We start from the raw sequence: 276,675 nt of genomic DNA, 5'->3' as shown, positions 1-276,675 counted from the left end.
AACTAACAGCTGTTCAAAGAGAAAAAGCAAGTTGGAAAAACAGGAAACAGGTGGCCGTTTTCGAAGAACAGTACACATGTTCATCTGACCAAGCAAGATTTAGCCTTGAATCCAGCAAACACTTTTTGAGCATCTACTATATGGCAGGGCCTGAGCTAGGCTCATCTGCATATATTATCTTATTTAATCCTCAGAACCACAAAGCAAAGTGTATGTGTGTTAAGATTATAAAGGCTTAATATTAAAACAGAGTGATGTAATCAGCAGTCAAGCTGGAACATTCCAGAATCCTCAACCCTTTTTACCTCCAAGGATGTAGTGGTTACCTCGAAGACAGGTCAGACACACCTGCCTATATCCTTTCTCTTTGTTCTTTCCTCTTGTCCACCTTGGTGGTTCTCAAAGAACTCCTGAACAGAGCTATATCCTCAAAACTATATTCACTATCCTTTATGGATAATTTAAAGGATTTCCAAAAATAATTCTAATTTTGTCTTAAATACTAACTGTGTCCGGAATTGGTGGGTTCTTGGTCTCACTGACTTCAAGAATGGACCCTCGCGGTGAGTGTTACAGCTCTTAAGGTGGCGCGTCTGGAGTTTGTTCCTTCTGATGTTCGGATGTGTTCGGAGTTTCTTCCTTCTGGTGGGTTCGTGGTCTCGCTGGCTCAGGAGTGAAGCTGCGGACCTTCGCTGTGAGTGTTACAGCTCTTAAGGCGGCGCGTCTGGAGTTGTTCGTTCCTCCCAGTTGGTTCGTGGTCTTGCTGGCTTCAGGAGTGAAGCTGCAGACCTTCGCGGTGTTACAGCTCATAAAGGCAGTGTGGACCCAAAGAGTGAGCAGTAGCAAGATTTATTGCAAAGAACAAAAGAACAAAGCTTCCAGAGTGTGGAAGGGGACCCGAGTGGGTTGCCACTGCTGGCTGGGGCAGCCTGCTTTTATTCTCTTATCTGGCCCCACCCACATCCTGTTGATTGGTTCATTTTACAGAGAGCCAAGTGGTCTGTTTTGACAGGGTGCTGATTGGTGCGTTTACAATCCCTGAGCTAGACACAAAGGTTCTCCAGGTCCCCACTAGATTAGCTAGATACAGAGTGTGGACACAAAGGTTCTCCAAGTTCCCACCAGAGTAGCTAGATACAGAGTGTCGATTGGTGCATTCACAAACCCTGAGCTAGACACAGGGTGCTGATTGGTGAGTTTACAATCCCTGAGCTAGACACAAAGATTCTCCACCTCCCCACTAGATTAGCTAGATACAGAGTGTCAACACAAAGGTTCTCCAAGTCCCCACCAGAGTAGCTAAATACAGAGTGTGGACTGGTGCATTCACAAACCCTGAGCTAGACACAGGGTGCTGATTGGTGTGTTTACAAACCTTGAGCTAGACACAGGGTGCCGATTGGTGTATTTACAATCCCTTAGCTAGACATAAAGATTCTCCAAGTCCCCACCAGTCAGGAGCCCAGCTGGCTTCACCCAGTGGATCTCGCACTGGGGCTGCAGGTGGGACTGCCTGACCATCCCACGCCGTGCGCCTACACTCCTCAGCCCTTGGGTGATCGATGGGACTGGGCGCCGTGAAGCAGGGGGCGGCGCTCGTCCGGCAGGCTCCGGCTGCACAGGAGCCCACCAAGCGGTGGGGCCGGGGAGGCTCAGGCATGGCGGGCTGCAGGTCCGAGCCCTGCCCCGCGGGAAGGCAGCTAAGGCCCGCGAGAAATCGAGCGCAGCGCCGGTGGGCCAGCACTGCTGGGAGACCCAGCACACCCTCCGCAGCTGCTTGCCCAGGTACTAAGCTCCTCATTGCCCAGGGTGGACAGGGCCAGCCGGCCGCTCCGAGTGCGGGTCCCGCCGAGTCCACACCCACCCGGAACTCGCGCTGGCCCGCAAGCACTGCGCGCAGCCCTGGTTCCCACCCGTGCCTCTCCCTCCACGCCTCCCCGCAAGCTGAGGGAGCCGGCTCCGGCCTTGGCCAGCCCAGAAAGGGGCTCCCACAGTGCAGCAGTGGGCTGAAGGGCTCCTCAAGCGCGGCCAGAGTGGGCGCCAAGGCCGAGGAGGCGCCGAGAGCGAGCAAGGGCACACGCTGTCACCTCTCATAACTATATAATCCATCGTCCAAGTAAGATGTGATTCCTCTGTTCAAGAATTTATTGTTGTAGGGGAGAGGGGTGGGTGGGGAAGGAGGAGATGTTGATCAAAGGGTGTGAAGTTTCAGTCAGACAGGAGGAATGAGCTTTTGTGATCTATTGCACAGAATGGTGCCTATCATAAATAATAATGTGTATTTCAAAATTGCTAAAAAGAGTAGACTTTAAATGTTTTCATCACAAAAAAAGTACTTAATGGATTTGTTGATTGTCTTGATTTAATTATTCCATAATATAAACATGTATCAAAACATCACATAAATACCGCATAAATATATACAATTATTATGTCAGTTAAAAATAATTTTTTTAAAAAAGTCAAGAAAGAAGAATTTATTGGTGCATGGAGAGGCTTGCATTTGGGGTGGTGACGCATATAACAAGAAAAGCAGACAATATGGAATGGTTCCTAGCCCTGTCTCCACTGATTTAAGAGCTAGTTGCCCTAAAATCTCATTAAACAATTGGGACACAAGGCAATGGTACTTTGGCAACTTTCTAAGTGTATTAAACCAAAATAGAGGATGTCTCCCCAGACTGGCTTAGAGAAGACAAATCTTGGAAGTGCAGCTGAAGGAGGTGGGAAAATAGGACAGGGGAGGGAGAGTGTAGGAGAGCAAGGGTAAGGCCACTCAGTAATTGATGAGACTTGTTTGTGTGTATATATATGTGAGGACTTTCAGACGTTCCAGGAATTTATGAGGCTAGAGTCCTCCATAAGTAGGTAGAACAAGAGCCAATGAACGAGGTTACAGGTAGAAATTCTCACAAACGAGAAATATTTAGGTGGTAGATTTGAGAAGGATTTGCAGGTTTTGTGGGAGTACTAATGTTTATATTTTGGCTATTTGTTTACTTTTGACTTTTTAGATTAAAGCATCTTTAGACATGTCAGTTTATTAGACTGGTTTTCAAATTTACTTTGAATTATATATCTATTGTTTTTACCATTCCACACAGGTCCAAAAATGTCTAAAGAATAGTTGTGTAAAACTTTGCAACTGTAGTGCCTGATAATACATTTTAGCTCCTAATAATTCCAGGATATCAAAATTACTGGCTGATTTTTTTACAATTCCAGGAAATACAGGCAAAAGCCAAACCCATTATTATAGGTCAAGGAGATAAAACACTCAGTTGACTGAATTAGTTTACTGTTCAATCATTACTTTTGACAAGGTAGAGACTAAAAATGGCAATGGAAACTTACTTGCTTATGGTTGTTAAATTTTCTGAATTGGTAAATAATTTTCTGAATTGGTAAAAAAAAAAAGGAAAGCACTTTTCTCCTTTTGATTTTGAAATTATATAGTTACAATGATTCTTATTTTGTACTTTGTTAATTAAGAACTTATACAACAGTCATGTTTCAAAAACATTACAGATTACAATAAAGCCAAGGAAATGTTAATTTTTCTAGAAGAATATCTTAGGAAAAGCTTTATTACAATGGGTCCATTTTTATATACATTACACCACTGAAAATAATAAGCAAGATTGCTTCAAGAGTAATTATCAGAGGATGTTGCATCTTGTCTTTTAGTCATGTATATATACTTTTATATTTCTTTGACATTACAAAATCTAAAATATATGTGGCTAGTAGACACATCCTTAATTTCTAACATATATTCTAGTCCTAAAATTCTATACCTAGGATATTCTATTATCAAAATCTGTCCAAAGGAAAAATAGAAATCATCATCACAATTGATTCTATCTTCTAAGTACCAAAACTGAGTGGCTCTCTCAAATCTCACTATGAGCTAGAACAGAATCTCAAGTTCTTTCTTAGGCTGTAACACAACAGCTAATTTTCTTTTCATCTTCATTCATTCTTTTCCATTTACTGAACAACAATTACTGTGTTCTCAGTCACTGAGAAATCAGAGATAAAGGTCCCTGCTCTCCAGGAGTTTGGGGAGCAAAATAATTTTAATATAAATGAAAAAGCCCTATGAGCTAAGCACAGGATTTACAGTGAGCTCACAAGACAGACAATGAAACCAAACTGGAACATTTCTCTGAGGAGTTGATGCCTGCCCTGAGTTTTGAAGGATATACAAATGTGAAAGGGACAGGAAGGATGTACCAAACAGCAATAATAGAGTGTGTAAAAATATAGAGGCAGGAGAGCACTTGGCCTTTTCCACAAACTGAGGGTGGTCTGCTAAAATTTGAGTGATGGCTGCAGGTAATAAATGGCAGAGTGTATTACAAGATGAGTTTGGAAAGTCAGTAGGGGTCAAATTAGAAAGGACTTGCTCTACCATGCTAATGAGTTAGAATTTTTCTCTAAAGGCAATGAAGAGTTATTAAAGGTGTTAAACTGGACAATGAATGACATGATCTGGTTTTGTGTTTTCAAAAACTTACTATTTTTTAAGCTGAAGAATGGATTTTAATGGGATCAAGGTTGGATTTAAAAAGAGTAGTAGGGTAACTGTTTCTAAATTCAGCCAGTGACAAAAGAAGGGGATGGATCAGAGATATTAAAAATATAACATTTACAGGACTCTGCCACTAATTAGACATAATGTGAAGACGGTACGTTGAAACCAAGACTGTGTCCCAGTTTATCTTGGTTAACTGGCTAGCTGCTCATCCACTGAACAAGAAAGCACCCAGAAGAGGACCAGACTCAGTGGAGACTTCAGTTTTGAACACGTTGGCTTTGAGGTGCCTGTAGCACAGTCGGGATCAAAGGCCCAGAAGAGAAATCTGGGATGGAAAGGTGGGTCTGAGATTCATCTGCATGCAGGTCATAGTTGAAGCCAGCAACCTAAATAAAGCCTTTCACAGAAAGTGTGTAGATTAGAAAGCAAAGAGGTCTGGCCGGGCATGTTGGCTCACTCCTGTAATCCCAGCACTTTGGGAGGTCGAGGTGGGTGGATCACTGGAGGTCAGGAGTTTGAGATCAGCCTGACCAATATGGTGAAACCCCATCTCTACTAAAAATACAAAAATTAGCCGGACGCTGTGGCACACGCCTGTAATCCCAGCACTTTGGGAAGCCGAGGTAGGAGGATCACATGAGGTCACGAATTGAAAACGAGCCATGGCCAACATGGTGAAACCCTGTCTCTACCAAAAAACAGAAAAAATTAGCCAGGCGTGCTGGCCTGGGCCTGTAATTCCAGCTACTCGGGAGGCTGAGGTGGGAGAATCGTTTGAATCCAGGAGGCGAAGGTTGCAGTGAGCCGAGCCCGCGCCACTGCACTCGGCCTCCAGCCTGAGAGTGAGACCTTGTCTCCAAAAAAAAAAAAAAAAAAAAGAAAACAAAACAAAAGAAGAGAGGTCTAAGCACAGACTACTAGGGAGTATGCATGTTTTAGGAAAGCTAAAAGAAGAAGGAGCCAAAAAGATATTCCACAAGCTATGAAAGATTGGTATAATGGGAAAACAAGTGATGAGAATGTTTCATAGACAACATGGCCACTAATGCCGAACACTGAGAGATACAGTGAGAAAATAGCTGAAAAGCATCAGATTTAACAATGAGGACTCTGATGATTTGGAAAGATAATTTTTAATTATATGATGGAAGTGGACTGCAGTGAGTTCAGGTGCAAAAAAGAGAGAAAGAGGTGGAGACAATTGTCATCTTCTTGGGATAATTTCAGTTACAAATGAATTAGAAAAATAAGATAGTGAATAGAGTAGAAGTCAGCGGATAGAATAGAGTCAATAAAGGGTTTTGTAGGGATGTGGGTTTGTGAATGTGTTTTTGCTTTGTCTTATTTGGTACTGAGACAGCAGCATGTTTACAGGCCAAGATGAGATCCTGGGAAAACAAAGGTATAAGAGAGGGAGTAGTCTGCTACAAAACATTCAAAATCATAGGAAGAGGATCAGCAAAACAAATGGAGATTAAATTTCAGACAGTGGGAAAAACAATTCCTCTAAAATGAAGAGAGTAAGCTATGTCCTGGCCTAGACAGAGCTATGTTAATAGAAAGAGGTGGAGGAGGAAATAGGAAGTCGAGAAAATTGTCTCCTGATAGACTTGATCCTCTCTGTGCCTTAGGAGATAAGAAAAGCCATCTGCTGAGAGCATGAGGAAGCAGGTAGGATCTGGCGAGTGAAGAATATTAAGGTCTAAAATTGTTCAATAGATGGAAGCCCTCGTTTGCTCATTAGTAAATAGCTTACTGGAAAAATAATTTCAAAAATAAAAACATTTGTCAAAATGAAAGAATTAAAACTATTTTTATGACTACTTTCACTCTCTAACTTTTGTTTCTTAATTTCATTTGAATCCTTGATCCCTGCCAGTAAGTGGCACCAGCACTATAAGCATATTCTACACAATCAGCAATGCTTTCTGTACAGCAAATTGCAACACTACTGCAACAAACATAAAAAATTATTGTCCCACTATATTTACCTTATGTATACATTTACCATAAATTCCATTATTTTCCAAGACAATGGAATTCCTTTACGATATTAGTATTGGGAGACAGGCCTAAGGCTACATTAATAGGAAAACTATAAATTTAATTTTTACATTGAAGAGAATACAATGTAACCACAGTGTATCTAAATCCTTTACAAAGAGCTATATTATAATAGACTTCTGCTTATAATTTTCTCTTAACCTTTCATTTTGTTCTAATTCTACTTTAATTGCATTTTGATTATCCAAAAGGGAATAGTAAAATAAAATAAATGACACAATGATTAAGACACGGCAGTAATTTTAGCTTGGATTGGGGATAAATGATATACAACTGAGGTAATTGAAATATGCTATACAAGTGAGATTAAAACTAAAATGAATTTCATACAAGGCTAATAGTTGAATCCCTATGGAGTTACATTCTTAAGCCAAAAGTAATTATCTAAATCTGAGCAAAAACTTTTGGTGTAAGTCTCCCAATAATTTTTTGAGAATATAATGCAATGAAGTATAAATTAATGTTGCCTACAAAAATTAAGCTGAACATTTCACAAAGTAATAAGTTAGCTCAATATATTTTTGTCAAAATCTGTTTCATTCCTATAAGGACATATCACTACTGAGAATGACAAAAGATCAGTCAGAGAATATGGTACAAAATAATGTAGCTATGCCAGTAAACCTTGTTGTTACTATATGATCTTAAATTTGGCACTACTCCTCCCAAGCACTTCTGTAACTGGACCGTATCAAAATTAAATCCAAAGCTTTTTTTTTTGAGACAGAGTCTTACTCTGTTGCCCAGGCTGGAGTGCAGTGGCGCACTCTCGGCTCACTGCAACCTCTGCCTCCCAGGTTCAAGCAATTCTCCCTGCCTCAGCCTCCCTGAGAAGCTGGGATTACAGGTGCCTGCCAACACACCGGGCTAATTTTTTAATTTTTAGTAGAGATGAAGTTTCACCGTGTTGGCCAGGCTGGTCTCGAACTCCTGACCTCAGGTGATCTGCCCGCCTCGGCCTCCCAAAGCATTTTTATTTTACAACAGTCAAAAATTAGTCACTGGCAAAAAATTGTAAACACTTAACCCAATACATCTTTTTAGTATTTACAAGAACTGTACAAGATTTGCACATAGAAAACGTACACATATAATCTCCTAATTATAGTGCAGTGCCTGATAAAATAATAGAAAATGAACTTGTAAAATGGGCAATCTGTTGATGAACTTTATCCATTAAATACTAATGCATAGTTTAAGCAAAATGTTTAATTAAAAATAAAATTCCCTTTTAATTCCCCAGCTTTAGAGTTTATAAATGTAATATACTGTTATAATGTAAAACAAAAATTAATTTGAAAGGAAAAATGGAAAGGCAGTGGGGAATTTCTTTGTTGCCTCTTCTCAACCTTTAAACTTAAGAAGATTAGAGAGTTGTACTTTTAGAATGCTATGTGACACGGTGGTGTATTTAGCAAATGTGCTATCCTTTCCATTCACGGAGCTGTTATAAAGGCATGCCACTGAAATTTTCAGCTCAGTAGCAATTCCATGAAACATTAGGCAAGCATTCAGAAAAGAGCTGGCCAACCTAACTAATGTAGAATCAGAACATACAACAGAGAGAGAGCTAACTGGCTCAAAGACAGACAATTCACACTGTTTTACATTAAAATTAAGTTTAAAGTTAGGGCTAAATTTTATTGCCTGCTCTAATTGAGCTAATCACTCATTATATAGTGTTTACCTTCTTGCTTTTCTTTTTGCTATTGTTTAATTGTAGTTAAAAAAAAACCCCCATGTAACATAAAATTTACTACCTTAACTATTTTGTGTACAGTTTTGTAGTATTAAGTATATTCCCATTGTTGTGCAACAGCTCTCTAGAACCTTTTCATCTTGCAAAACCGAGATCCTATACCTATTGAACGACTCTCCATTTCCCACTTCCCCCACCCCATGGAAGCTACCATTTTACTTTCTATTTCTAAGAGTTCAACTGCTTTAGATCTCTCATATAAGTGGAATCATTACAGTATTTATCTTTTTGTGACTGCCTTACTTCAATTAACATCATGTCCTTAAAATTCATCCGTGTTGTAGCATGTGACAGAATTTCCTTCCTTTTAAAGCTGAATAATATTCCATTGTATGCATATAGCACATTTTCTTTGTCCATTTATCCATCAATGGATGGTTAAGTGGCTTCCACCTTGGTTGTTCTACATAATGCTGCAATGAACATCACGTGAAAATATTTCTTCAACATCCTGCTAATGTTTACCTTTTTTAATCAAATAATTATAAACTACATAAAATCTGTTTACAGAGTATATTATTCTGTAATGATGAGACAGATCTTTTATAGAGAAAGGGCTCAAACGAAATTAGGAACAATTACACAAATTGTAACTACTTAACTGAACAATGACATCAAAAACAAACAATAATGACCTCTCAGATATTTGAAGTTTTGTCTGTTTGTATCTTTTAAGGTTCTTGCCTAGTTGTTTGACTTATTTTAGTAATCAAGTTCAGTTTGTTATATCCAGGCAGAATAGATGCCTAAATGTCATTCTGGGAGAGGTTCAGATGAGGCTTATGTTAAGGGCTGCTTATTAGCCACAGGACTGATCCACGCCCCAAGCTTGGAGGCAAAGGAATCAGAAAGGAAACACAGAAAAGATGAGAAGAGGCCATCAGGGAACTATTTATATTATTTACTTTTGGGTCTGACTTATGCATATTTTTCCATCCTCTCTAAAAATTGAATTTGTCAAAAGACTGTTGAAAATTCAGGTTAAAATGAGTGTTTTTTTAAATGTACTCCATCCTAAAAGATTTTAATTTTAAATCTAAACTACATTCTTATTCACACGTTTAGTAAAAGGATGACAACTATATATTATAAACAATTTTAAGTATTAAGTAAAATGGATTCAGTAAGATGAAATCTCAAAAGGCCTTAAAATATTTGTCCAAAATAATCTATTAGTCCGTTCTCACATTGCTAGAAAGAACTGCCCAAGACTGGGGAATTTATAAAGAGAAGACATTTAGTTGACTTACAGTTCTCATGGCTGGGGAGGCCTCAGGAATCTTACAATCAGGGTGGAAGGGGAAGAGGTATGTCTCATATGTTAACAGGCAAGAGTGTAGAGAAGGAACTGTCAGACATTTATGAAACCATCAGATCTCATGAGAACTCACTATCACAAGAACAGCATGGGAGACACTGCCCCCGTGATCCAATCACCTCTCACCAGGTCTCTCCCTTGACATGTGGGGATTATGAGGTTTATAATTCAAGATGAGATTTGGGTGGGAACACAAAGCCTAACCATACCAAATACATAGTTTTTTTCTGAATCTTTTGCCATGAAATCTTATTTTTATCAGAAATAAAAAATGTGATATAGATTATTTTTTAAGTACACCAAAAATCAGTTAAAAGAGTCTATTGATCGGCAAGTGTCTGAGAATATGAGTTAGAAAAATACTTGATGTTCACAGATCTGGTCAGGTGTGGTCAGAAAGAACAAAATTTGAAGCGTAAATATCAAACAGTGCTGCCATCTGATGAATCCAAGACTTTCTGGTGTCAGGTGAACTTGTTCATCCCTAGAGTGCTGGTGAAAATCTTGTTCTATGCACTGTAATGAAAAGCTGTGTCCTTCTAATGGCTCTATGGTGATTTAGCCTAGATTAAATATTTAATGCTACAATCTTAGAGCAACTAATACTAATTATCTTCCTGTTCATAGTCCCAAAAAAGATCCCCAGATGCCCTCAATCCGGGGCCTTGCCTTCTGGAGCCAGGTTAACATCTGTCATTGAAATAGTCTGGCAGGCTGACGCTGTTTCTTTCCTATCTTGGAGCTACTTTGGAATAAAAACTAAATACATATGCCTGCAGAAACATCAACTAGCACTTCTCAAAAACCTACAAGTAATTTATGAGGATTCCATCTTTTCTGATTTGTCAGGGTATTGAGGGGATTGGAGGAAATGTGAAACTATTTTCAGACAGTATTACTCTCTTTTAGCAGATCTAATTAGTTAACAAATAAGGGAAGCATTTCCCTGGCTTAATGGGAAATGAATAAAAATAAACATAAATAAATAATGCTGGAATGAACAAAGAGTGTGTGAGAATCCTCAGATCAACAATTTAGGCATACTCCCAAATATTTGTTTTGGCAATAAGACAAAACCACCTATTATATTTCAAATAAAGCGTTTTTAATTATGAATGTTTCTTTTTTCCCTCACTTGAAATAAAAGTCAAGAATTCTGCTTTAAATCTTTCATCAAGCAGAGCTGCCCAAGAACCTGATATTTTAACTCTCTATCCAGGTAGTTCTCAAGTTTTGCAAACTTTGCAAAAAATGCATTGGATGTTTATTAATATGCTGATTCAGGGGCCTTAGCCCTAGAGGATCTGATACAGTAAGAATCTGATTTATATTCCTACACCAAGTGATTCTGAGGCAAATGGTCTGAGGAGCAGGATTGGCTACATAATTTGTAGGAAATGAAAATGCAGGCCCCTTGCTAAAAAATAATTGGAAATTTCAAGATGGTGACAGCAAAGTAATAAACCAAGAGTGAGGACCTTCGAAATGTGGGCCCCTCTGTGACTGCACAGGTCACAAGCCCATGAAGCCAGCCCCACTGGGTAGATTAGAAACACTTCTCCAGGTAAGGTTTAAGTCAGACAACGCTAGATGCTTCCAGAGCCCTTAGTGACTGAAATAAAATCTATCCCCACATTAGCTCAGAAAGCATAGCCCACGATGGCTTCTCTTCCCAAGGAATCCTTGAGGAATGATGACAGGACCTTCTTCTAGATGAGAATGGAAAAATATCTTTTTAAGTTTAGTTGCTGGAAAAATTCAGTAAAGAAAAAAATGTAAATAGCCAAATTTGGGGCCAGATGTCTTTATTGTTATTTTTCTATTTGATAGCTATTCTATGGTTCTATTTCATCAATGAGAGACCATTATAAAGTATAAAGCAGGGATAGAGGATTTAAGAAACAATCTTGTGCTGTGAGGCTTTTCTTCAGCTATACACAGCCCCAGCTGCAAGCCACAGCATGATTTAAATTCTCTCAGCCACATATGGAAAAGGATAGAAAGCGGGAAGTGATCATGGACCAGGATGTCCATGTTTTCTCAAGGACTGTTCATCCAGTGGCATTTCAAGGATCATGGAAAAAAAGAATTGAAGAGTCCAAACTAAGATAGTAGTGTCTGACAATTGAACCACACAGCCAAAACAACCATGGCAATGTGGAAAACAAGAATATTATGCAATCAGAGAAATCACCAGTGCTTAAATGTCACCTGGACAAGGAGGCCTCAGGCTTGTTTTCTGAGAATGTACAGAGATTGCACATAGCTAGATTGCATAGTTTAGCACAAGAAATGCATGAGGGAAATCAAGCTCAGCACAAAGCCCAAAAGCTCTGAGAAAAAGTAGAGAATTTGTTTGAGATAAGATAGCAAGACATAATCCTCAACGATTCAAGAAGGAACAACCCCTGAGGGAAATTGAAATTCTGTGTCAATACTCAGGAGGAGGTGAGGATCTGAGGAAAACAAAGAGGGCCTGACCAGGACTCAACAGCCTCCCATCCTGGAATGACGAAAATAGATGATAGATAGATAGACAGACAGACGACAGATAGGTAATAGATAGATGATAGACAGATAGACAGATGATAGAAGATAGATGATAGAGATGACAGACAGATGATAGATAATGATAGATGATAGATAGATAGATAGATAGATAGATAGATAGATAATAAATCAATAGAGAAAATCTGCCTTATCTTGAGGAGGGAATAGTAATTAAATACAACCTTTTTTGTTATACATATTGCAGTGACTTCCCAAATAATTTGTTTTCTAATGTCCTGAGTTTAAAATATTTTCTAAAAACCTCAATAATTATAAGTAAACATTTTAAACCAAAATGGACCTACAGACCATATCATGCCCTTTGGTTCCTAATTGGGGAAATTAAGTTTTTCAAGTCGCAAGTTATACATATATTCCTGTACACTGTTAATTCAAATCAGGTGTAGCTCTGATTGAGCATGTACAGATTATTTCATTTTATAAATTGTGTCAAAATTAGAATATCCCAATTGTGCTTTATTAAAGACAGTCTTTAAAATATTGGCATCAAAGAGCACATGGTTGAAATAATCTAAACGTGTATCAGTTAATGAGACAAAAAGAGGAGTGGCAAGAAAGAAAATAGTAAGGCATTAAAGTTGCATCAGAATATAGACAGAAAAGGGAATTACAATAGGAAAAAATATCACATTAGACTACTTGAATTATAGGCTCCAAAAACACTGCTTTAATATTATTCATTACAAGCAAGTACTTGGGGTTTTCACAAGACAATGGTCAAATCGTGTAATTTCTCTGTAATTATGACTCCTCGTCAATAAAATGGGAATAATCTTTTGGAATTGTGAATATTACATAACATAATATACATGTTAGTTATTTCAGGCCGCCAGGGAAAGGAAGGTACATTCTGGTTGCTTCAGTCTAACAGCTCCAGTGCCAGGCCTCCTGGATGGAAAAGCAGCTGAACTCTCAAAAGTGAGTACTTCTGCTCCCTCCTCTAACAACTCTAGTGACTGCCAGCCTCTCTCTGTCTCTGCCTCTAAAGCCCTTTTTCCTCTGATCTGTTACGTTCTCATGCCTCCATTGCCTCACGACTTCTGCTGCTTCTTTTCTGAGTACACGTGTTCCCAACCACTTCTGCCTATTCTAGTGACCTGCATTCAAACTCTCAAGGTGATTAATTAGACACTATCCAGAAAGAGCATTCCTGCTAGACAGAGTTCTCCCATGAGGCTGCTCAAGGTCACTGACCTACCTAAGGATGGTGCCTTCAGATGAACCCTTTGTTCAATCAGCTGCAGGGCAAATCACAGGAATTTACTGCAATAATGTTCCTGAGAAGGAGGAAAGGTTGGTAGCCCCTTGGAACACCATATCCTGTCTCTTAGAAAGGAAAGCTCTTAGCTCTGTAAAAAACTAGTATAGGTCCATTGTAGTGCTGCAAGTATGAAATGAAGGAGTGGTGATGGGAACCAACCAAACCTTGATAAATATCAATATTGATGAATATTATGAAGCAAAAATAAAAATTATGTGGGTGTGCATTAGGGGGCAGGAGAATGTAAAAACAAAAGAGATATGAAGAAAGAGAGAAGGTATATAGGTATGTGTCTGCAGGAATGAAAACAGCAGTGAATATGGACAATTGACAGAAAATGCAAACAAAGAAATGGAAGGATAGACCCAAGTAAAAGTGAGGCCAAGAAGAAAAATCCTAGGGAAAGGAACAAGAAATAGGAGTGCTTGACTCTACAATCACAGAAGAACATAGCTCACTGCAAAAGGCCAACCTCCAAGACATCATGCTCTTTCTACTTTTATCTTTATTCCTAACCAACCTCAGAGTCAAATGGGAATAAAGATAGAAGACAAGTGTCTGAGTCAGCTTCTCATTCCAAGGCACTTAAGTTCTGCCCCTTGAACTGCTGCTGCTTTTCTCAGCTGAATCTATTTTTCTGACAGTAGCAATGTCTCATCAGTCATGTGTTAATTAGGAGAAAACATACTGGCCTCTTGCCTCTTTGCTATACTCAGAAATCAAGGGCTTGATAAAGACAAAGCTTCCAGTGCAAGGAAAGATAGAAAACAAAAGGTTTCTTCTCTCTCCTACCTGTTCTTCCTGCTCACCCCCATAGGCCTATCTCAATCCCCTTAAGTTCAGGGATTATCAGAGTAAACAAATGTATTTATTAACTCCCTTGAAGGTGGAAGTATCAAATACACTCAGGGAAGGTACAATGATTCCAACTAGAATAAAACTGGGACATTTGTCATCGCACCTTCTTTAAGGATTGTTTTTACACAATATCCCATTCAAAAGATTTACTTCTTTTGGAATTCATTTCTTTTCGATTTAGAATTCAGTCCAAATTCAATGACCAAAAATAAATGAAAGTAATTAAAATCTTTACTGTTGTCTCTCAAAAATGCCTGAGTCATTATATTTATAAGGTACAGCAAAAATTTAAATTATCCTTTACCACATCTTTCTCTCAATTTTTTACATAGTACGAAGTGCTCTCTCCTCACCTCTACTCCAAAAATTCCTAAAACATTTTCCCTGAAATGTGGTCCTTATTGAGTCTCTTCCTTTCTCTTTCTTCCTTCTTTTCCTGGGTCTAGTCTTTTTCCATCCTGAAGAAATGTTTTTACTCTATCCAATGTAAGTAAAAAAAAAAGTATATGTAACTTCTTTGCCTCTCCCTTACCTGTTAACTGAATTCCGCACAAAGGCCCAAGGATGATCTACCCAAGGCCGCATGACAAGAGAAGGAGGAGAATTGGAGGATATTCATACATCAATTATTTTCTCCACCAAGTCATTTTTTTTCATGTCCAATCCATGACCTTACAACTTTAGAAGGCCTAGAACACAGAAAAAGCTTTTCCCAGGGAATAAAGGTCATCACAGAAGTTTAGCTTAAAGGATCTTCAAAACCTTGCTTGGTGACCAGGAGGTTTTATTTCCATCCCAGCTTCAAACATACACATCTTAACAAAAATTACAGTTTAGGCTTTCTGTTTCTTTTATGTATTTGAGAAATCTTATTGTACAAGTAGTTTATTTGAGAAACTGTATTCTTTCTAGAATATTTGTCCTCTCTACAGAGGAAAAGTAGGAAGCCTTCTCTGGTAATTTATAGAAGAACAAATAAAAATAAGTCAGGAAACTTAAGCAATCAGTCAAATCTTTAGCAAGCAAGAAATCAACCAACTAGCTCAATCAAAAATTTCACCCTATTTTCAGGGAAGATAAACTAGACAAAGCAAAGTAAGCAGTCAGGTTTACTAAACACATTGTGAAATATCATGAAAATATTTCATGTTAACTTTTTATTTAAACAATATAATCTATGTCTAAAACTTACTAATTTAAACTCCAATTCACTAAAACAATCATTTCACAAATATAGGTCCTCATTTTTTTTTCTATGAAAGAGAAAACTCCCAAATCATCCCTGTATCCTATGGACCAAGGTTACTACTAATGAGAAACACATTCATTGTTATAAAAGTATAAGAATGTAGAGTAAAATTATCAAGGTATACTGCAAATAAATATACATAGCTTCCCACATCCATTCTTCTCTTTACACAAGACAAGAAGTAGGCTCTTTGGAGATATACGTGTAGGACCCTCTCTTCTTCCAGTTTATCATGTTATATTTCGTTTTCAAAAACTAACAAGATTTGCAGTTCCTTGTAACACAGAACACCAACTGGACCCTATTCCATTCTCCTCATTGTATCCTGCTTAATATTTCTGGGTACTGACAAAACAGCAGTCTTTGTAGACTGCCTGGACTCCCAGACTCTCTCTTCCTCTGTCACAGGAGCTCCACCTGGCAGGAGAGGAGATTATTAGGGAGTATTGACATGTGTGTTTGGAGTCATAGCCAAGCCAAGGCTTTCTTGGTAGACCAGCTGGGCACCAGTCTGAATGCTAAGCCGATGAATCCTAACTCTAAAGCTGGCCTCAGACCCAGGCATGCCACGGTCAGATCTCCTGGTATGCTGTGGGATTTGAAGTGTGGTGTTGCTGTCACACTTTCGAAAGAGAGAGTATGCTTTTCTGGCTTATAACAACATATGAAGACATTCTAAAAGTCTTCTCAATAGATTGTCCTACCTTTGAAAGAGGAAACAAAATGCATGATTTATTTTTAAGTTTATATAATTATAAACACAACATACTGTGTTTTTAAACTATATATGTATATCCAAAAAAGGAAGAAAAATTATCTGAATTATCTGCCTTGTTTACAAAACTTATAAAAGCATGAAGAAATATTTGTGATTAAAATTATGTTAATCAACTAAAGCAAGAAACAAAGTGATTGATTCTGCTTTTGCTACTTTCACTTTAACTCAAATCCACAGAGCAGAAATTGTGCTGAAAGTCACTCTCCAAATACAACTGTTAACGTTTTGGTATAATTCTTTCTAGTTTCCTCTGCATGTGTTTTTAAAATCAAAGCTGCAATATATTTTGCTGGCAATGTTCTCAAAGTCCCTAGATGACTCTCTGTAATCACATCCTCCTATCTTTCACTCCAACTTGTGTGTTCATCATTCCTTGCTATTCTTTATATATTTGCCCGATGTTAATGTACCTGTAACATAATATTACTAATATTGCTCAATTTTGCCTCAGTTTTGAATGTTATATAATTGAAATCACACTTTGAGTATTCTTTTGTGGTTTGTGCTTTTCTATCAACATTTTCTTATGAGAATCACCCATGTTGGTGCATGACTCTAGTTCATTCGTTGTCATTGCTGTGTAATATTCCATCATTCAAATAACCCATAGTAATCCACAATCTATATTTTCCATTCTACCATTAACAGGCATGTAGATAATCTTTGGTTCTTTGCTACTATGAACAATGCTGCTATAAATATTTTTGTACATGTCCTGTTTTGTACACAGGAAAAAAGCCTATCTTAGTGGTGGTATAATCCAGGGTGAAGTCTTTGGACCCTTCTATTTTATCTGTACTCACTCTCCTAATCCCATAACTTTAAACACCATCTGCATGTTGCTAACTTCCACATTTATACTTTGATCCCAGCACTCTCCTCTGAATTACATATCCATATATCCAACACCTCATCTCCACTGGAAATCTAACAAACCTCTTAAAGTGAATATAACTAAAACTCAACCCTCAACTTTCCCCCTCAAACACTTTCACATATATCCTTCTCAATTTAGTTCAGGCAAGACCATCTCTCCAATTTCTTTGGCCATAAAATCTGTAGTTATTTTTGATGCCCCTGTCTCTCACATACATCACTATCCAACCCTTCAGCAAATACAGTTGACTTGTTTCAAAAGACACCTGTAATCTGATCATTTAACACCACTGACACTGCTCTACCACTAGTTCAGGCAACCATTTTCGCTTATCTGCATTATTATAATACCTCCTTACCTGCTGACACTGTTTCCTTCTTGCTCCTCCACAGTCTACTTAGCAACTGGCTTTTCACTGTTAAAATGTAATTTAGATCATGTCACTCCTCTGCTACTCATTTCTTCCATAATAAAAGCCAACGTCCTTGCAATGACATTTAAAGCCCTAACAATCTGCCTTGATCATCTCTGTGATATCATCTCTTAATGTTTTCTTCTCATTTGCTCCACTCCAGTCACACAGGCAACTTGGTTTCCTCAATGGTACCAGAGATATTCCAGCCTCAGAACCTGCTGTGAACTGAATTGTGTCTTGCCCAAAATTCATATATTGAACCTCTAATCCCAGTGTGACTGTATTTGAAGATAGGTCCTATAAGGAGATAAAGTTAAATTAGATCATAAGGGTGGGGCCCTGATCCCAATAGGATTAATGTTTTTACAAGAATAGACGCAAGGGTTTCTCTCTCTCTCTCTCTCTGCCATGTGAGGAAACAGTAAGAAGCCAGCCATCTGCAAGCCAGGAAGAGAGCTCTCACCAGAAACCTAACCCTGCTAGAACTTTATCTTAGACTTTAGCCTTCAGAATCATAAGAAAACAAATTTCTGTTGTTTAAGCCATCCCATCTGTGGTATTTTGTTATGATAGCCCCAGAAGACTAAGACAGATGTTGGTAATATGAAGTAGGGTGTTGCTATAAGAAATACCAAAAATGTGGAAGTGGCTTTGGAACCAAGTAATAGTTATGGGCTGAAGGAGTTTTGAGGTGCAGGCTCAGAAAAGTTGATAATGTCATAAAGAGACTGTTGGTAGAAATACCATTGTTACTGGTTATAATGGTCAGAATTTAGAAAGAAAAGAAGAGGACTGGAGACAAAGGCTCCATATTCTTAGAAAACACATAAATAATCATGAAAAGAATGTTGGTAGAAATATAGATGTTAAAGGCCATCTCGGTGAGGTCTCAGATGGATGAGGAACATGTTAATTGAAACAGGAGGAAAGGTGACCCTCGTTAGAAAGTAGCAAATAATTTGGCTGAATTGTGTTTATGTTCTAGTGTTTTGTGGAAAGTAAAATTTACAAGCAATAAAATTTAGATATTTAGCAGACGAAATTCCTAAGCGTATTAATGAAAGTGCAGCTTGGGCCTTGCATGTTTATAGTAAAATGCTTTATAAAACTATTCAACTCTTCTAGTTAATGTCAACTTTTTTCCACAGTGTTTGGGTTTTTTTTAAACTTTTAGTTATGGGATACGTGTACAGAACATGCAGATTTGTTGCACAGGTATACATGTGCCATGGTGGTTTGCTGCACCCATCAACCCATCATCTACATTAGGTATTTCTCCTGATGCTATCCCTCCTCTTCCCCCAACCCACACAAAAGGCCCCAGTGTGGGATGTTCCCCACCCTGTGCCCATATGTTCTCATTGTTCAACTCCCGCTTATGAGTGAGAACATATAGTGACTGATTTTCTGTTCCTGTGATAGTTTGCTGAGAATGATGGTTTCTGGCTTCATCCACGTCCCTGCAAAGGACATGTACTCATTATTTTTTATGGCTGCATAGTATTCCATGGTGTATATGTGCCACATTTTCTTTATCCAGTCTAACATTGATGTGCATTTGGGTTGGTTCCAAGTCTTTGCTATTGTGAATAGTGCTGCAATAAACATACGTGGGCATGTGTCTTTATAGTAGAATGATTTATAATCCTTTGGGTATATGCCCAATAATAGGATTGCTGGGTCAAATGGTATTTCTAGTTCCAGATCCTTAAGGAATCGCCACACTGTCTTTCACAACAGTTGAACTAATTTACACGCCCACCAACAGTGTAAAAGTGTTCCTATTTCTCCACATCCTCTCCAGCATCTGTTGTTTCCTGACTTTTTAATGATGGCCATTCTAACTGGTGTGAGATGGTATCTCATTGTGGTTTTGATTTGCATTTCTCTAATGACCAGTGATAATGAGTTTTTTTTCATGTTTGCTGGCTTTGTCTTCTTTTGAAAAGTGTCTGTTCATATCCTTACCCACTTTTTGATGGGGTTTTTTTTTTTCTTGTAAATTTGTTTAAGTTCCTTGTAGATTCTAGATATTAGCCCTTTGTCAGATGGGTAGATAGCAAAAATTTTCCCCCATTCTGCAGGTTGTCTGTTCACTGTGATGATAGTTTCTTTTGCTGTGCAGAAGCTCTTCAGTTTGATTAGACTGTACTTGTCAATTTTGGCTTTTGTTGCAATTACTTTTGGTGTTTTAGTGATGAAGTTTTGCCCGTGCCTATGTTCTGAATGGTATTGCCTAGATTTTCTTCTAGAATTTTTATGGTTTTAGGTCTTATATTTAAGTCTTTAATCCATCTTGAGTTGATTTTTGTGTAAGGTGTAAGGAAGGGGTCCAGCTTCAGTTTTCTGCATATCGGTGGCCAGTTTTCCCAACACCATTTATAAAATAGGGAAATCTTTCCCCATTGCATGTTTTTGTCAGGCTTGTCAAAGATCAGATCATTGTAGGTCTGTGGTGTTATTTCTAAGACCTCTGTTCTGTTTTATTTGGTCTATGTATGTGTTTTGGTACCAGTACCATGCTGTTTTGTTACTGTAGCCTTGTAGTATAGTTTGAAGTCAGGTAGCGTGATGCCCCCAGCTTGTTCTTTTTGCTTAGGATTGTCTTGGCTATATGGGCTCTTTTTTGGTTCCATATGAAATTAAAAGTAGTTTTTTCTAATTCTATGAAGAAGGTTAATGGTAGCTTGATGGGAATAGCATTGAATCTATCAATTACTTTGGGCAGTATGGCCATTTTCATGATATTGACTCTTCATATCCATGAGCATGAAATGTTTTTCCAATCGTTTGTGTCCTCTCTTATTTTCTTGAGCAGTGGTTTGTAGTTCTCCTTGAAGAGGTACTTCACATCCCTTGTAAGTTGCATCCTAGGTATTTTATTCTCTTTGTAGCAATTCTGAATGGGAGTTTGCTCATGATTTGACTCTCTGTTTGTCTGCTATTGGTGTATAGGAATGCTTATGATTTGTGCACATTGATTTTTGTATCCTGAGACTTTGCTGAAGTTGCTTATCAGCTTTAAGTGATTTGGGGCTGAGACAATGGGGTTTGCTAAATAGACAGTCATGTCATCTGCAAACAGATAATTTGACTTCCTCTCTTCCTATTTGAATACGCTTTATTTCTTTCTCTTGCCTGATTGCCCTGGCAGAACTTCCAATACTATGTTGAACAGGAGTGGTGAGAGAGGTCATCCTTGTCTTGTGCTGGTTTTCAAAGGGAATGCTTCCAGTTTTTGCCCATTCAGTATGATATTGGCTGTGGGTTTGTCATTAATAGCTCTTATTATTTTGAGATATGTTCCATCAATACCTAGTTTATTGAGTGTTTTTAGCATGAAGGCTATTGAATTTTGTCAAAGGCCTTTTTTGCATCTATTGAGAAAATCATGTGGTTTTTGTCATTGGTTCTGTTTATATGATGGATTATGTTTATTGATTTGCTTATGTTGAACCAGCCTTGCATCCCAGGGATGAAGCTGACTTGATCATGGTGGGTAAGCTTTTTGATGTGCTGCTGGATTTAGTTTGCCAGTATTTTATTGAGGATTTTCACATCCATGTTCAACAGGGATATTGGCCTGAAATTTTCTTTTTTTGTTTTGTCTCTGTCAGGTTTTGGTGTCAGGATGATGCTGGCCTAATAAAATGAGTTAGTTAGGAGTCCCTCCTCTTTTTCTATTGTTTGGAATAGTTTCAGAAGGAATGGTACCAGCTCCTCTTTGTACCTATGGTAGAATTCGGTCATGAATCCATCTGGTCCTGGGCTTTTTTTGGTTTGTAGGCTATTAATTACTGTTTCAATTTCAGAACTTGTTATTGGTCTATTCAGGGATTTGAATTCTTCCTGGTTTAGTCTTGGGAGGATGTATGTGTCCAGGAATTTATCCATTTCTTCTAGATTTTCTAGTTTATTTGTGTAGAAATGTTTATAGTATCCTCTAATGATAGTTTGTATTTCTGTGGGATCAGTGGTGATCTCCCCTTTATCGTTTTTTATGTGTCTATTTGATTCTTCTCTCTTTTCTCCTTTATTAGTCTGGCCAGTGGTCTATCTATTTTGTTAATCTTTTCAAAAAACCAGCTCATGGATTCCTGGATTTTTTGAAGGGTTTTTCATGTCTCTATCTCCTTCAGTTCTGCTCTGATCTTAGTTATTTCTTGTCTTCTGCTAGCTTTTGAATTTGTTTGCTCTTGCTTCTCTAGTTCTTTTAATTGTAATGTTAGGGTGTCAATTTTAGATCTTTCCCACTTTCTCCTGTGGGCATTTAGTGCTATAAATTTCCCTCTAAACACTGCTTTAGCTGTTCCCAGAGACTCTGGTATGTTGTGTCTTTGTTCTCATTGGTTTCAAAGAACTTGTTTATTTCTGCCTTAATTTTGTTATTTACCCAGTAGTCATTCAGGAGCAGGTTGTTCAGTTTCCATGTAGTTCTGTGGCTTGGAGTGAGTTTTTTAATCCTGAGTTCTAATTTGATTGCACTGTGGTCTGAGAGATGGTTTCTTATAATTTCCTTTCTTTTGCATTTGCTGAGGAGTTTTTTTACTTCCAATTATGTGGTCGATTTTAGAATAAGTGCTGTGTGGTGCTGAGAAGAATATATATTCTGTTGATTTGGGATGGAGAGTTCTGTAGATGTCTATTAGGTCCAGAGCTGAGTTCAAGTCCTGAATATCCTTGTTAATTTTCTGTCTTGTTGATCTGTCTAATATTGACAGTGGGGTGTTAAAGTCTCCCACTATTATTGTGTGGGAGTCTAAGTCTCTTTGTAGGTCTCTAAGAACTTGCTTTATGAATCTGGGTGCTCCTGTATTGGGTGCATATATATTTAGGATAGTTAGCTCTTCTTGTTGCATTGATTCCTTTACCATTATGTAATGCCCTTCATTGTCTCTTTTGATCTTTGTTGGTTTAAAGTCTTTTTTATCAGAGACTAGGATTGCAACTCCTGCCTTTTTTTGTTTTCCATTTGCTTGGTAGATCTTCCTCCATTCCTTTATTTTGAGCCTATGTGTGTCTCTGCATGTGAGATGGGTCTCCTGAATACAGCACACTGATGGGTCTTGAGTCTTTATGCAATATGCCAGTCTGTGTCTTTTAATTGGAGCATTTAGCCCATTTACATTTAAGGTTAATATTGTTACGTGTGAATTTGATCCATCATTATGATGCTAGCTGGTTATTTTGCCCACTAGTTGATGCAGTTTCTTCATAGTGTCAATGGTCTTTACATTTTGGTTTGTTTCTGCAGTGGCTGGTACTCATTTTTCCTTTCCATGTTTAGTGCTTCCTTCAGGAGCTCTTGTAAGGCAGACCTGGTGGTAACAAAATCCCTCAGCATTTGCTTGTCTGTAAAGGATTTTATTTCTCCTTCACTTATGAAGCTTAGTTTGGCTGGATATGAAATTCTGGGTTGATTTTGTTAAGAATGTTGAATATTGGCCCCCACTCTCTTCTGGCTTGTAGGGTTTCTGCAGAGAGATCCACTGTTAGGCTGATGGGCTTCCCATTGTGGGTAATCTGACCTTTCTCTCTGGCTTCCCTTAACATTTTTTCCTTCATTTCAACCTTGGTAAATCTCACAATTATGTGTCTTGGGGTTGCTCTTCTCGAGGCATATCTTTGTGGTGTTTTCTGTATTTCCTGAATTGGAATGTTGGCCTGTCTTCTAGGTTAGGGAAGTTCTCCTGGATAATATCGTGAAGTGTGTTTTCCAACTTGGTTCCATTTTTCCCATTACTTTCAGATACACCAATCAAATGTAGGTTTGGTCTTTTCACATAGTCCCTTATGTCTTGGAGACTTTGTTCATTCCTTTTCATTCTTTATTCTCTAATCGTGCTTTATTTCATTAAGTTGATCTTCAATCTCTGATATCCTTTCTTCTGCTTGATCAATTCAGCTATTAATACTTTTGTATGCTTCATGAAGTTCTCATGCTGTGTTTTTCAGCTCCATCAAGTCATTTATGTTTTTCTCTAAACTAGTTATTCTAGTTACCAATTCCTCTAACCTTTTATCAAGGTTCGTAACTTCCTTGCATTGGGTTAAAACATGCTCCGTTAGCTCAGAGGAGTTTGTTATTACTCACCTTCTAAAACCTACTTCTGTCAATTCATCAAACTCATTCTAAGTCCAGTTTTGTTCCCTTGCTGGCGAGGAGTTGTGATTCTTTGGAGAAGATGAAGCATTCTGGTTTTTGGAATTTTCAGCCTTTTTGCACTGGTTTTTCCTCATCTTCATGGATTTATCTACCTTTGGTCTTTGCTGTTGGGACCTTCAGATGCAGTTTTTGCATGGTCTTCTTTTTGTTGATGTTGATGCTATTGCTTTCTGTTTGTTAGTTTTTCTTCTAACAGTCAAGCTCCTCTTCTATAGGTCTGCTGGAGTTTGCTGGGGGTCCACTCCAGACCCTGTTTGCTTGGGTATCACCAGCGGAGGCTGCATAACAGCAAAGATTGCTGCCTGCTACCTCTTCTGGAGCTTCGTCCTAGAGGGGCACCCACCAGATGCCAGCCAGAGCTCTCCTGTATGAGGTGTCTGTTGACCCCTGCTGGGAAGTATCTACCAGTCAGGAGGCACAGGGGTCAGGAACCCACTTGAGGAGGCAGTCTGTCCCTTAGCAGAGCTCAAATGCTGTGCTGGGAGATCCACTGCTGTCTTTAGAGCCAGCAAGGAGGAAAACTTAAGTCTGCTGAAGCTGCACCCACAACTGCCCCTTCCCCCAGGGGCTCTGTCCCAGGGAGATGGGAGTTTTATCTATAAGCCCCTGACTGGGATTGCTGCCTTTCTTCAGAGATGCCCTGCCTAGAAAAGAGGAATGGAGAGAGGCAGTCTGACTCTGACCAGAGAGGGGAAAACTAGAGAGGCAGTCTGCTGTGGTGGGCTCCACCCAGTCCGAACTTCCCAGTGGCTTTGTTTACACTGTGAGGGGAAAACTGCCTACCAAAGCCTCAGTAATGGCAGATGCCCCTCCCCCCACCAAGCTTGAGCATTCCAGGTAGACTTCAGACTGCTGTGCTGGCAGCAAGAATTTCAAGCCAGTGGATCTTAGTTTGCTGGGCTCTGTGGGGGTGAGATCTGCTGAGCTAGACCACTTGGCTCCCTGGCTTCAGCCCCCTTTCCGGGGCAGGGAACAGTTCTGTCTCACTGGCATTCCAGGCACCACTGGGGTATGAAAAAAAAAACTCCTGCAGCTAGCTCAGTGTCTGCCCAAATGGCCGCCCAGTTTTGTGCTTGAAACCAGGGAATCTCCTGGTCTGTGCGTTGTGAAGGATGGGAAAATCGTAGTATCTGGGATGGATAGCACCATCTCTCACGGCATGGTCCCTCACGGCTTCCCTTGGCTAGGGGAGGGAGTTCCCCAACCCCTTGCACTTCCTGGGTGAGGTGACACCCCTGCCCTGCTTCTGCTTGCCCTCCATGGGCTGCATCCACTGTCTAACCAGTCCCAATGATATGAACCGGGTACCTCAGTTGGAAATGCAGAAATCACCCACCTTCTGCACTGGTCTAGCTGGGAGCTGCAGACTGGAGCTCTTCCTATTCAGCCATCTTGCCTGGGAATCCACAGTGTTTTTACCAACATATGCCACCACACACACACCTGCAGACAGACACGGATGTGTGGCCACCCAGGCTGCAGGAGGCAGAGTAATAATAGTGTGTATTATTATTATTGTTCTACATCCTTGACAATACTTGCCATTGTGAAACTTGTTTAAGGTTCAAAATTTGATGGATCAAAAATTATAAACCATTATGATTTTATTGACATTTTGGTGATTACTAATGATGTGGGACAAATCTTCATATGGTAATTGATTGTTTGGATTTCCTCTTCTAGAAAGAGCCTAAGTGGAGGAAATGGCTAAAAATGGCAGATAGGAGACAGGACTAATGTGCAGCTGCCACTTAGATGAAGAAAACAGTGTCTGGAGACTCACATTGTGAACTTTTGCTCCAAGAACCACTGCAGGAGCATACCAGAAGAACTGAAGAAATTCACAGGCCATTTCAAAGAAGCAACTTGCCACTGCAAACACTGTGAGACAATTGAAAAACTGAATACCCAAAGTATGAGAGGAGGAAAAGTTGACCTCTGAACATACATCCCTACTGGAGATCATGAAAATCCAGATCACAGGAAAAGGATTTAACCTTATCTAGAGCTGAAGCAGATTTAGAGAGCTGAGAAAAATATAAAAGTAGAAGAAGCAATGGGAAGAGCCCTGTAGGTACTCCTGGTCCTCAGCTAGAGCCCCAGGAAAGCTATTCCTGACCTTATCTCACAGAGGTGCTTTGGGAAGGGAAGGCAGCCAGTGGAACTGGGGAAGGGTCAGCAAGCAAGCTTATAGTCTGGAGCAAAATCTCAGCCCTGCTCTCCCACTGGCTGCCTGAATACAAACTCAGTGCTGTTGGGGAGACACATGGGAGTGAGACTGGCCTAGCTGACTGTGTGGGAGCTGGGTGAGGCCTGTCACTGCAGCTTTCCTCCCCTTAGCTGATGACCTTTATGACACAGCAGAGGCAGCCATAATCCCCCTGGGAACATAACTCCATCACCTGAGAACCACCTCCCATCACCAATAGTGGCCACAGTAAGCCCCACCCAAGGAGAGTATGAGCTCAGGCCCACCTGGCCCTGACCCCACCTGATGTTTTTTCTCTACCTGCCCTGGTAACTGCAGACAAAGGACATAATCTCCTGGAAGCTATATGGCCCCAACCATCACCTGAGAAACCCAAGTACTCATCCTGGCCAATGTAGGGCAATATTATATCCCCCTTCTACCACTACAGCTGGCACTCTCTTGAAACACTACCTCTTGGCTGGAGGCCAACCAACTCAAGCCATTACAGCAACTCATAACAAAACACCCTGCTCCAAAAAAAAGGAGAAAACAACAGCTAATTCCACTGCCTGCAGCACCCTGGCCAACCAGAGGTCATGAGTCTATCCACATGACAACTTCTCTGCTAGCATAACCAGCATTTGAGAAAACCAGTGCACTAAAAAAAGGTGCACTGTAAATGAGGACTCCCACAGAGTCCACTTCAGTTTCCTGCCACCATCACTGGAGCAGGTGCTAGTATCCATGGCTGGTAGACCTGAAAACCAATCACATCACAGGACTCTTTTCATATATTTCCCAGCACCATCCTGAAGCCCTGTATCCCCACTGGGTGGCTAGACCCAGGAGGGCAATAACAATCACTGCAGTCTAGCTCTCAGGAAGCCCTACCCCTAGAGAAAAGGGAAGAGCACCACATCAAGGGATCACCCCGTGGGACAAAAAAATCTGAACAGCAGTCCTTGAGTTCCAGATCTTTTTACTGAAACAGTCTACCTAAATTAGAAGGAACCAGAAAAGTAATTCTGGTAATATGACAAAACAAGGTTCTATAACACCCCCTAAAAGATCACACTAGCTCACCAGTAATGGATCCAAACCAAGAAGAAATCTCTGAATTGCCAGAAAAAGAATATAGAAGGTCAATTATTATATGCCTCAAGGAGGCACCAGAGAAAGGTGAAAGGTGAAAATCAACCTGAAGAAATTTAAAAAGCAATATAGAATATGGATGAAAAAGTCTCCAGAGAAATTTATATCATAAAGAAAAGACAATCACAACTTCTTGAAATGAAAGACACACTCAGGGAAATACAAAATACACTGGAAAGTTTCAACAATAGAAGTGAATAACTAGAAGAAAGAATTTCAGAGCTCGAGACAAGGTTTTGGAATTAACCCAATCTGACAAAGACAAAGAAAAAAGATTTTTAAAAATGAACAAAGCCTCCAGAAATGTGGGATTATGTTAAATGACCAAACTTAAGAATAACTGTTGATCCTGAGGAAGAAGAGAAATCTAAAAGTTTGGAAAACTTATTTGAGGAAATAATTGAGGGATACTTCCCTGGTCTTGCTAGAGATCTAGACATCCACATACAAGAAGCTCAACAAACACCCAGGAAATACATCGCAAAAAGATCATAACCTAAGCACATAGTCATCAGGTTATCTAAAGTCAAGATGAAAGTAAAAATTTTAAGATCTGTGAGGAAAACGCATCAGGTAACCTATAAAGGAAAACCTATCGGATTAACAGCAGATTTCTCAGCAGAAACCTTGCAAGCCAGAAGGAATTGCGATTCTATCTTTAGCCTTCTGAAACAAAATAATTATCAGCCAAGAATTTCATATCCAGAAAATCTAAGCTTCATAAATGAAGGAGAAATAAAATATTTTTCAGACAAACAAATGCTGAGAGAATTCACCACTACCAAGCCGGCACCACACACACACACAAAAAAATGCTAAAATAAAGTTCTAAATCTTGAAACAAAACATCAAAATACACCAAAGTAGAAGCATATATCTCACAGGACCTATAAAACAATAACAGAATGAAAAAAAAAGCAAGGTATTCAAGCAACAACTAGCATGATGAATAAAACAGTACCTCACATCCCAATAATAATGTTGAATGTAAATGGCCTAAATGCTTCACTTAAAAGATACAAATAGAAGAATGAATAAATATCCAGCAACCAAATATTTGCTGTCTTCAAAAGACTCACATAACACATAAAGACTTACATAAACTTAAGGGAGAGGGACAGAATAAGATATTCCATGCAAATTGACAACAAAAGCGAGCAGAAGTACCTAGCTATTCTTATATGAGACAAAACAGACTTTAAAGCAACAGCAGTTAAAAAAGACAAAGAGAAACTTTATATAATGAGAAAAGGATTAGACCAACAGAAAAATATTACAATCCTAAATATATACACACTTAACATTGGAGCTCCCAAATTTATAAAAACAATTACTGCTAGACCTAAGAAATGAGACAGATGGCAACACAATAATATTGGGAGACTTCAATACTCCACTGACAGTACTGCATGGGTCATCAAGACAGAAAGTCAACAAAGAAACAGTGGACTTAAACTATGCCCTACAACAAATGGACTTAAAAGATATTTACAAAACATTCTACCCAACAATGGCAGAATATGCATTCTTTTCATCAGCACATGGAACATTCTTCAAGATAGACCATGTCATAGGCCATAAAAAACAAGTCTCAATAAATTTAAGAAAATCTAAATTATGCCAAGTATTCTCTCAGACCACAATGGATTAAATTGGAAATTAACTATAAAAGGAACCCTCAAAACTATACAAATACATACAAATTGAATAATCTGCTCCTGAATGACCCTTGGGTCAACAATTAAATCAAGATGGAAATTTAAAAATTCTTTGAGCTCAACAATAATAGTGACACAACCAATCAAAACCTCTGGGATACAGCAAAAGCAGTGCTAAGAGGAAAGTTCATAGTATTAAATGCCTACATCAAAAAGTCTGAAAGAACACAAATAGGCAATCTAAGGTCACACCTTAAGGAACTAGAGAAACAAGAAAAACCAAACCCAAACCCAGCAGAAGAAAAGAAATAACCAAGATCAGAGCAGAACTAAATGAAATTGAAACAAAAAAAAAAAAAATACAAAAGATAAGTAAAACAAAAAGCTGGTTCCTTGAAAAGATAAACAAAATTGATAGACTATTTGTGAGATTAACCAAAAAAGAAGAGACAAGATCCAAATGAGCTGAAATAGAAATCAAATGGGAGATATTACAACCAATACCACATAAATACAAAAAATTATTCAAGATTACTATGAACAACTTCATGCACACAAACTAGAAAACCTAGAGGTTATGGATAAATTCCTGGAAATATACAGCCTTCCTAGATTAAACCAGGAAGAAATAAAAACTCTGAACAGACCAATAACAAGTAGCAAGATTGAAATGGTAGTAAAAATATTGCCAAAAAAAAAAAAGTCCAGGATCAGATGGATTCACAGCTGAATTCTATCAGACATTCAAAGAAGAATTGGTACCAATCCTACTGAAACTATTCCAAAAAAACAGAGAAAGAGGGAATCCTCCCTAAATCATTCTATGAAGCCAGTATTAACCTAATACCAAAAGCAAGAAAAGACATAACAACAACAAAACTACAGACCAATATCCCTGATGAACATAGATGAAAACTCTTCAACAAAATACTAGCCAACCAAATTCAACGGCATATCAAAAAGATAATACTCCAAGATCAAGTGGATTTCATACCTAGGATGCAGGATTGGTTTAACATACACAAGTCAATAAATGTGATACACCACATAAACAGAATTAAAAACAAAAATCACATGATCATCTCAGTGGATGCAGAAAAAGCACTTGACAAAATCCAGCACTGCTTTATGATTAAAACCCTCAGCAAAGTCAGCATATAAGGGACATACCTGAAGGTAATAAAAGCCATCTATGATAAACCCACAGCCAACATTATACGGAATGGGGAAAAGTTGAAACCATTCCCCTGAGAACTGGAACAAGGCAAGGATGCCCACCCTCACCACTTTCTATTCAACATAGCACTGGAATTCCTAGCCAGAGTAATCAGACAAGAGAAAGAAATAAAGGACATCTAAACTGGTAATGAGGAAGTCAAACTGTCTTTGTTTGCCACTAACATGATCATATGCCTAGAAAACCCTAAGATTCACCCAGAAACCTCCAAGATCTGATAAACGAACTCAGTAAAGCTTCAGGATACAAAATCAATGTACACAAATCAGTTGCACTGCTATACACCAACAGCAACCAAGCTGAGAATCAAATCAAGAACTCAACCCCTTTTACAACAGCTGCAAAAATAAAATAAAATACTTAGGAAATATACCTCACCAAAAAGTTAAAAGAGCTCTACACGGAAATCTACAAAACACTGCTGACAGAAATCATAGACAACCCAAACAAATAAAAACACATCCCATGCTCATGGATGGGTAGAATCAATATTGTGAAAATGACCATACTGCCAAAAAGCAATCTATAATTTTAATGCAATTTCCATCAAAATACCATCATCGTTCTTCACAGAACTAGAAAAACAATCCTAGGAAGACCCTATTCAACAAATGGTGCTTAGATAATTTGCAAGCCACATGTAGAAGAATGAAACTGAATCCTCATCTCTCACCTTTTACAAAAATCAACTCGAGATGGATCAAAGACTTAAATCTAAGACCTGAAACCATACAAATTCTAGAAGATAATATCAGAAAAACTCTTCTAGACATTGGCTTAACCAAAGAGTTCATGACCAAGAACCCAAAAGCAAGTGCAACAACAACAACAAAGATAAATAGATCGGACTTAATTAAAATGAAAAGCAGAGTATAAGAAATAATCAGCAGAGTAAACAGACAATCCACGGAGTGGAAGAAAATCTTCACAAACTATGCATCTGACAAAGGACTAACATCCATAATCTACAAAGAACTCAGCAAGAAATGAACAATCCCATCAAAAAGTTGGCTAAGGACATGAATAGATAATTCTCAAAAGAAGATATACAAATTACCAACAAACATGAAAAAATGCTCAACATCACCAGTTATCAAGAAAATGCAAATCAAATCCACATTGCAATACAACCTTACTCCTGCAAGAAAGACCATAATTTAAAAATCAAAAATAATTGATGTTGGTGTGGATGTGGTGAAAAGGGAATATTTTTACACTGCTGGTGAGACTATAAACTAATATAACCACTATGGAAAACAGTATGGTGATTCCTTCAAGAACTAAAAGTAGAACAACCATTTGATCCAGGAATCCCACTACTGGGTGTCTACCCAGAGGAAAAGAAGTCATTATATGAAAAAAAGACACTTGCACACACGTTTATAGCAGCACAATTTGAAACTGCAAAAATATGAAACCCACCTAAATGCCCATCAACCAACAAGTGGATAAAGAAAATATGATATATAAATATATATGAAATATATATATATCACATATTATATACTGAAATACTACCGTGAATTACTACTCAGCCATAAAAAGGAACAAAACAATGGCATTTGCAGCAACCTGGATGTAGCTGGAGACCGTTATTCTAAGTGACGTAATTCAGGAGTGGAAAACCAAACATCGTATGTTCTCTCATATAAGTGGGAGCTAAGCTCTCAGGATGCACAGGCATAAGAACGACATAATGGACTCTGGGGACTTGGGTTAAAGGATCGGAGGGGGTGAGGGATAAAAGACTACACATTGGGTGCAGTGTGCACTGCTCAGGTGATGGGTGCACCAAAATCTCAGAAATCACTATGATTTCTTATCTATGTACAGAACCTATGTATGTAACTGAACACCACCTGTTCCCCAAAAACTATTGAAATAACAATAAAAATAATAAATAAAATACATACATAAAAAAGAAAGACACTACGTGATTTTTTTTCTGTCATATTCTTTCCCTTACTGACAGGTTAAAGTTCCTTGTGTATTCTAAATACTAATCTTTTTCAGTTATATATGTTGCAAACTTTTCTCCTAGCTATTTTTTTTTACCTATTTTTTGCTATTTTTTAAAAGGAAAAAAGTTCCTTAATTATAAGGAAGGGAAATTGATTGGTATTTTCCATTAGTTTTGTCCTTCTGTGTCTATTTATAAATTCTTCCTGACCTCAGCTCATAAAGATGTTCTCAAATTTATTCTTTCAAATCTTAAAATGTTGCCTTTCAGATTTATACCTTTATTCTACCTGGAATTGATTTTTGTGTTGTACAAAAATTAGAATCTCAGTTTAATTTGTTCCATATGAATAATCAATTTTTTCACATAATTTATTTTTAAAAAATTCTTTTCCCACCTATCTGCAATGAAACCTCTATCATATGTCAAGTCTCATTTGTGTGATCTGTTTTGGGGTGCCCTATTCTGTACCACTTAGATACTTATCACTGAACCAATGTCTCGGTGTATTTATAACTATAGTTTATAATAAAAAATCTGGATATTAAGTAGAGCTAATGCCCCTATGGTCTTCTTATTTAAGTGTACATAGGTTATTCTTGGCTCTTGGTATTTCTACATAAAAATTAGAATCACCTCGTTACGTTTGCAACAACCTCTCCTATCTCCAAACAGAAACCTGATTTGGAACTTTATTGAACCATCATTAGCCCATAGATTAATAGAGGAAGAATTGACATATTTAAAATATTGTCTTCCAGTCCATGACTATGTTACATCTCTTCCTTTATTTAGGTCTTTAATAACTTTAATTAAAGTTTTATAATTTTCTCTATAAAGGTGTTGCTCATGTATGATTATATTAATTCCTCTACATTTGATGTTTTGATAATATTTTAAATGGCATCATTTTAAATTTCAATATTCTAAATATTTTTTGTGTTGCATAGAAATTGATACTTGTATATTGATTCTTAAATCTAAAAATCTTGTGAAATGAGTTATTTAATAAATTTTTACCATATTCCTTTGGATTTTCTTCACAATTTAATTTTTTGACAATGATGACAATTTGTTTACTTCTTTGTAATATGTGTGCTTTTTTCCTTGACATTTTTTACTGTCTAGACTCTCTGAATAGAAGACAGGGGACATCTTTACTCTCATTCTCAAAGGGAAGGTTTTATGATGTATACTGTTTTCTATATTGTTTTTTAATAGATATCTTTTATTATTCCAAGTTTCTTTCTATTGCTAGATTGTTAAAAGATTTTAATTTTATTTAAATTTTCAATGGGTGTTATTTTATCACAACATTTTTCTACATATATTAAATTATATGGCTTTTCTTTTCTAATCTGTTAATGTGGTAAATGACATTAATAAATATTCTATTTTTGTACTTATTTTTTATTCTTGGAATAAACCCAAACTGATCATTCATTCATTTCACAAGTATGCCCTTTACCCCAACTTGCCAAGCACTATTCTAGGCATTACATAAATTACCTTGTAAGAGTATTACAGCAACAAAGCTGTAAAAAGATGAAATGGTGTTCAGAAAATGGGATACTTGAAACTGAGAATTTTGAAAGTGTTAACATTGGTACTGAAAAGGGCTAGTGTATGCTGCTGAGAATAAGTAGCTAAGGTAGGATAAATAACATACTCATTAAAAGATAGGAGGTCAATGAACTGAGAGAGTAAGATCTTAAAGGGATTACCTATGTGACTGTTGAAATCTCTAATAGTTAAGATAAGAATAGTGTTGGAGAGAGTAAGACATAGCTGGGAGGTAAAATTTTAAGGAATGGGGATGAATGAACCAGGCTCAGTAAATGACTGCAAAAAAGGAGAGTTGTGTTAACTGATAATCTGAAATGCAAAATTTGAGTGGAGGCTTCAGAGGAGAGAGAAAGAATGATCTGGAACATCACTGAATCTCAAGATTTAATTCTGGGAGTAGGGAGAAGTGTGGAGGGAGAATAATCCACCACTTGAGATTGAGAAGACAGTATTAGGAGCAATGTCCTCTGGTGAAAGTCAGGTTTCCACAAAAGCAAGAAAGTGAAGTAAGCATTTAAGCAAAAGTTTGAAAACCTAAGGAATTTAGCCAATGACTCAATGTTAGCTCCAGAAGTCGCAGTGGAAAGATTTCAGGTGTTGAAGAAAGGTGGGAGAGGAAGAGAATAGAATGTTCAGATGAATGGTAAGAGAAAACAAGAGATGGGGATGACAAAAGAATATGGTGTTTTTTGTAAAACTAACATAGAAAAATATAGCAAGCATAACCATATTGTTTCTGATAATCTGTAGGTGTAGTAATAGTAAGGCTGAGTTTAGGAGAGTACAGAGCAATAGGGATTTGGCTACCCTCTTCATTTCTGTTTATAAAAACCTTACAGACTTGGAAACAGACATTCTTATTCTTGTGCATATGATGTGCTCTTTTGACCCAGCCAATGGAAAGGGGTTGAGATATACTTTTTCTGTTATATTTATTACACGTTTTATATATTGATGATTAGATTTGCTAAAAATATTTTAAGGCTTTCCATCTGTGTACACAAGTACGAATGTCCTGTAACTATTCTATCTTTGTCAGGTTTGGTTATTAAGGTTATACTAATTTCTAAAATGAGTTGGGTAATGCTCTTTTTCTATAGTCTAGAAAAATTTGGGTAACACTGGAATTGTTTGTCCTTTGAATATTTGATAGAACTCACCCCTAACATCACATGGGCCTAGAGTTTCCCTGAAGAATTTTTAAATAGTGATTAAATTGTTTTAATGCAAGGATCAGCAAACTTTTTCTTCCTTCTATTATAGAGGTCCAGATATTAAATATTTTAGACTCTGTGGGCCACATGCAAACTCTGTAACATATTCTCTTTTGGTTTTGTTTTTCTATTTTATAAATTTTAAACATATAAAAACCTTTCTTAGCTTGCAGGCTATACAAAAACTGACCACAGTGCAGATTTAGCTCATACACCATCATTTGCCAATTTCAGCTGATAAGCAAAAACAAACGCAGTTTCTGTCTTCTCTCACAGCACATTTCTGACACTAGATGTATGGGTATTTCTCCCTACCAGCAAACAAGCTATCAGTTCTGCAGTGGGCATCAGCTAATATCCTTTAATTCAATTCAGTTCTCACACTATCTGCCCAGAGCTCAGGGAAATACTTAATATTTACCAGTTTACTACAAATAATATTTTAGACACAAATAAATAGCCAAATAAATACATAGTGGCAGGTCTGGAAAGGTCCCAAGCCCAGGAGCTTCTGTTACCATGCAGTTGGGGTGCTCCACCCTCCCAGCCTGTCGATGTGTAAGCCCCTTGTGTTTGGCTATTTGCAAGCTCTCTGAACCACATCCCACTGGGTTTTTATGCAGGCTTCATTATGTAGACATGATGGAAGCTGAAACGTTCCAATCCTCTAGTTATGCCTTGGTCTTTCCGGTGAGAAGCTCCCATCCTGAAGCTGCCTAGGAAAGGTCAGCCATCAATCAATCATTACCATACAAAAAGACGTCACTTGGACATTCCAAGGATTTTAGGAGATTAGACCAATGAAAACCAAATATTTATTTCACAATATTATACCAGCTTTAATGGACAAATGATATTCAGGTTTTCTATATCTTCTTGAGTCACTTGGTAGATAATATTTTTCTAGGAATTTGTTCCTTTCTTTTATGCTTTCAATGTATGGGAATAAATTGCTTTAAGTGTCTTCATCATTTTAATATCTACAGTATCTGAAGGTATGTCCACTTTTTCATTTCTAATATTGTTTGCCTTTTTTCATTTTTTTCTGAGTGTGCTTGACAGAAGTTTATTGATTTTGTTAATCTAACAAAGATTTGTTTTGTTTGTCCTATTTTATGTTTGTTTTCCATTTCATTAATATTTACTCTTATTTTCATTATTTATTTCCCTCTACTTTCTTGGAGATTACTTAGCTCTTTATTTTCTCACTTCTTAAGATGTGTAAACCAAAAAGTGACTGAGGCACAACTCAAGTGTTGAGAGGTTTATTTTGCCAAGGTTGAGGATGCACCTAGGAAAAGGAAACACAACTTATAGTAGAATCTGTGACTTGTGCTTTTTCCAGATAGAGTTTTTGAAACTTCAATATTTTAAGATGAAAGAGCAAGCATTAAAGGAAGAAAAAAAGGAGGGAGAATAGGCAATGAAGCAAGTGGTTACATATTGTGAGGCTTTGATTAGCACTCAGTAAATCCTTTCTTTCCTAATTGAAGACAAAGTCTCACTATGTTGCCCAGGTTGGTCTCAAACTCCTGGGCTCAAGCGATCTTCCCATCTTGGCCTCCCAAGGTGCTAGGATTACAGATGTGAGACATTGCAGCTGGCCAGCACTCAGTAAATCTACACTGTACATGTGGAAAGAAGGGAGTAGAGGAAAAAGTTAATTATGCATTTGTCTCATGCACAGGAAATCTACATTTTCCATAAGATAAAATAAGTATGTGAAATTACAGCTGTTTGGGAACAAAAGGAAGACAATGTTTTGAATATCTCAGTTTCCAACCTTAAATTTCCCTTTGGCATAGTGAGCTTGGGGTCCAGAGATTTTATTGTTTCACAGATGTACGCATAATTCATTTTCAGCTTTACTGATGAAGTTCTTAAAGTTTTTTTCCTCTAATAATGCTTTGGCTACTTCCCATAAATTCTGGCAGGTAATGTTTTTGTTATTCTGGTTTATATACAAATTTTCTTTATGATTTCCTCTTTTTTTCATTATACTTTAAGTTTCAGGGTACATGTGCACAACGTGCAGGTTTGTTACATATGTATACATGTGCCATGTTGGTGTGCTGCACCCAATAACTCGTCATTTTACATTAGGTATATCTCCTAATGCTATCACTCCCCCTTCCCCCCACCCCACAACAGACCCCGGTGTGTGATGTTCCCCTTCCTGTGTCCATGTGTTCTCATTGTCCAATTCCCACCTATGAGTGAGAAGATGCGGTGTTTGGTTTTTTGTCCTTGCGATAGTTTGCTGAGAATGATGGTATCCAGCTTCATCCATGTCCCTACAAAGGACATGAACTCATCATTTTTTATGGCTGCATAGTATTCCATGGTGTATATGTTTCACATTTTCTTAATCCAGTCTATCATTGTTGGACATTTGGGTTGGTTCCAAGTCTTTGCTATTGTGAATAGAACTGCAATAAACATACCTGTGCATGTGTCTTTATAGCAGCATGATTTATAATCCTTTGGGTATATACCCAGTAATGGAATGGCTGGGTAAAATGGTATTACTAGTTCTAGATCCCTGAGGAATTGCCACACTGACTTCCACCATGGTTGAACTCGTTTACAGTCCCACCACCAGTGTAAAAGTGTTCCTATTTCTCCACATCCTCTCCAGCACCTGTTGTTTCCTGAATTTTTAATGATTGCCATTCTAACTGGTGTGAGATGGTATCTCATTGTGGTTTTGATTTGCATTCTCTGATGGCCAGTGATGATGAGCATTTTTTCATGTGTGTTTTGGCTGCATAAATGTCTTCTTTTGAGAAGTGTCTGTTCATACCCTTCGCCCACTTGTTGATGGGGTTGTTTTTTTCTTGTAAATTTGTTGGAGTTCATTGTAGATTCTGTAGATGAGTAGATTGCAAAAATTTTCTCCCATTTTGTGGGTTGCCTGTTCACTCTGATGGTAGTTTCTTTTGCTGTGCAGAAGCTCCTTAGTTTAATTAGATCCCATTTGTCAATTTTGGCTTTTGTTGCCATTGCTTTTGGTGTTTGGGCAAAGACATGAAGTCCTTGCCCATGCCTGTTTCCTGAATGGTATTGCCTAGGTTTTCTTCTAGGGTTTTTATGGTTTTCAGTCTAACATGTAAGTCTTTAATCCATCTTGAATTAACTTTTGTGTAAGGTGTAAGGAAGGGATCCAGTTTCAGCATTCTACATATGGCTAGCCAGTTTTCCCAGCACCATTTATTAAATAGGGAATCCTTTCCCCATTTCTTGTTTTTGTCAGGTTTGTCAAAGATAAGATGGTTGTAGATATGCAGCATTATTACTGAGGGCTCTGTTCTGTTCCATTGATCTATATCTCTGTTTTGGTACCAGTACCATGCTGTTTTGGTTACTGTAGCCTTGTAGTATAGTTTGAAGTCAGGTAGCGTGATGCCTCCAGCTTTGTTCTTTTGGCTTAGGATTGACTTGGTGATGCAGGCTCTTTTTTGGTTCCATATGAACTTGAAAGTAGTTTTTTTCCAATTCTGTGAAGAAAGTCATTGGTAGCTTGATGGGGATGGCATTGAATCTATAAATTACCTTGGGCAGTATGGCCATTTTCACAATGTTGATTCTTCCTACCCATGAGCATGGAATGTTCTTCCATTTGTTTGTATCCTCTTTTATTTCATTGAGCAGTGGTTTGCAGTTCCCCTTGAAGAGGTCCTTCATGTCCCTTGTAAGTTGGATTCCTAGGTATTTTATTCTCTTTGAAGCAATTGTGAATGGGAGTTCACTCATGATTTGGCTCTCTGTTTGTCTGTTGTTGGTGTATAAGAATGCTTGTGATTTTTGCACATTGATTTTGTATCCTGAGACTTTGCTGAAGTTGCCTATCAGCTTAAGGAGATTTTGGGCTGAGACGATGGGGTTTTCTAAATATACAAACATGTCATCTGCAAACAGGGACAATTTGCCTTCCTCTTTTCCTAATTGAATACCCTTTATTTCCTTCTCCTGCCTGATTGCCCCAGCCAGAACTTCCAACACTGTGTTGAATAGGAGTGGTGAGAGAGGGCATCCCTGTCTTGTGCCAGTTTTCAAAGGGAATGCTTCCAGTTTTTGCTCATTCAATATGATATTGGCTGTGGGTTTGTCATAGATAGCTCTTATTATTTTGAGATATGTCCCATCAGTACCTAATTTATTGAGAGTTTTTAGCATGAAGGTTTGTTGAATTTTGTCAAAGGCCTTTTCTGCATCTAATGAGATAATCATATGGTTTTTGTAGTTGGTTCAGTTTATATGCTGGATCATGTTTATTGATTTGCATATGTTGAACCAGCCTTGCATCCCAGGGATGAAGCCCACTTGATCATGGTGGATAAGTTTTTGATGTGCTGCTGGATTCGGTTTGCCAGTATTTTATTGAGGATTTTTGCACTGATGTTCGTCAGGGGTATTGGTCTAAAATTCTCTTTTTTGGTTGTGTCTCTGCCAGGCTTTGGTATCAGGATGATGCTGGCCTCATAAAATGAGTTAGGGAGGATTCCCTCTTTTTCTGTTGATTGGAATAGTTTCAGAAGGAATCGTACCAGCTCCTCCTTGTACCTCTGGTAGAATTCGGCTGTGAATCCATCTGGTCCTGGACTTTTTTTGGTTGGTAAGCTATTAATTATTGCCTCAATTTCAGAGCCTGTTATTGGTCTATTCAGAGATTCAGCTTCTTCCTGGTTTAGTCTTGGGAGGGTGTATGTGTCGAGGAATTTATCCCTTTCTTCTAGATTTTCTAGTTTCTTTGCGTATAGGTGTTTATAGTATTCTCTGATGGTAGTTTGTACTTCTTGGAGATCGGTGGTGATATCTCCTTTATCATTTTTTATTGTGTCTATTTGATTCTTCTCCCTTAATTTTTCTTTATTAGGCTTGCTAGCAGTCTATCAATTTTGTTGATCTTTTCAAAAAACCAGCTCCTGGATTCATTGATTTTTTCGAAGGGTTTTTTGTGTCTCTATTTCCTTCAGTTCTGCTCTGATCTTAAGTTATTTCTTGCCTTCTGCTAGCTTTTGCATGTGTTTGCTCTTGCTTTTCTAGTTCTTTTAATTATGATGTTAGGGTGTCAATTTTAGAACTTTCCTGCTTTCTCTTGTGGGCATTTAGTGCTATAAATTTCCCTCTACACACTGCTTTGAATGTGTCCCAGAGATTCTGGTATGTTGTGTCTTTGTTCTTGTTGGTTTCAAAGAACATCTTTATTTCTGCCTTCATTTCATTATGTACCCAGTAGTCATTCAGGAGCAGGTTGTTCAGTTTCCAGGCAGTTGAGCGGTTTTGAGTGAGTTTCTTAATCCTGAGTTCTACTTTGGTCTGAGAGACAGTTTGTTATAGTTTCTGTTCTTTTATATTTGCTGAGGAGTGCTTTACTTCCAACTATGTGATCAATTTTGGAATAAGTGCAGTGTGGTGCTGAGAAGAATGTATATTCTGTTGATTTGGAGTGGAGAGTTCTGTATATGTCTATTAGGTCCACTTGTTGCAGAGCTGAGTCCAATTCCTGGATATCCTTGTTAACTTTCCGTCTCATTGATCTGTCTAATGTTGACAGTGGGGTGTTAAACTCTCCCATTATTATTGTGTGGGAGTCTAAGTCTCTTTGTAGTTCTCTAAGGACTTTCTTTATGAATCTGGGTGCTCCTGTATTGGGTGCATATATATTTAGGATAGTTAGCTCTTCTTGTTGAATTGATCCCTTTACCATTATGTAATGGCCTTCTTTGTCTCTTTTGATCTTTGTTGGTTCAAAGTCTGTTTTATCAGAGACTAGGATTGCAACCCCTGCCTTTTTTTGTTTTCCATTTGCTTGGCAGATCTTCCTCCATCCCTTTATTTTGAGCCTATGTGTGTCTCTGCACATGAGATGGGTCTCCTGAATACAGCACACTGATGGGTCTTGACTCTTTATCCAATTTGCCAGTCTGTGTCTTTTAATTGGAGCATTTAGCCCATTTACATTTAAGGTTAATATTGTTATGTGTGAATTTGATCCTGTCATTATGATGTTAGCTGGTTATTTTGCTCGTTAGTTGATGCAGTTTCTTCCTAGTCTCAATGGTCTTTACAATTAGGCATGTTTTTGCAGTGGCTAGTACCAGTTGTTCCTTTCCATGTTTAGTGCTTCCTTCAGGAGCTCTTTTAGGGCAGGCCTGGTGGTGACAAAATCTCCCAGCATTTGCTTGTCTGTAAAGGATTTTATTTCTCCTTCACTTATGAAGCTTAGTTTGGCTGGATATGAAATTCTGGGTTGAAAATTCTTTTCTTTAAGAATGTTAAATATTGGCCCCCACTCTCTTCTGGCTTGTAGAGTTTCTGCCGAGAGATCCGCTGTTGGTCTGATGGGCTTCCCTTTGTGGGTAACCTGACCTTTCTCTCTGATTGCCTGTAACATTTTTTCCTTCATTTCAACTTTGGTGTATCTGACAATTATGTGTCTTGGAGTTGCTCTTCTCGAGGAGTATCTTTGTGGCATTCTCTGTATTTCCCGAATTTGAATGTTGGCCTGCCTTGCTAGATTGGGGAAGTTCTCCTGGATAATATTCTGCAGAGTGTTTTCCAACTTGGTTCCATTCTCCCCATCACTTTCAGGTACACCAATCAGACGTAGATTTGGTCTTTTCACATAGTCCCATATTTCTTGGAGGCTTTGTTTGCTTCTTTTTATTCTTTTTTCTCTAAACTTCTCTTCTTGCTTCATTTCATTCATTTGATCTTCCATCACTGATACTCTTTCTTCCAATTGATCAAATCGGCTACTGAGGCTCGTGCATTTGTCACATAGTTCTCGTGCCTTGGTTTTCAGCTCCATCAGGTCCTTTAAGGACTTCTCTGCATTGGTTATTCTAGTTAGCCATTCATCTAAATTTTTTCCAAGGTTTTTAACTTCTTTGCCATGGGTTCAGACTTCCTCCTTTAGCTCGGAGTAGTTTGATCTTCTGAAGCCTTTTTCTCTCAACTCGTCAAAGTCATTCTCCATCCAACTTTGTTCTGTTGCTAGTGAGGAGCTGCGTTTCTTTGGAGGAAGAGAGGCACTCTGATTTTCAGTTTCCAGTTTTTCTCCTCTGTTTTTTCCCCATCTTTGTGGTTTTATCTACCTGTGGTCTTTGATGATGGTGACGTACAGATGGGGTTTTGGTGTGGATGTCCTTTCTGTTTGTTAGTTTTCCTTCTAACAGTCAGGACCCTCAGCTACAGGTCTGTTGGAGTTTGCTGGAGGTCTACTCCAGACCCTGTTGGCCTGGGTATCAGCAGCGGAGGCTGCAGAACAGCGGATATTAGTGAACAGCAAATGTTGCTGTCTGATCATTCCTCTGGAAGTTTTGCCTCAGAGGAGGACCCGGCAGTGTGATGTGTCAGTCTGCCCCTACTGGGGGGTGCCTCCCAGTTAGGCTATTCGGGGGTCAGGGACCCACTTGAGGAGGCTGTCTGTCCGTTCTCAGATCTCCAGCTGCCTGCTGGGAGAACCACTACTCTCTTCAAAGCTGTCAGACAGGGACATTTAAGTCTGCAGAGGATTCTGCTGCCTTTTGTTTGGCAATGCCCTGCCCCCAGAGGTGGAGTCTACAGAGGCAGGCAGGCCTCCTTGAGCTGCGGTGAGCTCCACCCAGTTCGAGCTCCCCGGCTGCTTTGTTTACCTACTCAAGCCTTGGCAATGGCGGGCGCCCCTCCCCCAGCCTCGCTGCCGCCTTGCAGTTTGATCTCAGACTGCTGTGCTAGCAATGAGCGAGGCTCCATGGGCGTAGGACCCTCCGAGCCATGCACGGGATATAATCTCCTGGTGTGCCGTTTGCTAAGACCATTGGAAAAGCGCAGTATTAGGGTGGGAGTGACCCAATTTTCCAGGTGCCATCTGTCACCCCTTTCTTTGACTAGGAAAGGGAATTCCCTGACCCCTTGTGCTTCCCAGGTGAGGCAATGCCTCGCCCTGCTTCGGCTCATGCTCGGTGTGCTGCACCCACTGTCCTGCACCCACTTTCTGACACTCCCCAGTGAGATGAACCCAGTACCTCAGCTGGAAATGCAGAAATCACCCATCTTCTGCATCACTCATGCTGGGAGCTGTAGACTGGAGCTGTTCCTATTTAGCCATCTTTTATTTCTTCTTTATATATAAATTATTTCTAAATATGTTTTTAAAAAAGCACTGTAATACTCATTCTGGGTCTTCAGAGGTCACAGTCACCTGCTGCCAGATGCTGCTGTGGGGCTGGCCTCATAGCCCTCTGCACAAAGGTTTGGACAAATTATAATCTGCAGGAAGGACTGGCTTGGCCTCAGGAAGGAACCACTCATTTCTATGCAGTAAGACCTTTTCTGTAGATGTGAGGGCAAATGGCCTGAGGCCCCATATGTGCAGGCTTTCTTTACCTTGCAGGGTAATCCAGACCTTTGCCAACAGTGTAGGATTGATCCAGTCCTCTTATTTGCTATCTCAGAAGAGGCTGCAAGGGCAATCCCAGGGAACTAAAGAAACAAACCCCAGAGGCATCTCCAGCAGGGAGGCCAGCTCCCTCCAGCCTGCTTTTCCAGGTCCACTCCATCCTTCCTATCCAGTTTCTCTCTCTTGCTTGCCCCCTGAAATCTTCACCCTAGACAAGCCCCAGTCTCACTCTTGCCCCTCCAACAGATGCCTGGTGAATTTGGCCACAGTAAGGGTCAGGTCTCCTTCTCTCTACAGGACTTAAGGCAAATTAGCAGGGATCTTGGTAAGCTTTCAGATGACCCTGAAATACATAGAGTCTTTCCAGAATAACCCAAGTATTTGAACTCTCCTGGAAAAACATTGTTACTTTTGATTCAAACCCTGACTAACACTGAGAAGCAGGCCGCTCTGCAAGCAGCAGAGAAATTTGGGAATGAGCTTTGTATCACATAGTGTGAGGGAAAGGGTCGAACGTTATCCAATTGGAAGAGAAGCAGTACCAGCGGATGCCCCTAAATGGGATCCCAATGATGAGATGGGAGAATGGAAGAGGAGACATTTTCAGGTGTACATAATGGAGGGCTTGCATAGGACTAGAACTAATCCTCTCAATTATACCAAACTATCCATGATAGACCAGGGATTTGATGAGAATCCCCACTGCCTTCCTGGAAAGGCTAAGAGAGGCCTTGGTAAAATACATCTCTCTGTCTCCTGATTTCAGTTGAGGGACAACTAATCCTAAAGGATAAATTTATTATTCAAGCAGTCCCTGATATCAGGAGGAATCTGCAGAAATAGGCCCTGGGGCCAGAGAGTACTTTAGAGAACCTCCTGAAAGTGGCCACCTCGGTGTTTTATAATATAGATAGGGAGGCCCAAGAGAGAGAGAGGGGAAACACAGGAAAGAGATGGAGGCTTTAATGGCCACCATGCAAGCACACAAACCCCAGAATTCCTGAGGTGCACCTGTTAACTGATACAGATGTGGTAAGCCAGGGCATTTTAGGAAGGATTGCCCAGGCAGCATGAGGAAGCCACCTCAATCCTGTCCAATCTGCAACAGGGACCACTGGAAGATGGACTGTCTCCAGGGACACTGCTCACTGGGCCCAGAGCCAATCTCCCAAATGGTCCAGCAGAACTGATGGGTCCTGGGGCCCCTCTCGCCAGCTGCAGTGGTCCAGACCACCATTACCATCCAGGAGCCCCAAGTAATTCTAAAAATTGAAGGAAGAAAAGTGGACCTCCTTCTAGACACCAGGGCTGGTCTCTCAGTTCTCCTCTTCTCTCTTAGCACGACCATAAGGGGTGTCTCAGGAAGGCCTTTAACCCAATATTTTCCCCAAATTGTGATTTGTAGCTGGGGAAGCCTCTTGTTTACCCATGCCTTTCTAAATATGCCTGAAAGCCCAACTCCTCTGTTGGGCCGGGATATTCTGACCTATACGGGACCACCACCCTGATGGCCCCAGGACAAACTATTTTTCTCCCCCTGGGGAGATTGCCCAGAAGTTTGGGCAATTCAAGGGGAAATTGGTCAGGCCACAACTGCTATACTGGTCAAGGTCCACTTTAAGGATCCCATCTTTCCTAGCCAGAAACAATATGCCTCCAAACCAGAAATTAGGAAAGGATTGGAAGCCATCATTGACAACTTAAGGTTGCAAGGCCTCCTCAAACCTTGCAATAGCCCCTGTAATATCCTGATATTGGGGATACAAAATCCAATGGGGAATGGAGACTAGTTCAGGACCTCTACCTCATTAATGAGGCTGTGGTTCCAATTCACTCGGTGAGTCCCAATTTGTATACCCTGCTAGCTCAAATACCTGAGGGAATGAAATGGTTCACAGTCCTGGACCTAAAGGATGCCTTCTGTATACTGTTACACCCCAACTCCCAGTATTTGTTTGCATTTGAGGATCCCTCTAACCAAACCACCCAGTTAACCTGGACAGTGTTGCCTCAGGAATTCTGAGACGCCTCCACTTGTTTGGGAAGGCATTGTCAAGGGACCTCTCCACATTCCTTTATCCTCAGGTTAAAGTTTTACAATATGCAGATGATAGTTTTCTTTGTGCTCCAACTGAAGAAATCTCTCAGGAGAGCAGTAAAGGTCTTCTTAATTTTCTGGTTAACAGAGGATATAAGGTTTCAAAATCTGAAGTTCAGCTCTGTCAGACTTCAGTGAAATACCTAGGTTTGGTCTTGTCAGAGGGGACCAGGGCACTGGGCAAAGAAAGGATTAAGCATATCTCCTCCTTTCCCCTCCCCAAAACCCTCAAGCAACTGAGGGGTTTCATAGGCATTACAGGATTCTGCAGACTGTAGATACCTGGGTATGGTGAAGTAGCTCGTCCCTTATATCACTTAATAAAGGAGACTCAGGCAGCTGAAACTCACTCTGTAAATTGGGAACTGAAGGCTAGAAAGGCCTTTGACCAACTCTCAACTCTAACAAGCCTTACTTAAAGCACCAGCCCTTAGTTTCCCCATAGGGAAGATGTTAAATCTTTATGTGTCAGAAAGAATGGGAATGGCCCTAGGAGTTCTAACCAAGGCCTGAGGTCCATCCCACCAGCCTGTAGGATACCAAATTAGGAGCTTGATTTGGTAACCAAAGGATGACTGGCCTGCCTCTGTGCAGTTGCAGTGATAACCTTGCTGGCACCAAAGGCTACTAAGTTACCATGGGCAATAACTTAACCATTTATACTCTGCATAATGTGGCAGGACTATCTTCTAAGGGGAGTATCTGGCTAAAGGACAGCCATCTCCTCAGGTATCAAGCTCTGTTATTAGAGGGATCTTCAGTACAATTAAGAACCTGCCCCTCCCTAAATCCAGCCACCTTCCTCCCAGAGGAAGCTGGGGAGCTTAAACATGACTATGAACAGATAGTAGTACAAACCTATGTGGCCAGAGAAGACCTCAAGGAAACCCCCTTAGAGAACCCAGACTGGATTCTCTTCATAGAAAGAAGTTCTTTTGTAGAATAAGGGATCCATAAAGCAGGGTATACAATAGTTACTCTGGATGATCCTGTTGAGAGCACCTCTCTCTCCTTGGGCACAAGTGCTCAACTAACCAAGCTAATTGTCCTCGCGAGGGCACTTGAATTAAGCAAAGGGAAAGCAGTTAACATTTATACTAACTCTAAGTATGCTTTCCTAGTCCTCCATGACCCTGCCACTAACTGGAAAGAAAGAACTTCCCCACAGCTAACAGGTCTTCCATTAAATACCTCCAGGAAATTAATAGACTACTATTCTCAGTTTTCCTCCCACAGGAAGTGGCAGTAATACATTGTAAAGGCCACCAAAAGGGATGGATGAAGTGGCCAAGGGAAATAGGTTGGCAGACCAAGCAGCTAAATCAGCAGTGAGAAGGTTCCAGATTTCTGGTCCACTTGAAGCCTGATTAATCTGGGAGGGCCCCATAAGAGAAATAGAACCTCAATATTCTCCTGTGGAAACAGAATGGGCCACTTCTTAGGGATACATCTTTCAGTCCTCAGGATGGCTACAATCAGAGGATGACAAGCTTCATCTACTGGCTGCCAACTAAAGGAAAGTTCTTAAAAGACTTCACCAGGCCTTCCACCTAGGTAAGGAGAAAACCTATCAATTGTCCCAGAGATTGTTCTCAGGTACAAACCTGATACAAATGGTTAAACAGGTTGTTAATGCTTGCGAGACTTGCCTTAAAAATAATACCCTCAACCAATGGCTTCTTCCCTCAGGAATCCAAAGGACAGGAGGCTACCTGGGGAAAGACTAGCAAATGGATTTCACCCCTATGCCAAAGGAAAGGGGCATCCAGTATCTCCTAGTATGGATAGGACAATTTCCATGTCAGACAGAGAAAGCCTCTGAGGTGACAAAAGTACTAATTAATGAGGTAATTCCTCACTTTGGACGCCCTAAGTAACTCCAGAGCAATAATGGCCCCTCATTCAAGGTCATTGTCATCCAGGAAGTCTCAAAAAGCACTAGGCATACAGTACCATCTTCATCATGCTTGGAGACCACAGTCCTCGGGAAAGGTAGAAAAGACAAGTGATATTATCAAAAGGCATCTCAGGAAACTGTCTCAGGAGACTCATCTCCCCTAGACTACCTGTCTCCCCATAACCCTACTACATAGTAGAAATATGCCTTCAAGGCTAGGTTTGAGTCCCTTTGAAGTGATGTATGGATAGCATTTTCACACCAATGATTTCTTACTAGACCAAGAAACCTCTGATTTGATTAAACATATAACTTCTTTGGCCTATTTCCAACAGGAACTGAAACAACTGTCAGATGCCCAACCCCATGAACTACGACCATCTCTATTCAACCCAGGAGACCTAGTACTGGTAAAAGTAGTCCCTTCCCTTTCTCCCTCTATAAGCCAGACTGGGAGGGAACTTACACTGTACTTCTTTATACTCCTACGGCAATGAAGGCCACTGGAATAGATTCTTGAATTCACTATGCCTGAGTAAAGGCCTGGGAAACCAACAGAATTACCTCTGTCAACCCAGAAGAGCAGCCAAAAGTACCAATGGGAAGATATTGGGGACCTCAAGCTAAAAAATCACAAAAGATAATAATTCACCTTCCATGAATATCCTCTTTATAGTCTTGCCTATGCTTGCTGTTCTTACCTTCATTCTGTTCTATACCATGTGGTACAATGTTGTTTTCAGAATAATTACTATATTTCATCTCTTAGTTCTGTAATCTTTGGCACTAGATTCTTTCCTTTTAACCCCTTTTTGTATAATACACGTTTGATCCATGCATACCTAACCTTGTAAAACTTGTTTCTTCTCACCTAGAGGCCATCAAATTCTAAATGGTCAGGCAACCAGAGCCTTGGACAATGGCTCCCTTTTGCCGGGGACCCTTAGGTAGACCTGTGGGAGGAATCTGACTGCTGTTCTCCCCAAAACAATGCCCCCTGTCAGCAGGATGTAGCTAAGACTGGTCATCATCTCTATTCTAATAGCAGTTAGATGTGCCTCTTCAGAGGTGGGGAAATGATAGGGACAGAGTGCAGGGAAATTCTGGGCAGAAGAGGGCGGATCCCTGGCAAGCGCCCCACCCTCAAGCCAAAAAGCCTGATACCACAAACCAAAGTGAGAATTTCACATCACTGTTTTCCAGCTCGAATGTGTCTTTTCCAAAACCACTCATGGCCCGCCCCACCCCCATCCTGCACCCATAAAAACTCCAGGCTCAGCTGGCAGAGCGAGGAGAAGCAGCTGGACGTTAGAGGCTACAGCTGGATGTTGGAGAGAAGCAGCTTGATTTCAGAGGGACAGCTTGACAATGTACCTTCAGAGAGGAGTCCAGCCAAGGACAGCCGGACTTTAGAGGAAGATTGCCTTCCCATTCTGTCCCCTTTCAGCTCCCTTTCCTGCTGAGAGCCACTTTCATCGGCAATAAAATCCCCCACATTTACCATCTTCAATTCATTCATGCAACCTAATTCCTCCTGGATGCCAGGCAACAACTCAGGTGCCAAGAGTGTAGGTACAAAAGGCTGTCACACTGACCCTCCACTGAGGTGTTAACACTTAAGCCATCCATGGACAGCAAAGCAAAAAGGGCACTGTAACACTCTTCCTGGTATTTCAGGGGTCACAGACACCCCCCCCAGGATGCTGCTGCAGGGCCGGTATGGAGTTCACTCTTTCCAGTGCCGAAAATAACTTGCCCTGGCTCCTGCACCCACTCACCTGCACTACCCGTCCCATGAGGTGTGGACCAGCGAGTGAGTGGAGTTTGCCCCTGCCAGCTCTGAAGCAGCCAGCTAGAGCTCATGCACTCCAACTCCCACCTGGGAAGGCGTCAGGGAAACATCCTGCTTCATTTCTTCATTTTCTATCTACAGAATTTGTTTATTTGTTAGATAATTATTTTATTAAAATTTTCTAGCTTAATTTTATTGTGGTCAATAATATGGTTTGCAAAATGCCAATCTTTAGAAAATGGACCCTTACTTTAGGGTTCAGTATGAAGTAACTTTTTAAAATGTTCTATTTATACACATTTATGTGTTTGGGGAAAAAATGTTTACACTTTAGTTGTGAGACACCCTGATTATTTTATCGTTAATCATGTTCAAATAGTCTATATCTTACTTTTTTCTACTGTATTTGTCAGTCAGTTACTGAGAGAAGTATATTAAAATCTCTGAAAATTGTTAATCCTCTTTATTTTTATGCTTCTTGCCTAAAACTATTTTGTATGATAAAAATAATAAACTTATGCCACATTGCTTTTGTCTGGGTTTTGTCTAAAACATGTTTCTGTTCTTTTACTCTTAAGTTTGTGTAGCATTATGCTTTTGGTGTGTCTACATTCTCAATTTTATTTTATTTTGCTGATTATCCAGCCAATAATCTTGGATTTTTTGACTGAAGCATTTGGATTTCTTTCTACCTGAATTTTTTAAACTCTGTCTTTTCTGTTTTTCACTTTCTTTCTTATGTCACTTTAGATTGTAGAATCCTATTATGGATTTGGTCGTTGAACATTCTATGTGTTCTCTTTTGGTGGTTACCTCAGAAATTTCAATATCCATAGTTAATTTCACAATGTTAAAAATTGATCAATATATTTTTCTTCTACCTGTATATTACAATGGTCTTAGAACACTTTAATTTCATGTAATTCCCTCCTAACTTGCATGCTGTATCAAGAATTTTATTTCTGTCATTTTTTAACTCCAAAGAATTGTTTGTATAGATAAATGTTAGCTAAAATTTATCCTCATATTTACACTTTCTTCACTTTCATTTCTTCTTGCATCTCAGATCTTTCATTACTTTTCTTCAGCTGAAGTAAAACTTTTCAAATTTCCTTTGGTTAGCCTCTGGTTGTGGCAAACTGTCTCAGTTTGTCTTGTCTGAAATGTTCTTATTTCACCCCCAAGCAGAAGGTACAGCCCTTTAGTGTTCCAGCTTAGTGAGAGATGTTTTCTATTTAATCCCACACCGTGGGCAAATTCTGGGCTTGCTTTCTCGTGCCTAAGCCACACTCCAAAATCACTACCCCCAAAATGCAGATTAAAGTTGAAGTTCACCAGGTTATAATAATACCCCAGCCTCAATCCTCTGTTTACTTACCTGGGTTCCTGATTTTATTTTCGTTTTGGACTGGATATTTCTTACTTTTAGGTCATGGATCCCTTTTCAAAAATTTAAAAATATATGTTTAATCCAGTATTTTTTAAATGGTCAGTCAAGTTACTTAGTGCTATGTTTTTATTTACTCATATGACAATATTTCAATAATATTTTTTCATTTTATTTCATAGCATTTGTAAATAATGTTTTTAAAGAATTTATGTTACACAGAATATATCTACTATAGTTTACATTGTCATTCTTCTAATGTTGGGTTTTCATTTCTAGTTTTTACTACTGTAAATAATACAAAAAGGGAAACCATAAAGCAGAAAAAAAAAACAAGTGAAAAGAATATAAACATTTCAGAGACCATACATTTGCTTTTCTTCAATTATTTGAAAAGGTGAACATTTTTCTGTGTCCTGTTTATTTTTTATTCCTTTTACAGATTTATCTATCAATGTCTTTGTATATATATATGTATTTTTGAGACAGAGTTTTGCTCTTGTTGCCCAGGCTGGAGTGCAATGGCGCAATCTTGGCTCACTGCAACCTCTGCCTCCCGGGTTCAAGCAATTCTCTCACGTCAGCCTCCTAAGTCAGCTTAGCTCCCATATGCCAGGCATCTTCAAATGCTAATCATATGTAACTACAACTTTGAGAGGTATATTGTAAAGTTAGAAATTCACAGATTTAGGAAGATGGTTTCTAATTGCTTTTAATTATTGTATTTATATACATACACAATTCATAATATTATCTACAATTTTTCCAATATTATATTTTCTTTATTGACACACATGTGAACACAGAAATTGACACAGATAATAATAGGATGTCTAAAAATGGAGATATTCACACATTTAGTTTATTTTTTTGCAGCTGTTATAGGTAGACATAACCTTTACTTTGAGCCAACCATGAAAAACAAGGTGATACAGCATAACTTGGCTTCTTCTCAAAAGTTAGGGGAAAAAGAGGCATTGCAGGAAAAGAGGACAGTACTGATAATAAAAATGACTTGCTTTGTCACCAACTAGAGTAGAAAGGACCTTAAAGAAGAGCTAATATCTGTCTATAGAGGAAGAAGATAAAAACTAAAAGGTGAAGTGACCAAACCTAGCCACACAACTGGAGCTGCAATCCAGTTTTTCAGAGTACTAGTCCAGAGTTTTGTTTTATGCACTTTCTACCTTCTTAAGCCTTAGATGTATATGTTCTCTTTGAGCTGCAAGATCTACGACATGAAGAACTTTATAAAAATGAAATAGATACCCTTGTGTAGGATGGGATAAGAATTATAAATTAACAAGTCAACTATATTAAAAGAGAAATTGAAGAATGACTTAAACCTTCTCAGTCTCAAATTACTCCTATTGAAACCCTCCTAGTAGTTGGTGACTTTCAGATTGTTAATTTTAAAGTAACATAATGCCTAATGGATATATGTTTTTGATTAAGAAGATAAAAATTTTACATATTTATGAACTAAGGAATGAGAATGTGTAAAAGGCAAGATAGGTCTGATCTGTTAAAAACATTATGCTAATTTCAAAGAATGCTACTCTATGCCAAGTTAAATAGTTGGTTTCCAAAGTTGGTAGATAAAATGTTACCCTTAAATAGCTCAACAAATTAATTTTTAAATAAATATTTTATAGGCTTTGCAGCCATATTGTAAGTACTTTAAAACAGCATGCTGTATTTAAAATGCTAAAATATATATAGTAAAATTATGATATTTGATAAGAAAATTGTACTACAATTTGTGCTGAATGGCTTAAAACAACTTATCATTATCTTTCACAGTTCTGAAGATTTCCTAGGCTCAAGTGGATAATCCCCACTTAGAGTGTCTTAGGCAGTTGCAGTCAGATGGTAGTTGGGCCTAGAGTCATTACAAGTTACAACTGAGTTAAACAGCCATGATGCCTTCATGTGGTTTGTGACTAATGATGGCTGTCAACTTGGAGCTCAGCTGGGTTTGTCAACTGGAGCATCTACATGTGGTCTTCCCTATGGCTTCAGATTCTCAGAGTATGGCAGCTGCATTCCAAGAGATATTGTCCCAAAAGCAAGCATTCCACAGCTCAGGAAATGAAAGCTAAGATAAGTTAAGAGTTCTAGTTAGAACTGGCACAGTCTTGCTTCCACTATATTCTGATAGTCAAAGCAGTTACTGTACACATCCAAACTCCACCTCTTGATGGAGTAGAAGTAAGATCAGATTGCAGAAGAACATGTGAGTGAAGAAATATTATTTAAACCACTTTTAGGAAACACAATCTGTTGCAACTTGTTACTAAGTCATATAAAAAAAGAATAAATTATCATTTAGTAATAATAAATAGAATTTACTGAATGTTAATTAAGCACCAGTCACTTTTCTCAGTACTTTAGTATAGATCAGTTTATTTAAATCTCAAAAATAAACTTAGGAGGAAACTGAAGACTGCCTAAGGTCTTGCCTCTAGCTTGTATGTGTGGGAAGAGCAAGTAGTATACATTACTCAGATAAATAGTATAACATTCATATTAAAATCCACTGAATTAAAATATAGTAGTTATATTTAAAGTGTTATATTTAAGTAATGATTTATGCAGATATACCTAAAGACCAAATCAGAATAATGGCTTTATAGTCCATGGGTATGTTACTAGAAAACTTATCAAATTACTTTATTTTTTAATTCATTGATTGTTTTTATAAAAGTAATAGTCATCCATTGTAACCAGAAAAATGATAGGGGGAAAAAATTATGCTTCTCCATTCCCATTATCAGCAAGGTACGTTGATAGCTGATGTAAATCTTTTGCCACCCCTCTCCATTATCACACAAATATATACATTAATTTATCATCTATAAATGGTTTATTGTTCCTTGCTTTTTTTTTTCTTAAGCAGAGTCTTACTCTGTCACCCAGGCTGGCGTGCAATGTGCAATCTCGGCTCACTGCAACCTCCGCCTCCTGGGTTCAAGTGATTCTCCTGCCTCAGCCTCCTGAGTCCTGGGACTACGGGAACTCTCAACCACGCCCAGCTAATTTTTGTATTTTTAGTAGAGATAGGTTTTCACCATATTGGCCAGGCTGGTCTCAAACTCCTGACCTTGTGATCCGCCCACTTTGGCCTCCCAAAGTGCTGGGATTACACATGTGAGACACCACGCCCAGCCTGTTCCTTCCTTTTACAAAAATGGGATCCTATTTTGTTATCCTGCAATTTTCTTTTACTTTAATATTACATTATGGATAGCTTTCCAGGTCTATAAATGTAAACTTAGTTGATTCTTCTGAAGAGTTGTGTTTTATTTTATGGAGTGAATATATTATAATTTATTGAACTGATCTATTAAGTTGTTTCAAGCCAGAATTGGAAAATAAGATGATCTCTTAAAATAGGAGAATAACATACAATAAAAGGGTCCATGGATACATGTAATAGGAAACAATAGATCATATTTCTGCTTTCATTGTAAAGTTTCTTAAATAAAACTCTGCCTACTATTTAACTTTTAGATAGGACAAGTTATTTTTGCTGGGAAAAAATAAAAGTACATTTATCACAGTTTTATTATAATGCAATTTTAGTCACCTTATTGAAAAACACAATTGACATACAATAAATTAAACTAATTAAAGTGAATAATTTTAACCTATGAATATCCTCAAAACAGCACCACAATAAAGATAATGAACACAATTATCATTCCCAAGTTTCCTCATACCCTTGTGTAATCCCTTCATCTTGTAAGCTTTATTGGTACATATTCAGTATTTTTGATGCTATTATAAATGGTATTGTTTAACATGAATTTTTGATTGCCATTTCAGTTATTTAGAAAGGCAGATATTTAGAAAGATTGATTTTCATATCAATCTTGTATCCTACAATCTTGCTAAACTCACTTCTTAGTTCTAGTGCCTTTTTTCCAGATTTCATAGAATTTTCTATATAATGATCATGTCATATACGACTAAAGGTATTTATTTTTCTTCCTTTCTAATGTAGATAACTTTTATTTGTTCTTCTTGCTTTATTGCTTGGCTAGAACCTCTAGTAGGATGTTGAATAGAAGTAAGTGGTAAGAGCAAAAATCCATGCCTTACAGGGGTAATATAGGCGGTCTTTCACCATGATATATGATATTAGCTCAGTTTTTCATGAATGCTCTTTACCAATGTGAGGATATCCTCTTCTATTACTCATTTGCAGAGAATTTTTATCATGAGTGGGCACTGAATTTTGTCAAATGTATTTTCTGCATCTTTTGAGATAATTGTGTTGTTTTTTCTTTTTAGTCTGTGTTATACACTGAATGTTTGGGTCCCCCTTCCCCTCAAAATTTATATATTGAAACCCTAACCCCATTGTCACTATATTTGGAGATAGGGCCTGTGAGGAGATTATAAAGGTTAGATGAGGTCATAAGATTGGAATACTAATCCAATAGGGCTGGTGCCCCAATAAGTAAATGAAGAGACACCAGAATTACTTCTTTCTCCACCATGTGAAGACAAAAAGGTGACTGTATGCAAGTGAAAAAAAGAGTCCTCACCAGAAATGAAACTATGCCAGAACCTTGAGCTTGGACTTCCCAGCCACCAGAACTGTGAGAAATAAATTTCTGTTGTTTAAGCCACCCAGTCTACAGTATTTTGTTAGACAGCCTGAGCTAATACAGTCTAGTAATACACTGACTTGTCTTCATTATTTTTTAAATGTTAAGGTTGGTTAAACCTTGCATTCTTGGAATAAACACCACTTGACTGTCATGTGTTCTCATTTCTATATATTATTTGATTGAATTGACTAAAATTTTGCTATGAATATCTTTATCTATGTTCGTGATGTATACTGGTCTGTAATTTTCTACTGTTGTATTATCTTTGCCTGCTTTCTGTATTAGAATAATACTATCCTCATAGAATGAGTAAGAAACTTTTCCTTTCCCTCTATTTCCTGGAAGAGTTTGTGTAAAATGTGTATTATTCCTTTCTTAAATATATGGTAGAATTCATCAATGAAAATATCTTACATGGAATTTTTATTGTGGAAAGATCTAAACTACAAATTCACTTGTTAAATAGATTTAGAAGTATTGAGGTTATCTATTTTTTCTTGAGTAAACTGTGGTAGATTGACTTTCAAGGAATTTGAACATTTCATTTAAATGGCTAACTACATTGGCACAAAGTAATACCTGTAGAATCTATCATAATTTTAATTCATATTCTTGGTGTTTATATTTTCTCTCTTTTAATCTTGATTGATTTGGCTACAGGATTATTAATTATTTTCAGACAGGGTCTCACTGTGTTGCCAAGGATGGAGTGCAGTGGCACAATCTCAACTGACTGCAACCTCCACCTCCCCCTCAAGTGATCCTCCCACCTCAACCTCCTGAATACTTGGGACCACAGGCACACAACACCATACCTGGCTAATTTTTAGTATTTTTGGTAGAGATGGGGTTTCACCATGTTGCTCAGGCTGGTCTCAAACTCCTGAGTTCAAGTGATTTGCACATCTCAGCCTCCCAAAGTGCTAGGATTGCAGGTGTTAGCCACCACGCCTGGCCAGGATTATTAGTTTTATTAATCCCAAAAACCATCTGGTGATTCCATTGATTTCCAGTATTCATTTTCTATTTTCTAATTCATTTATTTTTATCTGATCTTTATTTCCTTTCTTCTGCTTATTTTGTGTTTCATTTGCTCTTAGCTGAGGTCATTAATTTGAGACCTTTTTCTTGTCAAATGAATATAAATGTTTCGTGCTAGAAATGTTTCTGTAATTGCTATATTAACTGTATCAAATAATTTGTTTCACATTTTATTTGTATTCCATTGACTTTTTAAAAATTTATTATTTAATTCACAGATTCTTTAGAAAAGTGTTATTTAGTTTACAAATATTTAGAGATTTCTTAGCTATCCTCCTGTTATTTTTGTATTATTATACTTAAAGTTCTCAGATACATGTGCAGTACATGCAGGTTTGTTACATAGGTATACATGTGCCATGGTGGTTTGCTGCACCCATCAACCCATCATCTAGGTTTTAAGCCCCGCATGCATTAGGTATTTGTCCTAATGCTATCCCTCCCCTTGCTCCCCATCCCCCAGCAGGCCTCAGGGTGTGATGTTCCCCTCCCTGTGTCCATGTGTTTTCATTGGTCAACTCCCACTTATGAGTGAGAACATGTGTTTGGTTTTCTGTCCTCCTGTTACTTATTTATAATTTAATTCTATTGTGGTCAGAAAACCTACTTTGTGTAACTTGAATTTTGTAAACCATACATAATTGGGTCTTGCTTTTTCTTCTACTCAATCTCTGCCTTTTAATTGGAGTATTTAGACCATTTATATTTAATAATTGTTCATGCGTGATTGAGTTTAAATCTATCACATTTCTATTTGTGTTCTATTTCTCTGATCTATTGTTTATTCCCTTTTTCCATGTTCTCTTTTTTTGAATTAATTTTTTATAATTTTATATTCTCTCTTTTATTGGTTTATTAGCTATGACTTTTTGTTTTGGCATTTTGCTTGTTGTTTATGGTTTATAGTGAGATATATATATATTTTTAAAACTGAGTCTCTGTCACCCAGGTTAGACTGTAGTGGTATGATCTCAGCTCACTGCAACCTTCACATTCCAGGTTCAAGCAATCCTCCTACCCCAGTCTCTTGAACAGCTGGGACTATAGGTGCATGCCAGTATGCTCAGTAAATTTTTGTGTTTTTTTTTTGTATTTTTTTGGTAGAGATGAGGCTTTACCATGTTGCCCAGGCTGGTCTCAAACTCCTGGGTTCAAGCAATCCTCCTACCTCGGCCTCCCAAAGTGCTGGGATTACAGGTATGAGCCACCATCCTCAGCCTATAGTGTATACCTTTAAATTATCACAGTCTACCTTCAAATAATAATTTACCACTACAACTGTAGTGTAATAACATAAAAAACATACTTCATTTCTCCTCTCCCTCCTCTCCCAAAACTAACTTAGGTACTTACTAGAATGCAGTTTTCTTTTTGGGCTAGTTCTATAGGCTAGCCACTCTGGGTCCTGGAGACAATGAACAAATGGCTATTGTGCTATTGTTGACATATATTTTACTTCTACATATGTTATAAATCTTACAATTTATTGTTATTTTTACTTTAAACAGTCAATTTTCTTTTTAGTCTATTTAGATGTAAAGACAGTAAAGTATTTTATATTTAGCCATATAGTCACCATTTCCAGTGTCCTTCATACCTCTGTGTAGACCAAATTTCTATGCAGTATAATTTTCTTCTGCCAGAGAATTTCTTTTGCAAATATAAATACTATCATGTTTTTCTTCCACTAAAACTCTCCAAGAGAAGGGGCAGAGCAAGATGGCTGAATAGAAGCCTCCACCAACTGTCCCTCCTATTAAATTTGGAACAACAAATTTAATAACTATATCAAAAAATTACCTTCATAAGAACCAAAAATCAGGTGAGCAATTACAGTACCTGGTTAGAAATTTATATGGCTGAAAGAGGCACCAAAGAGGGTAGGAAAGACAGTCTTGAATTACTAAAAGCACCCCTTTCCCATCCCCCAGCAGCAGTTGTGTAGCACTGAGAAAAATCTGCGCACTTGGTGGAGGAAGAGTGCAGCGACTGCGGGACTTTGCATTGAACTCAGTGCTGCCTTGTCACAATGGAAAGCAAATCCATACAGAAGGAAGATTTAGACCAGCCCTAACAAGAGGGGAACTGCCCATTCCAGCAGACAGAACTTGGTTTTGGCAATCATTGCCACTAAGACTAAAGTGTTCTGGGATCCTAAATATACTTGAAAGGCAGTCTAAACTACAATGACTGCAATTCCTGGCCAAGTGCTTGTACTATATGGGCTCACAGCCAGTGGACCTGGGAGGCAAGCAACATAGTGAGACACCAGCTGGAGCACTTAAGGGAGTGCTTGCACCATCCCTCCCCCATCTCCATAAAATAGTGGAAGAAAAGAAACAATAAAAATCAAAGCAGAAATAAATGAAACTGAAATTAAGACAACAATACAAAAGATCAATGAAGTAAACAGGTAGTTGTGTGGAAAGATAAACAAAATTGACAAAACTTTAGCCAGACTAAGAAAAAAGGAGAGAAGACCCAAATTAATAAAATCAGAGATAATGAAAGAGACATTACACCCAACACTGCAGAAATTCAAAGGATCATCAGTGACTACTATGAGCAACTATATGCCAATAAATTGGAAAATCTAGAAGAAACAAATTCATAGACACATACAACCTACTAAGATTGAACCATGAAGAAATAAAAAACCTGAACAGACCAAAAACAAATGAGATAAAAGCAATAATAAAAAGCCTCCAAGCAAAGAAAAGCCCAGGACCTGATGGCTTCACTGCCGAATTCTACCAAACATTTAAAGAACTAACACCAATACTATTTAAACTGTTCCAAAAAATAGAGGAGAAGAAAATACATCCAAACTTATTCTTCAAGGCCGGTATTACCTTAATACCAAAATCAGACAAAGACACATCCAAAAAAAAAAAAGCTACAGGTTAATATCCCTGGTGAAAACTGATGCAAAAATTCTCAACACAATACTAGCAAACTGAATTCCACAACACATTAAAATGATCATTTATATTATGATCAAGTGGGATTTATCCCAGGGATGAAAGAATGGTTCAACATTTGTAAATCAATCAATGTGATACATCATGTCAACAGAATGAAGAACAAAACCCTATGGTCATTTCAATTGATGTGGAAAAAGCACTTGACAAAATTCAACATGCCTTTATGATAAAAACCCTCAAAAAACTGGAAATAGAAGGAACATACCTCAACATACTAAAAGCCGTATAGGAAAGACCCACAGCTAATATCATACTCAATGGGGAAAAACTGGAAGCCCTTCCTTTAAGATCTGGAACACAAAGATGCCCATTTTCACCACTGTTATTCAAGATCATACTGGATGTCCTAGCTAGAGCAATCAGACAAGAGAAAGAAATAAAAGGCATCCAAAATGGAAAAGAAGAAGTCAAATTATCCTTGTTTGCAGATGATATAATCATATCTGGAAAAATCTAAAGATTACACCAAAAAACTATTAGAACTGATAAATTCAGTAAAGTTCCAGGATAAAAAATCAACATATGAAAATCAGTAGCATTTCTATATATCAACAGTAAACAATCTGAAAAAGAAATCAAGAAAGTAATCCCATTTACAATAGCTACAAATAAAATACAATACCTAAAAATTAACTTATCCAGACAAGTGAAAGATCTCTACAATGAAAATTATAAAACACTGATGAATTGAAAAGGACACCAAAAAAAATGGAAACATATTTCATGTTTATGGATTGGAAGAATCAATATTGTTCAAATGTTGATACTACCCAAAGCAATTCACAGATTCAATGTAGTCCCTATCAAAATACCAATGACATTCTTAATGACAGAAATAGAAAAAACAATCCTAAAATTTGTATGGAACAACAAAAGACCCAGAGTAGCTAAAGCTATTTTGAGCAAAAAGAACAAAACTGTAGGAATCAAATTACTTGACTTCAATTTATACTACAGAGCTATAGTAACCAAAAACAGCATGGTACTAGTGTAAAAACAGACACATTACCAATGGAACAGAAGAGATAACCCAGAAACAAATCTATACACATACAGAGAACTCATTTTTGACAAAGGTGCCAAGAACATACATTGGGAAAACGACAGTCTCTTCAATAAATGGTGCTGGGAAAACTGGATATCTATATGCTAAAGAATAAAACTTGACCCTTATCTCTCACCACATATAAAAATAAAATCAAAATGGGTTAAAGACTTAAATCTAAGACCTCAAACTGTGAAACTATTAAAAGAAACCATTGGGAAAATGCTGAGTCTGTCTTGCAGACTCTGGCTGAGCAACGGATGAAAGGAGTACTCAGACACAGGTATCCAGTGAAAGAGCGGGATACAGGACTGCTGGCATTAGGGGCTGAAGAGAATTAGCAGTTCCCGTAAGCCAGCGATGCTCATATTTATTTAGTACAGATTTAATGACAAAGGCTTGGAGCATACAAAATTTTGGGGTAATAAGCATTGTTGACTGCAGGATCAGTCTTGCATGTGAATGATCAACGGTTGGTTTCTGGAGAAAAGAGTAAACAAATTTATCTAGATAAGTTCATTTACATTCCCTTGTTATCTACCTTTTGCTCTCAGGCTCCAGATAAGAGAATCTGGCTGCCTTCAGCTATATCCTCATTCGAAGCTTTTGCAAAACCTCCTGACCTTCTAAGGTTTTCATCTTTCCCTATAATTTTTCCCACCACCCTGGCCCATCTCCTACAGAGAAACTCTCCAGGATATTGGACTGGGCAAAGATTTCTTGAGTAATACCCCATGAGCACAAACAACCAAGGCAAAAATGGGCAAATGGGATCACATCAAGTTAAAGGCCTTCTTCACAACAAAGGAAACAATTAGCAAAGTGAAGAGAGAACCCAAAGAATGGGAGAAAATATTTGCAAACTACCTATCTGACAAGGGATTCATAACCAGAATATATAAGGAACTCAGACGATTCTATAGAAAAAAATCTAATAATCCAATTAAAAGATAGGCAAAAGATCTGAGTAGATATTTCTCAAAAGAAGACAAAAAATGGCAAACAAACATATGAAAAGGTGCTCAACATCATCGATCATCAGAGAAATACAAATCAAAACTACAGGCCAGGCACGGTGGCTCACGCTTGTTATCCCAGCGCTTTGGGAAGCCAAGGCAGGCAGATCACTTGAGGTCAGGAGCTCGAGACCAGCCTGGCCAACATGGTGAAACCTCGTCTCTACTAAAATACAAAAATTAGCCAGGCATGGTGGTGCATGCCTGTAGTCCCAGCTACCAGGGAGGCTGAAGTAAAAGAGTCACTTGAACCCAGTAGACAGAGCTTGCAGTGAGCTGAAATCATGCCACTGCACTCCAACCTGGGCAACAGAGTGAGATTCTGTCTCAAAAAAACAAAAACAAAAACAAAAAACCAAAAATTAGCCAGGCATGGTGGTGTGGGTATGTAATAGCTACCTGGGAGGCTGAGGCAGGAGAATTGCTTGGACCCAGGAGGCACAGGTTGCAGTGAGCCAAGATCATAATCTCACCCAAGTTAAAATAACTTTTATCCAAAAGACAGGCAATAAAAAATGCTGGTGAGGATGTGAAGAAATAGGAACCCTAGTACACTGTTTTTGGGAATGTAAATTAGTACAACCGCTATGGAGAACAGTTTGGATGTTCCTCAAAAAACTAAAAAGAGGCTACAACATGATCCAGAAACCCATTGCTGGGTATATACCCAAAAGAAAGGAAATCACTATATCAAAGAAATATCTGCACTCCCATACTTATTGCAGCACTGTTCACAATAGCCAAGATTGGGAAGCATCCTGAGTGTCTGTCAATAGCTGAATGGATAAAGAAAATGTGGTACATATACAATGGAGTACTACTCAGACCTAAAAAAGAATGAGATCCTGTCATTTGGAACAGCATGCATGGAACTGGAGGTCATTATGCTAAGTGAAATGAGCCATGCACAGAAAGACAAACTTCGCATGATTGCACTTATTTGTGGGAGTGAAACTAAAAGCAATTGAACTCGGAGATAGAGAGTGGGATGATTACTAGAGGCTGGGCAGGGTAGGGGTGGTGGGAGTGGCAAGTGGGGATAATTAATCATACGAAAAAATAGAAAGAATAAAGAAGACCTAGTATTTGATGGCACAACAGGGTGACTATAGTCAATAATAATTTTAAATAACTAATAGAGTATAATTGGATTGTTTGTAATACAAAGGATAAATGCTTGAGGAGAAGGATACTCCATTTACCCTGATGTGATTATTATGCATTGCATGCCTGTTGATATGGTTTGGCTCTGTGTCCCTGTCCAAATCCCATCTCAAACTGTAATCCCCACATGATGAGAGAGGGAGGTGATCAGATTATGGGGGCAGTTTCCCCCATGCTGTTCTCATGACAGTGAGTGAGTTCTCATGAGATCTAATGGTTTCTTAAGTGTTTTACAGTTTCTCCTTCATGCACTCACTCTCTCCTGCTGACTTGTGAAGAAGGTGCCTGCTTCCCCTTCCACTATAATTGTAAGTTTCCTGAGGCCTCCTAGCCATGCAGAACTGGGGTCAAATAAACCTCTTTCCTTTATAGATTACCCAGTTTCACATAGTATCTTTATAGTAGTGTGAAAATGGACTAATACACCTGTTATTAAAATATCTCACATAGCCCATGAATAGATATACCATATACCCACAAAAATTAAAAACAAAATACATATATTTTTAAAACTCTCAATAAATTCCAATCATACTTAATGTAAAATGTAATATCCTAACCTATGACCTCCTAGGTTCTCTATGATCTGTTCTCAGAATACCTAATTGTTCCCTTCACACATACTCTGACTCTGCTCCAATCACACTGGCTTTCTGCCAAGCACATGCTTCCCTCAAAGCTTTTGCACTTGCTCTGTTACCTGGACAGCTCTTCCCTCAAATTATTGCTTGCCCTGTTCTCTCATTTTGTGGAAATCACTTATCCATACATTACCTCAACAGAAAGGACACACATACCCATCATTTCCTACACTTTATCTTGCTTTGCTTCCTTTCAAAGTACTTAATGCTACTTGAAATCATATTATATTTTTGTTTATGATTATCTCTCGGCTCTATCATTGGACCTAAGCTCCAGGAAACAAGAACTTTGTTTGTTCATACATTGTCTCCAGGTCCTAAAACAGTGGCTGGCATACAAAACTAGCTCAAAAAGAAAATTGCCTTCCTTTAACTACCTGAGTTAATTCTGATAACCATTATTATCCTACACCAAACAAAATCCTAAAAAAGAGGATCCAGAACAGACTGGATTTTGGAAATAATTTGGGAGTAATCACAACTTTGCCTATTCTGAAATGACAGTTCCCTATTAATCTAAATAAGCTAGCTTTGAATTTCAGAACTATATTTAAGGTTCTGCCTTGGGGCAATAGAGGGCAAAGAACAAAGGGCAAGAAAGGCTCTGTTCTTCTTAATTATTCCTTCATCCTTTCCCAAACCCCTACATTTATAGAATACACAAAGGCATTAGGAAGGAGAGAAGGGAGAGGAAGATGAAATGCCAAATTTCTACTCTGGCCATCACAACCTAACAGGTCCAGCCAGATTTTAGAATCCAAATAATGTAAAAGTAGGTAAAATCGGGGAAGCTGTTCCATCTCTGAGTCCTCAGTTATTTTAAACACTAAACTTGCTGTAGTTGTGAGGAATTAAATGATGACCAGAAGTCTGGATTTTTGGACCCAGCCAAAGGAACCAATACCATGGTCCTCTGTCCCTTATATCTTCATTCATTTTCTTCTGTACTCTGGATACCCTGCTAGGACAAATGGATAGTCTTTCAAATTTTATTATTAGTCCCTAATCTATATGTAATAATTTTTTAACTTACATCATTCTCAGTCATTTTATGTGACCTACAGAAGTGAATTTATGCTACATAAATTCTGTCTAATGCTAATAACTTCCTCTTTTATATTTTTCACCCACAAAAATATCTATATTTGCAGCCAGAGGAGAAGCCATTATAAACTGTTATGGTAGTAAATTTGGAATGGGACTCCATAAGCAATAATTATTTTCCAAATTCTTTTTACCACTATGTTTTGACAATTTATGTATTTCAGATGTACAAAATACCTCCAGAAAATAAAGATACCACACCGACATAAGAAATCATTTTTTTCTATGCACCAGGTCTGTTTATGATTACAATAGGAGTAAGATATTCTGACTGTTCTAACATGTATTTGTATCTAAATTGTCTAGATCCATTCTTATATAATCCATAGTTTACTCATAAGATTATTTTGTAGATTTAAAAAGATAATTTATGCATAGCATATAACATATAATAAGCATTTAATATTAGGTACATTGATTAATAAGTGACAATATTTCACTTACATAGTCTTATGCAAAATATTATAAAATGATCTCCAGACATTTCTTCCAGTTTTCACAAACCTAAATTACAATAAATAGTCAAAAAAATATACACCAGCACTTTGGGAGGCACAGGCAGATTGATAGCTTGAGTCCAGGAGTTTGAGACTAGCCTGGGCAACATGGGGAAACCTTGTCTCTACAGTAAATACAAAAATTAGCCAAGTGTGGTGGTGTTCCTGTAGTCCTAGCTACTTCGGAGCCTGAGGCAGGAGCGTAGCTTGAGCTTGGGAGGCAGAGGTGAGCTGAGATGCAGCCACTGCACTCCAACATGGGTGACAGAGCCAGACACACACTCTCTCTCTCTCTCTATATATATATATATACACACACACACATATATATACACATATATACATATATACACACATATATACACATATATACATGTATACACACATATATACATATATATATACACACACACACAATAGAGGACATAGGGTGACGTAACTTTTTATTCTACAATGAGAGAATGATATAAACATCTTTCATTCATCCAAGAAATATGGACTGAGCATTATAGGACAGGTGCTGAAATATAATAGTGAACAACACAAGTAGGCTCCCTGTCCACATTGAGCTTGCCATCTATCACTAAAGAAAAATATTAAGTGCATGGCTTACAAATGTGACAAATATTAAGAAGGAGAATTCAAGCAACTAACAGGCTTCTAAATCAGAAGTGATCTGAATTGAGAAAGGGTTCTTTGAGGTAATAGCATGACTTTATATTTCATCTAGCTATATGGATCTCATTTCTTTAGAGATTTCAAAATACCAAGAACTGAAATTTCAAATTTATATTTGTGGATATAATAATTTTAATAGAGTCATCTTAAGCAGTAGATTCTTTTGTTGTTGTTGTTGTGCTTTTATTTTATTATACTTTAAGTTTTAGGGTACATGTGCACAACATGCAGGTTTGTTACATATGTATACATGTGCCATGCTGGTGTGCTGCACCCAGTAACTCGTCGTTTAACATTAGGTATATGTCCTAATGCTATCCCTCCCCCCTCCCCCCACCCCACAACAGGCCCCAGTGTGTGATGTTCCCCTTCCTGTGTCCATCTGTTCTCATTGTTCAATTCCCACCTAGGAGTGACAACATGCGGTGTTTGGTTTTTTGTCCTTGTGACAGTTTGCTGAGAATGATGGTATCCAGCTTCATCCATGTCCCTACAATGGACATGAACTCATCATTTTTTATGGCTGCATACTATTCCATGATGTATATGTGCCACATTTTCTTAATCCAGTCTATCATTGTTGGACATTTGGGTTGGTTCCAAGTCTTTGCTATTGTGAATAGTGCTGCAATAAACATACATGTGCATGTGTCTTTATAGCAGCATGTTGTTTTATAATCCTTTGGATATATACCCAGTAATGGGATGGCTGGGTCAAATGGTATTTCTAGTTCTAGATCCCTGAGGAATCGCCACACTGACTTCCACAATGGTTGAACTAGTTTACAGTCTCACCAACAGTGTAAAAGCATTCCTATTTCTCCACATCCTCTCCATCACCTGTTGTTTCCTGACATTTTAATGATCGCCATTCTAACTTGTGTGAGATGGTATCTCATTGTGGTTTTGATTTGCATTTCTCTGATGGCCAGTGATGATGAGCATTTTTTCATGTGTCTGTTGGCTGCAGAAATGTCTTCTTTTGAGACGTGTCTGTTCATATCCTTTGCCCACTTTTTGATGGGGTTGTTTGATTTTTTCTTGTAAATTTATGTAAGTTCTTTAAAGATTCTGGAAATCAGCCCTTTGTCAGACGGGTAGATTGTAAAAATTTTCTCCCATTCTGTAGGTTGCCTGTTCACTCTGATGGTAGTTTCTTTTCCTGTGCAGAAGCTCTTCAGTTTAATTAGATCCCATTTGTCAATTTTGGCTTCTGTTGCCATTACTTTTGGTGTTTTAGTCATGAAGTCCTCGCCCATGCCTAGGGCCTGAATGGTATTGCCTAGGTTTTCTTCTAGGGTTTTTATGGTTGTAGGTCTACCATTTAATCTTTTGGATAAAGAGTCAAGACCCATCAGTGTGCTGTATTCAGGAGACCCACCTCACGTGCAGAGACACACATAGGCTCAAAATAAAGGGATGGAGGAAGATCTACCAAGCAAATGGAAAACAAAAAAAAGCAGGGGTTGCAATCCTAGTCTCTGATAAAACAGACTTTAAACCAACAAAGATCAAAAGAGACAAAGAAAGCCATTACATAATGGTAAAGGCATCAATTCAACAAGAAGAGCTAACTATCCTAAATATATATTCACCCAATACAGGAGCACCCAGATTCATAAAGAAAGTCCTTAGAGACCTAAAAAGAGACTTAGACTTCCATACAATAATAATGGGAGAGTTTAACACCCCACTGTCAATATTAGACAGACCAACGAGACAGAAAGTTAATAAGGATATTCAGGAATTGAACTCAGCTCTGCACCAAGCGGACCTAATAGACATATACAGAACTCTCCACCCCAAATCAACAGAATATACATCCTTCTCAGCACCACACTGCACTTATTCCAAAATTAACCACATAGTTGGAAGTAAAGCACTCCTCAGCAAATGTAAAAGAACAGAAATTATAACAAACTGTCTCTCAGACCACAGTGCAATCAAAGTAGAACTCAGGATTAAGAAACTCACTCAAAACCGCTCAACTACATGGAAACTGAACAACCTGCTCCTGAATGACTACTGGGTACATAATGAAATGAAGGCAGAAATAAAGATGTTCTTTGAAACCAACAAGAACAAAGACACAACATACCAGAATCTCTGGGACACATTCAAAGCAGTGTGTAGAGGGAAATTTATAGCACTAAATGCCCACAAGAGAAAGCAGGAAAGATCTAAAATTGACACCCTAACATCACAATTAAAAGAATTAGAGAAGCAAGAGCAAACACACTCAAAAGCTAGCAGAAGGCAAGAAATAACTAGGATCACAGCAGAACTGAAGGAGATAGAGACACAAAAAATCCTTCAAAAAAAGCAATGAATCCAGGAGCTGGTTTTTTGAAAAGATCAACAAAATTGATAGACTGCTAGCAAGACTAATAAAGAAGAAAAGAGAGAAGAATGAAATAGACGCAATAAAAAATGATGAAGGGGATATCACTACCAATCCCACAGAAATACAAACTACCATCAGAGAATACTATGAACACCTCTATGCAAATAAACTAGAAAATCTAGAAGAAATGGATAAATTCCTGGACACATACACCCTCCCAAGACTAAACCAGGAAGAAGTTGAATCCCTGAGTAGACCAATAACAGGTTCTGAAATTGAGGCAATAATTAATAGCCTACCAACCAAAAAAATTCCAGGACCAGATGGATTCACAGCCGAATTCTACCAGAGGTACAAAGAGGAGCTGGTATGATTCCTTCTGAAACTATTCCAATCCATAGAAAAAGAGGGAATCCTCCCTAACTCATTTTATGAGGCCAACATCATCCTGATACCAAAGCCTGGCAGAGACACAACAAAAAAAGGGAATTTTAGACCAATATCCCTGATGAACATCCATGCAAAAATCCTCAATAAAATACTGGCAAACCGAATCCAGCAGCACATCAAAAACTTATCCACCATGATCAAGTTGGCCTCATCCCTGGGATGCAAGGCTGGTTCAACATATGCAAATCAATAAACGTAATCCATCATATAAACAGAACCAAACACAAAAACCATATGACTATCTCAATAGATGCAGAAAAGGCCTTTGATAAAATTCAACAGCGCTTCATGCTAAAAACTCTCAATAAACTAGGTATTGATGGGACCTATCTCAAAATAATAAGAGCTATTTATGACAAACCCACAGCCAATATCATACTGAATGGGCAAAAACTGGAAGCATTCCCTTTGAAAACTGGCACAAGACAGGGATGCCCTCTCTCACCACTCCTATTCAACACAATGTTAGAAGTTCTGGCCAGGGCAATCAGACAAGAGAAAGAAATAAAGGGTATTCGATTAGGAAAAGAGGAAGTCAAATTGTCCCTGTTTGCAGAAGACATGACTGTATGTTTAGAAAACCCCATCGTCTCAGCCCAAAATCTCCTTAAGCTGATAAGCAACTTCAGCAAAGTCTCAGGATACAAAATCAATGTACAAAAATCACAAGCATTCCTATACACCAAGAACAGGCAAACGGAGAGCCAAATCATGAGTGAACTCCCATTCACAATTGCTTCAAAGAGAATAAAATACCTAGGAATCCAACTTACAAGGGATGTGAAGGACCTCTTCAAGGAGAACTACAAACCATTGCTCAACAAAATAAAAGAAGACACAAACAAATGGAAGAACATTCCATGTTCATGGATAGGAAGAATCAATATTGTGAAAATGGCCATATTGCCCAAGGTAATTTATAGATTCAATGCCATCCCCATCAAGCTACCAATGACTTTCTTCACAGAATTGGTAGAAACTTCTTTAAAGTTCATATGGAACCAAAAAAGAGCCTGCATTGCCAAGACAATCCTAAACCAAAAGAAAAAGGCTGCAGGCATCACGCTACCTGACTTGAAACTATACTATAAGGCTACAGTAAGCAAAACAGCCTGGTACTGGTACCAAAACAGAGATATAGACCAATGGAACAGAATAGAGCCTCTGGAAATAATACCACACATCTACAACCATATGATCTTTGACAAACCTGACAAAAACAAGAAATGGGGAAAGGATTCCCTATTTAATAAATGGTGCTGCGAAAACTGGCTAGCCATACGTAGAAAGCTGAAACTGGATCCCTTCCTTACACCTTATACAAAAATTAATTCAAGATAGATTGAAATTCCCATTCTTAACCTCATAAATCGAAAGTTAAACCGCTCATCCCCACTGACGGATGGAAACAGGATGCTTATTAACCAAATTTTGGTTAAGTTTTTTTCCTTTCCCAAAATCCCTGAACTTTGGCTTACCCTCAAGTTGAGCCAGCACACAACTTTCCTTAAACAGCACCCCCAAGAGAGCAGACTGGTCTCAGAGTCAAACATTCTCTGTCAGATCATGCCACCATTTCATCCTTCTTCCCCCAACCCAGTTCATTCTAGCCTAGGTTACTCCTCTCTATAAAAGAAAAGCCAAACCTTTTTTTTTTTTTTTTTTTGCCTAACTCTTGAGATGCTTGCCCTTTCTCCACCTTGTAATAATCCCTGCAAATAAAATCTCTCTTTACTGTGTCCAAATTTGTTTTTTATTTGACACTACACACTGGAAACAAACACAATATTTCTCAATAAGGACAATACAATGAGGTTTACTCCAGCTTAAAGAGTTTAATGTTTTCTAACTTGTTCAACAGATAAAACATTTACTTGGCAATGTGGCACCAAAAAATACGTGGCTTCAAATGCTACAATCACAGAGCAAAATGTTCACATCATGTGAGCCCTGAGAGTAACTGAGATTGAAGTTACAGCAATGACCTATCCTCTATCCCAACCTCATGCCAAAATATATGCCCCTTGAGTAGAGTGGCTGGTTAAAAAAAAAAAAATTATTTTCTTCATTATTTCACTTCATTTTTTTTTTGTCCTGGATACATATAGTTGAATCCTGTTAAGTAAAATACAAGTGTAATATGTCGTCCCCATGCTCTAAAACACTACAATAAGAAAGGAGACAAAAGAAAGAAAATTATAATAAAATCTTATCTTCAGGAATCCTTAAGAGAATACATCATTCTGAACTGTCAAAGATTTGCTCACTTGAATCTTCTTATAAAAATCTTTCTAAATTGCATTGCTTATTTCACTACATTCTTAAACAACGTACTCTATAATTTAATCTGTTCTTAGATGATATAAGATTATTGTTATTTTAAAATAAAAGTCCACTCTAGTGTACAGCAATGGTGGCTGCATGATCTACTGTGGTGGATAAGACTGAGTATTGCTGAGCTTTGTGAGTTATTTTGTTTTGCTTTATGGATACTGTCTCCTTTCCATTGTAAAAGGTCCACTTTTTTTTTTACTTCTGTCATTATATCTGCCTGTCACAACAACTCTTCTCCTTCCAAATGCTGCTTTTTATATGCTTTAGATTGAAAAGGAAGGGCGAACAGAAATTTCCATCCTTCTAGGACTTGTTTGAGAGTATCCCAACTTTGAGAGAGGGCTCCAGGAACTTTTCTATGTAAGAGATTATTTATCTATGAATGAACTGCATAAGCTTTAGTATTTTCATCTTGTTCTTCCCATCTTGGCTGTGCAGAGCTCTCTTTATTTCCTGACTTGAGCTATATTCCAAGTGTCAAAAAAGTAAAATGAAAAGAACATCTTGGAAGAGCATAATGATAGTAGTAAGGATGAAAGCTATTTTTTAGAGAATTGGAAGAGGCAGGCTGACAAATCATGTTAAAAGGTTTGGTTGAAAAGATCAATTCTCTCTCAGGTAATGCAATTTCCAGATTAGTAATTTTTTAAATAGATAGCAGAATCTGGAAGTATGACTTAAGGAAAAGAGTACTGGACTTGAGGCAGAGTATTTGATTCAAACTAAAATCCTGTCATATATTAACTGTATGACCTTGAATAAATGATTGATTGATCTACACTAATTTTTAGTGTCTCAACTATCAAACAGAAATAGGAATATTTATGCTCTGCTTGTCTAACAGCGTTGCTGTCAAGATCAAAAAAATAATATATTTTAGAAGTGGCTTATAAAAGTATTAGAAGTGAATATTGTCTAAATACCACTGTTCATGGACAAAGTGTATTTTTTCAATAAAAATTGTATAGATTAAACGTATACAACATGATGTTTTTATATATATATACATATAACAGTGAAATAATTACTACAGTCAAGCAAATTAGTATACCTATCTCACAGTTACCTTTTTTGTGTGCCTCCTTGAAAGCACCTGAAGTCTAATCTCTTACCAAAATTTCAATATTCAACACAGTATTACTAACTACAGTCATCATGCTGTAAACTAGAACTCTAGACATATTCATACTACAGAACTATAACTATGTATCCATTGGCCTACATCTCCCCATTTACCCCACCTCTCCAGCCCTGGTAACCACTGTTCTACCTCTGTTTCTTTGTATTTCACTTTTTAGTATATCCCATGTAAGTGTGATCATGCAATGTTTTTCTGTCTAGCTTATTTCATGAAGCAGAATGTCCTCCAGGTTTATCCATGTGGTCTCAAATGGGCAGATCCCCATTTTTAAGGCTGAATAATATTCTATTATATATATATATATACATCACAATTTCTCCATCCATCCATCCTTCCATCGACAGACACTTAGGTTGTTTCTGTATCTTAGCTATGGTGAATAATGCAGCAATGAACATGAGAGTGCAGATATTTCAAGGTACTGATTTCATTTCTTTTGAGTACATACCCAGAAAAGGGATCACTGCATCATGTAGTAGTTCTAATTTTACTTTTTTGAGGAACCACCATATTGTTTTCCATAAAGGCTATATCAATATATATGCTTACCAACAGTGTACAAAATTTCCTTTTCTCTACTCCCTGGCTAACACATGTCTCTTGTCCTTTTAGTAATAGCCATCCTGACAGGAATGAGGTGATATCTCATTGTGGTTTTGATCTGCATTTCACTAATGATTAGTGACATTGAACATTTTTTTCATTTATCTGCTAGCCATTTTATGTCTTCTTTGGAGAAATGTTGATTCAAGTCCTTAGCCCATTGTTCAATCAGGATATTGGGGGGGGTTTGTTTTGCTTTGTTTTGTGTCATCGAGTTGTAGGAGTTTCTTATATATTTTGAATATTACCCACTTATCAGATGTATGGTTTTCAAATATTTTCTCCCAATCTGTTGGTTGCCTTTTTATTTTGTATTCACAAGTTTTCTGCAATGCAAGTGCATCATATTATTCATGGTAGTTTTTCTAAATTTTCTGATAATACAAAGCACTTAGAACCATGCTTCTCAAACATTAATTGGCACAGAATCATGTTAAAATGTGTTGTTAAATTCAGATTGAGATTTGGAAGCTAGTAATCTGACTATGCTTCCAGATGATGCAGATGCAGTTTGAGAAGCACTTTCATAGCCTAAAGCAGTGATTCTCAATGTTAGAAATGCAAATTCTCAAGCCCCGCCCCAGACTTACTGAATCAGAAGCTAGAGAGGAGAGGGGAGCAGCATTCTCAAGTCTGTTTTAACAAGCTCTGCAGGTGCTTCTGGTGTATTCGTAAAGCTTGAGAACAACTGGCCTACAGCGCTTATTGAATACCAGATTTCTAGGCCATGTCTCTGGATATTCTGGTATAACAGATTTGGCTCAGGGCTCTGGAATCTGTTTTTAATCACCCATTCCTGGTGTATCTTATCTTCAAGCAAATTTGGGAAACACTGCTATGGCCATAGAGTTTCACCTTCAGGACCCTTTCATGTTGCCTTCAATGAGCCCTAGTATTGGGAACACTGCTGTAAAACATCCCCCATTCCGTGTAATAGTTCAGTAAGTCTCTGCTGAGCATTTCTATGAGTTAGACGGTATGTTGAACACCATTTGAAGTCCCATTCCCAATTGTCATTTATCCTAAGAGAGACTTAGATATTAGCAACTCTGTACCCATGTGAAGTTTATTAATATTTCTTTCCAACTGAAACTACCATTGCAAAAATTATAACTGAGAAAATCATTACAGTGAAAGAGATCTGATCTAATCAACTCCATCTTGCTTCTAACCTCCAAGCTGGGCCTGTTCATTCCTGGGCATAGGCTGCACTAACTTTGGAAGGAACTTAGTTTATAGTTTAACTTTGAAACAAGGACAATAATAGCCCTTTCCTGAAACAAACCCCCTTCTTGCCTGAGGACTAGATTGCCTTTGTAGGACTAACAAATTAGCCACAAGATTAGAAATCATGGTTTAGGAGTCAGGCAGCTAGATTTTGACCCTCTTCAAATCGCTCCTGGGGATAACATCTTGAGATATTTTTGCAGACCCTGCACCTGATGGATCAGCTGGCACCACCCGAATCAATAAATTGGCTCCTCTGGTCTTGTGGCCCCCACCCAGGAACTGACTCAATGCAAGAGGACAGCTTGGACTCCCTATGATTTTATCTCTGACCCAACCAATCAGCACTCCCGCCGACTCACTGGCCGCTACAGCATTTTCAGGCAGACTGATTTGAGTAATAATAAAACTCCAGTCTCCCGTACAGCCAGCTCTGTGTGAATTAAACTCTTTCTCTATGGCAACTTCCCTGTCTTGATAAATCCGGTCTGTCTAGACAGCAACAAGGAGAACCTGTTGGGCGTTACACTGTTAGATATTAGCAATTCTGTAGCCATGTAGAGTTTGTTTTTTTCCATGAAAACTTCTTTATCTCAAGTGGGTCCTTTAGCAGCATTTGATCAGAACATTTGATACTACAAAGAGGCCAAAATATTGCCCTTAGGACATATGAGCCAATTTGTTATTCAAAATGAAAACAGTTTTATTTTCAACTGACTGCATCTGTAGCATATACTAACTCAATGATTAATATAACAAAAAGTAAAAGTAGCATTATAATCTTTTCCCAAACAATAAAAACCAGGCTAATGTTCATTCATTCATCATTCATTCATGGATTCATTTATATCACCCATCACATAGTTTTTACCTTAAAATTTCAACTTCTATTTTAGATTCAGCAGGTACATGTGCAGAGTTGTTACATGGATATATTGTGTCATGCTGAGGTTTGCGGTATGAATGATCCTATCACCCAGATAGTAAACATAGTGATGCAGAATTTTTGCTCCTTAGTTCAGCTAAATCTGGGTTCTTGTGTCACGACCAAGAAAGATAGGCATATGGACACACTGAAGGGTGAGCAGAGCAGAATTTAGTGGGTGAAAAGGAAAAAAAACAAAAACAAAAACGAAAAAAACAGCGCTCAGCAAAGCTAGAGGGATTCCTGCCAACGGGCTCCCACCTCACAGATTGAATACCAGGCCACCTTCAGCTTGAATAACCAAGTTGAAGAGCCCACGCTCATCCTTGCACAACGCACAAACTTCCAGTGGCTCCACCCCATTCCCCCAGTGTGCATGTGGGCATTATTCAGAAAGAATCAGTCAGAAATGTGTGGGCAAACAGGGGCAGTTCTCCCTCTAGGTCGTGGGTTTCATCTGGGACCAGCAGTCTGGTCTTTCAGCCTTCAGGCTGTTTTAGGCTTGAAGGTGGAGTTTCACCAGAAACCCTTGGCTGTCTCCTGTCTCTATCAATAGTACCTGACAGGTAACTTTTCAACTCTTGCCAGCCTCCATCCCTCCTGCTTCTAGTAGTCCTGTGTCTATTGTTCCTATCTTTATATCCATGTATACCTCATGGTTAGCTTCCACTTATAAGTGAAAACACACGGTATTTGGTTTTCTGTTTCTACATTGATAGGCTTAGGATAATGGCCTCCAGCTGCATCCATGTTGCTGCAAAGGACATGATTTTGCTCTTTTTCAGGGCTACGTAGTATTACATGGTGTATATGCACCATATTTTCTTTATTCAATTCACCATTGATGGACCTAAGTTGATTTCATGCCTTTGCTATTGTGAGTAGTGCTGCAATGAACAAATGAGTGTCTCTGTTTTTTGACAGAATGCTTTACATTCCTTTGCATATATATCCAGTAATGGGATTGCTGGTTCAAGTGGTAGTTCTATTTTTAGTTCTTTCAGAAATCTCCAAACTGCTTTCCACAGTGGCTGAACTAATTTACAATCCCACCAACAGTGTATAAGTGTTCCTTTTTCTCCACAGCCTCATCAATATCTGTTATTTTTTCTACATTTTATTTTCACTTAACTTTTGAGTTCCAGAGGTACATTCGATGATTTACTATATAGGTAAACTTTTGTCATGGAGGTTTTTTGTACAGATTATTTCATCACCCAGGTATTAAGCCTAGTACCCATTCATTGTTTTTACTGATTCTCTCCCTCCTCTCACCCTCCACCCTGATAGGCTCCAGTGTGTGTTGTTCCCCTCTATGTGTCCATGTGTTCTTATCCTTTAGCTCCCACTTATAAGTGAGAGCATGTGGTATTTGGTTTTCTGATCCTGTGTTAGTTTGCTAAGGATAATAGCCTCCAGCTCCATCCATGTTCCTGCAAAGGACATGATCTCATTCTTTTCTGTGGCGCATAGTATACCATGGTATATATGGTACCACATTTTCTTTATCCAGTCTACCATTCATAGGCATTTAGGTTGATTCCGTGTCTCTGCTATTGTGAATAGAGCTGCAAAGAACACGTGTGTATGTATCACATGGTTATTAAGCATTCACCAAATGGCTGAGTGCTGGGCACTTGTAAATGTTTATCTGTAATTTGCTTTAAAATACTTTAGCATAAACAATGTGATAATACATGTTGAAGTTGTACCCTAAATGTGTGTTTTTTTCTTTGTTGTCCTAAACAAAAACTGTCTGTCCCTGAATTTCAGGGTCATCAACTAACATATACAGTACTCAGAAAGGCCACATTTTAGAACAAGCTAGTACAAGGGTTTCAGTCATCCTTACACATAGCATTCTTATACACAGAGGTTTCCATGAATTAGTATGAAGAATATGAGAAAATCATTTTCTTTGGTAACATTAGTGGCTTGTTAGTTAGTATAGGGGATATTAGAAATGGATACCCATTAGTGAAATTAGTGGTATTCAAAATAGGTGGTTAAAGTAGGGTATTTTAGAGCCCCCTTCCCCACTCCCATGTTTCCATGAACAGGGGATAAGAGTCTAGTGAACAGTTCATCTTCATCCTTCATCTTTCACCATTTGAGATGACACTGAAGGCTTGATCTCTTGAATTTAATCATTGGTTCAGACAATTCTGGCATCTGGTGCTAACTATAAAGATAACTGAATCCTGACTCTAAATTGATGTTGCATCTGCTTTCAGTGAAACTTTCTTCTCCGATGTAATTTAGGTAAATAAAAGAACTGAATACTGGGATTTTACAGTTTACCAGAATAGATGATATACACTGGCTTTGCCTTTTTATTAATCTGTATTTGTTTAATAAATGATTATTTGAGTGGCAGGATTTAGTCTAAGACTTGCTTTCATCATAACCTGGAGAAGAGATTGTGGGGGAGCACCCAACCTTCACCCATATCCAACTATTAGCAGCTTCTGTTATCTATAAAACAGAAATACTCATTGTGCTTGTCCAGATTGGTTTACATCAGTTCTTACAAAGAAACACTGGTAAGAAAAGCCAAACAAGATCCTTGTCTTTGTGGAACTACCCTCCTAGAAGTAGACAAATATTAATCACACATCATCTAAATAAAATGTAAAATGCAACCAGGACAAGTACTCTAAGGAAGAGTTACATGGGACAATGAGAGCATACAATAGGGATTCTAACCTTGCCAGGGAGTTTGAGGAAGTCAGTTGCCATGGATTTAATCTTGTCTCCCCATCCTCAAATTCATACTTAAAGTCTTAACCTCTCATATGATTTGGCTGTGTCCCCACACAAATCTCATCTTGAATTGTAACTCCCACAATTCCCACATGTTGTGGGAGGGACCCAGTGGGAGGTAACTGAATCATGTGGGTGGGTCTTTCCCATGCTATTCTCATGATAGTAAGTCTCACGAGATCTGATGGTTTTATAAAGGGGAGTTTCCCTGCACAAGCCCTCTTCTCTTGTCTGCCATCATGTGAGACATACCTTTCACCTTCCACCATGATTTTGAGGCCTCCCCAGCCACGTGGAACTGAGTCCATTAAACCTCTTTCTTTTGTAAATTACCCAGTCTCAGGTATGTCTTTATTAGCAACGTGAAAATGGACTAATACAACCTCCATGTGACTGTATTTGGAGATAAGGAATTTAAGAGGTAATTAGGTTAAATGAGGTCATAAGGATGGGGCTCCAAGATGGCAGGATTGGTAGCTTTATAAGATTCTCTCTCTCTTTCTCTCTGTCTGTCTATCTCTCTCTCTACCTCTCTCCCCCTTTCTCCCTCTCTCCCTCTCTCCCTTCCCAAGCACACACCAAGGAAAGGTCATATGAGGACACAATAGGGAGTTGGCCATCTGCAAGACAGGAAGAGAATCCTCACCAAGAACCTAATCTTCCAGCACCTTGATCCTGGACTTCCCAGCCTCCAAAATGGAGAGAAACAAATTTCCATTGTTTACGCCACCCGATGTGTGGCATTTTGTTCTAGCAGTCCAACAGAATAAGACAGCAATCATAAGGGAAGACTGTGAGGTAGAAGGTGTGAAGAAGGATGAATAGGAGTTAACTATGTGGAGGGAGTAGGGGAAGAAGAGAATTCCAGAAAGAGGAAAGAGCCTGGAGGTAGGAAGCAAGGCGATTTCCCTGAGGGAGAAAGTGGAAGTGGCTGGCTGGCAGGGTAGTGTATAACATGAGCAGATTTTACATTTAAAGGATTTGGGGAAGAATGGGTTGGGGGAAGAAAAGAGCTTAGGTTGAACACATTGTTGTAGTTCAGGTGAGACATGAGGATGGCTTGGACTCAGGCGTTGGTGTTGATGGTGGTAGAGCTAGACAGCAGTGGATAGATTCAAGCAGAGAAATCAATAAAATTTAATGATGGATTAGACATGAGTTGGAGAAAAGGGGATTATCAAGAATACACCCTGGGTTTTTGGCCTGTTCAATTTGTTCACTGAGACAGGGAATATTAGAAGAGGACCAGGATTAGGGAGGAAAAAATATTCGGGTGGTTTTAAATTCTGTGTCCAGTAGGATGCAAGCAATATAAATGAACTCTGATTATCTAAAAACATGAAGTTGGAGGAGAAAATCAAGAACTCGCCAAATCAAAGGATGCTAGAGCAAAATGCCTGAAAACCAGAGAGTGTCTTTGGACAAGAATCATCTGGCCAGGAGACCCGACACTACAAGCATCATGCCACTGTACTACCAAAGATGAATCCTAATCCTGTCTTCATTTATGTCCTTCTTACTTAAATTTACAATCCCTGGCAGCAGTGTCTAATTGATGAGGTGACACACCCAAGCCTTGGCTTCTATGATTATAGGGAGAGAGAGCATCTGACACCTTCATGTCAGTAGCAGGAAATGAAGCATTTTTATTTCCTAGACTATATTCACTGGGGAATGCTTCCAAATAGAGAGCACAGCATACAACAACAACATGGTTAAATATTAGACAGTCAGAAATAAAATGGCAAGCGTATACCACAACATTCACTCATATCCTTCTTCTCAAAATTACACTGCCCAAAAGATTGTTCCTCCTAATGTAATATAGGTATTATTTGTACAGGTTGAGCATTCTTCATCCAAAAATCTAAAATCCGAAATGCTCCAAAATTCAAAACTTTTTGAGTACCAACATGATGGTACAAGCAGAAAATTTTACACCCAAAAGTGGAAAATTTGACCTCATGAGACTGGTCATAGTCAAAACACATATACAAAATTACTTAAAGTATTATATAAAATTACCTTAAGCCTATGTATATAAGGTGTATATGAAACATAAATGAATTTCATGTTTAGACTTGGTTGTCATACCCAAGATATCTCATTATGTACATGCAAATATCCAAAATCCAAAAAAATCCAAAATCTGAAGCACTTCTGGTCCCAAGCATTTTGGATAAGGGATATTACAAAATGCTTATTACAAATGGATATTACAAAGGATATTATATTCCTTTTCCAAATGAAGGTAATCACAAATCGCATCAGTTACTCTATTTAGTCACAAATCTACAGTCTCCAGGTTATATCCTTTCTCCCTCTAGTTTCATTGTGATATGTATTCTGTAGTCTAAACAATAAATTTTAGAATTAACCTCCACTAATAAAAGATATATATTTTATTCTACTATAGAGTATACAGAAAAGAACTCTGTTTACCAGACTTGGTTTTTGGATAGTAAAATCAAACGTGGCCTTAATGGAATGTTCTATTTCAGCCCCAAGAATTCTATGATCCATTACTCCCTGTTAGAGATTTCTGTAGTCATCCCATTCCATACCCTGCTGCCATTATGGTGACCAGGCCCACCGTTTATTCCTCCAGTGATAAGTGACTCACCTGGCTTCTCCCCTCTTAGGGACTCACTATTCCTACTGAAATCAAGAAATTGATTTCTATTTCAGCTTCTCGAACAACCTGCAAAGAACAACCAGTACAACCCTTTTGAAATATGTCAGAGCTTTGAATACAATGTATATCTCAAAAGCCCTAATGAATGGAATGTTTTCTGGGCCTGCTTTAGGGATACATTTTTGGATGGGTGGCAGGACACTTATGATAAATCAAATCCAAGATTTCAATCTCCCACTTATTTTAATAATCTTCTTCATGTTATTCTAAGGCATTTGTGACACCTGAAGTTCAGATTAAGTTCAAGTTAGTGTTAACCAGCCCAGCTTCTATTACATGGCATCAGGAATCCCTAGTAAGTGAACTCATTTTGATAAGTTCAGACTAATCTAAAACTTTTCTCCATCTCTGGTCATATACCCTAAAATTCTATTCTTACATGAGTATATGTGATTGCTACTGATATAAACTGGGGGAGTCCTACAATCTTTTGATGTCTAAGCCTTCTCCTCCTGGGTTTTACTTTATAATTGTTGTCCTGAGGCTGCCTGGGTTTCTAACTCTAGATATAAATTGCAAATCATTCTATTTCCTTCTAGCAGCATAACCACCTCATTTAAGGAAACAGTACTCACATGTTGATTCTGTGAGCCTATGTATCCTTCTAATATCCTTCTAATAAATTCCTTTCTTTTTTTTTTTTTTGCTGAAGGAAACCAGTATTGTTTTCTGTTATATTTGCAATCAAAAGCATCTTAACTGAAAGAATTTGGAATCAGGAAGTAGGGTGTTACATAAAGCCATGAAAGTGTCCTTAATATTTTGGGAAGATAATGTAGAAGTATATGGCGTAAAATGACTAAATGGTAATTAAATTATCTTCCTTGGTCACCTGAGCTCAACTGCCCAACAGGATATAAAGCTCTAGGAGACAATGTTGCCACCACCAGTGAAGAATTCAAACAATTCAGTGACTATCAGTAGAAGTCAGTGTTTCTGATGCATTAGTAATATTAAAGAAAGAGATTATCAAATTCAAATACATAAATTTTTGTCTCACGGTACGAACTAAAACCTAGGAACTTTTAGTTACTGGGCTAACAGCACCTCCGACCTTGCAAACCAAAACTAAAACCAGACATTCACCACTCCCAATATTAATCCACTTTTGGGCTGCCACATTTGAATATTAATCTATCTAGTTCTCACATGAAAATAACAGTTGATTGTGAAAGAGTGATTCCAAAAGAATTTGGATGAGGGCACAGGGAAAGACCCCTTCCAAATAAGCTCCCTTATAACAATCTCTACTTTTCTGAATGACCAGGCTTGAAAAATAGACAAAAACTGAGGTCACTTTGGAGGTCCTACAACCACAGAGGACCATAAACATGTTCTAAGAGAAACAGGGGTGTTGGAAGGAGGAGCATCTAAGAAAAGAGGCAGATGTCTATTAGAGATATGTTGAAATTGAGATATTTTGAGACATACAGAAAAAGAAGTAGGTACCTGGACATACAGACCTCAAACTCCAAGTCTGAAACAGGAATACTAATTTGAAAATATCTTGTATATACATACTCACTAAAGCAACGGGTTTGAACGGCATGAGTTAGGAAGCCAGTGAAAATTGAGAAGTTCCAGGACTGAACCTTAAGGAAATGCCTACATTTAAAGGCCAGGAAGAAGAATCCATCTGAAACAAAATAATTGACCAGAGATGTTGAAACCAAGAGACTGTGTCTTGCAGAAATCAAGGGAAGACTGTTTCAAAAAGCAGGGAGAGATAAGCGTTGTTGAATGCTACTGCAACGTGAAGTCAAAGGAAGATTTAAAAATACCTCAGGAATTCACAACATGAGGGGCATTGGTGACTTTCATTATTGCTATTTTAATGGAGTGGTAGGACCAGAAGCCAGACTGGAGTAGGTTGGGCAGTGAGTGAGTGGTGACGAATTGTAGACAGCTGGTATCATTAACAACCACTTGGAGAAATGTGGCTGTGAAGAGGGAGAAGGACAGGGCAGTACCTGAAAGAAAAGAAAGTCTTTTGGTTTTGTTTTGTCTAGTTGAAGAAATTGTATTGTTTTAAAGTCAAAAGGGCGAATATAAAAGGCAAAATTGAATATACATGAACAAAAAATGGATAAAAATAGTATGATGTTACAGAGAAAATGAGAGGTTTTGAAGTCCAACGCATGGGTGGTAGAGTTAGCCTCAGCCAGGAGAAGGGTATCATCGCTCTATCATAACAACATATGAGGCTCAGTGCCGAAAAACGTGTTTTGTGTTTGAAATAGAAAAGATGAGGGAGTTCCCAAAAGCTAGCTGCTATTTCTCTGTAAAGAAAAGAAGGCATCTGCCGAGATGAAGGTGCTAGAGTAGGGTTTCTCATCTCGGCATACTGACATCGTGGACCAGACAATTCTATACTGTGTGGGAATGTCCTGTGAGTTGCAGGATGTTGAGCAGCATCCTTGGCTTTTACCCACTACATTTCAGTGGCACTCCTGCCCACCCCAAACAGTGACAGTCAAAACTGTCTTCAGGTATTGCCAAATGTCACCGAGGGGTAGGAGGCATAACTGCTCCTCCCACCACAACCCCACTCTCTTGTGGCAACCACTGGGTTGGAGAGAGTAGAAGAGAATGGAGAAAGTCTGGAAGTGTCTTGTTAAGTGGGAAAGTAAGTCAACCAAATAGAAACAAGGGGCTTGCCAGACAGTGTTGAGGATCATTTGAAGTCAGATTTGAAACCTGATGGAATCAATCTGCCATACCGTACTTTTTCTGCTAAGACCTGGGCTGCTAGGGTGCAGGTACTGAAAAAGTTGATGTTTGCTAAAGTTAGAGGGTTGGACAAAAAAAAAAAAAAAAAAGAAGTAGAAAACGGCTTGAGATACTGGCAAAGCACTTCTTGGAATTATGAACCACAGAATCTAAGTAGGTTGGTGGGCAGAGAGGACAGTTAAGAAAAAGATCTTTTAAAGAGGAATACTGAGGTAACTTTAGGAGCTAGAAATGAAATTTTGGCCAAACATCTTAGAGATACACACACACACACACACACACACACCTTATTTCAAAAACAGCTTATGCTTCCCTTCCTCGTGTACTAAATGAAGAAAATTAGAATATAAACAATTATGTGTTCTGTTTACTTTGCATCCTAATTAAAACTCATTGTTATAGCATTCAGTTTATCAATAACTACTTCTGAAAACTGCTGCAAAGAATTTTATCTTTGCATTTCAGATTTCCGAACCTCTTATTTGCTATAAGCAATACATAAACAGCAAGGTATTTATGAAATGAAAAAGGACTCTGTTTTTACTTAAAGATTGGTCAACTAAAATGTCCTGTATGGCTTCTGTAGGGCAGTGCCCAGAATTAAATCTTTATCTCTTTGAAAGAATAGTAAAACTGAAAGGGGAAATTAACAATAAATCTATTTTGAGAAGTGGAAATAATTAATGTGCCAGGTTCTTCTCAGTAGATTTCATATGTGACAGGCAAGACAAAACAACAACAAAAAACAACCAAACATTTTAAATCTAACTAAAAACTTCTAGCTAAGGAGAAAGCAAACCACAACAAAAAGTGGAGAGTAATTACAGCTTTTAATCAACCAAACAAGGTTTGCATAATTTTAATCTACTAAGAAAAACAGCATAGGCACATAGAAGAGCTGATGCTAAGAGAAGTCTGCTTGGACTAGTTCAGATTATTCTCTCTACATTTCTATAGTTTGAAAAAGAAATTGCACCTGAATGGTTTAGCAGTTTTACATCTTCGTGTTTAAATATTTTTGGTTATATATAACTACATATATATATAACCATATATATAACACCACATATATATGGCAGATACAAAATATATATATGGCAGATATAAAATATATTAAATGTGATTATTTCTATGAGGTATGAATAACTGGTTTCTCTTTTTATAATGTCTTTTATTTCCCCAAATCACATTGTAATGATTTGGCATCCAGTAAGAGTAACGAAATAGGTGGTCAGAGTAAATAGAAAACCCCACTGATTAGAAAGAGGAATCAGTGATAATACTTCTTTCATTTACCATTGGTTACTGTTTTTCAAAAATGAGAACATTTAGAGATTTAGCAAAAGCATTACGCATCTCCATCTGCTTTCCATGTCAGGCAAGACAGATACTACTCACTACAAATAATTATTTAAAGGATGGAGGGAGGAGGAGGAAATCCAGAAACAATGTTTATTTGAACATCTTGAAAGACAGCACAATTATGCTGTTTTATAAGACATGTATAACTTATTATTGTAAGAACTTTAAGGTTTTTTTTTTCATTTTTTTTTTTGCTGGTCTGTATATTCTAAATTTTATTTATACCTATGTATTATATTTGTTATAAGAATATATAACAATAAAAAGGATAAAAATCCATTTAAAAGAAATATAAGTTAAATGGGGAATACTATATGAAAGCACAATAGAAAAGATCTCAGGATATACTGATACTAGCTATTGAAGGCATGAAAGATAATGGTTTCTATTTTGATGAGATTAACTGAACAGAAAAGAGTTAGTTATAGGTTTTGCTATAAATTTGATAATGTCTTATTAAATATTCATGATTTCTCTAGAAAATGGAATAATAGTAAGTTCTTCAAAATATTTTAACTTTTTGAGTTCAGGATCTCGGAGGGAGAGTGAGAACAAGAGTGAGGGCGAGAGACAGAGAAAGAAATTTTATCCCTTTGGTCTTCTCAATGATAATTTTACTGTTTTGTTTGTTTGTTTGTTTGTTTTTGAGACAGAGTTTTGCTCTTTTGCCAGGTGGGAGTGAAGTGGCGCGATCTTGGCTCACTGCAACCTCTGTCTCCCAAGTTCAAGCAATTCTCCTGCGTCAGCCTCCCGAGTAGCTGGGATTATAGGCACCAGCCACCAAGCCCGACAATTTTTGTATTTTTAGTAGAGACGGGGTTTCGCCATGTTGGCCAGGCTGGTCTCGAACTCCTGACCTCAGGCGATCCACCCACCTTGGCCTCCCAAAGTGCTAGGATTACAGGGTGAGCCACTGCGCCCAGCCTGGAATTTTAATGCTAGGTTCTCCAACAACAATAATACAAAATGTTAACAAACAATATTAGTGTTATTTACATCTTTTTTTTTAGACCATCTTGCTCTTCTCCAGGCAGTACAGTGGCATAATCATAGCTACCTGTAATCTCAAACTCCTGGGCTCAAGCAATCCTTCTACACCAGCTCCCTAAGCCGGGACTACAAGCACATGCCACCATGCCAGATAACATTTTTATTTTTTGTAGAGACAAGGTCTCACTATGTCGCCTAGGCTGACCTTGAACTTTTGGCCTCAAGTAATCGTCTTGCCTAGGCTCCCAAAATGCTGGGATTACAGGCATGAGCCACTGTTCCCAATGATTTATCTTAATTATTAATAATTGTTATTCCAGCACCTTACAGTTGTACAGCGTTCTGCAGTACACACATATCTATTTTGATCTTCACAACAAATTTTTCAGTCAGGAGTCCCCATTATTTTACAAAGGAATTGAGGCTGTTTAAATTCATAAAACTCATAGCCAGTTTTAAAAATAGATCTTCTGATTCCCAATCCAGCTTTCTTGCCTCTGCATCATTTTGTATAAGTTTCAAAGCTGCCAGCCAGGTGCAGTGGCTCACGCCTGTAATCCCAGCACTTTGGAAGGCCGAGGCAAGTGGATCACCTGAGGTCAGGAGTTTAAGACCAGCCTGACCAACATGGTGAAACCCCGTCTCTACGAAAAATACAAAAAATTAGCTGGGCGTGGTGGCAGACACCTGTAATCCTAGCTACTCAGGAGGCTGAGGCAGGAGAATCACTTGAACCCAACAGGCAGAGGTTGCAGTGGGCCGAGATCATGCCATTGCACTCCAGCCTGAACCACAAAAGCAAAACTCTGTCTCAACAACAACAACAACAAAAGTCACCAACTACAAACAAGTTAAGTTCTCCTGGAAACATCTTGGTCAGTACAGTGTTGTGAGGTACATTTAATAGTAATTTTCCACATATCAAAAATATGAATGATATTACTTGACTATGTTTTACTTAATAGGAATGAGTATACAGCATAGAAGTGATTCATAACTTTAAAAAATTCCCTTGGTTTGACTACTAAACAAAAATACATATTTCTCAAGCTGAAAAACAATAGCATTTTCTTCTGTGTTTCTGAAAATGGTTCTTGACCTTATCCTCTTAGTACTTTTTGGACTTTAAAATTTAATAATGCTATTTAGTATAATGTCAACTTCATCTAGTTATTTTTATATATTTTTAGTAAGATATTCCATGGTTCTTAAGATTCTTATAAAACAGTTCTGAAAGGAAAACATTATTTTGGTAATAGCTTTATTGAAATATAATTCACACCATAAAAATCAACTGTTTAAGTACAATTCAATACTTTTTTAGTATATCCACAAAGTCATGCAGCCATCCCCATAGTAAATTTTAGAACATTTTTATCACCTCCAAAAGAAATCTCATACCGTTATGGTGACCCTCCATCCTCCTATCCCTCCAGCCCAAGGCAACCACTAATCTACTTTCTGTCCCTATAGATTTACCTATTTCAGACATTTTATATAAATATAATTATACCATATGTGGTGTTTTGTAACTGACATCTTTAACTTAGTGTAATGCTTTCAAGGTTCATGCATGTTGTAGTATTGTGTCAACATTTCATTCCTTTTTATTGCTGAATAATAATTCTTGTATGGATATACAACATTTGTTCATCCACTTAGTTGATGGACATTTATGTTGTTTCCAGCATTTGGCTATTATAGATAATGCTGTTATGAACATTCATGTACAGATTTGTGTGTGCACATATATTTTCATTTCTCTTGAGTGTATCTAGGAGTGGAATTGTTGGATCATATGGTAACTCTATATTTATCCTTTTGAGGAACTGCCACACTGTTTTCCAAAGCAGCTGCACCATTTTACATTTCTACCAGAGAGAAAAACACTTTTTTTAAAGAGAGAGAAACGATGAAGCTACATACACTTAATAAAACGTACTTAATGGCACATTATATATAGCTCTCTAGTAACTGAAGTTACACAAATTTAAATTTCCTTTCTTCCTACAGTAGTTTTTTCTACCCCACGAATACCTACGAAATAAAAAAAAAGTAGTCCTAGAATTACTTAAGTAAACTATTTATAATGCTGACTTGCTTTTAACAATACTGAAGTCAATTTCTTGGTGAAGATATACATGAATTTTAATAATAAAAATATAAAATAGGTGGCACTCTGTTAACACTTGATATTTTCATTTCTTGTTGGTTACTGTTAAAGATATGACAGTATTTTCATGGTAGAATATATCACACAAATTTAGCATTTGGAGAAAACTGGAGAACCTAATGATCTCAATGAATGTTCAAAAACTGTTTATAATCTAGGAGTTAGGCTAAGTATCTCAAACTCATCACATTTTACGCCCAGTAATTTAGAAACCGTATATGAGATCCTGCCAGTTCCAGCCAATTAAGTCTAATAAATACATGGGTCACTGATTTGAAATTCTTCCCTTCTTTTTTCCGATGGTAATTTCAGTGTGTGTCTCTCTCTCCTTCCCCAAATCCAGACCAGTATTAATTACGCCAAATGAAATGACTACAAATCAAACATACAGAAATATAATTTGTCAAGGTACTATCTGCAACACAGATCTGCTTTCACCTTATCTCATAAATGAGTCTATACATTCCAGGAGAATGCTCCAAATGAACTTAAAAAATAAGTTTAGTGGACAAAGAACTGCAGGCAAGTTTCTATCCATTTACAGGGACCCAAGGCTAAGACAAGGTTCTGTCCTCAAGGACCATATGAAAGACAGAACATGTTGTGCAAACAGTACATTTATTTTGCAATGAAATTGGGAAGCCAAGTGCTGTCGTGTCATAGTTGTAGATAGTTTCTCCAAAATAGGAACAAGCACATGTGGTGGTTTCATTTCACTTTATTTCATGAAAAATAATTATAACTGGGCAGAATGACGTCTCACTATTTTTTTCCCTTTCTGAATTTTTTGTTGTTCTGGAAAAGCATGTGGTTTTTATGGGACAGAGAATGGAGAGAAAAAAAGATTTTCTAAAAGAAAAACTGATTTATTTTAAAAATATATTTAATGTACTAGAAACTGAAAAAGGAAATATTTTATATCTTTCTCTGGCCATGGAAATAAACTTTTCCTTTGTTTCACTTAGTTGAAATAGTATATTCTCCTCAAGTCATCCAATTCAAACATTTTATATACAAGGACCCCAGTGGTCATTGTTAGCATTCTTCAGTGCCACCTTTCTGCTCTAAGACCTTGGTTTCCTAATTCTTCACGCACTGAACCATAAGTCTCCTTACTTTGAGACTTTGCCATCACTCACATTTTCTCAAGGCTTTAAGAACTATGAAGAATACTATTCAGTCTTAAAAAAGAAGGAAATTCTGTCATTTGTGATGATGTGGATGGAACTGGAGAACAATGCTAAGTGAAATAAGTCAGGCATGGAAGATACCACATGTTCTCCCTTATATATAGAATCTAAAACAACTGAACTCAGAAGCAGAGAACAGAATCATCATTCTACCCTGCGGAGGCTGGGGATGGGGAGATAATGGTCAAAGGATACAAAATCTCAGATGAGAGGAATTTCTGTTTCTAGTTCTATCATCACACAGCATGGTGAATATAGTTTATGATAGAATACTGTACATTTACAACTGGATGAGAAAGTAATTTTCAAATGTTCTTACCACAAAAGATATTAAGTATTTGAGGTGATGGATATGTTAACTACCTGGATTTAAGTATTCTGCATTATATTCAGAAATCATAACACCACTTTTTACCCTACAAATTTATACAATTATAAATTGCCAATTAACAAGTAGTAGTAGTAGCAGTAGATTAGTTGGTCAACTTTTTGATCCTATAAAGGGTGAAGAAACATTTTAAGACTCTCCAGCTACCAAACCCAACGCTGTTCCTCCCAACCATACTTTCTTCTCCAGTGGTATTATTCAAATAAGGGCTGGGAGTTGAAAAGTGACAACCATATGAAGAGCCACATAATCTAAAATATCTCTTCCTGCCATCCTTTCTTGGGTCTTCTTTATAAGAATCCCACAGACACTGTTATTTCCTCATTCCCAACATTAATTACCCTTTTAAGAGAGGGGAAAAATGGACTTAAATTTCTTAAATGCCTACTGTGCCAGACACATTAGTTACATCATTTAACCTAAGAGGAACAACAAAGTTGCAGATGAAGAATGAGAGGCACAGAATAGGTGACTTCTTGGCCACGGTCACATAGTAAAGCACATGCGCATGCACGTGCTCTACAATAAATTCCTCTCTTATTCAAACCCTTGCCCAGTGACCTCAGGAAAACCTCCCCCTGTTATTTCTTTCAGTCCCTTTGTTAATGAAATCAAAACAAAACCAAAGTAAAAATACCTTAAGGGCAGTAGTCGTGATATTTTTCAAACCAAAAGAAAGCTACACACACTGAAGGAAAACTATACCTAAGAACTTCCATACACCTTTCTGACCTTGCAAGTTGATTTTAGAATATTTCTGAAACTATCATTATATCTCCTCTTTCAAATAAATCTGTTTGTCCTCAGGCTCTAACATTCATAATAAATAAAACACTTTTCTAATTTAATGTTACTTTGATTACCAGCATTGCAACAGTACTTTTTCCAACATGTTATTCTTCCCTAGGGTGAGGTCTTTGCAGTGCAGGCTAGCAGCCCAAAGCACCATTTACAACCCTGTTTCTATGAAGAAAAATGCTCTGAAAGTTCCAAAGAGCCAATGCACACAAATACTTGCAGGACACAATGTTTTTAAGTTGGGGACAGTTAATATTTATGAAATGTGTTCAAAACAAAACCATATCTTTCAACAGGAGCCTGCAGGAACAGAGGGCTCCTGCCCTCACTGCCCCTGGCACCCACGCCCCCTCAAAAAAATGTGATTGGAATTCTATAAAAATAATCTGCCACTCAGGCAGTTCCAAAGTAAATTGAGGAAGAGCAAAAACATGGAATCAGAAATATAACAGTAGACTCCAATTTGCATACAAATAACACCGATAGTTTCCTTTAAAACTCTGGTTAATTTCCACCTTAATATATCTCATGTAAAATTGAGAGTGCCCATTGAAGTATTGAAACTTCAAGATTAATATTCACAATGAATCATTTTTTACGTATTACATTTGGATTTTTTAAAAAATAAGAGCAAAGACCTATTGTGACCTAGAAAATCTCCCATTAAAAGATTTTATCAGAAATCTAACTTGTTGGAGAATTTCAGTCATTATTTACTGTACATGTAGATTAAATTCATTTCTTTCACTAGATTAAGTTTTATTTAAAGTAAGAGAACAAAAATCCTCAAAAGGATTCTTCCACAAACTTCTAACTAGTACTGCCTAGAAACTTCCTAAGAAATGTTTTTGCACTTCAATTTTTGAGAACTTATAATTTTATAAAAATATAAATTTATCAGTTTTATAAAAATATTGCCAATTTTTCCTCTGTAAGTCTGCTCATAATTATTACTATATTTCATTTTAGGCATGTTAATGTAAAAATTAAATCTACCTTTTGGTAATTTCTTTTGAAAGTAGAAAAATCTAAGCAACAACATTTATTTGGGGATTTCTTTGTAGTGTTTTGTGGTATCACTGATGATCAGGTTTTTAAAAAATTACTTGATTCAAAGATATAATCTTGAAACACAAAAATTTACAAATTATCAAAGAAATACACAAAAACATTAAGTATTGAAAAAGGAAAATGTAAGAATTAAGTTTGCAAGCAAACCTGCAAAAATTACAAGAGAGTTATACTTCAAAAGGACTGGCTGGCCAAATAAAAAAACATAGCAAGTATTTTTTTAAAAATCCCACAAAATTACTAAGGTTCTTAGGTTTACATTAGACCATCCATAATGAGAAACAGCAATTTCAGCACTATCATTGCATTCATAAAGATGGTGACATTACCTTCAGGTAGATGTGGCTAGGGAGTCTTGACTTAGGGGACAAAGTCAAGGTTTCATTACTTAAAAGACAAGAACCAATCACCTTTATTTTTATCTCAGGGTACAAAGTACTTTTTTCAATGGTAGAATGTCAAGTGCTTTGTAGTACTGAAATCAGAGGAAAGTGTCCGATTTTGCTTCTACAAAATGCACAATTTTACTTGTTGACTATTTTCTACTCCTCCCTTACCATGAGCACACAGGGCTTCATGTGATTATTTTAAAGAGGATGCATAATTCGATTGCTATGCCTCTTCAGATACCTTCTTTGTGAATTTTTCAAATTTGCTCTGGCCCAAATATTGGTGTTCCTATATAGTTCTTATCCCACCTAATGTACACAGACACCCTTTAATATGTACCTATAATCAACCACCCATGTTAACTTCTTGTTTAACATATTATCAAAGCCAGGCTGCAAGTATAACCCTGTCATTTAAGAAATACGGAAAATAAGAAAAAAATCTTAAAATAAGCTTCATGATGAACTTAAAAAGAATAGTTACTTTAAAAGATGTAGAAACAACATAGATAAATTTAAAGTTTTTAGGGGAAAAAATCCTTAAACCCACGTACTAAATTTTTAATATTTCCACTACAGAAGTTAAATGCCCAAACTGATTTGGTATCAAAATTAAAGTGTCAGAAATAGAATTAAGTTATAACTTTTATTTATCACCATTTTAACATATACTTAAAAGTGGAATTTATTGTTTTGCTGGAATACTTAATAACATTAATTTGAAATAAAGCTTCTAAATATTTCCGGGGCTATAATTCCATTCTTACAACATAATTTTTAAAATAATAAATCATTCCAAAAAAGGATGATCATAAAGAGATTAGCGTTTGGGGTAGTTAACCCAGTTCCTATTTATCTATCCATTCAAGAGGTAACTCAGTTTTAAGGATGTTGTTAGAAACATTATTTCACAGTGATTCAAACCTTTCAGCCTATGCACAACCTACAAATGCATAATCGTTTGAAATAAAAATTGCCTTTCCATCATTAAAGAAAAATCATCTTTGTTTTCTTTTTCAGTCCTTCTGAACTTATTACCCTGCTTGGATATGCTGCACTCTTCTGGACATAGAATTTCATAGCAGGTATCAAAATAACCAAGCCATAAAGCCAGCTTTATCAAACAATAATTTCCTATTAACAAGAACTTTGAGTGTATTACTCATTTTACACAAAACAAGTAGACGACAAATAATGATGGTTAAAATTAATAATTAAATGATTAAATGAAAACTAGTAAGGATTTCTGATTACTTTTCTACTTTCTCATACAGCTTAACACCTGGAAACAACTGTACTGGAGCCACCTTCCCGAAAGGTGCCAGCTGTTTCCTTTGTCTTAAGCACAAACAGAACTAATGTCACATTTCCAGAGAAGGGTAAGGATGAAATAAGGCGACTACAAACCAGCTTTCAGAAATGCGAAGTCAGTCAACGTTTTCCTCTCTGATAACCCCTTATTTGTGGAGCAACAGGAGAATTACAACACATTTTGGAAAATAATTTCTATTGGACCAACTCCTCACTTCGCTGGAAGTAGTCGGATCCAAGACTTAATTTCAACACAGTGTTCGACTTATTGCTTGAAGCTACCGCAGCATAAAACTCGTCTTCGAATGGAAAATTTGACCAACTTCTATGAGGTAAATGAATAGTGAAAGTACGGGTGGGCGGGAGAGACATACAAGTTTTTTCGGTTTTTTGTTTTTTGGGGGAAGAAAGGGCGCATACGAAAAAAGTCCTAAGCAAGCACAGAACTGTGTCTCTTAGGATGTAAAAGGATGTTATACCAGAGAGCTCAAAAGCTCCCAGGGTCACGGCTCCCCTAACCGAGGGACTTGGGGTTTCACTGCTACCAGGCACCCGGGGAACCCCGGCCTTGGATAAAAAGAGGGTAACTGGAGTAAAGCCGTGCTTCTGAACGACCCAGCGCCCAGGACCCCCTGCCAGACCCCGCCTTTCCCGGGACCCCCTCGGGAGCGCCCCCGACCGCCCCGCACGGGTCGGAGGAGGAGGCAGAGAGGTCCCGCGCGGACCCAGGCGCCTCCCGGGCCAGTCGAGGATCAACCACCCCGGGGACCCCTGCCGAGGCCAGCGCAGGATAAACTCCCCGACCCCGAACTCTGCCTGCCGCTTCTCGGCGCTGGGCCTCAGCCACGGGTTCGACCGTCCTCCTCACCGCGGCTCCCGCCTACCTCGCGCCTCCCGGCCCCGCGACCTCCCCGCCGCCGGCCGGGCCCCGCCGAGGCTGCGCTTCCCGTAAACTCCCCGCCCCGCGCATCCCCCTCCTCGCCTCGGCCCCGCCCCCGCGGGACCCTGGGCGGCGCGTGATTGGCCCGGCCGCGCCGTCACTCTCCGGCCGCGTCGCCTCCCTCGCTTTCCACCGCCCCAAGACCGGCAGTGAGATTAGTGCTCGCGGGGCCGCGGCGGAGTGTACCGTGCTGCTCTACTCGCTGCCATTCGCCCGCAGGTCGGCGCGCTCGCCCACCTGAGCCGCGCCGGGGCTGCGGGACCGTGGGACAGCGCGCTCAGCCCAGCCTAGGAAAGAGGCAGCAGTCTCAGCGCGGAGATGGGGAGCGGGCGAAGTTGACGAGTCTCCCGCCCACGCTGCGCCCCTCCTGCCCAGAGGTGCGCTGCCCCTCCCCGAGGTGCTCGCGCGCTGCCCTGACCCCTTCCTGCGCGGGACACCCCTCCCCTACCCACGGGACCTGATAACTTCACCCCAAGTCCAGAGAGTGGGCTGCGAGGGCGGTGCCCGGACTGGACAGGACTCTGCTTAAGGGGAGCGGTCCTGGAGGCTCGCCAGGAGTCGGAGGGCGGAGACCCGCTGGAAACTTTATCATCGCCGTAATTACTACGTTTTACTGTTTCTCTCCCCGCAGGGGCTGCAGCCAGCGGTCTGTCGCGCGTGCCTGTGTGCCCGAGGAGCCGCCCCGGGGAGAAGACCCGGCGCGGAGTTGTTCCCCCAGGGAGGATCCGCAGCCCAGCCGAGGGGGTCGGGCGGCCTGGCTACGCAGGACCCAGCCCCGCAGCCGCGGACTCCCAGCGGCGGCGAAGTTTGGCTGCTGAGCGGCGCGGCGCCGGACCACTGGACAGCGGGAGCGATGCCCGTGGGGGGCCTGTTGCCGCTCTTCAGCAGCCCCGCGGGCGGCGTCCTGGGCGGGGGGCTCGGCGGCGGCGGTGGCAGGAAGGGGTCGGGCCCCGCCGCCCTCCGCCTGACGGAGAAGTTCGTGCTGCTGCTGGTATTCAGCGCCTTCATCACGCTCTGCTTCGGGGCGATCTTCTTCCTGCCAGACTCCTCCAAGCTGCTCAGCGGGGTCCTGTTCCACTCCAGCCCCGCCTTGCAGCCGGCCGCCGACCACAAGCCCGGGCCCGGGGCGCGCGCCGAGGACGCGGCCGAGGGGCGAGCCCGGCGCCGCGAGGAGGGGGCACCCGGGGACCCGGAGGCCGCCCTGGAGGACAACTTGGCCAGGATCCGCGAAAACCACGAGCGGGCTCTCAGGGAAGCCAAGGAGACCCTGCAGAAGCTGCCCGAGGAGATCCAAAGAGACATCCTACTGGAGAAGAAGAAGGTGGCCCAGGACCAGCTGCGTGACAAGGCGCCGTTCAGAGGCCTGCCCCCGGTGGACTTCGTGCCCCCAATCGGGGTGGAGAGCCGGGAGCCCGCCGACGCCGCCATCCGCGAGAAAAGGGCAAAGATCAAAGAGGTGAGTGGGCCGCGCCAGAAATCCCTCCCGACCGGCCGTGTTTTTCAGGGAGAAACGGCAAGCCTTTGAAACTCTGAAGACTGCAACAATGCAATGTATGGGGAGATGGAGGTTTGCCCCTTCCACCAGGTGCTGTGTCAAAAGCTCTTTCTTTTCCTGTTTCCAATATAGTAGTAGATGTGTCCAGTAAGATCTAAGGTCAAATCTCGTTGCTTTTAATTTGCATGCTCTTGCTCTGGTGACCACAAGCCACACGAGGTGGGTATAAATACATGGGCAGGTAATACGCAAACCTCATTCTCTGGCCGCTACACGGTTAATCGCCCCACCAGTAACAGCGACGGCACTGATCAGCCCCCTGGTAAGGATTGGGGACGTGGCTTTAAAGTGAGTCTTCACGCGTGGTAAAGCTAGCCAGCATACCCCGGGTTCAGCTGTGTGGCCCTTGTCTGCCAGGTGGCATTCTGTGTGTACTTTCAGACTATAAAGGTGAAACCTGAGAACTTCCCATCATCGAGGGATACTATTGTTTACTTTTTTAAAAAATGAAAATATAAAAAGCCAGTCGGCTGCCTCTTGTATTTCTAATGCACAGCCAGAAATAGGGTATTCCATGTGATGCAACAGGTTTGCCTCCACAGCAGCACAATGGTGACAAAGTTAATCCAGGATAAACATGGACTTTGATACATCTTTCCTAATTTCCTTCTCGTAATTTTCAGTTAGAACTTGAAACATGTGATTAGGTCAGGACCAGCTTAAAGCTGAAGGGGGCCGTAAAAAGTCCTTTCAGGCTGTCATTTTCAAGATGAAGATCGAAGGGCCCAGAGCTCTAGAACCCGTTAGTGATGAGTCAGGACTTGAAGCCCGAGGTCCGAACTTCCCCCAGTCACCTGTCACCACGCGGTCTGTGGACATGCCTCCTCTCTGAGCTACTTCCCTGTGTGAAACGGTGCCAGCCTGCGTTTTACATAGAAAAGCTGTAGGAACCACATTAAAAGCATGTCATTCCAAATCTTGGTTCAATTTTCTAAAATATGAATGGAAGTAATATTTTTGCCATTTAAAAAATAATACGATCTGTGAAAATAAATATTGTATTTTCATATTGGGTAGGTAATCAGGAGAGGAAGTCCCTGATCCCATTTTCAGAGAGTAAACAGATTTTTGAGGTGGTTGAGAGGTGTTTAGCTTAAGTGGCTGCAGAATGAAGGCAGCAGGATTGTCATGGGATTTGTGACTTTGTATTATAAGATCAGCTGAATTTGGTTAAGCTGTAATTGAGCAAGTTAAAGTGGACTTGGATCCCTTTCGGTTTAGGAAGAATGTCTTCATCCTTCCTATGCAGATAGCTTCCTTCCACAGTCCATCAGCATATCTGCTTTTCTGAGACCCCTCCTCAGGGACAGAACCCTCCCATACTTGGGGGAATGGATTCTACTTTCCAGAACAACTGTCTAGCAGTTTCCTTTCTCCATGAAATCCTGCCTGTGCTACCAAATCAGGAAGGTGGAACAAAGCTCTACCTCTTACCAAATCCTCCCAGACTCCTTAATAATATCCAACCAAAACCATAGGAAATTAACCCAAATGATCTGTATCTGCCTGTGTTTCTGTTAAATTTGAACGGTGTAATTCATACATTTCATGCCTCCAAAGTCATACGAGCTGCCAGTTAGCTAGTACAAAAATCACAGTTGTCCGAGGAAAAGATTTTAATACGAAAGATACATAGATGTTAAGCTGTTGGTACTGACCAAGAGTGATTACAAGTGCATTCAGAGCAGAACCAGTGGGGCAGTAGCAGTCTCAGACTCAGGACAACATATTAACAGTGTGCATATCCATCCAGTAGATCCATGTTGTCTGTATGCCTAAATCACAAGGTCTTAATTAACCGTGTAAACGAGATTTACGTAGTCTCTGTCTAACATCTTAGCACCTAGATGTTTTGAAACCGCTCAGTCTTGCATAAAGCAGTGGAACTAAATGTGTTCTTTAAAATTCCTTGTTGCTGTGAGAACCCAAAAGAGCCAGCATAATTAGCTTTAGTGTTTAGTCAAAGGCTAATGGGAAGAAATGGATTATGATTTTCCATCAGATTAGTTCAGGCAGATATATTCCTTTGTAAACCAAAAGAAAAAAAAAAGAAATTATGATGCTGTTCTAAAAACTGTGCTGTAAATATTTGGCTTTAGAGAGGCAAGAGTGGTTGCCCATTGTAAATAGGGCACTGGACTTTAACTTTACGTATTTGGATTCAGTTTCAGGCACCACTGTGGACATTTTGTTATCAACCAGTAGATCTTTGCCTTAGTTTTTTTCTTTACCATTGTGTTTTCTTTTCTTTCTTTTTGGAGACAGAGTCTGGCTCTGTTGCCCAGGCTGGAGTGCAGTGGGGTGATCTCAGCTCACTCCAACCTCTGCCTCCTGGGTTCAAGCAATTCTCCTGCCTCAGCCTCCCAAGTAGCTGGGATTACAGGCACGTGCCACCACACCCAGCTAATTTTTGTATTTTTAGTAGAGACGGGGTTTCACCATGTTGGCCAGGCTGGTCACGAACTTGACCTCAAGTGATCGACCTGCCTGGCCTCTCAAAGTGCTGGGATTACAGGTATGAGCCACCATGCCTGACCTGTTCCTGTATTTTCTAATTCTCTTTATACTTAGGTTCTCTATCACACCTGAATGCACCAACACTTATAGTTAAAATTTAGAAAGTGCACTCAAGTCTAACATGTTGGAAGACTGGATTGTAATTTGAGTCAACCTGTTATTTTGTACTTGGTTCAAAGTCAGTCAATACTATTTTTTATATCTATGGCACATTTATGTTACTAGTACTGCAGTAGATTTTTAACAACTTCGTGTCTTAGGGGAGATACTCTGTTAATTTCAAATAGGTCATTGTACAGAATGCTTCACAAAAAATGTTAAATGCTTTCCACTACTGATTTGATGGATGATGAATCTTTGATGTAAAACTTCAAAATAGAATTAAGATCTTCCTCCCTTCACCTCTGTTAAAATTTTGTAAATTAACCCTGGGATTTCTCTGAGATTTATGATACATACATAGTGTATATTTATTTTCATGAGTTTGATCTTAAAATTGTACTCAGGTTGTCCTTAGCTTTAAAAAGCAGTGTTAGAATAATGAAGCACAAAAGTTAAAATAGCAGCATGGAAGTTTTAGAAAAATAGTCCATTTACTTTTTTTTTTAATCAGAAATCATTTTTAGCTTCCCTTCTCCCCCGCTCCGCCCCCCCCTCAACCTCTCCCATTTTCTCAATTAGCCTGTGCTGTCCTTTAGGATTAGAACCTTAATCCAATTTGGAGGATGACTTTTTTTTTCGTTTTTCTGAAATTAAGGGGAGACCTGAGTAATAGGGGCTGGGGCTAAAGACAGTCAGGTTGTCAGAGGGGACTCCTTTCTTCTCAGGCTGGAATCCTCACCAACCTAAGTGGGGGTTAGGGGTATGTGCAGACTGGCAGCCTTAGATTTGTCATGTAAGGCTTTAGGACCCTGCACCTGTGGGGTCACAGTTTTCTTCTCTCAGTTCTAAAACAAGACTTTAGTATTTTATTCCAGACCTATTTGTGTAATCATGAATTTAAAGAACATTTTCATATTGATGGCTAGTAGTTAAAATTCACATTTATTATACTTTATGCTAGCCTTAGGCATATAGCCTATAATTTATATTAACTATTGACAGTTTATACCCTTTTGGTAAAGATCAGATGTGAGAATAATCTGCCTTGGCAGGTTAAAACAAAACACTTTTATTTTGACACTTAACTTTCCAGTTTATTTTTATGGGTAGTTCTGGGGTGGAAAATAATATTTACAAAATAATAAAAGCCATGATTTGGAGACCTGACCCAAGAAGCTTCAACATCCTTAGGTTGCTTGCCTGTGCCACTGTGCCGTGACACATTCCCTACTGAACATAGGCTAGTGTGGGATTGCTCCACCCAGAGGCCCTTCCCCAGAGCAGGGAGGACATGGAGTGTTTGTGAAGGTTTTTCTCTCCTTAACAAGTAGGTTAGTTTTCAACAGTTTAAGTACTGGAGTAGGTGCTGACTGTTAATATACAAAAGCAAAAAAATACATATATACAGTAATGGGTAGTTAATTATGTTCAGCTTCATTTTCTGTAAGCTGTTGATAGTTTCTCCTAGAATATTCTGTCTTCCTCTTATCAAGGCAACTGGGATTCATATAAAGGAGCTTCTTATGTATATGGGACTTAGAAACTAGTTAAAAGTGTGAAAAGAGGTTTTAAAAAATATTTTCAAACAAATGCATCTATCTGTACTTCTTAGGTGAGCTAATGAACTAAACCATCTTGAAAAATTTATCTTAGTATTACACAAAATGCATTTGTATGAGATCTGAATTGGTTGGAATTCATTGAAGAACTTACATATTTGAATCAGATTATTTCATAAGCTGTGGTGGTACAAATTTTTCATTGAAGAGAATTTTAAGCATGTGTCCGAAGGTCAGAGGGGAGGAATGCCTGCAGATCCGTGTGAGGGATGAGGGCTGAATACACAGGGTAGATCAGAATTGCACTGGAACCTGGTTATACCTCCTAACCCAGTCAAGCACCTGTGGTCTTTTAAATTTCTTTCTTTATAATCTTGTGTATGTTGGTCAAAGAAGGGTTTGATTAGTCAAAATAGGAACAGCCACTGTGGGCTCCAGAGATACTGTGAAACGAGTGGCAAAACAACCTCCCCGCCAAGTAGACGAAAATAATAAACAAGATACCTGTTTGGTAGTTTAGGGAAGAGATTCCCTCTTTGAGGAAATAAGTCTTGACTTTTCCCTCAGTATTCTTAGCCTAGTTCCTTGCTTGGTGTTCAGTGATTGAACTATATCTTATCCCCACCCCCAACCTCTCAATCTGTTAAAAGGCCCTTTACACAAACTCTGCAAATTATGCCATGATAACTTTAAATCTCAGATTTTAAAACTAAGTGTATGCTCCGAGTCGTAAGGTATTGCATCTGAATGAGATCTGAGAGGTAGCTCATTCATTTTACAGTAGAGGCAACCAAGACACAAAGATCATTCTGGAAATCACATCACCAGCTAGTGGCAGAGTTGAGTTGCAGAGGGAAGCCCCAGTCTTCTGTGAGTGTTGCGCATTGTCTCCCACATGGTTTGTCTCCTAAATAAAACCCCAAAGAATTGTATAAATTATCCGTGCTTACTATTTGCAGACCCTAATAGAGAGTACAGAAAACATACAATTCTGCATTATTATAAATTTGACCTTATACTAAGTTGGTGGTTTTTCTTTTTTTTTTTTTCAGCCAACGATGGATCAAAGTAGTTTTTAAGTCAATTATAGTAATTTTTAAAAATCTTACCAGTGGCATGGTTTAGAAATCTTCTTCTTTGTAAAGACACCCGGGGAAAGCTTGATAGGACATCTTGTTTTCTTTATAAAGATCTCTCCAAGAAGCACAGGCATTTGTAATCATTCAGTTAAACATTCTTTATGAGGAAAAGTGGGGAAGAAGAAGGAAGGGAGAGAAGAAGAGAGTGAGTTACTGTATATACAAAGGGTGAAAGGGGATCACCCAGAGAAGGGACATGTGATGACTAGAAGGGCTGCTTTAAAATTATAAATGTGTGTGCTCTTCTGATATTGCACCATGGATAATAGAAGAATGACAGCTAACCTAAAGGATGATTGTTTTAAAAGTAGACATGTAAAAATCACACCAATCTATGGGCAATTCTCTCCACCCAAGTAGGTTCTGGCGATTCTCTTTTGGGATGCACTTACCTGTCTCTGATCCATCCATTTGAAGCAATGTAGTGGTTAGAAGGGTGGATCTGGACTCAGATAACGTGGGTCTGAATCTGGCCTCTACCATTCTCTTGCTTTGTGACCGTCTGCAAATTACTTAATCTCTCAGAACTTTAGTTTCCTCATTTGTAAAATGAGGTTAATAGTACCCACTTTGTTGGATCCTGAGGCTTAAATGTGATAGTAAAGCACTTAGAATGGTATCAGACATGAAGTGGGCACACAACAAATGCTGCTTGTGATTATTGCTGTTACTGGTCACCACCTAAAGCCATCAAGCCAAGATTGCATTGATCCATATGCTGTTTAATAACTCAGGAAAGTGGATAATGAAGTTTCAAAAGGGTATCAAAAATAGTTAAAATTGAGTTTTAGTGCTTAAAGGGATACATTTCCAGTTCATCAAAAAGATCTTCCATACCTATAATTTTATTTTGCTACGGTCAACTCTGATTTTCTTTGATTTTTACCAAATTCCAAAAAAACTTAAGTATCTTTAGAATGATATACTTACTGCATATACATCTTCAGCTTCTTCAGAATATATGTTAAAGAATTAATTTGTCTCTTTCTCATAGTCAAATATGCCTATTCCCGCAGATACCATCTTTCAGAGTAGTCACAGTCGAGTTATCTTAATTTCTCTTTTTTCTAATAAATAATTTTTTTATTTACACAATGCAGATCGGGTCTCACTATATTTCCCGGGCTGGTTTCAAAGTCCTGAGCTGAAGCAGTCCTCCCACCTCGGCACCCCAAAGTGTTGGGATTACAGGTGTGAGCCACCATGCCTTGGCTGAGTTATCTATCTTAAGTATTGAAGTTATTCTTCTAAATAGAGAGAGAGATCGAGTAAAGTGAATTTCAATCTGTTTCATCTTGGAGGAATGTTTTTAAGAAGTGAGAATTATTATTTTAGGCTTGGCAAAAATTATATAATTATGATAAATTCTATAATCAGAGCTCAGTCCATCACTTAGTAGTCAAAGTTAGCATAAATCAGTTTTATTTTGTAGCTCAGAGAGTTTGGTCTTTTTGAGACCTTCACATTGAATTTAGATTTATTAGGATTCCAGACCCACTACTCATTTTACACATGAGAAATAAGGCCTGTGAGCTGTGACTTCCTGAGATTCCCCCAGTGTACAAACAATAGCTGAGAATTGCTTCTTAGGTGTTGAGAAGTACTGAGAACCAGGCCCCACTCCACCTGGGATAATCTTGACTCTAATGAGAACGTGTGCTTTGGTGACTGGCTGACCAGGCCCTCCCTCCTCCTCAGCCCTAAATGGCAGGCCAACTGCCAGAAGCCCCACTGAGACCATCCTAGAGGGAGGTGGGACGTCTTTGCTGGGTAGGGGATTGCCTAAGAAAGCAATACTGGCTAATTCCTTTGCTCCGGAGAATGTGGCAGCAGTGCCCCGCCCCCACTGAGTTTTGATAAAGACTTCTGTGATCATTAGGTACTTGAAAAAAAACCAAATGAGATTAAGGCTTAAGAGCATTTAAAAGTCACAGCCCTCATTTCTGTCATGAATACTCTGGTAGTTGCTTTAGGTACTTTAGAGCTGAGCAGTCCTGCAGATAATCCAGAACAGAGATAATAAAATTGAAAAGTACACGTATCCTTCCTGTTTACTTGACTTTTGTGACTAGAATGACTCCTTCTCGCTCGTGTTTCTCAGTCTGCTCATCTCCCTGGCTCTTAAGTTTATCAAAAGCCCAGTTCCTGATTTGCTCTGCTGCTTTCTCATCACTCTTGCTCTACATCGTTCATTCAAGTGACACTCAGAACATATTATATTAACTTTTCATTTGCATTGTTCATGTTTTTATGTGGGTCACTAATTAGATCGTCCTGTCTTGTGTGGGAGTGTTTAGTATTAGCAACTTAGTATGAGAGAGGGCATGGAGATGAGGGGATAAAAACCTGATGAAGGACACCAAGTTCTGAAAGGGTGGTTTAATAACACAGCATTGCTACCCTCTGAAACAACCTTTGTTGCTGGTGCCTGTTTGTCTGTGCTAGGAGTTTATGAGAAAGGGGGTGGCAGTAATTGGTGTCCGAAGGCCTGTGAATGACTATGGCCAAGACGTGAACTCAAGCCATCCATAGACTACAAGCTATTGCTAGTGTCTCCATTTCTGCCAAATCCTTCCTCATTAAATGGTCTTCTCAAGGTCCCTTCAGAACACTCAATTCTTCTAAGTGACAGGATGATCTCAGAAATAGGACAGGAGGCCAGGGATCCTAGCCTACACTGGGGGTGGCATGTCCAGCTTCCTGAGCTGATGTTTAGGTCATGATTGTCTGTCCCTAGTTCCTCTTTCACGGGAATACATGCTGGAGCTATGTACTAAAAGGGGAGTGTGTTTCCTCACTGTATCTCTCTCTGTCGGGGCATAAGACAAGAGAACAGACCTGTGGAATGATTAGGGAAGCTCAGGGGTATCTACCCAGTCTCAAAATCTCATTCCCAGCTGCCAGAAATTCACCACCAGTGTTTCCTTTTTACTGTTTTTGTTTTGTTTTTGTTTTTGAGATGGAGTCTTGCTCTGTTGCCAAGGCTGGAGTGCAGTGGTGCAATCTTGTCTTGCTGCAACCTCCGCCTCCTAGGTTCAGGCGATTCTCCTGCCTCAGCCTCCTGAGTAGCTGGGATTACAGACACCTGCCACCATGCTTGGCTAATTTTTGTATTTTTGGTAGAGGCAAGGTTTCCCCACATTGGCCAGGCTAGTCTCAAATTCCTGATCTCAAGTGATCCACCCACCTTGGCCTCCCAAAGTGCTGGGATTATAGGCATGAGCCACCATGCGTGTCCATTTATTGATTCTTAAAGGCTTGCTTTAGAAATAGATGGATAAAGTTGCTCAGCAGAATTATTAATATTATACTTTGAGATTTGTCTTATCAAAGGATAGAATAGGTTTGTTGAAGCAAGTATCTTCCATTGTCTTATTTCGCTTTATAAACTCATGTCTGCTTGGGAAAGAAAAATTTGAAAGCACACTAGAGTAGAAAAAAAAAAACAAATCCTTCATAGTTTTATCAGTCACTAAGTAGTGTCAATGATGCTCCTCCCTAACCCCAATATGTAAGTTCGTTCCCACCCCCCGACGCCGGGTTATAACCACACTATATATACTTTTTGTTTTTCATTTTCTTTGCAAGTGTCATTTTATGTTGGCACAGTATATCCATGTCAAAACATGATACTTTATTTAACCAGTCCCTTGGACCTGAACATTTAGATTATTTCCACTTTTTTGTTTTTATTAAAAATGCTGAGACAGACAGCTTTGTCCAGTAAATTTGTGTCTCACTTTTTATTGCACACACCCTGGTAAGTGGGATTTTCTCTTAAATTCTTAAGAGGGGAAATAAATTGGCCAACAGATAGTACATTTTGAGGGATAACTTTCCAGAAACCATTTATACTCCCATGTGTCATATAATGAATGGAGTCTGTTGATTCTTTGTGAATTTCATAAGTGATGAAGCAGTATATGGCATTTTCAGTTTGCTTTTCTTTGATCAACACTTTCTCCTGTGTTGATCATTTGCATTTCTTCCTTGTGAGTTGTATAGATAGAACAAGGAAATTTTGAAAGGAGGAAGATAGAGAAGATGGCAGAGCTTGGAGGCCTAAGGAGTGAAATCCACCAGGGGAGATGGATCTGGCAAGCCGGCTCAATGAACGTGGACTCCTGTGGGAGGCAAAGTCCTGAAGGCGAGAGTTAGGATTTTATAAAGCAAAGTTGCAAGAAAAAAAATTTTTCCCCTAGATTGCACACTTAGAATAAAATATCCTTTATTGATAGGAGCTCTTACCAGGCACTTGGGACAGCCCACATCCTTCAGCTGAGACCTAGCCAGCTTTACCAGCGCATCTTCATTTTTAAGTGACAGTTGGGATTTTGCCTCAGATACTTGAGGAAGGTATTGACCTCTCTGGAGATCTGCGGAAGGATCTTTCTCCTTTTGGAATGAATCAGGATGCTTTTCTAATAGTTGAAGATCAAAAGTAGTCCAAATAGAATTTCAGAAGTGATTTTAATGATGCCAGAAAATGGCAAGTCTTACACAGCTGAATTCTTAAAGAAGAAAAATTAACCAAAAGGAAATCATGAGATTTCCTAGAAATATTTGTTCTTATGTGTGAAGAGGCAGGCTAATCTTTTGTATGTGAGAGGCCTTCAGTGTTGTAAATAGGATAAATATGCATTTTGTCAAAGATATTTTATTTTTAAAGAAAAGCATGATATTTTGTGTGTGAAGTTTGGGCTTTTTTTTTTCCACCCTAAATCCTTCAAATGTTTTTAGTCATGTTTTTTAAGATAGTGAAGAGCTGCATATTTCAAAATGTATTTATATTCTGACCTTGGTTCATAAAAGTCTGCCAAGCGCCAGAACTATTTAAATTTGGCTATAACACTGTGTTAACGTGATGAATAACGATTGACATAAATGTACTATATTATTTTTATAAATTGTGGTTAGACATGATAGTAATTTTAGAATATTTACAGTGCTATTTTTGGAGACTTTTTTTTTTTTTTTAGTCAACTAGCAGTGTTGAATGTTTTATCTAGCCAACTACAGGTTTTCAGCTCATAATTAGAAATGCCTGAGAAGTCCATATTGTGATTTAAGGAGTTATTAGCCCAAGTCAGCAATTTTATAAGGCATTCTTATTAGGAAGTATAAAATGAACTTTATGTAGTAAAAAACGTATTTTATAATTGGCATATATCTAATGCATTGTATACATTCACTCATATTAAGCATTTTGGTTAGTCTTCATTATTTAATCCTCCTGTGGTTACTTAACATAGAATGTGTAATGAAGAACTCAGTAGCTTTAAAGGTGGGGTGGTTGAGGAGAATAGAAAATGAAGGTGATTTATTAACTACTGTTGAAAGCTGCTTTAGCAGTTAGGGTGAATAAAAATGATGATTTATTAAGTATTCCATCAGTAATAAGATAAAGCCACAGTGTAGGGTTGGAAGTACTTCTGTTTTCCCTAACTCCCAAGAATACAGAATTTCTATGACATTGGCTCTTTGCAGTCGTCCGTCCCTTCCAGAACTATCATATTGAGGGCAGGAGAAAGAGCTTCCCCTATTCATCCATGTGTCCAACAGATCAGTTAGCTCTGGGCCCTGCCCATAATAGGGCCCAGTATGTATTTGTTGAATGAATATGCTCTTTGAAATAAACATGCCTACAGGAGTTACTCAGGTTAAGTGTGATTTCGCGCTAAGTAATCTGGTATTCCAGAAGTGGTGTCCGCTCATCTTTGAAGTCCTTTCTAATGTATATACTCATGGGCTACAAGTCTTTGTCTTTTTGATTTTTTTTTTTTACAACAGTCAGAAGTCATTTAGAATCAGACCTAGTGAATAAAGAGACTAATGAATATAGGAAATGCCTTTTCCAGTTTTCAAGTTGTTTTCCAGAATGATTTATAAAATGAAAACTGCATTCATTTTCTTATATGACTGTAAACTGGTGAAAGTGGTGCCAAAAACAAAAAAAAGTCTTTTGACCAAATACAACACTGCTGAAATAAATGTAGATGATTGTGAGATTCCTTTAAAGGTCAACACTCGAATATAAAGATTCTGTTATTTTATTGAAAAGTGTTTATATCTACAGCCAGTATTTTTTTTTTAGATATGTTATTTTTAAAGTAGGTAGAGTCTTCATTTATTTTCTTTATTACCTAGAATACTGGACAGTATTTAATAAGGGTTGCCATTTTTCTTGTATTTCAATTTTATACAGGATATACCTAGAGTTGGTTTTGTTTTGTTTCCATTTTGGCAAAATTTTTTGAGAGATAAAGGTGTCTTAATGAGTAATGCTTACAGTACCACACTAAAATGAAAAGTCATAGGTTAGCTATTATTTTCCACTAGAGAAATCAGAATTACATAAACATGTTCCTCCCTAAGAAGGTGTGATATTTTGAGAAAGAGAAAGAAGCTTGGTTTTCTATTTCCCAATTTCATATTGTTTCTCCTGAAAAGTGCTGTGTCATATAAATAATTGCATGGTAGAGGCTCAATGAATTTTATGCATTTGTCAGTGGTCCCTTTTGCAGTTTATTCTACAGATGACTATTAATATTCCTAAAACATCACTTCTCTCGTATTGCCCAACTCAGGTTTTAATGGTCCTCCATTTCCTATAAAGTAATGATTCAGACTTCAACATGCATCAGAATCACCTGGAGGGCATGTTAAAACAGATTGCTGGTGCCGGGCGCAGTGGCTCACACCTGTAATCCCAGCACTTTGGGAGGCCGAAGGGAGGATCACTTGAGGCCAGGAATTCAAGACCAGCCTGGCCAACGTGGTAAAACCCTGTCTCTACGAAAAATACAAAAACTAGCCAGGTGTGGTGGCGTGAGCCTGTAGTCCCAGCTACTCGGGAGGCTGAGGCAGAAGAATCACTTGAACCCAGGAGGCGGAGGTTGCAGTGAACCGAGATTGTGCCACTGCACTCCAGCCTGGGTGACAGAGTGAGACTCTGTCTCAAAAAAAATAATAATAAAAAAATTTTGAAAGCCTGGAGTTTCTGATTCAGTAGGCCTGGGTGGGCCCCAGAATTTGCATTTTTAGCATGTTGCTAGGTGATACTGATGCTTCTGGTCCAGTGACTTCAGCTAGAAAAACATTTTGCTCTAGAATGAAGTCACAGTGAAGTCACAAATGTTTAGCTTGGCATCCGTAGTCTTCTGTAAATCTGCATCAGTTTATTTGTTGAGTTGTATCTCTGTTACTTCCCAGGAAGGACTGTGCTTCCACAAAACTTACATAGTTACTATCTCCAGAACACATGTCGTTTAGGATTTCACCTTGTTTACTTTATGGTTCTCAAAAGGAGAGTCTTCTCACTTGCTCAAAATCCATGTCCTCATGAAGCCCTCTCTACACTCTCAACCTTCACTGATTTCTCCCTTCTCCAAATTCCCATGTTATTGATTATTTCTATCTTTGGCCTGTGTGTCACTGATTTTGTGTGCATATATGTTATCTTTCAAGTAGATTTCAGACACCCTAGAAGTGGGGACACCTTTTTTATCTCATAGGTCCGTGGCCCAGAATTTGACAATAAAAGGCAATTCATCCTAAATGTAACCCAGATTAAGTATATCAACAAAATGTTTTATAAATGTGAGGCAGTATGGCAGAGTAGAAACACTTCTGTCCTCCCTTTCCACGCCTTTGAAATGGAGTTAATAATTCCTCTTTTTCAGAGTTGTTGTAAGAATTAAAATAGAAAATGTATGTGAATCTCTCAGCGCAATGCCTGGCATGTATCATTCATTATTCAATACATAGTATGTACTTACTAGCAGCTAGGAATTGGTAGGAGTGATAAGGAAAGGGGTTGGTAGGTAAATTGGATTCAGAAAGTCATTTCCAGGAAAGAAAAGTATGTTTTGGCTGCAGTATTGCTGTATTGACCAATAGCTTCTATTTTCTATTGTTGCCTCCCCTTTTAGTTGTTGTTGCCAAATTTCTCACTTCCTATGGCAGGAAAGTAAGCATTATTTTGCCTTGTTAGAATTGTTATTACACAGAAGGGATGCTCATCCTCAGGAAAACCATAGAGAGGGTGTTGAATGGAGTGGTTCCTCATTCATTCATCAGTGTCCAGTTACTTCTGACTTCTGGGCCTGCTGTCACACAACACTCAGATATGTGGGGAGGAAAGAAAGCCAGGGATAAAGAAATCTGGAGAAATACCTTCAGGGCATAGAAAGAAATAATTTTTGTGAGCTGAAAAGCTGAAAATGTTTCATTCAGAGATAACTACATGTGTAAATTTAGCTCAATAATTAGGCATATGGTGCTTTCATTTTAGGATGTATCCACCCTTTGTGATAATATCCGTTGATTATTAGAGCTGCTGCAGCTTTAACTACATTGGCAGCAGAGATTCCTAGTGCATTTAAGACAAGAATTCAAGAGTGAAATGGAAAACTGAATTAATAATTTGTTCTTGGGTGGTTTTAATCTGCTCCTTAAATGTAGTTTATGCCTGGAGGATTAGATTTGGAAACAGAACACCAACTAATGTTCTAAAAGTTTACTTCCTTTTATTGGAACATTATACTCTTAAAGATTTTCAGAAGAACATTTTGGCTGTTTTAGTCTTAACATACGAGGTACACTTAAGTTCTTATGATTCAACCTAAAACAATAGAAAGCTTTTAATCTATGATATAATTTTTAACTTTTAAAGTATTTCATGTTAGACTTCAAGGCAGGAATTGTTTAATAAAAACCAACTAATAAAAGGAAAGATATTCTTTGTTGGGCACGAGGATATTTGGGTCTCTTTTCCCAAGCTTTTTAAAATCCCCCTAGGTCTATATTTTTCAATCTTAGAATTTAAAATCTGCTTGCTGTTGATGGTAAAGAAAATAGGAAAATTAAAATCAAAGGTTATTTCTGTTTACTTCCCATACCTTGTCAAATGTTTCTAAAATTGATCGAAAATAAACCATTGTAATTTTATAAATTGAAAAAAGAGTTATATTCCAAGATATAGCATAGTAGGATGAGCTGAAATAGGAAGTTTAAAACAGGTGTCTTTGGGAGAGTTGGGGATGGTGATGCTTTCCATCTGCTTCTTGCTTAAAGCTTTAACTACGGTCCTATTAGAATATACCTGAGAGTCTGGGAAGTCAGTGTATTTGCTTCTGTGGTTGTAGTTCTCCACCCACCTGTGATCTGAAGAATTACACCCTAGGTTTTTATAAGGTAAAGGCACTAGAATTTAGACATTTAGAAGGGACTTCTTTGAAAACTAGGAAGAAGATGGGCAAAGTATAATACCAGGTATTGGTCTGAGTTAACCAGGAGTAGATTATTTATTAGAAAACTAGTCTGAATTTATGTATTCTTGATAAATACAGGTTTTGACAGAAATTCTCCACTTTTGACTGATCTGGTAATAGAGGTTGAGGATTTTATAGCCAGATATGCTGCAGGTAATCAGGTGTTAGTTCTAGCTTAATAATTAGCTTAATTTAGTATTAGCTGTCTTTTTCTGTGGTACTTTACCCATGCTCTTAATCATCTTCCATCCTTCAGTGTGTTCTGCTGGAGAGAGGCGGTACTAATGGTGCAAAGGCAGACATCAGGAGAGTTGCAGAAGTGGTATTATATATGTTACACACGTCAGAAGACTAGTCACCTTAATACTCAGTAATTGACTATGATTGGCAGCAGGGAATGAGCAGCCCTCTCGCTTCCTGGAACCTTGAGAGGTGAATTCCATACATTACCACTGGTGTTCAGAAGGATCACCTTTTTCTGACCTGTGGGCACTCACTCCTACCTTTTAGAATTCCTGAGGGAGGAAGCTGTCTAGTTATATGATTAGTTAGCATATTTGTGGACCTTTAATTATCAATAGAATTGCTCGAAAGCTGTCTTAGGAAGTAATGCCTTTGATTGATTTGAAATCTCATGCATCACCCGTGTTGCTAGTGTTTTCCAAAACACTGAGGGATTTTTGCAGACAGCATTTTCAGGGGCTGATTTGAAGGTAATAAACCAAACTGGCAGGGAGGGAGGGTTCTTCCTCCACCTCAGGGTGAGATCTCTGCTCCTTTACTTTACTCTGGAGTGCCCTGTCTTCACAAACCCCGGGGGCACACAACACATTAGTAGCCATAAGTGTCTGTTGTGTGTTATGCAGCCCGGAGTCTTCCACTGGTATATACCAAGTCCCCAAGTTAGATATTTCTCTTTTAAAAAGAATTTTGCCTTCATATTTAAAATAAAAATTATATTCCTCAATTGGCTTTTTTTTTTTTTTCTTGAGATGGAGTTTTGCTCTTGTCGCCCAGGCTGGAGTGCAGTGGCATGATCTCAGCTCACTGCAGCCTCAGCCTCTGGAGTAGCTGGGATTACAGGTGCCCGCCACCACGCCCAGCTAATTTTTGTATTTTTGGTAGAGACCAGGTTTCACCATGTTGGCCAGGCTGGTCTCCAACTCCTGACCTCAGGTGATCCTCCCACCTTGGCCTCCCAAAGCGCTGGGATTACAGGCGTGAGCCACCGTGCCCGGCCAGTTGGCTCTTAAACCTCAGCTATTAATTTCCAAGTATTTTTGGTTTATGAATAACAACAGCAATAATAGCAATGTCTGATAATTTTCTCTTTTTCTCTAGGTTTAAAACAGAGGCAACAGTTAAAACTATACTTTTAATAAAAAGTGCAGCTTCTCAGTTATACTCCATCATGTATTCCCTTTTTCTCCTAATAGAATGTGTTTGTTATTCTTCCTGTTCTGAGAGTGGCTCCTTAATTGATTTTATACCATCAGTTAGTGTTATTATATATAATTAAGGAAATCAATAATGAGATTTTTAAAATATCATCTTGGCATAGATTTTGTCTCCTTTATCTGCAGTTTTAATTCTGGAATGGTGAAAAGTATGCCAGTAACTACAGGATACCATTTGTTGAGTGTTCACTTCCTATTAGATACTATGCTCACCACTTTATGTACATATTCTCATTAAATTCTCAGAACAACAAGTATTTGGTTTTTCTCAGAATATGGGTATTTGACATTATTCTCCTCATTTTATACATAGGAAATTGAAGCCAGGAAGGGGCAAGCAAATTGCCCAGGGTCGAGCAGCTCCTGCGAGGTTGAAATCCAGGTCTGTCTGGTCCCTGCCCCCACCCTCTTCTTGTGCACTCATCTCTGCTGGGTTCCCCATATCCCCTGGGGCCTTGGCAGGCTCAGATCTTACCCACCTTGAATAAAGAATCAGGACTCCTGTTGCAGTCACTCCTCTGCCTGAGAAGGAAGTAAAGGGAAGTGAGGTGAGGACTGGCACAATTTCCACCCCAGCTTGTGGCAGACAACATGCTTTAATTCTGAAAGCAACACCAATGCTCAGTTTGTTTGGAAAAGCCTCTCAAGAGTAATATTGTGCTCAACTTAACAACTATATTTACTAGTATGTGTTCATGTATGTTTATATCCCCTTGATTATATATATATATATATATATATATATATGCATAATATGTACATGGTTATGTGCGTGTATATAATTATCTAAAATAATACCTTAAGCATTAATGAAAGTTATTGGGGGTTCTGGAAAGTTGTTTAAATCAAGAGAAAAACAATTGTCACTGGAAGAAACAAATCTAAATTTGCTTCCTTTATTCTCCCTCATCTTGGGGCAACTATGACTCCTAAAGTTTAGGATACATAATGTTACAATTATTTAATTTTTAAGCAAGAGATTCTATAAAGTGTGACCACATTAACAAAAATGCAGTATGAATTTTAAATTCACAGTGAGGTATATCACCAAAAAGAATTCTATGAGTCAAAATAATATATTGTTACTGACTTGACAGTCAAGTTGTATATAGAAGTGACAACAAAGGCTCTGTTTAATTGATCTTAAGAGATCCGGACAGTATAACTCTTTCTGCAAATGGGGCGATACAGTTATCATTCAAACCCAAATAATTTTTTTTTAATTTTAATATTTTCCTTTAATAAATCAGATTAAGAATCACTTCCAACAACCCTCCTACAAATATTTAGAAGTACCACCCTGTGCAAGGCACTGGAGAGATGACAGTAAACAAGACCATTATCACCACTGCCCACATGGAGCCCAAAGGGGTAGAGAGTAAGGAGGCCCTGTGACAAGTACCCTGGGAGGGGCCTAGAGTTACTATGGGAACCTGGAGTAGAACATAACTCTGGCAGATTAGGGGGTTCAGGAACACTTTCTAAATGAAGTAAAGTATTAGACCTGAGGATGAGTGGGAATTAGCCGGTTGCAGGCAAGATGAAGAGGGCCGCAGGATAGGAATGGAATGTATGAAGGTCCCCAGGGCAGCCAGAGGACTGAGCCAGAGTAGTAGTGCTGAGAAGAGGAAGTGGGCCACAGAAATGAAGCAGAGAAGGCGTCTGACCAGGTGTTTAGACTTTATCCTGAGATCATCAGGAACCATGGGAGGGTTTCAAGTTGCAGAAATAATATCAAATCTGCATTTTTGGATAAGACTGGAGTCCAGGACATGTGTTAGAAGGCTCGGCAGTAATCCAGGTGAGAGATGAGGATGGCCTAAATGCATAAAGGGGTAGTGAAGATAGAGAAAGTGAACAGATCCTTGAGATACTTAAAACCGGAATTTATAGAACTTTGTGGGCACTTAAAAATGGAGAGTGAGAGAGGAAATGGAGATAAAGAGGTTCTTGGGTTCCTGATTGGGTCACGGGTTTTCTGATGGTTGGAATCGTCAGGAGAGAGAGAGGAGTGGAGAGGGGTAATGGATGTGGTTTAGGATATGTGGCATTAGAGGAGAAAGATGTCCAATTGGAGGTCTCTTGTGAGCAGTTGGATGTATACAACAAGCACTGCAAAGAGAAGTCTAGGCTAGAGATGCCAATCTTGAGGCCATCAAACTATGGAAATAAATAAGATCTATTAGGGATAATGTGTCCTGTACAAAGAGTCAAGGGCTTAGAAGCCCAAGGAACATCAACATTTACAGGATGTGCAGAGTAAGTGGTGACAGAGAAGGAGCAATCAGAGAGATGCAGGAAGAAAACTGGCAGAGTGTGGCACTCTGGAGCATTTTTAGATATTCAGTATTTGAAGGAGTGAGTCTCAGCAGTGTCAAATGCTGCTGAGAGTCAAGATAAGGACTAAGAAGTGTTCTGTGGATTTGGTAAGAAGCAGGTAGAAGATGACCCTTACTGGGGCTGATTCAGTGCAGTATTCAGGGTAGCAGCTGTATTGCAGTGGAGCTAAGGAAGGGCACAGACTATTCTTTCAAGAAGGTAACTGTGAACGAGGCCAGAGAGGTGGGGTGGTAGCTGCAGGATGACAAGGGGCAATGAGAAGGCTGAGTAAAGAAACAGAATACTTGCTGGGCACTGCTGAGCACACAGTTGGAGCCGGCAGCTGGCCCCCTCTGCTCACTCGTTTGATTTTTCCTTAGCGGGATTCAACCACTCTGCCATATTTGGACAAGGCAAACAAGTAGATTGACCTATCAAGGAAGACACATGTTCCCAAGTGCTTTTTTGAGAATCTGATACAAGAGATCATTTGTTAGTAAGAATGTAAATCCACTTAATTTGGAGTCAGTGGGTGGGGGGGGGATATTTATTATAAAAAGGAATCTCTCATGGATTTAGGTGAAGACCTCACAGAACCTGGAATTACAAATGTGAAGGTACAGGGAACCAAGACTGCTATTCCTCATTTCTTACTCTGGGCTACTTAGTCTTTTGTCTTCAGTCATACATGCTTTATTCTTTCCTCTGCAGACAGGCTGTCTTATGAATCAGTACTCAAGTTTACATAGCCAATAAGTTTAAACACTAATAGACTTTGTAATAAGCATCTCAGAGGCTCAATTCCAAATTCCCAGAATGGAGAATCTGACCCAGCTTTAGTTAAGTGTCTAATCATCTATGGCCAGGGGGGTGGAGTATTGATTTTTAGTGCAAATGTAGGCATGGCACAGAGCCTCCTAAGTGACAGAAAGAAGAGGATTGCCTGGCTGCACAGAGGTTTTCTGGCATCTCTGCTGCATCCAGACATCTGCTTTGCTGTATTTATCTTATTGAAAATTTCTCTGTTGTGGGCCTACTTGTCAGAGGCAAGTTGTCCAGAGTTCTGCTATATATTCATTATGGAAGGTTTTACCTTATTGAAATGACAGTTCCCCACCTTTAGCATTTTATATTGTTCCATTAACTGTCATACAAACATTCCTGCAAAATATCAGTTCAGGAACCAAACTTACTTTCCCTGAGATGGTAACCGTTTCACAGCCTCTCATATTGCTGCTTCATTATGTGATGAAGTCTAAACACGTAAATGGTGACCAGTTAAAACACACACCTGCACACATCAAATCAAGAATTTGATTCCAAATTTACAAAATAATCAGGTCTTATCTTTTGAAATCCTACCTGTCTATCAAGACCCAATTTAAATCTTATTCATTCCATAAATTCTTGCCTGTTCTTATCCCCTGAACAGCAGAAAATTATTTTTCTCTGTTTTTATGACTCACTTTGTTTTAACCTACTTACTACTTTCTTAGTGTTAAAGGCAGCACACACAAAGGCACTGAGATGAGAGAGCTTGTGGCTTTGCCACTTATTAACAGTCCAACCCTGTGAAGATATACAGTGCATTTGAGCTTTATCTCTTACCTGTGAGAGTGATGATAATGCCTACCTTTCCTGGATGTGAGGAGCCAGCAAGTGAGCGGATGCACAACTGTTTGCATGCTAGGAAACCTTTGCAGATATTGATTACTTAAGGAAATAGTTTTGGGGTTTGAAGACCGGGTTTCTAAATCCCTGTCTGCCACTTGGTAATTCATGGTGTGGCAGTGGGTGACTTACTGTTCTTCTTGGGCATGTTGTGTGGTGTGTTTTCTTTCATTGCTCTAACAAATTATCACAGAGTGACTTAAAACAATACAAATTAATATCTTACAGTTCTAGGTCAGAGTCAGAGTGGCCTTGTTTGGTTTCTCTGCACTGAGTCTCATAAGGCCAAAAATGAGCTGTCAGCTGGCCCAGGCTCTTCTCTGGCTCTGGGGGAGAATCTGTTTTACAAGCTCATTCAGGTTGTTGGCAAAATTCAGTTCCTTGCCAACTGTAGAACTAAGGTCCCCATTTCCTTGCTGTCAGTCGACTCTCAGTTTCTGAAGGCCACCTGCATTCTTCGTCAGTTTGCTCCCTTCATTTTCTTTTCATTCATTCATTCATTTAGACAAAAATTGTATATATTTATGGTGTACACATTTCAAAATATGTAACCATTGTGGAATGGCCAAATTCAGCTAATCACCATATCTGTTACCTCACATACTTACCATTTCTTTTGGTGGGAGCACTTAAAATTTACTTTCTTAGCAGTTTTCAAGTATACAGTACAGTGTTCTTAGCTATAGTCACCATGTTTTACTACCATCTTAAAAATATGGAATGTAGCCTGGCCAACATGGTGAAACCCCATCTCTATTAAAAATACAAAAATTAGCCAGACATGGTGGTGCATGCCTGTAATCCCAGCTCCTTGGGAGGATGAGGCAGGAGAATCGCCTGAACCCACGAGGTGGAGATTGCAGTGAGCCAAGATTGAGCCACTGCACTCCAGCCTGGGCGACAGAGCGAGACCCTGTCTCAAAAAAAAAAAAAAAACAAAAAAAAAAAACGGAATGCTTCATAAATTTGCACATGATCCTTGCGGAGGGGCCGTGCTAATCTTCTCTGTGTTGTTCCAGTGTTCATACATGTTGACAAAGCAAGAACTGAACACTCCTTTTTCAAACCAGCAACATCACATGGAGTCCTGTTCAGCTGAATCTCTGACTTTCCATTCTGCTGCATCTCTTCTGCCCCCAGCTGAAGAATGTTCTTTGCATTTAAGGGCCCACTTATTAGATTGGGCCCACCTGGATAATCCAGGTTGCTCTTTAAGGGCAACTTAATTGTTCTTAAGTAACTTTCATCATACCTGCCAACTCCCTTTGCCATGTGAAATAACATGTGCACAGGTCTGGGGATTACAGCATGGAAATATTTGGGGTAGGGTGGTCATTCACTCTGCTTACCACTTTTGGTACTATGTATGTGTACAGTGTGTGAAGTCAAGCACAGTCACTTGCATACGTAGAGCTACTCAACAGTCAGTGGTAAATCATGTGGTCTTGATATGGTTAGGCTTTGTGTCCTCACCCATATCTCATTTGAATTGTAATCCCCATAATCCCCACAATCCCCACGTGTCAAGGGAGAGGCCAGGTGGAGGTAATTGAATCACGGAGGCAGTTTCCCCCATGCTGTGCTCTTGATAGTGAGTTCTCACAAGATCTGATGGTTTTATAAGGGGCTCTTCCTTCCCTGCCTTGCTTCACCTTCCACCATGATTGTAAGTTTCCTGTGGCCTCCCCAGCCATGCTGAACTGTGAGTCCATGAGCCCTCTTTCCTTTGTAAATTACCTAGTCTCCAGAAGTTGTTTATAACAGTGTGAAAACAGACTAATAGAGGTATAATGTACATGGATGCACTTTGGTCAAGAGTAGGCCAAGGCAGGCATCCGAGCCTGCATGACTCAGTGAGTTTAGGGCACAGGTGCATACTCCATTTGTTATAACCGGTTTGTGTAAGTTTGTACTTGGTTCTGGACCACTATTGTCTGTAAAAGGTATAACTGTCCTGCTGACGCTATACAGGTGCTCGTGCCCAGAGAAAGAGAGAGCTAGAGCTGTCCGTCTTTTCCGTCTTTGCAGACGGACAGTGAGGAGCCAGGACACAGCTCGGCCTGCTTATGTCCAGAGAGAGAAAGAGTTAAGCTGCTGACCCTGAAGGCAGGGAGAGCCACCCACACAGGTATACGTGGGAGCAGCCGGCTCAAGCAGCCGAGACAGAGCAGAAAGTGTAAGAGAGATGCTGAATAAAGCTGTATTTCACCTATCTACGGCCCCTGAGTGTTCTTTCAGCTATCTGCCATTCATCCACCCACTCCCCTCGGACCTCAGCATGGGCTGGAACCTGACCCTGGACCTAACAACAGGTCTGTTGCTGTGATTTATGTTCAACAAACATAAACTGTTACCCAAGAGATATTTTGTGCCTCAGGTTGCTGGTAGGAGTAATGCAAATCAAAAGAAGCTAGGTTGATAGTCATACAGTAGTTCCTTTGTATAGTAACTTCTAGTATATGCAAATAGAGAAGGCAAGCAAACATGCTGTATCCACATGTAGGGAATATTGATCAATAGGAAGAATATTCCATTTTTTTCTTAGGACTTTTGTTGAAGCCTTTGACAAACTATCTTATTTCAATTCCATTATTGTTCGTATTCTGGGCTCAATAGGGGTATTTAAAGTACCCAGTGTTGTAAGACTACTGAAAATCCACATCCCCCTGCCCCCGGCGACGGAGTATTGTTCTGTCACGTTGGGGTGCAGTGGTGCAATCTCAACTCACTGTAACCTCTGCCTCCTGGGTTCAAGCGATTCTCCTGCCTCAGCCTCCTGAGTAGCTGGGATTACAGGTGCATGCCACCACACCTGGCTAATTTTTGTATTTTTATTAGAGACGGGGCTTCACATGTTAGCCAGGCTGGTCTCAAACTTCTGACCTCAAGTGATCCACCCACCTCGGCCTCCCAAAGTGCTGGGATTATAGGTGTGAGCCACCATGTCTTGCCAGACTACTGAAAATCTTGAATGAAAAATAATTCTAATTTTTGTTTATTCACCCTGCATCTTAGCAGGTATAGTGTAAAAGTTAGGAGCAAAAACTCTAGAGCCAGACTCCCTAATTCTGATTTCCCGCTCTTTGATGTGTCCAGTGAACTTGGGCAAGTTACTTAACCTCCCTATACCTCAGTTTTGTCATCTGTTAAGGTAAATATAGGCCCAACTTTGTGGAGTTATTATTGAGGATTAAATTAAATGTGTTGATATATGTAAAGTGTCTGGAATTGTAACTACTATATAGTGCTGTGTGAGTCTTAGGATTATTATTTTAATTGAATAATATGCTTTAACCATTGGCTCTAAACTAAGGCTGTTTTGCTTCCCAGGGTACATTTGCCAGTGTCTGGAGATAAGGGTTGTCACATCTGTTGGGGTGAGATACAGACATCTAGTGTATACAGGCCAGGGACACCACTCTGCGTCCAAAAATGCACAAGGCTGCCCTCCCCAACCCCCCAAACACAGGCTTATCCAGCCCGAATTTCAGTAGTGTCAAGATTAAAAGCCCCAGTTTAAACCAGTGGCCTTTTATTTTTTTAGTAACAACTTCATTGTCAAATAAAATATTCATGTATCATGAGTGACTTTTAACAATGAGGAAATTCATGACTGAGAGCCATAGGGCTCTGAGTTCTACAATAAAGTGAAAAGTAGAAAATAATTGTTCTGGTGATTATAAAAAGAGATATCACAGGAAAAGAGTGTGCTTAACTTCTAGAATATATAATTAAGGGTAAGAAATACTCTGATCCTGTGAATCATTGAATGGGAGTTCTCATTTTCTAATTTTCCAGTGAGGTTCTTCTGGAGATTATAAGGATGAAATTACAGGTGACCCTTGAACAATGCAGGGATTGGGGCACCAACCCCTCATGCAGTTGAAAACCTGCGTATAACTTTCGATTCCCCCCCAAACTTAACTACCAATAGCCTACTGCTGACCGGAAGCCTTACTGACTAAACATAAGCAGTCAGTTAACACGTATTTTGTATGTTATATGTATGATATACTGTATTATTATGGCAAAGTAAGCTATAGAAAAGAAAATGTTATTTAAAAAATTGTTAGAAAATATATTTATTCAGGTGGAAGTGAGTCATCATAAATGTCTTCATTCCTTGTCTTCGTGTTGAGTAGGCTGAGGAGGAGGAAGAGGAGAGGTGTTCATGCTGTCTCAGGCAGAGGTGGAAGAAAATCCAAGTATAAACAGACTCCCACAGTTCAAACCCATGTTGTTCAAGGGTCAGCTGTACTTGGATTTGGAAACTTGCTGTTACTGTGTATGTTGAAACACAGTGAGAGTTAAGATAACTATGCATTACAGTTGCTTATGTGGAATTTACCTATATTGTAGTAGTGGTAAATTTTGCAAGTCCCCAAATGTTTTTGCCACTGTTATTTTTATTTCTGAATATTATATAAGGCTTATGTGTTTGCTCTCTTCACTCCGTCTCATCCCGTAGGTATATTGAATAATTTAGAATTTAGGGTATTCTTCAACTACTTTTTTCTCCACCACCTCTCCTATCAATTTTAGCTATTTGATTTGTCCATACAAGATTCTGTAGGACTATCTGAGACTCTGTTCATTCTTGTGGTTACAGAATTTGTCCTTTTGATGATAGGTCACTTAATCATCAACACTTGCATGACCACAGGGTGCAGAAGCTGTTGAGACTGACATCCTGGATCATGTAGGAAAGAACCTGGGCACATTCCCATACCTTCCACTCTGTTAACCTACTTGGAGAAACTGAAAATCACAAGACACAAACAAAAATAACCTGCAGTTGTTCATCATTAAGATTAAGCAGAACACTGATATGTTGGGCATCAACTAAGTGCTAAAAATACTTGATAATTGATTACATGATACAATTGCTAAGTATTGGTTAAAAAAAATATGAGATTGTGATCATATTAGAAATACATTTGTCTCATGGTATTTAACAAATTTGTGGCTTACATCAATATGGCAAAAGGAAGGTGTTAATTGCAGCGAGGATGATAACCACTGCATCATTTTTGGGTCATTGTATTACAACTTTGAATCTATAGGCATAAAGGGAAACACACTGACTCCTTATTTAAAAGGAAGAAACAAAACCTTTTTGATTCAGATCATGTCTGCCATATTTTTAAATTAGGGCTAGAACCTGGGAAAAGCAGCTTACAGCAGAACTACATTTTATAATGCGATCTTTTGTTCAATTTGACTAGTTTGTTTTTCTGACACTCTCTAAAGTGGTGTAACAGTGATAAGTACTTCTTCACAGACTTTGTAATTAAGAGAGATCAGCCTTAAATATAATTGGCACCTTTCAAGGGTTTGGGCAAAGTCCAGCCAGTGTCCTGTGATGTCAGGGTATTAGAACAGAGAACGTCTTCTGTCAGCCACCACCTTGCTGTGGGCTCAGTTATGTGCTGAGCACCACATCAAAGACCCAGCTACGTAGCGGTTGAAAACTAGTTAAGGCCTTCCTTCTACTTTGAAATGATTGTTACCCACAGCTTGGTTTGCTACTTCCTAATTCAGAGCCTTATGCTGAAGACATTTTTGGAAAAAACTCAACAGTTTTATCAGTGAAATATGGGGAAATACTTAAGTGTCTTCATCAATAATTAGTTGATCTGGGGAAAAGAGACGGATTAAACACTGGGGAAGAGAGACTTGGATTATAGTGAATCAGTGTCTATGTATATTATATAATTTCTATAAATAGGACTGGCCGAGTAGTAGCAAATAGCACACACAGGACCATGTTTCTTGCCTCGTTTCGGTGTACATAGTGGCATTTTATTGTGGTACTCTGGACCAGTGACTAGAGGGTCCCAAAGACTAGAGCTCATACTAGGAAGACAATTCCTTTACAATAGGTGGTTACCATTAGTTCTGCGAATAGAACGGAGATCTGAGTCTGGATTCCAAAGAATACTGGCAAGGCATATCATAGTAGTAATTGGTCTAAGCTGAGCAGGGCCCAGTACTGAGAGGGTCAAGCCTAGGAGAAGAAAAAAAGCAGAAATGGAACCAGAATGACAACACTTAGTAATGTGGATAAGATCATCACAGACATACAGCTGTACACCAGTGAGCTCCTTGTGGACAGGAATTGAATGCAGTATAGGCCATGTAGCTGTGGGTGCTCAAGATGATTGTGGAAGGAATGAATGGTTCTGCCTGGCACAAAGGAACATGGGAATGGCATTTGGTCTGGAGAGTCCAGTACTAGGACAGGTTCCACCCTGCTGCCCAACTGAATCTCTTAGGGAATTTGCTTTCTGCCTGGCTCAGGAAGCTGTGATCTCCTTCCTTCTCTGTGAGTTCTATAGGAGTGGGCCACTGTTATGGAGGGCTGCGGCCCCTGGAACATTTTTACCATTGCTCAAAGTAAACATTTGCAGGGCCGGGGCGGTGGCTCATGCCTGTAATCCCAGCACTTTGGGAGGCTGAGGTGGGTGGATCCCTTGAGGTTAGGAGTTCAAGACCAGTCTGGCCAACATGTCAAAATCCTGTCCCTACTAAAAATACTAAAAATTAGCGAGGCATGGTGGTACATGCCTGTAGTCCCACCTACTTGGGAGGCTGAGGCAGGAGAATTGCTTGAGCCCAGGAGGTTGAGGCTGCGGTGAGCTGAGATTGTGCCACTGTACTCCAGCCTGGGAGACAGAGCAAGACCCTGTCTCAAAAAAAAAAAAAAAAAATTGCAGGCCATGTAGTCAATCCACTAGATTTCAGGACCTTGGTTCTTTGTCAGTAAAATTCAAAGGTGAGTAGTTAGTTGTTGGGAAGGTGACCTTCTGAGACAGGACCAAGGAAGCAGGCGAGAGGGACAGATCCTTCATAAATCCTGACAGAGGATCCTGTAGAAGGTAAAATATCCTTCTGGTTTGGAGGAGCATTTTACACAAGGATATTTTAAATCAAGTTAGAGAGTCCTAAGCCAAGGACAGCATTTTATATTCAGTACTGGGAAGGTATTTTCTGTCAATGGTAGAAGGTCATACTTCTCTGTTTGGAACAACAGTCTTGTTTCCAGAAATGAAGGATATGGAATTCTAATATTGTTCAAACATTGAAAAGAAAACAGTGTGAGAGAGTCAGTTTATATGGAAATCGATAGTAGAAGATCACAAGTATACTGACCTATTTTAAATAAGATTTCATGTAGTTACAGTAAAACTTTGGGGAGAAAGTTGTATTCTTTCACGTATACATATTTGAGAGTCCAAAATTTTACATTTGAGAAAGAGAAATTGTAATTCAGCTATGATACCCTGTAAAATTAGGTAAAAATTAAACATTTCAAATAGTATTATCAGTTTTGCTGACTAGAAACGTAGTATTTAATGCAAGTACTATTATAAAATATTTTTTAACAAGACCCCCTTTTCACAAAGCTGAAGCTGTTTAATGTTATTAACAGAGTGGTATGTAATTATTGGGGTAATTCAGTTTTTACTAGCACTACAGATAAATTGTATTATAGAAGATGCCTTAATATTTGAGGTTTATACCAAGAAATATAGCCTTCTTTGATAACAATATTTACTTGAATAATTTATTTGATTTTGGTCAAATATTTTACTTTTTTCAAAGAAAGTGGAGAAAAACTCCTCAAATTATTCCATGATGTTGCTGTTTTCTGAGTGAATCCTGGAACCCCGACCACATACCTCTTTTTTTTTTTGTTTTTAACCGTTTGTGCCTTCCCCCAAGCCCACATCAGTCTTTAAAACTTAATCAGAGGACTTGGCTACTGTAATTTTTTTGGTAAATCATACTATTTATTATTACACAGTTGTCACTGTCAAACCTTTAGAGTAGTTTCAGCTGCCAAATAATATGAAAAATACTGCAGAGAAAAACTTCTGTTTTCTCAAATTGGGGCAATAGTACATAGCCCAGTTTTGAGCTGATCACTCTAGTTTTAAAAAAACAACCAGAGTATAACTACTTAAATGCTAAATGCCTTAGTGATTGGTGGTGGTTCAAACTTTAGTTTGAACTTTAAACACAACTGGCTGACCCATCCTTAAGAGAAGATACTGGCCGGGCACAGTGGCTCATGCCTGTAATCCCAGCACTTTGGGAGGCGGAGGCAGGCAGATCACGAGGTAAAGAGTCTGAGACCAGCCTGGCCAACATAGTGAAACCTCGTCTGTACTAAAAATACAAAAATTAGCCAGGCGTGGTGGTGAGCGCCTGTAGTCCCAGCCACTTGGGAGGCTGAAGCAGAAGAATCACTTGAACCCAGGAGGCAGAGGTTGCACTGAGCCAAGATTGTGCCACTGCACTCCACCCTGGGGACACAGCAAGACTCCGTCTCTTAAAAAAAAAAAGAAGATACCACTGCAGTTCTCCTGGCTTTTAATTCATTTATGACAGCAGAACAACCACTGCGACAGCATATCTGCATGTGCCACACCTTTTTTCAAGGCAGAAGGAAGAGGGAAAGCAAAGATACCCATTGACCTTGACAAAAGTCCCATTGGCTGGAACTTTGACCAATAGCCACTTCTAGCTGTGAAGAGGCCAGGAAAGAACATTAGGCTTTTACAGTTGTCAGTTTCAGCAAGAAGCAAAGGAAAAAGAGGTTTGGTTGTGGGGTAAATATATCTATATTATCTGCAGTAGGTCTAATATATATTCATATTTTTATTATTGTTTTGCAGCTTTGTGTAGTCTTTTGGAATAATAAAACAATTTCACCTCTGCTGACAAACTTGACATTTCTTTTACTTCCTAAATTTATGGCGGTCTTTGCCCAATTTTTAAGCCATAAAATAGCTGAAGAAAATTGGAAGTCATTGCATTCAAAGCTCATATTAAGTAATGCAGTCTATTTTAACAGGTTGCTGAATCTGGCATATATTTATTGCTGGCCACTTGCCATCCATCAACAATAGAATGAATGATGATGATGATGATTATTATTATTATTATTATTATTATTATTATTTTTACCATTTTGAAGAAAAAAAATCAGGCTCTATCAGATTTTAAAACCCTACCAGAAGGGTTAGAGTAATGCATTTGCAGGCCCAGGAAATATTTGCCATCACTTACAAAATACCTCAGATGATCTTCAGTCCATAGAAAATATGATTTTAGGGTGGTAATGATACAGGCATATTAGATGTTAGTGCTTGCCTTAAAGATGGTACTGTATCACATATAGTCTAAAATAATCATTTGCCATTTTTAGTGATAATCTTAGTAATGTAGAAGTCTAGATGAAACCATAGAAGAGAGCTTTGAAAAATAATCCATATCTCAGTACTTTTTTTCTGCATGTGTTTAATGAGAAATCTGATATTGCCATTTAGTGGCAATGTTTAGAGTATTATTGACATTCAAGCTAGTAATATTGAGCAATATGTCTCTTTTCAGTAACACAAAATGAAATTATTAGGGTGTTCTTTTGGTGATGAAATACAATCCTCAATGAAACCAAGACTCATGGTGATGAAAGAACCCGTGTAGGATGCCCAAGTAGAGGTGAACAGATACCTTTCAAAGGAAAGAACTTTTAGCTATTAAAATGTATGTAAAGCAAAGTTCTGTTTCAGTATATGTCAGGTAACTTTTTCCCTACAGGGTACAGAAGTAAGAGATACTCATATTTTCACTTTTTTAATATAGCAGTACATTTAATGCTTTCCCTGTATCTGCAAGGTTTTCAAAAAAAGAAAGATTGGAAGTTGGTTTTGCATGTCATGTTTCTGAAAGCCTCACTCTTAAACATAATGTAAATTTTTCCAGAATAATGAGATAAGTAACAGAAACATACAAAGATATATATCAACAGCACATGAGTAACACTTTATTTGGAAGCCAAGTTTCCCCCAGATTGCATGGGTCACACATTTGGCTCAGGACAGTGTACAAGGTAATATATGTTAGGCTTCAGACTCAATCTGAGTTCATAGCCAACCTCCACCACCAAGATCTGATGTTGGGAAAATTACTTTACCTCTTGATTTCTTCATCTGTGCAATGGGACTCTCTCTGGGGAGACTACCTTCCTTGCAGAGTTGTTGTAAGGGATGAGCGGAGAAATGCTTTACATACTTCCTGATGTGTAAGTGTTCAGTAAATGCTATTTCTGTGACAAGGATGATGATAAGAAAATACATTTTTGGGACACACCAATTATGGATTTTAAGTCTTGTGGAATCACTAGTTGCTACTCCAAGATTATCCTTAGGAACCAGCATTTCTGGTAGTATTACATTTCATAAGTAAAGTCCTTTTATACATTTTTATTATTGTTATGCCCAGATAATAATTTGTAAAACTGTTATCAGCAGTATGAAAGGATTACTTTCAGAATCTTACAAGATCATGGATTCTAGATGACAACGGATATTCCACTTATTAATAATGGACAATTTTAAGGACAGTTACTTCAGAAGGTTTTTTTTGTTTTTTTTTTAGGAAAAACAAATTTTCCTATAATATGTGACATTTTATGGCCAATCTATTTTTATGAATTCTACCTTCAAATAATAATAACTTACAGAATTACAATTCATAATCCTTTAATTAAGAAAATAGTGATTTCTGGCCTTAATTCAAAAAGGAAATGCTTATACTGTGCAAGTCTCTTCTTTAACAGCTTTATTCATAATTGCCAAAACTTGGAAGCAACAAAGATGTTCCTCAATAGGTAAATGGATAATTAAACTGCAGTATATCCAGACAATGGAATATTATTCAGCACTAAAAAGAAATATTATTCAACACTAAAAAGAAATGAGCCATCAAGCAATAAAAGGGCATGGAGGTACCTTAAATGCATGTTGCTAAGTGAAAGAAGTAACATGGCTACAATATAAAAGGCTACGTATTTTGTGATTCCAATTATATTTTGGATGAAACAAAACTATGCAGACAGTAAATTACTGGGGATTGGAGAGAGGGATGAATAAGCACAACATAGAGGATTTTCATGGCAGTGAAAATACTCTATGATACTATGGTAGTAAATACATGCCATTATACATTGTCAAAACCATTGAAATATACAACACTAAGAGTGAGCCTTAATGTAAATCATGGACTTTGGGTGGTAATGATGTGTCAGTGTAGGTCCATCAGTTGTAATAAGCGTACGATTCTCGTGCGTAATGTTGATAGTGAGGAGGTTGTGCCTTTGGGGTACAGAGGATATATAGGAACTTTGTACTTTCCACTCAGTTTTGCTGTGCATCTAAAACTTCTGTTTAAAAAAAAGTCTGTTTTAGAAAACATACACACACAAAAGAAAGGATAAAAGGGAAATACTTGTGCCCTACAATTCTCCTCTTGCTAACTGAAGAATGGGGCTTGACTCTAGGGATAGCTTGTTTCAAAAAAAAAAAAAAAGAATAATAATAATAAAAAAATGTAATTTAAAAAGGTAACTATATCTGACTTTGCTCATTTTAATGAAATTCAAGCTAATTCATTTTCATCGATCACTAAATAATTAGTAACTTTATTAACTACTAGTAATACTAGTGATAACCTCATAGTATTTGTAAAGTTTAAAAAAGGAATCTAAAAGAAAAAGCTTAGTCTTTATAAGGTTGACAAATCTATAAACAAATCTTTTAAAGATAGCACATTTCAATTTTAAAAATCATTTTGTCACTGCTGCAAAAATTAAAATGTGAAAATTTGAAGTTGTGGAATGATATATGTATGAGTTAGAATGTTTGGGCTTACCTTTTTATTACAAGTATTAAAAAAAAACTTTTGAGATTAGACATTACATGAAAATAGTATTTGTTTTCTATGGCACACTTTTTTAGCTCTCCTTAGGATATTAAGGGAGCATCTGTGATATCCCAGCAAGGAATACCTTTTTTTGGCTGGGCATGGTGGCTCACTCCTGTAATCCCAGCATTTTGGGAGGCCAAGGTGGGCAGATCACCTGAGCTCAGGAGTTCGAGACCAGCCTGGCTAACATGGCGAAACCCCGTCTCTACTAAAAATACAAAAATTAGCCAGGCACCTGTAATTCCAGCTGCTCAGGAGGCTGAGGCAGGACAATCGCTTGAACGCGGGAGGTGGAGATTGCAGTGAGCCAAGATCGCGCCACTGCATTCCAGCCTGGGCAACAAGAGCAAAACTCCATCTCAAAAAAAAAAAAAAAAAAACCCACAAAAATGAATATCTTTTTCTCTTGATCACTAAAGATCTGTAGTTGCTGATGCTTCCCATGTTGGGAAAGCCCTGTAAGATCTTGGCCTGGGGACCAAGTGAGGGAGATCACCTGTCACCACAGGCCTGCAAGGGGTCACTTGCTGGCCTCACATTGACCACAGAGGTCTTAGCACAGCTAATCTAATGAATTCAAAGTTTCCGTGTTAATTAAAAATCTGCCGAATAAACAGACCAAAAACCCTGAGGTTAAACCTTTAAACACAAAGTGACAACTTCTGAACTCAGTGACAGCTTCTGCCTGGAGACCATAGTCATCAACCACAAGACAGATATTTTTGATAAGGAAATAACTACAAATGGTAGACCCTAAGCTGATGCCAAACTGTTCTATGTAAGGAAAGTGTTCTCAGCAATAGTGCTTCCTTCCAAAAAGGAATGGACTAGATATTCACCTATGAATAAGCCCTTTTCTGACCTCTAACTTTTGAGTTGCTAAATTATAATCCCTTAGAATGTTTTAGAGAAATGGACTTATATTTTGGTCAAGTATTTCTTTATTCTTTTTCTTTTCCCCTGTACCCTCTGCCATTTGGTAACAGCACAAGAGTTTTTATAAAATAATGTCAAAATTTGGCCATAAAAAAAGAGAACCATTAAATGCATATGATCCAATTTTTTTAGCTAGAACTGGAAACACTGGGTTTTCCTTAGGAGAACGAGATACTTCTTAGAAACAGAACAATCTGTCCATTACAAGTAGTGATTACTAGAATTCTCATTTTTTAAAACTGGCTTTATCAGTCATTCTGACTCTTTTTCTAAAGAAATTGCTATTGCTAACCACGCTTTCATTTCACTGGGGAATTAATGCTCAGTGGCACATTAGAATTCATGCAATAGCATTAAATAATTACTGTTTCTTTATATATCTCCTGCCAACTTAGAAGTACATTAAAATTGGCTGTAGGAGAATTCAGGACACCTCAATCTGAAGAAAATCCCCATCCATATATATATATTCTCCACTCAGTAGATAAGAGGCAACCTCGAGTACCTGGCAACAAACGAATTGCACACATAGCAACAAGAAGTCGAGTAATACAGAAAGAGGAAAGAGAAGCTGGTCCACATTAGCTCCCGTGGTGGTAGTAAACTTCAGAAAATATCAGAGCTGTAGACAGCAGCTTGGCATGAGGAGAGGAATTCATGGTTTTCCATAAATCTAGTGACAGGCCAGGTCGAATAGGACAACACCATCTTGTCTGCCCCAGTAGCATACAGGGCAGGAGGAGAAAAGTTAGGTACAGAGCTGGAGCTGAGAGCCGAAGTGGAGGAGGAGGAAGGCTGTGAGAATTGAAGGATGTAGGGCAGGCAAGGAAAGGTGGTGCTGTGAGGGTCTTCAGTTGAGCCAGCTCCCAGTCCTGATTCGGCATGTGTCATTTTGGTGCCAGGCCTGGCCACAGCTTCTCAGACCCCAGATAGAGCTGCCTTCTGTGCATGGAGGAGCAGGAGGGCTCAGAGGCCTCAGATGACTGTCTGAGGTTTGCAAGCAGCAAAAAAGTGAGGGCTCTGTTCAGTGTATAGTGGAGAAAATCAGCGTGAGAGAGTTTCCAGCCTTGCTCTTCTCTACACTACCTTGGGCCTCAGCTTCATATGTAAAACAGGGATAATAATACCCCAGAGAGGGTGTTGTAAGGATTGGATGTGTTAAATTATATCAAATTCCCCTCACAGTGCAGTGTGGTAGCTGTTTGACAAAGTTAATTCACTTCCTCCTTTACAGCCTCGGCCTCCATAACCCATGATGACGACAGCTCCTACAGTTTGATTTGTAGAACAAAATAATACTTCTAAAATGTGAAACTACTGCTCATCCAGTGAAAGAATTGTTGAGAAGCTTACACATAATGCTTTATGCACCTCAGATCTCAAAGACTTTTGCTAATTTGTGGCAAAGAGATAGCACATATGTTGCTACCAGAGCAGTCCGGGAAGCTGGCCCTGAAGGGCAGCCTATGCTAGAAGTGGAATAGAAGCTCCTCACAGAGCTATGGGAACCAGGGCTGGTGGGAAGCCACATGCCCACAGACCTAAAAACAGAGTGGTTAGTTCTAGACGCGTGCCTGTAAAGTAGAGGTTGCAGTGCAAACTGCTGGGCTGTGGGCTAACTGTGGCTCACGGATTTTTTTTTTTAACCCTTAGCCAGCGTAGTTTTGATTTTTTTTTTTTTTTTAAATAGCTTTAGTGAGGGGCTTGACTCTCGTTTTGTCACGTTTCCCATTCACTTCTAGTTGCCCTAGACCTGGTGGTTCTGTTCCTGTCTGGCCCTTCAAATGTTCTGACCCCTTTTTCGAGCCTACCACAGAACAGGGCACAAACCAGAGAGCAGACAGTGGACTCAGAACCAGGAACTGAATGTGTCCTATCCCATTGTCCTAGGGTTGCCAGATGAAATATAGCACTTTCAGTTAAATTTGAATTTCAGATAAACAACTTTTTTTTTTTTTAGTATAAGTAGGTTCTGTGTAATATTTCCATTTCCTAAATCTGGCAGTACTGCTTTATTCCCATTTATAATTCTCATCCTCGCAACCGTAGCTACTAAGTAGTGATTGTCATTGTAACATTGGGGTAAAGAATCTTGAAAATAGAACACCTTGACAGCCTTTGGGAAAGAGAGAAGGGGATACATTTATTTCAGCATTTGAAAGAGCAAAGCATGTGAATGAGTATTTGAATTTCATATGGGGTAAAATTGGAAACTATCATGGCTAGAGGGCTTTTTTTCACATACTGGGTGATGACAGCTAGAAGGTGACTGGAGGTGGCCCTCGCTCACTGAGGAATGATGTGAGGACAAGGATCATTCCTAAGACTGTCTTGGGTGGCATCTTGATACCTGTTGCATGAGAGGGTGCTAAATACTTTCAGATGTAATTGTGGTAGACTCCAGGCAGGCAGTCTTTGTGAAGGCGGAGTCACATCAGGCTCTGCACTGTCACCTCTTGGTGACATTAGCCTCTTTTCTTTCCTTTCCCGTAATTGCTCTGCCCACTCTGAGTTCAGCTAAAGGTCAAAGCATCAAAGGAAGGAGAACTTCCTTCCTAAGTTCTCCCTTATCTGTTTAACCTCCTGAAGCCTAGGAGGACTCTGAGGAGGTGGCGTGAGTGGATAAAGGTCAGCCAGGCTCATTGAGTGTCTTCTAGTCAGGTGCCCTGTCACACCTGATCTCCTCACTGTGCTGTAAGGGAGATAATACTTACTTTTTTAGTAAGCTGTATTTTCTGAGCAGTTTTAGGCTTGTAGCAAAATTGAACAGAAAGTATAGAGAGTTCCCATATACACCCTGTCCCCACACAGGCACAACCTCGCAGTCTCAGCACCTCAACCCACAGTGGTGCATTTGTTAAAATGGGTTATTCTTTTTGAAAGATGAGAGAACTAAGGGGTAGAAGGGCAGACCCTGAGGCAGCTGGCCTCAGGCTTATCCACTGTGACCTGCTCTGCCATGTGGCTGTGATAGACCGGCCTTAGTATCAGGTCTCTTGCTGCCCAGTTGTCCTTCTGGCCCTCCAGATCTTCATTCCCATAAGGAAATGTAGGTGGTGGGGATAGCATTAGATAAGCGGTGGAAGGGGTGGTTAGATTGCCGTCTTTTCTTGATCCATGGAGAAATTCTCTTCCAATGGATAAGTGAAGGTTTGGAGAAATTGTGAATTAATTTCCCCCAAGTTGCTTTTTATCTGTGTCTCTCCGTTCTGTTTTCCAGTTCCACCAAAGATTGAAAGAAATAAGGTTAATTCAATGACCCTAAAAATATTTTATCTGAAAGCTCTAGAAGTTACTTTTATATGACAGCCAAGTAATTTTAAGCAAAGTTTGATGGAAATTGCTGTCAGGCTTTTAAAATCACTGTTTTTCAAAGCATCAACCCTAAGTGTAGTTTTAAGAGAAATGGCACATCACTTTCAGGTTTAACAATCAGTGAGTTAGATTGCTCTTCCACCTCAGACCTTGCCTGAATCAGACACAGCCCCTTGTGTCCCCAAGAACAGCAGGGACATGAGTATCACTGGACCACAGAACTTCTTCCCTTTCATGACAAACAGCGGACTGTTATATAAGTGAGCCAAACATGGCCTCTGTCTGTTGGTCTCTAGGTTATTTCCTCACTGCAGGCTGAGACCCGTTAATTCAAGAGCCCGCCAACACCAAACTAATTTTTAATACATCTAATTATTTTAAAAATAGCCCGAACAAGCAGATTTTTAGCATTTAGAGCCTGCCTTACACGTTCTGTGAAACCTTACCTAGCATCTGTTGGCCATTGATAAGATAGAGCTTTGTGGTTTTAAGACACCGAGCTGCTACTGCCCTTCAAGGTCTTCTGATAATAGAGTTACTCCATCATGCTGCAAAGTGACATCACTTAGTCCTAAGCCCTCATTCCGATGCACCTCTCCCTTGGGAGTTCCTTTGTCCTCCTCCCCTTCTGCATGGTGACCTCCTCACCCTAAGCCTCTGGATGCCCTCCCATGCAACCCTGTACAAAGCACCACTCATTAAAGCTTGTTGTGTGTTAACTGCCTCTGTGGTCCTGTCTTTTTCCCAGATCAACCTCAAATCCCTCGAACAAACCCCCACTACACAGCAGTACCTTGGCACAACTAAGATTTTATGAAAGCTAGTGTATGAACCTGCATAGCTAAAGATTACCCCACATTGCCTTACACCTGGAGAGGACCTTTCTACTCTTCCTTTCTTCCTCCATCTTTTGGATACCAAATAGTTGTGTATATTTTTAAATGTATATATTGATAAAGAGCTTGTGTACAATGTAAGTTTGCCTGGTTTCACATATATTTGTCCCTCCTATTTATGTGTTATACTAGGAAAAATTATGAAGCTCTTTTAGATTGCAAAGATCACAGACATTCTTAGGTTTTTAATAAAAGTAATTATAATGCCTAAAATGCATTGAGCACTTAATGTGTGTCGGGCAACATGTTAAACTCTTTACATGCCTTGTTTTATTTAATCATCACCACAACCAGTGAGGTGTTTTTATTCACATTTTGTGTGTGCAGAAAGTGGGCTCAGAGAGATTAATTGCCTTGCTTAGAGTCACACTGACGATGGCAGAGCTCAGATATGGACCCAGTTTCTCATATGCGTTCGCCCGTGACCCGCTTTTACGCCTTACTCCTCAGTAAATGAGAAGCTTTTCTACAAGTACACATAGGGAAGTAAACAAACAGTCTCAGCAGGCAAAGAGGAAAAGGGAAGATGATTCACCAACATTCAGGACTCCACAGCATTGTTGATAGTTCTATAGCTGCTGTACAGGCCTAACACAGTTCCACTGGGGAACCATCCAAGTGGCAAAATCATCTGTACCTCAGCCTCCTCTTAACTTTTTTCTCCTTGCCTTTCTTGTCTTCTTTCTCATGGCTTTTACTGCTTCACAGCCCTTTCTCCTGTGTATTTGTACTTCTCTGTTTCTGTGTCACTCTCTGGCCTCTAGGTTCTCTCTGAATGTTTCCCAGTTACACTTCCCTAGGTAGAGTGGATGGTTGGGTTGACTCATCCCATCCATTAGTGAGAACTACACACCAGGGCGCCCCACGTTGGAGGCTCATGGCTAGCTCTCAGCAATCTGCCTTTGAGTTGGGCACCAGGCCCTGGTTCATTCAGCTGGGCCAGCATCACATCCTACAAACTACGGAAATTTTATGTAAGAACCCATAGAAGGAGGCCATAAGTGGGACTTGAACTTGTAGGCTTCAGTGAAATAGGGCAATGAAAGCCCAAAGTTTTCCTGAGATCTGTCTGGAAAAATCATGTAATTTTCAAAGACTTTTGATGTGTCTAATATAAAAATTTAAAGATTATGTGTTTAAAACTTCAGCAAATGGAAGTATTTGCTAAGAGTAGTTCTAGCAATAAATATGCAAGATATGAAGTCTATGCATACTAGGGAAATTCCAACGTATTTCTTTCTTCAGCGTGCTTGATTAGATCAGGACATTAAACTTAATTTGTTAGAAACAACAATAGAGTTGTATACAACATTTAATTAGTTTTCTTACTCTTCTATATTCACAAACATTTACTGAGTATGTAAACAGGCAGTATCTTATGTTTCCATACATTATCAATGAGATAGTAAATGAGACAGCATCCTGTATACTTCCCTTTTAGTCCTTTAGAATCTTTTCATAGTGTAGCAGATACTCAATAAATGACCTGGCCTAATTAATGAGCCCTGATGCCAATTAAGAAGAAAGTACAAATCAAAGAATCTTTTCTTATAAGCATGGAGTCAAGGGGAAGTAATACTATTTCTTTAATGCCTTATACCCAATTTAATATTTTCTGGGTTAAAATAATGGGTTGCAATTATGAAATTTTGGTCCTTTGTTTCCTTTCACACAGCGTGTCAGCTCTACCTTTCACCAGGAGCAAATATACGTATTCAGGAAGAAAACATCTTTGGCTTGCTTTCAGTTTATCTTTTTTTGTGAGGGTTTCACTACTGCATTTGAAATTTGGGCCCATTTTACTTCTACGTGGAATGTCAGGCTTTAGAACCCTAATTAAGTTAATGAAAGACTACAAAAGAAACCTAAGGAGCCTGTGAAGAGAGGTGATCAATTCTGTCCTTGTTAGTAGTTAACTTTTAGAAGTGACTTCCTTGTCCTGCCAGCTCATGAGAACTGGGTCTAGAGAAATTAAATGACTTTATCCTCATCGCCACTCAGCTGGGTAATGGCTTAATACTACAAAATTAAAAGCTGGTAGCCTTTTGATGTTTCAAATATTTGTGTAAGTCGTAAATCTGAGTTAACAAGTTGATTTTATATGTGACTTTTAAATTGAAGCTTATAGTTATTCTATGCATGTGTACACACACACTCACACAATGTCTTACAGTTAGCTTTAATGTGGTAAATCATTTCCAGAAGTGATCAGCTGGTGGAATTGGTTAACAATATGACTGTTCCTCTTTATAATTGCTGGATAAACCCCTCCCAGTGCTTTGTTCAGGGCATTTTGACCACATCATTTTCGTCTTTTCTAACTTTAACTCATAGAAATCCCATGGGATCAGGAACCCATTTTGAGAAATATGTCAGCAACTTTTGAAATGTAGGAAACTAACCAATTAGTGTCAGCTTTTCCCTTGAGGGAAGAAGATAGGAAAAGTTAATATATACTACAGAGGTTACTTTAGGAGATCCTTTACTAGTGGTACATTGTATAAGTGATCATTTTTGACAAAGCTGAAACAAATTATCGTAACTTTTTTTTCTGTTTTGATGTTCAGTATATTCCAAAAGCTTTTGAATTTATAAAGTATCTTTGGAAATTTACAGGAATGAAGAATTTACTAAATGTAGTACATTTAATGGAAAAACCAAATAAAATCAAATATAATCTCTAGGTGTTCTGTAGATTTTTTATATACCTAGTCTTTCAGAGGCTCATTGGTTTCTATTTTTCTGTGATGTGAATTTAATTAGTTTTAATATAGATTTAAAATTTAATAAACGTGATTACCTGCCATCTGTCAAGCAGTATGCAAGGTGCAAAAACATATACCACGATCATGTATTCCTTACATGCATCCTGTAAGGAATTATCCCAAATTTTCAGATAAGAGTCACAAAAACTGTGACTCATCCTTAAGTATGTGACTCATCAGTGGCGTTGTAGGGATTATAAATCAAGTCATGTGACCCTCAAATCTGTTTTACTTCTCAACAAAATTAATGTATAAGAAAAAAATCCTGAAAACACTACCATATACACATTCTTTTGATTGTTGAAAGATCAACAATCTGATTCAGTAAAGGAAGATTTTTTTTGCTGACTCATTAAAGGAAGGTGATGCAATGTGTTGGTTAATGCCATGGGCTTTGGAGTCAGGCTAGCTTGGAGATGAACCCTGGCACCTTGTCTGTGGAAAAATGTGGTGACTGAGTAAAGTTGTTTTTTAACTTCCAAACCTCAGTTTCTTCATCTCCCTAACAATGGTAATAAAACATATTTCATAGGGTTGTAGCAAGAATTGGTTACAATACTAAAGTTATAGCATTTAGCAGAGTACTTAGCAGATAGTACTGATTCTTGGTAACTGTTGGTAGTAATAGTGGTGAGTTAGGAAGGTAATTTACAAGTTGGTTAAAGATGCTGATTGTTGTGTTCAGGAACATATGAAAACTTTGTTATTAATAAAATGATACTGATCTCAATGAAGATTTTGAGTGGTAAATGGCCCGTAAATAATATCTATAACTTTGTGTGATGCTTTAAGATACTCTAAAATATGGAGCCTGATTGGAACCTTTTTCAATTATGTCCATATTTTGATTACTGAGTTCTAGACAGTTGAAGAGTCCCAATCCTTTTAAAAAATATGCATACAAAAATAATTATATGTGTTCTTTGAGTCATTGAAAAAAGTTTATACAACTAATTTATGGCAGAGGGATTTGGCTTTTAAAACCATTATTGGTGTGTAGACTCTGAATTAGGAATATACTGGATCAATCTTCAGTTACATACATATACACACATGTATCCAATTAAAGATTGATTACATTAAAATAAACAAGTTTTTCCAAAATCTAGGCATAATCACAGTGTTATTTTTTATTTCCTGTAAATATTTTAAAATACTTCTCCATATAGTCTTCGTCAGGAAACATCAAAGTGGTTTAAAGGGATAACCTGAATATTTGTCTGTATGCTGTGAGGCCAACAAAGTAAGAAGAACTTTGTGCAGAAATATAAATTTTAAAGATAGTCTTTGCAGATTTAATCTGTTATGAAAATGAACTAGATAAATGTAGACATGGTTCATGCTTTTAAGATAAGCTAAATTCCTGTTGTTGGGAACTGACTTTTGAAAATGGTATTTGCATTAAATAGGATTAAATGGACTCAAAAACGAAAACTTCCCATTTGTAAACATAAAAGGGTAGTGTGTATGTGTACCAGCATGTTTGTATGAGCATGTGTGTTCTGGTTTATATAATCATAATTCTTTTACTTAGTCATCCTTTTAACTAATGAATTTTAATGTTTTAGCCTTTGCTCTTCAATATATTACCTATTTTGTAGCAAAAACATCTCCATTCAAATTATAATCCTGTTTTTATTTTTTTTTTCAGATGATGAAACATGCTTGGAATAATTATAAAGGTTATGCCTGGGGATTAAATGAACTCAAACCTATATCAAAAGGAGGCCATTCAAGCAGTTTGTTTGGTGAGTAGATGTGCTTTGGTTTCTTAGTGACGATAACTTCTCCCCAATTGCTTGAGCTTATGGATGGTGGAGAAGTCTGTGTAACATGGCCCTCCAGGCCATTTGGTTAGGAAACTTGCACACCTGATGGAATTAGATAAGGATTGTGCATAGTGTGTCCTTCAGCTAGAGTAGTGGCTATGTGTTCGAATAACCTGCTGGAATAACCTGCGTAACTTTAAAGAGTACTGACGCCTGGGGCATACTTCTAAAGATTCTCACTTAATGGTTATAGGGTGCAGTATCATAAATTTTAGCCTCTGGGGTGATTCCTAGCATAGAAGCACTTGGTGGGCTGCACTAACTGCTTCCTGTTAGGTAAAAGCTGTGCCTTTATAGATAATCTGGGCAAGGCAGCCAGCCATGGTGATCTTCACTGTATCTCAATTTTGGCTATAGGTTTCTCCTGTTTGTACCATGGAAGAGAAAGTGAGGATGGATTAGGTTAATTGAACTTCCATTTATCCACTTTTGCAAGCTTTATTGCATTTGGTTCCCACAGCAGCCCTCTGTGACTGGTAGTGTGGGTATTAATAACATTCCATTGTGGAAGTAAGGAAGCTAAGTAACACAAGGGTGTCATGGATTCTTTGGGTCACAGAGCTGCCCAGTATCCTCCTACTGCACTTGATTTCTTTCTAATCCTCAAAATTTGTCTGTAAGTAACAGGATGAAGGGAATACAGTGTTACTCTGGAACTTCTGAATTCAACAATAGAACACTTTCTATACTTTAACTGAAAATGTTAAATAATAGCAATTCACATAATAACAGTTTCAGCACACATTTATTGAGCACTTACTGTGTGCCAAGTGCCATTCATGCATTATCTTATTTAGCCTCATTAAAATATACATTTTATAGGTGAGAAAAATGAGGCCCAGAGAATAGTTTTCCCAGAGATAGCCACCTACTAACTGGCAGAGCTGGGACTTGAACCCTGGTGTGGCTAACATTAGAGTCCATGCTCTTAATTCTGACATTTTGCTTTTCCATTTATTTAGAACCTTCCATGTGTTTGGCTTTACTTGTAGCACTGGTGATAATGAAAATAATACGAGTCTTTGCACAGGTCTTTACACAAGTCTTTGCCTAGTACACAGCATATAATATGTAAATAGTGATTTATCAATGCGCCAGGTGGTTCAATATATACTTCCATGAAATTCTGAGGAACCAGTAGGACCTCAGGTTGGGAGAAAGGCATTGCAGGGTTTGCAAGAACAGGTAGAAAGAGCTGGGAAAAGTAGAAGAAAAGAGACTGTTGGTCTATCAGAGTGACACAGTTTTGAGATGAAGAGCACCTATACCTGAAGTAGAGGCAGTAGAAGTAATTCCAGACACTTCTAAAGTAGTGTTTTTAGGACCCAGCTACCAGTTAACATGGGTAAGGGGAGGTATGAATTGAAGAGAGAAACTCTGAAACCTCATGCAGAGCCAGAGGCCTTTATTTTTTCATTGTTTATTACAACATTTTTTGAAAAAATTATAACTCCATTTTGCTTTTATCTCTATAAAAGTCTTTGGTACCATTAAGAAATCAGTTAATGTGTTAAATTGCCATAATCTTTATCAGAGGGACTATTTGGTTCTCTGTTAAAACATTTATGATTTTAAAATTTGTTATTGAACATTAAAAATATACTAGGTCTCTTAGGCCTGACGTTTGCTTTTTGGTTTTCATTGGCTTTTTCGGTAAAAAACACTTTTCATAATCAAGAACTTGCTCTTAGAAAAAGAGCTTCAGGTATTAGCATAAGGAAATGAAATATTAATAATTCAAATGGTATTTAATCTCATTCCATCTTCAAATTAAAATAAGATACATAATGATTTTCTTATTATAGAAATACCAATACAATGGAACTTGTTACAAAGACATACAAAGTTTTCATTTTTATGGATGAGAAATGATTTCTTTAGCCCACTTCTCAGCCAAATTTCTTATCTGTGTAATATGTAGTCCCGTATATTCGCTCAGCAAACCAGGGAGAGGATAGGAAAATGTAAGTTCTTTACCACCTGGCTTCTTAGGAAATAGTTTTTAGTTTGAGCTAAGTTATTTTGAGTCTTGACCCTAAAAACAACCTTTTTGGAGAAAGTATTAGGCATTATGAATCTTTTCCCAGTTATTAGCCGTTGGGGAGCTCTTCAGGTCTGCTTCCTTCTCATGGTTGTTTCTCACCAGCTATGTTGAAGCATCCATCTTTTTCCTAGACAGAGTAAGACTGGTTCCTTCCTAAACAACTTTAATGAATATAAAAAAAATCTTAAGTATTCATGATCTCCCAATTCCATCTTAAGCAGGAAACTAGAACTATTTATTTCAAGATTTCAGTGGTACAAAAGATTTCAAGTTAAACTGTACCTCAAAGAGAGGTATTTTGTGCTTGACCAATTATACTCATTTAAAGCTAAAATACAAGAAATACAAATATTAACTTAAGGCTCTTAATAACTTAGAAATGAAATGTCAATGAAAATATGAAGCTGATATATTTCAAAATGCCCACTTTAAAATATTCCCTCCAGTGTCTCTCTGAATCCATAGTTCTAGCTTCAAAAAATTTAAAGGAAATTGGATTACAGTAAAACATTTCACAAAATGCAAGGGTCTTCAGGTTTCTTTCTCATTATTATTAGATAAGATTTACAACTTTTATCTTTTTTGAAAATCAAGTGTTTTAATATTCTATTATTTATAGTTTCCTAATGATAACTTCTTAACTTGGCATTTGAAAGGCATGTGCCAGTGAAATAATTTTCACTTATATTTATAGATTTGGTCTTGGATCGTCCAGAGTGCTAATTACATATAGGAAGTGTAGTGCCCAGTCTTTCAGCAGCAATTCATTGTGCTCCTGAGTGCAGGATCGGCTGCCTGCCACTTGCACAGCCAATAACAAGGATGAAGTTCAGTGAAAGGAAAATGACTTTTATTTCCAAAGCTAGGAGTGGCAGGCTTACTCCTCTAGAAACTGCTTCAGACTTGAGGCTGGGAAGAGGGTCTTAAAAATGGGACTTGGACTGGGAGGCATATGGGAAGGGTGCCTGAGTATAAGATCTGCATGTCTTGTTCTGGTGGCTGTATCTAGCTGTAGTCTACCTGGAGTGCGGCTGACATATCAACAATAGCTGGGTTGCTGACTAACTGCCTTGAGGTAGTCTCTGAAGTTTTGCAGCTGGGTCTCCATGCTTGATCTGTCACAAGATTAGCCCCTGGAACTTCTTAGTAAGCACATATTAGATCCAAGTATACAGTTACGTAAATGTTCATGGGGTGAAGGAGTGCATAGTGGGAAAGGGGAGTGAAGTTTCAAAGCATGTTTCAAGGGGATATTTTAAGACTAAGGAAAAAGGTTTCTACAGTTTGTTTCAAGGTTACATCTTGAGACTGGAAGAAAGGACAAAGAAAAACATTTTAAACTGCGTTTTGAAGCTAAACTACTCAATTACAATTGGGCATCATTGTCACAATTCCACAGGACACCATAAGGAATCTGGAGATAAGACATGACTTGTTTGTTCTAAGTTTATAGGCTAAGTGCATGCCTCATGACTCTAATTCTAGTACTCTGGAAGGCCAAAGTGGGAGGATTGCTTGAGGCCAGGAGTTTGAGACCAGCCTGAGCCACATAGCAAGACTCATCTGTACAAAAAAAATTTTAAAATTAGCCAGGCATGGTGGCACACACGTATAATCCCAGCTACACAGGAAGCTGAGGCAGGAGAATCACTTGTGCCTAGGAGTTTGGGGCTGCAGTGAGCTATGATTGCACCACTGTACTCCACCCTGGGGGACAGAGCAAGACCCTGTCTCAAAAGAAAAAAAAAGTTTATAGACTAAAAGATGCACACGTGTAATTTTAATACAAGATAGAAGGTGTTGAATGCCAGGGCAACAGGAAGTCTCCATGTCATTGGAATTCAGAGGAAATAAACCACAGAGGTCAGGACTTGTAGGGGATGGAGGGTAGTTAGCATCAGTCAGAATTCATACGGGGGTGAAATTTCATTTTAGAGTAATGTCTTCTTAGAACTATCACTAAACAATTTTAGATCTAATTATATTTAAAGTTTTGCACAGGTGCACTTTGATGTAATTACATCAGTCTTAAAAAGTCTGTTGCTCCTTGGTTTTAGGCCTATTCTTTTCTTGCTAGAGAATGCAATCACAGGCCGGGTATGGTGGCTCACACCTGTAATCTCAGCACTTTGGGAGGCCTAGGTGGGTGGATTATGAGGTCGAGAGATTGAGACCATTCTGGCCAACATGGTGAAACCCCGTCTCTACTAAAAACACAAAAATTAGCCAGGCGTGGTGGCATGCGCCTATAGTCCCAGCTACTCAGGAGGCTAAGGTAGGAGAATCACTTGAACCCGGGAGGTGGAGGTTGCAATTTGCTGAGATCGCGCCACTGCACTCCAGCCTGGGCAACAGAATGAGACTCCATCTCAAAAAAAAAAAAAGAGAGAGAATGCAATCACTAATGAAATTTCTAAGAGAAGTTTCTGAGACATTTATTTTTATAACTCAGAAGAAACTTTAAAGATTAGTATATCAGTCGATAGCCCGTGATAATTTTTAGTTTGGTGCTGTTTTATACTTTCATTGAAAGAATTTTAGACTATGTTTAATATTATTGCTTATTAATAAATCCAGCATTACCCTCTCCCTTTCTTAGTTATGGTCAATTTACATATATTTTATCTAGGCAAAGTATTTTATCAAATATTTTTCTGATCTTTTCAGGTAACATCAAAGGAGCAACTATAGTAGATGCCCTGGATACACTTTTTATTATGGAAATGAAACATGAATTTGAAGAAGCAAAATCATGGGTTGAAGAAAATTTAGATTTTAATGTGGTAAGTTAAATAAGAATTTCTAATTCAGTCCTTAAATTTCAGTTAACATGGATAAATTCTGTAGTGGGCCCTATTATTGTATTATAATGTACCCTAACAAAAATATTGCAACTTTAGGTAGTACAAATACTATTATCTTATACTATATTCTTAAATTGTCCTCACTACACAAATGTGTGTCTTTGTTTTTTGGCAAATGAAGAGTAAGAGAAAAGAAGTTAGTATTTATTGAGACCTACATGTGCCTAGTATTCTTGTTCAGTCCCACTGCAACTCTATGAGATGGGCATTAATTTCACACCTTTGTATATTAAACATCTTAACCTCAGAGGCTTACTCCAGATTGCACAGCTGGTTGTGTGTCAAGAGCTGTGATTCTGATGTAGGTCCATGGGGCTCCAGTGCTTATGCTTTTACACTGTGTCATGGTGTATCCAGCAGTAGCAGCAGCATTCATTTTCCCGTAAAGAAAGATTCAAATTTTGTGGATCTTATTCATCTCTCAGTAAAAATAAATTGATTATATATGTGATATATTTTTTAAATTCTGTATGCTATCATTCTTAGCAAATATTTCATGGCCCATTGTATACTGAGGGAAAGAATCAGAATTAAGGATAGTGAATACTTCTAATACTTCTTGATAATTTTGACTGGGGAGGACTACGTCTTATCAGCTCTAATTTGATAGTCATTGTTTTACTTTATAATGATATTGACAAAGAACTTATACTAAGAGAAGAAAGCATGTAGGCCATGGAAGTTTTTAGTCGTTCACTTCAGTGTGTGTTATCAGTATTATTTCTAATCTGAGACTACTTTGCAGAAATTCTCGTAAAGTCTCTTGTCTTTCGGGTAAGCATTTGATAGTTTCTGTAAATCCCAGTCACCACGCACAAGTAACATGCTGTGTGTTGAAAGTGGACAAAGAGAATTTCCCTGCTGTTGCCTCTGCTTTGTGGCACTCTTGTTCTCTCAGAGACCAAATGAGGACACCAGTGTTAGGTAGAATATTAAGGATCAGTAAAGCTAAGTCTTTCCCCCATCTATTTCAATTAAAAACTTATATAAATTAAAAGTTTAATATTTTGTTTCTACTCCCCTAATTAATTGCTATATATACCGCATTTGGGAGACCTAAAAGACAGGCAGATGAGTCTGTGTTTAATTTGCCTAATAATTGAATCTAGAATATAAAGGAGAGAATATTCCGATCAATATTAAGGGACCTTGGGGATCAATGTGTTAAACCCTTCTATTTTAAACATGAGAGAGCAGGCATAAGGAGCTAGTGATTTGCTCAAGGTTATGGAGCTATTTGATTAGAATGACCTGTGGTAGTGCTGATATTGATAGAGCTAAATATGAAAAATTAAAGCACTGGAAAAAAACGGTTTCATTTTGGAGGCTTGCTTTCTTAATAATACTTCTGTGGACCGGGCGTGGTGGCTCACACCTGTAATCCCAGCACTTTGGGAGGTCGAGGCAGTTGGATCACGATGTCAGGAGTTTGAGACCAGCCTGGCCAACATGGTGAAACCCCGTCTCTACTAAAAATACAAAAAATAGCCAGGCATGGTGGTGTGTGCCTGTAATCCCAGCTACTCAGGAGGCTGAGGCAGGAGGATCGCTTGAACCCAGGAGGCGGATGTTGCAGTGAGCCGTGATTGCACCACTGCACTCCAGCCTGGGCAGTAGAGCAAGACGCCGTCTCAAAAAAAAAAAACAAAAACAAAACAAAACAAAAAAACTTCAGTTCTACCTTCTTATTAAAATCAGCTCCTACCTTCAAAAACCTGCAGGCTTTTCTTTAGCTATGTATGAAACCGACTGATATCTGTCTTTTCAAGAAAGGGTAGGGGAATAATAACTAAATTCCTCTGAAACACTAATGATGGAAAACTGGAAAGCATACTTTAGTAACACTTGACTTATGAATAGTGTCCAAGTTTCTTACTGAATCTTGGGTTGGTCCATCTGGTAATTGTAGCATTGTTGCCCCAAACCTCCTCAAATATAATAGCGGTTTTTTTCTTTTCACGACCTGTGCAACCTGTGGTAGTCTGAGGAGCTCTGGACTTGGGGCCAGAGGTTGGGGTTGGTGGAGGATGAGGAGCAGTTTTATTTAAAATGACTAAGTGCAAAGGTAACAGACAAGATGTTACTGTAACAGAAGGCAGTTGGCTGTCCTCAGACCACCACAGGATGCCTTGAATGTGTTCCATGGGTCCTGGAGACTTGGGAGAAGGAAAGATGAATTTAGTAGGGGATATCAGACTATGTAGAAGAGAAGAATTTACTGGGCTTCCTTACTTGTAAGGTGAAAGGATTAGACTAACATTGAGTTATTGCTAAGATACTGAACTTTGAAGTTTTCTTTATTTAAATTTTTATTTTAGTTTTTAATAAAATTTTACTCAATTAGTATGCAGACTTTTGCATATATATTTTAGGCCTGTTAATGATAGTTTTGGGTTATACCTTTCAAGATATAATTTTAAAATATATACAACTGTTATGTATTCATAAAAATTAAATATACATATTTCAAAAAATTACAGCCATATTTCTCAAATGTCTTTATTATACTATTTTCTTAATATAAGAGGTCTTGAAAAATATTTGTTGCAGGTCTCTTTGGGTATTACCATGTTTTCCTTTTAAAAAATATGTTGTCAACAATATCCAAACAATAATGTTTCCCATATTAAAAATAGTAACATACAAATTCTGGAGAGGTATATTGACTTACTTTTCTAATCATTACATTGTGAAGTTTTCCAGCTTACTGTATTCTAGTTGGTTTTAATATGTCACATTAGAATTTGTCTTATATTCACCCATTCTATCCAGAAATCCAAATGATTATTTTTAAAATTACAGGATTTTTCTTCAAAAAACATTGAGAAATTTTTCTCATTTATATGAAGAAAGGAGAAATTGAAAAAGCCTTAGCAAAAAAAAAAGAAAAATTATACTAAATAACATGTAGTATCATTCTAGCTTATAAATATTATTACTTATATTTTAGTTAACACTTTTTCCTGATAAGGTATTCTAATTGACAGTGTAAGGGTATTATTTAAAAAGTTGGCCAGGCGCAGTGGCTCACTCCTGTAATCCCAGCATTTTGGGAGGCCGAGGCGGGTGGATCATGAGGTCAGGAGATTAAGACCATCCTGGCTAACATGGCGAAACCCCGTCTCTACTGAAAATACAAAAAATTTCCCAGGCATGGTGGCACACGCCTGTAGTCCCAGCTACTTGGGGGGCTGAGGCAGGAGAATAGCTTGAACCTGGGAGGCAGGGGTTGCAGTGAGCTGAGATTGCACCACTGCACTCCAGCTTGGGCAACAGAGTGAGACTCAGACTCAAAAAAAAAAAAAAAGAAAAGTTAATGCATCTAAATTTATTGCAAAGGGAAAATAAAAATGAAACAAACATTATTGTTGAGAGTTTGTTTATCCTATGGTGCTCCTAAGTATAAACAAATTTTACACTCAAGAATAAATTTGTTAATGTGAAATATCCAATTTATATCACTGAAAAGTATAAAATAAATGTTTTGTATTGGTTTATACTGTAATTAACTAAAACTCATTTCCTTTTCATTAGGGCATAGGAAGTCGATTCATTTTGCATACTTGGTAGCACAAAGTTCAAATGACTTTAATATCTGGCTTAAAATAAGTTGGGATAATATGTTCTGGGGAGTAAGGAACAAGGACTTCACAGAAGGAGCTTGTATTCAGTTCAAGTATCTGTAGAGGCACATAGATATTAGCAGAAAACCCTAAGTATTGACTCCATGAATGCATTTTCTAATTTTAACTCAAAGTAATCTTAGGACAAAGGATCTAAAACTGATTCTTGGTTAGTCACTCTTCATTCACTCATGTGTTATTTACTAAGTATCTTCTAAGGATCAGGCATTTACCCTTATGGAGCATTTAGTCTAGCAGGAAAAGTAGTCAGAGAACCCTAGCTAAGCCAGGCTATCTCAGGAGGGAAGAAATGAAAAGAGGTCAACTACTATTTGGCCAGGCGTGGTGGCTCACACCTGTAATCCCAACACTTTGGGAGGCCCAGGCTGGTGGATTTCTTGAACCCAGAAGTTCAAGAGCAGCCTGGGCAACAGAGTAAAACCCTCCCCACCGCCGCCATCTCTATTTAAAAAACAAAACAAAACAAAAAAACTCCAGCCTGGGCGACAGAGCGAGACTCCATCTCAAAAAAAAAAAAAAAAAAAAAAGGAAACTATTTAGTAATATGTGATACATACCAAGTATTATGATAGGTGATTTTTTTCATGGGTGTATCGTGTTTAATCTTTGTGACAAGCATACAGAGTAGTAACTGGTATTTTTCCCTATATTTATAGATGAATAGGTGGTTAATTAGGCTGTCCCAAATTATGCAGCAAGATCTCTGGTTTGAACACAGTCTGCCTAACTCAATGACCTTGTGTTTTTTTAATTGGAGAAGAAATGCAAAGAGTTGAGAAATATATACGCAGTCAGAGAATTTGAGTCCTCTGAGGTTAGGCATGTCATCTTAATATTAGATTACTAATTAGAGTTTATTGTTCAATAGTGATTTGATAAATATTTGTTAAATGAATGAGAAGTTAAGCCATCTTATCCTACTTCCTGACAGTCTGTGCTATACTCAGCTGGAAGAAAAGCTCAGGTGCAAGGGTAGCTGTATTGTGTCATCTGTTTATATAGTTACAGATGATCTGGAGTTCAAGTCACTTGGTCTACCTGTTATTACCTAACCTATTTCCAGAACAGATTTGTAGTGGCCCCTGATAACAGGAAGATCAGTTGCATAAGAACAAATGATCAAGGGTTTCCTATTTGGGCATTTCTAATTTCAATTGTGTTCTTTTACTGGCACTTAAAACATTATTGGTTACCTAGAACCTCACATGAGAAATATTGAAAACTATCTTCTGTAATGAATTTTATGGAATATGTAGAATTTTTCTCCAGATAACAATTTCTTATATTAACCCTCTGTAAAAGCTAAAGCTGTGTTAAAATTTTCCTTAAAGCTGTATTTCTGGACTGCAGTAAAGCGATATCTCAGTATGAGAGGCAGAGCCTTGAGAATGGCAAAGGATAGATGATCAGCCTGCTGTGGACACTAACTAGCAACACCCTGTAATTGTGATCTTTGGCAAGCATCTGGATCATGCCTTTAGTTGTAATGAACACTTTGTGTTTTGGAGAACAGAAGTTCTGGTGGCAACAGTGACTTTTTTTTTTTCTTTAATGTTAAGATCCAGATTGTTTGCATACCCAGTTGGAATGCCCTCCTACTTTTCAAGAAAGTAAGTTGTAGGGTTCCCTGTCAGGAGGATATATGTTGACTTCAAGAAGCAACTTTGGATCTTCTCAAATGCATGACTGAGTACTGGCTTAGGTCCAGAGTTCCATGCCATAGAGTATGAAAGAAGTTACTTTTGCCTTAGTGTTGCTCCTGAGAAAGGTCTGTTTTAGAGCCACATTACATCCTGATGGGCGCAGATAACTAAGTTAATTATCCTGTTAAATGAAGTTATTGAGTGTGTTCCATCTGAATGCTAGGGAATACCTACCAAGAGTGATGATTTGGGTTTTGGTTTTCAGAGGATACTGTGCTGTTCTCTCTGATGGTAATTAGGACTGCTGCTTGAGAGCCTCTGGACCTGCATGGTAAAACCAGTCTATTAACATAGAGAAGAGAGGTATTTGCATATCTTTGTGGCCCACAGAACTTGGACTTTGTTAGCAGTCTTAAGAGATTTGTCACGTTGCTTAAATAGGAAACCAAAGGCTGCCAGGACACACTGTGACAGACTGACTTACACTGTGAAATATTGCAATTTAATCGTTTAAAGGAGTTGTATACTTTTAATCCTCAAAGTGTTAATCCAGCACACACTTTGAAGTATCATTTATAAATAAAGGTGTATGCTAAGCCTAAACATAGGCAAGGCTTATTGGTAGTTACCAGTCTTTAATCAATGGTTTTGAAAAGTCTCATGTTGCTTCTAACAAAGCCATTGATTAAAGTATCGTTATCATGTGTTAGTAATGGAGCAGTTGTTATTTACATTGGATTTTGGTGAAACAGTTAATATTAAACAGAAATATTGCATTGGTATGTAGTGGGCAGTTATTAAAGCTTGCTTGATTCTCATGTATGATAATAGTCCCGTACCCCAGGCTCATAATTCACTAAGTAGAAAGCTGATACAGAGTTTGGAGGAATAGCTAGCAAAAGAGTAGTCTCTGATTGTAGAGATCGGAGAATTGTCCTTTTAAAAACAAAAACTATTACACTTTTAGTTCACTCTGAAAATCAAACACTCAGAATAGAATTTAAATATGTCTGATAAGTTCTTTTCCAAGAAATATTTTTCCATTTAATGCAATCAATCAGATCTGTCATGCTGTATGGAATCATAAGATAATAAGGAGAATTCTAATATAAGTGTGACTCTAAATAAACATCATAAGGCTTGAAGATCCAAAGAAACAATTTATTATCTGTTCCTCGAGCTTGCATCTCGATATAGCTCCTCAAGCAAAAGGAAACTGGCTGAATCTGCTCCAAAACTAAAATTTGTTATTTTCATTGTCAAGCCTGTTATTTCACTTAGTGAAATCTATTAAAATACGTCATCGTATAGCTAATTTTGGTGAATAAGTTGCCTATAAAAATATCAAATTTCAGAGTTGTTTAAAGTGCTGTCTTGTCTAGTGTGAAGAGGTTGGTCTTTCAGGTACTCATTTGGAAACAGATTTTGACGTGTTCATTTTCTCTGTTGCCTAGATGGGGTTAGATACTTCCTGTCCATGATCTCATGGTATGTTGGTTTAGAAAAAGCCTTTCTTTGCAGAGAGATGGAGCATGATGTTAGGATTGAAGGAGGGAAGCATACAAAATAATTTATATATTAGACTCTCTTTTTCATGTTAGCAGTCTTTGTCACTTTATCTCGTAAATTTACATACATGTATAGTAAATGAGTAGACAAAAACATATGGAAAAGGGATAGATCTAAGGTGGAAGTTATCAATCTCAAACACCCAAGACAATAATAGAGATTAGTACTGAGGCATAATTTTTTCATGATTTGTAATACTCATCTCTTGATTTTAGGTGTAAATTTAGGCATACCATGTATTTTATTCAATTTATATGAATTCAATTTAGATGAATCTGGTTCAGTGTGTTCTTTGATTAAGTGGTCATTGCTATAAGTAAATCAAAATGAAAGAACAATTTCTCCAATTCTGATTTTTTTATTGGTTGGTCTTAACCAAAAACTTCCAATCTCCTCTTGCTTATCAGTTGACATTAACTAATAGGTACATGGAATTTAAATAAAAGACGGGATGTACTTCTTAAACTGCCACTGATGTAAGACTGTGTACTAGAAGCCACTGAATACATGGGGCATACTGGAATGCAATCCTAAAGATTTAAAAGGGAAGTTACTTTTATTTTAAAACAAACTCAGATAGGTAGACTGCAAAATTCACATTAATTGTTAGGATAAATCTCACAAGATTTAGTGTTACAGGCTGCTTTGTCTGCCTACTGTCTTCCCCCTGCTGCAAATACCCCCTCTGTCATTAGGGTAAGTCGGTAGAAAACTTTTAGAACATTATGACTATTAATAAGAATGTATTCATTTAAATTTATTATTTAATGGAAATTAGAATCAGAAGTTTATAAAAATGGCCTGAGACCCTCATTTGTAGAAATTCACTTTTGAAAATCCAGATTTCATACAAAATATATCAAGCCCCAAAGGAAGTTGGTCAACTTCTATATTTCAAAAGAGGATTTTTAAGCCCTTGAGAAATAAGACCTCATATGGGCCAAAGAAGATGAGTATTTATGATTCTAAAGTTTCTGATTTTCCAGTGACCCTGGGAAGGTAGGTTTTAGTTCGTTTAGGCTGAGCTGCACAGTGGTAGTGGCAACAGCTGTCTATTGAGTGTCTGATGAGTGCGTTACCAGCTATTGTGTACATTGCTTTACATCATGGAGGAATTCATTGTCCCTTTCTACGTATGACAAAACCAAGACTCAGAATAAATTAGTTATCTGGGACCTCAAACTCAGATGGCTTCCAAATCAGCCTTCAATCCCAGGTCTTTCTGATTTCTGCAGGATAGCCAACCAATTTGGTGTGGTGGGAGAATTTTTATCTTCTTAGTCCTTTTCATCTACGAATCTATAAAGAGTTAACTAAAGGGTCTAAATTTCAATCTTTTGGCCTAAAAACATAATACAACCTAGAATACTGAAAGAGACCTCAAATTAAGGTTTCTAAATTATTTAAACTTAACTTTGAAAAGGAGAGAGAAAGAATTATATGTTGGAAATTCGAATGTGGTTCTGGTTTTCAAACAGAGAAGATGGTGACTTGAGAACTAGTGATGGTGGTGGTGTGATGTTCCAGAGCAAGATTTATTAAAGACAAGGACATAGCAGTCACTGGTATCCTTCATGGATTAACTAACAAACCAGATTTGCTTCTTAAACAGGCTCACTGGACAGACTATTAGATCCATGAAATCCAAAGCCATAGCAAGTGACCTTGAGTATGGCACCTTGCAGGGTCATTTCTCAATATCGTACAGTACAAGATAAATAGAATTTAGGTTTTAGAATATGTAATTGGATCAATAACTGGTTGAATAACTGCATCCAACAGTTGATTGATGTCTAGCTGAAGATATATTTCTGGCAGTGTTTGACATGACTCAGACCTTCACCTTGGAATAATTTTTATCGGATGTCTACATAAAGGTCTTGATTATCCAAAATTTTCACGGCAGGAAGAGAAAATGCATTATGTCAAGAACCTATAGCCAGAATAAGAATATAAGATCATCTTAACAGTCTTCAATAGGCAGAAATGTGGGAAACTGTTACCAGGTTTAAAAACTGAAAAACACAAGTACTAATTGAGAGGAATATGATTTGAGGGTTTAAGTTTATTAGATTTTATTATTAGATATTATTACTCTTAAACATAGGAAACGTAGTCACGTGAACCAAACTAAATACATGGGTTAGCTTCGCTTTTCCTTATCAGTAATTTTGTAGAATATTAAAGCCTTTGCCAATATTTATGTAAAATTCATTCAGAGTGATAGACCTCAAAGTTAAATTACACCTATATATAGTACTTTTAATCAGATTATATCAGGTGCACATTACAAATTATAAAATACAGTTAAACACACCAGTCTTATTTTGTGATGTTTTTGCCTAACTTTGACTTAGTAATTCTGTCTCCTAACTTGTTTTCATAATTGTCCTTTTATAGGAATTTTTTTGAATTTTTTTAACTTAAGCAATTACTTGACTTTAATTGTTAGATTCTTAAACCTTTTTACAGAGAGCATGTAAGGATAAAATTAATACATACCTCCTTTTTTTTCTGGAAATATTTTATCCCACTAAAATGTAGACTCAAGTGAGCTTGAGGACCTTATCAGTCCTTATTGCCATTTCCCTATCACCTAGGACAGGGTCTGGCACATAGTAGTTGCTTAATAAATGCTTGTTAAAGGAAATAATATCCCATGATTTTGACTAAGTTTATTTGCCAGATATTGACTCCATATATTATAAATTGCTGTGAGTCCCATGATTATTAGTGAATGGTTTGATGTTAGGCAAAAGTGCAGTAGGCCCAATGAACATGAAAAGAAGCTAACTAAAGCTTGAAATGTGCTTTATAATCTAAATAGTAGGTTAGCTATTCTAACTTACCTAGTAACAGAATGTAAGACAGATCTATTTACTAATCAAGTATAAAATATTAGCAGTAATTACTAATTATATGACCATGAATAAAGAGACTTGGTGCATTATCCTGTGAGGTATATAGAAGTCAGAATAGCAGAGCCCTGAATCAGGAGCCACAGTACTCAAGTTCAAATCCTGCTTCTACCAATTATTAGTTGTCTGAACTTCAAAAAGTCACATTAACCACTATAAGTCTCAGCTTCAACATTTTAAAATGGATATAAGAATAGTAATTAATTCATAAGGTCATTGTGAGGACTAAAAGAGTCTATATAAAGACATTAGCACAGGACCTGGCACGTTGTAAATAATAAAAGCAAGCTATTATTGGTGTAAATAAGGGCTATTTCAGCATGGTATAACATACATGATTATTATCATGTCCTTTATGCGAAGATGAAATATCTTCTCAGAGATGAGAAGAACAATCCCAAGCCAAAGGCAAAAAGTTGGAAACCAGCACTAGAACCCAGGTCCTCAGACTTCAAATCCTATTTGCAGTCCAGTTGTGCATCATGATGAAAAGATTCCTAGACTAATGTTGAAGTACCAGCCTAAGTATAGGCTGAATAGCCTTTCAGGAAGAAAAAGCAGACAAATGAATAAAATAAAGGAGAATGCAGAGCAGAAAAAAAAAATGCCCTGGCCCCATTATGTTTACACAAATAGAGAATATCAAATATTGTATCTGCTGTTGAAGAGAGAGGAAAGAACTTTATTTGACAAATATTTTTGTAATTTTGTTTAGGAGTCAAAATTATTTTTATCTCTTGCATTAGTCCGTTTTCACACTGCTGATAAAGACATACCTGAGACTGGGAAGAAAAAGAGGTTTAATGGATTTAACAGTTTCACATGGCTGGGGAGGCCTCACAATCATGGCGGAAGGCTAGGAGCAAGTCATAACTTACATGGATGGCAACAGGCAAAGAGAGAAAGAGCTTGTGCAGGGAAACTCCCTTTTTAAAACCATCAGATCTTGTGAGACTTATTCACTATCACAAGAACAGCACAGGAAAGACCCCTCCCCATGATTCAGTTATCTCCCACCGGGTCCATCCCACAACATGTGTGAATTATGTGAGCTACAAGATGAGATTTGGGTGGGGACACAGAGACAAACCGTATCATTTATTTTAAGTATGTTTTTTCCTTTATTTTTAAAAATTGTCATATAATGATTGTACGTATTTTGGGGGTCCGTTAGTGATGTTTCGATACGTATAATGCACAGTGATATTTAATACCTTAATTTTAAAAGGGAGAACATTTCCCCCTGTATATAAACTTCTCTGGGCAAGCATAAGATTTGAACAAAATTTAAGTATTTAGTATAATTTATCACAATAATGGTTTTCTGAATTGTGTACTATCATCATGTTTGAATTTTTTTTTTCCATAGAATGCTGAAATTTCTGTCTTTGAAGTAAATATACGCTTTGTTGGTGGACTACTCTCAGCCTACTATCTGTCTGGAGAAGAGGTAAGATGAAAAGTGGTATATAAATGTGAATTATAAAGTGTCTTAAACTACATTTTTGGTAAAATATGCCATTCGTGACATATATTTAGAAGGAATCTATGGAATTTTTATATTTCAATGAAGCTGTAGCTTACACTGAGTTTCTTACAATATGTACTAATGAAATGAGCAAGCTGGGAAAGTTTGGCAGAACATATTGTCAGGGAATGTTAAGTAATGCCTTTAGAAACTGGCTCTATTATGTTATGTATGGTGTGATTATAGCTACAAATTATATGTGCCTATGGACAAATTAAAGAAGTTTAGTGTAGTGGCGGGCTTGTGGATGAATTTTTTTCTTTGAGAATTATTTTAATGTTAATACAAATAAAAACTTTTTTAAATGAATAAAGCCTGGCAAGTAAGATATAAAAATTGTAGTTTTTATGTAATTAAGGGGGTGAGACACTTAGCTACCAAGTAAACAGTCCTAAAGGCCAGCATCCCTGTATCAAGTGCTTTGGAGCTCTTCCTGAGTCAAGGCTTCATTAATTATCCACTGCTTGGAGCAAAGCAGGAATTTTAAATTTAGCTGCCTTTTATTGATAGATTAAGAAAGGATTTTTGTATCATCCTCATAAAGGTCACTGATGCTATTTTCTTGAAAGGTTTTGGACAACTTTATGAATATCGTTTGAGTGTCCACTAAGGGTTGTTGGAATGGGCCTCATCTTTAATGTTGACAGTGTTAAATGTTGACATTATGGAAAAACTGTCACATATTTCAGTTGCACGTCAGTCAGATTTGAGTTAGCCTCAGCATTCCGGCTGGGGAAAGAGTAGATCTTACCCAAACCAGTATTTCATGTATTGCTATGCTCCTTCAAACAGATTTAAGCACAGCAATAAATGTTTAATGAGAAAAGCTGCTTGACTTTGTTCCTGTCTCTCAAGTACTTTCTTAACCAAAACATACAACCTTCACAATCTTACATTTCCTCTCTGTTTAGATTTTATTCTACCTTAGATCTTTTCAAAGTATATAGATGACTTCTGTATTCATCTATATCTCTCCTGTTTTAGTGTTAAATGTTGTTCATTGTGAACTCTGTTACCTTCTCAGCCAGGGTAATGTGATCCCCTGGTCTGTTATGCCTCTTCCTCCCTTTTTTCTGTTTTTCCACTACCAGATAACTTCATGTGTTCAGTTCAGTTTAGGGTATACTAAGGATTAAGCCAAAACCAAAAAACCCTAAAACCCTATATTTTTAAAAAGTTATGTTTAAAATTAACTAATGTTATTTTAGTTAACAGGTTTCTGCTTTTAGAATACTTGTCTTTGAGTATCCAATGCCAGGATGTTCTCATTGCTTTGGACATGATATGCTAAGATGACCTTGGTTTTAACTTTTTCCATAATCTATGTGGAGGTGAGACAATTTGGAGGAAATAAGGATTGCATCCTTTTGTGTCTGGGCTCAATTAGGATAATAAAGCATACAAAGAAAAACACATATGTATCTATTCTAAATATACATCATGTTTGATTAGGATACGTTTTCACTCAGTGTTTTAAGTTTACATACATATATGTGTTTCTATATATGTGTATACTTGATATGTATATATATATATATAATTATAATACCCACAGATATTATAGTTTGCCTATAGATAAAATAATTTGCCTAAGACTTTGTAAGGATATTTTTTAATTCTGTATAGTGAACTTTAGTAAACAAATGGCTACAAAGAACACTTCCATTGCAAATAACTATTCTTTCAGTCTGTTTTGCCATTATCACTACACAAACATGTTTTTATTACATGTAGGTTTTCTGTATTTTAAATTTTATGATAAAAATTTAAGATTTTTTCTTTTATTTTTCTATCTGTAGAGTGCTTTAGTTATAGGGACCCATATTCTTAGCATGTTTTTTCTTATAGTTTCCAGAATGTTGAACAGTTAGATTATTTTCAGTATCTTTTTATTTTGAATAATATTGCTATAATCAATGAATATTTATTCTCTGAAGTGGTGTTGGCAAGTGAGAAGTGATTAATACTGGATTGTTTTAACATCATCACTTGCCTATTTCTCCCAGTTACTTAGACCCTGACAATTGATTTTCATTTGATGAATGCATTCAGGGGAATTGGCCATTAGGAATGTGATCCGGAAAATTTTTTACCCCAGGTCTGTTCTTGAGCTATTTGTATTCATATCAAAATTTTTTTAAATGAGCATTCATTTAATAGAACACCAACATAGCAAATTATGAATAAGTTGGTTTTAAATAGTTGATAAAGTTTTATACCACACACTTTTTACATAGATCAGACAATTTACTAAGGTGTCTAGGACAATTTGTCTTTCTATGTATCTCATAGAGGGACTTTTAAACCACCATAATTTAACATTCTGATTTCATCACTGAGGCTCAGGAGTATTTTAAGAACAAATCACCATCAGAAGTAGATAGACCCCACATTGATATCAGCTCAAGATTGTTAAATTTGTATGCAAAAGCAGGAGAAGAAGTACTACTGATTTGTGATATGTGTTTCAGGAAAGTTACAGTTAGAAACACTGGACAATAGTTAAGAATCCCAGCAGAAGTCTAAGCTACCAAAAAAATAATAGAAACATGAAGTACCTGTAGTAAACTTTGATTACAGGCACATATTCAAAAATTTGAAACCTCGTAGCTCAGTTAAAATATTTTGTAGCACCATAAAAAAGTCAAGCATCAGTATTTTCAAATGCTATATAAGAAGCTCAACCACAAGAATTACAAACAGATAGGATGGGGATAAGATGAATATTAAATAGGAAGAATCAGTATTAAAAATAAATTTAAAAGGTAGCACTGCTCTATTATAAGCTGGAAGGGAGCTAAAATTCTCACTGGAGATAGTAAATATAGCAGCATCTAGAATATGATTACCCAAAATATGTTCTAAAGACCACTAGTTTCTTTTGATATGGCAGGATAAATCTGTATCTGTATACATACTAAAAATAAGTTTGGGAAGAGCTACATCCTGTATTCTTTCTTGGAAATTCAGAATGCACAAAAAAAGAAGTGAATTAACTTTTATTTATCCTTGCATTTTCCACACTTACTTAACAATAGCCTTCCTCTATTAAAAAAAAAAGTGACATCTGTTAACAGTAAATTAGAATTATTTTTCAGAACAAATTTTGGAAATACTACTACAGAATAAGAGTAAAGCAAAGATGATATTGAAATTGACAAGTGCAAAACGTGTAAAATATGACATTGCAAGAGAAGATGACACATGTAGAAAAGAATTTATGTGACTATACCATGTAACATTATTTGTTTTACAACAGAAACCAATAGCTATATTGAGCAGAAAGTGAATGTAATAGGACATAGAAATGTTACAGAATCAGAGAGAGGGCTGAAGAGCAACTTGGAACAAAAAGTGTCAAGTTGGCATAGGGGATCTCTATAGCTGTACTATCACCTTGGGACACCCTGCAATTAGTAACATGGACTATTTCTTCCACCCTTCTGTTACTCTACTCAAGACACAAAGTCCCTGAAGAAAGAGGCTAATTGTCAGAGTTTCAGTTACATGCAGCCTCTTTGGGGATCTTGGAGAATGAAAAAGGATATGCTAGAAGTCTTCCTCAAAGTTTGGATTCATATCCCGTGAAGACTGAGTAGTATAAGGAAGTATAGATAATTCCTGAACAGGAAATCGAGGCCCTGTGAGAAGAGTAGGGAGATAGGACGTGTAGGAGCCAACAATAAGATTTCGCCCACTATGGTGAATATAAATATGGCAGAGAAAATAGACAAACCACATGGAAACTGACAGTTGAATAAGATACCTGAAAAAATGTAATCTGATTTGCAAAAATATTTTGTAAGCTAAGAGACGACATTTAGAATAGACCAGAGTTTTTAATCCTCAAAGAAAATATTCTGCCAGTACATTTTAACTTTGTAAAATAGAAAAACAGTAGCCAACTCCTGGAAGCCAAAATGATTAAGAACTAGCTTTCAAAGAAAAAAGATGCGGAAGACATCTTATCCAAGACTGGTAAAAGACACAGAATGGATTTTTACAGTAGATGAGTTTACTATGATAACCTCTCATTTTGAAGGCAGCAAAAGGATTTTTCTTCAGATTCCCCCTAAAAGTTATCCACTGCTGCAAACACCAGTATGAAATACTGCTGAAAGAGATTTACTCAATAAATATAATACTGCCAAATTTTAAGACTAACAAGGAGGAAACACAGAGGGGAGTAGGATTGTGGAGTAGGGAGGAGAGAGAGAAGATTAAGAATGTCAGTTAACTGGTGGGAAGATGTAGTTGTTTTTTCATAATAGGGTTAAGACATTCGGAGTATTTGGGGGTTAGAAATTGATTTTTTAGAGTTTGTTTAGTTATGGATAATCGTAAAAATGTTTAGAAATTCTCTAGAAAATTAGGATATATGACTGGTTACCTTTCAAACTCAATGTCTGCCACAATTCATTAGAAAGTGAGTCATCTCCCAGACTACCCATCTGTCTCCTGCCTGATTCTGCAAAAAAATCAGAGTGCCAGAAAATGTGTATGATTCAAACAGAGCTGTGGAAAAACAGAGAATAAAGTTAGGGCATATTAAAGTTTCAGATAAGGTTAGCACATAGCAGTGTATTCTGCCAGTTTGTAAATCATCTGGGCTTTGGATGGAAATGTATCTTCCGGTTTCCTAGTGACCAGAGCAAAGAATGGAAGAGCATTAACAGCAATCTGGTTTTGCTATTTTTATGAATACAAAAAATTTGATACCATAAAATAACCCACATATATTGCTTATATTGAATTTTCCATAAAAGGTAGAAATATGTGGTATAAACAAGAAAAATCCAACAATACATTTGGATCCACCAGAAATACATTAGCACCCTCCCAAATCCTGCCTAAATACTAAATTATAAAAATTGAGCTCACATTTATCCTGCTTTCTTATATATGGAAAGAACTTTAATTATGATCTCTAATTAGGTAGATTTAAATCCAGAAAGTAGAGATATCAACAAAAGGCCTAATTGGAAAAAAAAAAAAAGAATTGAAAACAGTGATCACAATACCTTAAAATAAAAATATATGTTAATCCCATACAGTGAAGAAATAACAGCTATGCAATATAGTTAAAAGGAAGAATTGAAATAGTGATACAGTGAAATTAAAAATCAGGTAATCGATATAGTTCGGATGTGTGTCCCCTCCAAATCTCATATTGAAATGTGATCCCCAATGTTAAAGATGGGGTCTCATGAGAGATGTTTGGGTCATGGGGCCAGATCCCTTATGAATGGCTTGGTGCCTTCCTCCAGGGTAATGAGTGAGTTCTCACTCTATTAGTTACAGCAAGGTCTGGTTGTTAAAAAGAATCTGGCCGGACATGGTGGCTCATGCCTGTAATCCCAACACTTGGGGAGACTGAGGGAGGGGGATCACTTGAGCCTCAGGAATTTGAGACAAGTCCAGGCAATAAAAGCCAGATTCTGTCTCTACTTTAAAAAAAAAAAAAAAAGTCTGCTACCTCCTTTCCCTTCCCCTGTCTCTCCTGCTCCCCCTCTGGCCATGTGTGACACCTGCTCCCTCTTCACCTTCTGCCATGATTGTAAGTTTCCTGAGGGCCCCACCAGAAGCAGATGCTGGTATTATGCTGCTTCTATCATCTGCAGAACCATGAGCCAAAATAAACCTCTTTTCTTTATAAATTACCCAGCCTCAGGTATTCCTTTATAGCGACACAAAACAGACTAATATAGTAATTAAATTCTTTACAATATTTTTCATATGCTGTAGACAATGAAAATTTTAGGAAAATATGTACATCATACCTCCAATCAAAATATAACATTAGAAATGTACACATATTTAAAATGGTAAAACTACTTGAAAATTTAAAAATCTCTCAAATAACTAGATCAAGGAATGAGTATACAATATTAGACAACTTAACAACTACAGTATAAGCATCACATTAAATTTGTTGGAAAGCAGCCAGAGTTATACTTAAAAAAATACATAATTCCAAAGGTCTGCATTAAGAAAAAATAAATATGTGGTTAAGTCTATATTTCAGTAATTTAGGGGAAAAAAAACAAAAAGACGTAACAAAAATAAGAATATAAATAGATTGCAAAATGAAAGAAAAGCTGATAAAGCTTTCTCTGCCCCTTCTCAACAGCGTCCTTATTGAGACAGTCTTCTGGGAAAGACCTTGAGAGCAGTAAGAACCATGTTTTTCACTTATTAAGAGACAGAAAGTTTTGATGACCGTGAGTTTGAGTGGCCCCCTCAGCAGGAAGACCCTTCTAGGCATGTTTTTATATAGTGTCCTCACCTGTACAGAGTGGCACATGGAAATGGTGCTTATCAGATTGGGCGGTGATTGGGAAAAAACCGTGAGAGATGTGCTCCAGATCACAATCACTATTTGGAAGAAATCAAGTATCCCTTCAGCAGATATTGGATGAGTGCCAACTATATGTCAGACACTGCTCATGGCCTCGAGATATGCCTGAGATAAAATAGCCCCCAATCCCTGGCCTTGTGGAGCTTACATTTTAGTGATTAAATGTAGCTCATAAACCAAAACTGGAAAACTTGATGAGACCTGTAAGAAAAAAAGTTGATGTTCTGGTTGGTCGGTTTTGTTATTGGAATGACAGGCCAGTACACAGGGAGAAAACCGACAGTAATGTTCATCCAACTGACCTTCGTACTGCCAGCGTCTCCCCTCTTCAGTCTCTTCCCCACTGTGGCACTAAGGAAAGTTGTCATCACTCCACACAGTCTTCTTGCAAACCACCACTGGTCCATGTGGCCTTAAAAGTTGAGTCGTTTTGATTTGGCCTACAAAGCCTTTGTAATTCAGCCTCAGCCTACCTTTTCTGGTTTCCTTCATAACAGTCCTCATGGACCTTCCACTGTATAACAGACCCTTTTTCTTCCAAAAAACGCACCAAGCCCATCTGTGTGCTTCTTAAATCTGCATTCCTTCTACCTAGAATGTCTTTCACCCTGCTCCTTCCACCCACCAAGATAGATACAGCCCCTCCGAGGCCTTCCCTGGCTGCACAACACTAAGACACCCCCTCCCCACCTTCACTTCCTTTTCTGCATTCTCTGCATACGATATTATTATAGTTCATTGTTTATGGCTCTGTGAGCCCTCTCACCTACTCACTCCCTTTTCCCCAGTAGGATTTGTACAACTCAAAAATGACGTTTCTGCTGTTTTCATATCCTCATGCTTAACACTGTATGCCTGGCACTAGAAAACATTTAGTAAATGTTTAGTCATTTAGTCATTGACTAAAACTCTTCAACAGGTTTTCTGAGACCTTTACTTTTTAAAACTGCAACAGAAAATTCTTCCAGTGACTTTTAAAGTAAAATCTGTACATGGATAATATAAATAAGCAACTAGCCTGGAAGGCTTGGGGTAGGAGATGAGAAGGAGAAAATGTAATGTAGTAAGGTGATGGACAATATGCATGATCTCTAACCACAAATAGCCTCTGTGGCTCCACCTTCAACCCCCACCCCAGCTAGCAAAACATCATCCTTTTTATCTGTTCTGTACATCCTGATTCTCTGAAAAAGAAAGTTTTGAAAATCAGCTGGAGACTATTTGTAGATTATATCATTACTAAATACAGTAGGTCATTTATTGTAGACCTTTAAAATAGATTTAACATAGAGCATTCTGAAATTATAAACCTAAGAAGAAATTATAAGAAGTAAATGTGAAAGTGATTCTACAAGGTACATATATGGTCCTTAATTTGAGGAAACTAACTAAAACTTAATGACACATTTATGCCAATTTCCTAGAAAGGAACAATTTTAATTATATTTATCAGGTGATACTGATTGTTATATTAATGTAATTATATAATTATGTAATTGTTGTATATTAATATGTTTGGCCCTTTGATTTCTTAGAGGTTTAGATTTAGCCTTACATATATTTTAAATGTTAATTTACTATTTGGCATTATTGAAATTTTTATAAGAAAGGAATGTAAAATACTGAATAGCTAATATTTTCATTTAAAAGTTTAATTCAGTAAAACAGAGAATTGTAATTTTGCTTATTATGTTTATAATTAAATTTCCATGGTTAATGAGTTATAGCTGTTACACATTGACTATTCCATTATGATTGGTAAATTTAATTTGTACTTTAAAAGGAATATAGGAGTGTACAGAGTTGATTCAAAAACAACACATACTTTAGTCAAAAGAAATTACTGCTTTTTCTTGTCCTAGAGTGAATTACAGAAATCATACCTACCCCTTAACTCAGATCTGTTCTGTTTGTCCCTCTGCATAAGCCCTATCTTGTACTGATAATTGTTTTTGAAAGCATAGTTTTATAAGCTGTAAAAATTTTATCTCCACAATTCATGAGCACATTTCTACATTTCACTAGTAATCCCAGCCCTGAAACTTATTTATACTTAATGTGTAAATGGTAGAAGCTGGCCTAGCCCTTGATCTCATTGCCAAGTGAGTGCTTGAAACCTAACGGAAAGGGAAAGTCAGAAAATTCAGTTGTTTTGTTTTGTTTTGTTTTGTTTGTTTTCTGAGACGGAGTCTTGCTCTGCCGCCCAGGCTGGAGTGCAGTGGTGCGATCTTGGCTCACTTCACTGCATACTCCTCCTCTCAGGTTCAGGCAATTCTCCTGCCTCAGCCTCCCGAGTAGCTGGGATTACAGACTCCCGCCACCATGCCCGGCTAATTTTTTTTTTTGTATTTTTAGTAGAGATGGGGTTTCACCATGTTGGCCAGGCTGGTCTCTTATCTCTTGACCTCATGATCCACCCACCTTGGCCTCTCAAAGTGCTGGGATTAGAGGTATGAGCCACCGCACCTGGCCAAATTCAGTTGTTTTTTAACGAAATATTTTTATCCCTTTTAGTTTAGCATAGTTCCCTACACATAGCAGCAAACTACAAATTCACATCAGTGAGAAATAGACCTGTGTTATCATTCAGCAACAGCCTGAAATCTCAGTGGATTAAGACAGCATGTTCTACCTTGACTCTGCTTCTCATCATCCTTCCTTCAGAGTCCAACCTGCTGGGGCAGCTGCCATCTAGGTCATTTCTAGTTGTCATGGGGAAGAGGGAGTGGTGGCAAAAGAGATTCTGGCAAATCCCACACTGGCTTTTAATGCACTTGTCTGAAAGACCCATGTTACTTCAGCTTACATGTCATTGGCCAGAGCAAGTCATAGGGCCACTACAACTTAAAGGGGTGAAGAGGTGGTGATGAACAGCATTCATGACCACCACAGCGACCACTGACTTGGGTTAGACTGTGTAGCCCTCTTAACTGCCCAGAGTAGCAGAAGATAAGAATTACTGAGAAGATAACTTTGTCAAGAGTCCCCAAACTGGAGCCAGCCAGTCTCACTGGAAAAACCCTTCAATAAAGTGGCACCAAAGTAGGGTGACGAGTGTGACTTGGGATATGAATCTTCACTAACACACATCTTCACTAAATTTTCAAGTAAAAAGCACTTGTTTACAAAGTTTCCCCTCTCCTGAAAATACCTTCTACTCTGTAGGCTTCTCCCCGGCCTTCCAGATTTGAAACAGTAAAGTTGACAGACAGACATATACTGCCCTCTATACCACCACTGCTGTTGTCTGTGGTGGGAGCCAGTTGCTGTTTGGCAGCGGCCTGCCGTGTTGCCTGGATGTTAAAGACCTGGTGCTTTTCCTTCCACCACTTTTTCTTTGATTTCAGTGCTCACTAGGTCAGTCACTTCTCATTTTTCAAAAGCCTAATGAAAGAGATGAGGTAATATGTTCTATTTTGATTTATATTGAATCACTTTATAATTCATAATGACTGTTGAAACCAATACTTCAAATCATTTTTATTGCCTGAGTCATATTGACATGGATTTCTAACACAGATTTTTGCCTGTGAGTGAATGTTTTTCAACAAAAGTTATTTTTTTCAGGAATGTTCTTGCAAATTATTTTTCTTTCAAATTGTGATCTCCTTTAGAAGGGTATATAAGATAGCTGTAGCAAGAAATTTAAAATTTAATAGGGCTAGCAGAAAATGCCTCAGAATTGTGATAATATACCATCTGGTAATTTCATTCATTAAGTGAATCAGCAGATGCTTATTGAATACCTGCTTTGAGGCACTGCAGTTGGTGCCGCAGAAACAACAGTGAATAAGAGAAACACAGTCCCCATTGACAAATGTTAATTCAAATATTAATTTCACAACAACCCTATAAAGTAGGAGTAGGAACTGTTTTTATTCTCATTTTATGGAGGAAGAAACAGAGGCACAGAGTGTTATTTGCCCAAGGACATGCAAAGTAGCAGAGCTAGGCTTCAAACTTGGGCATTCTGGCTCCCAGCTACTGAGTAGCAGCTAGACATTAGAGATCTCAAGCACAGAAGATAAGATATTGATAGGCCTGAACCCATGAGTCATCAACAACTAAATGATAATTGAAAGAATGGACAGGAGTAAGATTGTCCAGGGCATTATACACTGAGAAAATAGGCCTTAATATTTAAGTGTTGTTGAGAAGAAAGAGCTAGAAAAGGAGACTCAGAAGTCGTGGTCTGGGAAGTAGGAGGGAAACTAGTAGAATGTGACATCACAGAGTCCAAGAGAAAATACTATTTTGAAAACAGATGTTCAGTTCTGTCAAGTGCTGCTGCTAGAAGTTGTATATGGACTCTCTTTAGCATCTTACAACATGGAGGTCATGGATGACTTTATGGAGGGTACTTCAGTAGAGTAATAGGATAGAATCCAAATTGTTTTTGATTGAAGAAGAGAAGGTGGTAAGGAAATAAAGATTAGTTCAAGGTCTTTAAGCAGTTAGGGGAAGGTGGCATTCACGAAGACAGATGGCCTTTGGGGAGGCATCCTTTGCAATATGAGAAAGCGGAGGAGAAGGTAGGAATACAAGTAGGTAACTTATTAGACTTGGTGGCAAATAAATGAGATAGTTATTCTCTGGTGGATCCTGTTAAATACAAGACAAGGATTTCTGCTGAGACTCAGGGGAAGAGGAGAGATGTTTGATGTGAACGTGTACATTTTAAAATTGTCATTCTAAAGGGTTGAGTACAGAAACATGGTAGAGGTTCTGGACAGTGTCTAGGCTGGTAGCCATGAATTTATGGTAGCCTCAATCCTTATAAACGTATGATGCTTTTTCCAACAGTGTTCGGCACTTTAGGTACAAGCATGGAGAAGGCAGTTAGTTGGTTTTAGTTAAGGTTTGGTAGCCAGGTAACACAGAGAGAAAGGCATGGATTTTAAAGTATTGGCAGAATTTATTGAATGTATAGACCATGCAGTCCAAGATGAATATAAGGCAGTAGGAAAAAGGCAGGTGAGTAGTGGTTAGAGAGAAAATGGACTGATTGAATTGCTTGAGGTTTAGCTGAAGTAGCGTAGGAGTAGTAGCCATAATTTAATAGGTTATTGGAAGCTTTTAAAGTTAAGGCTATATGGTGGGATGTATGAATTAAAAGAGTTTTTTTTAATGGAGCAGTTTTAAGTGATGTCATAATCTAGGATAACATGAGATTGAATGGTTGAGGGGGGATTTTGCCAGAGTCTATCTGCATGGCTGTGTTAGTCCATTTTGTATTGCTATAAAAGAATACTGAGGCTGGGTAATTTATAAAGAAGAGAGATTTATTTGGCTCACGGTTCTGCAGTCTGTATAAGCAAGGCTCCAGCATCTGCTTGGCTTCTCATGAAGCCTCAGGAAGCTTTCCACTCATGGCAGAAGGCAGTGGGGGAGCAGGCATGTGACATGGTCAGAGAAGGGACCAAGAGAGAGAAGGGAGGTGCCATACTCTAAACAACCAGATCTCATGTGAACTTGCAGAGCAAGAACTCATTCATCACCAAGGGAACGCCACCAAGCCATTCATGAGGGATCCACCCCCATGATCCAAACACCTCCTACTAGGCCCCACCTTCCAACACTGGGGGGGGCACATTTCAAGATGAGATTTTGAGGGGACAGATATCTATTATCACTGACGATGCAACATATTTCAATTTTAAAAATAATAAGATGTAAAAATTGCTGTTTAAAAAAAAACTAAGTACCGGTGAAGTGATCTTTAATACTGCTAAAATATAAACACTTTCTATAAAATTCATAAATCCATACTAAAATATGTACTGAGTAAAGGTTGCTGCTTAAACAAAAAGCAGAGGGAAATATTCATGCAGAATGAAGTTTAAATATGTGATTGTTGAACAAACATTATGACTCTAGAGCCTTAAGAAGTAAGTCAGATAATTAGAGTTGGCAGTAGAAATGTAAACAAAATGAATATCAGCTAATTAGCTGGATTTTAATGCATCTATACCTGTACAGAGCTGTTTCTTCTAAAATATACTGGAATTTTATCTGCATAGATAAATGTAGACAGTTTGATTGTGGTGCTGTGAATTTGTTTTGGATTTTTGTCATTGGTTTTTGTTTTGTTTTGTTTTTTCAGAATTGAGGGTCTCTCTGTCACTCAGGCTGGAGCACAGTGGCACGATCATAGTTCACTGCATCCTTGAACTCCTGGGCTCAAGGAATCCTGCCTCAGCTCTCTGAATAGCTGGGACTATATATGCACACCACCATGCCTGGCTAATTACTTTTTTTTTATTTATTTATTTATTTATTTATTTTTACTTTTTTTTTTTTTTTTTTTTTTGAGATGGAGTCTTGCTCTGTCGCCCAGGCTGGAGTGCAGTTGTGCAGTCTCGGCTCACTGCAAGCTCCGCCTCCCAGGTTCATGCCATTCTCCCGCCTCAGCCTCCCGAGTAGCTGGGACTACAGGCGCCCGCCACCACGCCCGGCTAATTTGTTGTATTTTTTAGTAGAGACGGGTTTTCCCCGTGTTAACCAGGATGGTCTCCATCTCCTGACCTCGTGATTCACCCACCTCGGCCTCCCAAAGTGCCGGGATTACAGGCTACTTTTTATTTTTTTGTAGAGATAAGGCCTCACCATTTTGCCCACACTGGTCTTGAACTCCTGACCTAAAGTTACCCTCCTGCCTCTACCTCCCAAAGTGCTAGGACTATAGATGTGAGCCACTGCCCCTGGCCTGGATTTATTCTATAAATTAAGTCTTACCTAATGTATGAAACTATCATTTGATTCATAAAAAAATTTGTTTTTGTTAAAAATTTTTATGGTCTGGGAATTAGGTGCCTTCTAAAGGAAGTCCTCTAAAGATTTCATTTGCCAGACTTTCTTGTGATATCACTTTATGATGTAGATTTATGGTTTATGTATTTTTTTAAGTTTTTTTCTTTAAAACATTTTAGAAAATAGTTCACTGACAGATCATAGGGTTAACCATTTTAATAATAATAACGAAGTCACTTCTGCTACATGATGAAATGTTTTCCCAAGAGAGGTCATATATCTGAGTATGCCACAATTTGTTTGCATTTGAAAGCAAACAGCTCCAGTCTTGTAATTTAGCTGAAAATTCATTTAAATTGATAATAAAATAAACATAAGCCTTGAGGGCAATGTTTGTTTTTAACTTAACAATTGATATTTATTTTATAATAATTTGAAGTATCCGATTCCTCTGAAGTAGTACAAATAGAGATTCTAAGGTCCTTCAAAAACAAGGAAATTCCAGAGCTTTAATAGGATAGGCATAGAACAGAAGAATTTTTTTCGTGGCTCTTTATTCTAAACACTTTTGTTTTTCATTCTTGACATTAGGTAGAAGGCTAGGGTTAGAAAAGATAAGCAGAAGAGATTGTCATCTTAGTTTTATAAATACCATTTAGGTTGATGCATTTACTTGTGTAATCATATTTTATGTTATTTTTAGTTATTGACAAAACAATACCCACAGTTGCTCTAATTTATAAATTACTGCTAACTTATGTGTTTCAGTTCTTAAGTCTAACTTGATATTATGATTATTAAATAGTGACTTCCTTAGTTTTCTCTGATGTGGTTACTATAGTCAGGTAGAAAGAACACTGTATAATACAGTTTAGGTTTAGCTATTAAGGCAAATAACTCCAGCATTTATGAGTTTCTGCCGTCTAATGCTTTATAACTAAACTTGGAATAATACTAATTTAGAATTGAGCCCTGAATGACTAGTTATAGTAGACTTCTCTCTATCATCTGGTCAGGCTTCCAATTTTTAACATGTCTAGTCCCTTATGATTCACTCCTTTATTCAGCAAATGTGTTAAGCATCTGTTATGTTCCATGCCATGTTCTAGTCTCTGGAGGATTCAGCAGTGAACAAATTAGACAAAGTTTCTGCTTTCGTAAGATTTACATGATAAGGGGGTAAAATGTTAAACAAGTTCACAGGATCATTTTAGATGGCAATAAGAGCTCTGAAGAAAATACAATATAACCATGTGATAAAGTGATGGAGGGTGGGAAAGGGAGATGATGAGGACTACTTTAGGCCAAATCGGAGCCACAGTCTGAATAACATAGAAGGGTCAACCATGGAAGATTTGGAGGAAATAACATTCTAAAGAGAGGAACTTAAGAGTTCTGTATTGATGGTTCATTTCTTTCTTTCCTTTGGAATGAAGAAGAAGAGAAGGAGGGCAGCAATGGTGATAAAACTTTTTTTATGGTTTATTGTGTGCCAAGTACACAGTATCAGTACTGGGGTAATTACGTCATCTCCATATTGTAGATACACTGAAGCTCTGAGAAGCTAATTCCTTAGCCATATAGGACATGACAGAAATGGGATTACACTCTGCTGTCTGTAGCAAAGCACATGACCGTGTCCACATATTATTCCCAAAACCAGTGTTGCCAGGGTTGGTACCACAACTTTTCTTCCTTTTCTGTTTACTTGCTTATCAGTTACATACCTAAATCTCATAAAAATGAAATAGCAGTTGCCGGGCACAGTGGCTCACGCCTGTAATCCCAGCACTTTGGGAGGCCAAGGCGAGCGAATCACCTGAGGTCAAGAGTTTGAGACGAGCCTGGCCAACATGGTGAAACCCCGTCTCTACTAAAAATAAAAAAATTAGGCCGGGCGCGGTGGCTCACGCCTGTAATCCCAGCACTTTGGGAGGCCGAGGCGGGCGGATCACGAGGTCAGGAGATCAAGACCATCCCGGCTAAAACGGTGAAACCCCGTCTCTACTAAAAATACAAAAAATTAGCCGGGCGTAGTGGCGGGCGCCTGTAGTCCCAGCTACTTGGGAGGCTGAGGCAGGAGAATGGCGTGAACCCGGGAGGCGGAGCTTGCAGTGAGCCGAGATCCCGCCACTGCACTCCAGCCTGGGCGACAGAGCGAGACTCCGTCTCAAAAAAAAAAAAAAAAAAAAAAAAAAAAAAAAAAAAAAAAAAAAAAATTAGCTGGGTATGGTGGTGCATGCCTGCAATCCCAGCTACTCAGGAGGCTGAGGCAGGAGAATTGCTTGAACCCGGGAGGCAGAGGTTGCAGTGAGCCAGGATCATGCCACTGCACTCCAGCCTGGGCAACAGGGTGAGACTCTGTCTCAAAAAAAAAAAATGAACTAGCAGCAACCTTCTAGCCCATGAAATCTTCCACTTCTTGGGCAACAAAGAATAATTAAGTTATGAAAACTAAACCATAATCACACTCGTAATGCTTATGAGTTAATAATAGATTTTTGCACAAGTTGTGTTTGAAAACATTTATTCATTGCACTTAAGTCTTTCTCAAAACACAAAGCTGTCCTTGAATTTTTAATATAGTTCATTAAATTGAAAAAATTCTCATTTTCTTTCCCATGTTTTTATTCTTCAATCTCTGACTCTTTTCATCAATAGAGTAAAATGGTTTTCATTATCCAGTGAGTACATATAACAAAAACTTTCAATATATATAAAGACAGCCATGTGATTTCAGCTTTAATCTCTCTTTTTATTCTGAACTAAAGTCAGATACACTTCAAAATGTTGGTAAAATGTATATATTTTGGTGTGACATTGTGACAGTTAAGGTATACATTCAGCCTTTTCTCAGGCATATTGAAAATGGTAGTAGTTGAGGTAGTTGAGACACTGAATGAGGTAGATGTTCACGATTTAGAAAAAAATATTATTTTCAATTTTCAAATCATATCTGATATAAATGAAGGGAAAAGGTAATACCTTGTCATTTCAGATGAAACTAAAATATTTTGGCTTTATCAACAGACATAAATTTTGAAGGCTTACCAATACAATTGGTATGCTTTTATGTAATTAGAGAACTCCAAAAAGCACTTAGAAATAGCTCGTAAATCTACCATATGTTGACAGCACTTTAATGAATTTCTCTAGACTGTGAATAAAAATTTGGACTCCAGTGCTCTTTATATTTTATTCACTTAGAAAAAGTAAGACAGGATTGCTCAGATTTATTGTCATATATCATAAAAGTAACTACAAAATATCTACTCATTATAGTTAAAGATTTACAGTGAACATTTTATAGTATGTTTTCTCTTAATTATGTTAATTGTTCACAAATGAGAACACTCAAAACCAGTGCTTCTAAGATTAAACTAAGATTAGATCCAGTGGCCTGGCATCTCTCAGGAGTTTTTCATAGGGATCCAACCCATAGTGAAATCTCAGGAGGTCCTCTCAAATAATGGAGTTTAATTATTACTCATAAATGGGCAGTTTTCCACACTAACAGATGTTCTCAATCTCATGCAACCCCACTACTTGGTGTTGCAATTCCCACTACTTTTCCTTATCCATTCAATACTTTCCCCTGTGTCCAGATAGTTGCTGAATCAGCATTTACCCACTTTATGAATACTCAGAATAAAATACCAACACTTAGACTCCTCTCCCCCAACCTTTTTTTCCTATCAAATTAACAAAGACAGAAAATCATGTTAATACCTAGTTTGGTAAGAGTGGGGCAAAAATTTACTCTCAGGCATTGCTGTTGGGAATGTAATATGATAAAAGTGTTCTGGAAAAGAAAAAAAACAAGTGCTGTATATATGAGTAGATCCTTTTAGCTCCAGTTACTCTTATCCTGCATTGGGGAATCTATCCAAAGGAAATAATCCAAAAATGTAATTATATTATGCCAGAAGCAGGTCTTGGAAATATTTTATATATTTAGTAAATAAGAAGAAACATCTCAAATATTCAGCAGTAAGGGAGTGCAGCAGATCATGGAATGCTCACATAACAGAGTAATATGCAGCCATTAAAATTTATGCTTGTTTATTCAAGGGCATGGGCAAGTATGGATATGGTAAATAATGCAGGATACTTTCATGTATGATATGATTTCAGCTATGGAAAATATAGAGAAAAATGATGTGGAGCTATTTCTAAACTATAAACCTAATATTCCTAAATATTTGCTTCCGGTTGGTATGTGATCCTTCCCTCTGCCTGTTTTTCTGTACTCATCTGAATTTCCATACTGAACTTGTAATATTCTTTTGATCAGAAAATATTAAAGGAAAATCACAACAGATTTGGAAAACAATCATTAACTAAATTTCTGCCCCAGTCTTACTCAGGATTCAGTTTTTCCAACCTCTAAAGATTTAAATTTTTTTAACTTTTCATACTAGAATTCAGCTTATAAAGTCTTGAAAGTCACCTTTTTCCCTTTCTGACATCTGTTTCATAAAGAAAATGACTTAGTGGTAACTGGATTTCCTTCTTTATAGTCAATTTATAGATTTCCATCTTAGAAGGTTGTTTATTTACAACAACATCTATTAGCTGTTAATATTATCCTCAGTTCACATGGAAATGGAGGTGACATAAAGCTTAAATAAAGATTGGTCATAAATCCTTGCACAGTCTCAGATCCAACTACTTTGTCTTTATATTATCCAAAGCAGTTCAAAAAGACAAAGGCTGCTGATAGTAACAAGATTTCTCCGTTGAAAACACACACACATTCATAAATCAATCGAAAGTGTGGTACAAAATAGTATGTATTTTGTATTCTTTAAAAAAAATTGAGCATTTCTAATCTCTTCATTTTCCTTAACCATTTAGAAGTCAAAAGTTGAATTATTTGTGATAAGTGTATACGCTCTATTAATATATTATTGCTATAGATAAGCATATAATAAAGTTTATATTTATTACTAACATACATGGAAATTTTGGGCTACTGAGATACCTGGCACAGTCAGTGACTTTGTCTATTCCTACAGGATCTAATTGAAAGGTGTTAGGAAAGGCATAGCAAAGAGCCTTTTTCCTGTTGTTACAAGCAGTAAATGGCCCTTAAGAAACTTCAAAAAGAATGAATGCTTGCTTGAGAAAGAAGGGAGTAAGAGAAAAGCTTTTCAGTAATGAGCAGGAGAAAAAAGAAAACCTGGTCTGAGAGATAAAAGAGGTGACTATTAAAACGGAAGGACACAGTCTACCAGAAACTCGTGAGGCTTTACAAATCAAAATCTAGACTCACTTTACCATGGAAACTGAAGACAATTAGAAAGTATATGTTTACAATTTTGTAATATTTTACTTTATTTTTAATTATCCAAAGCAAATATAAGACTATTCATGATAGGAATTGATAGTTTGGTTATGACTACACCGATATTGAAGCCATGTGTAAATTTGAAATACTTAATTTTTTAAAGCTGTTTCATGGAATCTATAGATGTGACAAAAAGCTAATAATGTATTCTGTCACTTTACTTCCTTGTCACCCTAAGACTGTGTTTCTCCTTCCAGTAATAGGATACGAGGTACTTGTCTGAGAACATGTAACTGGAGTAGACTTTTATGTAGTGATCTGAGGCCCTTACTAGATCTCTTTCTTTCTAAGGGAAATCACCAAATTTTGAGCCTATAGGTAAATCATTTGTAAACCGGGGGTTGGCTGGGCGTGGTGGCTCATGCCTGTAATCCCAGCATTTTGGGAGGCCGAGGCAGGCAGATCACCTGAGGTCAGGAGTTGGAAACCAGGCTGGCAAACATGGTGAGACCCTGTCTCTACTAAAAATACAAAAAAAAAATAGCTAGGTGTAGTGGTGCATGCCTGTAACCCCAGCTACTCGGGAGGCTGAGGCAGGAGAATTGCTTGAACCCAGGAGGCGGAGGTTGCAGTGAGCTGAGATCACGCCACTGCACTCCAGCCTGGGCAACAGAGTGAGATTCTGCCTCAAAAAAAAAAAAAGATGGGGCTACTTGAAATAATCATTGTATTGGAGACATCCAGCTAATGAACTTAAGAAGTAGCTCTTATAGGGTGGAAAGAACATTACCTTTAGAATCTAGAATTCTGGTTTCTCAGGCTCTGTTTGGTTATTAGGTATTACCTAGAGCAAACCCTTTATCACATTGTTTTTTTTTAATTGATTTAAGTAATGGAATATGAAATAAATGTCTTTTAAGCATTCCTTTAAATCCATTTTTCTAGAACTATGATACACTAACATTCAAGTTCACAGAATATTATAAATTAGGGGAGGGGTATAGTGGGATAAATTTCCTTCCTGTAACTCAAAACTTCTTAACCCATTTTTGTATCTAAACACAATGACTCCTTCCAGTGAAATGTAGAGTTGTGTTTCTTGCCATACAATGCTTAGGTAGTCCAGATATGTATATGTGGGAATGAAAAAGAAGTAGAAAAGTTGGGCATCTTTTTCCCCTGGAAAAATATTGTGTTCTATGGAAGAGAAAGTAGTTGGTGGATAGTGGAAAGAAGATGCTAAGAAGTAGAGAAGTCGTTCAAGGAAAACAGTAAACTGCAATATTCACAGAAACAGTTGGGAATATGTACTGATTCTTTACTTAGGGGATGACCATAGTTTTAACTCATTTCTTACCCCAAATTCGCAGATTGCATTCTATTGTATTATAAATAGATCTCTCATTTTAATGACCAACTCAAGGGATATTCTGGCAGCCGTGGTGAGAATGAGAAACAAAGATTTTTATACCCAGCAAAACTGACTTTCAGGTGTAAATGACACAAGCGGGCTATTGTCAGCATGCAAGAACTTGGGAATATTGTTTCCAGGACCCTTTCCTGATGAATATACCTGGGAACAAACTTCAGACCACCAAATAAATACTGTATGATGTCCAAAATAGGCATATTCATAGAGACAGAAAGTAGATCAGTGGTTGCCTAGGACAAGAGGGGTTGGAGGGAAATGGGGAGTGACTGCTGATGCACACAGCACTTCTTTTTTGAGATGATGATAATGTTCTAAAATTGTGAATCAACTCAGTGTGAGTATACTAAAGCCACTAAAGTGTATACTTTAAATGGGTGAATTGTATGATATGTTAAAAAGAAAAACACTATAGTTCTGAGTTTTAATTGAAAATATTAATATGAGCATATGATATATTGTATTTTAAATATACATAAATATGCATATATATGTATGTCCCCTGAAAAGACCTAGAAACAGTATGAAACCAGTAGCTATGAGCATCTCTAACACACAGAGTGCGGGCTTGAATTAATATTTTCCACTAACCAGGGCTTCTTGGAGAAGAGACTGAAATTGGAAATGTACAAGATTAGTCTGAAATATCAAACCAGGTAACAAAGAAGCTAACAAAGACTGCTAGAGTAAGGTCAAAGGACTCAGGAGCCAACTGGAAGAGGCTTCCATTGGCCAAAAATGAGAATTTTGAGTTTCAGTAAAAATAAGAACTATAATAGATTAAAATCCACTAAGTACGTTTAAATTGATAAGTTCAAGCCATGGGCAGTGAAGCATGCATGTAATCACAGCTACTTGAGAGGCTGAGGCAGGAGGATAGCTTGAACCCAGGAGTTCAAAACCAGCCTGGACAGCATAGCAAGACCCTATCTCTAATTAAAAATAAAAATCAATAAATGGATAAGTTCATCATAATGAAAAGCAAAAATAATTGGTCACCTTCAAAGAATGACAGGAAAGCAGTTATCTTGAAAACTGGTATTTTCCCAGGCAGCTGCCAAAGATGGAGGGGCAGGTCCTGGTGCTCACTGGCCAAGGCCACCTTCTGGTCTGCCTGACAGCCGTCCTGGATAGGCAGGTACTGCTGGGCCAGAAGGTGGTGGTCGTGCACTGCAAAGGCATCAACATTTTTGGCACTTTCCACAGAAACAGGTTGGAGTACCTGGCCTTCCTTCACAAGTAGATGAACACCAACCCTTCCTGAGGCCCCCCATCTGCATCTTTTGGCAGACCGCTTGAGGCATGCTGCTTCGCAAGACCAAGCGAGGCCAGGACGTCCCTGACCACCCCAAGGTGTTTAATGGGATCCCACTGCCCTATGACAAGAAAAAGTGGATGATGCTTCCTGCTGCTCCCAAGGTTGTGTGTCTGAAGCCTGTGAGAAAATTTGCCTATCTGGGGTGCCTGGTTCACGAGTTTGGCTGGAAGTACCAGGCAGTGACAGCCACCCAGGAGAAGAGGAAGAAGGCCAATATCTGCTATTGGAAGAAAAGCAGCTTATGAGGCTATGTAAACAGGCCCAAAAGAATGTGGAGGAGAAAACAATTACACAGAGGTCCTCAAGACCTATGGACTCCTGGTTTGAGCCCACTAAAGACTGTTTATTCCTTATGATTGCCTGGCCTGCCCTTCCACCGTTGCTGCCGTGGGGTGTAGAGGACCCAAGGGTGGCAATCCAGGTGCCACAGACAGCCTGGTACTTAGGAAGCTGGGGGTAAGGAAACGGCATTATTCAACTGCCTTTCTATATTGTTACTTTAAATGACTCTAAGAATTGTTCAGGCGTAGTTTGTCTATGGCCTACTCGTTCATGAGAGAGTTGTTTTAGAAAAATGAGGGCCGGGCACATTGGCTTACACCTGTAATCCGAGCACTTTGAGAAGCCAAGAGATCGCTTGAGTCCAGGAATTTGAGACCATCCTGGGCAACATTATGAAACCCCATCTCTAACAAAAATGCAGAAATTAGCTAGGCATGGTGGCACATGCCTGTACTCCCAGCTACTTGGGAGGCTGAGGTGGGAAGGTCACCTAAGCCCGGGAGGTCAAGGCTGCAGTGAGCCAAAATTGCACCACTACACTTCAACCTGGGTGACAGAGTGAGACCCTGTCTCAAAAAAAAAAGTAAAACAATAGTAAGAAGAGCCAGTTACCTTGGTTTCAAGATTAGCAAAAGGGAGCTGGAACATGCATTGGAGGGAGCCCTACCTTCTGAGTGGGCCATCTGTTTTAACTTCCCACCTTATCCTATACTCTGCAGCTGTGATAATGTGGAAAAAAAAAACACTTGGGGACAGTATGAGCTTGCTGTTTTACAAAGAGTATGTATAGAAGCATAGACTGGGAAGATGTGTGACCAGGGCGTTACAGGGTAGCCCTTGCTCCTTCCCTGTATTTTGTGGTCCGAATCAAATAAATTGCTTTTAAAGAAGAAGAAGTCTGGTAAATAAAGGAAAAGAATCAGGCATTTATCTTGCCCCTCCTGTATGAACTATATCACTGGTAACTAAATAGTAGATAAGCAATGTTTCTCTTAAAATTATACCTGCTTACAAATGAAAGTGAAATGATAAAAGTAGAAAATCACCATTTTTACAACTCCTGATGAATTAATGGATCTGGACCATGGTCACCAACAGCTGCTTGCTTCTCAAAAGGAGAGCAAACCACATAGTGCCTCCTGATAACATATCACCTATAGTCTTGCCAAAGGCATCAAGTCTCCACATCCAGCTTCCAATTTGTCATAAATACAGAAGGAAGAATGTGCCAAACTCCACCATACATATGCAGTCAGGAACCCATAGAATAAGTCTCCCACAGTTCAAATAACCCAGATTTGTCCACATAAATTATAAGGAAAAGAAAAGAAAAAATGAGATGCCTGTGGTTTAAAATAAGAGGCTTCAAAGTCATCCTTTTTTGAAATGATCATGACTGTCTATAGTGTCTAATGATGTAGATTTGGTTGCTAAAACCATATAAGATAGTAAATGCCAGGATGTGGTTACTTTGGGGGAGAGAGAAGGAAGTATGATTGGGACAAGGCCCACATAGGGTTTCTAGGGTGGCTGGCAAAGTCCTGTTTCTTGATCTGGATGCTGCTTACTATGGCATGTGTCTTATAATGTTACACTAGGCTATACAGCTGTATGTTTGTGTTGGAGAGTTCATATCTGTGTGTGTCTTTTTAATTAAAAATATTTTGAAATAACTACATAATTTTTAAAAGGTTATTTAGAAAGTCAAGCTTAGTGGAATCTGCCTTACATCTTGAGATATATTTTGGATCTCTCTCTGTAAATAATACTTAATGTACTGAGTTATCTTGATGTATGTAAATTACAGATTATATTTCAACATAAAACAAGCATAATTCAAACATGTACATGTAAATATTCTATAATACATGTCTGAAAGTGCTGCTGTAAACATCTGTCCAGTTTTTTGTATGGTCATAAATTTTCAGTTCGTTAGTTTAAATACTAAGGAGTGCTATTGCTGTATCATATGGTAAGAGTGTGTTTAGTTTTGTAACTGCCAAACTGTCTTCCAAACTATCTGTACTATTTTGCATTTCCACCTGAAATGAATGAAAGTTCCCGTTGTTTCACACCCTCACCAACATTTGGTGGTGTTAGTGTTCTGGATTTTGACCATTCTAATCAGTAGGTACTAATTAGTATCTTGTTGTTTTCATTTGCATTTACTTGATGATTTGCGATGTGGAACATCTTTCCATATACTTATTTACCATCTGTTTGTCTTCTTTAGTGAGGTGTCTATTAAGATCTTTGTCCCATTTTTAAAGTTGGAATCTTTGCTTTCTCATTATTTTGAAGAGTTCTTTGTATAATTTTCATTAACAGTTCTTTATTAGATACATGTTTTGCAAATTTTCTCTTAGGCCTTGGCTTGTCTTCTCATTCTCTTGACAGTGTCTTTTGCAGAGCAGTTTTTCATTTTAATGAAGCTCAGCTTGTCAAATTTTTTCTTTCATGGATCATGCTTTTAGTGTCATACCTAAAAAGTCATCTCCAAACCCAGGGTCATCTAGATTTTATCCTGTATTATCTTCTAGGAGTTTTATAGTATTGCATTTTACATTTAGGTCTATGATCCATTTTGAGTTAATTTTTGTGAAAGGTATAAGGTCTGTGTCTACATTCATTTTTTTTTGTATGTGTATATGGATATCTAGTTTTTCCAGCACCATTTGTTAAAAAGGCTATCTTTTCTTCATTTAATTGTCTTTGTTCCTTTGTCAAAGATCAATTGACTGTATTTATGTGGATCAATTTCTAGGCTCTCTATTCTGTTCCATTGATTTATTCTTTCACCAGTACCACAAATCGAGACAAGATTATCTTCATTTCTGTATCTCTATAGAAAGTCTTGAAGTTGGGTAGTGTCAATCATTGTCAGAAATTGGCTATTTTGAACCTTTTGCTTCTCCACATAAACTTCATAATCAGTTTGTGTCTACAAAATAACTTGCTAGAATTTTTATTGGGATTGCAGTAATCTATTATTCCAAGTTGGGAAGAACTGACGTCTTGGTATTCAATCTTCTATCTATAAACATGGAATATCTCCATCTGTTCTTTGATTTTTTTCATCAGAATTTTGTAGTTTTCTTCATATGGATCTTGTACATATTTTGTTACGTTTATATCTAAGTATTTCATTTTTTAGGTGTGTGCTCACAATGGTATTGTGTTTTTAATTTCAAATTCCACTTGTCCATTGCTGATATATAGGAAAACATTGATTTTCTATATTAACCTTTTATCCTGAAATCTTGCAATACTCACTTATTAGTTTCAGATTTCTTTTGTTGATTCAGATTTTCTGCATAGAAAATATGTCATCTGCAGACAAAATTTTATTTTTCTTCTTTCCTAATCAGTATACCTTTTATTTCCTTTTTTATTTTTTCTTATAGGACATCTAGTACAATATTGAAAAGCAGTGGTAAGAGGGGACATCCCTGCCTTGTTCTTGATGTTAGTGGGAAATCTTCTATTTCTCACCGTATTATGATTTTTCAAATGTAAAAGCTGAACCAGCACAAAACCAATATGTTTATTTTCCCCTGCCTTCTGGATTCTAATTAATCATTGGTAGAGGAAGTTTAGGCTGTGTGAAGAGTTTGGAAAGACCTTAGGAAATTTTTTTAAATGTTTATTTATTTAAAATTTTTATTAAACTTTATTAAAATGTTCAAGTTTCCTGAAGTGTTTAGACATCAAGAAATATTTACATACATCTCTAGTTTATATTTCCATCCTGTTGATTTCCCTATTAAGAATTTTAATGAGGCCAGGCTCAGTGGCTCATGCCTATGATCCCAGAACTTTTGGAGGCCAAGGCAGGAAGATCACTTGGGCTCAGGAGTTTGAGACCAGCCTGGGTAACAAAACAAGACCATGTCTCAAAAAAAATTAAAAATTAGCTGGGTGTATTGGTGCATGCCTGTAGTCCCAGCTACTTGAGAGGCTGAGGTAGGAGGATCACTGGAGCCTAGGCTTTCAAGGCTACAGTGAGCTATGATTGTGTCACTGCACTTTAGCCTGGGTGACAGAGTGAGACCTTGTCTTAAAAAAAAAAAAAAAATTTAAAAAAGGCACTTAAAAGAAGTCCAAAATGTATCTCAGGAAAGTTGTACAAAATGTATCTCAGGAAAGTTGTACATAAAATAAGACAGGCCTCATTTTACAGATGTTTCTCAATTATGTTATTCCAAATCTACAGTATTGGCATAGCTTTCACTGTTGAAAGGTGTTTTCATTTCTTAAAAATGTTTTTAACCTCCTATCACCAGTCCTATGCTAAAACAGGGTATTTTACCCATAAACTACCACAAATAGATAAAAATAGCTACTTTACATATAAATGGCCCTTTAAAACTGGATACTATTGTATGCCAATTTGCAACATAGTCTGTATGAAAAGAGAAAACAGTAATAAATGCTGTGTTATGGACCAATAATTAGATTCTCAATGTGGTGTAAAGTACTCACACAAGGTTCATTCTTGGCCTCATAAATTTGACCATATCTTTTCATTCTAATGCTCTTAAATGACTTAGAGACATGACTTAACAGTAAAATAAGCTCCTAAACAACAACCGCAAGCACATAAAAAACAAAATTATGCAGTGATGGCATGCCATTTGTTCAGGAATTGGCTGTCCTATTTACTCTTAAATATAACAGCAAATGGAGAGTTGATTGTTAAACTGCACATTCAGGACCTCATGGTTTAATATCTCATGTGCTATTTGCCAGACTAAAGATTATTAACAATTTTTGCTTTGTTCACTGCAGGAACAATACAGTACTTGTATTATACAAATATTTTGATTAAAGTATTGTTTCCAATCAATTTATTTCCCATTCCTTTCGAATTACCTGAGTTAACCTAGTTCAGTGGTTCTCAAATGTAGTGTACATCAGAATCCCAAGGAGAGCTTGTTAAAATACAAATGTATAAGCCCTGCTCTCAGAGCTTCTGATTCAGTAAATCTGGGTTGGGCCTGTTAATTGGCATTTCTTAGTTTCTCCATAATGCTGATGCTGCCTGTCTTGAGGACCACATTTTGGGAACCACTGACCTATTACCATGAAACCATTCTCTCTACAATGAGCAGAATTCTTTTTTAAAAAGTTAGCTAAAAACAAAAAATAGACCTCATGATTTGGCTGTCACCACTCTTTAGGAAAGCATGTTCTAATTTACTGGGTCAAGAACTGAAGGAAACATTTCTTCTATAGGAGATCATAGTAAAGCTTCTTCTTGAAGTCTTACAAATGTTGTATTTATCAAATGGAGTGTTAAACTATTCGAGGTTTCATTTATATTTGGGAAAACTCTTGTTAAATAAAACAGGTAGAAGAGCCCTCTTAAAATCCCTGAAGAATGTATGACACAAATTTCTATCATTAATATATAATAAAGATTCTTTTTTTTGTATTTTGTTTGTTGTTGTTTTTTCCTGTATTATATTTTGCTTAATCTCCCTGGCTGCATAATTGAGTTACCTTTATTTTTAACTTTTACTTTAGGTTCAGAGATACATGTGCAGGTTTGGTATATAGGTAGGTACATGGCGTGTCATGGAAGTTAGGTAAACAGATTATTTTTTCACACAAGTAATAAGCATAGTACCCAATAGGTAACTTTTCAGTCCTCACCCTTCTTACACCCACCACTCTCAAGAAGGCCCCGGTGTCTGTGGTTCCTTTCTTTGTGTCCATATGTACTCAATGTTTAGCTCCCACTTACAAGTGAGAACATGCGGTGTTTGGTTTTCTATTCCTGTGTTAGTTTGCTTAGGATAATGGCCTCCAGCTTTATTCATGTTGATGCAAGGACATTGTATTAGTTAGGGCGCTCTTAGAGGGACAGAACTATATATCTGTAGATCTACATATATCCTGTAAGTATTAAATTAATACTTAATAAAATATAATTATTAAGTTAATATTTAATAAACTATAAGTATTAACTTAATACTTAATAAACTCCCCTTTTACATATAAAACTTACACGATCACAAGGTCCCACAATAGGCTGTCTGCAAGATAAGGAGCAAGGAGAACCAGTCCAAGTCCCCAAACTGAAGAACTTGAAGTCTGATGTTTGAGGGCAGGAAGCATCCAGCACGGGAAAAAGATGTAGGCTGGGAGGCTAAGCCCATCTCTCCTTTTCACGTTTTTCTGCCTACTTTATATTCACTGGAAGCTGATTAGATTGTGCCCATCAGAGTAAGGGTGAATCTGCCTTCCCCAGCCCACTGATTCAAACGTTAATCTCTTTTGGCAACACCCACACAGACACACCCAGGATTTATACTTTGTATCCCTCAGTCCAATCAAGTTGACACTCAGTATTAACCTTCACAGACATGGTCTCATTTTTTATGGCTGTGTAGTATTCCATGGTTTATGTACCACCTTTTCTTTATCTAGTCTACTGCTGATGAGCATTTAGGTTGATTCTGTATCTTTGCTATTATGAACAGTGCACAATAGATACATGCATGTGTCCTTATGGTAGAACAATTTATATTCCTTTGGGTATATACCCAATACTGGGATTGCTGGGTTGAGTGGTAATTCTGTTTTAAATTCTTTGAGAAATCACCAAACTACTTTCCACAATGGCTGAACTAAATTTACATTCCCACCAGCAGTGAGTAAGTATTCCTTTTTCTCCACAACCCCACCAGCTTCTGTTATTTATTTATTTTTTTTTTTACTTTTTATAATAGCCATATAATGAAGTTTTTTAAACAGGCTTTTGAAATCTTATTTCCTTAAAGATCCATGTTGACCTTTACCAGAATTGTTTATTTGTTTTTATTATCACTGCGTAAAATAAGATAGTTTCTTTTTCCCATGGTTATCAGCCATTTGCCCTCAATGGTACTGGTTTGGAGTGACTAAAATTAGGGCCAGAGTAACAGTACCTCACTTTTACTCTATTTTATAGCAAATGAAATGTTCAGTATTGACATTAAGTTTTTAAACAGTGTGTTGCTGTATTTGTTTAGTGCTGAAACAGCTTGACTCCATTTCTTTTGCACCTTGATTCTGTGGGTTTTATAGACAGCCGGTGTTTGGTGCCTGGCCCCAGGACGGGACTCTGCACTGCCACCCATCTGCCATCACTTCTGTTACTCCCTTTTACCCTTGCCTTGCCATCCACCATCACTTCTGTTATTTCCCTTTTAACCCTTGCCCGCCTATGTTTTTTCCACTTAGAGCTTTGGATCTTTTTTAAACACACATGCTGCTATCTCACTCTTTCTTTTAGAACTAGTCCTTTTCAACAAATCTAATAGATCAGTTACTTCACTACTTAGGATGATTCTTGTCTGAACAATAACCTTCAGGATGTTGGCCAGTCTCAGAAGAAAACATATACATGTAATGTACATAAATCATATTGGGTAAAGTCAGTTTTATCTAAAACTGAGTTTAAGATCTTCAAAAACACTTCCATGAACTTTCTTTACAGTTTTGTGCTATTCTCTTTCTAAATTTGCCAATTGTATGTGGTAAGGTTGATGGTGAGGATTTATCTGATTACCTTGTGGAGTATTCATAGTATTTGTCTTCATTTTCTTTTTGAAGAGGAGTGGAAGTTATTACTTGATCCTTTTCCTATGTATCACATTTTTCCAGTGTTACACTTCAAAAACAAGTGTTATTATGAGTCATTGACCACAGCTGTCATGTTTACTTACGTATCCCAAGTGTTTGTGCAACTTGGTGCCTAAGTACATAGGCACTAAATAAATATTTGTTGAATAAATGGATTAACATTTTTAAAAGGTCAATTATGCAAGCAATTCCTTTTTGAAAGTTTGTAATTTAGAAAGTTTCAACTATGTTGAAATATGTGCGTGTGTGCAATAGCTTTAAAAAGCAATAGGCGGGGCGCAGTGGCTCACGCCTGTAATCCCAGCACTTTAGGAGGTGGAGGCGGGTGGATCACGAGGTCAGGAGATCGAGACCATCCTGGCCAACACGGTGAAACCCCGTCTCTACTAAAAATACAAAAAAATTAGCCGGGCATGGTGGCAGGCGCCTGTAGTCCCAGCTGCTCAGGTGGCTGAGGCAGAAGAATGGCATGAACCTGGGAGGCGGAGCTTGCAGTGAGCCGAGATCGCACCACTGCACTCCAGCCTGGGCAACAGAGCGAGACTCCATCTCAAAAAAAAAAAAAAAAAAAACAATAAAAAAACAAGACATTTAGATAGTGCATGAGTAGCTACAATGGACAACATAAATTATGTTTCTTGTTATTATTTGTGTTTGTATTCTAAAGAGGCATTTGCCTGCCAAACTATTTCAGTCTGATATTTTCAAAACTCTTCTAATAAAAAAGATACTGAGTTATGTGACATTTTGATGTTCTGATGATGATCGTTATTAAGGCAGGGCATTGTTTCATTGAGTTGTTTATAGTACTGTAAGAATATAACACTGATCTATTAAAAACAGATGCAGTGTTGTCATGAAATGGGATATATGAAAATATGTTAAAGCCTCTAAATGAAAAAAAGATAAAGATGCTTTCAAGTAAATTAGCAAAATTCAGGGATTAGCAAAGTATAGCCAAGCCCATTCATTCACATTTTGTCTATGGCTACTTTGACCCTACAGCTATAGTTAGTGAGTGAGTGAATGAATTGAATGAATGCTGACCAGAAATTGCACTTTCAAACATTTAACCTGAGGAAATAGTTATATATACAAATAAGTATGTACAGGGATGTTCATTCTAAGCTGTTTGTAATATCAAAACAAGGGAAACCTAAATATTGACTAATAGAAGACTGGCTAAATAAGTTCTGGTGTATCCTTATTATACCAGAACTAGTGTATGATACAGCTATTTTTAAAAAGATGTTACAGAAATGTATCCAGTGATAGGAAACAAGGGTCAGCAAACTACAGCCCTTTGGCCAAATTGGCTCAAGACCTGTTTTTATACTACCAGAGCTGTGAGTGGGTTGTTAAATTTTAAAGGATTATTAAAAATAAACGTGAGACAGAGTATGTGACTAGTAAAGCTTAAAATATTTACTATCTAACCCTCTATAGAAAATGTTTGCTGACCCCTGATATAGAATGTTGTATACAATGTAGATTAAATTGGTAGGGATGGGTTTAAAACATTATGAAATAGTATATATAGAACAATATCTTTTTTTAAAAAAATGCAATCAATACCATTTAGACACTTAAGATGTTAATAGTTATTTCTGGGTAGACAAGATTAATAAGATTCTATATTTTATGTCTAATTTTGTGATTTTTCAATAATGAGAATGTATTCATTGTTTAAGAAAATAAAAATTTAATATTGGCATGGGGAAAAAGAGAACTTCTCTAAGTTTCAAGGTGTACAAATATGTTTTTCCATTTTGTAGATGAGGAAACTGAGACTAAGAGTTTAATTAACTTGCCTGGAGGGACACAAACATAAGACAAAAATTGCATTGATGCCAAATTTTCTGTCCAGCAGTGTCACCATTTGATAATTTAAAATGCTCATCTGTCAGCTGAAATAAAACTATATACTCTGTACCCAAAGGCAATTTAAAGGTATCAGTGTATAATATATGATAAAGGAGGATTATGCAGAAATAACAAACCACCTGCCTAATGGTATTAGGTGTGTACTGGATAGGTTTACATTTGCTTAAATAGAATGAAAAAATGAGTAGCTTACATTTTACATTTTTTAAAAGAAACAAAACCTGTATACATAGGTATTCAGTTGACTTTGTAAATTTGCAAACTATTACTACTACATAATATGGTAATTAATTGCTCTTTCATACCTATAGAGTTTAATTGTTCAAATTCAGGCATGTGACACAAAAAGGGACCATGTCCTGAAGCTTGTGCCCTTCACCGTAAGATAGAGGAAGGACATTTGACTTATCAGATCCTTGTGCAGGTAACTGTTTACAAAATGAGTCAGCAACTCAGAAGGAGAATGAATACAACAGTGAGAAGTCTCATTGTAATGAACTGATAGCTAGTAACTCAAAGAAGCAGTAGGACTATAGAAAGCAGACATGAAAGCTCAGCAGCTTTTGGACCATTTAGTGTGTGGACAAAAGGCCTAGTATCCTTCTATTATTCCTGAGGAAACCACTATCTTATAGCCAAGAATAATAACTATTGTTGCTCTTTTAAAAAACACTTGTTCCTTTAATTATAACCATCTTGTGATTTGGGAAGATTATTCTCTATTCACTTATTTAGAAACTGAGGCACAGAAAGGAGGTTAAGTGAGCGTTCAAGATCGTACAGACTGTTCAAGTGATAATGGAAAACTCCATCACCTAGTCCCAGCTCTGTATGCATATGATGGTGATGCTGAGTAAAGGCAGGATCATTCTACATTTCACCGAATCATAAAAAAAAGATAAACATGTCTTTAAAACTTATATAAATTATTAAACTATAAATATTTTGATGCTCTTCAGAGATGAGGTTCAGTTAACAGGAAAAAAATTCACTAGTGTAGAATGCTTCATAACTAAAATATGTCAGGGAATTATGATATGCAGTCATGCCTAGGTATCTGTGGGGGTAGGTTTCAGGACCCCCTGAGGATACCAAAATCCACAGATGCTCAAGTACCTTATATAAAATGGTACAGTATTTGCATATAACATGAGTACATCCTCCTGTATTCTTTAAATCATCTCTAGATTACTTATAATACCTAATATAATGTCATTGCTATGTAAATAGTTGTTATACTGTGTAGTTTAGGAATAATGACAAGTCTATACGTGTTCAGTACAGATGCAACCATACATTTTTTTCCAAATATTTTTGATCTGCAACTGGTTGATACCACAGATGTGGAACCCACAGATACAAAGGTCCAACTGTATATGCACAGATGAGGCTATCATTTTTTCTTTTGTCTTTTTCTTGAACAAAGATCACCAATCCTGGATTTTGTATATTTTAATGATTTCTGATGTCTGAAAGCAGTAGTAAATAGAACATCCCCAATTTTAACCCTATGATGTCACATATTAACATCTATGTAGTGGAGTCCATAAATTCAGTTAGAAATCATAGCCAGATAGAGTATGTGTGCTTTCATAATTCCCATCTCTTTAGTAGGCATTATATTTTTTAAAATATGTCTTCCTTTTGATGTGAAATGTATTTTCAGAAATTATTTGTCATATTTAGTGTAAACATTATTCACTATATACTGCATATTTTTCTAAATGTCATGTTGGCGATTTGCCCATTTTTTAAACCTAAAATTGAGATAGAATGAGTAGCTTTAGGCACTGTATAATGACTTGGATTACTGTGGTGTTCTTGCTGTAATTTATTATTATTTATCATTCTTGGGCAGGTATTTTAGTAATTAGAAAGCCTACAATAACACATGTGGTACACTTAAGAATAGTTTGAAGCACTAGAGCTGTATAGCCATTGGGTTTCCTCTCCCTTTTTTAACTTCCATATTGAATGCATATTAGAAGGACATGTAACTTTTATCATACTATTTCCTTGCTCCCAGCCCGCTACTTATTTATGTGTACAAAAGCATATACTTTCTTCTTGAGGAAAATTTTTTTAAAGGACCCTAATTATTTCTTAAGATTTATTTTCCTTCTATCAGGTAGCCAATACAGTATTTTTTTTGATGTTGTCGTTCATATATGTTTGCCTCTTACACTCAGAAAAGTCCCATAACCAATGAGAGCTACTGCCTTTCTTCCTGCCCTATTTCTCATAACCTTGATGACCCAGAAATCTCTCCACTTACCATAAATGGGAGGCACTAAAGTAGTGTTAGGACTTCCTTAAGACATCTGATGTGCTCTTTTAACCATCTTTTAAACTTCTCTTCCTGGTATTTAAGGCCATGAGCTTATCTTATTTAATCTGTCTCTCTCTCACCATTTTCTAGACCCTAGTAATCTAGCTCTCCACCTGCTCGCTATCATGAAAAGCACTTCCTCTTCCCTTTTGCTTTATCTCTTGTCTTCCTCCACATTAATCCAGAGCACATACACAAACATGTACATACCTTCTCCCAAATAAGTACATACCTGCATCTATATAAGTGTCACGTCTTCAACCTTACCTCTCCCCCTAGACCTAACTCACTTTTTAAAAAAAATTCCCACAGTTACAGCATGTATCACTTAATTTATTCTCTACCTATGGTTTGTATTGTTTTGTGTTGTATATCTTATGCTTATATGGTTTTATATGGCTGACTTACCTTCCTGGTTGTAAGCTTCTTGAGATCAGGGATTTAATTTTTTCTCATGTATCTCTCGTATAGCCCTTACCACGTTGGTAAATATGTAGTAAATGCTTATTAAGTCTTAAAATAAGCCTGTCCTGTGGAGCAGAAACGTTCCTCAGGAAGTGTCTTATCGAGTGTTCCCATTTTACAAAAGAGAAAATTGGAACAGTGAAGTGACCCATTTTCTTTATGACATAACTGGTGAGTAGCAAGCCCTGAACCAGAACCTAGGGCTCCTGACTCTTAGTTCAGTGTGCCTGTTCCCAGGCAGCCTTGACCACGCTGATGCTCAGGGAAACACTGCCACGAGAACATGGCATTTACTGCTGCTCACGTGGACAGTGGTGATATCCATGCCCTGAACAACAGCCTGAAGTTCTTCCCAGCATTCCCCATTTTTCATCTTGCCTCCTTAACTTTATAAAACCCTCTCTATTCAGGAACTAGGGAATGAATGAGAGTCCTCTCTCATGAAAAAAAAAAAAATAATGAGATACAATTTTATTCATTCATTTATCAACATTTACTCATTTTGACTAGGAGATAGCATAAAAGCCACTTCTCTTCACTACCTCTTATTTTTTCATGAGAATAAATATCTTTAAAAAGCTAGATAAATCTAAAGTGCCTATTCACTAGAACATTCTACATTTAGATTTTTAAACTATGCTTACAATTGGAAGTGTTTTCCTTTGTTTAAATTTTATGCTTTTATATATTAGTAAACTCAAGACTAAAGGACAGCTACCTTGATTCTTCTTGGTTATAATTGATGGTTATTGGCAGGATAGCATGTGTAGCCTTTTTATTTTGAAAAAAAACAAGTTGGGAAGATCTCTGTGCTTTAATATTTCAGGAAAATAAGCAACACTCTTCTCATCTAATTGCCTGAAGGCTAAAAATTGAATTGTATTGAATCACAGGGGAGAAAAACAAAGTAATTGACAAAAGCAGTCATCTAATTAAATATATTTTTTTTAAAAAATGAAGTTTGTAATGAAATTTGACAAATACAACACATAATTTTTTTTAATTTAAAACTTCGGTTTTAGGTTTTGATCAATTACAGAAACAGAATGAGAAGAAAGAAAGAGACGGTGAAAGAAAGATGTGTGCCCACAGGGGAGAGTCCCTCTGGATCAAAAGGATCACCCGTCTCTGAGATGACAGGAAGCTGGTATTCACTTGGGTGTAGCTGGCAGTAAACCATCCCACATCAGAGCATTTAACTAGGAGAATAGGCCCTCTCTGAACTTCAGTTTCCTCATCTGTGTATCAGATTATGGAACTAGATGACCTTTGATGTCCCTTCCAGCTCTAAGTTTCTGCTGGATTAGTTATTTTTACATACCTTTATTCTGATATTTAAATCTTTCAAGGGTCTACTCTAAAAAGCCAGAATAGCTTAATAAGTACTTACTGGTTTAGTGATTGATTTTGGCCCATATTATGTGCAAGTTTATCAACTCAACTAACAGTATATGGGTTTAGTTATTTGCAGCCAAAGATATTTGTTGTGTCTATGGCATCTTGTGCTGAAAGCTTTATGTAGTGAAAATGAGTAATAGGTAAACTGTACTTGTACAAATGGTGAACTAGTGTTTGATCTTTTAATGGTGAAGTTTTCAACATGAGCATTTGAAGAAAAGCTTTGATATTGATTGTGTATTTCAAACTGAAGCATGTCTGAACTGAAAATATTTCCTTCCAAAGCCATCTGTTCTTATTCATTTCTTTTTTCCTTATTCTTTGCTCTGGCATGTATATATTCCTACATAGTTCTTTAGGGAACTGCAAACTAGGAAGGCAAAGAAAACCATATGTCTTGTTTACAGCCTTGTCTGATACTATCTGTCAGGGTAAAGTAAAAAGATAAATGTGTTTATTTGATAGATTTTAAATTTTGAAGTTTTTAAAACGTTGATCAAAAACAGCAATAAGACTGATGATGTTACTTACGTGTAAAGAAAAGATACAGTTTTCATGTAGTTATTTTGAAATTCTTAACTTTAGGCTATAAAAGTTTTTATTTAAAGTTATTTGTTAGTTACATGCTCGAAAGAACTGTTGCATCGTATTTTACCACCCTTCTTTCAGCAAGTTACATTGTTTTGACTTTTGTTATGAATGTAATCAGAATCCTTAGAATGCAAAATCTTTTAGAAAATTCTTGTTGGATCATTAGATGTCTGCCCATCCCAAACTGATTGCTAGTTGTACAAAAACCATATTTTCTTTTAGTGGACATTTAAAAATATCTTCTATTAGCAAGGATTACATTTTATGAACTGTAATTTTTCACCTGACTCTCTTAACTTTATAAAATCCTCCCCACCAAATAGAGGTACCAACAAACACCAGAAACCAAGATTGGTGAACAATTGGTTGGCAAATTAACATTTCCTATCTTCAAAAGATGATATTTGTCTTGCTTTTTTCCCAGTCACATTTTAGTACTAGTTTTGTAGCTTCTGAGTACTTATTTTTCCAGTGATAAATCAAAAACAGAAATGATCAGCCTTACTCTCCCTCTTTTTTCTGGGGAAATTGAGAACCAGAAGAGTTAACTGACCCGCTCAGGCCTCACATGGAAACAGTAGTACAGCCAGTCCAAGGACCTGGGTCCGGGGCTCTCTCCATCATGCCTATCCCCATTTGAAGTAGCACTAAAGTGCCATTTAGTGTACTTTTTGTAAAAATTTGCTTTTCAGCACATCATCTAATATGTGCTACTTAAAACTTAATTGCCCTTTAGAATGATTTGTGATATGCCTCCTTCATTCTCTCAACAATTTTAATTTTACAAGCTAGTTTTATTATAAGCTCACCAGTTTAGGTAGAAGGATGTTCTCTTTCAGAATCTGGATTCTTCCTCTAGTAACCTCATCAGAGCTCAGGAGGAGATAACAAATCAAACATTGAGATTGAAGTTGATTCAGTCTCGTGTATGATTTGACTCAAGTATCAATGAGCTAATTAATATTTTTATCTAAAAATATTTTGTAATTGTGCCAAAGGTTGAGACTCTAGAATACTGGAGATAATTATTTTCAGACAGTAGCAACTAGTGGAACGGGATGGAGCACTTTGCAAACAATGTAATATCAATGGCTTCTTATTACAATGCCCCAGGTATGTTATTAGGTTGATGCAAAAGTAGTTGTTGTTTTGGACCATGAATTTTAAATCATTATAACTAGGCTCAAACACATCTTTATTAATCAAATAGGAACCATTACAATCAACACATTTTTGCCAACAAGAAATAAGTTTGTTTATTCCTGTAGTGTACAAATCTGTGCTTTGGGATTCGACAAACTCTTGGAAAGCATTTTCTGCATCCTTCTGATTGTGGAAATGTTTTCCCTGCAAAAAGTTGTCGCGATGCTTGAATAAGTGGTAATGGGTTGGCAAGAGGTCAAGTGAATGTGGCAGATGAGACAAAACTTCATAGCCCAATTTGTTCAACTTTTGAAGCGGTTTTGCAACGTGCAGTCGGGCGTTGTCATGGAGAATTGGGCCCTTTCTGTTGACTAATGCCAGCTACAGGCATTGCAGTTTTCTGTGCATCTTATCTATTTGCTGAGTGTACTTCTCAGATATAATGGTTTCACCAGGGTTCAGAAAGCTGTAGTGTATCTCACCGGCAGCAGACCACCAAACAGTGACCATTACCTTTTTTTGGTGCAGATTTGGCTTTGGGAAGTGCTTTGGAGGTTCTTCTCGGTCCATCCACTGAGCTGGTCATCACTGGTTGTCATATAAAATCCACTTTTTGTCGCACATCACAATCCGAGAAATTGTTCATTATTATTGTGTAGAATAAGAGAAGAAGACACTTCAAAACGACGATTTTTTTTTTATGTTCACTCAGCTCATGAGGCACCCACTTAGCCAGTTTTTTCACCTTTCCAACTTGCCTCAAATGCAAAATGACCATAGAATGATCAACATCCAGTTCTGTGGCAACTTCCGATGTAGTTGTAAGAGGATCAGCTTCAATGGTTGGTCTCAATTGGTCATTACCAACTTCCCATGGCTGGCCACTATGATCCTCATGTTCAAGGCTCTCGTCTCCTTTGCAAAACTTATTTTTTTTATTTTTTTTTGAGACAAGAGTCTCACTTTGTCACCAGGCTGGAGAGCTGTGACGCAGTCTCGGCTCACTGCAACTGCCGCCTCCCGGGTTCAAGTGATTTTGCTGCCTCAGCCTCCCAAGTATCTGGGACTGCAGCCATGTACCACCACGCCCAGCTAATTTTTGTATTTTTAGTAGAGACGGGGTTTCACCATGTTGGCCAGGATAATCTCGATCTCTTGACTTCGTGATCCACCCGCCTCCACCTCCCAAAGTGCTGGGATTACAGGCATGAGCCCCCGTGCCCAGCCACAAAACTTCTTGAATCAAGACTGCACTGTATGTTTGTTAGCAGTTCCTGGGCCAAATGTGTTGTTGATGTTGTAGGTTGTCTCCGCTGCCTTACCACCCATTTTGAACTCAAATAAGAAAATCACTCAAATTTGCTTTTTGTCTAACATCCTTTCCATAGTCTAAAATCAACATAAAATAAACAATAATTCATTAGGAAAAAATTAATAAAGCGAGAAATGCCCATTAAAATTATATGTAACATAACCACATTTAAGAATGTATTCCAGTATCAAACGGCCAATTCCAACAATGCAAAAACCACAATTACTTTTGTGCCCACCTAATCATTAATCTTAAATTGATTCATTTATTTATTAAATGAACATCTATTGAGTGCCAGCTGCTTCCATGCCCTCGTTGAGATCGTATCTAGTGGAGTTATCAAACAATAAACAAGCAAATAAAATAATTAAGACATGATAAATAATGGAAAAGAAACAAGGTGATATAATAAATAAGGATGGCCAACTTTGTGTGGGGTGGTTAGGAAAAGACCTCTCGAGGGGACATTTACACAGATTCCTGAAGGTAAGAATGAGCAAGGCATACAGAGGGCTCAGGAAAGAGCATTGCAGGCAGAGGAAACTGCAAGTGCAAAAACCCCGATATGGGAAGGGGCCGCTGTTCCTGTCTGTTAACTGAGAATATTAATATCTTCCTGCCTACTACTCATAGGAGCCCTGTGGTGATATCAGTAAATTTAAATAAAAAATGACTTAATCTGGGTTAGATCTGTATAATAGGCAGTGAAGGAGAAATTGGGGTCTTTTTCTCTACTTCTAGGAAGAAAAATTATTGGGGGATATGAGAGAAAACACAATAAAACGTTCAGAGATCTCTCTCTTGCCTTCTGTATCTTGATTTAGAGATCTGTATCAAAGACTGCATTGTATGGTACTAGTTATCAGTGTGGGAGTTCACAGAAGGCAAAGATCTTGACCTGGAGTCTTGGCCTGGACTTGACTTTGGCCTTAAAGAATGGGTAAATTTGGATCAGCCAAAAGGAGGCAGAAGAGAGTGATTTAAAATGAGAGAATGTGTAAATAAAGTTGCTAAGATGGACTGAACATGAATGAGAACTTAAGACCATGAAGACTCAAAAGCTGGAGCTGGAGCCAGAGCCAGATGGACAGAAAATAATTGAAGGGTCTGATTCATAGAGGTGGTTGAACCGTTAGTAGAGCAGATTTGACCCGATGTTAGACAACACAGGAAGTCATTATCATTTCTTGAACAAGAAAATTGTGTGGTAGAAAGTTGGTAACGTAAATACAGATTAATGGAAATGAGGAAAAATTATTAATGGAAATAAGGAAACAAGCAGGCTAAATAGGAGGACCTTCTTTTTTTTAAATCGTGCATTTCATAGTACCTGGCAATGAGAACATGGCCTATGCTCCTATCAGAGAATGAACTGCATACAAGACATTTCAAATGAGTTAACAGTGATACTTAGTGACTGATGGAGGCGGTAAATCAAAAATCAAAATGCCTGTTCACTTGAGTCCAAGGGACTGACCAGAAAATAATGTCAGTGATAGAGCTGGGGAAGTTTGCCCAGAATATTAAATGATTAATTCCATGTTGGACATGTTAAGTTTCAGAAAATAACAAGACACCCATTTTGTGATGTGTGTACACAGGTAGAAGTACTGAACTAGAGCTAAAATAGAAGGTTGAATTTGAGAATGCAAATAGGTGGTGAGAACTGAAGCCTTAGCTCTTGAGAATGCACACACATGATTAAAAGTGTGTATGTCGGGGAAGAGGCAGGTGGGGAGTAACTGACACGCACACACACACACACACACACACACACAGAGAGAGAACAAGAGAGAGGAGTCTGAATAAGTAGAAGGCACCAAAACAACAGTTGGATAAAAGCCACCTTCTTGAGGAAATACCATTATCATTATCACCATAAAAACTACAACTACCTGTTAGTGTTTACTACGTGTCTTAAAGTCTTTAAATATAATAACTTATTATTTCTTTCCACAGCCTTTAAAAAAGTAAATGCTGTTGTTATCTCCATTGTACAGATGAGGAAGGTTAGGACAGAGAAATTAGGCAAGTTGTACAAGATTGCCCAGTTTGGAGAAGCTGAGCTGAGATTCAAGCACAGGCATTGTGCTTCAAAGCCCTCAACTGTGCCATATGGTTATATCCAACTTGGTGTTTTAATTACGTGGTTTGACTTCGATCTTATGTAAGTTTCTTGAAAAGGAGTTAATTAACAGTTTTTACAAGTTGGGTAGAAACCAGAAAGTCAACAGATGGCTGGGCAGTGATTGGATAAATCCTTGTAGCAGAAGACAACATGAAATTTCTCTGGGGTAAGGCAGAGAAAGGGAAAGAAGAATATACCCTTTGCTCTACTTTTTTTTCTCCTCTCCATACACTACAAGTTATTGATACAGGGAATTGTCCCCTTTGACAAGAGTTACAATAATTTGTGGAGAAAATGGCACCTCTGTTTTTTAGCATTTTCTATATACTACAAATGTATTTCCTTATTTGTATACAAGGAATGTCAATTTATCTAAATTGACTGTCAACCAAAGTCATTTCTTTATTGACTTCCACTACTAAATGAGAGTTAGATTCCAAAAGATCTGTGGTATGCATGAGGAAAATTTTAAATTTAAAAAAAATTTTTTTTTAAGATTCCAAAAGATAGGGCTTGGGAAGTAGCCTCAACATTGGTATTACTGGATTACCTTCAGTCTGGGAGCCCAAGTGCCTGGATGTCTCAGTGGAGAGGCTCAGGACTTAGAGCAGGAGTTAGACACTGAAGCCCTTCCCTCTGGAGAAGCCACACGTGACTTCTTTGTCGATTGCTTTAGTGAATGCTTCCCCAGTGGCTGACAGAGAACTTTGCCTCCATTTTCCATGCTCTTCAGGGCTCCTCCAGCCTCTCTCACTTCTTCCTTGTTTGAGGAGGAAATGGTACGCTTCCAGTCCACCATGCTCAGTCATACGGCTTAAAGGAGAGGGGAACAGGTACCTGCTTGGTGCCACAACTATAGCAGGCCTTTCTTCAGTAAATAAGCTAGAGCTTTTCTTTGGACCTAAAACTGAGGATGGGCCTCATCTAATTAATCTTCCTAAAACACAGTTCTGCACACTAGACTTTCATTATTTTTCCATTCTAACCAGAATGAAAGTTTTAGCCTCGCATTTGTGGCCCTCCATGTTTTGGCCTGAGCTGTGGATGCCTGACCTCATTTACCAGTATCCCCTTTTTGTCAGGGAGGCTGCCCCATTCCCTGTTTATTCTGTAGGGCCCCACTTGCCGCCTTCTGTCGGGAGGAGGCTGATCCCTCAGGGATTCCCTCTTTACTTTTCAATCTTCACTCCGGTCTGTGGTATTATCGGCCCCAGTTCAATGCTGCGTACAGTTCTCATCTAAATGCCATCTCCAGCATACAGTCTCACTGAACTCACCTAGTATTTTATCTCCAGCTCTCATTATATCTGTGTTCTAGATATTTATGTGCATATAATTATCTTCCCTAGTAAACTCTGGGCAGACTCTGTACCTAATTTAACTTAGTATTTTTTATATCACTTACACTTAACATCAGAGAAAGTTAAAGCTGCAAGGGCTGAGGAGACACACAGACCTGTGATAATGTCTTTTTCAAACTTCTTTCTCTGTGCTCTAGTAAATAATAGTGCTGAAGGTAGGATAGACCAGATCTCCTGGTTCTCAGTCCGGGTCTTATCCTCCAACAACAGTGGTTCTCCCACTGGCTTGCACATTGAAATCACCTGGCGTCGCCTGTGATGCTTTTAAAATCCTGATCCAGAAGCTTACAACCATAGAAATTAGAATCTCAAGAGTAAGACGTTCACATCAGTAGCATCCAAATCTCCCCACATGATTCTAATGAGCAACCAAGATTGGGAATAAATATCCCCCAGTATGATGGCCCCTGGACCATTGTTGCTTTACTGGGTAATTCTGTTAATTTGGTAAACTTTTTGTCAGATATTAAAAGTAGAAAATACTAAAATATTAAAGTAGAAAAGTGGTAACTATTAGATAATAGTATAGTTCATCTTGTTTTGCTTGCAACAGTAGCTTACAGTTAACTGTTTGACTTTTCAGATTTTTCGAAAGAAAGCAGTGGAACTTGGGGTAAAATTGCTACCTGCATTTCATACTCCCTCTGGAATACCTTGGGCATTGCTGAATATGAAAAGGTAAAACTCTTCATTTTCAACAACATGTTTTAAGGTGAAATATTCCAGATTGTTGCCTAATAAGTATACATTAGATAGATAATTACTTATATGATACTGGTGACTAACAGACTCCACTGGGAGTCTTGAGATCTGTCTTTTTGTTGGCAGCTATTAGCTTTTCAGTGTTCCATAGCCTCAGATATGTCCCCATTGTGGGATGGCGTGACCTCAACAGAGTCATTCAGGCCAGACACGATTGGAGGTTTACACTGTTTCATAGTGACTTTGCATCAATGATACTGTCTCCATAAATACCAAAAGAGTCCCGTTATCTTTTAATTGTCATCAAAGCATTTCACTTCCAAAGAAGCAAATTCCTAAGAACCTTTATTTAAGTTCAGCTACTGGTCAGAAATATGGCAGAAATACAATATTTGGCCTAATCAGATCCCCCATAAAAGCAGCTGGTATAACGGAGACTGGGAGCACCTGTGGTTACCCAGCCCCCAGTTGTAAGAAGGGAAGGCAGCCAATGCACTCACCCAGATCAATCCAACCTTCTCATCCTCTTTGGTGGAGAACCCTGATATGCCAAGTTCTTGAGAATGTGGCTCCAATTGGAAAAGACACACACACACACACATCCCAGGCTGAACAGACTTTCTGGTGTTCTCCCAGAGAGTAGTTGGAGTTTTCATAACTTAAGCATTTCATTAATAAACGATTTTGTCTTAAGCTTCCTTCTTAACGCCTTCCTGCCCATAAGTTATTAATTGCCTGTACCTCTCTGTGATAATGATGAGACAGTGATGATAGCTATTATTGTCACTATAAAATGTGATGGGCTCTTTAGTCCTCTTACCACATATTATCCTCACAACAACCCAGTAAGGTCAATGCTGTTATCTCCATTTTACCAATAGGAAGCTCTAGTCACAGAGAGATTAATTAATTTACCTAATATCATACAGTAAGTAAATGGTAGAGCTAGAATATGTACTTAGATGTCTATACGCACATCGATGCATATGTACAAATGAAACAGCTTTCTGGTTTAGAAACACCAAGAGAATGCATAGCATGGTTTGGCAAGATTAATGCACATTTCTTCCTAATTATTTATTTTAGTGACATTCTGTCCAAATATTAATCATAAAACCATGAAATTAATCAGTTTATTTTATTTTTCCTTTAACAAATTTGTGAGATGCCATGCTTTAGTTTCATTTGTATATTATATATCTACACCTTGAAATCATCCTGTACCTATCTATAGGTGTGGGGAGTGGGGTGGGGAGAGTTCACACCTCTGGGCCATGTTAAACTGAGATATTAATCGTTCTCTATTGCAGAATGTGATGCCTCAGGATCTGTTCTTCCTTTAAGGGTCCTCAGGCTTTCTCTGTCAGCTTGAAGATCATACATGTACTGTAGGGCCTTAATGCAGGGGTGGCTCTGAGCTTGGCTTGGAAGCAGCTTGGTTTGTGTTTGGAGGCCCATGAGTATTTGACTCCTGTAGACCTTCTTTCTTACCTTTTATATCTTCAGAATTTGTATTTATAGGTAGTATTCTGACCAAGATACTACTCTCTTACCTAAAACAAGATCTGGTCACAAAAGCACCGTGCACAATTAACTCATTTTTTTCCCTACTGAGAAAAGTGTTATGGGCATAGTAGTACACTAAACTAATTGGTTATCAAAAGACCTGAATCTAGGTCTTTACAGCTACTCGAGGTTTGTCTTGCAGCAGTCATTTAAACTCTCTTGGCTAATTTGTAACCAGGAAGGTAGGTGAACTCAGTAGTTACTTTGTGAACATTTTGGGGTTCACAGACCACTTTCAGATTCCGATGAACATATGCCTCTCATAAAGTGCATATTCCTGACTACATGGATTTTTACACAATTTCCAAAAGCTAACAGTACAATGGAAGACCACCAATGACCGCCAGTTTACAATCCTAGAGCAGATGATCACTCCAGCCTTCTCTTAAATTCTGTGAAGCTAGTTTCTCTCGTTTCCTGGAAGGTAATGAAATTGGAGAAAGGCCTACTAAATCTAATAGAGGTGTGGGCTACATCTTTGCAAAAGTCGAGTCCATTTTTATGAGATGCTGATATTGCTTAATTAGTACTGGCCTCCCTTGAAATAAGCATAAGAAATTGGAATTCAAAATATACTATTTTGAAATATATTTAACTTTACTGTTTATTTCCAACTGCCAAGTAGATTTTTCCTTAGTTAAATCTATCCTTAGTGTACCATGGAGATATTTTTCAGTACATAAATACTTAATTTATTAAATTACTAAATCCTCTAGTATCTTTCATACCTATGTCTGTCAAGAATTTATTAACCAGGGCATTCAAATTTTTTATAAGACTTCATTTTGCGCAGTATTTTGCATTAGAATTTATTTAATTTCAGAGATTACAGAAAAATTGCATGTGGTGAAAAATAATGTGTCATTTTCATTTATGTATTCACTGATGTTTTGAAGTTAAACTGGATGAAATTGAGCAACCATTTGGCAGCTGATAATAATTTCTTCTTGGCAACATGCATGAATTTTTAATTATATATTGTATCCACTCTCAATCCCATTTACTAAATACCAGTGACTTACCCAAATTCACACAATAAGCACTGGCAAAATTAATAGTGATATTAGTTCACTAAAATTCCCCCTGTTCCTTTGCCTAATCAAGTACACTCCTTGAATCAGCTGTACTTCCAGCTGTGAGACTGATTTATCATCTTAAGTTTTCCTGTAGGGCAAGAAGCGACATTTCATATTTATCTACAAGATTACTTTTCAAAATGTGCTGTTGGTGTCATTTGTACATATATACTGTTTTGCGAATCACTTTATTTTCACAGTATGGTCCAAGGTATAGGGAACAGCTGGCCTAGAGCTGCTTTCGTAGTTTTGGAAGGCTGTCACCAGCAAAAGTTTCAAAGGAGTGGGGAAACATATATCTGGCAAAATCATATTTTCTTAATTACCTTCTCAGAATAAGAGAATGTAGAAAGCTGCCCAGGAGAAGAAAAAAGGAGGGCTTAAAGATGCTTTTTAGACTAGCTGTGCATTCATTGTTGACTGGCTTTGAAACTCTTGGCAAGAATTACCACTGGAGAGACACTGAATGTGCTGGCTGTAATATCATAATTCTGCTCTTCCCTCTCAATTTTGAATGTGTCTCTTTGTCAACATCTCTATGTTAACAACAGTGTGAACTTATTGGTATTATCTGTTCACATTCCTCTGGTATTCTGGTTATTGCCTAAAGATAATTGGTTTCTTTACCTTTTCTTTGTCAAAACTAAGCATTTATTTGAGTCTCTCCTGTGATAAAGATTTCTTACTAAGTCCTGGGAAGAGTTTCTACTTCTCTTCACTTTATTCAAGAAGATAACAGACATGTTCTTTCCCTCAGGGGACTCACAGCCTGGTTGGTAAAGCAGAATTTATTTTTGTGTGTTACACACTCACACATGTAATTGACAAACCTAAGATGGACCAAGGAGAGATAATAAGTACTCACCAGGTTGAATTTGAAGCAAGCAGCATTTTGAATTGGGGAGGTTTATGTATTTGGAGACAAAACATCAATAAGTCAAGTTGTATTTCAGTATTTGTGCAAGCTGAATATATGCAGAGAACCTAAATAATTCACTCATATACTACATGAGGAACTCTATCCCAAAAGCGGTTCAGAAAAAAAAATTTTAATTGTCTTTTCTGCCACATCTATTTAAATTGTTAATCCAATAAGAATTCTTAATTCAATAGATTCTGAAATTGTGATTTAATGGAAAGTACTCATTTAATAACCTAGATGCTATACAGTTCCTCACTAGACTAACATGTTTCCTTCACCAATATGATCATAGAATGAGAATGCATAAGTTACACACCTCTGCTAAAAGAAAATCATTGCCTTTCTAATATTAGGTTTTGGTAGAACTCAATTTCTCTAATGTGAAAATGTCAAAGTTTGGTGTCTATTCTTGTTATTACTATTAGCAAGAGGCCTATGCTTTTTTTTCTCGAACTTGAAGCAGAAAAATTACCTCTGTGATTTGTAAAATCAGGCATTTCACCATTTCTGTATTTGCAAAGGTAATTCAAGTCTAGGTAGAGTAGACTTAGATTTTGGGTTTTTTAAAGTGTGTTCTTAAAATAATGTAGTTAATGTTCCCATTATTCATTTCTATCACAGGGCATACAGTCTGGGCATTCCTAATAATTTTTCTGTCTTTCTTGATAAATGAGTTAGTTTTAGCTATACACTATTTTATCACTTCTCTGTATGGATTTTTCTGACGCCTGCTTGGTGTTACATTTAGTAGAGCTGTCTACAGTGTGTGCTTTTATTGCACACCATGAAGGTGTGTATAGGAAATGACTGATCTTCATTCAGACTCTCATTAGTCAGTGAGGTGATGAATGAGGCACAACCCCTCACCTGTTTTATTTCCTGCTTTGTAAAGCTTTATTTACTGACTATTCTAATTATCTGATGAAAATACATACGATGTCATTGGTTACATTACAGTTTATATTATTATAATTAAATTGCAGGTTGCTCTACTTTGACTGAAATAGGGCTTTAATTAAGAATAGTACATAGCTGCCTGTCTTCTAATAGTGAAAGATTATCCTAGGGAAGCATATAATGTGTATATTTTAAGAAAAGGTGATAGCCCCCTTGTTGGGTTTATTAATACTTTGGTGGTATAAAATGTTTAAATATTACATTATAGTTGGTTAATTTTAATAAACACAAACTATGAAAGATGATCTGATAGGTTAAATATTGTTAAAGTGTTTTCCTATATCTCCCTATGTTTTTACTTGACAGTTAAAGCATAAATTTCTGCATTATTAAATTTGCTAACAGTTTTTTAAAGTTCCTGGTTTCAGATTTGAAAGAAGTATATTATATTTTCAAATGAAGCAGAATACAATTCCATACTTTAATATAATAGAAATAATATGAAAATATCAATAAACAAATTTTCTGAACATAAGATCAAATTGATTTAATGGTGCTAGTATTCTATGAGGCAAAAATATTGCTTAATTATCCTAAAAATGTTCTGTAGCAGTGATATAAGCCTGAGTATAAAATCAGAGCTCCATCTTACACTTTATGTTTTATTTATATACTTTATGGATCTATTAAGAAGTCAGAGACAAGTTTAGAAACTGTAGAAAAGTTTTTTAAAAAGAAGTTACATCTTTCTAAGTATTTTAAGTTAACCTTCTTTATGGTTTCTTTTTCTTCCCCCAGTTGGATTTTTTTTAAATATTGGGTTCCCCACTTCCCTCTTTTATCTATTTTAATTCATTTGGCCATTTGTAGTCTTCTGGAACTAGTAATCAACAATACTTTAAGATTTTAATAGTGGTATGTAGTTATTAATGTCAAACATTAGAATATTATTACCATAGTTAAAGCTGCTATTAGCAGTCTGTCTCTGGAAAATTCACTTAACTTTTCATAAGTAAAACTAAAATAATAGCAATAATAATGCCTATCTTGACCTCATAAGGCTTTTATGGAAATCTGGTTAATGTGCAGAAGGTTAAACCTTGCAGAGTGCTATGAAACAGATGGACATTGGAATTTTTCTTAATTTATGGTTCTATTCTCAATATTTCATTATGAAAGAGTATATATGAATATGGTATATGATAAAATAGTATATATCTAGAACTGACTAACTTGGTTCTGATGTCCTTTCGTGGACATCATTTCATTTTTAAGCTATCAGTGCTCCTGACCTGTTCAAGCTGGAGTTGTATTTTCCTCTGGCAGAAAAGAGATGATGGAACCAATTGGATGTGTGGAGAGAATGTCTCAATGTGGTTTATGTAGGATAGTGGTGGCTCCGTGCTCAAGCTTTTATTATTTTTTAAATTATTTGGGATCCAACCTATAGGATCAAAACTAAATTTGCTCCCTAAAATTATATTTATTAGTGAATTATGTACTAAAAACTAGAACTGTTCAGCCGATTAGGTTTTAAAAGGATGCGAGGCAATCCAGAGTTATGTTCTTATCCTAAGTCTTACATGCTAGCTAGTGCCTAATTAATGTGGTACAAACCCAGTCTATGAAAGTGTGTGTGTCTGTCTGTCTGTCTGTTATAAATAGCCACATAGCCCTGTTTCCTAGTTCTTGGACTGTTCTGCTAAGGGTCTGACTGTTCTGGTTGCTTTGTATCAGTGACTCTCAACTTTCCCATGCCTCAGAATAACTGGGATTCTAATATATATATACACACACATATACACACACACACACACACACACACATACATACACACACACACATACACAAACACACACACACACACACACACACATATAATTGCTGCCTTCATCTTTCCCTTCCCCCAGTCTGTTTCAATTGGTTTGGGGATAAAATTCTGGCATTTTTTAAAAACCTCCCAGGACATTCTAATATTCAGCTAGGGTCAAGAATCATTGTTTTAAATCCAGCATTTATATGCTGAGGTTAGCTTTATTTCTCATCTCAGTTGCATTTGAAAACATTGGGTTTAAAACGTTTCCCTATTCACTGATGGTCAATTTAATTATTGAAATTTTAAAATCCTAGAAAATTACTTTGAAAATACCCAGCTTTAATAGAACAGTGCTTCTCAAACTTTAGAATATATAACAATTGCCAGGAGAGATCATTAAAACATAACATTGCTGGATCATAAGCAGAGAGCCTGATTCTGTAGGTATTTACTAAGAATTGATAATTTGCTTTTCTAACCAGATTCCAGCTGATGGGGAAGCTACTGCTGCTGCTGCTTGCCCAACGACCACACTTTGAGAACCACTGTAATAAGAAATGACTGAGCCATCAGAGCCATGTAGTTAAATCTCAGAGCCGTTCAGTGAGGCAGCCAGGTCCACTGTTGGGGAAGCAGGAGTAGGGCCTGTGTTCTGTTTCTATCATTTGTTTACTTTCATTAATAGTTACACAAAGTTTCCACTTAACTCTAAGCAGTTTGTTGCTTCTTCTGGAAAGCAGCCAATTCCAAGCAGTAATTACCCAAACAGAGTTTGCATGTCCTTTTTCCCCTTGTACTTTTTTTTTAATCCAGTGAGACTAGAAAGTAAACTTTAGGCATTTTTAGCATAGAGGGGAAAAAATAAGCATTTTTAATTAGAAACTTCTGGGTTACTGTTTAAAAGTAAAGCTATTTCCATAAAGTCACACTTTGTAGCTTCAGGCAAAATGGCTTTACTATAAACAGCTGGTAACCTGGCCCTGTACCTAAGGGTACTGTGAAGAATGAAGCAGAATCAGGGATTACCCTCCCACCAGATGAGCAGGAGGGAACAGAGGTCACTTCTGTGATCATTTAATCCTGTCACCAAACTTTGGATCACTACAGCTCTGCCAGGCACTCAATACCTTGACCAAACTAAGGACATTTATTTATTGCAAGTGGACAGTTATAACAGGATAGCAACACTTAATTTAAATGTACTTTGTGTATAGCCACCTTTATGGAGACATTACGGACAAGGAAGTCTGAACAAAGGATGTTCTTAGTCATGCATTGTGAGGCGGTAGGAATTTGAAGAACCTCAGGATGCCTGAACCTCAGGATGCCTGAACAGTTTCCTTTCTTCCCACTTCTCTGGTCATAATTGAAGTTAACACTCAGGTAAATGGGTTTTTTAAGTGTTTTTTATTCTCTGAAGGCAGGAGCAGACCATATCTGCCTCTGAACACAGGCTGTAGCGGTCCTCATTTCTTCTGCACCCCACCCTCCCGCCTTTTCCTTGAATTTCCATCTGCTCAGGCTCCTGCTGTGTTTCTGATAGGGCAAGAGCAGGAAATTGACATGAATGGAATGACCAGGTTCACGTTTTACTCAACAATAAATTAGATATTTTAAAATATTTTTCTATACTTTCAGAAAGTTCTACAATTTAAGGGTAAATTGTAGCATATGAATAATTAAAGTGGAAAAATTTATCCAAGGTGATGTGTAGAGAATTTAGAGGCAGTTTATCCCGAGAGTTGCTTAAATCCCTTTTTAAATGACTTGTATGTGGGAAGTCTGTTAAGAGGGCTTCCTCACCCTTCAATTTTGGGCAAATAGAACCTTGGTTCAAAGCAGATGGGACTGGATTGTTAAATATGACCACTACTTTTCCCATAGCATCTACCACAGTTTAAGCAGTTAACTCACCAGGAAAATTTCATGTAAGGACAATTATAGTTATTTTAATGCAACAATTTCAAAGTGGCTTTCATCTCAAGTTTTTCAAATGCACAGAACTAGTGTTTTACAGATTCAGCTTTGTTCACTCTGTTCACACAATTGGTTGCGAATCAGCCTCAGCAATTTGAAATTTATGCTGTGTACAGAACTTAGATTGGGAACAAGTCAGAATGCGTAAATTCATATACCTCCCTCACAAGCTAACAATGGAATAATCTTTTCAAGGAATTGAATTCCCCAGGTTTTTAATGACCCAGCAATCAATTTTCCTGTGATTAATCTCAAAACTGGTCTTACGTTGTTATTGTGGGACAAACCTTTCAAATATCTAATTAGTAAAGTTTAATTTTAAAATTTATGAAATAGTTTGAATACATGGTTGAAAATCAGCGCAGGTATCAAGGCACTTTATCAGCCCTCATAATTGTTAATCATTGTAAATATTCAACTAACTACATTGAATCTTTGGGAATTGGAGGGTCAATATAAAATATTTAGGCTACAGCCAATAGTTTTAAAGGCCTCACAGTCTCAGTGGATACATTAACTACTCCATGTTTCCTGCTTGTGCAGTAATAGTTATAGTTGATATGTTCTGAAAAATGGGATGAAGAATTATTAATTGCAGTTCTTTTTATTAACTAGAGAAAAAAAGTGATGGAGCAATACTGAGAATTAATTGTAATTTACAAATCTGGAAATTAATGTGCAGCTGCGCGTAAGTACAGGCAGTGCAATTTGGTGATTTAGCAATCATGACAAATTATCTTCATCTATAAGGTGGAGAATTGTTAGGATTCCTTTATTCATCTTTTAATAATAGACCCAGTTTCAGGCCGGGTGCGGTGGCTCACGCCTGTAATCCCAGCACTTTGGGAGGCTGAGGCGGGCGGATCACGAGGTCAGGAGATCGAGACCACGGTGAAACCCCGTCTCTACTAAAAATATAAAAAATTAGCCAGGCGCGGTGGCAGGTACCTGTAGTCCCAGCTACTCTGCAGGCTGAGGCAGGAGAATGGCATGAACCCGGGAGGCGGAACTTGCAGTGAGCCGAGATCCCGCCACTGCACTCCAGCCTGGGCGACAGAACAACACTCCGTCTCAAAAATAATAATAATAATAATAATAGACCCAGTTTCAGGAAGACTTTATGTGAATGCTCATGTTGCCCTTTTATCCTGAAAATGTGAGTGGGAGTTTAACATTATAAATTAAATCTTGCTTCCCCTCTTTGTCATGTCATGCTATAGTTTTTATGGAACATTTGTACAAAACAGTGATTACTGCATATGTTGAATAATCTTAAGATGCTACTGAGAGTTTAATGTACCTTGTAAATTGAGAGGCTTCCAATTAAGTCAAGTTCTTAAGATAATCACTTTCAAAACTGATCAAGTAATAGGACATTAGTAAAGCTCTTATTGACTTAATTGTGACAAATTAATAAACAGACCCTGTGCAATTACTATAATGGTGAACAGTTTTTCAAAATTTAAGCATAAATCTATTCTAACCCCCCAAAGTACATTAAAAACTATATATGCCATTTTAAGATGGGTATCATTTCAAATAGCTGTGTTCGAGTTCATTATACAAGTAGTATGAATTTGTATGTTTCTTTCTTTTAAAATATGATTACATTTGTTTATTTCAAAGGTCAATTAATCTACTTGCAAAGCCCTTAGAGCATATAATTTTACAAGAGGTCTTCCGTATGCCATGGACAAAACAATTACATGTTCTTATGTGTTCTCTCATCTCTACTTTTATTATGTCCTGTGTCCTTGGTGTTATCTCTTCACTGAGAACTATAGAATATCTTGTCTTATTGTCTCTTTGTCCCCTTTGGGGACAAAGTCAGCATGGTACCTTTTTATACATTGAAAAATGAATCAATTATGAATTACATATTTGCCATAATTTTTAATATCTGACAGTGCCAATTCCTATAACTGTGCTGACTGTGTTTAAGAAAAATCAGCAGAAAAGAAAAGGCAGAAAGAGCAGGGATGTAAGTCTTGCTTCCATCACTTTAAGAATAATGTGACAGTTACATATATTTGCCTAGGTCCATCTAACTGTGTGTATTTAAAGTGCTGTGCTTTATTGAATATAACTCTATCTTTTTAAGTGTGATCACATATCTTTTTTTATTTAAAAAAAATGTAGCATGCTACCCAGCCATTAGTCAACATACCTTGTTTAAGCATGGATTTTCTTATTTGTTAAAGTAGGACTAATAAGTAGTATCAGTTTTACAAAGATCACATTTATGACAGGACCTAGAAAGTTGAGGAGCTGAGCAATATTTTACACCCAAGAGAATGGATCATTATGGAATTTCAGGACTTCATACAGGTTGCTGCCAGCATAGTGCCCATCCAGATTTCCTGAAATCATCAAGGGGCCATCCACACTATGTTTGATTTAGACCTTAGCCAGAGAGGGAGAGGGAGAGGGAGAGGAGAAGAAAAGAAACGCAAGACAAAACCAAAAAGCAAAAAAGGAGGAAGTATTACTGACTGACGGCAGCAGTGACTCCCTCTTAAAAGTACCACGGACGCAAACTCGCAGTGGGGCTGAAAAAAATGTAGGAGAGGGAGTTCCGTGTGGTCCAGGGATTACAGGTGTGAGCCACCACCACACCTAGCCAATAATGAAGTTTACTGCTTTAATTCTTCCCTTCATGAAAGATTTCTCTGTAACATGTGATACTCTTTTATGGCATTTTCCACACGGTAAAACTTCTTTCCAATTTGGAGTCAGTCTTCTCAAACCCTGCTGCTGCTTTATCACTGTGTTTATGTAACATTCTTAATCCTTTGTTGTCATTTCAACAGTGTGCACAGTGTCTTCACCAGATCCCATCTCAATAAACCATTTTCTTTACTCCTCCATAAGAAGCAACTCCTCATCCATGAAAGTTTTATCATGAGATGGTAGCAATTCAGTCATGTCTTCAGGCCCCACTTCTAATTCTAGTTCTCTTGCTATTTTACCACATCTGCAGTTACTTCCTCCACTGAAGTCTTGAACCCCTCAAAGTCATCCAGGAGGGTTAGAATGGTTAGAATCAACTTCTTCCAAACTCCTGTTAATGTTGATTTTTTTTTTACTTCCTCCCATAAATTACAAATGTTCTTAATGGCATCTATAATGGCAAATCTTTTCCAGAAGGCTTTCAATTTGCTTTGCCTAGATCCATCAGAGGAATCACTGTCTATGGCAGCTATAGCCTAATGAAATGTACTTTTTAAATAATAACACTTGAAAGTCAAAATTCCTTTTTTTTTTTTTTTTTTTTGAGACAAAGTCTCACTTTCTCGCCCAGGCTGGAGTGCAGTGTCACGATCTTGACTCACTGCAACCTCCACCTCTCAGGTGTAAGCCATTCTTCTGCCTCAACCTCCCGAGTAGCTGGGATTATAGGCACCCACCACCCCGCCTAGCTAATTTCTGTGTTTTTAATAGAGATGGGGTTTCACCTTGTTGGCCAGGAGGTCAGGAGTTCGACACCAGCAAGTGATCCACCTGCCTCAGCCTTCCTATGTGCTGGGATTACAGGCGTGAGCCACCACACCCAGCTCAAAATTACTCCTCAATCCATGAGTTGCAGAACAGACATTATGTTAGCAGGCATGAAAACGTTAATCTCCTTGTACATCTCCATCCAAGCTTTTGGGTGACCAGGTGCATTGTCAATGAGCAGTAATATTTTGAAAAGATTCTTTTTGTCTGAGCAGTAGGTCTCAACAGTGGGCTTTAAATATTCAGTAAGCCATGTTATAAATATATGTGCTATCATCCAGGCTTTTGTCTTCCATTTATAGAGCACAGGCAGAACAGATTTAGCATAATTCTTTTTTTTTTTTTTTTTTAGACGGAGTCTTGCTCTATCATCCAGGCTGGAGTGCAGTGGTACAACCTCAGCTTACTGCTCCACCTCCCTGGTTCAAGCAATTCTCCTGACTCAGCCTCCTGAGTAGCAGGGATTACAGGAGCACACCACCACACCTGGTTAATTTTTTGTATTTTTAGTAGAGATGGGGTTTTGCCATGTTGGCCAGGCTGGTCTCAAACTCCTGACCTCAAGTGATCCGCCCACCTTGGTCTCCCAAAGTGCTGGAATTACAGGCGTGAGCCATCACACCCAGCCAGATTTAGTGTAATTCCTAAGGGCCCTAGGATTTCTGGAATCATAAAGTCACCAGCTGCATTTAGACCCTAACAGGAGAGTCAGCCTGTCCTTTGAAGCTTTGAAGCTAGGCAATGATTTCTCCTCTCTAGCTATGAAAATCCTAGATGGCATCTTCTTCCAGCAGAAGGCTGTTTCATCTACATTGAAAATGTGTTAGTGTGGCCACTAACACATTTTAGTGCGGTAGTCTTAGCCAAGTCTTCTGCACTTCTAGCACTTGCTGCTTCACCTTGCACTTCTATGTTACAGAGACAGCTTCTTCTCTTCACCTTCATGAACCAACCTCTGCTAGCTTCAAACTTTTGTTGTACAGATTCTTCACTTCTGTCAGTCTTCGTAGAATTAAAGAGAGTTAGGGCCTTACTCTGGAGTAGGTTTTGGCTTAAGAGAATGTTGTGGTTGGTGTGATCTTCTGTCCACACCACCTAAAACTTTCTCCATATAGCCATAAGGCTGTTTTGCGTTCTTATCATTCATGATTTCGCTGGAGCTTTTAATTTCCTTTAACTGTTTGGCACAAGAGGCATAGCTTTTGTTCTGTTTTCACTTTTGATATGCCTTCCTCACTAAACTTAATCATTTCTAGGCTTTTGATTTAAGGTGAGAGGCATGCGATTCTCACTTTCATGTGAACACTCAGAGTCCATTGTTGGGTTATTAATTGGCCTGATTCCAATATTGTAGTATCTCAAGGAATGGAAGGTCCTGAGGAGAGGAAGAGAAATGCGAAACAGCTGGTCAGTGGAGCAGCTCAGAACACACATGCTTACAAGTTAAGTTCATCATTTTATGTGGACGTGGTTGGTGGCACCCTAAAACACTTAGAATTGTACCATCTGATCACAGATCACCATAACAGATATCATCATAATGACAAAGTCTGTAATGTTGGAAGAATTACCAAAACTTGACAGAGACACAACGTGAGCACAGGCTGTTAGAAAAATGGCACCAATAGACTTGACACAGGGTTGCCACAGACCTTCAATGTGTAAAAAACACAGTATCTGTGAAGTGCAATAAAGCAAAGTGCAGTAAAATGAGGTATCCCCGTATGTAAATTTTTTAAATGTATAATTTTTAATATGTAGAATTATGTGGCTGGGTGTGGTGACTCATACTCTGTCATCTCAGTACTTTGGAGGCCGAGGCAAAAGGATTGCCTGAGCCTGGGAGGTCAACAGCAGCCTAGGCAACAAAGCAAGACCTCGTCTCTACAAAAAATTTCAAAAATTAGCCGGGCATGGTGGCACATGCCTGTAGTCTCAGCTACTCGGGAGGCTGAGGTGGAAAGATTGCTTGAGTCCAGGAGATCAAGGCTGCAGTGAGCCATGATTGTAAGACTGCACTCCAGCCTAAGTGACAGAGTGAGACCCTGTCTCTCAAAAAAAAAAATTTTTTTTAATGTTTATTTTGCATACATACACACACACATATACAAACACAATTCTTAAAAATGAGTTCAGAAACTCCTGAAACTTTTCCTCTGGAAGATTTTAAAATAAGGTAGAAAAACTCAATTTTTAAGTTAAATGCAAACATGAATTTTAAAGGTGAACCACTTTCACAAATATTTTCATTAAATTTAGTTTCCAAGTAATCTTTTCTTAGAATGAGTTTCTTTCAAAATGCAGATTTGTTCTATTGTTAAATTGTCACCTCCTTTATCTTGAAGTGGGAGATCAAGTGTGTTGTTTTCTTCTTTTCAAATTATCTGGTAGGAAGCATACTTGCTGACAACCACTTGTCACAGAAAAAAAATCAGCAAATGTGGGGATACCTTTCTATTTTGTGAAATGACAACTCTTGATTAAATACTTTGCCTCAAGACAATCCAAAAATCTGTTTGGTGCAGATATTATTGTGGTCACTGTCCAGCTCTTTACAAAGTATTGTGATAATGTAATAATTCTACTGTGCAAAGGTTTTGGATTTTAAAATTAATTGCATTGGTGGCACTCTATAACTCATAATCCGCAATACATCAAAAGCCTCTGAAAGCTGTAGAACAGTGAGGGTCCCATTGCCAACTTCTTATTGTGGAGTCTCTGCAAGAATCTCTAGCATCTCTTGTGTGTCACCTTTCACAGAAGCACCAAGGGATGGGAGCAATGTATGTCTGAAGATTTAAGAAAGCCTTTTTTCTTGCTTTTAGATTTAAGAATTAGCAGCTTTGATAGTTTCCTCTTGTACCCTGTGCTTATTGCACTCTAATTAAGAGTCCTGCATTTGGCTTCAAAGGCTGCTGCCATAAACAATAAATATCTAAATGTCATTCACCTTTAAGCCCAGACCAGTTTCTTATCATCTGACAGTTTATAATGGGCATATTGTCTCATTACATTAAGTGGACTTTGATCCTCTTTAGATTACTCTTGAGAATATTTTTTTAATTGGCTTAAAGGAAAATTCTAAATTATTTTTAACTAGATGTAAATATTACAAGACTAAATTTGCGGCACACTCTTATTTGTATTAATTTTCTCCACTTTAAAGTAGGCCAAACTGTGTTCATGTGCCCAGAGAGGTTATTGATTAGATAAAGAGGTTTTCTTAGGTGGTTTTCATGTGAAATCGCTTGGAAAGTACTTAAACACATTACTCTCTAATATTGGTTGGGTAAGCAATAAAGTGGTGGAGGGTGTCAATCTGTACTAAAAGAGTGATAAATGAACAACATATTTGGTGCTAGTATCCAAAATTTTTGCTAGATTCAAAGGGATTCAAATTATAGAATTCACTAATCTGAGTTTCTGAGTCTAGTGAGCAAGAAAGTGATAATTTCATATTTATGTTTGATAAAGAAGTTTCAAAAAATGGAATTTGTGGTGTAAGCATAAGCACTATATAGAATAATCCTTAAGAATTATAAATTTGCTTTTCAAGTTTTTCTAAAGAAGGGAAAATAGGTCCCTTTTCAAACTGAAGACGTTACAAAATACATTATTGTGTTGATTCTAAAGGAAAACAGAGTAAAAGAGAAGAGGCAGGAGTCAGGAAAATTATGAATTTAGAAGCTATAGGCAGCCAGATAAGCTAATATTAGTGCCTTATGCTTCTGTAATTTTCTATAGCCTACAAGGATTTCCAAATATACACACACACACACACACACACACACACACACACACACATATATATGTGTATATATGAAATCTCATTAATTTGATTTAATCTAATCTGGTACAAGCATGAATATCCAATTTTATAATTTGAATTTCCTTTTGAAATAGTTTGGAACTATTGGAACCGAAAGAAATAATTTTATGCTTTTAAACTTCCCAATACTCAGGGCAAAGGCAGGGAAGATAAAATTATCTTAGTATTTTATTGGCATTGTAGGCTATCACTCATTGGCATTGTAGGCTATCACTCTGTCTATTTGTAGTATATTGATCATTAAGTAATTCCAATGTTTTTCTTTTTTTTTTTTTTTTTTTTGAGACAGAGTCTCGCTCTGTCGTCCAGGCTGGAGTGCAGTGGTGTAATCTTGGCTCACTGCAAGCTACACCTCCCAGGTTCACTCCATTCTCTTGCCTCAGCCTCCCGAGTAGCTGGGACTACAGGTGCCCACCACCACGCCCGGCTAATTTTTTGCATTTTTTAGTAGAGACGAGGTTTCACTGTGTTAGCCAGGATGGTCTCGATCTCCTGACCTCGTGATCCGCCTGCCTCGGCCTCCCAAAGTGCTGGATTACAGGCGTAAGCCACCACGCCCAGCCTCCAGTGTTATTTTTAAAAGTTTTCCATGGGTCAGGTTGAATTCTACGTACCTACCAGAACTATATTTCACCAGTAATCCTAGGGTTTGATATATACAACCACCTTTCATTAAGCTTATTCTCACTATTTAAAGATAAAAAATAAATGTAAAGTTCAAAATCTTTCTCTAAAGAGTTAAAAGTGGCAACTATATACATAGCACCTTTCTTGCCTGGATGTGAAAGCTAGGATTATAGAACCTGAATTCTTTTAAACATGTTTTGTTAGAACTGATTCTCCTTCCTTTATGCCATCTTTTTGACTCCACTGCTCTTCTGTCTTCTCCCCGTCTTTGTGATCATGTGATCAAACGTGAAACTATATTCAGTGAGAGCCTCAGTGGTAAGAGTGAAAGCATTTCCCCCCAGTCCAGGGGCTTCATCCTTCCTTCAGTGCCTTGGCCAGGCCCTCAGGGAATGAGGAGACCTTTGCTCTTCCCTCCACCTTGTCCTGACTCCTCAAGCCTCCAGCCTTGAGGAGGCTTCTCTAGATGAAAGCTCCTCAGTAATTGTATTAGTCTGTTCTCACACCGCTATGAAGAAAAACCCAAGACTGGGGAATTTATAAAGGAAAGAGATTTAATTGACTCACAGTTCCGCATTGCTGGGGAGGCCTCAGGAAACTTAAAATCATGGTGGAAGGCAAAGGAGAAGCAGGCACCTTCTTCACAGGGCGGCAGGACGGAGTGAGTGGCAGCAGAGGAAATGCCAGATGCTTATAAAACCATCAGATCTCATGAGACTCACTATCACAAGAACAGCATGGGGGAAACTGCCCCATGATCCAGTGACCTCCGCCTGGACCCACCCTTGAGACGTGGGGATTATGGTGATTATAATTCAAGATTCATTGTCTCAAAACATATTAGCACTCTGCTTTTCATACTTTTTCCCTTTAATCAAGAATCTTTAATAGTTTTCCAAAAGCTTCAGGGCTTGTCTTTAAGTAGGCACTGCACTCTGTAACCCTATGTTCATCCACATGTAGCCCCTTTGAAGGACTTTACCTCCAACAAAACCCTGCTATTTTTAAAGGTTCAGTTGTGTCATCTCATCTGTGAAAGATGTCATCATCTCTTTCTCTCATCCTTGTCCCTTCCCCACTTTGGAAAAGTAATCACCACCTCCTTCTCATAACACTTGGTTTCCCATTGCCAGTATAAGCTATACTATGGAGTTGAGGGACTCCACAAAGTTCCATTAATACATAACTGTGTTGAAGGCAAGAAAATGAAAGCTCTTGGGAGAATTAAAAAGTAATATGTTCACTTGGGGTTTTTTCCCCCTAAAACAAAAAAATGTTCATATTCAGGAAATATCAGGTGAACACCCTTCTCCTAGATCCTGGACCAGGTGCAGGAGATAAGTGGTAAACGTTTTCTTGGTGACTCTCACAGAGTTTATAGTCTAGGGAAGAGACAAACATTAGTTAATCACAAAAACATTTCGAATTGCAGGATGTGAAGAAGTCATTTTTGAGCTGGGATCAAGGGGATGTGTAGATGAGAGCTAGGGGAAGAGAAGAGAGTGGATGGTCCAGGCAGCAGAGCATGTGGAGTGTCAAAACTCTGTATTGAAAAGGAACAGGACAAGGCCAAGAGGCTGAAGGATGGCAAAGCCCCCTGGGGCAGAGAGCAGCAGGCTGGAGAGCGAACACTGACAGACTCTGTGGTGGGGTCTCAGGTTTGTCTTGGCATCAGTGGGAAGCACTCAAGGTCCTGAGGAGGACATGGTCGTGTTTGTGTTTAATTAATTCAGGTTCCTGCTCATCCCTGTCTCAAGAGCCATAAAGCATTATGACCAAATCATGCCAGCTATCAGGAGCGATCGTTTTAGATTGTCATGTTTTACCTCTTTGATATTTGTTTACCTTTTCCCAAAAACACAAGCCTGCAATGCAGGTTCCTAGCTGGATAGGCCCTTGAAATGTTGGGTATAGTATTAAACTCTGGTTGGTCTCCTGGAATTGGTTTCACCATCAAGCAGTAAAGATTTCATTTGAGATCATCTGTCATCAGATCATTTGACTAGAAACTGCTACCAAAACAAAGGCCTGACTTGTGAGAAAGAGCAGGTATTTGACACAGCTAGCAAGTTTGTATTTTTTAGTTCTGTTCACTTGTTTCAGATAGTCAAAAATAACTTTAAAAAAAGAATCTTCCTTTAATTTGAAGAAGAGAATGTCGTGTAAAATGGGTTCAGGTTCACAATTGCTACAGCTTAGAATGAGTCCAGTTACCAAAAAACTGAAGTCAGAACGGGCAGATATATGTACATATCTTTATCTGTTTGTTTTCTTTATTTTTAAAACAGAGAAGAGGGGATTGCCTGAGTTGAAAACATGACAGAGGGATTAGCACTGTAGGAAACCAAGAGAAAGGTTCATGAAAAATGAAATGTTCTGTGCTAGTATTGTTAAAGTATTTACACTCAGAGGACATAAGTGGATGCCATTGATTTTCAGTCAAAAATGCTTGAAGCTCAACTGCATTTGTGAAATATATACCTACATATTTAAGCTAACATAACAATTTATAGATAAGTAATATTTCCCAAATTGCATTACCCAGAATATTATGTCCATGAAATATTAATTGATGATCTATGAAAAGAAAACAGCTCTATAGATAAATAAGTTTGTCAACACTGGATTTAAAAGGTTTCATTACTGTAAACTTCTCAGAACTATTAACTGGCTAATGTGCAATGTACATTGCTCATCTCTGGGATGGAGCTTTATTATAACACTGCTTCCCAAACTTTTTTCACCATGGAACCTCTTTTATCCAAAACAATTATTAGTATTTCTGATCTGCATTTTTTGTTTTTTTTTTTTTTGTCTCAGAACACAGTTTGATAGTCACTGATTCTGATAATTGTTGTTATATGTCCTTCAAAATAGTCATCTTAATATCATTACCCTAGTAATAAAGTTCTTGCCTCAAATATATTTGAAAATAATTTGAGGTAAGTCATTTATTACACGTGTATACTAGTTACTAATGAGAATACTCTGTGGTGTGTTATATGAAATCTTAAAAAGTACCCACTGCAGAAAATTAGCATTATTGCTGTGTTTATGCTTCTTTTTAATAAAAATAAAAAAGCAGGCTTCTGTTTGCCCTCAATGAGAGAATTGAACGCTGGGAGGCCAAGTAGTGAGAACAAGGGAGGGTCACACAGAGTTACACATATGAAGTTTTGCAATGGGCCGCTATATAAGGGCCCACACTTTTTATGCCTATATTTTGTCATTTTTTAAAAAGTATAAGATTGACATACTATAATTATAACTATTTATTTTCATTTATGGATAGGTACATAATTTGTATCTTTATTTAGAAAAATTCTAACATTTCCTTCCAAATTTGTTTTTTTAAGTTCTTCAGATTTATTCTGAATTTCATATCATTGTGGCTAAGAAATTAGGGGTTTTTCTTTAAAAAAAATAGTTTTCTAAAAGAGTCTGAGCTATTTTGTGATAAAAATTTAGGATGTATAGTCATAGAATTCTTTTTCTGAATTACAAGGGTCTTTTGTGTTCTAATAACGTATTCCATTATGTATATTTGAATGGCAAGTCTAGATGGTTGAGTTTCTCAGTGAAAAATTTGGTGAAAGAATTATTAAGATTTTTGAAAATTATCACTATATATTATTAAAGAAAACCCTAAGTCAATAATACCACAATGTCATGATATTTGCATTATGATCATTTGTGTTACCCAAAGCTTCGGATTCATTATAAACACATGAAATACCACTAGGGTTGGAGTGAAGTTAATCACATTCTTTGCTCTTAAACTAAAGGTAAAACTTTCTTCAGTTAAGTTATTGAGGAATAAATATGCTGGTGAACAATCAATAAGTAATTACTACAAAACTGTATTACAGGGGTCTCTCTGAACCATATCCCTTTCACAAGTCTAATAAATTTCAACATTGTTTAACTTTTAGTTGAATATGTTAAACTAAGAACTAGGATATAAAATGTTTTGTTTCTTGTCTCTTTTTCTCTCCAGTAAATACTTTCATATTTTTTAAAAAGTTTTGGTTTCCTAAGCATTTCAATGAACAGAGCAATGAAATATTATTGCAGATGTATTTCTCTATATATAGTGCATTCTCTTAAAATTTTAGTGAGTAAAACTTTTTGTTAAATTCACTTTATAAAACAGTTTCTTTTTTCTGATTATAGAAAAATTTTCATGGGAAAAAATAATCACTCGAAATTTCAATCCGATGTTAACATATGCATCACTCAATTCTCATTTTTAAAAAACAGGCCAAGTGCAATGACACATGCCTGTAATCACAGCACTTCAGGAGGCCAAGGCAGGAAGATAGCTTGAGTCTAGGAGTTCAAGACTATCCTGGGCTATGTAGTGACACCTCATCTCTATAAAACATTTAAAAATAGCTGCTCATGGTGGTGTGCACCTGTGGTCTCAGCTACTGGAGAGGCTGAGGCAGGAGAATTGTTTGAGGTCAAGGCTGCAATGAGCCATTATTACACCACTGCACTTAGCTTGGGCAATAGACTGAGACCATGTCTCAAAAACAAACAAAACAATGAAATTGTATACTTCCGTTCCATTCGTTTTTGCTTTGTATCCACTTTTTGGAGGCATAATTTACCTGAAGAATACACCCATTTTAAGTATAAATTTCAGTGTATTTTGACAAATGTATACGTCTGTGCAGACACTGCCACAATCAAGATATACAACTTTTCGTTACTCACAAAACTTTCCTAGTGACCCTTTGCAGCCATTCATTTGCCATCATCTGACCCCAGGCAACCACTGATATGTTGCTGTCAGTATACATTAGTTTTGTCCCTTCTAAATTTTATACAAGCAAATGTGCAATATGTACTCTGCTGTATAGTTTTTTTTGGTACAGCATGGTGTTTGCGGTTCATTAGTAAGTATTCTGTGTATACTAGTTCAATCCTTTATATTGCTGAGTAGTATTTCATTGTATGAATATACTATAGTTTATTCTCCTGTTTATGGATGTTTGTGTTATCTCTAATTTTCAGTGATCATAAGTAAAACTGCTTATGAAAATTCACGTTCAGGCCGGGCATGGTGGCTCACGCCTCTAATCCCAGCACTCTGGGAGGCCAAGGCAGGAGGATTGCTTGAGGCCAGGAGTTCAAGACCAGCTGGGCAACATGGCAAAACTCTGTCTCTACTAAAAAATATATAAATTAGCCAGGCCTGGTGGCTCACACCTGTAATCCCAGCTACTCAGGAAGCTGGGGCACAAGAATCGCTTGAACCCAGGAGGCAGAGGCTGCAGTGAGCCAAGATTGCGCCACTGCACTCCAGCCTGGGCAACAGAGTGGGACTCTGTCTCAAATTAAAAAATAAAAAGTTCATATCCAGGTCTTTATATGAACATTTTATATATTCTTCTTGGTAGATGCCTATGAATGGAATTATTGATCATATCAATTTTTATTCCCTACTGTCTTTTTCAAGGATGTTTATTGAACAGCCTGGGAAGATGTGTCTAAAATATCATCTTTTAGGACAATGGGCAGTTTTTTGTTTGTTTGATTTCATTTGTTTTTAGTTTGTTTGCTGTCCACAATAATGATGTTTCCTTCTGGAACAAAGATTGGGCATGTTTCCTAGCAGCACCTTTTAAAGATTAGGGTTCCCTCGGCTGTAACACAAGCCAGTGTCATGTGCAGCGTCCACCCAGGCTGCTGTGCGTCACCCTTGTGTAAACGTGAAAGGCAAGGGGCACTGATGCATGGATGAAGCTCATGCTGCCTGCTGTTCCTTTCACTCCTTTCCTGTGCTTTGTGTATGTGTGTTATGGCAATCAAATATTTTTAGTATTCATTTTGAGTCCTCTTTAGACATGTTAGTTGTCTGTCTTCATATTAGTTTCTTTTCTCATGGCTGCTCTAGGGATTACAATTTACTTAGAGTTAGTATTGTATTTCAAGTAAATTATAGGAACTTTAAAATGGTAGAGATCTTTTTAACCATCTTACCTTTTGCGAAAAAATTCAGATAGATGCATGGATAGGCAGACAGATGTACTTTATATCTACCTACATAATTTGCCATTTTCAATGCCTTTAGTTTTTTCCTCTGTAGCTATTCCCTGCAACCTAAATATGTTCTTCTAGTATTTCTTTTACAGCAGGTTTGCTGGTGACAAATTATCTCATTTTTTGCCAATCCAAAAATACTTCCCTTTCACTTTTGAAGAAAAGTTTCATCAGATATATTGTTGTTTAAAAAATACATAAAGAAGGGTTATTGGTTTTCAGATTTTTTATCAAATTTTGAAGATGCCATTCTTGCGTCTTATGGCTGTTCATTGTTTCTGAGAAGTCAGCCATTAATCTTGTCATTGTTTCCATGTATGTAATGTGTTATTTATTTTCTGGGTACTTTCAAGATTTTCTCATTATCTTTGGCTATCAGAAGTTTGAGTTTGATGTCCATAGCTAGGGTGGTTCTTGTTATAGTTATCCTGCTTGTGTTTGCTGGTTTTTTAATATTGGTAAATTCATGGCTTTCACAAAATCTGGAGTTTTTAGCCAGTACCTCTTCAGATATTTTTTCTACCCTTTCTCCTCCTCCTCTTCCTTCTCCTCCTCCTTCTCTTTCTCTCTCTGTCTCTCTCTCTAAGAGACAAGGTTTCACTCTGTCACTCAGGCTAGAGTTCAATGGCACTTCATTTCAGCCTCAAACTCCCAAGATCAAGTGATCCTCCCACCTCAACCTCCCAAGTAGCTGAGACTACAGGTGTGAGCCACCGCACCTGGCTCCAGTTATACTTTTCTTTGACCCCTAAATGTTATTTCACAAGTCTCCAAAGCTCTGTTCATTTATATTTAATCTTTTCTGAATATTCTTCAGATACAATTTTTTTTTTATTGAGACAGAGTCTCGCTCTGTTGCCCAGGCTGGAGTGTAGTGGCGCAATCTTGGCTCACTGCAACCTCTGCCTCCCTGCAACCTCTGCCTCCCGGGTTCAAGCAGTTCTCCTGCCTCAGCCTCCTGAGTAGCTAGGATTACAGGCATGCACCACCATGCCCGGCTAATTTTTGTATTTTTAGTAGAGACGGGATTTCACCATGTTGAGCAGGCTGGTCTTGAACTCCTGACCTTGTGATCTGTCCACCTCGGCCTCCCAGAGTGCTGGGATTACAGGCATGAGCCACTGCACCCGGCCCCAGATACAATTATTTTTAGTGATATCTTCAAGTTTACTGTTTCTTCTGCCCATTTATTTAGCACATTTTCTTTGAATTCTTTGAATGTATTTAAATAGTTGCTTTGAAGTCATTGCTAAATCCAGCATCTAGACCCACTCAGAGTCCATTTCTGTTCATTGTTGTTCTTCCTGAGCATGGGTCACGTTTTCCTATTTCTTTATATGTCTGGTAACTTTGTGTTAAAAACTGGATATTTTAGATATGTTAAGTAGCTTTTGATATATTACGTTCTTCTGAGAATTATTTTGTTATTGTTTACCTAGCCATTAACTCTCTTGGATTCAAACCATAAACTGTGTCCCCTGCCAAGTGTGACAGCTGGTATTTCTGCTCAGTTCTTTCCATTTCCAGCTGTTGGTTTTTAACCTGGCACCCTGGGGATCTTCTCCGTACCTGTGCAATTTAGCATTCAGTCAAGGATTTTGGCAAATTTTGTAGACATTGCTAAGCTCTGTCTTCTGACACTTCAGTAAGGATTTCGCTTCCTGTATCCTGAGTAGAGCATGGATTCAGGAGTACTCAGTCTATAAAAGTAGCAAACATGAAATCTTGTCTAGTGCAGTCTTTCTTTCAAAGGTAGCTATCCCTCTGGTTTCTCTCAGCTATTTTGGTGATCCCCAGTGTCTCCCTTATAGCATGTCTTATTTAGTGGTCATCCAGGGATTTCAGCAGAGATTATACCCAGTGTTTTGGTCCCACCTCTTCTATGGCTTACTTGTTTCCAGGATTCCACCCTGATCTTTCAGCTACCCTGCCAGCCTTTAACTCTGTCCTGTGCCATCTTAAAATATAACTGCAATTTTTTAAAATCAGATTTTTTTAAAAAGCCTTTAACTCAAATTCTTACTAATTGCTGTTGGTGTCTTTCAATGGTTAATGCTCTGTTAGTTTGTGCCTGCTTTTTGGTCACTTTCTAATGCCTTTAAATAGTTGAGTTTTATAATATATATATATAATGCCCAGATTTTATAATTGCTATTACTGGAGTATTTGGTAACCAATTTTCTTCACCATTACTAGAGGCCAGAAGTCCCTCCATTTTTAAAATATCCTCAATAATTTTCTGTCATTAAGCATTCTCTGACCTTTAGTAGCTGCATAATATCAGATCTCCTAAATAGGCCATAATTTTTAACCTGTCTCCCGTTTTTAGATATCCAAACTCTTTTCAGTTTTATAATAGTATAATTAGTACTATAATGTATAAACCATTTTTACTTGGGAATATAAGTTTTATTGGGGATAAAATTATAATTTTTAGGGCAAATTTCTAGAAATGAATTCAGTTAGTAAGTATGAATATTAATACATTTGATACATTTTTCCAAACATCCCTGCAGAATAGTTGTGCCAGTTTTCAGTGCCACCTATGAAATGTAAGGTTACTTTTTTTTAAGTCAAATAACTTTAAACTTATGAGATTTGGTGGTGTTTGGTTTCTGCTAAAAGAATTATTTGATTTGTTTTATAAGCAAAAAAATTATTCCTGATTGTTTTATAAACTGCATAGGCTATGCTTACATTAAGAAAAATATCACTTGTAATATGGTTATATAACCAAAATAGTAGAATGAGTAGGAGCTTTAGTTTATTTAGTTTAATTATTAGACTTATTTCAGTAAATACAAAAACAGAAAATTTTTAAATTCCACTATAGGGAACTAATTTTGTTCACAAAATATTTTAGAATGAATATTCTAAATATTCATTCTAAAATATTCTTTTCCTGTTTCTTATTTCTTCCCTTCCCCCCTTTTTAAACCACTTTGAGATATAATTCACATACCATACAATTCATCCACTTAAAAGGTTCAATTCAGTAGTTTTGAGTATATTCACAGAGTTGTGCAACCATCAGTACAACAAATTTCCCTTCCCTTTTGAATAACAAAATGGGAGTACCAAATGGAATCCCAGTGGCAAGGTCAGGAAGGAGAGAGATTATGGGGCAAGGAGAAGAGAGATTCTGCCACCAGAGAAGCTGGATTTTTCTCCTCCTCACTCCCAAACACTGCCCAGGATTTCAGCTGTGATTATATAAATAACATTTTAAAGGCAATTTTGTGCATTTTTCAAACTGTAGAAAACTAGTCATGGTGAAGAAGTTTCTCTGTGCTAATGTGAAAATGAAATCAAGATCATTTTGTGTTGTCATTGTTTCGTAAAGATGAAAGGTGGACCGGGCATAGTGGCTCATGCCTGTAATCCCAGCACTTTGGGAGGCTTTGGCAGGAGGATCTCTTGAGCTCAGGAGTTTGAGACCAGCCTGGGCAACATAGCAAGACCTTGTCTCTATAAAAACTTAAAAAATTAGCCAGCCATGGTGGCATATGCCTGTAGTCCCAGCTACTTGGGAGGCTGAGGTAGGAGGATTGCTTGAGCCCAAGAGGTCAAGGCTACAGTAAGCCATGACCACACCACTGCAGTCCAGCCTGAGCAACAGGACAAGATCCTGTCTCAAAAAAAAAAAAAAAAAATCCTTAAAAAAAAAAAGATGAAAGATACTATAATAACAACAACCAAAATAAAAAACACTTCAGGGTGTTTATTAGCTAAAAAGTATTATCCGTAATACGTTTTATATTAGCCAAAATATAATATTTATCTTATGCTAACAGTACTGTAGCAAAAATGAACTCTGGAAAATATGGCTCTTCACATTTTGAAGTCAGTTGGGGAAGTTTGAATATGGACAACATACTAGGTCATTTGAGGAAATTATTGTTCTTTGTAATGTTCTTTGTTGCCATATGGTATTGTGGTCATAAAGGAGGATTTCCCTACTCTTTGGAGATGCATAGTAAAATATTTAGTGAATTGATATCTGTGACTTCTTCAAAATAATTTCCCAAAAGTATATTAATATGGAGAAAGAATATTATGCTTTATATAGATAGGTGAAGGCACTACAACAAAATAATTACTAATATTTGTTAAATCTAAGTGGTGGGTATATGAGTAAATTTAAGTGTTTATCTCACTCTTGCTGTTACTTTTTCATATATTTGACATTTTTCATTAAAAATAAAGTTTTGGAAAATAGGTCTCTGAGGCCGGGCGCAGTGGCTCACACCTATAATCCCAACACTTTGGGAGGCCAAGGTGGGTAGATTACTTGAGGTCAGGAGTTTGAGACCAGCCTGGCCAACATGGTGAAACCCTGTCTCTACTAAAAATACAAAAATTACCTGTATTTTTTTGTATTGGGGAGGCTACGGCATGAGAATTGCTTGAACCCAGGAGGCAGAGGTTGCAGTGAGCCAAGATTGTGCCACTGCAATCCAGCCTGGGTGACAGAAATGAGACTCTGTCTCGAAAAAAAAAAAAAAAAGAAAAGAAAATGGGTCTCTGAATATTCTAGACACAAAACAAGAATATGTGTTTAGTTTGCTAGTATTAGGTAACATGAGGAAGATATCTATTCATATTTGTCAGTATATGCAAAAATTATCTTTAAAATGCGATTGAAGAAACAAGTAACAGTGGTTATCTGTGGAGAGGGAATAGGAAAAGTGTGGATGGGGCAGGAATTGGAAGTAAAATTTGTGGTTACTTTTTTATGCTTTTTAATATTTTGAAACATTTTATTATCTAATAAAAATTACATATTGAAAGAGAGAATATTGTCATTAAAGATTGGAGCCTAAAAAAATAGAAAAATTTATTTTATGCTCAGAAATTTTTTCAGATAATGCTAAAGCACTGGGCTTGTAACTGTTGTTGACCTGCTGATAATACATTTAGAATTTGCTTCGGGGGTATTAAAAAATTGGACTTCTTTTTCTTTGTTACAACATGTCAGCATTGTTTTTCTTTTATTGTCTTTTTATAACATGTTTTCACTGGGGACTTTTAAAGAAAAAAGTATATTATGAGTCAGTTTTGTACATATTGGGTTTTTTTAATGCCGTGTTGTTTCAAATAAATATAGATTGGTGATATCTCAATTTTCAGTGCTAATAAATTTCCTTTGCTCTCCTTGGCTCAGGAAATTGGCTAATTTAACTGCTAACCTATATAGAAGTATTTATATGAAAAATGACATCCTGTAGTATCTGAAAAAAGCAGAGCACACATTGTTAAACTAGTCAGACCTGGTGTGGAAACCCACCCACCCTTGCCACTTAATAACTGGAGCAAGTCACTTAACCTTGTAGAGACCCAGTTTCCTTTGCTAAACAGTAATATCCTACCATCTACGAGGTTGTTGTGGTGATTAATTGAATTACATAAACAACTCTTACTTGTAGTGTCCTCATTTAAAGAAGGTGCCTGTTTATTTTTTTAATGTGGATTACCAATAAGTATGAAGGGCTAGAAGTTTAACATTGGTTATATGCATTGCCTTATTTGTTTACAAGTCATTCTAAAGAGAAGGAAACTTAAACCATTTTACATATAAAAGGATACTACGTGAAAGTAATGTTTAATTAAATTAAAATTTAATCAATGTATCTTTAAACTCACCAAGTAAAATAAATTCCTGTGTTATCAAGTTTTTACCTCTTGGAATTAAGCTTTAAATTTTCTATTTCATTTTACCAGTGGGTTCACTGGTGATTGGATCAGCAACTCCAAATATCATGATGTCCTTTACAAACCTTATATATTGTCCATAGTAAAGTAGTTGTCGTAATGAACAAGTTTTGGCAGAAGAAAGATTTCTATGGTAGTCTTTTGAAAATCATTCTAAAATGAAGATTGTGGTAAAAGTCCTCTTATGATGGAATAAAGAGAACAACTTTTATTAATTTCCTGTGCATGTGGATATTCAAAAGTGTATGGATTTTTTAAATGATGATTCTGTAAGAACTCATAGTTGATTACTTAGCCACCTGCAAGATATTCCTTTGAGGAAAAAAAAAAAAATCACCAGACAAGATTTTCCTAGCTTTTCTTACTAAGTTGTATAATGTGTCATTGATGTCTGTGGCTGTCTCTTACTATTAGAAATACTTTTATTACCTTTTTCTAGAAGACGTATGACATGTAAGAGCTTTCTTAAAATACTACATATTTGGTAGTTGTGTAGCAATTACATTGCTTTAAGAAAGTTGGCTGTTAACAGTAGCAATTTGTTACACTTTTAAATTTTGGGAATACCTTACATTGTTTCATTACTACTTGTGTTACAATTCTATCTCCAAGTGAACATTTGGTGAATTTTTTTTTTTTTGAGTAGATGTCTAAAATTGAAGGGAAAAAAAAACAAAAACAGATCTCTTTTGGTTAGCTAAATGTCAGTTGCTTAATCCAAAAAGATAAAAATGTTTTGCTGGACTAATCCCTGTAGTTTCAAAGCATTTTCATGTGTATTATTCCATTTGATCCCACTAAAACTCTATAAGGTGGGGTAGGTAAGTGGTACTTTGTTTTATAGATCAGGAAATTGCTGTCAAAGACTTGAAGGGACATGCCCAAGATAACACCTGAAAATTCTGTAAGTGCATAAATGCTGCTTAATGATTATCTGACCCATTCCCTAATTTACCTTTAGTCTCTCTATTGTCAAAACTCCTCTGGATAAAATGTTCTCTGTTGTTTAAATGCAATGATTTTCCCTTCTCTTTATGGAGAAATATTGATGAAAACACTAAATCTCTATAAAGAAAAAATAAATCAGTGAAATTTTGCAGTAAGATGGGAAAAGAGAAAGAAATGCCAAAGTGAAAATTAACTTCAGAATACAGTAAGTCCTCACTTAATGTCATCAGCAGGTTCTTTGAAACTGCAGCTTTAAGCAAAATGACATATAACCAAACCAGTTTTACCCTTGGCTAATTGTTATAAACAAGGGTTAAGTTTCTGCAGCACATTCATGGTCACAAAAACATCACCAAACTTCTAAAGATCAAAGCATTTCTAATATTAAACATTGAAGTACATATGAGCTATACTTAACATTTAAGAAAGATTAATTAAAAAAAAAACAGATAATTATTTACCCAGTTATTCCAGTTCAAGGTTGCTGGTTGCCAGAGCCTACCTTGGCAGCTCAGGGTGCCAGGTGTGAACCAGCTCTGGCCAGTACGCCATCCCAGCGCGGGGTGCATTCATACATACATATTCATTCATTCATTCAGACTAGGACCATGTAGACATGCCAATTCACCTAACATGCACAGCTTTGAGATGTGGGAGAAAAGCTGGTGTACTCAAAACCCATGCAGACATGAGACAACATGCAAACTCAGTACAGGCAGTGGCCCCAGCCTGGAATCAAGTTTTTTGTGTTTTTTTTTTTATCGATGTTATAAGTAAAGGACATTGAAAAGACCTTATTTGAGGATCTTCGGTGGTTTAATATTTGATAGCAATAATTAGCTAAGATATTGTAGAGGTGAGCCTAATACAATGTGTTATCTGATGTGAAAAACAAAAATATTTATAGCTTAAAACAGTAAACTTTACATACTGTATATACTACTATAACTTTCTCTCCTGAACCTAATTAGGAAAAAATAAGTTATTGTACAGATTTTCAGGGTCTTTTAAACATAATCTTAGGTGAGAGGAGAAAGCTTTCTAAATAGGGTACAGAACCCAGAACACATATGGGGAAAAATTGAAAATTTTTATCAAATGAAAATTAGTATAACCCAAAACATGACTAAAATCAAAAGACAACAAATCAAGAAAAAAAATTACAAAACATAGGACGGATAAAAGGCAAGTTTTCTTAATGTATAAAAAGCTCTTTCTAAAACCATTAGGATGACCACTGGTGGCTAATGTGGCATGATTGTAGAATTTTTAAAAATTAGGAGATGTCTACCTGTTTGTCAATAGAGGATTGGTTTAATGAAATGTGATTCTTCACTTATGGAATGTAACTATGCAGCTGTTAAAAATTATCCTAGAAAAGTGTCTGTGATGAGCTACTACTAATTGAAACAGGCATGTTGCTAAGTAATGTATACAATGTAATCCTATTTATTAGAAAAACAACGAACTCCCTTTCTAGATATCCATATATGTGTGTGCATGTGGATGGATAACATTGGTGAACTAGGATTGGCAGGTTGGAGGCGCAGGAGGAATTGCAATGGGGTAGGGATACAGTGTTAGATTTTTCTCTATCATCTTTACATTATTTCACTCATTACAATGAGTATGCATTACTTGTGTAAATTTTTTTAATTATAAAGCATAATAGAAGTGAAAGAGGGAGTAACACTCAATATGTAAATGAGACATTCATAAACAGGTATACTTCTCAGAAAAAGAATTCCATTTGCTGCCGAGCGCAGTGGCTCACGCCTTTGGGAGGCCGAGGCAGGCAGATCATGATGTCAGGAGATCGAGACCATCCTGGCCAACATGGTGAAACCCTGTTTCCACTAAAATACAAAAAATTAGCCAGGCGTGGTGGTGCATGCCTGTAGTCTCAGCTACTCAGGAGGCTGAGGCAGGGGAATTGCTTGAACCTGGGAGGGGGAGATTGCAGTGAGCCGAAACTGGGCCACTGCACTCCAGCCTGGCGACAGAGCAATACTCCATTTAAAAAACAAAACAAAACAAAAAAAATTCAATTTGCCATTCAACACTGGAAGCTTATGATTAAATAAATGCAAGTTAAAGCAGCATTAAGGTGTTACTTTTAACCTAAAAGATTGACCAAGTTTTAAAAGTTTGATAAATGCCCAGTTAGTGAGCAACTAGACCATTCTCATGCCCATTAAGAGGGAATGTGTATTAGGACATACTCTTTGGAAGGCAATTGGGTAATGTTTATTAAATTTTAAATACATACTTTATGACTTGGAATTAGACTTGTAGGATTTTATCCTGGAGACCTATCCATGCATGTGCAACATTGTTTATCGTAGCAAAACTTGAAGCAAAAGAAAAATGTTGAATAAGTAACCTACTGTACATCCACAGAATACTGTGCAGCTGTAATTAGGCAGAGCACCAGGATACTTTCTGTTTTCAGCAAACACAGTATACAACAACATGTATGGTATACTTCCATTCATGTTTACTCTGAGAAATGACAGTGGGATCTGGAGTATGTGGCAGATTCATTTCTGTTACATAATCTTTTGTTTCTTTTCAATTTTTTACCATATGTATGTTATTGTTATACTTTTTAATGATTTCAGAAAAGCCATTGCAGAAAAAATGTTCCTCAAATTGAACAAATTGATCTTTATAAATAACTAAAAAAGGAAAATTAAAATGCATGAATTTGGCTTTTTCCTTGTAATTGTGGGTGATAGTTATTATAGCAAACTCTGAAAAGAGAACGCATGCTTGTCTTTACCACACCTGCTCCTACTTCACTCTTCCCCGTCTTAAATGCTATCAGTACTTACCCAGCTGCTAGAGCTAGCAAACTAGAAGTCATCTTTGATCCTGTCTTCCCTTATCCCCAAATCCAATTCTTCCTGACAACTCTTACCTCCCGAACATCGCTCCAGTTCCTCCACGTCAGTCCATCTCTACTATCAGCACCCAGACCAGGCCACCAACGATCTGCCTTTTGCCTATACAATCATTTGCTTGCTTGCCTACACTCCTCCTTTTATGTAACCTATTCTTCCCACAGTATCCAGAGTGAACTTTAGAAATGTGAATCAGACTTTATCATCCCCTGTTTAAAAGCCTGGAATGCTTTTCCACTGCACTTAGAATAAATTGAAACGCTTGATCTGGCCTAGTGTCCCTGTGTAATCTGCCCCTGCATCAGCTCTCCAGAGGCCCTGGCACTGGAGTCCCCTCACTGACTGTCAGCTACACCAGCCAAGCTTCTGTTTTCACACTTTGCAGACTCATGCCTAACTTAGGACACTTGTAAGAGCCACTCCCAGGTCTTCACTGGCAGGTTCATTCGATCGTTTCTGGTCTCACCTTGAAGATCTCTGCTTCTACATGTTCTTCACAACAAGCCAGTCTAAAGAAGCTTCTCATCAGACTCCATCACATCAACCTGTTTTATTTTCTATTTTGCACGTCACACATTACAAGACAGTTTTGCCATTTTTCACATTGGCATTCCACTTAACTGAAATAAGTAATCTTAAATTCTAAGAATATCTGTTTTCCCCCTTGGGATCCAAGAAAACATTTTCATTTTGAGTAAAGAGAAAAATAGCCCAAAAAATATTGTTATTATACTTAAATTGACATTCAAGGAAAAAGAAGGAACTCATCCCAACCATAAGATATATTTTGTGCCAAGTGTAGACCCAATCTATAAATTGTGGAATCTTCCCACTGGCTCATTGCTTTATTTCTCAACAGTTCATTTCACACCAGATCTATCTGGAAAAGTCTGGTATTAGTCTAGTGTAAACAGTCTGAAGTTCAGCCTCTCTCCTGCTGTTTCAGATTCATCTATCTCGTAGAGACTCTTCTTATCACATTACCAGTCTCTAACCCTAATGATTCCCTAGAAGTGAGAGTTTTGGGCCTAATTATTACATAAACTTTTCTGTATCCTTTGCCATTTACCTCATACTGTATGCTTGATGCCATGTAAAGCCCAGATTCCATTAGCAGAACATAAAGAAGAAAGGTTTTTATTTTCTTTCTTCCTTTTCCTTAAAGATAAAATGAGAATGATTAGTATCTCTAATTTGTTTTTTGTTTTTTTTTTCTTTTTATACTTTAAGTTTTAAGGTACATGTACACAACGTGCAGGTTTGTTACATATGTATACATGTGCCATGTTGGTGTGCTGCACCCATTAACTCGTCATTTAACATTAGGTATATCTCCTAATGCTATCCTTCCCCCTTCCCCCCACCCCACAACAGGCCCCAGTGTGTGATGTTCCCCTTCCTGTGTCCATGTGTTCTCATTGTTCAATTCCCACCTATGAGTGTAGTATCTCTAATTTTAAAATGCTATTCTTTTTATTTTAGCATTTTATAATGCTTTCTAAAAAATACAGTTTCCAAAAGTTAACAGTTTTCTTGTGTCAGCATTCATTTATCTGAGTATTTCCTTAAAGGCAAAATAATGACGGTAATTTGTTTCAAAATACTGTAGTGGGCCAAGTGTGGTAGTTCATGCCTGTAATCTCAGCACTTTGGGAGGCCAAGGCAGGCAGATCACTTGAGCTCACAAGTTGGAGACCAGCCTGGGTAACATGGTGAAACCCCGTCTATACCAAAAATACAAAAAATTAGCCAGCCGTGGTGGTATGCGCCTCAGGAGGCTGAGGTGGGAAGAGTGCTTGAGCCCAGGAAGAAGAGGCTGCAGTGAGCTGAGATCATGCCACTGCACTCCAACTTGGGTGACAGAGTGAGACCCTGTCTAAAAAACACAAAACAAAAATACAAAATACCATAGTGATGTTTTTACTTTTTGCATTTTACAATTTAAAAACTTATTTTATAAACTGCAGTTATTTCTGTCAACACTGACATATTTTGAATATTTCTTCTAGAAAATATGTAGTTTTACTATCAGCCAGTTACTTTGTTCTTTGAAACATTTTTTAATGTTAGTATCATTATTAAGAGGCTACCAGAAGTTCAGAGCATGAAAAATAGCCCCATTTTGATTATTCTTACTTTATAAAGGTTTTTAGGGCTGGGCACAGTGGCTCACACCTGGAATCCCAGCACTTTGGGAGGCCGAGGTGGGCAGATCACGAGGTCAGGAGTTCGAGACCAGCCTGGCCAAGATGTTGAAACCCCGTCTCTACTAAAAATACAAAAATTAAGCCAGGTGCTGTGGTGCACGCCTGTAATCCCAGCTACTCAGGAGGCTGAGGAAGGAGAATTGCTTGAACCCAAGAGGCGGAGGTTGCAGTGAGCCAAGATCGTGCCACTGCACTCCAGCCTGGCTGACAGAGCAAGAATCCATCTAAAAAAAAAAATGTTTTTAGGCATTTCATTACATTTGCAATATATTTATCTAATAATATAATCTTAATCACTGAAAATGTATAAACATGTAAATTAAAGGTAAACATAAATTGAAAGTATCAATACATGAAAATATTTTAACTCTTGAGTAATAAACCTTGTTTTCTATTTCATAGAAAATATAATGGATTACCGTGATATGTTAGAAATGGATTTGTCGCTGCCTTATTACAAATGCAGCAGTTATAAAATGGCATCTATTATGTAACTATCTTTTTGAGGGAGCGCTGGTGGTAGTAAAAGAAACAGAATTGTTTTTCTGCCTTTAGATCGGCATGAGAAGTTGAAACACAGAAGATGTCGCAAGGCAGCAAAGAGCTGATTATATGCAGATTGTCCTTTAACGCTGACTATATTTTATATAAAGGTGTTTCTAAGGACCAAAACAGGGTACACATTGACTTCGTTGTAGTAGTTTATGTTCTGTTGAAAAGATTATCTATCTTTATTGCTGAGTTTTCCTCATTTTTTATTCTTTATTGTCCTTTTTATTCTTTTGTCTTTTTCTTTAATCTTTATGTTTTTAAAATTTTAGATGCCAAAGTGTTTCATAACACAGCATCCAACAACCTCCAAACCATAAGTTGTAGGCAGAAGGAAGGAAAATGAGAATGAAGTAGTTTGGTAGCTTTATTCTTCAGCATCTGTTTGAGAGTAATCTCTGAATCTGTTTGTTTTTATCACAAGCTATGCGCACATTTTTATTTGTGCATTACTTCTTTCATAAAAAAAACCAAAAGTAAGAAAAGCTACCATTTTAAATTATAAGATGGTTTAATTAACTGTCTGGTTTCTTTTGGTTGGGTAGATGCATTTAATTTGAAGAGAAATATCTAAACTTACCTCATGCAGCTTAAAAATTACACCCTAATTATTGATCCTGATTACCTAGACATCATCTGTTTTCCTAAACTCGCTTCATATTAATTCATCATTTGGGAATTTGAATACCATTTTCTCCCGGTGGGTTCCTTAATAGCATCCATTTTACTGATCCTGCCTTAAAACAGTTGATTACCCACTCTGAAGTGTAGTGATAAAGAATGTATTAGGCATCAAGGAATGAATCCGTTCCATTTAATCCTAAGTAGTTTAATATCCGGAAAAGACCTACAGTAAGGATCTGCTGAAATGGGTAATAAGATATCAGTGTGTTTCATATACCAGTCAGATGAAGTTCAGTTTATTTTATAGAAGTTTAATTAGACCCTCTTGATCTTGGCTAAGTAATGCCCAGAGGAGGAACAGAAATGGTTTTCCAAAAACTGTTTTTCCTCTACTCAGCTGCCAGAACAAAATTTAATTGAGTTGCAATTGAGACCCCAATCCTCCAGCATTTCAGGGTAGGATATCTTGGTCATCAAAAATAACCTGAGCATATTTCCTAGGGTGTTTGGTGTTTGGATGGCACGGTAACGGGCATAGAGTAAGCACTCAGTAAATTATGCCTGACTGACTGGCTCAGTCTTAAGTTGCTGAGTTTGGCAAGATGCATCCCCGAAGTGCTTACTTTTTAACCTGTTGAACAGAATCACTTAATATTGGCCTTTATGCCTCAGAATTTCTGCCAAAAACTACCATTACTTTTGGTATAATTGATAGTAAACTGTTCTTTCCAATAGTAATTGCTCTGGTAATTCAGCTGGGCCCTGAGACTAATGGTGCCAGACTTGTAGCTTTCATGGGCAAGGTAAAAATTTTCCTAATTATTGAGAGATTGGCCTTAGGTTACCAATGTTTTTATTTCATTTAAAAAGTATACCAAAAAAAAAAAACCTACTATTGGCCGGGCACAGTGGCTCACACCTGTAATCCCAGCACTTTGGGAGGCTGAGGCGAGCAGATCATGAGGTTGGGAGATCGAGACCATCCTGGCTAACATGGTGAAACCCCGTCTCTGCTAAAAATACAAAAAATTAGCCAGGCATGGTGGTGGGCACCTGTATCCCAGCTACTCAGGAGGCTGAGGCAGGAGAATTGCTTGAACCTGGGAGGTGGAGGTTGCAGTGAGCCGTGATCGCACCACTGCACTCCAGCCTGGGTGACAGAGCGAGACTCCATCTCAAAAAAAAAAAAAAATTCCTACTATTATTTCATTTAAAAAAAAAAGATAAGCTTAACATCACAAAAGTAGGAAGGACAGAGATTCAGAATAAAAGACAATCATTTAAATTGAATAAAATTTAAGCCTTCATAAGAAGTTACCACCCTGTTGTTATTTTCCTCATTTCACCTTTTCTTGACTCTTAGAAGTCACTTCAGACCATTGCAAATTTGTGATGGTAAATCATGGGATCAGCCTGGAAGAGGAAGTTTTCCTTAAATTGGCTATAAGAGGGGCATGTATGTGGTGACACTAAATATGGGATTAGATTATCTAGATGTAAGTTTAGGGTGGGAGCCAATGACACAACCTCTTTGTTTTTGCTTTTCGGTTTTATTAAATTAAGCATGTATTGAGCACTGCTGTTTTCTTGGCACTGCTGTAGACTTTGGGATAAAACATGTGCGTGATGCACAGATATCTGTTGCTGATGATCTTAGAAACTAGGAGAAGCAAGTAATACTGGCCACACTGGCTACAGTAAGAGACCATAGGACAGAATTTGGAGAGTTACTAAAAGCCTGAAGTCTGTACTGATTTCATGTGTCTTAAGCCATAGATGATCCACAGACCCATAGAATGAAAGACAGAGATGGAAAACATAGCCAAATTTCACTATGGTGTTAGTGTCTTAAGTACTGTCTTGAAATGAAAATATGTGTTTAACTCTTACAGTGATGGGACAGTTGTATCTAAAATCAAAGTAAGGGGAAATTTTAAGAGATGTTTGGCAAACTAACTTCATATATTATTATTATTTCCGAAGATGGAATATACTATGCTTCTATTCCAACTTGAAGCTTATTAGAAAAATATCTTGATATAAATGATTGTGTGTAGATTTCTCCTCCCCAGTTTTAAAAAGACTCAATATGATGATTTACAACAGGTGGATGTGCAATATCCCAAGGGCTATGGAGGCTACCATATGAGGTGGGATATCATTGGCCCACACTGGAAAGAGAAATAGCTCTGTAAGTAGTGGATGTTTATGTCTCTAATACACATTCCCAAGTCCTTCCTCATTATCAGTTTAGATAATTAAACTGACATCTTCCAGCTGGCATCTTTGTAGACATTTTTGTCTGAACATAAGTTAGCTTTAAAAAGAAATGATTCATAAACATGACAGGAATGAAAAAAAAAGAAACTAGACACCACTGAATTGTTTATAGTGGCAAAAACATAAAAATAAATTAGCTTCAGTGTCCAGTGCTGCAGTGAGTTTAAATAAATCGGAATATATCCTTGGAAAATTTTTTTAAATAATGTATCTGTTTAGTCAGATAGTATGCACTCAACAGCAATAATGATGTATGTTGATTGGCATGGAAAATGTTTGTGAAAAATGCAGTATATATTTAAAGCAGCATGTAGGACTGATTTTTTTTTAAGTGGTGTATATGCATGCCCATCTAAATACACCAAACTGCTTTTTCATCAGTTCTGCTCGCCTTTTTGGTGGTGTTCTCTGAAGCTATTGATAGAATATCCCAACTTGCCCAGTAACTGGACAGAAACTGCACTCGACTTATCTGCAATTTGTTGATAGAAGTTAGCAAGGAGATCTTACCCAAAAGATAGATGGGAACGAGAAATGTGGCATCTTTGAACCTCTCAGGAGCAGGTTATTTGTGGAATCAGAGAGTGCCTCTCGCCATCTTTGTCTTCATAACCCCCGTCTTCCCGCACAGCCCAAGGTAGTCAGATGTAAGAACAGCAGTACTGCGAGTCAAGAGTAAACTAAATTGTTACATCTTCGGTTTCAGCTCTGTCTAAAACAACTACCCGTGATGAGATGGAGCAAGATATGACTAATTTTAAACATTATTTTGGCCCTTAGTTAAAAAGTTGTGTGGAGATTTACCCTGCTGCTGTTTGAAAGCAGGAAGCTGGGGTTTATGGGTTAATTCAGTAAATAGCTGCCCTCTATTAGCCACCTTTCCCCAGAGAGATAGTCATTGGGAAATAGTCCTCCACAGTCAGTTTCTGCAAGCTGCAATAGAATCGTGGCTAGTCTTAGAATGCCAGTCCCCTGGAATTGTTATTCCAGGTCTTAGTGAGGTCCTAAGAGTGTAAATTTGAAAGATCAGCACTGTGCAAACCTTTTCAGGAAGGACGCGTTTGTAAGTGAAGCTCAAATTGCTTTATCTAAAAATCAATTCACTTTGAGAATACAGCTAAATGACGCAATCGTTGATGAAATTTCTGATTATTCTTTCCCAATCTGTGCTAAAATCCAAAAGGAATAATGTTGGATTATCTGCTCTTTTGAATTAAATATCCCTGTTTGCCATTCTGTTTGCATACATGACTGAACCTTTGCAATAATTGTATGGGATGTGAGGGAGTATTTTTCTTCCAAAAATTGATAACTGTATAACCCCAAGGAGTCAGCTATATTCTGGACTATGAACTTGAATGAAGTTTGTTTACAGCTCAGAAATTATTCAAACCAGAATTCTCAAGAAAATTATTTTTGGTTCATTTCCCATTTTGCATAAAATAGCAAGCAGTGAGGAAGAATAAATCGAAAGTCATAGCTAATCAAGACTTTATAACTATTTAATGCTTTGTTTATATATTCATCTGGCAATTTTTAGAATTGCTTCAGTTCTATAAATTATCTGGTACATTTGATGATAATAGGTAGCCAAATATATTTGTTAATGATCCAAATTGTATCGGGACAGTCACTGTAACCTATACCTTTTTTTTTTTTTTTTTTTGAGACGGGGTCTTACTCTATCACCCTGGCTAGAGTGCAGTGGCAATCAGCTCACTGCAACCTCCACCTCCCAGGCTCAAGTGATCCTCCTGCCTCCACTTCCCAGGTAGCTGGGACTACAGGTGCACACCACCATGCCCAGCTAATTTTTGTATTTTTTGTAGAGATGGGGTCTCACCATGTTGCCCAGGCTGGTCTCGAACTCCTGAACCCAAGTGGGCTGGCTGCCTCAGCTTCCGAAAGTGCTGGGATTACTGGAATGATGCATCACACACAGCAACCTGTACCTTGAGTTACCTTAATTTAAGATTATTTTGAAAGAATACACCATCAATCCAGAGCAATCCTCCAACTAGTTGAATCATTACGGGCTCTAGGAAAAGAGTTAGCATCTCTCCCATAGGATTCAGATATGAATAGACTAGCACCATTAGTACTGTGGTTCCTTCCTCCAGCCCTATTAACCATTCCCAGAAGACAGGAGGAAAAGCACATAAAGCCCATTGCTATCAGAGCTCTGAGGTCTGTAAATAATTATGCCTTCTTGTTTTTGAGTAAAGTAGGATGAAATGTATTACCACAGTTAATAAACTACATTCAAATTATAGCCTCCAAAGCAACAAAAGCATTCCACACTTTCAAAAGATCATAGTGACTCAATTCCTTTAAAGAGATGTTTCTAATTATAGTTGCCAAAATCTATTATTTTAGTTGTGATATATTTCTTTTTAAATATTTATTACCTTTATAGAATACTGAAAATTTAAAAATTGAAACATATACATTAAGTAATACTCCAATTTAAAATGGAAGAAGTAGGAATTGGAAGAAACAGAAATAAATAATTAGAGTGATGTAGAAGTTGGAAGTTCTGCTGCAGAATCCTTTGAACCAAACACTTGGCAGCTCCCCAGACCACATTTATTGCCTTTTTGTGTATATATTTCCACTGGCCAACTTGTCGTCTTGGCTTGAAATGTAGTCATTGTAACAAGATTGGTAATATTTAAATATCTTTTCCTTTCATGCCTGTCTTATGGAACTAATGGTTTCTGAACACAAATTATTATTTTATCTTTAAAATATTTTTCTAAATATTATTAGTTTTTATAAAATAGACCAGATAACACCATAGCTGTCTTTAAAATACTGTCATAATGGAACTGAAGTTAGAGACATTTTAAATCTCCCACTGCCATAGATAAAATTCGTTTTTGGCCCAGCCTCACCTTTGGTAACCGGGAATGCCCGAGACACTGTGACCCCCTCTCCACCAGACCAAGGGAGCTGAACTCTTACTCTGGCCTCATTTCCCTTTGTCACCAACCCCCCCATTTGAGTGTCAAATGCCCATGTCCATACATCATTCTAAACATTAAAGCCTTATAAACACATAGATTCCTCAGTAGATTTATAGAATTTAAAAGACAAAAATGACTTTAGAAATCATTCAGTTCATCTCCCTCAATCTGTGAGTGACCAAAGCTTACATGCTTGCTATGCAAGACAGGAGGCAGCCATTTCTCTGAGACACACAGACACATTTCAGCTGTGGCGGCATGTGGTAGATAGATGTGTGCCCCATGTCCTCATCTAATGTCTATAGTTGTGCCATCTCTAATTTCTTGAACCCCTTCCCTGACTTATAAAGAGCCAGTAGAACCGTTGATCTCATAAGTAATCTAACTGAAATACATTAATTCTGCAGACTGAATGAATGGTAACCAAAGATGTCCTTTCATATGAACATACTTTATATTCTAAATCCAGTTTTCTTTCTATTAGTATAACATTTCCTCTGCTAGTGATTTTAATGTTCTTGCTTCCGTGGTTGGGGGTTGGGGGGGTGGTGACAGAAAAGAGTACCATTTTCCTTCTGATATGAATGTGTACAAAGAGGAAGGAAGGATAAATTTAACCCTTTTTAAATTAAATGTTAAGAAATGTTTCTAAACGTATTGAATGCTTTTCCAGTATATCTCTGGATTTTTCTCGATTCACCACATTAATGGCAGAGAACAAATACATGGATACAAAGTAATTTGAGGTTTCATTTAGTACATATATATTGCTTAACTTTCTCATCTGAGTGTGCTACCACATGCTCTAATCCCCAAACTTAACCAGTCCCTGAAGATCTGGAAGGCGGGCTGGGCTTCCTCAACACTGTGTTCTCTTTCTTTTCCAGGATAAAGTCATCATCTCCTCTTACCCTGATATTGCCTTATGTCGCAGCTTTGTTTTTAATATTTCTCCAGACCACAGAAATTTGTAGTTTTGCTAAATAGGCTTATTGACGTTAGTCAGTGATGGAGTGATTGGAATAAAACAGTGATATGTCATGACAACTAGTTAATGACCAATTACCATGTGCATTTGCCATATGTTAGTAAACTTTGAAAGTAGCTATTCATCCTATTTGGATGATTGGAAATTCTTTTTTATAAGCCAACTATGAAAATAAAACCTGACTCACATTCCCAGAGCCTAATAAATTTAGGGCATTTTGTAAAATAAATGAATATATCATTTTCAGATCTCTGTGTCTTATTTCTCTTTACTTTTTCTTAGATGTACTGTATATCAGTGTTTTGGAGGAAACTCTAGGTTTTGCTGTAGAAAGGAGCAGGAAGTGAGAGTGAGGCGAGCCCAGGACTGCAAGCGCCAGTAATCCTCATGGTTTCTCTCTTCCTCAGCAGCCTGGCAGCAGACGCCAGGACAGGACTGAAAGGGTTTACCCAGAGCTGTGACTGATACATGGCAAAAAACAAAGTGGGGGTGGACACCAAGAGCATTTTGATGGGGTCTACCTTAGAAAGAGAGGAAAGCAAGAATTCCACAAGCCATTAAGACCTGGCTCCAACCTGTCCTTCCAGCCTTCTCTCCCACCAACCTTCCTTTCCTCCATTCTGCAGTGTAACAGCTGCCTCTGGTTCCTGGCCAGCCCCTCTGCTCGTGTGTTCTCCCTTGCCCAGATTCTCATCATTTTTTCCTCACCAACTCGTACTTGCCCTTCAAGAATCAACTCAGGAGTCTCTTCCTTGAAGAAGTCTTCTGTGATCCATCCCCACTACGCTGGATTGTGTGTCCCAGCTTTAGATGCTCAGAGAACTCTTCACACATTTATCTCGGCATTCATCATGTGTGATTGGAACTATTTATGCTTAGTTCTTGTTCTGTCATTGCACTATTAGGTCTTTGAGAAAAAGTGATTGATTATCATAACCATGCTTGTAACCCAATGCCATGTATAGTCCTAGCAAATAGTAGGCATGCACTAAATGTGCATCTAAACTAAAAGTGTAGGATTTTAGCTATCAGAAAGGGAATTTATTAGGAGAATAACGAACTTTATTCTTTTGAATTACCACATCTTTCTTGAAGTGTTAAGTGGCTCTTCAGAAATAAACTGTACCCAAGAGTACTGCCATGTCTCAGGAGTCACTTTATGTGTATTTGTATGTATGTATGTTTATAACTTTTTTAAAAGGCCTAGTTTTTTAAAAAAGCATTTCTCCAAGAAAGGCCATGAAGCAGTAATTTCTGAAGCTCATGGCTTTCACCTTTCCAGATTTTTATAACATAATTTTGTTGAGATTCTTGATCATAGGTTATATAGAGTACAGAATGAGTTAGCACCTTAGGTAATATGCTTAGAAAAAGATAAAATAGTGTGAAGATACACGTAAGAAAGGAAGTCTGGTAAATGCAGGAAGATTTGGAGAGGGATGAAGTGAGTGTATAATTAGTGAATCTTTGAAATTTATCTTCTATCCACATAAAATTTTGTATATAATGTGAATGTCCAAAATTCCTTGGTCTCTTAGGCTGAAATTAAAATGTTGAAGAGCTTTATGTGGCATTTGGGCATGGTGGGAGTGTTTTGGTCAGATTTTCTTTTATATTCTATGTGGAATGGTTATGCATCTATATAGCACCTGTATTTTCCAAAAGATTTGTGTGTTCACCAACAGCAAGTACTCAGCAGCTTTTTTCTAAATTAAGTCAACAGTAATTTTCAATTTGGAGATAGGAGACAAACCCTAAAACTGGTAGCCAAAGAAGACAGTGCTTGGTTTTATAATATCTAGAGTGGACTATTAGCTAGGATGCCTTTTTTTAAAAGCTGTCTATTTCATGTCTGCTATTTAGATAGTGAAAAACGGAGTTAATCTGACCCATAACTCTTCGACGTCATCTCTTCTTTAGTGGTATTGGAAGGAACTGGCCCTGGGCCTCTGGAGGCAGCAGTATTCTGGCAGAATTTGGAACCCTGCATTTGGAGTTTATGCACTTGAGCCACTTATCAGGAAACCCCATCTTTGCTGAAAAGGTGAGATTCTTCAATGTGCCTTGGCCTGCAAAGCAACACTTATGAGAAACAGTATTGTCTCTGAGAAGGTTTAGGAATTTTTGAAGTGGAAATAATAACCAAATTTGTTATAGCTCTTTCTGAAGTTTTGCAACATGCAGCATTTCATTTAGCCAAACTGTAAACCTACAGCCTTTCCAGTGCACCACTCTAGTTCAGGATGTGAGGGCACAGCTTCCACCTCTGGTTCCCTTTACCTTAAGTTAGTTACTTAACTCATCTGAAGTTTGTTTCCTTATCTAAAAATATTTAGTAATAAATGCACTGCATGAGCCAACTATGTGAAAGACAGACTGAAAGTGTCGTACAAATGTGATGTTGCAGCTGAATTGGTCCCTCGTTTTCCGAAAGCAAACCAAATATTTGGATAAATTCATGTTCCCCCCATCACTCTACTTTTATTTTCAACCTGCTTTTTGGCTTCCCTTTACAGTAAAATTGCTTGAAAGAGTCGTCCCTGTTGTCTACTTTTCAAGTCTCTTGAACCTGCTCCAGTAGGACTTTTCCCCCAGCCACACCTGTCACAGTGACCAGTGAGCACAACAGTGCCAAAGCCACTTACCATTCTCCCCTTCATCTTCCTTGCCCTCTTAGCATTCGACACAGTCAGTTCTTCGTTCCTGAGATACACTTCGCGCTTGGCATGTAATACTCTCCCAGTTTGTCTCCTCTTTTGCTGGATGCTCCTTCTGTCTTTTTTGTGTCCTCCTCAACACCCCACCCTCTAAATATTGGAAAGCCCTAGCACTCAATCCTGTGCCTCTGCTTGTTGATATTCACTCCCTACATTGTTGCATCTAGTCTCTGGGCTTTACATACCATCTCTATACTCTAGACTCCAAGTTTATTATTTCAGTCCCAACCTGTCCCCTGAACTCCAGACTCTATATCTGTTTATTAAACATCTCCACTAAGAGGCCCGATAGACAAGTCCCACTTAAAATGCCTCGGACTTAACGCCTAGACGTGCTTCTCCAGTCTTTGCTATCTTGGTAAATGACATCTCACTGTACCCAGTGGTCTCCTCCTGGTTCTTCTTCTTGGTAAACCCCAGGCCCAGTCCACTAAGAAATCCTTTGGGTGTCTCACTGCCTCTACTGCTGTCCTGATCTGGGATCCATCAGGTCACCTGGTGTACTGTATGTACACCATACAGTAGCCACCTGACCACCCCTTCCTCACCCCCTCAGCCTTCTCATGACACTCAGAGTAAAATATGCCCTTATTGTGGCCTGTGGGGCCTGGGTGACCTGGGCCCTGGCTCTCCTCTCCTCTACCTGCTGACATTCTCCCCTTTGTCTCCTCACCTCTGGCCTCAGTAGCATTGCAAACCTGCTGTCTCCTCAGGGCCTTTGTACTTGCTCCTCTCTCTGTTCCGAGTGCTCTTCCTCCACATTTCCACGTGGCCTACTCCCTCACTTCTTTAATATTCTGCTCAAACACCTCCGCCTTGCCAGGCCACTCTGACTAACATGGGATAGCCTCTCCACATCACCCTGTCCCGTTAACTCTCAATCAGCTCGGGTTACCATAACAAAAATGCAGCCAGAAACAACCGAAATTTATTTCTTACAGTTCTGGAGGCTGGGAAATCCAAGATCAAACTGCCCATGAGGTAGGTTTTATTCTGAGCCTCTTCCCTGGGCTTGTAGATGACGAGAACTGTCCCAGTGTGTGTTCACATGATGTCTTCTTTGTGCTCTGAGGGAGAGAAGGAGTCACAGAGAGAGAGAGAGAGCTCTTGTGTCTCTCATGAGGGCACTAATCCCATTTAAGGCTCTACCGTCATAACCTAATTACCATCTCCAAATAAATCTCCAAATACAATCACACTGGGAAGTAGGGTTTCAGCATATGAAATTAGGGGTATGCAGTTCAATCCATAGCACCCTTTTATTTTTTTCCACAGTATTTATCATCTCCTGACATACTATACAGTTAGGTGTTACTTAACAGTGTTTATTCAACAGTGGACCACATATGTGACAGTGGTCCTGTAAGTTTATAATGGAGTTGACAAAATTCCTACGGCCTTGTGACATCATAGTTGTCATAATGTCGTAGTGCAATGCGTTACTTACATGTTTGTGGTGGTGATGGCATAAACATACTCTACTCCCAGTCACATAAAAGTATAGCACATATAATTATGTACAGTACATAATATTTGATAATTAAATGACTGCATTACTGATTTATGTACTACTATGGTTTTTATTGTTATTTTAGAATGTACCACTTTTTTTTTAAGTTAGCTCTAGAAGCAAGGTCCTTCAAGAGGTATTCCTCTTCAAGGCATTATCATCACAGGAGTTGACAGCTCCATGCGTGCTACTGCCCCTGAAAGACCTTCCAGTGCGATAAGATGTAGAAGTGGAAGACAGTGATATTGATGGTCCTGTGGAGTCCTAAGCTAATGTGTATATGTGTCTTAGTTTTTAACAAAAAGTTTAAAAAGTTAAACAACTTTAAAAAGAAATTTTAAATAGAAAAAACTTATAAGAATATAAAGAAAGAAAATATTTTGGTACAACTATACAAAGTGTGTTTTAAGCTAATGGTTATTACAAAAGAGTCAAAATTTTTTTAATTAAAAAGTTTATAAAGTAAAATTACAGTAAACTAACGTTAATTTATTATTGAAAGAAAAATACTTTTATAAATGTATTAATAATGGCTAAGTGTACCATGTTTATAAAGTTTACAGTACTATACAGTAACGTCCCAGGCCTTCACATTCACTTATTACTCACTTACTAACTCATCCACTGCAACTTCCAGTCCTGCGAGTTTCATTCATGATAAATGCCCTATACAAAGTGCCCTGTATTTATGTATAGGGTTATAAAATGTATAACCCTATAGAAAGGTATCATTTTTCATCTTTTATAGTGTATTTTTCTGTGTTTAGATACACAAATACTTCAGTACAGTAACATATGCTACACAGGTTTGTAACCTAGAAACAGTAGGCTGTGCCAACTACATTTGTGACAGTGTGCTCTATGATGTTTGTACAAGAATTAAATTGCCTGTGTTTCCCAGCATGTATCCCTGTCATTAAGGGACACATGACTAGACTTATTGATTTATTGTCTGTCCCGTCCCACTAGGATGCACAATTCTAAGAGTGTGGTGACTTTGTTTATCCACTGGCCCCTTGTTCCTAGTATGGCATCTGGCTAATGGTAGATAACTAATCAGTGTGACTATATTCACTTACTGCCATTATGTTTGTAATAATAAGCTAACAGCAGTTATCTTTGTTCTAACTCTGCATCATTTAAGTCAACTTGTATGTTCAAGAAGAAGAAGAATGGCATGAAAATTGTTTTTTAGATTTTCACGGTAACATTTTATTTTCTATTATAGGTAATGAATATTCGAACAGTACTGAACAAACTGGAAAAACCACAAGGCCTTTATCCTAACTATCTGAATCCCAGTAGTGGACAGTGGGGTCAACGTAAGTCAGAAGATTTGCATTATTATAGCTCTTTTTGGTACTGTACTCGTGGAGAGAGAGGAAGCACAAAAGCAGCACAGATTTTGTTGAGAAATGTTTAGAAAAGGAGAAAAGGGCATGGCTCCTTTAATAAACAGGCTTCTGTCATCAGATTGTGTTATTAGGACACTGGATTGTGTATTTTTCATATATAACTCCAAGTGTGATGACATATAAGCACATTTACAGCTATTAATCAGAAAGGGAAGATCTGGCCAGAGTAGTGTGGGGATGTTAATCTGTAACAAGCTGGTCATGTGGATAGAAAGGAAATTCATTCCTTTGTACTAATGACTATGAGGGTTTTATAGAGAGTAGGTAGACCATTCTGCTTCCTAACATTCTGTTTCTGCATGGCTATATAATGAGAGAGGAGCCTGAATTTTTAAGAGTTGGGAAATTGGAAGAGCAAACAGCCTGTTTTTCTCTTCTTAATTTTAAGCTGCCAGATATAAAGGTTTCTTGCCAGTAGAATTACCTTTAGGATGGGAGAAAGTATTGCACAAGAACTTTTGATCCTAGAAGCCTGCACTTAAGACTCTTCAGACGATTTTGAGCAGGGGCATAAAGATTCAGAGTAGTTGAAAGAAATGTTCTCAAGCTGATTTGGAAAAACAGTAGTAGATTAAATAGCTGAAAACAAGTGAAGAATATTGAGATACCCAACTGTAGCAAGAGTACACTGCCTTAAGATTTTACTCTAATTTGGGTTTTTTCTTTATATTTTAATATCATGTTCTTAGATACCTCATTATTACTTTAGAAGTACTTTTCTTAAAGAATAGTTTAATAGGAAAGTATATGCCAAAATCCATATGCTAAAATATGTCTGTAGCTCTGGAAGGCCTAGCTGTTGAAACCTTAGGACTATAATCAAGGTTACCACTTACCTAAGTGTGGTCAACAGATCACTGGAAGTCCTTGAGACCTCTGAGGAGGCCCACAAGGTCAAAAATATTTTTATTATAATACTAGTATAATGATATATAATAACAAGACATATAATACATGTCTTAGTCATATTTACTAAGCCAGTACACAGTATCTTGCACTTAGTGGATGTTTACTTACTTAAATTTTGTGAATACATATGTGCTCTGTATCTCATCTCTCTTTCTGCCTCTGCTTTTAATAGTGGTACTTTGAAAGACTTTCTGCCTTTTCTAATGTGTTGATATTTACACCTACAGTGTTAGGTGATACTGCTGAAGCCTCACTGAGAACAAAGGCGAACAAACACCAAATAGTACTAATATTCATATTTTTTCTTTTTTTTTTCTTTTTTGTGGGACAGGGTCCCACTGTGTCACCCAGGCTGGAGTACAGTGTCATAATCTCAGCTCATTGCAACCTCTGCCTCCTGGGCTCAAGCTGGGCTCAAGCTATCTTCCCACCTCGGCCCCCCGCCCCGAGTAGCTGGGACTACAGGTGCACGATGCCATGCTCAGCCAATTTTTAATTTTTTTTTTTTTTGGTAGAGAGAAGGTCTCATATTTCCCAGGCTGGCCTCAAACTTTTAGGCTTGAGCGATCCCTTTGCCTTGGCCTCCCAAAGTGTTGGGATTACAGGCATGAGCCACCACACCAGCCCCCATTGTATTCTTAATAGCATTTTAAAAAAGGATACTGGTTTCACTTATGAATGTGCTTACTGAAACAGTAAAAAAAAAAAATTAGTGATTCTAATAAATACCAACCTGTGAGTACACACCTTTGTCATGTTCTGTGAGGTGAAATGGAAAATACTCATAAATCACTCCTGCTGAATTATGAAAAATGATAGTTGCATCAAGGAAAAGCTCTTGGGTGTTTTGAGTTGCAAGCTGAGCTAGCCACTTACTGTTTCACAGATTCAACATTTTTACTTGAAAGAACAATTTAAAAAATGATTATTTAGGCTAGGTAGTCAGGAGCCATGTTCTTGAAAATGAGCTTGTCACTTCAAGAAAAAGTCACAGTATTTGTGCCAATGATTATAATCCAAGTTTCTAAATAAAAAATAGAATTTTGGAAAACTTGTACATGCTACCATGAGCTTGACACAAATACTTTTCCTGTTAGATTGATGATGATATTAACAAATGTGGTTTTCTGATATTGTATAATGGAATGGGTCAATATTTGAAAGATCTGCATAGTTCAGTGAGCCAGGATTTTCCAAATGACCAAAGCATGATATTATAAGATCATATATGGAAAACAATCTGTGTAAAGTACAAGATAGACCAGTGGCTTTTAATGTAACAATACGAAAATTCATTGATGTAATTTCTAATTTTACAATGCAATTAACCTTTAAAAAAGAAACCACTTGTTGACTATTGTTGTAATATCAAAGAAAAATATCCACAATTGTGTGAAAAGCCTGTTAAAATATCCTTTCTTTTTCTGACTGTATTACTGTGTGAGGCTGACTTGTCTTGATGTATTACAGCCAAAACAACATATAGCAAAGGATTGAAAGTAGGGCAGACATGAGTATCCAGCTGTCTCCTGTCAAGGCAAACAAGAAAGAGATATGCAAAAATGTGAAATTGTGTCAGTCTTCTCACTAATTTTTTGTTTTGTTTTGTAAAATATAACTTTTTTGAAAAATTGTATATGTTAACATAATGGGCATGTAATTATTATTTTAAACGAGGTAACGAAAATATTTTTAAATTATTTTAATTTTCCAATGTAGTAAATATAGGTATTATTTACATAAATTATTTGGGGTGTCCATTTCTTTTGAAGATTACAAAAGGGTGCTGAGACTCAACAGTTTGAGGGCCACCAGAGGACTAGGGATAAAACAACTTGTGTATATTTCTGTTTTGTTGTTTGAGATGGGAGTCTCGCTCTGTCACCCAGGCTGGAGTGCAGTGGCACAGCCTCAGCTCACTGCAACCTCCCTGTCCCATGCTCAAGCAATTCTCCTGCCTCAGCCTCCCGAGTAGCTGGGACTACAGGCATGTACCACCACACCCAGCTAATTTTTGTATTTTTAGTAGAGATGGGGGTTTCACCATGTTGTCCAGGCTGGTCTCGAACTCCTGACCTCAGGTGATCCGCCCACCTTGGCCTCCCAAAGTGCTGGAATTACAGGCGTGAGCCACGCTCCTGGCCCTTGTATATTTTTCTAAGTATAAGGTGACAGGATGTGATTCTCTAAAAGCACAAGCATTTTTGGAGTATTCCTCACCACACATTTCAAAAGCTGAAGAAAAGTCTCCTTCATTTACTGTTTCCTTCCTATGATTTAGGATTTAGAAGCTGCTATGAAGGGGGACAGAAGGAGCCAGTTGTACTGGAACATCTCCGCTTCACCTTCTGGGTCACCTGTATGCTATGTATTTGGCCATGTTTCCTAGTACAAAGAGCCCTTTATATTTAGATTCCTTATGGGCCAATTTCCTGATGGAAAAAAAAAACAAAAAACAAAACAGGATTGATGAGTCTTAGCTCTCTCTCCTGCCCCAACCCCCATTCTGTGTTCTAGCCAGAGGAAAACACACTTATTTTTTTATTCTTCAATCGAGGCCTGCTTGGCCATGTTCAGGTCTTTGCTTGTGCCATTTCCTTAGCCCTCCCACCTCTCAAGACCCAGCTCAATTGCCATTTCTTCCAGGATCCCCTCTTCAGTGCTCCGGTTGGGATTTATTAGCATCCACTTTTCCTCTATTCTTTCCCTGCCCCAGCGCTTTGAGTGCTTTCCTATCACAAACCTTTTCCTGATGATTCACATCCATATGCATCTTCCTAAGGATCCAAAGCTTTTGCGGGTAGTAACCATGTCTTAGTCATATTTACTAAGCCAGTACACAGTGTCTTGCACCTAGTAGGTGTTTACTTACTTGAATTTTGTGAATACATATGTGCTCTGTATCTGATCTATCTTTTTGCCCCTTACCTTTTTTTTTTTTTCTTTTTTGGAGACGGAGTCTTACTTTGTCGCCCAGGGTAGTGTGCAGTGGTGCAGTCTCAGCTCCCTCCACCTGCCAGGTTCAAGCGATTCTCCTGCATCAGCCTCCCAAGTAGCTGGGATTACAGGTGCCCGCCCCTACACCAGGGTAACTTTTGTATCTTTAGTAGAGATGAGTTTTCACCATGTTGGCCAGGCTGATCTCAAACTCCTGACCTCAGGTGATCCGCCCTCCCCGGCCTCCCAATGTTCTGGGATTACAGGTGTGAAACACCACGCTGGACCTGCCTCTGCTTTTAATGGTTGTTCTGCTTGTTCTCTTTTAGCAGTTGCCCCTGCTCCTCAGTTGTGGCTGAAAGGCAGTATCCGGTCCTGGTCACTGATAATATGAACTGATCTTGTTACTATTGAGGCCAGATGGCAGGGTTTCCTGTCTGTACACAGAGTATTTATCATCCCTTGATTTCTATAACAGCCATCCATCTATCTATATCTAGTCTAGCTAGCTATGTGTAGTGTCACTAGCATCATTGGGGGATTGTTTCAAAGAGAGAAATTCAGATGAAGTCAACAAAAATTTTAAAAGGGAGATATTGAGTATTTTAATTCTTCTTTGTCTTGATTCTTTTGCTACTTGCTTTTTCTCTTTTTTAGATATTAGAAATCCTTTTATGGGACCTATTCTTATGAAGAAAAGAATAAATTACTCCTTCAGAGAAGAGCGTAATATTTGACTGACTACAGTACACCTCACCTTTAGAGCAGTTGGACATAAAAATACCATATTATGTTATTTCCAGAAGTAGGTTGATCCTTTCCTGCTGATAAATTCGGGCCTGCTCTCCCCGACATCCACTAAGATGTTTACACAGGACTGTGTTGACAAACAGCCATCCAGGCCTGAAGGAAGCTTAGTGAGTGACATGCTAAATTAATGAGAAGACCTGTTTCTCTTCTACGTTCCTTTGTCTTGTTTTTTTTTTTTTAATGTGAAATTTTTATAGGCAGGAAATTTTAAAAATAGAAAACTAGCACTTACCAAAATTAATTAAAACAAATGTATTCTTATATAACACTTTTTTCTTTTTTAAAAAAAATCCCCAGCTGCTCAAACTTGCTTCTTCCGTCTATTAGAAAATCATAACCCAAGGGGAGGAAAACATCAAGCTGCTTCTGGCCATTGGTTTTCAGCTCTCATTGCTTTAACTCCAAATGACACGTCTGGATCCTGGCCATCATTTCCTATCACTTCATCGAGTCAGTGTTGTTTTGACAATGCCAAACCATGATTTGCTTTTCCACGCATCACTTGCATGTGTCTCCTACAATCATGTTGATAACAACAGGGCTTATTATTGATGAGTTCGTACTTAGTCTATTTAGTTTGTAAATGTCAGAGGTTTCTGTGTTGATTTAGGAAACTGTAAAGGTCACTTCAAGAATCAGACTTAGAATTTTTAAAATATATTTTTACACTAAAATTTAAACTATAATTCTACACTTTCTGCAAAAAGAAAATCACATACTTAACTACTTTAAAACATGGCTCTTTAGCTTGAGTAGTTACAGCCCTTTATTAAGGTTGACATAGAAGAATTTTGCTTTGTTCGTCAGTTATTTGTTGAGTACCTACCATGTGCAAGACACTTTCCAGGGGCTGGGGTGGACTGGGAAACATAATAGGTCTGGTCTCTGCCCTCTTGGTTCATAATCTTGTGGAGGAGACAGAAGAAAATGTTACCACATTATGAAATTACAGGTGATAAGTGTGTGCTACCAAAAAGTGTGTGACAAAGGAACCTAGTGGCATTGTCAGAGAACACTCCTTTGAGGAAGTGTCATTTGGTCCCAGATACGAAGTATGAGTAAGAACTACTAAAGAAGGGGAAGGGGGTCCTAGGGTCCATTTCAGGCAGAGAGAACAAGGCCTATAGAAGCCCTGCCTGAGATGAGATGGAACCTGATGTTTTTGAGGAGCCAAAAGAAGGGCTTTATAGCAAGTGAGCAGAGAGCAAGTGGAGCAAGACTGAATGGCATAGAGAAGATTGAGATCTTGCATGGCACCAAACACACAGGATTGAAAGGCTTCGAGTAAAGGGTGATCTCATTCATGTATTAAGAGGGCTATTCTGGCATTAATGTGGGGAATAGATTGAAGGGGCACTGTCATTAGAACTCTGGGCCAGGCGCAGTGCCTCATGTCTGTAATCCCAGCACTTTTGGGAGGCTGAGGCAGGCAGATCATCAGGTCAGGAGTTCAAAACCAGCCTGGCCAACATGGTGAAACCCCGTCTCTACTAAAAATACAAAAATTAGCCAGGTGTGGTGGTGGGCTCCTGTAATCCCAGCTACTCGGGAGGCTGAGGCAGGAGAATAGCTTGAACCTGGGAGGCGGAGGTTGCCATGAGCCGAGATCGCACCATTGCACTCCAGCCTGGTGACAGAGCAAGACTCCGTCTCAAAAAAAAAAAAGAAAAAAAATGAAGATACCTATCCTACAGTTGTGAGATTGTTGATAATACGTGTAGTGGATCTGGCATGATAAATGGCAGTGAAGGTGGACTATAGGAATGGAGTATTAGGAGGAAAAACTTCTTCTTCTGCCCCATATCCTTTCTGACTGCCCCTGTCCCATAGGTATTTGACCCTTCAGATTCATAGCACTAGAAAATTTATCAAATAATAATAGGCTGAGCACAGTGGTTCATGCCTGTAATCCCTCTTCTGTGAGAGGCCCAGGTGGGAGGATTGCTTGAGGCCAGGAGTTGTATATCAGCTGAGGCAACATAGCAAGATGCCGTCTCTACAAAAAATTTAAAAATGAGCCTGGCGTGGTGATGCGTGCCTGTAGTCCCAGCCACTTGGGAGGCTGAAGCAGGAGGATCACTTGAGCTCGGGAGTTCGAGGTTATAGTGAGCTATCATCGTGCCTCTGCACTCCAGCCTGGGTGACAGAGTGAGTTTAGAAATAATAATAATGGCAAGAACCTGAGGAGCTTCTTGTTTTATTTATTACAAACCACCTTCTAAAAAAGATTTGCTAATACTCATAGCTTTGCCAGAATTTTATATTATTCAGAACTAAAGCAAATAAAAATGTATTTAAATATATACTGTGAACATTTTAGTTGGGTGTTTTTCACTAGAGAACCAGATTTTTAGAATTAGGGGTAATTACATATCTTTTATCTTCCATGTTTACAAAACTACTCTGGTAATTATTTAGAGTATGTTACATTAGTTAATAGCCCATCTGCTCATTTCAGAATATCTTTCTGAAAATAAGAGATTTGTTGGAATTTAAATGTAACAGTGACTTGCAGTTGACATAGGGTTGCATCCTAGTTGCTAATGTGATTTTGCTGCATTATCTGAATTAAAAGCTGAATCACTCTAAAATTCATTTCCCTCTCTTTCCAGATCATGTATCAGTTGGAGGACTTGGAGACAGCTTCTATGAGTATTTGCTGAAGGCCTGGTTAATGTCTGACAAGACAGATCTGGAAGCTAAGAAGATGTATTTTGATGCTGTTCAGGTAACCCAATATTTAAATCATCTTTGCCACTCAGCCCTAACTTATAATTTGTATATTAATCAAGTTTTAATGAATAAGTGGTATACTACATGAGTGAGTTACAAAGTATTTCCAATTAGGTAGAGTTCGATATCTGCTAATATCATCGTAATAATGGTAATCATATTTGATGTTTATTTCTAATAGGGCCGTTAAAGTTTTTGCATGGTTTAAACCTCAGTTAAGAGTCACATATCTGAAAAAGTAGTATTCTTTGATAAATATGAATTCTCTCCTTAGGACCACAATTTAAATTATGCAGGGGGAAATCCTGAATTTGTATTCTGACAATTGCCTAAGTTAAAATTGCCTGAGAAGACAGACAGTCCCAATGGCTACCTCCATGTGAAGTAAACTTGTCCCCAGAGATAAATGGACAGTACTCTAAGGAAATCCACACATAAAAATCTGAACAAACTCATATTTCAGGGAAGATCATTAATAGTATCAAAGATTCTTTACAGTGGAGAAGTAAGAGGCAACAGTTGAGTGTTGAATTGCCTACCATGTGCTAAGCTGTGTGTTAGGTAGCTCCTTTAAATGAAGCGGTGGAGTTGGGTTTTTTTCTCTCTCACAGTACTTGAGATTATTACCCAGTTTTACAGATAAAGTTGCTGTACCTCAGAGAGATTACATGTCGAACCAAAATTAAGATTAAAGTTTGTCTATATCAGCACCTGTTCCTTTTAACTCATCCACTGTGGATTTATTTGTAAGAATTTCCATTCTACACTTAAATCTTCATTTACTAATTTGCAAGCAGTAAGTTAGTAAGGTAAGTTAGAAACTACTTAAAGTCTCTAGGAGGAGGCTAGTATAAAAGTAAACTAAGAAACACCTCCAGTTAAGCCTCAATCAAAACCGAAAATAAAGTTAGAAAGTAAATAAAGTTAGAAAGAAAATTACTTTATCTAAAATATTTGTACTCTTCAGGAACAAAATTTTTTAGTGGAATCAGGTGCTTTTGCGATTAAGTATTTTATGTGGTAATACATATATTCTTTTAATATTATTATCAAGGCTTCTCAAGTAGTGTTGTAAAATAGTGGCTCAGTCCTCAGAAAAATTTTATTTTTCTTGACAGCTTAGAAATTTTTTAATAAAGTGTTAATTCATAGGAAAAAAATGGAAATTTGTAATCCCAAAGATGTAGCCATTATAAAATTGGTCTTTCTAACAAGAGGTCTGGGTTATTTTGACATAGGCGTACTTTTTTATTTAAATATAAATGCAGCTTGCTTTGTTCTGGTTAACTACACTGAGTATGACATTGGTTTCCTTTACAAGTCTTCACTACTTCACATGTAGGAACCAGAAGCGCCTTAGTGAGAACGTTGGCCTACATTTGGCACAGCCTTTATAAAGGCACATGATTAACATCAAAAGCAAACTAGGATATGATCCACATGGCCTCTTTTAGGTTTATTTTTCCTCATTGCTGTGAGGTTTCAGATTTTAACCTGGGGAGTTCTCCATATTTTATAGTTTCCATTCTGTCATCCTCTAATTACCATACTGGCAGACATTTTAATTATTCTAATCTTAAATTGGCCGTCTAAGATCTTGATGTTCAAAAAAAGACAGCTTTAAAATATTATTTGAAATATTTTCTTCCTAATTCCTAAAACCATACCCACACAACTTTTAGTATATTGTATTCAGACAAATCATTGACAGGAAAATCCATTAAGAACAAATGAAGTCAAAGTGTTTCCTGCTTCTCTTAGTAGTAAAAGCTAATTTTCAATCCACTGTATATTTTCAACTTAGAAAGCAAAGCTAGAACAACTAAATTTCTGTTTTGAGAAGTAGCATTGTCTTATACAGCAAAGTTTATTTCTGCTAAGTTGTACTTTAGAAGATTATTGTAACCAAGGGGAGGATGCTGTACACTATTGTTCTGGACAATTGATTACTGAAGATATGGCTACTCTGTTGTAGCTTCAAGTAGATTTTGGGAAGCATTTAATCCCAGAGTGATATGTTTTATTTGATTATTTTAATAACAAAATATTTTGAGCTTTCAACTGGCTATCATGGCCCTATCTGGAGACTACACTAGGAACTCACAATGGCAAATGATACCTGGGCAGAAGACATATCAGACACTTACGATTCTGAAGGCTTCATCAAACCAGTTTTTTAAATCAATTATACAAGGATTAAATCACAAAATATATAGTACTCTTTTTTCTAATCAATTATCTGTATCCTTGACACAGTTTTTTCAGATCTACTAAAGACTATCCTTCTTTGTATTTATTTATATTTCCCATGGCCACACAAAATTATTGCTTTGAAGGTCTTGGAATTTCATTGTAGTTTTTATTAGGAGGTAGCAACTTGGTCCGAATCATGCCAGAAATACTTTATTTAGGATCCATAACAGGGTAATAATGTTTCTCTAATTCATCCTCAAAAGCTACTACTCTTGCCATGTAGAAAGAATAATTTCTTAGGTGATGAACAAGTATCTGCTTGAAGGACTTTATTGCAATTTGTGTTATGAGAAGTATAAATAGCTAAGATGTTCAGTCGCATAAAATAAGAATGAAATATTAATGTAATAACTAAACCATCAATAACATTAGCTTAACCACGGTTAATGAGCACAGTAATATGTTCATTTATTTCTTACCATCTTGGTTTCATTCGTTTATTTCTAATAAAGGTAGGAAAGGTTTTAGCTTCCTGTGTGTTCATTTTCATTCATTCTTCTCTATCACAAGTTTTTTTCTGTGTCTATTATTCCCAAATGTGCTTCCTAACAAATCCCTCTCTCTTGATAGCAGTGTACAGGTATAGACACAGTCATGTCCTTTTTCCTTCCATGAAGTAATTGTGGGGCAGTGGGGAGAACATTTTCTGTTAGAGTAATTGGAGATTAGCAATGCCAAACACACTTTATTTTTGCTTTTTAAAATATAAGGCATATTTTACTTACCTGTCTAGTTTAAGAGAATATCAACAGACCTGGGATAGAAATAAAAGATGTTTTATAAATCATTTTTGTAAACATTATCATTTCTCCCAAATTTAAAGATTTTTCTGATTTTTAAAATATATACATTTATTCATTATATAATAGTGTGCTTTTTAATAGAAGTATTAGAGAGGAACTTGATTCAAGCGTCACCACTTTGGAGATGTAAATGATAATTATAAATGACTCTTATCAAGTGCCACTTGCATTAGTGACTGCTTTATAAACAAAATGTGGCAGAGTCGTATCAGGAGATCCTGTTGTTCCCATTTATGGATTAGGATGCTGAGATTTAGAGATATAGTAAGCAAATTGTTCACTCCCACAAATTAGAGATAGTGTCAGAGCTGGAATTTGAAGCCAAGTCTTCTGGCCCCAGAACACCTCCTCTTTGCCACTCTATTTTGTTATCCCTCCAAGCCTACAGAAGTGAAAGGAAGAGTTCTGCCACCATCCTGGATCTCATGCACAAATATGCTGTGTTCTTCATCCACCTTAGGGCCTGGGCTGTGTTATTTCACCACTTATGGAAATGAAAATGTACCAAACCAACTATTACTGCTGCACAGTGGCCTGTCTTTGGGAAGGAGAAAGTTTTTTGAATATGAGGAATACAATGTTTGGTCACAGAACCAAGCAAAACCAAATGTGCTGGCGCAGCAGTGTTAATTCTGACTAATCAAACAAATAAGGCATAAACTAGAGGAGGAATACAGAAAGCAATAGCATGTAATTTCAGGTTGAATGGATTTTTAACACCAAACTCTGATTGTCAGGTGTATTCTATTCTTTTTTTTTTAATGTTGGGCATATTTTTAGTATAAATTTGAGAAGAGATTACAAAATGTTAAAAAATAAGTGTTTTTCACAGGCTATCGAGACTCATTTGATCCGCAAGTCTAGCAGCGGACTAACTTATATCGCAGAGTGGAAAGGGGGCCTCCTGGAGCACAAGATGGGCCACCTGACCTGCTTCGCGGGGGGCATGTTCGCACTCGGGGCTGATGCAGCTCCCGAAGGCATGGCCCAACACTACCTTGAACTCGGGGCTGAAATTGCCCGTACTTGTCATGAATCATATAATCGAACATGTGAGTACATGTTATTCTTCATTTATGGTCTATTCCCACATGCTTTGATTTAATGCAGTTTTGTCATTGCTGCCCTCAAAAGACTATCCGCTCTGCCTATGAAGCTTGATGATCGTGATTAATGTCTCAAAGGAATGTATATTTTATTTTAAAAGGCAATGCTTTTCTTCCTAAAAATATCTACCTTTAGTTTACCAAGAAACAAAAATCCAGGCCATAAAGAGTTAAAGCCAGCCTAATTTACTGACTTCTGCTTTTGCCAATAACATTGGGCAAGGGTCTCTATCTCCCTGCAAAGAGAAACTTAGCATTTTATTAACCATTATTAATCTTCTCCACATCCCCCATGAAACAGATCATGAATCCCACTCCCTTCTTATAAAATAGGAATTTGAAACACAAAGTGTAAATAACTGGCCTTCTGTTACGAAATTACTTAGGATTGTCAACCACTAAGTTTCTGGCTAACTCAAATGGTATTTCATGGTGCCTTGTATCTGCCTGGTGGGTGCTCAGTAAATGGGGGTTAAATGAAAAAAATAAATTGTTAATATTTTCTAAAATGGACTCTTTTCAATGACTAAATTGTTTAAGTATATGAATATTATATATTACATGATGTTTATAACTCGTTTTTAAAATGACTACTTTGACATTTCTCTTCAGTGTTGTTAAAGTACAGTCAGACCTTCGTATCCCTGGGTTCCACAACTGCAGATCAGAAATGTTCCCAAAAAATGGATGGTTCTGTCTGTAGTGAACATTTATAGAGTTTTTGTTCTTATCTTTATTCCCTAAACAATACAGTATAACACCTAGTTACATAACATTTACACTGTATTAAGTAGTATAAGTAAACAAGGTGATTTAAAGTATATGGGAGGATGTACCCAGGTTGTATGCGAATACTTTGCCATTTTATATAAGGGACTCAAGGATCCATGGATTTTGTTATCCTCGGAGGGTCCTGGAACCAGTCCCTCATAGATACTGAGGGATGACTGTACTTTCTAGTTTCATTTAAGTTATTGACTGTAAGCACTGTCCAGGAAAATAACCCTTATTCATTCATTCCATGTCCTTTAGTTATGAAACTGGGACCAGAAGCTTTCAGATTTGATGGTGGTGTTGAAGCCATCGCTACAAGACAAAATGAAAAATACTACATCTTACGGCCAGAAGTTATGGAGACTTACATGTATATGTGGAGACTGACTCATGATCCAAAGTACAGGAAATGGGCCTGGGAAGCCGTAGAGGTGATGTTTTAATTTGCATGTTTCTTATAGATAAATTTCATAGTAAAAAATGTTCAGTGATACCCATAAATCAGGCTTATCAACTTTTCTATAATTTTTAATGCTTCGACCAGGATTTTTTCCACCCAGGACTGTGTATTTTCATTGAAGTCATTTTATATCCCTGGCTTCAGCTTTGCTTTGTATAACATTGATATAGATATATCTACTGATAGACTTAGATATTGAAGGAGATAACTAGAAAGGCATAGTCTAAAATTAAGTTCCCATTAATACAAAAATGATGATCTCTTAATTCCACCTAAGGGTTGTTGGCAGCTTGGGGTATTCACCTCTATTTCAATAAACCACTTCATGTTTTTTTCTGTCTTTGGGCTTTAAAATGCTAGTATATGCTTTTACTTAGAGTAAATAGCTACTTAGATCTAACTTTTAGAAAGCACTTATAGAAGAATTACTTTGTATAAGGATATTCCTTTACCAGTCTCAGGTTTCTTGGAATATCTATAAGCTTTCCATCTGCCCAGTGTGTTGTTTTGTCTGTCACCTCTTGGGTCTCTTCCTGCTGAGGATAGTATACCTCCTTCCTAAACCAATCTAGTGAATGCTTTGTGTGCCGAATGCCTGAGGAGGCAACCTGCAGGATATGCATCTAACAATGTCTGTCTAATTGTAAGAGTTATTATTCCTCAAGGAGTGGGAGGGAATTCAGGGGATAAGAACAAGCAAATTCTTTAATTACACTCTCATTCTCTAGCACTCTTTGTTAGAAAGTTAGCTATCTTTAAAAACTGTCCATGAGGAATGACTTCTCTCAGGAAATCTAAAATGAATATTGCCTTTGGTAAAATTTAACTAATATCTTAGGAAGCCATCGGTGAATCTTGCTTATTATCCTCTTCATTTAATATGTGTCTTATCATTAATCATCAGTCATTTTAAATAACAGCAATTCTCTAGGCCTCTTTGAGGGGGCAGTTTTATTACATTTAATCAGTAGTCATTGTAATTTCTTTACATTTCTGTTTTTTTCCTCTGGAGAAAATGTTAAAGTTGAAGCTTTTCTAAACTTTGGTGATAGGGAATTGTTTTGGTCTTCAATTGGCCAGCAAATGAATTGAATATTTTAAGTTGAAAATATCAGGAATGGTGTGTTCCATCAAATCTAAAACACCATAATTAGTAAGAAGCATCATTATTTTATATACCACTAAGAAAAATAACACTACCAATTAAGTTATGACATCCATTTTATAGATGTTAGAATGTACAAAATGTATGGCCGAGAAGGTATCAAAAATGGGAAGTAAGCAAATTCGTATTGCCAGGTAGACAGGATGCTTTGGTTTGCTGTGTTCTTCAGGGGGTTGCTTGTTTATGAGATCATAAGGTTGGTTTATGTGTTATGATTTTTATTTCTTGTCAACTCTTTAACATAATATATGACCTGAAATCGTTTCCCTGTGTCACAACACTGAGGTCTCAATTTTGGGGATGCCCCCAGTAACCTCTGCTAGAACCTGAGCTATAGTGGTGAGCCAGGAGTGCTGTAGGGTCTTGCATTTTTTAAACCAGAAAAACTGGGACTTCGAAGGCATGGCCGCACGTTTTTCCCCTGGTGTTATGCCCACCCCCGTGGCCTCCTGTGTTTCAGCAGCAGCCCCGCATATGCTTGCAGCTCCCACCTCCAGCACTTGGCTGTTCTGATGCATACTTGAGACCACAGCTGGAAACCATGTCAGGAAAAGAAGGTGGAAGAGCTTTTCCCTAGCCAGCTGGCTGTGGTCTGGGAAGTGCTGGGGAGTTAATGGCTGTCAACCAAGGAGGTTTTGGAGTTGGTGGATAACTGTCCCAGTCTTCTTTCCTTCAAGAATCATTCTGGAATGCATGCTACATGGTTCTTCAGAGGGTTTCTAGCAGGAGTGAGCCTCGTTGCACACAGTTGAACAATATGATTCATTGGCTCTTCTGTCCCTGTTTTGCTTTTCCCACTTGCCCACTTCCTGATGTCACCTCCCTGATAGACTTCCTGCATCCTGCGTCCAACCCTTGTCTCATGCTTTATTTTTAAGGGAACGCAAACTGAAACATAGGGGGTCTTAAAAATCACCTCATCCAGCTTTCCGCTTAAAGACAAGACTCCCCTCCATATCTTTGCAAGATAGCTGTTCCTCATCAACCCAAGGACTTTCCAGCAAAGGGGAATGTATCACCTAATAAAGTAACTCATTCCAATTGGTAATATTGAAGGTGTTAGAAAGTTATTTATTTTGAAGCCACAATTTACAGTGTTCTGTGCTCTGGGGGTACCAGAGGGAAAAAATCTCCCTTCTGCATTTCAGCTCCTCAATTATCCGAAGACAGCAGGTTCTGCCATCTCTTCCTTTCCTCATCCATCATTTCCCTTGATTTTCTTCTCCTGACCTGGTTTCCAGCTGTGGTCTTTTAGGGCTGAATAGTGTGAACCTCTCTTCTCTCTTCGCAGTGTGATTTTTTCACAGCTTATGGTCCAACTTGTTCTTTTAGTAGATTTATATTTAAAAAAAAAAAAAAAAAAAAACTGGGAGGCCAAAGTGGGTGGATCATGATCATGGTCAGGAGATCGAGACCATCCTGGCTAACACGGTGAAACCCCGTCTCTACTAAAAGTACAAAAAAAAATTAACCAGGCGTGGTGGCGGGCGCCTGTAGTCCCAGCTACTCAGGAGGCTGAGGCAGGAGAATGGCATGAACCCAGGAGGCGGAGCTTGCAATGAGCCGAGATCACGCCACTGCACTCGAACCTGAGGGACAGAGCAAGACTCCAACTCCAAAAAAATAAAGAAAAACTGGCTTATATTGAAATTATGGTCAGTGTTAGCTTCTCCATTTGCTACCGTTGAGTCACATCTCCTTTGCACTGTGCTTTTTCACCCATACTTTCAGTTTGTAAAGTATTTGTAAGCCGTCTTCCTATCTTCTAACAAAGCACTCCCTTCCCAGCCTTCTTTCACTGATACACTTGAGAAACCTGCTTTCTGTGTCTTAATTAAATTTCTAATAATAATGTCAAATAAGATGTGAAAAGGTATATAATCCAGCAGTACAACACTAGAGAGTTCTTTTGTGGGTTAACAGCACTCCATTAATCACAGGTGTTCAAGCACTTGTGAGTCTGCCTGACAGAAATAATATTTAACTGATAATTTCTTTTGCTTTTTCTCAAAAATGTCATGAAAGCCAGGCGTGGTGGCTCAAGCCTGTAATCCCAGCATGTTGGGAGGCCGAGGTGGGAGGATGGCTCAAGGATAGGAGTTTGAGATCAGCCTGGGCAACAAGTCATCACCCTGTCTTTACAAAATTTAAAAATTAGCCCGTCATGCTGGCACACTCCTATAGTCCCTAGCTACTCAAGAGGCTGAAGAGGGAGGATCACTTGAGCCCAGGAGTTCAAGGTTATTTTGAGCTAAGATCACACCGCTGCACGCCAGCCTGAGCAACAGAGCGAGACTCTCTTGAAAATTTTAAAAAAAAAAATCATGAGAAACTGACAAATTCCTTCCATTTAAACATCTGATAACTTACAGCATGAGCTTTATCAGAATATTGTATGTATATATTCACATAGATTATATAATGTCTCAGCTGATCTATGGTAAAGGGTAAAGCCTTACCTAGGGATTTGGGATTTTTTTTTGGCTTTAGGGGGTTTTTTTTTGGTAGTTTCAGGTTTTTTGGTTTTGTTTTTTTGCACAGACATTTTCTTTGCTCTTCTAAACCTAACCTTTTCCACTCAGACATTTCGACTCTCAGGAAGTGACTTCTTTTCCTCCTTCCTACTCCTGCCTCCTCAGGCTTCATCCTGTTTCCAAACCCTCTTTGATTTGTTCAAGGTGCCTGATTCTCTGTGTTCTATCCTTGAGTTCAGACGACACTCAAGCAGACAGCCTTACTCCACGGATCAGCCATTTATATATCTGGTAGGCAAGAGAATACTCTTCTGTCCTCTGACTTAGGATTTAACTCATGATGCTTGCTATTTTCTTACCTACCCTTCATCCTTTGTTTAGAGCTCCAATCATTATAAACATTCTCATATCCTGTTCTCTGCTATTTGCACATCCCAGTCACATAGGATCACTAATAATAGAAGCATTTACTCAAAACCAAGGTGGTCCCCATGCCTAGAGGCTGAGAATCCCAAGAACAGATTATAGTACAATGATGATCTGGTTAGACTTAGTCATACAAACACATGACAGCTTCCACTGTTGAGATGCTGATAGAATCAGGGCTGTTGTAAGGGCCCAGGAAAGCTATTTGTCCCCAGCTTCACGTTCCTAAAGTCTTAAAATCTAGACTTTTGCGTAAGGGGTGAGGGGGAGTTCTTGGGTGCTTTTCCTTTAAAAAAAAATTTTTTTTTTTTAATTTACCAAAAACTTCAAAAGCAAAGTGACTGGGCCTCTCTAAACCTCTGAAGCCCTTGTTATTGTCTAAGCATTTCTTCATTTTGTTTTATTCTCACGTACAACCCCATGTTGAGAAGGAAGATGCTGCCTGGGACATGGAACCTCTGGGGCCACTGATAAGGGGGTCTCAAGCTGGAAGTTGGCCCACTACTCAAAATTTTTGGCTGTGTTCTTGAATACTATAGCTTACCCCAAGAGGACTTGTGGGGAACAAGAATGAGAGGGTGAACTAGAAAGAAAGGTGATTAGGCATTGTCCACCCCAAAAGCAACTCCTCTAACAAAAGAAGGAGCTTAGAGCAGTTTCCATGGAGAGGAGGAGTGGCTGTTTATCATGGCTGGCCCTCTCATTAGCTCATTACCAAAAAACCTCAAGGGAACAACTAAGAAAAGGTTTTGGGATTAAAATCTGTTTAAAGAAATATCCGGAAATAGGGTTTCCCATAAAAACCTTGCCCATTTTTTCTAAATTCTGATTTTTTTCCTTTTTTTAACCAATAATTTTTGGCTTATTCTACATATCTGGTATTTGACTCTTTGTCAAAAAAAAAGGAGGAAAGAAAAAATAATAGGACTTGAAAGTTTCTTTCTTCATGCTCATCCTCCATTTGACGCACTGTCTGGAACTTAGAATTTAATCGAAGCATCTGTTTTTAAGTTGATCGGTCTTATTTTCTTCGGGGCTTTTTAAAAGTATGAAATCATGAGGCATTTTCTTTATTTTCTTTATTCATGTGGCCTGCTGGCCAGAATTTCTTTAACCAGGTAATTAAATGCTTCTCCTCATAGTCTCTCTGCTCTCTCCCTTCTGTCCTCCAGCCCTGATGTGAAAAATCAATAACCTCATTATCAGTATCTGCAGATGGGAGCTGAGCTCTCAGTGCAACATCTCTGCTCATGAGAATCCGTGGCTGGTACTTACTTTCCCTCGCCTCTTTTCTGGGCTCTACATTCTTAGAGCCTTATTTTCCTCCAAAATCCTTTCTAGCCAGAGAAGGTTTTTCTCAACTGATAAGGCAAAGTCTATGCTTTCCATCTTCTTGGTAGTTGGATTAAATGGGAGAAAAATGGGGTACAATTATATATGTAAAAAAAAAAGAGGGACAGAATTATGATCCACAGGGGAAAACTGAAACGTAAGTGAAAAATGACATGAGAAACTAAGAGTAAGTATATCTTGTTTACATTTTCTTTATTTCACTATAAAATATATTAGGGTTTTAGTCTTAAACTTTATTATTTTTGTCTACAGTCAATAAATGAGAACCAGATTGCAGATGGCAATTTTTGTACGATGGAAATTTTTATTTGACCATATAATTAATAGGATTAGTAGGATGTGATGGCAGAAAATAACTTTCCTAGAGATGAATATGCCTGGTAACTAGCAGAGCAACAAATGTAATTTCAAAATATAAACAGCACAAAAAAAAAAACAACTCAAAATGAATTAAAGACTTAAATGTAAGACCTGAAACCATAAAACTCCTAGGAGAAAACAACAGGGGAAAAGCTCCTTGACATTGAGCTTGGCAATGATTTTTTGGATTCGACCCAAAAACACAGGCAACAAAAGCAAACATAAACACATGAAACTACATCAAACTAAAAAGTTTCCTTACAGCAAAGGAAACAATCAACTAAAAACACAACAAAAATGTGTGCAAACCATATATCTGATAAGGGGTTAATATCCAAAATATATAAGGAACTTACAATTCAGTAGCAGAAAAACAACCTGATTTCAAAATAGGCAAAGGACCTGAAGAGACATTTTTCCAAAGAAGACGTACAGATGGCCAGTAGTGAAAAGATGCTCAACATCACAAATCATCAGGGAAATGCAGATTAGAACCACAGTGAGATATCACCTCATACCTTTTTAAATGGCTATTATCAAAAATTCAAGAGGTAATCAGTCTTAGTGAGGATGCAGAATAAAGGGAACCTTTGTACACTGTTGGTGGCAATGAAAATTGATATAGCCATTATGGAAAACAGTATGGAGGTTTCTCAAAAAATTAAAAATAGAGCTACCATATGATCCAGCAATCCTAATTCTTGGTGTATATCCACAGAAGATGATGTGTATCCACATCAGAAGATGATGTATATCCACCACAGAAGATGGTGTATATCCACAGAAGTAGTGTATATCAAAACATCACACTGTACACCTTCCAGTATATACTATTTGTATTTGTCATACATCGGTAAAGCTGGAAAAAGGTTAAAGAAAAATAGAAACAAACAAAAGAAAGAAAGTGGGCTCTGAAAGGGAAAAAGAAAACACAAACAGCAGCCATCTTAGTGGTAACCAACAAAGTGGAAGGCAGGTTGGTTTAGGTTGTTACCTAAATGTTCATCCTCACACTGCCCAACCCATCTGTTTTCCAAATATTCATTAAATTCAGACAACTACAGAAATGTAGGATCATTTCTCTCTAGAGAGTTGTCAGTGGAGTCATCCCATCTTCTTCCATACTAGACTGAAAAAAAAAAAAAACATGTATTTTAGGAATAGATCCCAGCCACATGTCTCTCACTGTCTTTCATTTTCTTCTTTTAGCTCTGTTACCAATATCACTGATGAGTACCCTACAATCAATTTTCAGAAACTCAGATACTCTGATTATAGAAGCAGCTGATTTTGTTCCAGTACGGTTTCTCAACCAGTGGTTTATGATCCCAGTTGACATTAGCAGTCTCTCCAAACTAGGGGTCAGCAAACTCTTTCTGTTAAGGGCCAGACAATATCAGGCTTGGGGGACAGCCAGCTAGTCTCTTTTGCATCTACTTAGCTCTGTCATTGTAGTACAAAAACAGCCACAGACAATATTTAAACAACATGGCTGTGGTTTAATAAAAGTTTATTTACAAAAATAAACAGTGGACTGGATTTAGCCTATAGTTCATACTTTGCTAAACCCTGCTCCAGACCATAGGGGGAATTGGTAAAAATCAGTGAAAAATTTTTCCAAAACTAAAGGCAGAAGTGTTTCAAATTAGGTAAGATATGTGGTCCATATGTTCTATGACTTCATTTTTAATTTACATTTAGTTTATGGTTTTAATTTTTTTTTACCTAAAACTCTATAACAAACTTTCATTTAATTTGAATCCAATTTGTAAAAAATAAATTTTGACTGGGCACAGTGGCTCATGGCTGTAATCCCAACTCTTTGGGAGGCCGAGGCAAGCAGATCGCTTGAGCCCAGGAGTTTGAGACAACCATGGGCAACATGGCAAAACCCTATCTCTACAAAAAATACAAAAAATTAGCCAGGCATGGTGGCGAATGCCTGTGGTCCCAGCTACTTGGGAGGCTGAGGCAGGAGAATCACCTGAGCCCAAGAGGTAGAAGCTGCAGTGACCCATGATGGTGCCACTGTACTCCGCCCAGGCAACAGAGTGAGGCCCTGTCTCAAAAAAAAAAAATGTTTTATCTGAACTTGACAATCTAATAATAAAAATTAGTGACAATCAGTTTACTGAAATGTGACTTTTTTTTTTCCTCCTCTATAATTTAGGCCTTGGAAAACCATTGCAGAGTGAATGGAGGCTATTCAGGCCTAAGGGATGTTTACCTTCTTCATGAGAGTTATGATGATGTGCAGCAGAGTTTCTTCCTGGCAGAGACATTGAAGTAGGTGAAAATTATTCTAAAACCATGTGGCTAAGGTACCTGAACAGATCTTTGTAGATGTCTTTATCATGAACACATTCAAGTAATATCAAGTATGCCTGATTCAGAATATCAGGCATGGCTATAATTGCAGGTATATTCTCAATAACTAGGTTCAGTGACTTGGTACTGCTAACACCAAAGCACTGAGTAGCTGCTTTACCCCATGTTAATGAGTATAACCCCTCAGGGTTTTGATATATTTGACTCTTGTCCATGTTTCTTGGTAAGATGAATGCAGACATTGATGTGGTTTTTGCTGTGTGTTTGTGGTTTCACTGCCTGCCTAGTGTCTTGGGCCTCATATACTTATGTTTCTCTCACCAGATATTTGTACCTAATATTTTCTGACGACGATCTTCTTCCACTGGAGCATTGGATCTTCAATAGCGAGGCACATCTTCTCCCTATCCTCCCTAAAGATAAAAAGGAAGTTGAAATCAGAGAGGAATAAAAAGACATTTTATATTTTATTCTGCTCCATTCCCTTCACTGTATACCTTAATAATTCCTTTTCTGGTAATCAGGCACATGATGAACTTTGATTAGTAGGTCTGTGATTAAGTTCTTAAATTGTTTTGCAGTCTTTTATGTTTATTATCATAGGTATAGGTGGACCTAAATTCCTTATCATATCCTTTATTAATTCAGCCAGTGTATCCACCAGTTTTTTGTTTATGTTTTTAAGTAACCTATTATCTCTGGATTTCATGAAGGTGTAATATCGTTTTTGTTAAACTGAATAGAATTGTATAGCGATGACCTCTTAATTATAATTTGATTTGACTGCAAAACTTTTTCCTCCTCTAAGAGGAGATGATGTCTGCTTTAAGCTGTAATGTTTTGCCATGTTGCAAAAAGCCATAATAATAAGTATAAAAAAGCTTTTTCCTTTACAATTTCATGTTAATCTGGTTTGTCTGTCCACCAGAGACAGATCTTCTGTGACAGCCTCCTTATGCAGGTCTATCATTATTTGATAGAATGTCTTCTAAAATACTTCACTCACATTGTAATTCAAATTAGAAAGTCATTCCAAAAGGATCATGTCATGTTGACCTCATTTCATCGGAACTGCAGTATATTTTTGTTGGTTAATTATATTAGTGTTTTCTATTTTGTAAATGTGTCCTTTAATTTTACTTTAAATGCCCTGTGTCATTTCTGGATTATATACTAGTTAATTTCTTCCATTCCCCACTACACAGAGAGGTGAGCTTTCAAATTTTGCAGAGCTCTGCTATCACTGAATTACATTTATCTGAAGAAAATAGTACAACTTAATGGATTAGCTTTTGGGTTTAACTGAATATATGAAGAAATTGGGTCTGTCTAAAGAGAGGGTATTTCATATGGCTTTTAGTTCACTTGTTTGTATTTCATCTTGATTTTTTTCTTTGGAAAATAAAGCATTCTATTTGGTTCAGATTTCTCAGATTTGAAAAAGGCTCTATCTCAGATGTAGTAAATTATTTCCTTTCAGTTTGTGAAAGCAGGATTTGACTCTGAAAGAAGCTTTGCCAATTTTACTTATTCGTGATCAATCAAGGAAAATCTAATAAATTTTAGGCCAAATAAGAATATAGCATATTTAGTATGGTTATAGTCAACACAGAGATCACAACTTAGAAGAAATATAAAGAAATGGCCACTCCCCATCCCCCACAGTCCTGGAGTAAATCAAAATCAATATATGATTCTTTTAAACATTAAGTTTGAAATAGGAATGGTTTTCTCAAGAATAGATTTGGTGTGATACCTTGTGTTTGCTTACATTGGCCCACTATATATACATATATATTTATGTAGATATACTTCCATGAAAGGGCTAATACGATGCATATACTGAAGGGCAAGGACTTTGACCATGTCAATTTTCAGCCGAGAATGGTCAGAAAGATCAGTACAACCCCATGGATTAGGCTGAAACATATGAAATTGCTGCATTTGTAGTTTAAAAACTGTCAGCAGTTTCATATGGTTCCACCTAATATTATTGAAGACAATTATTTTCTTAGCTATCAATAGGCTTAATAGTTTTAGTTATTTTAGCTTTTGAAAGTGTTTTAAAAGATTTCCTTTATCGGACAGGACCATCTTTATGACCTGCTTTCTGTTTTTCAATATCATACATTGGTGTATGTCAAAGAATAAATTAGTAAAATTAGTAAATGAAAAAGACTCTTCCGTACATCATTATTTCCATGCTAATGTGTGTCTGTGATCCAGAATAACTTCTCCCACTCATATCTTCAGTTCACCTAATGAAATGAATGGATAGCAAGAGCCCTTTGTTCCCAGGACTTTAAGGCAAAATATTAAAAATTATTGCCAAAATTAAGAATATAATGTTTGTATAAATGTCCTTGAATTTGCCATTTAAATTAACTCATTTTCTTTTCACTTTGATTTGAAAGCTGATAAGTATTTCTGCAGCAGATAGAATATTAAAATCAGGTTGTGTGTACACACTGCACTATGAGGTACCTTGGTGTCCTGGTGTGAATAGACAAGAAGCTGTACTATATGTTGCTCTCTCAGTGGCAACAATGAAGTTTTTGCAATTCTAGAACTTGGATTTTTTTTTAACAAAAGTCCCAAAACACCAAAAATGTAAACAAGATAAGAGATTAATATTGTAGTGATGTAATTTAATTAAAGTTATATTTTGGGTTAATTTTAACAACTGAAGTCTTATTGTTGAAACTTATTTTCAACAAAACTGTGCAGTTAAATTTGTATACGTATTCACATACTGAAAGATGAACCGTTAAAATAGCACTTAATTTTGTGTTTCTTCAATATGTCTTGATATACTTTGTGCAATTAATATTACACATGTAAGTTGTATGGCAGTTTACAGAACTCAATGACTTGTCATGAGGTTTTCATATGAGCTACACATTGTGTACATTGATTGTTTTTTATTTTTACATAAATCCATTCTGTCATTTTCAACTTTATATATAAATCTCCAATGTTATGGGAAACAATAGATTGACACATAATTTTTAAAAATTATATTTGTAAAATTTCTCTATTGTGAATAAAGTCTTTTAATATATCTCCTCATTTGTTATATTTTTCTCCTTTTTAGTAGGCTTTTGTATATCTAAGGGGTGAGTGCCTTCAGTTGCAAATAAAAATATTTGATCCTAACAGCATTTCCATACCACACCTGTAGGGTCTTGACAAGGAAATATTTCCCATTAAGAAACTTTACATTGCACATAATTTTGCATATACAGTGTTTGGGTAATCAAATAACCTTTATTAACGATCTAACATATGTTCAACACCAGGACACAGAGGCTAGAAGCTTTGATGTCAGAAATAGCACAAACTATGTTCTTTGTTCATAAATTTGCAATGCAGCTAAGAAAATGAGATTAACCCCACACCACCCCTCAAAACAAGACAAAAATAGCATTTAGTTGTGTTAAATTACAAGCTAAAATTCTATATAAGTTCATGGGAACAGGAGGTCCATAGCGTTTGAGTGGTCAAAGAGGCTTAATAGAAAAAGGAGAACTTATGCTATAGAAGATCCTCCGAAATTTTTCAAAAAGCCCAGGTTCTAAGTTCTTCAAATTCGTACTGTACTTTTTAGAATATTTCAGATATTTTGGTTGCTGTTGCCACTGCCTGGAACTTGCTTTCCCTAATATTTTTATAGCTCATTCTTTATCAGGTCTCTGCACAATTGTCACCTCATTAGAATGGCTTCTTTGACAAATCAGTGTAAAATTCTCTCCACCTTTTGTCCCCTACCCTATTTTATTTTCTGCTTAGCATTTGCTGTATTACATATTTATTTCCTTATTTATGTCTTTCTAACCCCTTAGTATGAAACCCCATGAGAAAAGAAACTTCAACTGGCATTTTCCCCCATTTCTCTGTCTAGTGCCAAGAGTATAGTTCACAATTGAGTGAGAAAGTGCATGAATTAGGAAACTCGATCTTATATTCATAGTCTTTGCTACAACTATTTGCAAATGTCTTTCACTGAGCAATACACTTTTAAAAAAAATATTAAAGTACATGTTTGTGACTAGAATCAACTCTCAATCAACAGGTTATTTTTAATCCACTTACATCATGTAAAATAAAGTAAGGCATGACTCCTCCAATAGTTTTCAGTATTCAACAGCCCATTATTGTTTTATGTGACTTAATGTCACAGTCCCTGCCACATATGTTAAACAAAAAACAAAAAACGATTACAACAGCACCAAAGAAATTAGCTTATTACCTAACAGAGTCAAATGGGAACCTTCTGAATTAAATTATGGTAGCACAAATTGATGTTGGTTGTGTTCATGTTGTTGGTTACAGAATTATTAAAATTTATTCTAAGCATGGTGTTTATGTATACTATCAGCCATCAACACAGAGATGGCAGCTTGGCAACAAATACATCTAATGACTGATAATGATATGTAGATGGTTGCTTGAAAAGTTTTTCAAAGTTAACAAGATAAAATCTTTTTCATTTGAACATAGAGTTCATATATAATTGCCATTCGAGGCTCCCTACCTTGTGACTGAAGAGTGAGGGCAGGAAGGGGAGTCTTAGGAAACTTTTTAACTGATTTTATGGCCTGAAGCCTCCTTTCTATTTTTTCCAGGCTCATTCCATCCTCCACACTAGCCAATACATGAGTCACAGTTTTCAAGAAATATTTGCCAGGCATCAGATACATATTTAAAGTATTGGAATTACAGGGGAATGTAGACAGCATTTAGTCCAACTCTCATTTTAAATATGAGGAAATGGGGATTTTCCCAGCAACAGGAACTGTTTTTCTATCCTTCCTCTGTGCTGCCAGACACAGGAATATGGTAAGATTTCATGCTAATCCTAAAAATACAAAAAAATTAGCCGGGCATGGTGGCGCATGCCTGTAATCCCAGTTACTTGGGAGGCTGAGACAAAACAATCACTTGAACTCGGGAGGCAGAGGTTGCAGTGAGCCAAGAACGCACTACTGCACTCCAGCCTGAGCGACAGAGCCAGACTCCACCTCAAAAAAAAAAAAAAAGGCCATATATGAGAGCATATGTTATTTCCAACCAGCCACTCCAAAATAAAGGTATAATTTCAGAGTTCACCCTTAGGAATTGGTCTACTGCTGTGTTTCTTTCTCCAGATGTGGGCTACAGTTTACCTAATCTGAATCTCAGCTAAGGTTTGTTAAAATGCAGATTTCAAAGCCTTCCCCCAAATTTAACAAATCAAAATTGCGATGGGGTCCTGGAATACCCATGTTTAGCCCTTTGTGTTATTCCTACACACACTAAAGTTGAAAACAACAATTTTAAGTTCTAGGTAAATGGAAATTCCAAGACTATCAGAACAATTAATGAGTTAATTAGCGAATCATGACAAGAATATGTACCTTTTCCTGCATTTTTGTCTCTACCTCAAGGTTTAAGTACAATTTGACATAACTTTGGTCACTTTGAAAACACAGATTCTTCCTTTTCTACAAAAGCATTAGTCTGCAATAAGCCATACACCTAAATCTTTTAGAAACAGATTTACACTAGATTCTTATACATAATTCTTTCTTATTAGGGGAATCTCAAAAGTATTAACTACAATCATGCTTGTTTTTATTCAGCAATTGTTTCATTGGCTTTCTTTTCCCAATAACTGCATTTTTAAGTCATTTTTCAAATTGTTTCTACTGTTCTTGTTGATTTTAACATGAGTGTCACTTGCACAGACTACACGGAATTTCTAGTTTGGCTATATATCATGTAAATGTATAAAACGTTCTTGGAAATGACCTCTGAAAAATACCTTCATTTCCCCCGCCCGCGTTTTTACATTCATTGCTATGCTAATTGTCAAAGATTTGTTGGCTTGCCATTATTATGATTACTTTGAGTCCCCTTAAAACATGCCATTACCGACAGAATAAATTAAATGTGTATCACAGATCCATTTAATTCCCCAGTGAATGCAAATTACCGTGAAACGTTAGAAAACAGTGATAGATGTATAGTTTCTAAAAACTTTTACACATACTGGGATATTTTGGCCTTAGGCTACAAGCACTTACTAATTCACAATTCTGCAAACAGGGTCATAAAATGTACTGCTTTTCAAACAGTATTTTCCAAAATCATTGGCACCTGAGAGATTTTTGTTTTGTTTTGTTTTGTTTAACTCTCCTAGGAGAAACAAATGAATGATTCCCATTCACAAAATCTTTGGGAACTTTATTCCTGACTTTCCAACTCTTGGCATTCTCTGTGGAAAATAGAAACACAATCACCTCGCTGAACCAGGATGGGAGGTTCCATTACAACTTCTTGAGGGAGGCACGATGCTATTGGTTCCCTTTCATGTATGTGACAGCTTTGGCTTGTTATGACCCAAGGCTCTCTATTTAATAAGTGACTGAAGGAGAAGCAAACTAAATCTCTTCCTTCCTGTGCAAAACCTCTTTACCACTCTGCCTTTCAATACTGCACTTCACTGGTTAAATAAACCTCACTGGTTAAATAAACCCTAAGTGCCTCTCAGCTATCCACATTCCGTCTCTATCTTGCTTTTGTCAAATTGATAACTTTGTGACTTATATAATCATGGCAGGGAGTTGCAAAAATATATTTTTAATGCCCCCATTAAAATACATTAAGCCTAAGTCTCTTTTCTGTATACGACGCAGTATACAGAAGGGGTAGAAAGTAGGTGCAGTGGACCAATGGGAAGCTGACCTCACTAAGAATCCAGACAAGGGTTCCTAACCTTAGCTGGTGTCATTAACTCCCTGCGTGATTTGGAACAAGCACTTACTCTTCACATCTCCCTTTCCTTAATCTGTAAAATAAGAGGAGTGATCAGCCCAGGCCTAACAGCTAGGCTGTGCATTGCATGACATCTCTTGTGGATACCTGAGCAAGAAACAGCAGTACACATGCCTAGAATATTTCCATGCATAGACTAGAGACCACCACACCCAAATTATAAGACATCAAAACCTTAGTGTTCTCATCCATAAAATGGGAGGGATCATATCTACTTTCCAGAGAATTAAAAAACTAATATATGTAAAAGGTCTTAGCTCATGCCTTCAATCCATGAGTTCCAGCCCCTTCTTTCAGCTTTTGCATTCTATAAAATAATCATCTTTCCTCTACCTTGGGAAGCCTCCAGCTTGTTTTGTTATGACAACACATTTGTTATTATTTTACTTGCCGTTTCCAATAACCCTAGGCTTTTTTGGATGCCTTCCTTCAATCAGACTGCTTCAAACACATGTTATTACTCATCTTCTAAGGTCAAAGTTCAGCTCTTTTCTGACATGAGAAGACAGAAATAGCCAGCTCTTTTTCTTCACACCTGCATCATGAACTAATTGGACATTTTTCCACTTATTTTTTTGTTAGCGAGCCAATAGAGTTTTATTTTTTGGTTTGTGGGGTTTTTTTAGCATTTGTAGAAGAAATGGGGATCAAGCTGCATGGTTGTTGCACTATTATCAATTGTGTTATTTGTGTATTCAAACAATCCAATGAAAATAAGACAGTGTCTACAACAGCTAAGAACTCCTTCTAGATTGAAAGTCAGTTTTATTTTCAACCCACAGTAGCTTTGGAAACCAACAAAATCAATTTTATGAACTAGGAAGGCTTACTGAAATAACTCTTCTGAAAGAACCAGCATTGCTTCCAAAATCAGCTTATATGTTTGAAAATTACTTACAGTGACTTAAAACTGATCACTTTCAAAGAAAAATGTAAAGGTGATTTTGATTGAGAGTCTACTTACCTATTCCCCCCCAACAAAAACAAAACAAACAAACAAAAAAAGCTCTTGGTTTCTGTAGCAGTGGAGATGTAAATTATATGCAACTAACACTTACCTTTTCTTCTGGCACTCCCCACACAAGAATAAGGCTGTTAGCTTCTGAAGAGAGGCTAACACTGTTGAACAAAGTACCCATAGTCCACTTCCTTCCCCCCATATGCCTCACTCCTGCTGGCCTTCACTTTTCTGTATTATCCCTGAAAAGGCCTTCCTGGTCTACCTCCTTCCACTTCTTGGAAAATGTCTATTCCTCCTTTTGAGTCTCAATTTATATGTCTGTGACCAGTCTGCTTCTCATTCCAATTTGTTCTTGCTTCTTATGGGACTCCAAAGGACTTTGTGCAAACTCCTATTCATGTGTCACACTATATTGTCATTACTGGTTTTCATTCATTCATTCATTCCACAAATATTTCTTAAGTAACCAGAATATTTCAGATACTGTCATAGGTCCTGGGGAATTTAGCAGTAAGCAAATTAGACTTGCTTCTTGCAAGTCTTGACTAGGAAAAAAGGCAAGTATGCAAAAAATAGAATTTTTAAAATTTAAAAAGGAGGGCATCATGGCTTATTTGCTAATATAAATACTGGATTTGATATAGCATCTGGAACACATTTGTTTTCAACCCAAGTTTACCCTTCCATTCTTCACATAGGAGGCACTCAGTGAACATTTGGTGAAGAGTGAACAAATTGTTAAGAAATGAAGAAAAAGTGAGTCTCAAACTCCTGTTCAAAAACATCCACGATTTTCATCTTAAGTTTGCCTGCAACAGAACACAGCCCTGCTAAGCCCTACTAACTCAAAGTGATACTTCTATCTACAAAGTTGAATACAGATTCTATTTTTAGTGAAAAATCTGGTGTTTACCTTAACTGTGAGACACCTAAGTATAAGCTGCCATTAGAAAAATTGCATCACTACAATTTCAAAACAAACTTACCAAAAGTAGGATGGTTTTCTCATATTTTAGTATGTTCAAAATATACCAACTGTCTTAGGGAAAACCCACAAGAGTCCAAGCTATATTCTTTCCTTGTCATTGCTTGTGAACTATTCACTATCCTTGAGATCAACAGACATATCAGATATTCTCAATTCCGCTAGAGTTTGTCTTGTTTGTTTTTGGTTTGAGGGTAGGGGAGTCAGGGGATGTTTTTGTTTGTTTGTTTGTTTGTTTGTTTGAGCCATTATCGATGCCTAAATTGGCATGCCCACACATCCAGGGCTGGCTTCTTCTGTTCAATGGAACACTTGAAGAGCACTGTGAGTGATGTAAATAATAAAGAACTTCTCTGTAGTGACTGCAACCTTTCTGTAATCCTCTCTAGTAATAGGACCAAGGATTCTAGGGCTAAAGCAAATCCATTAATAATTGTATTGCTACATTTTTTTCAAATAAGTTCACTTTGTTGTTCCAAGCTGACTTTTCTTCAACCATTCTAACAGAAACGAAATGATTGATTACGATTTCGCCATCATCCACCTTATCTTCTTATCTCTACCTCCAGAGGAGGTGCTGACATAATGATCAAAGAACAGAGAGGGAGAAAAACAAAGGATCTCAGAGAGATTAATCAGTCCCTGAAAATCTGAAAGTGACTTTTGTCACCATTATAAACCAATATACAGGATTTCTTTAAACACTAGATTTTAAAAAAACCATATAGTATGTCAAAGCCACAATTAAAAAGAATTTTAACAAGCTCTTGAATTTATTTTGCTGCTTTAAAAAATATACGATAGATTGCTTTCTTCTTTTTGGTCCTCTTCAAACAATGATGATTGCATTAAGGGGAAGTTTCAAAATTTCCACATTGTGTATCTGCGCTTTTAACCTCTCCCAAAGATTAGATAAAGACTGCCAAACCAAAAAAGCATTCTTGGCTCACGTACACAGCTCATTCTTTAAATAGAAGTTTCAGCACGTCCAGGCAAAGACTTCTAAAGATTCTTTATCTATTGATTAACTGTAGAGGATATTCTGCTTAAAACGAATCTTAAATACTCTCTAAAATAAATGTTTTATTCTACATTAGGGTAAAAGGTGTAAAGGGAAAAATGAGACATTGCTACTCCTCTCCCATCCTACAAATATATGTTACATTTTTGCCTGCAATATTTCTATAAAAAGTTGGAAGTAGGAAAATAATCCACTTGGCAATGAAATTGTATTTCTCCTCCTGAGATGGATATTCAAGAACTACTACTCCAAGAATTACTACTCCAAGTAATTCCAAGTAGATATCCAAGAATTAATACTCCACTGGGCAGAGGTCACTTGGTGACTCCCCCGGTACACAGGAGAAACTCCCTTGAGACCACTGGCTAAACTATTGATGGACCCCACATCTCAAATGGGGTCAGAAAAACCCCCTTCCTTTTTCTGTGACTCTGATGGTTAAGAATATACCAATATACCTAGATAGAACCCTGAGAAGCAGGCAGCATATAGTGAAGAGATTAAGGTGAGGATCCCTCCCGTGTTCTTTTTTTTTTTTTTTTTTTTTAACTTTCAGTTCCGGGATACATGTACAGAACATGCAGGCTTGTTATATAGGTATACATGTGCCATGGTGGTTTGCTGCACCTATCAACCCATTATCTAGATTTTAAGCCCCACATGCATTAGGTATTTGTTCTAGTGCCCTCCTTCCCCTCACCTCTTACCCCACCACCCCCTGACAGGCCCTGGTGTGTGATGTTCCCATCCCTGTGTCCATGTGTTCTCATTGTTCAATTCCCACTTAGTGAGAACATGTGGTGTTTGGTTTTCTATTCCTCTGTTAGTTTGCTGAGGATGATGGTTTCCAGTTCCATCCATGTCCCTGCAAAGGACATGAACTCATCCTTTTTATGGCTGCATAGTATTCCGTGGTGTATATGTACCACATTTTCTTTATCCAGTCTGTCATTGATGGGCATTTGCGTGGGTTCCATGGCTTTGCTATTGTAAGTAGTGCTGTAGTAAACATATATGTGCATGTGTCTTTATAGTATGATTTATATTCCTTTGGGTATATGCCCAGTAATAGGACTGCTGGGTCAAATGGTATTTCTGGTTCTAGATCCTTGAGGAATTGCCACACTGTCTTCGACAATGGTTGAACTTATTTACATTCCCACCAACAGTATAAAAGCATTCCTATTTCTCCACAGCCGTGCCAGCATCTATTGTTTCTTGACTGTTTTTTTGTGTGTGTTTGTTCATTTGTTTGTTTGTTTTTTGAGACAGAGTCTCGCTCTTGTCACCCAGGCTGGAGTGCAGTGGCACAATCTCGGCTCACTGCAACCTCCATCTCTCGGGTTCAAGCAATTCTCCTCCCTCCGCCTCCTGGGTAGCTGGGATTACAGGCACCCGCCGCCACTCCTGGCTAATTTTTGTACTTTTAGTAGAGACGAGGTTTTACCATGTTGGCCAAGTGGGTCTCGAACACCTGACCTCAGATGATCCACCTTCCTTGACCTCCCAAAGTGGTGGGATTACAAGCATGAGCCGCTGCACCCAGCCAATTTCTTGACTTTTTAATAATCACCATTCTGACTAGTGTGAGATGGTATCTCATTGTGGTTTAGATTGGCATTTTTCTGACGATCGGTGATGTTGAGATTTTTTTCATGTTTATTGTCCACATAAATTTCTTCTTTTGAGAAGTGTCTGTTCATGTCCTTTTCCCAATTTTTGATGGGTTTTTTTTCTTGTAAATTTGTTTAAGTTCCTTATAGATTCTGGATATTAGCCCTTTGTAAGATGGGTAGATTGCAAAAAATTTTCTCCCATTCTGTAGGTTGCCTGTTCACTCTGATGATAGTTTCTTTTGCTGTGAAGAAGCTCCTTAGTTTAATTAGATCCCATTTGTCAATTTTGGCTTTCGTTACCATTGCTTTTAGTGTTTTACACATGAAGTATTTGCCCATGCCTATGTCCTGAATGGTATTACCTAGGCTTTCTTCTAGGGTCTTTATGGTTTTGGGTTTTACATTTAAGTCTTTAATCCATCTCGAGTTAATTTTTGTATAAGGTGTAAGAAAGGGGTCAAGTTTCAGTTTTCTGCATATGGCTAGCCAGTTTTCCCAGCACCATTTATTAAGTAGGGAACCCCTTCCTCATTGCTTGTTTTTGTCAGGTTTGTCAAAGATCAGATGGTTGTAGATGTGTGGTGTTATTTCTGAGGCCTCTGTTCTATTCCATTGGTCTATATGTATGTTTTGGTACCAGTACCATGCTGTTATATGTCTGTTTTGGTACTAGTACCATGCTGTTATGGTTACTGTACCCTTGTAGTATAGTTTGAAGTCAGGTAGCATGATGCCTCCTGCTTTGTTCTTTTTGCTTAGGATTGTCTTGGCTCTATGGGCTCCTTTTTGGTTCCATATGAAATTTAAAGTAGTTTTTTCTAATTCTGTGAAGAATGTCAATGGTAGTTTGGGAATAGCATTGAATCTATAAATTACTTTCAGCAGTATGGCCATTTTCACAATATTGATTCTTCCTATCCATGAGGATAGAATGTTTTTCCATTTGTTTGTGTCCTCTCTTATTTCCTTGAGCAGTGGTTTGTAGTTCTCCTTGTAGAGTCCTTAACATCCCTTGTAAGTTGTATTTCTAGGTATTTAATTATCTTTGTAGCAATTGTGAATGAGAATTCACTCATGATTTGGCTCTCTGCTTGTCTATTCTTCATGTATAGGAATGCCTGTAATTTTTGCACATTGATTTTGTATCCTGAGACTTTGCTGAAGTTGCTTATCAGCTTACGGAGTACTTGGGCTGAGATGATGGGGTTTTCTAAATATACAATCATGTCATCTGCAAACAGAGACAATTTGACTTCCTCTATTCCTATTTGAATTCCCTTTATTTCTTTCTCTTGCCTGATTGCTCTGGTCAAAACTTCTAATACTATGTTGAATAGGAGTGGTGAGAGAGGGCATCCTTGTCTTGTGCCGGTTTTCAAAGGGAATGCTTCCAGCTTTTGCCCATTCAGTATGATATTGGCTACAGGTTTATAATAAATAGCTCTTATTATTTTGAGATTTGTTCCATCCATACCTAGTTTATTGAGAGTTTTTAACATGAAGGGCTGTTGAATTTTATCAAAGGCTTTTTCTGCATCTATGGAAATAATCATGTGGTTTTTGTCATTGGTTCTGTTTATGTGATGGATTACATTTATTAATTCGTGTATATTGAACCAGCCTTGCATCCCAGGGATGAAACTGACCTGATCGTGATGGATAAGCTTTTTGATGTGCTGCTGGATTCGGTTGGCCAGTATTTTATTGAGGATTTTCACATCCATGTTCATCAGGCATATTGGCCTGAAATTTTCTTTTTTTGTTGTGTCTCTGCCAGGTTTTGGTATTGGGATGATGCTGGCCTCATAAAACGAATTAGAGAGGAGTCCCTCCTTTTCAATTGTTTGGAATACTTTCAGAAAGAATGGTACCAGCTCTTCTTTGTACCTCTTGTAGAATTCAGCTGCGAATTCGTCTGGTCTTGGGCATTTTTTGGTGGTAGGCTATTAATTACTGCCTCAATTTCAGAACTTGTTATTGGTCTATTCAGGGATTCGACTTCTTCCTGGTTTAGTCCTGCCTCCCATGTTCTTTCATAATCATTATCTTTGACATTACAAGTGGTGTTATCAGCCAGGAAAACAGAAAATACTCTATCTCAAAAAGAAGAAATTTAACACAGGGAATTGGTTATACCTGTGATGAGAGAGCTGAGAAGCCTCACAAAGGATGATGAATTCTGATGACAATACTGAAATTAACAACAGCAGGATGCTTCTATCTGGGGTAGGAGATGGAAAGACACAATGTGGAGGTGATGTCACCACAGACCAGAAATAGGAAGCAGAGCATGAACTATTAATAGATATGCAATGGAGGGCTTCCCAGCAGAAAGTGAGATGACAGAGAGAAGCAGTAGTCCAATAGGAGGCACAATATGAAGGAGATGTAGCAATTGCCAGAGACATCACTAGAAGCACAGTGAACAGAAGACATATCCTGGGGTCCCCTTCCTTCCAATCTTTTGCCAGTGCCTCCCATTGGTCAAGACTATCAAGAAAACAGGACAAGGAAGTCTGAAAAATAGAGTTCCCTGAGATGCAGGGCCAACCTGAGGAAGTTTGGGAAATAGAGATGAGAGAAAACAGTTAAATGACTGGCAAAAGTGACTATAGCCTAG

General features: G+C 37.8%; 1 protein-coding gene and 2 pseudogenes across 4 annotated transcripts, besides 6 other annotated features; 2 read left to right on the top strand and 1 right to left on the bottom strand.

Moving 5' to 3' along the window:
* Positions 1–92,320: 92,320 nt before the first annotated feature.
* MAN1A1 (mannosidase alpha class 1A member 1) lies at positions 92,321–265,721 on the top strand. 4 transcript variants are annotated; one of them, XM_005266986.5, is made up of 13 exons: positions 92,321–92,399; positions 93,639–94,463; positions 135,934–136,030; positions 140,823–140,938; positions 152,163–152,243; positions 194,572–194,666; positions 238,044–238,167; positions 241,579–241,672; positions 249,034–249,149; positions 253,043–253,262; positions 254,349–254,521; positions 262,499–262,614; positions 262,981–265,721. In XM_005266986.5, the coding sequence occupies exons 1-13, from the start codon at positions 92,373–92,375 to the stop codon at positions 263,105–263,107; spliced, it is 2,211 nt and encodes a 736-aa protein (XP_005267043.1). In that variant the 5' UTR covers positions 92,321–92,372; the 3' UTR covers positions 263,108–265,721. The 4 variants fall into 4 exon arrangements, with proteins under 4 accessions (XP_005267043.1, XP_047274731.1, NP_005898.2 ...); NM_005907.4 differs by lacking the exon at positions 92,321–92,399 and adding an exon at positions 93,165–93,384; XM_011535833.3 differs by lacking the exons at positions 92,321–92,399; positions 93,639–94,463 and adding an exon at positions 94,470–94,592.
* Positions 92,605–93,244: a silencer, noted in NCBI's record as "silent region_17512". NCBI's record gives its function as "represses an Ori minimal core promoter by ATAC-STARR-seq in GM12878 lymphoblastoid cells {active_cell/tissue: GM12878}" and the evidence as "EXISTENCE:reporter gene assay evidence [ECO:0000049][PMID:35858748]".
* Positions 93,755–93,954: a silencer, noted in NCBI's record as "silent region_17511". NCBI's record gives its function as "represses an Ori minimal core promoter by ATAC-STARR-seq in GM12878 lymphoblastoid cells {active_cell/tissue: GM12878}" and the evidence as "EXISTENCE:reporter gene assay evidence [ECO:0000049][PMID:35858748]".
* Positions 94,015–94,134: a silencer, noted in NCBI's record as "silent region_17510". NCBI's record gives its function as "represses an Ori minimal core promoter by ATAC-STARR-seq in GM12878 lymphoblastoid cells {active_cell/tissue: GM12878}" and the evidence as "EXISTENCE:reporter gene assay evidence [ECO:0000049][PMID:35858748]".
* Positions 94,345–94,694: an enhancer, noted in NCBI's record as "active region_25017". NCBI's record gives its function as "activates an Ori minimal core promoter by ATAC-STARR-seq in GM12878 lymphoblastoid cells {active_cell/tissue: GM12878}" and the evidence as "EXISTENCE:reporter gene assay evidence [ECO:0000049][PMID:35858748]".
* On the bottom strand, positions 115,541–115,645 carry RNU6-194P (RNA, U6 small nuclear 194, pseudogene; annotated as a pseudogene).
* Positions 129,648–129,942: a silencer, noted in NCBI's record as "tiled region #13895; HepG2 Repressive non-DNase unmatched - State 14:Gen5'". NCBI's record gives its function as "represses a minimal TATA promoter and a strong SV40 promoter by Sharpr-MPRA in HepG2 cells {active_cell/tissue: HepG2}" and the evidence as "EXISTENCE:reporter gene assay evidence [ECO:0000049][PMID:27701403]".
* Positions 173,191–174,009, top strand: RPL13AP15 (ribosomal protein L13a pseudogene 15; annotated as a pseudogene).
* Positions 236,549–236,618: a silencer, noted in NCBI's record as "silent region_17509". NCBI's record gives its function as "represses an Ori minimal core promoter by ATAC-STARR-seq in GM12878 lymphoblastoid cells {active_cell/tissue: GM12878}" and the evidence as "EXISTENCE:reporter gene assay evidence [ECO:0000049][PMID:35858748]".
* Positions 265,722–276,675: the final 10,954 nt, after the last annotated feature.

Source organism: Homo sapiens, chromosome 6 (assembly GCF_000001405.40).
Source record: "Homo sapiens chromosome 6, GRCh38.p14 Primary Assembly".
NCBI classification, from domain to species: domain Eukaryota; kingdom Metazoa; phylum Chordata; class Mammalia; order Primates; family Hominidae; genus Homo; species Homo sapiens.
The sequence above is the reverse complement of the archived record's forward strand: the minus strand, read 5'-3'. Positions and strand labels throughout refer to the sequence as shown.

Coding starts and splice junctions, on each gene's coding strand:
- MAN1A1 (XM_005266986.5), top strand. CDS start 92,373: ATGGAAAATTTGACCAACTTCTATGAG. Junction 136,031..140,822: donor CCATTCAAGCAGTTTGTTTG/GTGAGTAGATGT, acceptor TGATCTTTTCAG/GTAACATCAAAGGAGCAACT. Junction 253,263..254,348: donor TGAATCATATAATCGAACAT/GTGAGTACATGT, acceptor CATGTCCTTTAG/TTATGAAACTGGGACCAGAA.